General features: G+C 41.0%; 5 protein-coding genes across 8 annotated transcripts; 3 read left to right on the plus strand and 2 right to left on the minus strand.

The window, feature by feature from the left end:
• Positions 1-39,388: 39,388 nt before the first annotated feature.
• On the plus strand, positions 39,389-193,171 carry TMLHE (trimethyllysine hydroxylase, epsilon). 4 transcript variants are annotated; one of them, XM_049873166.1, is made up of 9 exons: positions 39,389-39,500; positions 95,658-95,839; positions 131,436-131,612; positions 142,682-142,961; positions 149,514-149,633; positions 152,192-152,428; positions 186,230-186,368; positions 187,086-187,178; positions 191,129-193,171. In XM_049873166.1, the coding sequence occupies exons 2-9, from the start codon at positions 95,659-95,661 to the stop codon at positions 191,159-191,161; spliced, it is 1,260 nt and encodes a 419-aa protein (XP_049729123.1). In that variant the 5' UTR covers positions 39,389-39,500; position 95,658; the 3' UTR covers positions 191,162-193,171. The 4 variants fall into 4 exon arrangements, with proteins under 4 accessions (XP_049729123.1, XP_049729122.1, XP_049729124.1 ...); XM_049873165.1 differs by lacking the exon at positions 191,129-193,171 and having other exon boundaries at positions 187,086-191,077; XM_049873167.1 differs by lacking the exons at positions 149,514-149,633; positions 191,129-193,171 and having other exon boundaries at positions 187,086-191,079.
• On the plus strand, positions 192,567-193,972 carry LOC126069477 (histone H2A-Bbd type 2/3-like). The gene is made up of 3 exons (XM_049872907.1): positions 192,567-192,595; positions 193,087-193,310; positions 193,500-193,972. The coding sequence occupies exons 1-3, from the start codon at positions 192,567-192,569 to the stop codon at positions 193,829-193,831; spliced, it is 585 nt and encodes a 194-aa protein (XP_049728864.1). The 3' UTR covers positions 193,832-193,972.
• Positions 193,973-195,013: 1,041 nt separating this feature from the next.
• LOC126069613 (40-kDa huntingtin-associated protein) lies at positions 195,014-196,313 on the plus strand. Its single transcript, XM_049873170.1, has one exon. The coding sequence runs from the start codon at positions 195,034-195,036 to the stop codon at positions 196,207-196,209; it is 1,176 nt and encodes a 391-aa protein (XP_049729127.1). The 5' UTR covers positions 195,014-195,033; the 3' UTR covers positions 196,210-196,313.
• A 38,375-nt stretch (positions 196,314-234,688) lies between these two features.
• Positions 234,689-235,988, minus strand: LOC126069611 (40-kDa huntingtin-associated protein). Its single transcript, XM_049873169.1, has one exon. The coding sequence runs from the start codon at positions 235,966-235,968 to the stop codon at positions 234,793-234,795; it is 1,176 nt and encodes a 391-aa protein (XP_049729126.1). The 5' UTR covers positions 235,969-235,988; the 3' UTR covers positions 234,689-234,792.
• A 1,050-nt stretch (positions 235,989-237,038) lies between these two features.
• On the minus strand, positions 237,039-238,435 carry LOC126069478 (histone H2A-Bbd type 2/3-like). The gene is made up of 3 exons (XM_049872908.1): positions 238,407-238,435; positions 237,698-237,915; positions 237,039-237,511 (listed from the first exon to the last, which is right to left on the minus strand). Exons 1-3 carry the CDS (start codon positions 238,433-238,435, stop codon positions 237,180-237,182), a joined length of 579 nt encoding a protein of 192 aa, XP_049728865.1. The 3' UTR covers positions 237,039-237,179.
• Between the last annotated feature and the right edge of the window lie 9,321 nt (positions 238,436-247,756).

Raw genomic sequence — 247,756 nt, forward strand, 5'->3', positions numbered from 1 at the left:
ATCTAACCAGAGATGTAAAGGATCTATACAAAGAAAACTACAAGACACTACCCCAAGAAACCAAAAGAGACCTACATAAGTGGAAATACATACCTTGCTCATGGATAGGAAGACTGCACATTGTAAAAATGTCTATTCTACCAAAAGCCATCTATAGATATAATGCAATTCCAATCGAAATTCCAACATTTTTTAATGACATGGAGAAACAAATCACCAACTTCATATGGAAGGGAAAGAGGCCCCAGATAAGTAAGGCATTACCGAAAAAGAAAAACAAAGTGGGAGGCCTCACTCTACCTGATTTTAGAACCTATTATACCGCCACAGTAGTCAAAACAGCCTGGTACTTGTACAAAAACAGATACATAGACCAATGGAACAGAATTGAGAATTCAGACATAAATCCATCCACATATGAACAGTTGATATTTGACAAAGGCCCAAAGTCAGTTAATTGGGGAAAAGACAGTCTTTTTAACAAATGGTGCTGGCATAACTGGATATCCATCTGCAAAAAAATGAAACAAGACCCATACCTCACGCCATGCACAAAAACTAACTCAAAATGGATCAAAGACCTAACATAAAGTCTAAAACAATAACGATCATGGAAGAAAAAATAGGGACAACTTTAGGAGCCCTAATACATGGCATAAACAGAATATAAAACATTACTAAAAATGCCAGAGAGAAACCAGATAACTGGGAGCTCCTAAAAATCAAACACCTATGTTCATCTAAAGACTTCACCAAAAGAGTAAAAAGACTACCTACAGACTGGGAAAAAGTTTTTAGCTATGACATTTCCGATCAGCGCCTGATCTCTAAAATCTACGTGATTCTGCTAAAACTCAACTACAAAAAGACAAATAACCTAATTAAAAAATGGGCAAAGGATATGAACAGGCACTTCACTAAAGAAGATATTCAGGCTCACAATCATTAGCCATTAGAGAAATGCAGATCAAAACTAAGATGAGATTCCATCTCACTCCAACAAGGCTGGCATTGATCCAAAAAACACATAGTAATAAATGTTGGAGAGGCTGTAGAGAGACCGGAACACTTATACACTGCTGGTGGGAATGTAAAATGGTACCATCACTTTGGAAATCGATTTGGCACTTCCTTAAAAAGCTAGAAATAGAACTACTGTACAATCCAGCAATCCTACTCCTTGGAATATATCCTAGAGAAAGAAGAGCCTTTACACAAACAGATATATGCACACCCATGTTCATTGTAGCACTGTTTACAATAGCAAAAAGATGGAAGCAAAGAAGGTGACCATCAACAGATGAATGGATAAATAAACTATGGTATATTCACACAATGGGATACTACTCACCAATAAAGAACAATGTTGAATCCATGAAACATTTCATAACATGGAGAAATCTGGAAGACATTATGCTGAGTGAAATTAGTTAATTGCAAAAGGACAAATATTGTATAAGACCGCTATTATAAGAACTGGAGAAACAGTTTAAACAGAGAATATTCTTTGATGGTTACGAGAGGCGGGGAGGGAGGGAGGGGGTGTTCGCTATTTAGATAGTAGATCAGTTTTATTTTCGGTGAAGGGAAAGACAATACACAATACAGGAGAGGTCGACACACTGGACTAAACCAAAAGCAAAGAAGTTTCCTGAATAAACTGAATGCTTTGAAGGCCAGCATAGCAGGGGTGGAGGTTTGGAGACCGTGGTTTCAGGGGACATCTAAGTCAATTGGCATAATAAAATCTATTAAGAAAACATTCTGCAACCCACTTTGGAGAGTGGCATCTGGGGTCTTAAACGCTAGCAAGCGGCCATCTAAGATACATCAACTGGCCTCAAACTACCTGGAGCAAGCAAGAATGAAGAGCACCAAGGACACAAGGTAACTTTGAGCCTAAGAGATAGAAAGGACCACATAAACTAGAGACTACATCAGCCTGAGACCAGAAGAGCTAGATGGTGCTTGGCCACAACCGATGACTGCCCTGACAGGGAACTCAACAGAGAAACCCTGAGAGACCAGGAGAGCAGCGGGATAAAAAAAAAAATCTCGTAAAAAGATCAGACTTAATGGTCAGGCTGGGGCTGGAAGGACCCCGAAGGCCATGGTCCCCAGACCTTCTGTTAGCCCGAGACAGGAACCGTTCCCAAAGCTAACTCCTCAGACAGGGATTGGACCGGAATAGAGGATGGAAAACGATACTGGTGAAGAACGAGCTTCTTGGATCAAGTAGACACATGAGACTATGTCGGCATCTCCCGTCTGTAGGGGGGATGAGAGGCCAGAGGGTGCCAGAAGCTACCCGAATGGACATGAGGAGAGAGTGTGGAGGGAAGAATTGTGCTGTCTTATTGGAGGGAGAGCAATTAGGAGTGTATGGCAAGGTGTATGTAAATTTTTGTATGAGAGACTGACCTAATTTGTAAACTTTCACTTAAAGCACAATAAAAATTAATTTAAAAAGAAAAAAGAAAAAGATCATATTAAAAAAAAAAAGATTACAGTCTAGGAAATCCTATGGGGCAGTTCTCTTCTGTCCTATAGTGTTGCTGTGACTCAGAATCGACTCGACAGCACACAACAAGGCCCTATAGAATAGACATATAAGTGTTTAATAAATATATTTGTTGAATGAACGGAAAAAAAAATAAATATTCTGTTATAGTCAACTAAACTCGTTATTGTTACTGCTGTTAGTTGCTATGGAGTCACTCTCCTGCTCATGATGACCCCATGCACAATGGAAGGAAACACTGCCAGGTCCTATGCCATCACCATGCTCAGTTGTGGATTGAACTGTTGTGATCCATAGGGCTTTCATTGGCTGATATTTGGAAGTAGATTGCCAGGCGTTCCTTCCTAGTCTGTCTTAGTCTGGAAGCTTCACTGACAGATGTATGGTAGCTGCGCATGAGGTGCATTGGCTGGGAATTGAACCTGGGTCTCCTGCATGGAAGGCAAGAATTCTACCACTGAACCACCATTACCTCAAACTCATACTAGAATATTAAATTACTGTCAGTGCACAATTTAAAAATCACTTCACTAAAATTTACGTATGTCTTAGGCTGTTTTTTTTTAGGCTGAGTTCTCTAGAGAAGCAAAACCAGTGAAGTATGTGTGTGTGTGTGTATATATATATATATGTGACAGAGAGACAGAGAGAGATTTATCTCACATAAACGGCTCATGCAGTTGTAGAGGCTGGCAAGTCCCAAGCCCATGGGTCAGTCATCAGGCAGGAGGCTTCTTCTGACTCACACAGCTGCAGGGGCTGACAAACCCAAGATTGGCAGGTCGGACGGCAGGCTGCTGGCTCATGGGCTGCGGAGGCTGCCAAATCCAAGATCGGCAAGCAAGACAGCAGGCTGCTGGCTCACAGGCTGAGGAGGCTGATGAATCCTAAGACCAGCAGGCACTACATCAGGCTGCTAGCTCAAGTTCCAAGAACCAGAGGTCAGATAATGGCAAGCCAGATGAGGATCCAGAGCAAGCAAGCAAGCTTTGCCAGAATGTCCATATATATATATTGGATGCAGGCCACTGCTCCTCAAGGAAACTCCCCTTACAACTGATTGGCTGATCACATCAGATCACATCATGAGGATGACTACATCATTACATAACTGCAAACCACTGAGAATCATGGCCCAGCCAAGCTGACACACAACCTTAACCATCACAATGTGCTATTATATACTATATCAGGTCTACTAATAACATCTAAAATTAATCTGTGAAAATACTGCATTACAAAGTCTCTTGACAGAAGCAAACTGGTTATTTAAAAAGGATTTTGTAGTGTTGCCTTGGCCACAAACACACATATATGGCAAGAGTAATGAGATTATGAGTATTTAAATTTTCTTCATTTGTGTTTTTCTGTAGCTTCTAGTTTTTTTCTAGAAAACACACATTATGTGTATAATAATTTTCTTAAGAGATATGTAGATATCTTTTACATATTACTGTGGTAATCTGGTGCATGCTGGTTGGTCAAAAAGGAAACCAATTGTAAACAAGTGTCAGACAAATCCCTGAAGAGAAGAAAGGATGCTTTAATTGAATTAATAAAGTAGCCCAAGAATTCCCTTAAAAAGCCAAAAATTTTCACATAAACCAGAAGCAACATTTCTTATTTGTACTAAGGACTCAGAAAAGAAATAAGCAGCCTCCTATCTAACACGGAATGGTCAAAAGATCAAATAAAGCTGTCCCTAATAATGTATTCAACAGAGAATAATAATAATAGCAATGGTTTATTGAGCTTTAAATACGAGCCAGGTGCTTCACATTCATTATCTCATTTAATTCTTGCATTAATCCTGCATGGTATGTATCATTAACCTTATTTTACAGATGTAAAACCAAGACACAGAGAGGCTAAGGAACTTGCCCAAGGTCACACAGACATTAATGATATCCATTTTTATTTCACTCTAAACCCAAAGCTTTTAACCTTCTTCATGAAATGTCTGACACTAGGTATACTTCGAAATACAGAGATCAGCAAAAATACTTCATGGGAGAAGGGCATTTGGCAGAAAATAAGTTAACTGCAAGTTCTTCTGATGTACATTAAACTAGAGAGTCTGGACCCACAAACAAGCATTGACAAGTCCTAACCAAATCATGAAATATTCAGGACCAGTTAGTTCTACTGCAGACAGAACCAGCATTAGGTAAAGCAGTGACTGATAACAGATGACGACAGGAGGGAAAAATATTTGTAGTTTTTTGAGGTATAAGTTTCCACATCCATAAAATAAGAGTTTAAATTGAAAAAATTCAATAAAAAGATGTCTAAAGTTCCTTGCATCTCTAAAATGCTACAATTCTATGAAATCATGATTTAAATCAGGTATCACATGATTTGTATATCTCAATATGTTATGGCTGATATTTAGAAAAGTGTCCATTTCTCTATTGGAAAAAAGAATGTGGACTCTTACTAGGAAAACTCTCACTTAGGAAAATGAGTCTAGGAAGCAAAGAAGTTCATGGAGAAATAAGTAATGAAGAGCAACAGGCTTAAAGAAGGGATGATATTAAGATAATAGCTGAATATCTTATTTACCTCTATATCCCTAGTATCTAAAACAGGACATTAACTTATAAAATTTGGCCCAGCATCTCTGAAGTTGCTACAAATCTGTGAGGCCACAAATAGATAGCTGAAGATGTGACAGCAATAACTCAGCTGCACCCAGGAGTCAACCCTAACTGTGGTTCAGTGATGGGAATCAAAATGTGGGATCTTGCATGTGTCTTATGTATAGAGCTCCAGCAAAGGCAGTGATTTAATTGCCACTCCTACTGGCTGCTGGATTACCTGTTAGAAATGCCTCTTTTTTTTCTTTTTTATTGTACTTTAGATGAAGGTTTACAGAGCAAATTAGTTTCTCATTAGACAGTTAATACACATACTGTTTTGTGATGTTGGTTGCCAACCCCACAACATGTCAACACTCTCCCTTCTCGACCTTGGGTTCCCCATTACCAGCTTTCCTGTCCCCTCCTGCCTTCTTGTCCCTGCCCCTGAGCAGGTGCACCCATTAATTCTCATTTTGTTTTATGGGCCTGTCCAATCTTTGGCTGAAGGGTGAACCTCAGGAGTGAGTTCATTACTGAGCTGAAAGGGTGTCCAGTGGCCATACTCTCAGGGTTTCTCCAGTCCCTGTCAGGCTAGTAAGTCTGGTCTTGTTTTGTGAGTTAGAGTTTTGTTCTACATTTTTCTCCAGCTCTGTCCAGGACCCTCTATTGTGATCCCTGTCAGAGCAGTCAGTGGTGGTAGCCGGGCACCATCTAGTTGTGCTGGACTCAGTCTGGTGGAGGCCGTGGTTGTTGTGGTCCATTAGTCCTTCGTACTAATCTTTCCCTTGTGTCTTTGGTTTTCTTCATTCTCCCTTGCTCCAGTCAGGGCGGGACCAGTGGAATATCTTAGACAGCCGCTCACAAGCTTTTAATACTCATCAAAGTAGAATGTAGAACATTTTCTTTATAAACTATGCTATACCAATTGATTTAGATGTTCCCCAAGACCATAGTCCCCAGTCCTCAGCCCAGTAATTTAGTCCTTCAGGGAGTTTGGATGTGTCTATGAAGCTTCCATGACCTTGCCTTGGCCAAGTTATGCTGACTTCCCCAGAACTGTGTACTGTCTTAACCTTTACCAAACTTACCACTTATTTACTGTCTAGTTAATGTTTTTCCCTTCCCAACCTTCCACTCCCTAAAAAAAAAAAACAAAACCACTCCCTAGTAACCATCAAAGATTGTTTCTTTCTGTGTATAAACCTTTTCATAAATTTTTATAATAGTGGTCTCATACAGTATTTGTCTTTTTGTGATTGACTTATTACACTCAGCATAATGCCTTCCAGATTCATCCATGTTGTGAGATGCTTCACAGATTCATCATTGTTCTTTATCATTGCATAGTACTGCATTGTGTTTATGTACCATAGTTTGTTTATCCATTCATCTGTTGATGGGCACTTCGGTTGTTTCTATCTTTTTGCTATTGTGAACAATGCTGCAATAAACATGAGTCGGCATGTGTCTATTTGTGTGATGGCTCTTACTTCTCTAGGATATAGTCCTAGGAGTGGAATTGCTGGATCATACAACATTTCTATTTCTGGCTTTCTAAGGAAGCACATATCATTTTCCAAAGTTGTTGTAGCATTTTATATTCCCACCAGCAGTGCGTAAGAGTTCCAATCTCCCTGCAGCCTCTCCAACATTTGTTATTTTCTGTGTTTTTTTTTTTTTTTTTTAATTTGTGCCAGTACTGTTGGGGTGAGATGGTATCTAATTGCATCATTGTAGTTTTGATTTGCATTTCTCTAATGGCAAATGGTGGCAAGCATTTCCTCATGTGTCTGTTAGCCCCCTGAGTGTCTTCTTTGGTGAAGGGTCTGTTCATATCCTTTGCCTATTTTCTAATTGGATTGTTTGTCTTTTTGTTGTAGAAGTGTTGGATTTTCTTGAAGATTTTAGAGATTAGATATTTGTCTGATTCGTAATAGCCAAAATTTTTTTCCTGGTCTGTAGGTTCTCTTTTTACTCTTTTGGTGAAGCCTTTCGATGAGCAAAAATGTTTAATTTTTAGAAGATCCCAGTTATCTACCTTATTCTCTGGAGCTTGTGTGTTGTTGGTTGTGATTTGTATCCTGCTAATGCCATGTATTGGGGCCTCTAGCGTTGATCCTATTTTTTTCCTATGATCTTTATAGTTCTGGGTTTTATATTTAGGTTTTTTGTTCATTTTGGATTAGTTTTTATGTATGCTGTGAGGTATCGATCCTGTTTCATTTTTTTAGAGACGGACATCCAGTTTCTCCAGCACCATTTGTTAAAAAGACTGTCTTTTCCCCCATTTAACAGACTTTGGGACTTTGTCGAAGATCAGATGACCATAGGTAGATGGATTTCCATGTGGGTTCTCGATTCTGTTCCATTGGTCAATGTGTCAGTAATTGTATCAGTAAAAGGTTGTTTTGACTTTCATAGCTGTATAGTAGGTTGTGAGGTTGGGTAGTGTGATTTCTCCTGCTTTATTATTTTTCTTTAATAGTACTTTACTTATCCAGGGACTCTTTCCTTCCCATATAAAGTTAATGATTAGCTTTTCCATCTCTTTAAAGAATGCTGTTAGTATTTGGATCAGTATTACATTGTATTTGTAGATTGCTTTGGGTAGAATTGACATTTTCAGAATGTTGAGTCTACCTATCCATGAGCATGGTATGTTTTTCCATTTATGTAGGTCTCTTTTGGTTTCTTGCAGTACTGTTTTGTGGTTTTCTTTGTATAGGCCTTTAACATCCCTGGTTAGATTTATTCCTAAGTAATTTTTTTTTTAGGGGTATCATAAATGGTGTTATTTTCCTGATTTCCTTTTCATAGTTTTCCTTATTGGTGTACAGGAATCCAACTGATTTTTTATGTTTACCTTGTATCCTGCAACTCTGCTGAATCTTTCTATTAGTTCCAGTAGTTTTCTTGTGGAGTCCTTCGGGTTCCCTATGTATAGTATCATATCATTTGCAAATAAGGATAATTTTACTTCTTCCTTACCAATTTGGATTCCCTTTATTTCTTTTTCTTGCCTATTGCTCTTGCTAAGACTTCCAGCACAATGTCAAATAGGGGTGGTGATAAAGGGCATCCTTGTCTTGTTCCTCTTCTCAGGGGGAACGTAGAAATGCCTGTTGATGATCCCAGCTGGGGCTTTGCTTGCAAACAGGTGCCCTTCTGTTGCTCTGCTCGGCTAAAGAAGTTACTGCAAATAGTGCCATCTTCAAATAACTTGTGAATCTTGAGGGACAGTTGTTTTTTAAATAGGAGGTAACTTGGAGAGTGAACCCTGGGAATGTGAGGCATTCTAGTCCAATCTACCAAAGCCATTGCCAGGACATTGTGATGAGAAAATAGTAATTTCCATTCACAGTATTATTTTCTTCTCTTTTAATTCTCAATTTGTATAAATACTATGTTTTCTGAAGAAACTGCAACATTTTCTTCCTGCAATGAAGAGAATTGTGCCCTGGGTATCTTTTTTTTTTTCCCTAGTTAGCAGACATAGCCCAAATAAATAGGAGCATGGGTTCCATTACACAATGAAGTTCAGGTTTGCTGTCAACAGAGAATAAAATATTAAGATCTGGGCAAGGTCGAGAGGTATAGCCAGAGTTAGGTCTTGAGATAGTGAATTACAGAGTTCAAAATCTTACCAAGATAAATCATACAGTTGCAGGATGCCTGGTTATTACTGATTTTACAGCATGGAGTTCCCATTGTCATTAAAGATAGTGATTTTACTTCCAGTACCCATAGTACTTCAGGGATGAAACACACCCTGAGGCCACTAGAACCCATTTTCCAAAAGCAGTGATGTTATTAATTCTTGTCAGCTCTCAGTTATTAGACTTTGCATCACGCGTACTTTATAGTTCAGATTGTCCTGACTTTAGAGCACCAAACCAAAACCAAACCAAACCCAGTGCCATTGAGTCGATTCTGACTCATAGCGACATGAAGAGTGTAAATTGAGGGTTTTTCTGATTCTCCGCCACATTCTACTGAGCACAGGTGTTGGTCTGCTATTGCTTCCGAATGAGGCCTGTTGACCCTAGTGCCCATTGGATTGGGTGTCCCTATACTCTAGAGAGGCTGAATTTATAGTGGGAACCACCCACCTACACCTTGGGAGTGGCCTTCGGCTGCTAAGATTTCATAGTAAAAGGATGGGCGGAGCAGCCCACCACCTGTGTGGGGGTCTCTTGCACTGCTCTGTTGAAGAGGCCCTTCTCTCAGGTGCATAGATGTGCTTAAGATTGGGTGTAGCTGAAGAACTCCCTGAATGCCTCGGGCTGGTCTGGAGCCCCAGAGATCCTGTCTCTTGCCCTGGATGTCAGTCATACTGGAGAAATTGGGCCTAGCACTGCTAGTAAAACCCTGTAAACCCCAAATAAGTCTTTGACCACCCTGGAAACAGGAGATTTTGGCTGACTTTCTGAGTGGAGAGGACGCCATTTGGTTACTTGGCCTCCAGACTCTTGAAGACAAAAATTTTTCCTGTTGGCATATGACAAGAGTTCAACTCATTTTATAGGAAACAGTTGAAGCAATGGGGAATGTTTAATCTAGGGAAAAGAAGACTTGTGGAAGTGAGGGAGTGGTAGGACAAAGGGAAATCCAAGAAGGGTTACGGTGGACCAGGATTAGATTAGACCAGGATTAGAACCTAGGTTTGTCATACTCCAGATTAGATTAGATTAGATTAGACCAGGATTAGAACCTAGGTTTGTCATACTCCAGATCCCAGGGTCTTTGCCTCAATAGCAGTAACACTGGAAAGAAAGTAACAGGTAATAAGAGAAAAATAAATATTATTTGGTGAGTAGAATATACTTGACTTGTATCCAGAATTGATTTGAAGACATTTATAATGCATGACCTGCATGCAATAAGTCTACTAAAACAAAGGTTAAAAACTGTTTAGAATCACACAATATAAAGAGAATGACTAATCTGTGAATAATACTAGTGACAGAATTTTATCACAAAACTTAGCTCTGAACTTTCTGGACACCCATTTTATTAAATTTTTGAAGCCTGCTATATGTAATCCAGCAGGTTGAAAATGAGAAGACACTTATTTTTCTTTTTGGTCACTCATCATATGAATTCCCTTCCTGTATTTGAGGGGTTTTCATGATGAGTGTTTGTAGGATGCAGAGACCAGCTCCCATTATAGAAACTAAAAATGTCAGAAGCTCATTTTCCCAGCCGGTGTTGAAGTTAGGGCACAAGCATGTGATCGAGACTTGGATCACTCACACTGTACTCATCTGTAAAATGAGGACAAATGTATTATCTATCACAATATTGTGAAGATTATATCAGATAAGCATTTGAACAATAATTAGAAATAAAAGCAGAGAGGATGATGAACTGTTTTTGCATCCTTTTATATTCTCGCTCTATGAGCAGCAATAATAGTTGCCAGATTGAGTTTCCAGGATAGAAGCGGCAACTCTGAACATTATCGATTACAGTAAAGTTGAGTTTCTGTTGTAGAAGTAGTGGAATGGACTATAGTATGTAGTGCTTTAAAGTAGCAAAAGAGATTTTCTCACGACACTAGTTATGCAGTGAATTTTTGGTGGTAGGTCCTGAAAACTTAGCCCCATGCCTGGTTCTCCCTGTCTATGGTAAGCTACCAAATATCCTTTGTTTCCAGCTTAATTTTTATTGAAGTATATTTTATATACACTTAAATGTACAGCTCTTGACTATACAGATCAATGAGTTTGACAATTCTATACACTGTGTGACCAACACCACAGTCAAGATATAGAACACTACCACAATCCCAAAAGGTTCCCTTATTCCCCTGTTAAGTAAATCCACTTCTCCCCCTTCTCCAGGAAATCATTATTTTGCTTTCTATCACCATAGCTTAGTTTTGCATTTTCTAGAATTTCATATAAATTAAATCATAGAGTATGTACTCTTTTGCATCTAGCTTCTTTAGCTCAGCATAATATTTTTGAGAGTCATTCATATTTGTATGAGTAACTCATTTCTTTTTTATGGATGGGAAGTATTTTATTTCATGGATGTACAGTTTGTTTGGGGGCAGTGGTGATTCCGTGGTATAATTCTAACCTTCCATGCTGGAAAGAAACTGAAGTTCAATTCCCAGTCAATACATCTCATGTGCAGCCAACACCTCAGTAGAGGCTTGTGTGTTGCTATGATGCTGAACCAATGTCAGTGGGGCTTCCAGACTAAGAGAAAAGGCCTAGCAATCTACTTTCGAAAAACAGCCAACGAAAACCCTATGGGTCATAATGTTTCAATCCACAACTGATCATGGAGATGGCACAGGACCAGGCATCATTTCCTTCCATTTTGGATGGAGTCACCATGAGTTGGGGCCTGACTCTAGGGCAGCTAACAACAACAGTTTGTTATCCATTCACTCATTGATGTTCCCAGTTTGGGGCTACTATACATTAAGCTGCCATAAACATTTGTGTACAAGACTTTGTATGAAAGTATGTTTTCATTTCTCTCAGGTTTCTGAATCATGGGGAAAGTGTATGCTTAACTTTATAAAAATCTGCTAAACAGTTTTTAAAGTGATTGTGCCATTTTATTTTTCCATCAGCATTATACGAGAGTTCTAATTGCTCCACATCCTCACCAACAGTTGGTTCTATCATTTTTTTAATTTTATATATTTTAATTAGTGCGAAGTATTTCATCTTTATTGCTTTACTTTTTTTTAAAGAGTAAATGATGTTGAGCATCTTTTCATATATTTGTTGGCCATTTATATATCTTCTTTTGTAAAGTGTTCAAGTCTTTTGCCCATTTTTAATTGGGTTTGCTGGTGTTTTTATTTTTTATCATTAAGAGTGTTTTCTCAGGAGGCGGAGCCAAGATGGCGGAATAGACAGACACTTCTGGCGAGCCCTCTTTACAACAAAGACCTGAAAAACAAGTGAAACGAGTATATTTCTGACAAGCTGGGAGCCCTGAGCATCAAAGGCAAGCTTAGACAATGAACGGAGGGGCAGGGGGAGGAAGAGGCCGTTCAGAAGTGGAGAGGAGTTACCTGACCGGAATCGCGGGGAGCCCTCAGCCACCATTCCCAGAGCAGCGGCGGCAGTGGGCTAGTCCTAGCATTCGCTGCAGTTTCCTCAGGGAGAAGCAGCAGCCACACAGCCCACTCACACCTCCGGGACCTGGGGAGAACGCACTCTCAGCAAAAGCTAAGTACTTGCAGATATTTTACCGCAACCCCCCCCCCAGCTGGCTTCAGCGGCTGAATCCCTGGGCCTGAGACAGAACCTGGTAAGCACCTACAGCCATCCTCCCGGCCTTGGGGAAGGAAAAAAATTGCAACTGGGGAGGGGGAAGATAATTTGCTAGCTCCATTCACTGGGGGAGCTCAGGACAGAAGCAGCTCCTCTCCAGGAATAAACCGTCCATGGACCTTGAGCACCTTTCCCTTCTGCATGGACCTGTGTGGGCCTATTTCGGGAAAATAGGCTCTTGTTGGCAAACTCTGACCATTTCAGCAGTGCGGTAGAGAGGTGGGTGTTTGACGTTTGACATTGCTTTGCCTATTAAACAAGGTCCTCACCTACCCACGTCAGGGACCTAAGGACTGGTAGCTCCACCCAGGTAACCCTGCCACCCGCGACAGGGGTCCAAAGATAACTGGCACCTCCAGTCCTTACAACCAAAAACTTTGGGTGCCCATGGTCCCTCTGCAGAACCCACCCACCAGCACACTCCAGGGAACAGAGATGCATTTTCTTCAGAGACACTTGGGGGTCAGTTCTCAGCCCCTTGCTTTGTTCAGAGCGTGACCCCCTGCTGCAATCAGACACCGGTATATAGGCCAATCACCCTTGCCCCTCTAAGACTGTAGAACAGGGCCTGTACCACACACTTGATGATCAGCTACCTGGAAACCTGAGCTGAATTCATACAAGAAAACCGAATGGACTCCTAGACTGATATACCTGATAACAGCTCTAGCCAGCTGGGGACAGGACACCAGAGCTCCAAAGGTGAAAATAATCAAGCTAGCTCACTCAAGCAACCCATAGGGGTATACCGAAATAAAACAAACCAAGCAGCTACGACACAGTAAGCAAGCATAAACTAATACAATAACTTATAGATGGCTCGGAGACCGTAGTCAATATCAAGTCGCATAAAGAAACAGACCATGATCACCTCAACAGGCTCTCAAATCAAAGAATCCAGGGATCTTCTAGATGAAAGTGCATTCCTGGAATTACCAGATGCAGAATACAAAAGTTTAATATACAGAACCTTTCAAGACATCAGGAAGGAAATGAGGCAATACACAGAACAAGCCAAGGAACACACAGATAAAGCAACTGAAGAAATTAAGAAGATTATTCAGGAACATAGTGAAAAGTTTAATAAGCTGGAAAAATCCATAGACAGACAGCAATCAGAAATTCGAAGATTAACAATAAACTACAGAATTAGATAACTCAATAGAAAGTCAGAGGAGCAGAATTGAGCAGGTAGAAGCTAGAATTTCTGAACTCGAAGATAAATCACTTCGCACTAATATATTTGAAGAAAAATCAGATAAAAGAATTTAAAAAAATGAAGAAACCTTAAGAATCATGTGGGACTCTGTCAAGAGGAATAACCTACGAGTGATTGGAGTACCAGAACAGGGAGGGATAACAGAAAATACAGAGAAAATTGTTGAAGATTTGTTGGCAGAAAACTTCCCTGAAATTGTGAGATGAGAAGATATCTATCCAAGATGCTCATCGAACTCCACATAATGTAAATCTTAAAAGAAAGTCACCAAGACATATTATAATCAAGCTTGCCAAAACCAAAGATAAAGAGACAATTATAAGAGCAGCAAGGGATAAAAGAAAAGTCACCTATAAAGGAGAGCCAATGAGATTAAACTCAGACTACTCGGCAGAAACCATGCAGGCAAGAAGGCAATGGGATGACATATTTAAAAAACTGAAGGAAAAAAATTGCCTGCCAAGAATCGTATATCCATCAAAACTGTCTCTTAAATAGAAAGGTGAAATTAAACATGTCCAGATAAACACAAGTTGAGGGAATTTGTAAAAACCAAACCAAAACTACAAGACTGTTTTCTCTAGATACCTGCCCTTTGTAAGATATACACATTATGAATATTTTCTCCCTAGTTCATGCTTACCTTTACATTTTTCATATCAATGTATTTGATATGAAGTTTTTAATGTTGATGAAGTTGTATTTACCAATTCTTCATTTTATGGTTAATGATTCTTTCTATTCTGAGACATATTTGCCTAACGCAAGGTCATGAAGATATTCTTCCATATTCTCTTCCTTAGGCTTCATAGTTTTGGCAGTTATGTTTGGGTCTATGATTTTATTGTGTGTGTGTATGGCATGAGGTAGGGTTTAAAGTTCATTTTCTTCAAAATTCAGTGGTTTAAGGCAATTCCATTCCCATTTAATGGCATTGGTAACTTTATAAAAAATTAATTGAAGTAATCAAGACAGTGTGGTATTGCCAGAGGGATAGACACAGATCAATGGAACAGAATAGAAAACTCAGAAACAGAACCACACAAATATGCTTAACTTATTTTTGACAAAGGTGTACAAGCAATTCAATGGATGAAGGATAGCCTTACAAGCAATGGTCCAGGAGCAATTGGACATTCATAGGCAAAAAAAATGAACCTCCACCTAAGTCTCATACCTTAAAAAACATTCACTCAGAATGAATCACAGAATTAAATGTAAAACACAAAGCCATAAAACTTTAGGAAAAAACACAAGAAAGACTTTGGGATATAGTCTGAGTCAAGAGATCTGTCAAGAGTTCTTACATTTGGCACCCGAAGCATGATCTATAAAGGGAAAATTGATAAATTTAAAATTCAAAACTTTTGTTCTGTGAAAGATCTTGTTAAGAGAATGAAAAGACAAGCAACAGACTGGGAGAAAATATTTGTAAACCACATATCTAACAAAGGGCTACTATCTTAAATATATAAATAGCTCTCAAAACTCACCTGTTAAAAAGCAAACAATCAAAGTAGGAAATGGTCAAAAGACATGAAGAAATATTTCGTTGAAGATATATACAGATGGCAAATAATCACATGAAAATATGTTCACTATCAGTTATCATACTCGAAGGCAACAGCTTTTTTTTGATCAGTTATCAAGGAAATGCAAATTAAAACCACAATGAGATAGCAGTTCAGAACTATCAGAATAGCAGAAATTAAAAAAGAGTGACAACACCAAATTCTGGCAAGGTTGAGGAAAAACTGGATCTCTCATACTTTGCTGGTGGGACTAGGAAATGGTACACCTGTTCTGGAAAACAGTTTGGTAGTTTCTTATAAAACTAAACATGCACTACCATATGACCTAGCAATTGTACTTCTGGGCATTTATCCCAGATAAATGAAAACTTGTGTTCACACAAAAATTTGTACATGAATGCTCATAAAAGCTTTAATTAAAATAGCAAAATACTGGAAATGACCCAAATGGTCTTCAATGGATGAATGGTTGAATAAATGATGGTACATACATACCATGGAATACCACTCAACAATAAAAAGGAGGAAACTATTGATACACACAACAGCTTAGGTAGATCTCAAGGGAATTAAGCCGAAAGGAAAAAGCCAATCCCAAAAGGATACCCACCGCATAATTCAATTTATACTTTGTTGTTGTTAGATGCCATCCAGTTGATTCCAACTCATAGTGACCCTATGTGTGACAGAATGAAACACTGCCCAGTACTGCACCATCCTCATGATATTTGTTATGCTTGAGCCCATTGTTGCAGCCAGTGTGTCAATCCATCTTATTGAGGGTCTTCCTCGATTTTGATGACCCTCTATTTTACCAAGCTTTATGTTCTTCTCCCACCTGATAACATGTCCTAAGTATGTGAGACACCATCCTTGCCTCTAAGGGGCATTCTGGCTGCACTTCTTCCGAGACAGATTTGTTCCTTCTTTTGGTAATCTATAGTGTATTCAATATTCTTTGCCAACACCATAATTCAAAGACATTAATTCTTCTTCGGTCTTCCTTATTTATTGTACAGCTTTTGCATGCATATGAGGTGCTTGAAAACACCATGGCTTGGGTCAGGTGCACCTTAGTCCTTAAAGTGACATCTTTACTTTTTAACACTTTAAAGAAGTCTTTTGCAGCAGATTTGCCCAATGCAATGTGTCATTTGATTTTTTTTTTAATTGTAGTTTAGATGAAGGTTTACAGAACAAACTAGCTTCTCATTAAACAGTTAGTACACATACTGTTTTATGGCATTGGTTAATAATCCCATGACATGTCAACACTCTCCCTTCTTGACCTTGGGTTCCCTATTACTAGCTTTCCTGTCCCCTCCTGCCTTCCAGTCCCTGCCCCAGGGCTGGTGTGCCCCTTTAGTCTCATTTTGTTTTACAGGCCCGTCTAATCTTTGGCTGAAGGGTGAACCTCAGGAGTGACCTCGTTACTGAGCTAAAAGGGTGTCCGGGGGCCATACTCTCGGATTTTCTCCAGTCTGTGACAGGACAGTAAATTTGGTATTTTTTTGTGTTAGAATTTTCTTCACCATTTTTCTCTGCCTGTCTGGGACCCTCTATTGTGATCCCTGTCAGAGCAGTCAGTAGTGGTAGCCAGGCACCATCTAGTTGTACTGGACTCAGTCTGGCAGAGGCTGTGATAGTTGTGGTCTATATTAGTCCTTTGGACTAATCTTTCCCTTGTGTCTTTGGTTTTCTTCATTTTCCCTTTCTCCTGAAAGGGTGAGGCCAGTGGAGTATCTTAGATGGCCACTCACAGGCTTTTAAGACCCGAGATGCTACTCACCAAAGTAGAATGTAGAACATTTTCTTTATCAACTATGTTACGCCAATTGAGCTAGATGTTCCTCAAGACCATGGTCCCCACAGCCCTCAGCCCAGCAATTCTGTCCCTCAGGGAGTTTGGATATGTCTATGGAGCTTCCATGACTTTGCCTTGGACAAGTTGTGCTGGCTTCCCCAGTATTATATACTGTCTTACCTACCCTTCCACCAAAGTTTCCACTTACCTATTATCTAATTAGTGCTTTTCCATCCCCACCCCTGCCCTTCCTCATAAACATCAAAGATTCTTTTCATGTGTAAATTTTTTCATGAGTTTTATAGTAGTGGTCTCATATAATATTTGTCTTTTTGTGATTGACTTATTACACTCAGCATAATGCCTTCCAGATTCATCCATGTTGTGAGATGCTTCACAGATTCATCATTGTTCTTTACTATTGCGTAGTACTTCATTGTGTATATTTACCATAGTTTGTTTATCCATTCGTCTGTTGATGGGTATCTAGGTTGTTTCCATCTTTTTACTATTGTGAACAATGCTGCAGTGAGCATGGGTGTGCATATGTCTATTCGTGTGACGGCTCTTATTTCTCTAGGATATATTCCTAGAAGTGGAATTGCTGGATCATATGGTATTTCTATTTCTAGCTTTCTGTGGAAGCACCATATTGTTTTCCAAAATGGTTGTGCCATTTTGCATTCCCACCAGCAGAACATAAGAGTTCCAATCTCCCCGCAGCCTCTCCAACGTTTGTTATTTTCTGTTTTGTGTGTGTGTGTGTGTGTGCGCGCGCGCACACGCATCAGTAACGCCAGGGTGAAATGGTATCTCATTGTGGTTTTGATTTGCATTTCTCTAATGGCTAGTGATCCTGAGCATTTCCTCACTGTCTGTTAGCTGCTTGAATGTCTTCTTTGGTGAAGTTCTGTTCATTTCCTTTGTCCATTTTTTAATTGGATTATTTCTCTTTTTGTTGTAGAGGTGTTGGGTTTTCCTGTAGATTTTAGAGATTAGACCTTTGTTGGATTTGCAATAGCCAAAAAAAAAATTTACCAGTCAGTAGGTTCTCTTTTTATTCTTTTGGTGAAATCTTTTGATGAGCATAAATGTTTAATTTTTAGAAGATCCCAGTTATCTAGCTTATCTTCTGGAGTTTGTGTGTTGTTAGTTATGGTTTGTGTCCTGTTAATGCCATGTATTAGGGCAATTCCAGAGAACACTAAATTGTGCTCATGAGGAACCTGTACTTAGATCAAGAGGCAGTTGTTTGGACAGAACAAGGAAGTACGGCATGGTTTAAAGTCAAGAAAGGCATGCATCAGGGCTGTATCATTTCACCATACCTATTCAATCCATATGCTGGGCAGATAATCCGAGAAGCTGGACTATATGAAGAAGAACGGGCATCAGGTTTGGAGGAGACTCATTAATAGCCTGCGTTATGCAGATGACACAACCTTGCTTACTGAAAGTGAAGAGGACTTGAAGCATTTACTAATGAAGATCAAAGACCACAGCCTTCAGTATGGATTACACCTCAACAAAAAGAAAACAAAAATCCTCACAACTGGACCAATAGCAATATCATGATAAACAGAGAAAAGATTGAAGTTGTTTAAGATTTCATTTTACTTGGATCCACAATCAACAGCCATGGAAGCACAGCAGTCAAGAAATCAAAAGGCGCATTGCATTGGGTAAATTAGCTGCCAAAGACCTCTTTAAAGTGTTGAAAAGGAAAGATGTCACCTTGAAGACTAAGGTGAGCCTGACCCAAGTCATGGTATTTTCAGTCACATCATATGCATGAGAAAGCTGGACGATGAATAAAGAAGACCGAAGAACTGATGCCTTTGAATTGTGGTGTTGGTGAAGAATATTGAATATCATGGACTGCCAAAAGAATAAACAAATCTGTCTTGGAAGAAGTACAACCAGAAGGCTCTTTTGGACATGTTGTCAGGAAGGATCAGTCCCTGGAGAAGGACATCATGCTTGGTAAAGTAGAGGGTCAGCAAAAGAGAGGAAGACCCTCAAGGTGATGAACTGACACAGTGGCTGCAACAACAGCCTCAAGCATAACAAAGGTTTTGAGCACCATGAAGGACTGGGCTGTGTTTTGTTCATAGGGTTGCTATGAGTTGGAACTGACTCGACGGCACCTAACAACAACAACAGGGGCTCTAGCATTCATCCTATTTTTTCTTCTATGATGTTTATAGTTTTTGGTTTTATATTTTGGTCTTTGATCCATTTTGAATTAGTTTTTGTGTATGGTGTGAGTTATGGGTCCTGTTTCTTTTATTTTTTATGCAGATGGACATCCAGTTTTGCCAACACCATTTGTTAAAAAAATCTGTCTTTTCCCATTAGATGGACTTTGGGCCTTTGTTGAAGATCAGGTGACTGTAGGTGGATGGATTTACATCTAGATTCTCAATTTTGTTCCATTGGCCAATGTATCTCTCATACCAGTACCAGGCTGTTTTGACTACTATAGCAGTAGGTAGTACAAGTCCTCCTATTTTATTCATCTTCAATAGTGCTTTACTTACCCATGGCCTCTTCCCTTTCCACATAAAGTTAATGATTAGTTTTTCCATTTCTTTAAAAAATGTTGTTGGTATTTGGATCTGGATTGTATTGTATTTGTAGATTGCTTTGGGTGGAATTGTCATTTTCACAATGTTGAGTCTACCTATTCATGAGCATGGTATGTTTTTCCATTTATGTAGCTCTCTTTTTGTTTCTTGCTGTAGTGTTTTGTAGTTTTCTTTGTATAGGTCTTTTACATCCCCGGTTAGATTTATTCCTAAGTATTTTTTTAGGGGCTATTATAAATGGTTTAGTGGCACAGTGGTTAAGAGCTATGGCCACAAACCAAAAGGTCAGCAGTTAGAATCCACCAGGCGTACCTTGGAAACCATATGGGGCAATTCTCCTCTGTCCTATAGGGTTGGCATGAGTCAGAATCGACTCGATGGCAATGAGTTTTTATTATGGATGGTATTGTTTTCCTGATTTCCTTTTCATCATTGTCTTTATTGGTGTATAGGAATCCAACTGATTTTTATATGTTTTTTTTTTATCTTGTATCCTTTTACTCTGCTAAATCTTTCTATTAGTTCCAGTAGTTTTCTCGTGGAGTCTTTTGGGTTTCCTATGTATAGTATATCATCTGCAAATAAGGGCAGCTTTACTTATTCATTACCAGTTTGGATGCCCTTTATTTCTTTGTCTTGCCTTATTACTCTAGCTAGGACTTCCACACAGTGTTAAATAGGAGTGGTGATAAACGGCATCCTTGTCTTCTTCCTGTTCTCAAGGGGGCTGTTTTCAGCCTCTCTCCATTAAGAATGATGTTGCCAGGGGCAGGGCCAAGATGGTGGAGTAGTCAGATGCTTCCAGTGGTCCATCTTACAACAAAGACCCAAACAAGCAAGTGAATCAATTATATATGACAATCTAGAAGCCCTGAACATCAAAGACAAAGTTGATGAATCAGACTGAGTGACAGGGGGAGGGAGAGATGGCTCAGAAGCAGCGAGGAGTTGCCAGACCAGACCCGGCAGGAGCCATCACCCTGCAGGCCAGATCCGCTGATGAGCATGGTGAGGCATGCAATGGCATTTGGGACACGTTTTCCACATTGGGAAAGACTGAATGGTGGAGAGTCTGCTCAACCCTGCAGAACCATCAAGAAGTGACCCTCAATCTGCAAAAGATAAGTACATGTATCTAACCTACCGTGCAGATAAAAAAACACCTTGTTTGAGAAGAACCGCTCTCCCTGCTCCCTCCCCACTCTGCACAGGGTCCTGGGCCAGCTTCAGCAAATGCTGATTGACACTTCCCCTGGGCCAGAAGTAGGGCCTGTCACACACCCTGAGCCATTCTCCCAGCCTGGGAGAGGGAACAAATTAACAAACAGATAAAAATAATCTGCCAGCTCCCCTAAGCTAGAAACTCAGGACAGGCACAGCTCCTTTTCCTAGGCACAGGAATAAGGGGTATATGGACTTTGAATGACTTTCACTCCTCCGTAGACCTGTGTGGACCCATTTCAACAGCATAGGTCCTCGTTAGCACAGTACAACAGGGTATATACCTGAAGCCTAACTTCACTGTATCAGCTATATGGTGGAGTGGCAGGTGTGTTACATTTGACACCACTCTGCCCATTAAGCAGGGTCCTCACCTACCCACATCAGGGGCCTGAGGACTGGTGGATCCACCCACGCCACCTAGCCACCTGCAACAGGGGTCCAAGAATAAGTGGTACCTTCCAGTCCTTACAGCCAATAGCATTGGGTGCCCATAGTCTGGCTTCAAAACCCACCCACCTACTACGTGCTCTAGGGAATAGGAACATGCTTTCCTCCCAGACACTCAGGGGCAGCCACCATCCCCCTGTCTTGCTCAGCATGTTACCCCTACTGCACCCAGATACCTGTGCCTAATCCAACCATCCCTGCCCATCTAGGACTGTAGGTAAGAGCCTGCACCATACACTTGGTGACCGACTATCTGGACACCTGAGCCGAATCCATATAAGAAAAGTAAATGGACTCCTGGGCTCACATACCTAGTAACAAATCTAATCACCTGGTGACAGGACATTAGAGCTTCAAAGGTGACAACAATCAAATTAGCTCACATGAGCAACCTCTTTGGGAATATCAAAACAAAACAAGAAGCTAGGACACAGTAAGCAAACATAAGATGAATAAATAACTTATTCATGGCTCACAGAAAGCAGTCAATATCAAATCACATAAAGAGACATACCATGATGGCTTCAGGAAGCTCCCAAAACAAAGAAGAAATTTTCCAGAGGAAGAGAACTTCCTGGAATCACCACAGGCAGAATACAAAAGATTAATATAGAGAATTCTTCAAGAGATCAGGGAGGAGATCAGACAAAATGAAGAACAAGCCAAGGAATACACAGACAAAGCAATAGAGGAACACAAGACGTTTATACAAGACCAAATGACAAATGTAACAGGCTGCAAGAATCCACAGAGAGACAGCAAACAGAAATCCAGAAGATTAACAATAAAATTTCAGAATTATACAACTCAATAGAAAGTCACAGAAGCGGAATTGAGGCAATGGAAGTCAGAATTAGTGAAATTGAAGATAAAGCACTTGACACCAACTTATGTGAGGAAAAATCAGACAAAAGAATCTTAAAAAATGAAGAAACCCTAAGAGTTATGTTGGACTCTATCAAGAGGAATAAACTACCAGTGATTGGAGTACCAGGACGGGGGGGATAACAGAAAATACAGAGAGAATTGTTGAAGATTTGTTAGCAGAAAATTTCCCTGATACCATGAAAGATGAGAAGATAGCTATCCAAGATGCTCATTGAACCCCACACACGGTGGGTCCCAAAAGAGAATCACCAAGACATATTATAATTGAACTTGCCAAAACCAAAGATAAACAGAATTTTAAGACCAGCTAGGGAAAAAAAAAAAAAGGGATACACAAAAAGCCATCTACAAAGGAAAGTCAATAAGACTAAGCTCAGACTACTCAGCAGAAACCATACAGGCAAGAAGGCAATGGGATGACATATAGAAAGTCTTGAAAGAAAAAAATTGCCAGCCAAGAATATTACATGCAGCAAAACTGTCTCTCAAACATGAAGGCGAAATTAGGACATTTCCAGATAAACAGAAATTTAAGGAATTTGTAAAAACCAAACCAAAACTACAAGAAATACTAAAGGGAGTTCTCTGGTTAGAAAATCAATAATATCAGATATCAACCCAAGAGTAGAGCACAGAACAGAGCAACCAGATGTCAACCCAGATAGGGGAGTCACAAAAATAAAACATTGAAAATAGGGAAACAGAGACATCAATATATAAAAGATGACAAAATTAAAACAAAAAAGAGGGACTAAAAAATGTAGTCATAGATCTTTCATATGGAGAGGAAGTCAAGGCGACATAAAGAAATAAAAGATTGGTTTAAACTTAGAAAACTAGGGGTAAATATTAAGGTAACAACAAAGAAAACTAACAATCCTACATATCAATACAAAAAAACAAGAAAAATAAAGACTCAGCAAATGCAAAATCAACAACAATGAAAAGAATATATATCATGAAAAAAGCACAGAAAATTAAGTAGAACAAAGAAAGTGTCAACACACGCACAAAAAAAGACATCAAAATGACAGCACTAAACTCATACCTATCAATAATTATGATGAATATAAATGGACTAAATGCACCAATAAAGAGACAGAGAGTGGCAGAATTGACAAAAAAAAAGAACACAATCCATCTATATACTGCCTACTAGAGACACACCTTAGACTTAAAGACACAAACGAAAACTCAAAGGATGGAAAAAATATATCAAGTAAACAACAATCAAAAAAGAGCAGGAGTGGCAACATTAATCTCTGACAAAATAGACTTTAAAGTAAAATCCACCACAAAGGATAAGGAAGGTCACTATATAATAATTAAAAGGTCAATACACCAAAAGGACATAACCATAATAAATATTTCCTCACCCAATGACAGGGCTCCAAAATACATAAAACAAACTCTAACGGCATTGAAAAGAGAGATAGACAGCTCCAGAATAATAGTAGGAGACGTCAACATACCACTTTCGGTGAAGGACAGAACATCCAGAAAGAAGCTCAATAAAGACACAGAAGATCTAAATGCCACAATCAGCCAACTTGATCTCACAGACATATACAGAACACTCCACACAACAGCAGCCAAGTATACTTTCTTTTCAGGACATGTGGAACATTCTCCAGAATAGACCACATATTATGCCATAAAGCAAGCCTTAACAGCATCCAAAGTATTGAAATATTACAAAGCATCTTTTCTGACCATAAAGCCATAAAAGTAGAAATCAGTAACAGAAAAAGCAAGGAAAAAAATCAATCATACGGAAACTGAACAACACTTTGCTCAAAAACTACCAGGTTACAGAAGAAATTAAGGAGGGAATAAAGAAATTCACAGAATCAAATGAGAATGAAAACACATCCTACCAGAACCTTTGGGACACAGCAAAAACAGTGCTCAGAGGTCAATATATGGCAATAAATGCACACATCCAAAAAGAAGAAACGGCCAAAATCAAAACATTAACCCTACAACTTGAACAAATAGAAAGAGAGCAGGAAAAGAAGCTCTCAGGCACCAGAAGAAGACAAATAATAAAATTAGAGCAGAATTAAATGAAATAGAAAATAGGAAAATAATTCAAAGCATTAACAAGACCAAAATCTGGTTCTTTGAAAAGATCAACAAAATCAATAAATCACTGGCCAAACTGACAAAAGGAAAACAGGAGAGGAAGCAAAAAACCCAAATAAGAAATGAGATGGGCAATATCACAACAGATTCAACTGAAATTAAAAGAATCATAACAGAATACTATGAAAAATTGTACTCTAACAAGTTTGAAAACCTAGAGGAAATGACCAAATTTCTAGAAACACACTACCCACCTAAACTAACACAGAGTTAGAACAACTAAATAAACCTATAACAAAAGAAGATATTGAAAAGGTAATTTTAAAACTCCCAGCGCAAAAGAAGCCCGGCCCTTAACGGTTTCACCAGAGAATTCTACCAAGCTTTCGGAGAAAAGTTAACACCACTACTACTACTAGAGGCATTTCAGAGCATAGATAAGGATGGAATACTCCCAAACTCGTTCTATGAAACTAGCATAACCCTGACACCAAAACCAGGTAAAGACACCATATACACACACATACATATATATGAGGGATATTTGTCTATATATATATAGACAAATATCCCTCATAAATACAGACATAAAAACCCTCAACAAAATTCTAGTCAATAGAATTCAACAACATATCAAAAAAATAATTCACCAAGACCAAGTGGGATTCCTACCAGGTATGCAGGGATGGGTTCAACATTAGAAAAACGATCAATGTAATCCATCACGTAAGTAAAACAAAAAACAAGAACCATATAATCTTATCAATTGACACAGAGAAGGCATTTGACAAAGTTCAACATGCATTCAAGATAAAAACTCTTAGCAAAACAGGAATAGAAGGAAAATTCCTCAACATAATAAAGGGCATTTATACAAAGCCAACAGCCAACATCATCCTAAATGGAGGGTCTGAAAGCGTTCCCCTTGAGAACAGGCACCAGACAAGGATGCCCCTTATCACCACTCTTATTCAACATTGTGCTGGAGGTCCTAGCCAGAGCAATTAGGCTAGAAAAAAGAAATAAAGGTCATCCAAAATTGGTAAGGAAGAAGTAAAGTTATCTCTCTATTTGCAGATGACATAATCCTATACACAGAAAACCCCAAAGAAGCCACAAGAAAACTACTGGAAATAATAGGCTTCAGCAAAGTATCAGGATACAAGATAAATGTACAAAAATGAGTTGGATCCCTCTACACCAACAAAGAGAATCTCGAAGGGGAAATCATCAAATCAATACCATTTACAATAGCCCCCAAGAAGATAAAATACTTAGGAATAAATCTAATCAGGGACGTAAAAGTCCTATGCAAAGAAAACTACAGAACACTACTCCGAGAAACCAAAAGAGACCTTCATAAGTGGAGAAACATACCTTGCTCATGGACAGGAAGACTCAACATTGTGAAAATGTCTATTCTACCCAAAGCGATCTACAGATACAATGCAATCCCAATCTAAATTCCAAATGGCATTTTTTAACGAGATGGAGAAACAAACTACCAACTTCAAATGGCAAGGGAGGAGGCACTGGATAAGTAAAGCATTGCTGAAGAAGAAAAAAGTGGGAGGCCTCACACTACCTGATTTTGGAATCTATTACACCGGCACGGTAGTCAAAACAGCCTGGTACTGGTACAACAACAGATACATAGACCAATGGGGCAGAATTGAGAATCCAGATGTAAATTCATCCACCGAGGAACAGCTGATATTTGAAAAAGGCCCAAAGTCCATTAACTGGGAAAAAGACAGTCTCTTTAACAAATGGGCTGACATAACTGGATATCCATCTGCAAAAAAATTAAACAAGACCCATACCTCACACCATGCACAAAAACTAACTCAAAATGGATGAAACACCTAAATATAAAATCTGAAACAATAAAGATCATGGGAAAAAATGGGGACAACACTAGAAGCCCTAATACGTGGCATAAACAGAATACAAATCATTACTAACAATGCACAAACACCAGAAGAGAAACTAGACAAATGGACACTCCTAAAATCAAACACTTATGCTCATCAAAAGGCTTCATCAAAAGAGTAAAAAGACAACCTACAGACGGAAAAACTTTGGCTATGACAAATGTGATCAGCATCTAATCTCTAAAATCTACAAGATACTGCAAAACTGCAACAACAAAAAGACAAATAACCCAATTAAAAAATAAGCAAAGGATATGAAAAGGCACTTCAAAGAAGGTATTCAGGCAGCTACTAGATGCATGAAGAAATGCTCACGATCATTATCCATTAGAGAAATGCAAATCAAAACTACAATGAGATACCATCTCACCCCAACAAGCCTAGCATTAACCCAAAAAACACAAAATAATAAATTTTGGAGAGGTTGTGGAGAGACTGGAACACTTCTACACTGCTGGTGGGAATGTAAAATGGTACAACCACTTTGGATATCACTTTGGTGCTTCCTTAAAAAGCTAGAAATAGAAGTACCATACCCACTCCAAAACCAAACCCACTGCCATTGAGTCGATTCCGACTCATAGCGACTCTATAGGACAGAGTATAACTGCCCCACAGAGGTTCCAAGGAGTGCCTGGCGGATTCGAACTGCTGACCTTTTGGTTAGCAGCCGTAGCACTTAACCACTACGCCACCAGGGTTTCCAGAAGTACGATCCAGCAATCCCACTCTTTGGAATATATCCTGGAGAAATAAGAGCCAAAACACAAACAGATACATGCACACCCATGTTCATAGCAGCACCGTTCACAATAGCAGAAAGATGGAAACGACATAGATGCCCATCAGCAGACGAATGGATAAACAAATTACAGTATATTCACACAATGGAATACCATACGATGGTAAAGAACAGCAATGAATCTGCGAAACGTCTCATAACATGGATGAATGTAGAAGGCATTATGCTGAGTGAAATTAGTCAGTCACAAAAGGACAAATATTGTATGAGACCACTATTATAAGAACTCAAGAAGAGTTTTAAACACAGAAGAAAACATTCTTTGATGGTTACAAGGGTGGGGAGGAAGGGACAGGGGTATTCACTAACTTGATAAAACCCAACCAGTGCCGTCGAACTTAATAGTAGATAAGAATTATCTTAGATGAAGGGAAGGACAACACAATACAGGGGAAGTCAGCAAAACTGGACTAAACCAAAAGGTAAGAAGTTTCCTAAACACTTCAAGGGACAGAGTAGCAGGGACGGGGTTGTGAGGACCACGGTTTCAGGGGACTTCTAGGTCAACTGGCATAACAAAGTTATTAAGAGAACGTTCTGCATCCCACTTTGGTGAGTGGTGTCTGGGGCCTTAAAAGCTAGCGAGTGGTCATCCAAGATGCATCAATTGGAGCTAAAGCACCTGGAGCAAAGAAGAATGAACACCAAAGATACAAGGAAAATATTAGCCCAAGACCACATTAACCAGAGACTCCATCCGCCTGAGACCTGAAGAACTAGATGGTGCCTGGCTACCACCAATCACTGCCCTGACAGGAAACACAACACAATCCCTGATGGAGCAGCAGAACAGTGGGATGCAGATCTTAAATTCTTGTAAAAAGACCAAGCATAATGGTCTGACCGAGATCGGAGGAACCCTGATGGGTCATGGTCCCCGGACCCTTTGATAGCCCAAGATTGGAACCATTCCCGAAACCAACTCTACAGACAAGGATTGGCCTGGACTATAAGAGACAATGATGCTGGTGAGGAGTGAACTTCGCGGCTCAGGATGACACATGAGACTATGCAGGCGACTCCCGGCTGGTGGTGAAATGAGAAGGAAGAGGGGGACAGGAGCTGGTCGAATGGACATGGGGAATACAGGGTGGAGAGGAGGAATGTGCTGTGTCACTAAGGGAAGAGCAGTTGGGAGTGCACAGCAGGGTGTGTATGGCTTTTTGTGTGAGGCTGACTTGATTTGTAAACTTTCACCTAAAGCACAACAAATTTTTTAAAAATTAGCCCAAGAGACAGAAAGGGCCACATAAACCAGAGACTCCATAAGCCTGAAACCAGAAGAACTAGATGGTACCCGGCTACCACCAATGACCGCCCTGACAGGGAACACAACAGAGAGTCCCTGACGAAGCAGGAGAAAAGTGGAGTGCACAACTCAAATTCTAGTAAAAAGACAAGACTTAATGGTCTGACTGAGACTGGAAGGACCCCGGAAGACATGGCCCCCCAACTGTCTGTTAGCCCAGAACTGAAACCATTCGTGAAGCCAAGTCTTCAGACAAAGATTAGACTGGACTATGTGACATAAAATAATACTCGTGAAGAGAATGCTTCTTAGCTCAAGAAGATACATGAGACTAAATGGGCAGCTCCTGTCCGGAGGTGAGATGAGAAGGCAGAGAGGGACAGGAGCTGGTTGAATGGACACAGGAAATCTGGGGTAGAAAGGAGGAGTGTGTTGTCACATTATAGGGAGAGCAACTAGGGTCACATAACAATGTGTGTATAAATTTTTGTATGAGAAACTAACTTGAACTGTAAACTTTCACTTAAAGCACAATAAAAATATTTTAAAAAGAATGATGTTGGCTGTTTTGTATAAAAAAATCCAAAAACCTGTTGCCACAGAGTTGATTCCAACTCATAGCAACCCTATAGGACAGAGTATAATTGCCCCATAGAGTTTCCAAGGAGTGCCTGGTGGATTCCAACTGCTGACCTTTTAACCACTATGCCACCAGGGTTTCCTGGTTTTGTATAGATGCCCTTTATTATCAGGAATGTGTGTTGGACTTTGTTGAATGCCATTTCTGCATCGGTTGAAATGATCATGTGATTCTTTTTTATTTATGTGGTGGATTACGCTGATTGATTTTCTAATGTTGAATCATCCTTGCATACCTGGTATGAATCCTCCTTGGGTGTGGCGTATTATTTTTTTGATATGATACTGAATTCTATCAGCTAGAATTTTGTTGAGAATTTTTTTCATCTATATTCATGAGAGATGTTGGTCTGTAATTTTCTTTTTCGATGGTGTCTTTGCCTGGTTTTGGTATCAGGGTTATGCTGGCTTCATAGAATTAATTTGGAAGTATCCCTTCCTTTTGTATGTTCTGTACTAGTTTCAGTAGTATCGGTGCAAACTCTTCTCTGAACGTTTGGTAGAATTCTCCAGTGAAGCCCTCTGGGTTACGGCTGTTTTTTTGTTGGGAGTTTTTTTTTTAATTACTTTTTAAATCCCTTCTCTTGTTATGGGTCTTTTCACATTTTCAACATCATTTTGCGTTATTTTGGGTAGGTAGTGTGTTTCTAGAAATTTGTTCACTTCCTCTAGGTTTTCAAATTTATTGGAGAATAGTTTCTCATAATACTGTTATGATCCTTTTTATCTCAGTTGGGTCTGTTGTAATGTCCCCCATTTCGTTTCTTATTTCGGTTATTTGCATCCTCTCCTGTTTTTCTTTTGTCAGTTTGGCCAGTGGTTTGTCAATTTTGTTGATCGTTTCAAAGAACCAACTTTTGGTTTTGTCAATTCTTTGTATTGCTTTTCCATTCTCTATTTCATTTATTTCTGCTCCGATCTTTATTATTTCCTTTCGTCTGGTGGCTCTGGGCTTCCTTTGCCACTCTCTATTTGTTCAAATTGTCTGCCTAATGTTTGATTGTGTCCCTTCCTCCTTTTTTGTTGTGTGCATCTGTTGCCATAAATTGACCTCTGAGCACTGCCTTTGCTGTGTCCCAAAGGTTTTGGTATGATGTGTTTTGATTGTCGTTTGATTCTAGGAATTTTTTGATTCCCTGTTTGATTTCTTCTATTACCCAGTGGTTTTTAAGCTGGGTGTTAGTCAGTTTACATGTATTGGCTTTTTTCCTTGCTTTTCCTGTTGTTAATTTCTACTTTGATAGCATTATGATCAGAGAAGATACTTCGTATTATCTCAATGTTTTGGATTTTGTTGAGGGTTGCTTCGTGGCCTAAGATGTGGTCTATTCTGGAGAGCGTTCCATGTGCGTTGGAAAACAATCTGTACTTTGAAGCCGTTCAGTGGAGTGTTCTATATATGAGCTCAAGTTCCCCAGTTGTGGCCTTTAGATCTTCTGTATCTTTGCTGAGTTTGTTTCTAGATGTTCTGTCCTTTATGGAGAGTGATGTGTTGAAGGCTCCTACTATTATCGTGGAACTGTCAATTTCTCTTTTCAGTGCTGTTAGACTTTGTTTTATGGAGCCTGTCATTGGGTGTGTAGATATTTATTACGGTTATGTGTTCATGATGGATAGTCCCTTTATCATTATATAAAATGCCCTTCTTTGTCCTTTATGCTGGATTTTGTTTTAAAGTCTATTTTATCTGAGATTAGTATTGGCACTCCTGCTCTTTTTTGGTAGCTGTTTGCTTGATATTTTTTTTCCATCCTTTGATTTTTAATAAATTTGCAGTTTTTGTTTCTAAGGTGTATCTTTTGTAGACAGCACATTGATGGATCCTGTTTTTTTAAAATCAATTCTGTCACTCTTCGTCTCTTTATGGGTGCATTTAGGCAATTTATTTGAGTGTAATTATTGATAGGTGTGAATTTACTGCTGTCAGTTGGTAGTGCTTTTTTTGTGGTGCTGACATTTTCTTTGTTCCTCTTACTCTCCTGTGTTGAGTTCCTTTTCTTTGTGGATTTTTTTTTATTACTACTTGGTATCGCCTTGCCTTCCTCTCCATTAGAAAGCTCTATGCCTACACAGTCTATTCCCTCTTTTATTGTTCTGACATTGTTGTCATTTACAGATTAACCTCTCTGGTTCCCTGTTGTAAATCTTTTAGTTTTCAATAGTCCTTGAAAGTTCATTTCCTAGGTTGGTATCTGGCTGATGCGATCCTGTGTCCTAGATCCTGTGTCCTGTCACGTGATGTTTGTTCTCAAGCTGAAGGGCCCCCTTTAATAATTCTTGCAAATTTGGTTTTGTTTTTATATATTCCCTTAATTTCTGTTTATATGGAAATGTTCTAATTTCACCATCATACTTGAATGAGAGTTTTGCAGGATATATTATTCTTGGTTGGCAATTTTTTTTTCTTTCAAGGTTTTGTATATGTCATCCCATTGTCTTCTTGCCTGCATGGTTTCTGCCGAGCAATCAGAGCTCAGTCTTATTGTTTCCCATCTGTATGTGACTTTTCATTTTTCTCGAGCTGCTCTCAGGATTCTTTCTTTGTCTTTGGTTTTAGGAAGTGTTATTATGGTATACCTGGGTGATTTTTTTTTTTTTTTAGTCTATCCTATATGGAGTTTGTTGAGCTTTTTAGATGGTCAGCTTTTCATCTTTCATGATATTAGGGAGGTTTTCCGTCAGCAATTATTCAGTGATCCTCTCTGTGTTTTCATTTTCTCCCCCTGTTCTGGAATTCTGTTCACTTTCAAAATTTTGCTTTTGATTGTATCCCACATCATTCTCAGAGTTTCTTCTTTTTTATGATTTTTTTCAAACAAAATGTTATCCAAGTATTTGTCTTCAATTTTGCTGATTCTGTCTTCTGTTGTTTCACACCTGCTCCTCAGACCTTCTATGACAATGCCCATTTCTGAAATCTTGTTGTTTACCTTTTGGATTTCTATTTGCTGTTTTTGTATGATTTCTAGTTGTGAATTTATTTTCACATTTTGTTCTTGTATTATTTTCCTGAATTCTTCCATTGTTTTGCCTGTATTTTCCATGATTTTGTCTGCCTCTTCCATGAATTGTCTATTTTTTCCTCACTTTTGTCTACTTTTTGCTTCAACCCTTGGATAGCTCTGAATATTAGAGATTTGAATTCCCTATCAGGTAGTTCCAGTGCATTTTCTTCTACTGGAAAGTCATCTGGTATTTTATTTGGACACCTACTGGGACCATCCTCTCCTGTTTTTTTTTTTATGTTTTGATATTGTCTGCTGCCTTTGGGACATTCAGTAGTTATTTTCTTCATTTATTGATTGTAGATTTGTTTTTTTCATGCTGTTTTTTGTTTGTTTTATTTGGTTATGTCTGAGCAGGTGGCCTGTGCATTTTTTATTATTTCCTTGTCTGTGGGCCCAATATTTTTCATCCCCTTGTCTAATGGGCAGGGCCAGTTGTGCCGCTATGGTGCAGCAGGGCAGATTCAGCTGAAGGGAAGGAGCTGGGATGGGTTGTTTGTGGCACATACAGGGGCTGACAGAGGGGGCCAGGGGTTAGCGCAGGCCAGGTTTTGGTAGGCTGGGCCTGTGCTGCTCCATGGTGTGATGTTCAGCCCATGGTTCAGATAGGTGGGGGGGTTGTGATATGTGGAGTTAAGTTCAGTATGGGAAAGAGGAGAAACAGGAGAGAGAAACGGGTCAAAAAAAGTACAGAGGGAGCCTGCTGTTGGCAGTGGAGAGATGAGAAACCAAGAAATGAAGAAAAAGGAAAAAAGAGAAAAGAAAAATAAATAAATAAATGTCCCCAGGGATCCCATCGGTGCAGCTGCATGACCAGGGAAGTGGCTCCTGAGCCACACAGTACAGCCTGGCTAGAAGGGGCAGAGATGGCACACAGCACCAGGTATTAAGGAGACAGGAAAAGAAGGTAAGTAGAGAGTGACAAGAAACCGAGAAATGAAGAAAAACAAAAAGGAAAAAACAAACAAAAAAAGGCCCCAGCGATCCATCAACATGGCAGCGCAGACTGGGGAAGCAATTCCTCAGCCAAGTGGTGCTTCACAGCCTGTCAAGAAGAAGCATAGAGCCAGAACATGGAGCCAGGTGTTCAAGAGAAAGGAGGGGGAGGAGGTGAGAGACAGGGAAGAAACCAAAAGAAGCCAATAAAAGCAACACTAGCAACAAAGAAATGGCACTGAAGGAGCTGGCTGGTACGGGTGGGGGAAAATCCAAGCAACATGGAGCCAGCACCTCCCTGCCATGTGACCATGGCCCGCTAAGAAGTGGTGGAGGCCAAGCAGGGGTAGAAGGGCTGGGGGTGGGAAATCATGTATCGCTGGTTGCCAGGTGCTCTGTCTCCTGCTGGGAGCTACGTGAAGCTGCTTTGCCATACTCCCTGACCGCCCATCTCCAACAGGAGTCCAATCCATACTGTGTTAGCTGATAAGGGACTTCTGCTCGTATCTTTCCTTGCTCTCTGTTCTCTGTCAGTTTCTTATTCCATTCAGTGCTTGGCTGAGTTCTTTACCTCTTCATTTGACACGGTTCTAGGATTGATGTTTGTCTCTTTTACTTAGTTTTTTGGGTCTTTGCTGTGGAGGGATGGCACGGTGCTTCTGTCTATAGTGCCATGTTGGCTCCCACAACCTTTAATTTCTTGACCTCTGCTTACATGGCCATTGATTGTGGATCCAAGTAAAATGAAATCCTTGACAACGTCAGTCTTTTCTCCATTTATCATGATGTTGCTTATTGGTCCAATTGTGAGGATTTTTGTTTTCTTTATGTTGAGACAGTCGTTCTGACAGAACAAGGGGATACTGATTGGTTTAGGGTCAGGAAAGGTGTGTGTCAGGGTTGTATTCTTTCACCATACCTATTCAATCTGTATGCTGAGCAAATAATACTAGAAGCTGGACTATATGAAGGAGAACAGGGCATCAGGATTGAAGGAAGACTCATTAACAACCTGCATTATGCAGATGACACAACCTTGCTTGCTGAAAGTGAAGAGGACTTGAAGCACTTACTGATGAAGATCAAAGAGCATAGCCGTCAGTATGGATTACACCTCAACATTCCATTTTTATAACACTCTTGACATGACAAAATTATAGAACTAGAGGACAGATTACTAGTTTCCAGGTGTTGAGGGAGAAAGGAGGGGAGTAGGGAGGCAGGGAAGTGGCTGTGGCTGTAAAAGGGCAGCAAGAGGAATCTTGTGATGATGGAAATGTTCCACGTCTTTTTTTGTACTTTAAGTGAAAGTTTACAACTCAAGTTAATGTCTCATACAAAAATTTATACACGTATTGTTATGTGACACCATTCGCAATCCCTATAATGTGACAGCACACTCCCCCTTTCCACTCCAGGTTTCCTGTGTCTATCCAACCAGCTCCTGTCCCTTTCTGCCTTCTCATCCTACCTCTGGACAGGAGCTGCCCATTTAGTCTCCTGTGTCTGTGTGAGCTAAGAAGCACATTCTTCACAAGTATTATTTTATTTTTTATAGTCCAGTCTAATCTTTGTCTGAAGAGTTGGCTTCAGGAATGATTTTAGTTCTGGGTTTACAGAGCATTCAAGGGCCATGTCTTCAAGGGTTCCTCAGTCTCAGTCAGACCATTAAGTCTGGTCTTTTTACTAGGATTTGAGTTCCACACCACACTTTTCTCCCCGCCACCATCGGTAACTCTCTGTTGTATTCCCGTCAGGGCTGTCATTGGTGGTAGCTGGGCACCATCTAGTTCTTCTGGTCTCAGGCTTATGGAGTCTCTGGTTTATGTGGCCCTTTTGCCTCTTGGGCTAATATTTTCCTTGTGTCTTTGGTGTTCTTCATTCTCCTTTGCCCCAGGTGGGTAGGGGCCAACTGATGCATCTTAGATGGATGTGTACAAGCTTTTAAGGCCCCAGATACCACTGACCAAAGTGGGGTACAGAACAGAAATGTTCTATATCTTGATTGTGGTGGTAAATATGCCAACACAAAACCCCACCAAACCCACTGCCATTGAGCCGAATCCAAATCATAGTAACCCTACAAGACGGAATAGAACTGCCCTACAGGGTTTACAAGGGTATAAATCTTTACGGAAGCAGACTGCCACATCTTTCTCCCATGGAGTGGCTGGTGGGCTCCAGCCGCCAACCTTTTGGCTAGCAGCAGAGTGCTTTAACCACTGGCACCTTTACACCAACACACACATTTGATAAAATCACATATGTATCTGGCAAAATCTGAATATACTCTGTGATTGTACCAATATCAATTTCCTCGTTTTGATATTGTGCTAGATTATGAAAGCTGTTACTAATAGGGGAAACTGGATAAGTAGTACATGGGACCTCCCTGTACATTTTGAAACAATTTCTTATGAATGTGTAGCTATTTCAAAATAAAAAGTTAAAACAAAATAAAATGACCATATATGTATAGTCTATCACTGTATTTTGCTTTATTCCATTCATTGATTTGTTTCTTACTCCAATACTATGGTGTTTTAATCATTATAGATGTATAGTAAGTCTTGATACCAAAGAAGTTTAAGCTCTATAACCTTCTCTCTCTTTTTCAAGATTTTCAGGAATCCCCAGACATATGTTTACCCAACCCATCTCTGTACAGCTTTATCTTCACTGATGCCTTACACAAGAGATTTTTGCCCCAGAGGTGCTTCTGTTACCTTTAAGTCTGATCTTTGCCTCCTCAGCTCAGTGAATCTGCCAAGATCAGCTTGGAATCCCGCTCTCTCTGTGTTAGGAAATTGTCATCAGGCAAACAGCTGAGGCGATCCTGGGGTTTACCTTGTGAGTTTTTCTTCTCCTGGGGATTGGAGTCATGTGCTTGCCATTGTCCAATGCCTATAAATAGTTGCCTTTATGTATTTTTTATGATTTTTCAATAGCAGAAGTGCTAGTATAGTGCCACCCCCAAAATAGTTTTATTAAACACTTTTTTTCTACTTAAATCAGCCAGATTCAGCTTCTGTTGCATGCAACTAAGAATTCTGACTGATCCAAAAAAAAAAAAAACCGTCGAGTTGATTCAGACTCATAGCGATCCTATAGGACAGAGTAGAACTGCCCCATAGAGTTTCCAAGGAGTGCCTGGCGGATTTGAACTGCCAACCTTTTGGTTAGCAGCCATAGATAGCACTTAACCACTACGCTACCAGGGTTTCCTTCTGACTGACATAAGCCCCTAATTTATGCCATGCTGTATGATAACCCACTGCCTTCGAGTCGATTCCAACTCATAGCAACCCTATAGGACAGAGTAGAACTGCCCCATAGAGTTTCCAAGGAGCGCCTGGCGGATTTGAACATGCTCTATGATAGGTGCTTGCAATTCATTGTGTAATTTAATCTTCATTTAGAAAAAGCCTTACTTATGGAAATCAATGCAATGGGCATGAGACATTTGCTTCTAATAGTGGGGGCAAGGGTAGGGAGGTTCAGTAAGAGAGGCATTCTAGACAGAAGAAGCATGTACAAATACACAAGAAAGTGAGCATGACAAGAAATAAAGTATAAGAGATGATTGGCATTTTTGAGGGATTAGTCCTGAGACCTTCATAAACTCTTATAATCCGATAAAACCACTATAGCATAGAATTTTCTCCATAAAATGCAGTAAAATACAGTTGTTTTTATAGTAGGTTCCTATAGGATTGTCTGGAAACCCTGGTGGCGTAGTGACTAAATGCTATGTCTGCTAACCAAGAAGTCGGCAGTTCAAATCTACCAGGCGCTCCTTGGAAACTCTATGGGGCAGTTCTACTCTGTCCTCTAGGGTCACTGTGAGTTGGAATCGACTCGACGGCAGTGGGTTTGGTTTTTTTGGTATAAAAAACCTGGCAGATTTGAACTGCCGATCTCTTGGTTAGCAGCCGTAGCATTTAACCACTACACTACAAGGGTTTCTTTTTTTGGTATAGGATTGTCTTAATTGCCCCTCCCACCCCCATTCACATGGGTGCCTCTAGGGTGACCAACCATCCCAGTTTGCCCTGGAATGTCCGAGTTTCTGTAGTGAAAGTCTTATATCCCCAAAAATCCCTCAATCCTCGCCAAACAGGGACATCTGGTTACCCATGAAAGCTGTATAGTGCAACGTCACTCACATAGCTACAACTGACTGGTCCCAGATAATCACCAGACTCACACTTGGCCAATGAATCCCTACCCCAGATTTATGGATATGGGATCATAATGTCTGTGGCAGCCATGACGGAGCCTTTCAGATCTTCTTTCAAAAGGAAACCTACTATGAAGACTGGAGTCAGCCAACAGCCTCCACCTGCAGCATTTTGAAGATCTTTTTGCAGCATTTTAGCCAAGGTCATTCCGTTATCAGGCATCTCCAGGGAATTTGTGAGCACAGGAAGCATATTAGGGCCATCTGCACAATGAAGAATTCCTCCACACAGCAACCTTTGCTCTGGAGCTGCACTGCAATCAGAAGCCCTTCCTACCTAATCCTCCTTTGTTTCTTCTCCTTTCACAGGTATCAGACCTGCCTCATGGTCTGAAGGCTCACCCTACCTACTTCTGCTCCCACTCCTGTTTGTCTTCACAGGCATCACCCACAATATATCACTTGCACTTGTAATTCCATCTTGGCATCTGCTTCTTGGAGGAGTCAAACTTGCATAGTGTATTTCTCCAGTGGTTGAATGTGTAAAATGAAATCTAACAGGGTGGACTGGAGAAACAGAGGCTTGTAAGGAGAAAGAGAAAGAAGAAGAAATAGGAGAACAAGAAATAAGAATTATAAAATTTACTATCTGATCCTGATATTTTACAGAAAAATGAGACAAATGGATGAGCAGATTATATTTTGGAAACAGAGCAGGAACAAGCTTGATGTGTTCTGTTCTAGGAACAGAAGGAAGGCCAGTGTTGCTGGAATGTAAAAGGACCCAGAAAGCAGCATTTGTTTTTTTGTTTCTTATTTTCTAGCTCATCTGTACCTATTGTTTTTCATTCAACTATTAATTCACTCAACAAATATGTTCTTAATTCCCATTTTGTGCCAGGCACTGTGTTAGCTGCTTGGAATACACTGTACAAAGCTCCGGGTGTAAAATGGTAAAAAAAAATCAAATACAGTTCACGCCCTCATGGAGTTTACAGAACAAATAGAAGTTAATGAGACAAACAGGAGAAGGAAGAACATTTCACAAAGAACAGATCGTGTGATAGGCAGGCGCATGACAGTAGCAACTAGAATGAATGAAATCAGTAAAGGTAAGGCAAGATGGTGATAGATAAATCAAGTTTTTTGCTCTCAAGAAGCTACTTGTTCATTGGAGAAGACATGTAGAGAGAAATTATGATCCAGAATGTGGTATACCTGAGGCCTGTGCAGAACATATTGGACATATTGGACACATGAAAAAGGGAAAATAAATTCATCTGGGAAAGATGGGGAAGTATTCACAGAGGAGGTAGTATCTGAATTGAGTAAAAACTGATGAGTAGCAGTTCTCCAATTAGACCAGTGGGGACAGAGCATTCCCAGGGGAAAGACTCTAGGGCCAAGTTGTGGAGGCTTTTCCTTGTTTTGTTGATCCTGACTCCTACGAACTGCTTCACTTATCACCTTTTTGCCATTACAGTAAAAATTTTCATATGTACTACAGTACACTCGATTTTCCATTTTTCAGTGTCTGTACATTATATTCCCTGTTTGTTCTCACTCTATTTTTTCCCCTTGGTCCAGTATTTCCATTGCACGTACATACTATTTCAGTACACTTTTTGGTCTTTCTTTGTAATATTTATTATCCTTTAAATTTTATGTGCAAGGTGTGCATTCCTAATGGCTTATTCCGTTTTCCAGTGTCCACTGCATTTAGCACTGTAATTGGACCTTGGATTCAACGTGCTGAGTTGAGCTGGTGGGAGTGCAGCAATGCGGTGGAAACATAGTGGAAGGGTTTTAGTTCCAGCAAACCTCGTACCGTGCTGGATAATGTCACTGCATTCAGCCAAGCTAAAACAAACAAACAAAAAAACCAAACCCACTGCTGTCGAGTCGATTCCCAAGCTGAGCCACCATAAAGCTGAAGCATGGTGTTGGGTTCGGGGCAGCACTGAAAAGGCAGGTGGGCGACCTGGGTGTTACCCGCAGTGTAGCTCTATGGGCTCGTCTTTTTTCCTCCCTGCGCCTTCAACTCCCAATCTGTTACATGAAGGAGACACCCTGGAGCTCCCTGGACCCGATCCTTCTGGATGGGATGCTCTAGAAAGTCCTCCCAGCGCGGCGGACGATACCAAAAAAAAACCAAACCCAGTGCCGTCGAGTCGATTACCGACTTATAGCGACCCAACAGGACAGAGTAGAACTGCCCCTATAGAGTTTCCGAGGAGAGCCTGGTGGATTCCAACCACTGACCCCTTGGTTAGCAGCGGTAGCTCTTAACCACCACTCCACGAGGGTTTCCGCTGCGGAGGATACAGCTTCTTTACTATCCCCGCCCCTGCCCCCGCCCCGCCCCGCCCCCGCACAGGCCGGAAGCAAAGGGGCGGAGCCTCAGGGTTCTCAGCCTGGCCTGAACGGCTGGCGCGGGGGGGGAGTGTGGGGCTAACAGCTTGAGGGGGGGTGAAAAGCAAAGGAGGGTGCAAAGCTGCCTTCGGAGGCCTTACCTGCTTGACATTCCGTCCGCTCTGCAGAGTTGGAAGTCGTGACCTCCAGCACAGGTGGGTCCCGCGCTGGAGTCCGGGCAGGGTTTGCCCTGGGTGGTTGCGATGGCTGAATTTGCACAGGCACTTTCAGGGCTGGCGCATTGTGGGTGGCGGCGTCTGCCACCTGGGCTCCGCAGCCCCAGGGGGTGGTGGTACTCACCGTAATCCTGGTTGAAGAGAAAGGCCACTCTTGTTTTGCAGCGGGGTTGTCGTCACGGTTTGTGCCAGTTGCGCGACACAGTTCGCCCAGCAATGAGAGCAGCGCCAGATGGGCCTAGCACTCAGGAAGAGCTGGAACAGCAAAGCAAGCTCGCATGGTGACTGACGCCCAGTGTACATGGTTTCAAACTTGGTCTGACTTCCCAGGCCTGGCACTGTCACTGACGCGTTGTCTAGCTTACAGCAAGACCCTTCCCTACCCTCTCCATGCCTCAGTTTGCTTGGCTGTGAAGTGGAAGGTGTAAATCGACTGTCTGCAAGACCTTACAGTGCTGACTTAATTTTGATCTATACGCAAATGTTTACTACTCAGATTTTACCCTTTATATGCCCCTCCAGAGCAAGTCTGGCCCAGCAAGAATCAGGAGTGGCAGAGCAGGGCATGGGGACAGCTCAGGGAGTCCATTCTGAAAACAACTCTGAAAAACCTTTTTAGTACTACTTGTTCTTGTTGTTAGTTGTCCTCAAGTCGATTCCGACTCATGGCTACCCCTTGTGTGCAGAGTAGACTGCTCCATCGGGTTTTCAAGGCTGTGACCTTTAAAACCAGTTTGCAAGGCCTTTCTTCCGAGGTGCCTCTGGGTGTGTCCAAACCACCAACCTTTCAGTTAGTAGTCCAGTGATGAACCGTTTTTGCCACCCAGGGACTCCCTTAAACTGGAAACAATACATTGCCAAGCAAAAGTCACATAATAAAAGAGGTGGATGATTTAACTGTATAGCCAATCAAAGAAAAATTTGAGCTATCATTTTTTGGGAGCGCTTTCGTAATCTATTTTTCCATTTATCTGTGTAACACTCCTACTCTTTCAGAGTTGTTTCTTAGCCTTGTATTGCCCTTTTAGGACACACGGTAGTAAAAATTACATGCAGCTTATTCTACATTAACTATAAAGGTAAAGAAGAATTGCAAACACTATAGAACAGCATTGTGATGTCAACTTCCAATACCTCCTCATTAAAGAACTGGTGATAATGATAATGGCAACCAGATACTATTCAAGACAATCTAATCTTCACAGCAACCCCAGGAGGTAAATATGCTTATTTATCCATATTTATCCCATAGCAAACATTTCCTTTAGCACACTGGTTATGAGATAAGATATAACCTCTTTAAATATAACCTCTTTATTTAATTACAGAGGTTATATTTAATAACCTGTGTGATAAAGTGAATATTCCCTGTTGGCTTCTTTTGAGTGCCCCACCTAGTTCTTTGTTTCTTTGAGACTGGAACCCATCACTTCCTTGTTTTCGCATCTGCATCAGGAACCACAAGTAGTTTCAGATCTCTGCTTGTCAGCCCTGAGTCAGCAGTAAAATATCAGTTTGCATTCCTTCCACTGATCAGGTGGTATCTACAGTGTTTCTGGCAGCTGTGTTTTCTGCCTGGTAGGCCTGAGGAGGGAGGCCTGGATTAATCAACATCCTTGCTTGTAGGAGTCTCTTCCTGCTTGGAGCCAAAATGAACATAGATCCACCAGTTGGGTACCACCATGACCCTCTTTCTACAGAAATACCAAACATTGCCCATGTTCATGTGGACTTAACATGCACATGCCATTGCCCCATGCAAAGATTTACAGGATAAGAGGCTCTTGGCCAAAAATGGCCTGTGCCACACCTCCTGCTGTCCCTTCCTGCCTTCTCATCGTGCCTCTGGACAGGAGCTGCACGTTTAGTCTCATGTATCTGATTGAACTAAGAAGCACGCTCATCATGAATATTATTTCATGTTTTATACTCCAGTCTAATCTTTGTCTGAGGAGTGGCTTTGGGAACGGTTTTAGTTCTCGGTTAACAGAGCATCCGGGGGTCATGGCTTTGGGGGTTCCTACGGTCTCAGGTAGACCATTAAGTTTGGTCTTTTTACATGAATTTGAGTTCTGCTCTGCAGTTTTCTCACACTTGGTTAGAGACTCTCTGTTGTGTTCCTAGTCAGGGCGGTCATTGATGGTAGCGGGGCACTGTCTAATTCTTCTGGTCTCAAGCTGATGTAGTCTCTGGTTTATGTGGCCCATTCTGTCTCTTGGGCTCATAATTACCTTGTGTCCTTAGTGTTCTTCATTCCCCTTTGCTCCAGGTGGCTTGAGACCAATTGATGCATCTTAGATGGCTGCTTGCTAGCATTTAAGACCCCAGATGCCAGTCTCCAAAGTGGGATAGAGAATGTTTTCTTAGTAGATTTTATTACGCCAATTCACTTAGATATCCCCTGAAACTATGGTCCCCAAACCCTCACCCCTGCTACGCTGGCCTTCAAAGCATTCAGTTTATTCAGGAAACTTCTTTGCTTTTGATTTAGTCCAGTTGTGCTGACCTCACCTGTATTGTGTATTGTCTTTCCTGTCACCTAAAGTAGTTCTTATCTACTATCTAATTAGTGAATACCCCTCTCCCACCCTGCCTCCTCTGCCCTCTCGTAACTATCAAAGAATATTTTCTTCTCTATTTAAACTATTTCTCGAGTTCTTTTAATAGTGGTGTTATATAATATTTGTCCGTTTTCAACTGACTAATTTCACTCAGCATAATGCCTTCCAGATTCCTCCATGTTATGAAATGTTTCACACATTCATCACTGTTCTTTATCGATGCATAGTATTCCATTGTGTGAATATACCATAATTTATTTATCCATTCATCCGTTGATGGGCACCTTGGTTGCTTCCATCTTTTTGCTATTGTAAACAGTGCTGCAATAAACATGGGTGTGCATGTATCTGTTTGTGTAAAGGCTCTTATTTCTCTAGGATATATTCCAAGAAGTGGGATTGCTGGATCGTATGGTAGTTCTATTTCTAGCTTTTTAAGGAAGCGCCAAATCAATTTCCAAAGTGGTTGGACCATTTGACATTCCCACCAGCAGTGTATAAGTATTCCAGTCTCTCTACAACTTCTCCAACATTCATTATTTTGTATTTTTTGGATTAGTGCCAGCCTTGTTGGGGCAAGATAGTATCTCATTGTAGGTTTGATTTGCATTTCTCTAATATGCTGTGTCTGACCTTGATGGTGAGTTTAGGATTGGCTGTCTATCAGGGTCTGGTGAATGCTTTGTTTGGCCATATTTTTACTCCATTCACTCATTTGCTCACTTCAAAGACAATCAGTGAATGCCTGCTCTGTACCAGGGTGCTGGTCCACTCACCGACATTGGCAGCATGGCAGGACAAGCAAGTGGGAGGACAACAGGAATTCAACTTTAAGCACGCCAAGTCTGAGCCATCCTCCTATCCACTCCCAATAGCCAGTCAGTACAAAGTCCTGTCATTTTTACATCTTGAATATTCTAAAAGTCCATTCACTTCACTTTGCCCGCCTGCTACTCCAAATTTCAGTCCAGCAACATTTCTTTTTTTTTTTTAATTAAAACTTATTTTTTTTTTCTTTTTTTAAGACCAAATTGCTGCTTGGTCCTTAGCCCTCATGGGAAAACCACCATCCCTACCATTACCACAGCAACAACAACAACAAACAACAGCCTAATAAGCTCTGTATGGGCTCAAATAAATGATCAAAGTAAATAGATGACCTCCTGACCCCCTTCCTTTCCTCCCCCCCTTCCTTTCTTTCTGTCCCCAGAGTGCTTCTAAAAAAAAGTTCAGCAAGGTATAATCTACATACCATAAAATTCGCTCTTTTTAATTCATTCAGATAAATGTCTTTAACATACCATCGGTGCAATAAATGCAATTTTCAGTGAATTTATCAGGTGGTGTGACCATCACTACAATCCAGCTTTAGACATTTCCATCATCTCAGTGACATCTCCTTTGCCCTCACGCAGTCAATCCCCATTACCACTCCCAGCATCAGGCAACCACTAACCTACTTTCTGTCTCTCTGAATTTGCCTATTCTAGATATTTCTTATGAGTGGAATCTATAATATTTGTCTTTTTATGTCTGGCTTCTTTCACTTAGCATGATGTTTTCAGGGTTCATCCGTGTCGTAACATGTATCAAAACTGTATCCCTTTCTATGACTGAATAATGAATAATATGTATATACCATGTTTTTTTTTTATTTCACCATGTTTTATCTGTTCATCTTTGATGAGCATTTGAGTCATCTCCACTTTGGGAATATTATGAATGATGCTGCTATGAACACTTGTGTAAAAGTTTTTCAGTGGATATGTGTTTTCAATTCTCTTGGGTATACAACTAGGAGTGGATTTTCTGGGTCATAAGGTAACTGCATGTTTAATATTTTGCCAAATTCTTTTCCAAAGGGCTAACTGTATGTTTAATATTTTGCCAAATTCTTTTCCAAAGGGGCTACACCATTTTATATTCCTAGCAGCAATGTATGAGAATGCCAATTTTGCCACATCCTTGCCAACATTAGTTATTTTCCCTTTTACTTTTTTAGAATTATAGCCATACTTGTGGGTGTGACGTGTTATCTCATTGTGATTTTGACTCACATTTCCCTAATGACTGATGATGTTGAGCATCTCTTCATGTGTTCATTGGCCACTCGTGTATCTTCTTTGAAGAAACATCTGTTGAAATCTTTTGCCCAATGTTTAAATTGGGCTATTTGTTTTTTAAATTGTATTGCTGAGTTGTAAGAGTTCTTTATATATTTTGGATTGTTGTTGTTATTAGTTGTTGTCGAGTCAGTTCCGATACCAAACCCTTATCAGATACATGATTTGCAATTATTTTCTCTCAGTGTGTGGCTTGTCTTTTTATTTTCCTAATGGTATATTTTGAAGGACAAAGGCTTTGAATTTTAATAAATCTAATTTGTCATTTTTTTTTCTTTTATGGATTGTGCTTTTTGGTATTGTATCCAAGAACTCTTTGCCTAACCTAACCCAAGGCCATGAAGATTATATCCTATGTTTTCTTTTAAAAGTTTTGCCTCTTATATAAGTCTGTGATCTATTGTGAGTCGTTTTTTGTGCATTGTGTGAGGCAAGGGTCTAAATGAGAACTTTTTGTATGTGAATATGTAATTGGCCCAGCACCATTTGTTGAAAAGACTATCCTTTCACCATTTAATTGCTTTGGAACCTTTTTGAAAATAAATTGACCATAAATTTAGGAGTTTATATCTGTACTCTCAGTTATGTTCCATTGGTCTATAAGTTTATCCTCATGCCAGTTCCTCACTGTCTTGAGTACTATAGCTTTGTAGGAAGTATTGAAATTAGGAAAGGTGAGTCCTCTTATTTTGTTCTTTTTCAAAATTGTCTTTGATGTTCTTGGTTCTTTTTATTTCCATATAAATGTTAGGATCAGCTTCTTAATTTCTGTAAATGATGCTGCTTTGATTTTGAAGGGATTACATTGAATCTATACATCATTTCGGAGAGAACTGCCATCTTAATATTGAATCTTTCAATCCATGAACTTGGAATACCTCTCCATTAATTTAGACCTTCTTTATTTTCCCTCAGCAATATTTTGTGTTTTTTATTGTAGAAGTCTTTCACTTTTTTTGTTAAAATTGTCCTAAATATTTTATTCTTTTTGATGCTACTGTGAATTATTATCTTAATCTCACTTTCAGGTTCTTCTTTGCATGTATATCCAAATGAAAATGATTTTTGTATATTGGTTTTTGTATCTTGTGACCTTCCTTAACAGATGTATTAGTTGTAATTGCATGTGTGTATGTATGGGCAGGGGGGGGAGCGTTCCTCAGGATTTTCTCATACAGAATTATGTCAAAGATAGTTTTACTTCTTTTTTTTACATGAACAATTCAGTGACATTCATTATGTTTATTTATTTATTTTTTATTGTACTTTAGGTGGTAGTTTACAGCTCAAGTTAATTTCTCATTCAAAAATGTATACACATAGTGTTTTGTGACATTAGTTGCAATTCCCACATTATGACAGCACACTTCCCCTTTCCACCCCAGGTTCCCTGTGTTGATTTGTCCAGTTCCTGTCTCTTCCTTTCTTCTCATCCTGTACTTGGACAGGAGCTGCCCATTTGGTCTCATATATTTGATTGAGCTAAAAACATGTTCCTCACGTGTGTGATTTTTTGTTTTGTAGGCCTGTCTAATCTTTGTCTGAAAAGTGGGCTTCGGGAATGGTTTCACTTCTGGGTCAGAAGAGCGTCCAGGGACCATAATTTCAGGGGTTCCTCCAGTCTCTGTCAGACCAGTAAGTCTGGTCTTTTTAAGTGAATTTGAATTCTGTTCTACATTTTTCTCCTGCTGTGTCTGGGACTCTCTGTTGTGATCCCTGTCAGGGCAGTTGTTGGTGGTAGCCCAGCATTGTCTATTTCTTCAGGTCTCAGGCTGGTAGAGTCTCTGGTTCATGTGGTCTTTATAGTCCTTCATGCTAGTATTGTCCTTTTGTGTTTGGTTTTCTTCGTTCTCCTTTGCTCCAGGTAGGATGGAACCAGTAGATGTATCTTAGATAGCTGTTCACTACTCACCAAAGTAGGATGTAGAACATTTTCTTTATAATCTATATTATGCCAATTGACCTAGATGTCCCCTAAGACTATGGTCCCCAAGCCCCACCCAGCCCCAGGTACTCGGTCCCTCAAAGTGTTGGGATGTGTCGAGGAAACTTGTTTGTTTTTGCTTTGGTCCAGTCGTGTTGACTTCCCCTATATTGTGTGTTGTCCTTCCCTTCACTGAAGTTGACACTTGTCTACTCTCTAGTTAGTGATTTCTCCTCCCCATCCCTCCCCACCTTTGTAACCAGCAAAGAACGTTTTTTTCTGTGTGTAAACCTTTTCTTGAGTTCTTATAATTGTGGACTCATACAATATTTGTCCTTTTGTGACTGACTTATTTTACTCAGCATAATACCCTCCAGATTCATCCATGTTGTGAGATGTTCACTGATTCATAATTGTTCTTTATTGTTGCTTAGTATTCCATTGTGTGCACATACTATAGTTTGTTTATCCGTTCATCTGTTTATGGGCATTTAGGTTGTTTCCATCTTTATGCTATTGTGAATAATGCTGCAATGAACATGGATGTGCATATGTGTATTCATGTGACAGTTATTATTTCTCTAGGGTATATTCCTAAAAATAGGATTGCTGAATCATATAGTGTTTCTGTTTCTAACTTTTTAAGGAGTCACCATATCGTTTTCCAAAGTGATCATACCATTTTACATTCCCATTAGAAGTGCATAAGAGTTCCAGTCTCTCCACAGCCTCTCCAACATTTGTTATTTTGTTGTTATTGTTTTGGATTAGTGACAGTATTGTCGGGGTTAGATGGTCTCTCAGTGTAGTTTTGATTTGCATTTCTCTAATGGCTATTTATCGCAAGCATTTGCTCTTGTGTCTGTTAGCCGTTTCAATGTCTTCTTTAGTGAAGTGTGTGTTCATTTCCTTTGCCCATTTTTTAATTGGATTATTTGTCTTTTTGTTTTGAAGAGTTGCAGTATCTCATAGATTTTAGAGATTAGACCCTTATTGGATATGTCATAGCCAAAAATTTTTCCCAGTCTGTAGGTTCTCTTTTACTCTTTTGGTGAAGTGTTTTGATGAGCCTATGTGTTTCTCTTCTGGTTAGTTTCTCTTCTGGCATTTGTGCATTGTTAGTTATGGTTTGTATACTATTTATGCCATGTATTAGGGCCCCTCGTGTTGTCCTTATTTTTTCTCCCGTGATCTTCATCATTTTACATTTTATATTTAGGTCTTTGATCCATTTTGAGTTAGTTTTTGTGAATGGTTTGAGGTATGGGCCCTATTTTATTTTTTTACAGCATATTTTTAAAATTTTTTACATATATTTTAATTTTTTTTTACAGCATATCCAGTTATGCCAGCACTATTTGTTAAAGAGATTGTCTTTTCCCCCATTTAATGGACTTTGGGCCTTTGTCAAATATCAGATGCTCATAGATAGATGGATTTACATCTGGGTTCTCAATTATGTTTCATTGGTCTGTGTGTGTGTTGTTGTACCAGTACCATGCTGTTTTGACTACTGTGGCTGTATAATTATGTTGTTAGGTGCCGTAGAGTTGGTTCTGACTCATGGTGACCCTATGTACAACAGAACAAAACACTGCCTGGTCCTGTACCATCCTCACAATCGTTGATATGCTTTCAGTCCGTTGTTGTGGCCACTGTCAATCCATCTCACTAAGGGTCTTCCTCTTTTTTGCTGACCCTGTACTTTACCAAGCACGATGTGCTTCCCCAGGGCCTGATCCCTCCTGGTAACCTGTCCAAAGAATGTGAGACCCAGCCTCACCATCCTTGCTTCTGAGGAGCATTCTTGTTATACTTCTTCCTAGACAGATTTGTTAGTTCTTTTGGCTTTTTTTTGGCCAAAGCCAAACCAAACCTGTTGCTGTTGAGTCGATTCCGACTCATAGTGACCCTATAAGACAGAGTAGAACTACCCCATAGAGTTTCCAAGGAGCACTGGGTGGATTCGAACTGCCGACCCTTCCGTCAAGAGCCATAGCACTTAACTACTACACCACCAGGGTTTCCACAATCCACAGTATATTCAATATTCTTCGCTAAGACCACGATTCAAAGATGTCAGCTCTTCTTTTGTCTTCCTTATTCATCATCGAGCTTTCATATGCATGTGAGGCAATTGAAAACACCATGGGTTGGGTCAGGCACACCTTAGTCCTCAAGGTGATATCTTTGCTTTTCAACACCTTAAAGAGGTCTTTTGCAGCAGATTTGCCCAGTGCAATGCATCATTTGATTTCTTGACTGCTGCTTCCATGGGTGTTGATTGTGGATCCAAGTAAAATGAAATCCTTGACAACTTCAGTCTTATCTCTCTTTATCATGATGTTGCTTATTGGTCCAGTTGTGAGGATTTTGCTTTCTTAATGTTGAGGTGTAATCCATACTGAAGTCCTCTTCACTTTCAGAAAGCAGGGTTGTGTCATCTACATAACACAGGTCGTTAATGAGTCTTCCTCCAATCCTTACGCCCCTTTATTCTTCACACTCTCCAGCTTCTCAAATTTTTTGGTCAGTATACAGATTGAATAGGTATGGTGAAAGGATACAACCCTGACACACACCTTTCCTGAGTTTAAACCAGGCAATATCCCCTTATTCTGTTTGAATGATTACCTCTTTCTATGTACAGGTTCCTCATGAGCACAATTAAGTGTTCTGGAATTCCCATTCTCCGAAATGTTACCCATAATTTGCTATGATCCACACAGGTGAATGCCTTTGGATAGTCAATAAAACACAGGTAAACCTCTTTCTGGTATTCTCTGCTTTCAGCCATTTTCCTTCTGACATCTGCAGTGATATCCCTGGTTCCATGTCATCTTCTAAATCCAGTTTGACTTTCTTTATTTTTTTATTTACCTTTTATTATTATTATTGTACTTAAGATGAAGGTTTACAGAACAAGCTAGTTTTTCATTAAACAGTTAGTATACATATTGTTTTATGATCCTGGTTAACAACCCCATGACATGTCCAGACTCTCCCTTCTCGACCTTAGGTTCCCTATTACCACCTTTCCTGTCCCCTCCTGCCTTCTGGTCCTTGACACTGGGCTGTTGTGCCCCTTTAGTCTCATTTTGTTATATGGGCCTGTGTAATCTTTGGTTGAAAGGTGAACCTCAGGAATGACTTCATTACTTAGCTAAAAGGGTGTCCGGGGGCCATACTCCTGGGATATCTCTAGTATCTGTTAGGCCAGTAAATCTTGTCTTTTTTGTTTGTTTGTTTGTTTTTTGAGAGTTAGAATTTTGTTCTACATTTTTCTCCAGCTCTCTCTGGGACCCTTTATTGTGATCCCTGTCAGAGCAGTCGGTGGTGGTACCCAGGCACCATCTAGCTGTACTGGACTCAGCCTGGTGGAAGCTGTGGTATATGTGGTCCATTAGATCTTAGGACTAATCTTTCCCTTGAATGTTTAGTTTTCTTCATTTTTCCATGCTCCCGAAGGGGTGAGACCAGTGGAGTATCTTGGCCGCTCACAGGCTTTTCAGACCCCAGACACTAGTCACCAAAGTAGAATGTAGAACATTTTCTTTATAAACTATGTTATGCTAGTTGAGCTACATGTTCCCTGAGACCATGGTCCCCATAGTCCTCAGCCCAGCAATTTGGTCCCTCAGGGAGTTTGGATGTTTTGTCTGTGGAGCTTCCATGACCTTGCCTTGTCCAGCTTAAATTTCTGACACTTCCCTGTTGACATACTGCTGCAGCTGCTTTTGAATGATCTTCAGCAAAATTTTACTTGCATGTAATATTAATGATATTGTTCTCTAATTTCTGCATTCTGTTGGATCACATTTCCTGGGAATAGGCATAAATATGAATCTCTTCCAAACAGTTGGCCAAGTAGCTATCTTCCAGATTTCTTGGCATAGATGAACATTTCCAGCGATGCATCCATTTGTTGAAACATCTCAGTTGGTATTGCATCAATTCCAGGAGCCTTGTTTTCCCTCGATGCCTTCAGTGCAGCTTGGACTTCCTCCTTCAGTACCATTGGTTCCTGCTCATTTGGTGCCTCCTGAAATGGCTGAACGTCAACCAATTCCTTTTGCTATACTGACCCTGTGTATTCCTTCCATCTTCTTTTGATGCTTCCTGTGTCATTTAATATTTTCCCTGTAGACTCCTTCACCATTGCAACTCGAGGCTTTAATTTTTTCTTCAGTTCTTTCAGCTTGAGAAACGCCGAGCGTGTTCTTCCCTTTTGGTTTTCTATCTCCAGCTCTTTGTACATGTCATTATAATACTTTACTTTGTCTCCTAGAGCTGCCCTTCGAAATCTTCCGTTCAGTTCTTTTATTTCATCATTTCTTCCTATTGCTTTAGCTGCTCAACGTTCGTGAGCAAGTTCCAGAGTCTCTTTGGACATCCATCTTGGTCTTTTCTTTTTTCCTCTCTTTTCAATGACCTCTTGGTTTCTTCTTTTTTTTAATTTTTTAAAATTTTCATTGTGCTTTAAGTGAAAGTTTACAAATCAAGTCAGTCTCTCACACAAAAACCCATATACACCTTGGTACATACTCCCAATTGCTCTCCCCCTAGTGAGATAGACCACTCCCTCCCTCCACTCTCTTTTCGTGTCCATTTCGCCAGCTTCTAAACCCTCTACCTTCTCATCTCCCGTCCAGACAGAAGATACCAACATAGTCTCAAGTGTCCACCTGATCCAAGAAGCTTACTCCTCACCAGCATCCCTCTCCAACCCATTGTCCAGTCCAATCCATGTCTGAAGAGTTGGCTTCAGGATAGGTTCCTGTCTTGGGCCAACAGAAGGTCTGGGGGCCGTGACCACCGGGGTTCTTCTAGTCTCAGTCAGACCATTAAGTCTGGTCTCATGAGAATTTGGGGTCTGCATACCACTGCTCTTCTGCTCCCTCAGGGGTTCTCTGTTGTGTTACTTGTCAAGGCAGTCATTGGTTGTAGCCGGGCACCATCTAGTCCTTCTGGTCTCAGGATGACGTAGTCTCTGGTTCACGTGGCCCTTTCTGTCTCTTGGGCTCGCAGTCACCTTGTGTCCTTGGTGTTCTTCATTCTCCTTTGATCCAGGTGGGTTGAGACCAATTGATGCATCTTAGATGGCTGCTTGCTAGTGTTTAAGACCCCAGATGCCACTCTTCAAAGTGGGATGCAGAACGTTTCCTTAATAGATTTTATGATGCCAATTGACTTAGATGTCCCCTGAAACCATGGTCCCCAGGCCCCTGCCCTGCTACACTGGCCTTCAAGGCATTCAGTTTATTCAGAAAACTTCTTTGCTTTTGGTTTAGTCCAATTGTGCTGACCTCCCCTGTACTGTGTGCTGTCTTTCCCTTCACCTAAAGTAGTTCTTATCTACTACCTAATTAGTGATTGCTCCTTTCCCACCCTGCCTCCCTCCCCCCTCTCGTAACCACAAAAGGATGTTTTCTTCTCAGTTTAAACTATTTCTCAAGTTCTTGTAATGGTGGTCTTATGCAATATTTGTCCTTTTGAACTGACTCATTTCACTCAGCATAATGCCTTCCAGATTCCTCCATGTTATGAAATGTTTCACAGATTCATCACTATTCATTATCAATGTGTAGTATTCCATTGAGTGAATGTACTATAATTTATTTATCCATTCATCCGCTGATGGGCACCTTGGTTGCTTCCATCTTTTTGCTATTGTAAACAGTGCTGCAGTGAACATGGTTGTGTATGTATCTGCTCATGTAAAGGCTCTTATTTCTCTGGGATGTATTCCAAGGAGTGGGATTGCTGGATTGTATGGTAGTTCTATTTATAGCTTTTTAAGGAAGCACCAGATCGATTTCCAAAGTGGTTGTACCATTTTACATTCCCACCACCAGCAGTGTGTAAGTGTTCCCATCTTTCCACAACCTCTCCAACATTTATTATTTTGTGTTTTTTGGATTAGTGCCAGCCTTGCTGGAGTGAGATGGAATCTCATTGTAGTTTTGATTTGCATTTCATTAATGGCTAATGATGGTGAGCATTTCCTCATGTATCTGTTAGCTACCTGAATGTCTTCTTTACTGAAGTGTCTGTTCATATCTTTTGCCCACTTTTTGATTGAGTTATTTGTCTTTTGGTAGTTGAGTTTTTGCAGTGTCATATAGATTTTAGAGACCAGGCGCTGATCGGAAATTTCATAGCTAAAAACTTTTTCCCAATCTGTGGGTGATCTTTTTACTCTTTTGGTGAACTCTTTCAATGAGCATAGGTGTTTGATTTTTAGGAGCTCCCAGTTATCTAGTTTTTCTTCTACATTGTTAGTAATGTTTTGTATACTGTTTATGCCATGTATTAGGGCTCCTAACTTTGTCCCTATTTTCTCTTCTATGATCTTTATCGTATTAGATTTTGTATTTAGGTCTTTGATCCTGTTTGAGCTCGTTTTTGTGCATGGTGTGAGGTATGGGCCTTGTTTCATTTTTTTGCAGATGGATATCCAGTTATGCCAGCACCATTTGTTAAAAAGACTGTCTTTTCCCCATTTAACTGCTTTGTCAAATATCAACTGCTCATATGTAGATTGATTTATGTCTGGATTCTCAATTCTGTTCCATCGGTCTATGTATCTGTTGTTGCACCAGTACCAGGCTGTTTTGACTACTGTGGCCGTATAATATGCTATAAAATCAGGTGGAGTAAGGCCTCCCACTTTGTTCTTCTTTTTCAGTAATGCTTTGCTTATCCGGGGCCTCTTTCCCTTCCAAATGAATTTGGTGCTTGGTTTCTCCAACTCATTAAAAAATGTTGTTGGAATTTGGATCAGAATTGCATTAAATCTATAGATCACTTTTGCCAGAATAGACGTTTTTACTACGATAAGTCTTCCTATCCACGAGCAAGGTTTGTTTTTCCACTTCTGTAGGTCTCTTGGTTTCTTGCAGAAGTGTTTTGTAGTTTTCTTTGTATAAGTCTTTTACATCTCTGGTAAGATTTATTCCTAAGTATTTTATCTTCTTGGAGGCTACTGTACATGGTATTGATTTGGTGATTTCCCCTTCGATGTTCTTTCCATTGATGTAGAGGAATCCAACAGATTTTTATATGTTTATGTTGTATCCCGCTACTCTGCTGAACTCTTCTATTAGTTTCAGTAGTTTTCTGGAGGATTCCTTAGGGTTTTCTGTGTATAAGATCATGTTATCTGCAAATAGAGATACTTTTACTTCTTCCTTACCAAGCTGGGTGCCCTTTATTTCTTTATCTAGCCTAGTTGCTCTGGCTAGGACCTCCAGCACAATGTTGAATAAGAGTGGTGATAAAGGGCATCCTTGTCTGGTTCCCAATTTCAAGGGGAATGCTTTTAGGCTCTCTCCATTTAGGATGATGTTGGCTGTTGGCTTTGTATAAATGTCCTTTATTACATTGAGGAATTTTCCTTCTATTCCTATTTTGCTGAGAGTTTTCATCATGAATGGGTGTTGAACTTTGTCAAATTCCTTTTCTACATCAATTGATAAAATCATGTGATTCTTGTCTTTTGTCTTTTGTTTTATTTATATGATAGATTACATTAATTGTTTTTCTAATGTTGAACCATCCCTGCCTGCATACCTGGTATGAATCCCACTTGGTCATGATGAATTATTTTTTTGATATGTTGTTGATTTCTATTTGCTAGAATTTTGTTGAGGATTTTTACATCTAAGTTCATGAGGGATATAGGTCTGTAATTTTCTTTTGATTGTGGTGTCTTTACCTGGTTTTGGTTTCAGGGATATGCTGGCTTCATAGAATGAGTTTGGGAATATCCCATCCATTTCTATGCTTAAAATACCTTTAGTAGTAGTGGTGTTAACTCTTCTCTGAAAGTTTTGTAGAATTCTGCAGTGAACCTGTCAGGACCAGAGCTTTTTTTTTTATTGGGAGTTTTTTGGTTACCTTTTCAATCTCTTCTTTTGTTATGGGTCTATTTAATTGTTCTACCTCTGTTTGTGTTAGTTTAGGTAGGTAGTGTGTTTCTAGGAATTCATCCATTTCTTCTAGGTTTTGAAATTAGAGTACAATTTTTCATAGCAATCTGATATGATTCTTTTAATTTGAGTTGGGTCTGTTATAATATTGCCCGTCTCATTTCTTATTCAGGTTATTTGCTTCCTCTCCTGTTTTTCTCTTGTCAGTTTGGCCAATGGTTTATCAATTTTTTAATTTTTTCAAAGAACTAGCTTTTAGTGTTGTTAATTCTTTCAATGATTTTTCTGTTTTCTCTTTCATTTAGTTGTGCTTTAATTTTTATTATTTGCTTTCTTCTGGTGCCTGAGGGTTTCTTTTGTTGATCTCTTTCCATTTGTTCAAGTTGTAGGGATAATTCTTTGATTTTGGCCCTTTCTTCTTTTTGGATATGTGTATTTATTGATATAAATTGACCTCTGAGCACTGCTTTCGCTGTGTCCCAAAGGTTCTGATAGGAATTTATTCCATCCTTAATGTCTTGTATAATCCAGTCTTTTTTGAGCAGGGTATTGTTCAGTTTCCAAGTGTTTGATTTCTTTTTCCTGCTTTTTCTGTTATTGATTTCTACTTTTATGGCCTTATGGTCTGAGAAGACGCTTTGTAATATTTCAATGGATTCTGCTAAGGCTTGCTTTATGACCTAATATATGGTCTATTCTAGAGAATGTTCCATGTGCACTAGAAAAGAAAGTGTATTCGTTGCTGTTGGATGGAGTGTTCTGTATATGTCTATGAGGTCAAGTTGGTTAATTGTGGCATTTAGATCTTCCGTGTCTTTGCTGAGCTTCTTTCTGGATGTCCTGTGCTTCACCGAAAGGGGTGTGTTGAAGTCTCCTACTATTACTATGGAGCTGTCTATCTCACTTTTCCATGCTGATAGAGTTTGTTTTATGTATCTTGCAGCCCTGTCATTGGGTGCATAAATATTGAATATGGTTATATCTTCTTGGTATTCTGTCCCTTTAATCATGATATAGTGTCCTTCCTTATCCTTTATGATGGATTTAACTTTAAAGTCTATTCTGTCAGAAATTAATATTGCTGCTCCTGCTCTTTTTTGATTGTTTGCTTGATATATTTTTCCATCCTTTGAGTTTTAATTTGTTTTTTTCTCAAGTCTAAGTTGTGTCTCTTGTAGCCAGCATATAGGCAGATTGTATTTTTAATCCATTCTGCCACTGTCTGTCTCTTTATTGGTGCACTTAGTCCATTTACATTCAGTGTAATTATGGATAAGTAGTGCTATCACAGTGATGTCTTTTTTTGGTGTTTCGTTGTCAGTTTCTTTTTCCCACTTAATTTTATGTGCTGCGTAGATTACCTTTATATGTTGTCCTTTCCTCATATTCATTGTTGTTGATTTTGGTTCTGCTGAGTCCCTATTTTTTTCTTGTATTTTATTTTGATGTGTAGGATAGTTTGTCTCCTTTGTGGTTACCTTATTATTTACTCCTATTTTTCTAAATTTAAACCTAACTTTTATTTCTTTGTATTGCCTTGTCTTCCTCTCCACATGGAAGATCTATGAGTACATTTTTTGTCCCTCTTTATTGTTTTAATGTTGTCTTTTATATAATAACATCACTGTTTCCCTGTTTTGAGCGTTTTTTTTTCTTTTTGTCTTGAAATTTTTTTTTGATTTGCCTATCTGAGTTGACTTCCGATTGCTCTGCCCAGTGTTCTACTCTAGGGTCGATATCTCATGTTATTGATTTTCTGACCAAAGAACTCCCTTTAGTATTTCTTATCGTTTTGGTTTGGTTTTTATGAGTTCTCTAAACTTCTGTTTATCTGGAAATGTCCTAATTTCACCTTCATATTTGAGAGACACTTTTGCTGGATATGTGATTCTTGGCTGGCAATTTTTTTTCCTTCAATTTTTTTATATAAGCCATCCCATTGCCTTCTTACCTGCACGGTTTCTGCCAAGTAGTCTGAGCTTATTCTTATTGACTCTCCTTTGTAGGTGACTTTTCATTTATCCCTAGCTGCTCTTAAAATTCTCTCTTTATCTTTGGTTTTGGCAAGTTTGATTATAATACATCTTGGTCACTTTCTTTTAAAATCTACCTTATGTGGAGTTCGATGAGCATCTTGGATAGGTATCCTCATCTTTCACGATATCAGGGAAGTTTTCTGCCAACAAATCTTCAACAATTCTCTCTGTATTTTCTGTTACCCTCCCTGTTCTGGTACTCCAATCTCTCGTAGGTTATTTCTCTTGATAGAGTCCCACATGATTCTTAAGGTTTCTTTGTGTTTTTAAATTCTTTTATCTGATTTTTCTTCAAATATATTAGTGCCAAGTGATTTATCTTCAAGTTCAGAAATTCTGCCTTCCACTTGCTCAATTCTACTCCTCTGACTTTCTACTGAGTTGTCTATTTCTGTACTTTTATTGTGAATCTTCTGATTTTGTGATTGCTATTTATCTGTCTATGGATTCTTGCAGCTTATTAAATTTTTCATTATGTTCCTGAATAACTTTTTTAATTTCTTTAACTGATTTATCTGTGTGTTCCTTGTCTTGTTCTGTGTATTGCCTGATTTCCTTCCTTCCTGATGTCTTGAAGGGTTCTGTATATTAGTCTTTTGTATTCTGACTCTGGTAATTCCAGGAAGGCACTTTCATCCAGAATATCCCTGGATTATTTGTTTTGAGAGCTTGTTGAGGTGCTCATGGTCTGTTTCTTTATGTGACTTGATGTTGACTGTTGTCTCTGAGCCATCTATAAGTTATTGTATTAGTTTATTTTATGTTTGCTTACTGTGTCATATTTTCTTGCTTTGTTTTGTTTTGATGTGTCCAAATGGGTTGCTTAAGTGAGCCTGCTTGATTATTTTCACCTTTGGAGCTCTGACGTCCTGTCCCTAGATGGCTAGAGCTGTTATCAGGTATTTCAGTCTAGGAGTCCATTCACTTTTCTTGTATGAATTCAGCTCAGATATCCAGGTAACTGATCATCTAGTGTGTGGTACAGGCTCTGTCCTACAGTCTTAGAGGGGCAGGGGTGATTGATGGAGGCACCAGTATCTGGCTGCAACAGGGGTTACATTCTGAACAAGGCAGGGGGCTGAGAATCATCCCCCAAGTGTCTCTGAGGAAAGCATGTCCCTGTTCCCTAGAGCGTACAGGTGGGTAGGTTCTACTGACAGAACATGGGCACCCAGTGTTTTCGGTTGTAAGAACTGGGAGGTACCAGTTATCCTTGGACCCCTGTCACGAGTAGCTGGGTGACCTGAGTGGAACCACCAGTCTTTAGGCCCCTGATGTGGGTAGGTGAGGGTCCTGTTTAATAGGGAAAGCAATGTCAAACATCAAACACCCACCTCTCTGCTGCACAGCTGAAATGGTTGGAGTCTCCCAGCAAGGGCGTATTCTCCTGAAATAGGCCCACACAGGTCCGTGCAGAGGGGAAAGGTACTCAAAGTCCACGAACCGTTTATGCCTGGACAGGAGCCGCTTCTGTCCTGAGCTCCCCCGGTTAGTGGAGCTGGCAAATTATCTTTTCCCCAATTGCAAATTTTTTCCTTCTCCAAGGCCAAGAGGATGGCTCTAGGTGCTGAACAGGGCCTATCTTAGGCCAAGGAAAATAAGCTGCCGAAGCTGGCTTTGCGGGGGCGGGGGGGCGGTGGGCATGGCAAAATATTTGCAAGTAGTTAGCTTTTGTTGAGAGCACCATCCTTCTGTGGTTCCAGAGATGTGAGTAGGCTGTGTGGCTGGCTGCTTCTCCCTGCGGAAACTGCGGCTGAACGCTAGTACCAGCCTGCTCCTGTGCTCCCGGGAATGGTGCCCGAGGGCTCCCTGCGATTCAGGTCCAGTAACTCCTCTCCACTTCTGAATCGTCTCTTCCTGCCTCTGCCCCTCCGTTAATTTTCTAAGCTTGCCTTTGATGTTCAGGGCTCCTAGCTTGTCACATATACTCGTTTCACTTGTTTTTTTCCAGTCTTTGTTGTAAGAGGGCTCACCGGAAGCATCTGTCTATTCTGCCACCTTGGCTCCGCCTCTGACCTGTTGCTTTCTTCATGTATAATATCCTTGATGGCATTCCACAACTCGTCTGGTCTTCGGTCATTAATGTTCGATGTGTGAAATCTGTTCTTGAGATGGTCTCTAAATTCAGATGGGATATACTCAAGGTTGTACTTTGGCTCTCGTGAACTCGTTCTAATTTTCTTTAGTTTCAGTTTGAACTTGCATATGAGCAATTGATGGTCTGTTCTGCAGTTGAGCCCTGACCTTGTTCTGACTGATGATATTGAGCTTTTCCACTCTCTTTTTCCACAGATGTAGTCAGTTGGATACCTACATATTCCATCTGGCAAGGTCCATGTGTATAGTTGCCATTTATGGTGTTGAAAAAACAGTATTTGCATTCAAGAAGTCGTTGCTCTTGCAAAATTCTATCATGCAATCTCTGGCATCCTTTCTGTCACCAAGGTCATATTTTCCTACTACTGATCCTTCATCTTTGTTTCTAACTTTTGCATTCCAATCACCAGTAATTATCAGTGCATCCTGATTGCATGTTCCATCAATTTCAGACTGCAGAAGTTGGTAAAATCTTCAGTTTCTTTATCTTTGGTCTTAGTGGTTGGTGCATAAATTTGAATAATAGTTGTATTAACTGGTCTTCCTTGTAGGTGTATGGATATCACCCTATCACTGACAGCATCATGCTTCAGGATAGATCTTGAAATTTTATTTTTCACAATGAATGCAACGTAATTGTAAATAAGAAAAAAAGAATAGATTCTAAAAATCAGGTAATGTGAGTCCTCCCCCATTGTTCTTCTTCTTCAGTAATACTTGTCTGGGGCCTCTTCATTTTTCATATAAGGTTGGTGATTTCTTTCTCTATCTTGTTAAAAAATGCTATTGGAATTTGAATGGGCACTGCATTGTATCTGTAGATTGCTTTGGGTAGAATTGACATTTTCACAATTTTTCGCCCTCGTATCCATGAGCATGGTATGTTTTTCCACTTATATAGGTCTCTTTTGGTTTCTTGCAGTAGTGTTTGGTAGTTTTCTTTGTATAGACCTTTTACGTCCTTGGTTAGATTTATTCCTAAGGACTTTATATTCTTGGGTGCTATTGTAAATGGTGTTGATTTGGTGATTTCCTTTTTGAAGTTCTGTTTGTTGATGTAGTGGAATCCTCCTGATTTTTGTATGTTAATCTTTTTTCTTGCAACTTTGCTGAAATCTTTTATTAGATCCGTTCGCTTTCTTGTGGATTCTTTGGAGTTTTCTGTGTATAAGATTATGTCATTTGCAAATAGAGATAACTTTACTTCTTCCTTACCAATTTGGATGCCCTTTATTTCTTTTGCTTGCCTTGTTACTCTAGCTAGGACCTCCAGCACAATGTTAAATAAGAGTGGTGATAAAGGGCATCCTTGTCTGGTTCCCATTCTCAAGGAGAATGCTTTTAGTCTCTCTCTGTTTAGTATGTGTTGGCTGTTGGCTTTGCATAAATGCCCTTTATTATGTCGAGAGATTTCCCCTTTTCCTATTTTGCTGAGAGTTTTTATCAGGAATGGGTGTTGGACTTTGCCAAATGCCTTTTTTGTGTCAATTGATGAGATCATATGATGGATTACATTGATAGATTTTCTAACGTTGAACCATCTCCGTGTACATGGTATGAATCCCAATTGTTATGATGTATTTTTTTTGATATGTTGTTGAATTGTATTGTCTAAAATTTTGTTGAGTATTTTTGTGTCTATGTTCATAGAGAGATATTGGCCCTTATTTTTTCTTTTTTTTTGTGGTGTCTTTGCATGGCTTTGGTACCAGGGTTATGCTGGCTTCATAGAATGAGTTCGGGAATATTCCATCCTTTTCTGTGTTCTGAAATACCTTTAGTAGTACTAGCGTTAACTCTTCTCTGAAAGTTTGGTAGAATTCTCCAGTGAAGTCATCAGGGCCAGGACTTTTTTTGTAGGGGGAATTTTTTTATTACCCCTTCAATCTCTTCTTTCGTTATGGGTTTTTGTTTATGTTTCCTACCTCGGTTTGTGTTAGTTTAGGTAGACAGTGTGTTTCTCGAAATTTTTCCATTTCCCCTAGATTTTCAAAATTGTTGGAGCGCAGTCTTTCATAGTATCCTGGGCATAGTGATTAAGTGCTGTGGCTGCTAACCAAAAGGTCGACAGTTCAGTTCCACCAGACACTCCTTGGGAACCCTATGGGGCAGTTCTACTCTGTCCTGTAGAGTCACTATGAGTTAGAATTGACTCAACGACAATGAGTTTGGTTTTTATTCTGTTATGATTCTTATTATTTCAGTTGGGTCTATTGTGCTGTCATCACCCATCTCATTTTTTATTCGGGTTATTTGCTTCCTCTCCAGTTTTTCTTTTGTCAGTTTGGCCAGTGGTTTGTCAATTTTGTTGATCTTTTCAAAGAGCCAACTTTTGGACTTGTTAATTTTTTCCATCGTTTTTCTAATCTTTATTTCATTTATCCCCCACGTGTCTGTCAGTTTGTTGTACTGTGGGGACTTGTGTGTTGCTGTGATGCTGGAAGCTGTGCCACCAACATTCAAATACCACCAGCAGGGTCACCCATGGTGGACAGGTTTCAGCTGAGCTTCCAGACTAAGACAGACTAGGAAGAAGGACCTGGCGGTCTACTTCTGAAAAGAATTAGCCAGTGAAAACCTTATGAATAGCAGTGGGGCATTGTCTGATATAGTGCCAGAAGAAGAGCCCCTCAGGTTGGAAGTCACTCAAAATACCTGCCTCCTCAAAGTAGAATCGACCTTAATGACATGGATGGAGTCACGCTTTTGGGACCTTAATTTGCTGTTGTGGCACTACTCAAAATGAGAAGAAACAGCTGCAAACATCCATTAATAATTGGAATGTACAATGTATGAAGTAAGAATCTAGGAATATTGGAAATAGTAAAAAATGAAATGGAACACGTAAACATCGATACCCCAGGCATTAGTGAGTTGAAATGGACTGGTACTGGTCATTTTGAATCAGAAAATCATATGGTCTGCTCTGCTGGGACTGATGAATTGAAGAGAGATGGTGTTGTATTCATTGTCAAAAAAAATTTCTAGATCTATCTTGAAGTACGATGCTGTCAGTGATAGAATAATATCCATATACCTACAAGGAATACCAGTTAATATGACTATTATTCAAATTTACTCACCAACCACTCAGGCCAGAGATGAAGAAATAGATTTTTACCAACATTTGCAGTCTGAAATTGATTGAACGTGCAGTCGGGATGCACTGTCAATTAGTGGTGATTCGAATGCGAAAGTTGGAAGCAAACAAGAAGGATTGGTAGTTGGAAATATGGCCTTGATGATAGAAACAATGCTGGAGATCACATGATTGCATTTTGCAAGACCAACGACTTCCTCACTGGAAATAACTTTTTTACCAACATAAACAGTGACTACACACATGGACCTCGCCAGATGGAATACACAGGACTCAAATTGAATACATCTGTGGAAAGAGATGATGGAAAAGCTCAATATCATCAGTCAGAACAAGGCCAGGGGCTGACTGCAGTACAGACCATCAATTACTCCTACGCAAGTTCAAGCTGAAACTGAAAGAAAATTAGAACAAGTCCACGAGAGCCAAAGTACAACCTTGAGTATATCCCACCTGAATTTAGAGACAATCTCAAGAATGGATTCAGTGCGTTGAACACTAATGACCAAAGACCAGACAAGTTGTGGAGTGACATCAAGGCCATCATACATGAAGAAAGCAAAAGGTCATTAAAAAGACAGGAGAGAAAGAAAAGACCTAACTGGATGTCAGAAGAGACTCTGAACCTTCCTCTTGAATGTTGAGTAGCTAAAGCAAAAGGAAAAATGATGAGGTAAAAGAGCTGGACAGAAGATTTCAAAGGCCAGTCCAAGAAGACAAAGTCTTATGAGGACATGTGCAAAGACCTGGAGAGAGAAAACCAAAGGGAAAGATCACACTCAGAATTTTTCAAGCTGAAGAACTCAAGAAAAAATTAAAGCCTCGAATTACAATACTGAAGGATTCTATGGGGGAAATATTAAACGATGCAGCAAGCTTCAAAAGAAGATGGAAGGAATACACAATGTCATGGATTGAATTATGTCCCCCCAAAATGTGTGTATCAAATTGGTTAGACCATGATTTCCAGTATGGTGTGGTTATCCTCCATTTTGTGATTGTAATTTTATGTTGAGAAGCTTAGAGTGAGATTGTAATACCACCCTTACTCAGGTCACCTCCCCGATCCAAGGTAAAGGGAGTTTCCCTGTGGTGGGACCTGCAAGGCCTTTTCTCTCTCAAGAGATAAAAGGAAAGGGAAGCAAGCAGAGAGTTGGGGACCTCATACCACCAAGAAAGCAGTACCAGGAGCAGAGCACGTCCTTTGGACCTGGGTCCCTGTACCTGAGAAACTCCTCGACCTTGGGAAGATTGAGGACAAGGACCTTCTTCCAGAGTCAACAGAGAGAGAAAGCCTTCCCCTGGAGCTGACGCCCTGAATTTGGACTTTTAACCTACTTTACTGTGAGGAAATAAATTTCTCTTTGTTAAAGCCATCCACTTGTGGCATTTCTGTTATAAGAGCAGTAAATGACGAAGACACAGAGTTACTATACCAAAAAGAATCGGTTGATGTTCAGCCATTTCAGGAGGTAGCATATGATCAAAAGCTGATGGTACTGAAGGAAGAGGTCCAAGCTGCACTGAAGGCAATGGCGAAAAACAAGGCTCCAGGAATTGACAGAATACCTATTAAGATGTTTCAGCAAATGGATGCAGTGGTGTAAGTACTCACTCATCTGTGCCGAGAAATTTGGAAGACAGCTACCTGGCCACCTGACTGGAAGATATCCATATTTATGCCTATTCCCAAGAAAGGTGATCCAACTGAATGTGGAAATTATTGAACAGTATCATTAATATCACATGCAAGCAAAATTTTGCTGAAGATCATTTAAAAGCAACTGTAGCAGTATATCAACAGGGAATGGCCAGATTTATAAGAGGACATGGAGCCAGGGATACCATTGCTGATGTCAGATGGATTCTGGCTGAAAGCAGAGAATACCAGAAAGATGTTTACCTGTGTTTTATTGACTATGCAAAGGCATCCCAGGGTGTGGATCATAATAAATTATGGATAACATTGCGGAGAATGGGAATTCCAGAACACTTAATTGTGGTCATGAGGAATCTTCACATGGATCAAGAGGCAGTCATTTGAACAAAACAAGGGGACACTGCCTGGTTTAAAGTCAGGAAACATGTGCATCAGGGTTGTATCCTTTCACCATACCTATTCAGTCTGTATGCTGAGCAAATAATCTGAGAAGCTATACTATATGAAGAAGAACGGGGCATCAGGATTGGAGGAAGACTCATTAACAGCTTGCTTTATGCAGATGATAGAACCTTGCTTGCTGAAAGTGAAGAGGACTTGAAGTACGTAATGATGAAAATCAAAGACCACAGCCTTCGGTATGGATAACACCTCAACATAAAGAAAACAAAATTCCTCACAACTGGAGCAATAAGAAACAGCATGGTAAAAGGAAAAAAGATTGAGGTTGTCAAAGATTTCATTTTAGAGAGGGCAGAGGGGTTTAGAAGCTGGCATAATGGACATGAAAAGAGAGAGTGGAGGGAAGGAGCGGACTGTCTCATTAGGGGGAGAGCAATTAGGAGTATATTGCAAGGTGTATATGAATTTTTGTGTGAGAGATTGACTTGATTTGTAAACTTTCGCTTAAAGCACAATAAAAATTAAAAAAAAAATTTCATTTTACTTGGATCCACAATTAACACCCATGGAAGCAGCAGTCAAGTAATCAAAAGATGCAATGCATTGAGCAAGTTGGCTGCAAGAGATCTCTTTAAAGTATTAAAAACCAAAGATACCACTTTGAGGACTAAGGTGTGTCTGACCTAAGCCATGGTGTTTTCAATTGCCTCATATGCATGGGAAAGCTGGACAATGAATAAGAAAGACCAAAGAAGAATTGACGCCTTTGAATTGCGGTGTTGGTGAAGAATATTGAGTATATCATGGACTGCCAAAAGAGTGAACAAATCTGTCTTGGAAGAAGCACAGCCAGAATGCTCCTTGGAAGTAAGGATGGCGAGACTGTGTCTCATATACTTTGGTCATGTTGTCAAGAGGGATCAGTCCCTGGAGAAGGACATTATGGTTGGTAAAGTATCCCCCGCCTCCAAAAAAAACCTTTTTTTTTTTTTTTAAAGTATAGGGTTGGCAAAAAAGAGGAAGACCCTCAATGAGATGGATTGACACAGTAGCTGCAACAATGGGCTCAAGCATAGCAAGGATTGTGAGGATGGTGCAGGACTGGGCAGTTTTTCATTCTGATGTGCATAGGGTCACTATGAGTCAGAACAGACTCGAGGGCGCCTAACAACAACAACAGTTTCATTTATTTCTGCTCTAATCTTTATTATTTCCATTTTTCTGGTGCTTGAAGGCTCCTTTTGCTGTTCTCTTTTTTTTTTTTTTTTTTTAGTTGTAGGGTTAATATTTTGATTTTGGTCCTTTCTTCTTTCTGATGTGTGCATTTATTGCTGTAAATTGACCTCTAAACACTGCTTTTGCTGTGTCCCAAAGGTTTTGGTAAGATGTGTTTTCATTCTCATTTGATTTTATGAATTTCTTTATTCCATCTTGACTTCTTGTGTAACCTAGTAATTTTTAAACAAGGTGTTGTTCAGTTTCCATGTATTTGATTTTTTTTCTTTGCTGTTTCTCTTATTGATTTCTACTTTAATGGTATTATGATCAGAGAAGGTGCTTTGTATTATTTTGATTTTTTTGGATTCTGCTAAGGCTTGTTTTGTAGCCTAAAATGTGGTCTATTCTGCAGAGTATTCCATGCCATTGGAAAAGAATGTATACTTTGCTGCTGTTGGATGGAGTATTCTGGATAAGTCTATGAGGTCAAGTTGTTTGATTGTGGCATTTAGATCTTCTGTATCTTTACTGAGTTTCTTTCTAGATGTTCTGTCCTTCACTGAAAGTGGTGTATTGAAATCTCCTACTATTGTGAAGCTGTTTCTCTTTTCAATGCTGTTAGAGTTTGTTTATGTATTTTGGAGCCCTGTCATTGGGTGTGTATATATTTATTATGGTTATGTCCTCCTGGTGTATTGACCCTTTAATCATCATACAGTGTGCTTCTTTATCCTTTATGGTGGATTTTGCTTTCAAGTCTGTTTTATCAGAGATTAATATTGCCACTTCTGTTCTTTTTTTGTTGTCGTTTGTTGATATATATTTTTTCCATCCTTTGAGTTTTAGTTTATTTATGCTTTTGTATCTAATGTATGTCTCTTGTAGACAATGTTTAGACGGGTCATGGTTTGTTTTTTTTTTTAATCCATTCTGCCACTCTCTGTCTCTTTCCTGGTGCATTTAGGCCATTTACATTCAGTGTAATTATTGATAAATACGAGTTCTCTGCTGTCATTATTTGTTTATTTGTGGTGTTGACAGTTTCTTTGTTCCACTTAATTTTCTGTGCTGAGTTTTTTTGTTTATGTATTTTATTTTCATCTCTTTCATTATTCTTGATTTTGTGTTTGTTGAGTCTTTATGGTTTTTTTTTTTCTTTTGATGGATAGGTTTGTTAGCTTCCTTTGTGGTTACCTTGAAATTTATCTTTATTGTCTAAGTTTAAACCAGTCTTTTATTTCTTTATATAATCTTAACTTCCTCTCCATATGGACGTTCTATGACTACACCATTTTATTGCCTCTTTTTTGCTTTGACATTGTCATTATTTATATATTGATGTCTCTGGTTCCCCATTTTCAGTCTTTTAGCTTTTATTTGTTTTTGTGAATTCCCTATCTGCATTGATAACTGGTTGATCTGTCCTGTGTCTTAGTCTTGGATTGTTGTCTGATGTTGTTGGTTTTCTAACCAGGGGACTCCTTTAATATTTCTTGTAATTTTGGTCTAGTTTTTATAAATTCCTTTAATTTCTGTTTATCTGGAAATGCCCTAATTTTGCCATTGTATTTTGAGACAATTTTGCTGAATATATAATCCTTGGGTGACATTTTTTTTTCTTCAAGGCTTTATATATGTCATCTCATTGCCTTCTTGCCTGCATGATCTCTGCTGAGTAGTCTGAGCTTAGTCTTATTGGTTCTCCTTTGTAGGTGACTTTTCATTTATCCCTAGCTGCTCTCAAGATTCTTTCTTTGTCTTTGGTTTGGCAGGTTTGATTATGATATGTCTTGGTGACTTTTTTGGGGGCTCTACCCTGTATGAGGTTCATTGAGCTTCTTGGATAGATATCTTCTCATCTTTCATGATATTAGGGAAGTTTTATGCCACCAAGTCTTCAACAATTCACTCTGTCTTTTCTATTATCCCCTCCCCTCCCCCATTCTGGTACTCCGATCACTCAGGTTTTTCCTCTTGATAGTATCCCACATAATTCTTAGGCTTTCTTCATTTTTTTTTCATTCTTTTTTTCTGATTTTTCCTCGGGGACTTATCTTCAGTCTCACTAATTTTGACTTCCATTGTCTCCATTATGTTGCTATGATCTTCTACGGAATTGTCTAATTCTGAAATTTTATTGTTAATCTTTTGGGTTTCTAGTTGCTCTCTCTGTATGGTTTCTAGTGCCTGTTTACTCTGTCGTTTTGTTCATGTGTTGTTTTCCTGAATTATTCTATTGCTCTGTCGATGTGCTCCTTGGCTTGGTCTGAGTTTTGCCTGATCTCCTTCCTAGTCTCGTTGAGAACTCTGTATATTAGTCTTTTGAATTCTTTATCAGGTAACTACATTGATTTATCTTCCTCTGGAAGGTTTTCCAGTTCTTTATTTTGGTCTCTTGCTGGAGCCATCTTGTCTTGTTTCTTTATGTAATTTGATATTGAGTGTTGTCTCTGAAGCATCAATAAGTTATTATATTTATTTATGTCTTGGATTGAATTGTGTCCCCCACAAATGTGTGTCAACTTGGTTAGGCCATGATTCCCAGTATTGTGTGGTTGTCCTTCATTTTGTGATTGATATAATTTTTCTATGTGTTGTAAATCCTAATCTCTGCCTGTGGTTAATGAGGCAAGATCAGATTATGTTAAGAAGGATTATAGTGGGATGTAACACCCTTGCCCATGTCAGATCCCTGATCCAATGTAAGGGGAGCTTCTCTGAGGTGTGGCCTGCACCACCTTTTATCTCTTTTGAGATATAAAAGAGAGAATCAAGCAAAGAGATGTGGGAATCTCATACCACCAAGAAAGCTGTGCCAGGAGCAGAGTGCATCCTTTGGACCTGGGGTTCCTGTGCAGAGAAGCTCTTAGTCATGAGTAACAATGTAACTAGCATTAAAGAAAGAGTAGAAGTTGCAGCAGTGCACCTGGTTGTTTACTTTGGTTGGAAGAAGAAATGGCCAAATGTGCAGTTGTATACTAATTCATGGGCTGTGGCCAATGGTTTGGCTGGATGGTTAGGGACTTGGAAGGAACATGATTGGAAAATTGGTGACAAAGAGGGATGGGGAAGAGATATGTGGATAGACCTCTCTGAATGGGCCAAAGAAGTGAAGATATTTGTGTCTCATGTGAATGCTCACCAAAGAGTGACCTCAGCAGAGGAAGATTTTAACAATCAAGTGGATAGGATGACGCATTCTGTGGAAACTAGTCATCCTCTTTCCCCAGCCACTCTTGTCATTGTCCAATGGGCTCATGAACAAAGTGGCCGTGGTGGCACGGATGGAGGTTATGCATGGGCTCAGCAACATGAACTTCCACTCATCCAGGCTGACTTGGCTACAGCACTGCTGAGTGACCAGTCTCCCAGCAGTGGAGACCAACACTGAGTCCCTGATATGGCACCATTCCTTGAGGTGATGAGCCAAGAAACCTGGTGGCAGGTTGATTACATTGGACTGCTTCCATCATGGAAAAGGCAGCCTTTTGTTCTTACTGGAATAGACACTTACTCTGGATATGGATTTGCCTCCCCTTCACGCAGTGCTTCTGCCAAAACTACCACCTGTGGACTTACAGAATGCCTTATCCACCGTCATGGTATTCCACACAGTATCACCTCAGATCAAGGTACTCACTTCACAGCATATGAAGTGTGGCAATGGGCCCGTGCTCATGGAATTCACCGGTCTTACCATGTTCTCTGTCATTCTGAAGCAGCTAGCTTGGTAGAATGATGGAATGGCCTTCTAAAGGCACAGTTACAGCGCCAGCTGGGTGGCAGTACCTTGCAAGGTTGGGGCAGTGTTCTGCAGAAGACTGTGTATGCTCTAAACCAGTGTCCAATATATGGTGCCATTTTCCCCGTAGCCAGGATTCATGGGTCTAGACATCAAGTATTGGAAATGGGAGTGGCAGCACTCACCCCTAGTGACCCACTCGCAAAATTTTTGCTTCCTGTCCCTGCTACTTCATGGTCTGCAGGTCTAGAGGTCTTAGTTCCAAAGAGAGGAATACTCCCACCTGGAGACACATCACTGATTCCATTGAACTGGAAGTTAAGAATGTGACCTGGCCACTTTGGGCTCCTTATGCCTCTGGATCAACAGGCAAAGAAGGGATTTACCGTATTGACTGGTGTGATTGATCCTGATTAGCAAGAAGAAATCAGATTGATATTGCATAACAGAGGTAAAGAAGAGTATGTCTGGAACGCAGGAGATCCCTTAGAACGTCTCTTAGCACTACCATGCCCTGTGGTTAAAGTCAATGGAAAACTACAGCAACCCAATTCCGACATGACTATTAATGGCCCAAACCCTTCAGGAATGAAGGTTTGGATCACCCCACCATGCTAAGAACTATGACCAGCTGAGGTGCTTGCTGAAGGCAAAGGGAATATGGACTAGGTGCTTTAAGAGGGTAGTTCTAAATACCAGTTAAGACCACGTGACTAGTTGCAAAAACAAGGGCTCTAATTGTTATATTTCTTCCTTGTATGTGTGCATAAAATATTTTTGTATTTTTCTCTTATAAAATATAAGTTGTAAACAGGGCTAGTGCATGTTCAGTTGTGTGTGTGTTCATTGTATCATATTAGGTGCAAATACGACTTTAAAATTTTCTTTATTCAGAGATTATGGTTTAAGAAGATGTGTGCAGGTGCCAAGTTGACATGGGGTTAACTGTGACCATTAAGGTTGTGTGTCAACTTGGCTGGGTCATGATTTTCAGTGGTTTGGCAGTTATGATGTAGTTTGGCAGTCATATGATGTGATCGCCTTCAAGATGAGATTTGATATAATGTGATCACCTCCGCGATGGGATATGCTGTAGGTGGCCAGTTAGTTGAAAGTGAGTTTCCTTCGGGGTGTGGCCTGCATCCAATATAGGTGGACTTTCTGGCAAGGCTCGAAGGCTTTTACTTCCTTTGGATCCCTCAGCTGACTCCTGTCTGTCTGACCTCCGGTTCTTGGGACTTGATCTAGGAGCTTGCCTGCTGTCTTTACTGCCAACCTTGGGATTTGTCAGTCTTTGCAGGTCGTGAGCAAGAGCCCTGCTGTCTGACCTGCCAATCTTGGGTTCGCCAGTCCCTGTGGCTATGTGAATTAGGAGAAGTCTCAAGCCTGACCCACAAACTTGGGACGTTCCAGCCTCTACAACCGTGTGAGCCATTTCCTTGAAATAAATTACTCTCTCTATATATTTATATGCTTTACTGGTGTTGTTTCTCTAGAGAACCCAGCCTAAGACACAACTGCCAACATCCATTAATAATTGGAATGTGGAACATAAGATGTATAAATCTAGGAAAATTGAAAGTTGTCAAAAATATAGTGGAATGCTTAAAGATCGATATCCTAGGCATTAAATTAGTGAGCTAAAATGGACTTGCACTGACCACTTAGAATCAGACAGTCTTATGGTCTACTAGGCCCAGAATGACAAATTGAAGAGAAATGGTGTCGTATTCATTGTAAAAAACCTTTCAAGATCTCTCCTGCAGTACAACACTGTCAGTGATCAGATACTATCCATACACCTACAAGGAAAGCCAGTAAATACAACTATTATTCAAATTTACGCACCAACCACTAATGCCAAAGATGAAGAAATTAAAGATTTTTACCAACTTCTGCAGACTGAAATTGATCTAACATGCAATCAAGATGCATTGATAATTATGGTGATAGGAACATAGCAGTTGGAGACGAAGAAGAAGGATTGGTTGTTAGAAAATATGTCCATGGTGATATAGATGACGCCAGATATCATGTGATAGAATTTTGCAAGACCAATGACCTATTTGTTGGAAATACCTTTTTTCAATAACAAGAAACAATGACTATACAAGTGGGCCTTACTGGATGGAATACACAGCAATCAAATCGACTACATCTGTGAAAAGAGACAATGGAGAAGCTCAATATCATCAGTCAGAACAAGGTCAGGGGTCATCTGCAGAATAGACCATCAATTTCTTGTACGCATGTTAAAGTTGAAGAAAATTAGAACAAGTCCATGAGAGCCAAAGTGCAGTCTTAAGCATATCCCATCTGAAGTTAGAGACCATCTCAAGAGCAGATTTGACGTGTTGAACATTAATGACCGAAAACCAGACAAGTTGTGGAATGACGTCAAGGACATCATACATGAAGAAAGTGGGAGATCATTAAAAAGACAGGAAAGAAAAAAAAGACCAAAATAGATGTCCGAAGAGACTCTGAAACTTGTCGTTCAACATGGAGTAGCTAAAGTGAATGGAAGAAATGATGAAGTAAAAGAGATGAACAAAAGATTTCAAAGGGTGGCTCCAGAGATAAAGTATAATGAAATGTGCCGAGTTCTAGAGTTAGAGAACCAAAATGGAAGAACACACTTGGCATTTCTCAAGTTGAATTAACTGAAGAAAAAACTAAAGCCTCAAGTTGCAATATTGAAGGATTCTATGGGCAAAATATTGAACCATGCAGGAAGCATCAAAAGAAGATGGAAGGAATACAGAGTCACTATACCAAATAGAATTAGCCTGTCTTCATCCATTTCAGGAGTTATCACATGACCAAGGGTTGATGGTACTGAAGGAAGAATTCCTAGCTGCATTGAAGGCACTGGTGAAAAACAAGGCTCCAGGAATTGACCGAATACCAATTGAGATGTTTCAACAAATAGAATCCGTGTTGAAAGTGCTCACTTGTCTATGCCAAGAAATTTGGAAGACAGCAACTGGCCAACCAACTGGGAGAGATCGATATTTGTACCATTTCCAAAGAAAGGTGATCCAACAGAGTGTGGAAATTATCAAACAGTATGATTAATATCACACCCATATTGATTTTTGCTGAAGAAGTTAACAATTGCAGCAGTACGTCAATAGGGAAATGCCAGAAACTCAAGCCAGATTCAGAAGAGGACGTGCAACGAGGGATATCATTGCCAATATCAGATGGATCTTGGCTGAAAGCAGAGACTACCAGAAAGATGTTTACTTGCATTTTATTGACTATGCAAAGGCATTTGACTGTGTGGATCATAACAAATTATGGATAACATTGCAAAGAGTGGGAATTCTAGAACACTTAATTATGTTCCTGTGAAACCTGGACATAGACCAAGAGGCAGTCATTCAAACAGAACAAGGGGATGCCATGTGGTTCAAAATCAGGAAGGGTGTGTGTCAGGGTTGTATCCTTTCACCATACTTACTCAATCTGTATGCTGAGCATATAATCCAAGAAGCTGGACTATATGAAGAATGCAGCATCAGGATTGGAGGAAGACTCATTAACAACCTGCAATATGCAGATGACACAACCGTGCTTGCTGAAAACAAAGAGGACTTAAAGCACTTATTGATGAAGATCAGACCACAGCCTTCAGTATGGATTACACCTTGACATAAAGAAAACAGAAATCCTCACAACTGGACCAATAAGCAATATCATGATAAATGGAGAAAAGAATGATGTCAAGGATTTCATTTTACTTGAATCCACAATCAGTCCATAGAAGCAGCAGCCGAGAAATCAAATGAAGCATTGCATCGGGCAAATGTGCTGCAAAAGACCTCTTTAAAGCGTTAAAAAGCAAAGATATCACTTTGAGGACTAAGATGCGTCTGACCCAGGCCAGGGTATTTTCAATTGCCTGGTGTATGTGAAAGCTGGCCATTAAATAAGATGAGGAAGAAGAATTGATGGCATTTGAATGATGGTGTTGGCAAGGAATGTCTCAATGGTATTCTCTATTTGATAAGTCATTGTCCTCTTTGTTGTTTTTGTTATTAGGTGCCATCAAGTTGGTTCCAACTCACAGAACAAAACTCTACTCAGTCCTGCACCATCCTCACAATCGTTGCCATGTTTGAGCTTCTTGTTGCAACTGCTGTGTCAGTCCTTCTCCTCCTTGAGGTCTTCCTCTTTTTCACTGACCCTCTACTGTCCTACTCCAGAGACTCTTGCTTCCTGATTACACGTCCAACATATGTGGAATGAAGTCTCGCCGTGCTAACTTCTAGGGACCATTCTGGCTGTACTTCTACCAAGACAGATTTGTTCATTCTTCTGGCAGTCCATGGTATAATTCAGTATTCTTTGCCAACACTGTAATTGAAAAGCATCAGTTCTTCCATCTTCCTTTCACATGCATCATCCTGATACTCTCATTTAATTCTTTAAGCCTGGTTTCCTTTAGGTGTTTGATCATACATATAGTAGTTATTTTGAAATCTTTGTCTGCTAAGTCTTACATCTAGGAATCCCTCAAGGACAGTTTCTCTTAATTGCTTTTGTTTCATGTGTATAGGCCACACTCATATTTCATTGGATGTATCATTGTTTGTTTGTTTGTTTGTTTTTAGTTGAAAACTGGAAATTTTATACAACTCCGGTTTCTGATACCTCAAACTTTGGGTTATTGTTACTTTTTTAGTTTGTTTGGTGACTCATATGCACTAATTCCATAGAGGCATTCTCCCCTGTAATATGCAGCTTCTGATGCCTCTACTCAGGTTTATTATTGTTCAGGTTCAGGAATGCTCAGGATACAGTTTTTCCATCAGGAGAGCCTCTCCTCAGCTGTGCCAGCAGGCACACCTATCTCTGGCCGCTCAGCCTCTGCCCGGCTTGGGCAAGTGTTAACAAAACTCTTTTAGCTCTGTCAGTAAGTGCCCAAACGCACCCCTCTCCACCCGTTAGCTTCAGCCTGAAGGCGCTCAGTTCTGGCTCCGTGGGTCAGCAAACCTAGCTTCACCAAGTGCCCAGAGGTACCCTACTCCTCCAGCAAGCCTCCTGCCTGAGGGCACTCAGCTTTCTCACTCAGTGGGGCCAGGAAGCCCATTATGTAGTCTCCTGCTGGTCTCTCCTGCTGCCATTTCTCTGCCACTGCTTGTCACCATCTTCAGTGTTACAGCTCTCTGTCTCTGTCTCTCTCATGGTCTCCTGGTTCCAGGAGCTTCTCAGCTCAGGGATCCCGGGTCCAAAGGATGTACTCTACAGAAATACAGATTATATTTAAAATCTCCCAACATGTAATGTTGACAACTACATTAGTCTGAACCCACTGAAAAGCAAATACCAAGATGGCAATAGATGTGTAAGCAATTTATTGGGTGAAATACCTGTGAGGGAAAATAAGGAGTCTGAAAAAGAACTCTATGGGGCAGTTCTACTCTGTCATATGGGGTCACTATGAGTCAGAGTGGTTGTGGTTTTTGTGCAGATCAGACATTCTTCAGTTTGCCTCTTTCTCCACATCCCCTTATTATCTTTTATATTCACTTATTTATGTTACTTGACTAGTATTGGTGGACTTCTAATTTTGAGATTCCAATCTAAAGGAACATTTTTTATTCAGGTATTCCAATATGTTTATTGTATTAATTATTACATCAGATGCTGGTTGTATAGTCGTGAACAAAATGAAATAGACCCTGCCCTTCTTGGACCCTTTTCTTGTAATGAGGCAGACAGCCAAATAATCACAGAAATAAAAATAAATAAATATATAATTATAAATAGTGACAAGTACATTGAAGAAACAAACAAGGAATCTGTGAGAAAATAACCAGGGCATTTGTTCTTTTCTTTACCTACACTGACTCCCTTGGTGGTCTCATCCAATTTCATGACTTTAAACAGGAAAACAACTCCCAAATTTAATTTCCACCTCAGGTTTCTTCCCTGAGCTCATATATCCAGCTGCCTGCCTGATGTTTCTGCTTAGAAATCTAGTTGGTTCCAACTCATAGCCACCCTGTGTACAATGGAATGAAACATTGCCCAGTCCAGCGCCATCCTCACAGTCATTGCTATGTTTGAGCCCATTGTTGTAGCCACTGTTTCAGTCCATCTCATTAAGTGTCTTCTTCTTTTTCACTGACCCTTTCCTTTACCAAGTTTTATCGGTTATGCAAAGGCATTCGACTGTGTGGATCATAACAAACTACGGATAACACTGCGAAGAATGGGAATTCCAGAACACTTAATTGTGTTCATGAGGAATCTTTGGTCTTTACTCATTGTCCACCTTTCACATGCATATGAGGCAACTGAAAATACCATGGCTTGGGTAGGTGCATCTTAGTGCTCAAAGTGACATCTTTGCTCTCTAACGCTTTAAAGACGTCTTTTGCAGCAGATTTGTCCGATGCAATACGTTGTTTTATTTCTTGACTGGTGCTCCCATGGGTGTTGATTGTGGATCCAAGTAAAATGAAATCCTTGACAACTTCAATCTTTTCTGTATTTATCATGATGTGGTTTATTGGTCCAGTTCTGAGGATTTTTGTTTTCTTTATGTTGAAGTGCAATCCATACTGAAGGCTATGGTCTTTGATCTTCATCAGTAAGTGCTTCAAGTCCTCTTCACTTTCAGCAAGCAAGGTTGTGTCGTCTGCATAACACAGGTTGTTAATGAGTCTTCCTCCAACCCTGATGCCCCGTTCTTCTTCATATAGTCCAGCTTCTCAGATTTTTTGTTCAGCAGACAGATTAAATAGGTATGGTGAAAGAATACAACCCTGACACACACCATTCCTGACTTTAAACCAATCAGTATCCTCTTGTTCTGTCCAAACAACTGCCTCTTGATCTATGTAAAGATTCCTCACGAACACAATTAAGTGTTCTGGAATTCCCATTCTTCGCAGTGTTATCCGTAGTTTGTTATGATCCACACAGTCGAATGCCTTTGCATAACCGATAAAACACAGGTAAACATCCTTCTGGTATTCTCTGTTTTCAGCCAGGATCCATCTGACATCAGCAATGATATCCCTGGTTCCACATCCTCTTCTGAAACCGGCCTGAATTTCTGTCAGTTCCCTGTTGATATACTGCTGCAGCTGTTATTTGAATGATCTTCAGCAAAATTTTACTTGCGTGTAATATTAATGATATTGTTTGATGATTTCCACATTCTGTTAGATCAACTTTCTTTGAAATAAGCATAAATATGGATCTCTTCCAGTCGGTTGGCCAGGTAGCTATCTTCCAAATTTCTTAGCAAAGATGAGTGAGCACTTCCGGCACTGCATCCATTTGTTGAAACATCTCAATTGGTATTCTGTGAATTCCTGCAGCCTTGTTTTTTGCCAATGCCTTCAGTGTACTTATTCCTTCAGTACCATCAGTTCTTGATCATATTGCTACCTCCTGGAATAGTTGAACGTCAACCAATTCTTTTTGATACTGTGACTGTGTATATTCCTTCAATCTTTTTTTGATGCTGCCTGCGTCGTTTGGTATTTTGCCCATAGAATCCTCCAGTGTTGCAACTTGAGGCTTGAATTTTTTCTTCAGTTCTTTCAGCTTGAGAAATGTCAAGAGTGTTCTTCCCTTTTGGTTTTCTACCTCTGGGTCTTTGCATATGTAATTATAATATTTTGCCTTCTTGTGCCACCTGTTGAAATATTCTGTTCAGCTCTTTACGTCACCATTTCTTCCATTCCCTTTAGCTACTCGTGATGTTCAAGAGCAAGTTTCAGAGTCTCTTCTGACATCCCTTTTGGCCTTTTCTTTCTTCCCTGTCTTTTTAATGACCTGTTGTTTCATGTATGATGTCCTGAATCACTCCACAACTTGTCTGATCTTTGGTCATTAGTGTTCAGTGTGTTAAATCTATTCTTGAGATGGTCTCTAAATTCAGGTGGGATATACCCAAGTTCGTACTTTGGCTCTCATGGACTTGTTCTAATTTTCTTCAGCTTCAACTTGAACTTGCATATGAGCAATTGATGGTCTGTTCCATAGTCAGCCCCTGGCCTTGCTCTGAGTGACAGTATTGAGCTTCTCCATCATCTTTTTCCACAGAAGTAGTCGATTTGATTCCCATGTATTCCATCCAGCAAGGTCCCATGTATGTTGTTGAAAACAGTTATTTGCAATGAAGTCGTTAGTCTTGCAAAATGTCATGCAATCTCTGGCATTGTTTCTATCACCAAGGCCATATTTTCCAACTACCAATCCTTCTTCTTTGTTTCTAACTTTCTCATTCTAATCACCATTAATTATCAGTGCATTCTGATCACGTGTTCAATCAACTTCAGACTGCAGAAGTTGGTAAAAAACTTTAATTTCTTTATTTTTGGCATTGGTGGTGTGTGTGTAAATTTTAATAATAGTTGTATTAACTGGTCTTCCTTGTAGGCATATGGATATTATCCTATCACTGACAGCATTATACTTTAGGTCTTGAAATGTTCTTTTTGACGATGAATGCAACACCTTTCCTCTTCAATTTGTCATTCCTGTCATAGTAGACCATATGATTTTCTAATTCAAAATGGCTAATACCCACCCGTTTCAGCTTACTGATGCTTAGGATATCAATGTTTATGCGTTCCGTTTCATTTTCAATGATTTCCAATTTTCCTAGATTCATACTTTGTACATTCCACATTCCTATTATTAATGGATGTTTGCAGCTGTTTCTTCACATTTTGAGTTGTGCCACATCAGCAAATGAAGGTCCCAAAAGCTTGACTCCATCCACATCGTTACTCTACTTTGAGGGGGCAGCTCTTCCCCAGTTGTATTTTGAGTGCCTTCCAACCTGGGGGGCTCATCTTCCAGCACTATATCAGACAGTGTTCCACTGCTATTCATAAGGTTTTCACTGGCTAATTCTTTTCATACGTAGACCACCAGATCCTTCTTCCTACTGTGTCTTAGTCTGGAAGCTCAGCTGAAACTTGTCTGCCTTGGGTGACCCTTCTGGTATTTGAATACCGGTGGCATAGCTTCCAGCATCGTGGCACCACTCAAGACCCCACAGTGTGACAGACTGACAGATGCGTGGAGGCTTGAATTAGACTTCTCAAATTTAACACGTCCAAACTGAACTCCTGATTTCCAAACCTGCTCCAGCAGTTTTCCCTGTCTCAGTTGATGACAATTCTATCCTTTCACTTGTTCAGTCTAAATACCTTGGATAAATCATTCACTCCTTTCTTCTCATATCTCATATTGAATCTACCATCAAGTCTTATTCTCTCTACCTTCAAAAAATACACAGAATTGGGCCACTTCTCACCACCTCCACTGCTACCGGAGTAGTCCAAGCCACCATCATTGCTTGCCTGGGTTACTGCAATAGCTGCAATACTGCAAGTAGCCTATTAAAAGTTATCCTTTCTTCCTTCTTTTATCCCTTTACAGTTTATTCTCAATATAGCAGCCAGAGCAATACATTTAAAATATGTCATCATTTTACTTATTTGCTTTAAAACCGAAAATGGTCTCTCATTTCTATCAGAGTAAAGATTAGAGTTTTTATATTAGCCTGCAAGGCCCTGCATGATTCAACCTCCTTCTCCTCACCTTGGTAAGTTCATTTTCTATTACTCTACCTCTCGCTTACCCAGCTCCAGCCAAACCAGGCAAACTGGCTTCTTTGCTGTTCTTTAGAGACAACAGATATAATCCTACCTTAGAGCCTTTTTGCCCTGTCATCTCTGCCTAGAACATTCATACCCTAGATAACCTCTTGACAAACTCCCTGTTTGTTCGGATGCCATCTTTTCAGTGAGGCCTATACTGACAGCCATGTTTAAAAGTCCTACTTCCATCGCTTCTCCTTATCCTGCTCTGTTTTGTCATAGCTTTTATCACCTTCTAATATACTATATACTTTACTTATTTATTATATTTATCTTTAATTTTCTACCTCCTCCTGCTAGAATATAAGCTCCATGAAAGCAAGATTTTTTTTGTCTGCTTTGTTCACTGTATCCCAGGTGCTTAAAACAGCATCTGACATAAAGTAGACACCTAATAAATATTTGTTAAATTAGTTCATTAACTAATTAATTGATTAGTGTGTCAGGGAAGGTTTCCTCAGTGAATCTGTATTTAATCTGAGACCTGAAGAATGAGTAGGAAGAATGAAGGGGAGAGGAAATAATATATATGAAGGCCCTGAGGTTTTAGGGCAAGATAGATGAGGCAGATTATATAAAGCCTTGAATGCCATTATATGATGATGAATCACACATTTGACCTGCTGCCAAGGAGCTCACAGCAAACAGGAAGAGGAAAATAATTAAACAGGTGATTATTATACAGTTTTGTAAATGCACTAATAAGGGTTTGCACAGAGAGCTGTGAAAACATTGAGTAGGAAGCTGCTAACTTTTTCAGAGAAGATTGGTAAGATCTTTTCAAAGAAGGTGACATTTGAGCTAAGTCTCAAGCAGGAGAGTGACATGATGAAAGTGTTTTAAGAAGATTAGTCTGGCAATAGTATGGAAATATGGATGGACTGTAGGCAAGGAGACCATCTAGTCTATGGCACTAGTCCAGGTATGAAGTGATGAAGGCATCCATAGGAATGAAGGACAAGTCAGAGAGACATTCGGAAGGAAAAATTGACAGGAGCTAAATGGACTCTTGGCTTTAAGCCTTTCAGGAGGTAATGCTTCTTTCTTAATAATAACCATGAAAAGATTCAGATTGACCTATTATGTAATTGCCTACTCTGACTAGAATTTCTAGCTATGGCTGTTCTCCAAAAGTTTCTGTTATTATGATTGATACTTGTTGGACCTTAACTTATATTATGATGCCTTTAGACTCTAAAGGTTGGGAAGCTCTCAAAAACATAATTTTGACTATGAAACAGCAAATTATTCTATTAAAGGAGAAAAGAGGGAAACCGTGGACCTGCATAGAAAGTTTTACAATGAGCTCATGGTTCTTTTTTTTTTTTTTTTTTAAGGATAATATATAAAAGATGGAAAAGAAGGGCACAAAACCAAGGATGAACATAAGCAGTGGCATGTGCCTAAAGGATTAGTATTTGGAAGGATAAGGCCCAAAATTACCTCAGTTTTATGGGAATGCATATTTGCAAAGTCAACAAGAACAATATTTTTAACTATGCTTGCAAAAGGAAAAAGTACATGTGTCCTAGCATGGATAAATTATAACTCAGATGATATTGTTAAATACTCTCAGTGATCAAAAGAATTGAAGAGAATAGGAGAGGTGCTTTAAGACTTGATTAGGGTAAATGTATTACCACTTCTAACAGAGAAGAAGGGGAAGTCTTCAATCTACTAATCAGTAAGCTAAATATCTCTTGGGTTAGCTTCTAAAACTTACTTTTCAAGTAAGTGAGTACTTAAAAAATGACAATGTTATCAACAAAGTCATCCCACAAACCTAATTTTTGTTTCTGACAAAAGGTTATTAGAAAGGTAATTTGTGGAAATATGACAGATACAGTGTATATGTTAAGTAAATGAATAAATGAAATTTCACCAAGACTTTAACAAGTCTTTTATTACACCCTTCTGGACAAGATAAATAAACATGGGTTAGATAAATAATAGAATTATAGATTAATTAATTTAATTACCATATTCAATGAGTCCTGATTAACAGACCATAGGCAAAGGGATAGCTTTTTGATGGCCTGTTGCAAACTCTACCTTTGGTCTAGCCAATCAATATTTTTTTTACTTAATTGGGTGAAAAATTAGAGTATATATCTTATCAGATTTAAAGAGGATATGAAACTGAAAGAAGAGTAATTCAGTCCAATATCCACAAACACTTATGGAGTTCTACTAAGTACTAGGAACCATGTTAGATATTAGGTACAAAAATGTTCTTCCTATTGAGGAGCATTCAGTATTATTAGGGAAAAAGGCATACAAGCATATAATTTCAACATAATTTATTAAGAAGAAGGAGACAAAAATAGAATATCATAAGAGAGTTTTAGGAAGACTTCTTAGATGCGATGATATCTAGGCTGAATCTTGAAGGATAAATGAAAGGTAGGGTAGGAAGGGGTTCCAGGTTGAGGGAACAAAGACATGAACATGAGTGTCATAGGATCAGGAAACATCATGATAGATCTGGGGAACTATAAGCAGTAAAGTATAAGTAGGGAAGTAGCAGGAAGTGAGGCTGAGAGGTAGCTGGGGAGCAGGAAATGGAAGACATTTTATGATATGCTAAGAAGGTTGGACTTTACCCTGAAGGCTGTGGGGATCCATTAAAAGGTAGTTACATTCTATCATATCTATTTTAGTTCACTATTCTGCAGTGTGTAGAATGGTTTGAAGGGAAGGGGGCAAGAGTGGATATGGATAGTTCAGTTAGGAGGCTGCTGCAGTCTTTGAGTGAGAAATAATGGTGAGGCTGGACTGGGATGGTAGCACGTAGAGATATAATGCTATGAGTTGGGTTTGAGAATCATAAAAGATATCAGAACTTGATAATTGCCTATGGGGAAGAATAAAAAAAAGGAAGTTTCAAGTTTGAAGCACGGATTTCTGAGTTATACAACTGGTTGGATGGTACTGGCGTTTACTGTGAGGAAGAACAATGTGGGAGGAGCCAGTTTATGTATAGAGGAGAAGATTAGGATGTCATTAAAAGGTGGTTTATGAGAACAGAAATATTTATTTTGTTTACTGATATACTTCCAGCATCTAGAACAGTGCCTAGCACTTAGTATATGTGAAGGTATGATATATTTGTAATAGGAGTCTGTCATGGATTGAATTGTGTCCCCCCAAAATATATGTCAACTTGGCTAGGCTGTGATTCCCAGTATTGTGTGATTGTCTACCATTTTGTCATCTGATGTGATTTTCCTATGTGTTGCAAATCCTATCTCTGTTGATGTTGATAAAATGGGATTGGCAGCAGTTATGTTGATGAGATTTACAAGATTAGATTGTGTCTTGAGCCAATCTCTTTTGAGATATAAAAGAGAGAACCGAGCAGAGAGACAGGGGGACCACATACCACCAGTAAAGCAGTGCCAGGAGCAGAGTGCACCCTTTGGACCGAGGTTCCCGTGTGGAGAAGCTCCTAGACCAAGGAAAGATTGATGCCAAGGACCTTGCTCCAGAACCGACAGAGAGAGAAAGCCTTGCCCTGGAGCTGGCGCCCTGAATTTGGACTTCTTGCCTACTTCACTGTGAGAGAATAAACTTCTGTTTGTTAAAGCCGCCCACTTGTGGAATTTCTGTAATAGCGGCACTAGATGACTAAGGCAGAGTCCTAGAACGAGATGAAAGAAAGAATGGTACGGAAGCAATATTTGAAGAGATGAAGACTGAGATTTTCCCAAAAGTAACAAAAAGCTTTGCACTAGTTTTCTACTGCAGCATACAAAATTGCCACAAACAGTGGCTTAAAACAATACCCATTTATAAGCTCACAGTTCTGTAGGTCAGAAGTCCAGTCACGGCATGGCTCAGGGTCACACAGGCTGAAATTAGGGTGTCAGTCAGGCTGCATTCCTATCTGGAGGCTCTGGGAAGGAGTCCACTTTTAGGCTCATTCAAGTTGTTGGCTGAATTCAGTTTCTTATGGTTATAGGACTGAGGTCCCCATTTCCTTGCTGGCTGTCAGCTGTGGGTTGCTCTCAGCTTCTAGAGACTATGTCTGCGTTCCTTGCCACGTGGTACCCTCAATCTTCAAAGCGATCAATAGAGATTCTCCCTGGTATCAAATCCCTCTCATGCATTGAATCTCTTTTATCAGGAAGAGCCTCATACCTTTTAAGGAATGATTGGATTAGATCTGTCCAACCGGGAATCTTCTCCCTTTCTTAAATCAGCTGTACCATATGCATAACTTAATCATGCAAGTGAAATCCCATCCTACTCAGTCTCTCCCACACTCACACTCATAGGGAGGAGATAATACAAGGGCAAGGAACTGGGGGTTATCTTAGAATTCTGTCTACTACAAGCATTAAGCCATAGATTCAAAAAGTGCTACATCTCAAAGCAGGATGAATACAAAATCAAACCTTATCTAGGCATATTATAGTTAAAACTGCTAAAAAGTAAAGAAAAAATATTCAAAGCAGTTGGAGAAAAAAAAGATGTATTACCTTAGAAGAAGTAACAATTAGATTGGCTTTTACTTCTCAACAGAAAAAATGTGAAGATGATGAAATGCTGTATTCAAAATGCTGAGGAAAGTAATGGACAACCCAAAAGTCTATATCCAGTAAAAATAGCCTTCAAAAATGAAAGTAAAACACATGTTATTAAATGGTCCAAAACTCAGGGAATCTGTCACCAATACACCAAAGGAAGTCTTAAGGCTCTTCAGGCAGAAGGCAAATGATACCATGAAATCTTAGAGATGTACAATGGAATGAAGTGCAAAGAAGGTAAATATGTGGGTAGTTCTGAATGTCCATTGATTATATAAAACAAAAATATTAATGTCATGCAGGACGTGTATGTGTGAAATTAAAATGCACAACAGCAGCACTTGAAGGAGGAGGATAAACGGAGTTAATATGAATTCTCTAATTTCCGCTAGACTAGCAATTCAAAGATGTATGTTGTTTCTAGAGTAACCACTGGAACAAATAGTAAAGAAATGTATAACTAACAACTAAATAAAGAAGAAAATACAATAAACGAATTACCTAATCAGTGCAAAAGAAAGCAAAAATGGAGAGAAACAGTAACTTAGAACAGGTAGGACAAAGAAAAAGCTCTACTTTTATAGTGATATAGTAGAGTTAAATATGTCACTAATTGTATTAAATGTAAATGGAGTAAACACATAATTTAAATGACAATTATTAAGACTGGTTAAAAAAACAGAACCCAACTACGTGCTGCATGTAAGAGACACATTAAGTGTAAGAATATAGGAAGGTTTGAAGTAAAAGGGTAGAAGATAAACCATGCAAACAGTAACCAAAAGAAAGCTATGTAGCTATATTAATATCAGACAAAATTGACTTCAAGGCAGGTTTCTTTATTAGACATGTTGTTGTCGTTAGATGCTGTCGAGTGGGTTCCGACTCATAGAACAATACGAAACACAACAGAGCGAAATACTGCATGATCCTGTGGCATCTCACACAGTAGTTGCTGTGCTTGAACCCACTGTTGCAGCCACTGTGTCAATCCAGCTCATTGAGGGTCTTGCTCTTTTTTGATGATCTTCTATTTAACCAAGCATAATGTCCTTCTCCAGGGACTGATCCCTCCTGATAACATGTCCAAAATCTGTGAGACGTAATCTCACCATCCTTGCTTCTGCGGAGCATTATGGTTGTACTTCTTCCAGGACAGATCTTTTCATTCTTTTAGCAGCCCATGGTATATTCAATATTCTCCAACTTCATAATTCAAAGGTGTCAACTCCTCAGTTTTCCGTATTCACTGTCCAGCTTTCCCATGCATATGAGACAATTGAAAACACCATGGCTTGGGTCAGGTGCACCTTAGTCCTCAAGGTGGCATCCTTGCTTTCCAACACTATGAGGTCTTTTGCAGCTGATTTGCCCAATGCAGTGCATTGTTTGATTTCTTTACTGCTGCTTCCATGGGTGTTGATTGTGGATCCAAGTAAAATGAAATCCTTGACAACCTCAATCTTCTCTCAGTTTATTATCATGTTGCTTATTGGTCCAGTTGTGAGGAGTTTTGTTTTCTTTATGTTGAGGTGTAATCCATACTGAAGGCCGTGGTCTTTGATTTTCACCAGTAAGTGCTTCAAGTCCTCTTCACTTTCAGCAAGCAAGGTTGTGTCATCTGGATAACGCAGGTTGTTAATGAGTCTTCCTCCAATCCTGATGCCCCGTTCTTCTTCATATAGTCCAGCTTCTCGGATTATTTGTTCAGCATACAGATTGAATACGTATGGTGAAAGAATACAACCCTGACACATACCTTTCCTGACTTTAAACCATGTAGTAACCCCTTGTTCTGTTCGAGTACCTGCTTCTTGATCTATGTACAGATTCCTCATGAGCACAATTAAGTGTTCTGGAATTCCCATTCTCCAAAATGTTATCCATAATTTGTTACCATCCACACAGTTGAATGCCTTTGCATAGTCAATAAAACATAGGTAAACATCCTTCTAGTGTTCTCTGCTTTCAGCCAGGATCCATCTGACGTCAGCAATGATATCCCTGGTTCCACGTCCTCTTCTGAAACTGGCCTGAATTTCTGGCAGTTCCCTGTCGATATATTGCTGCACTGCTTTTGAATGATCTTCAGCAAAATTTTGCTTGAATGTGATTGTCATGGATTGAATTGTATCCCCCCAAAATATCTGTCAAGTTGGCTAGGTCATGATTCACTTGTATAATTGTCTACCATTTTATCATCTGATGTGATTTCCCTATGTGTTGTAAATCCTATCACTATGATGTAATAAAATGGATTAGTGGCAATTATATACATGAGGTCTACAAGATTAGGTACTGTCTTAAGCCAATCTCTTTAGAGATATAAAAGAGAGAAGCAAGCAGAGAGACAGGGGGATCTTGTCTTAGTCACCTAGTGCTGCTATAAGAGAAATACCACAAGTGGATGGCTTTAACAAAGAGAAATTTATTTTCTCACAGTCTAGTAGACTAAAAGTTCAAACTTAGGATATCAGCTCTAGGGGAAGGCTTTCTATCTCTCTGTTGGCTCTGGATGAAGGTCCTTGTCATCAGTCTTCCCCTGGACTAGGAGCTTCTCAGGTGCAGGGACCCCAGGTCCAAAGGGTAGCTCTGCTCCCAGTGCTGCTTTTTTGGTGCTGTGAGGTTCTGTGTCTCTCCTCACTTCTCTGTTTTATATCTCAAAGGAGATTGCCTTAAGACACAATCCAGTCCTGCAAATTGAGTCCTGCCTCGTTAACATAACTGCCACCAATCCCATCTCATTAACAACGCAGAAAAATCACATTGGAAGACAAAATGATGGACAACCACACAACACTGGTAAACATGGCCCAGACAAATTGATACACAATTCAATCCATGACTGACCTACCACCAAGAAAGGAATGCTGGGAGCAGAGCACTTCCTTTGGACTCGGGCCCTTGCACTGAGAGGATCCTTGATCAGGGGAAGATTGATGACAAGGACCTTCCTCCAGAGCCAGCAGAGAGAGAAAACCTTCCCCTGGAGCTGACTCCCTGAATCTGGACTTCTAGCCTACTAGACTGTGAGAGAATAAACTTCTGTTTGTTCAAACCATCAACTTGTGCTATTTCTGTTATAGCAACCCTAGATAACTAAGACATGGGTCAAATAAAAAAAATCAAAGTGGGAATTAGAAAATACTTTCAGCTGGCTGGTAAATGAAAATATAGCATATCAAAACTCATGGGATACACCTAAGTCGTTCTCAGAAGGGAATTTTATAGCTTTAAAATACATATTCTAGATAAAAGGCTAAAAATCAATCACCTATGCATCCGTCTCAAGGGATTGGAAAAACAATAGCATATTAATCCCAAAGAAAGTAGAAGGAACCAAATAAAGATAAAACAGAATTTTCTGTAGGAAATACACATTTAATAGAGAGCATTAACAAAGCCAAAAAAATTTTGTATGAAAGGACTAACCAAATTGGTAAATTTCACTGGAAATACTGATCAAGAAACAAAAAAGAGAGAAGGCATAAATAACCAATATTGTGTTGTTATTGTTGTTAGGTGCCATCAAGTTGGTTCCGACTCATAGCAACCCTATGCACAACAGAACGAAACACTGCCCGGTCCTGAGCCATCCTTACATTCCTTCTTATGCTTGAGCTCATTGTTGCGGCCACTGTGTCAATCCACCTCATTGAGGGTCTTCCTCTTTTCCGCTCACCCTGTACTCTGCCAAGCATGATGTCCTTCTCCAGGGACTGATCCCTCCTGACAACATGTCCAAAGTATGTAAGACACAGTCTCACCATCCTTGCTTCTAAGGAGCATTCTGGTTGTACTTCTAAGACAGATTTGTTCATTCTTTTGGCAATCCATGGTATATTCAATATTCTTTGCCAACACCACAATTCAAAGGCATCAATTCTTCTTTGGCCTTCCTTATTCATTGTCCAGCTTTCACATGCATATGATGTGATTGAAAATACCATGGCTTGGGTCAGGCTCACCTTAGTCTTCAGGGTGACATCTTTGCTCTTCAACATTTTAAAGAGGTCCTTTCCCAGCAGATTTACCCAATGCAATGCATCTTTTGATTTCTTGACTGCTGCTTCCGTGGGTGTTGATTGTGGATCCAAGTAAAATGAAATCCTTGACAACTTCAATCTTTTCTCCGTTTCTCATGATGTTGCTTATTGGTCCAGTTGTGAGGATATTTGTTTTCTTTATGTTGACGTGCAATGCATACTGAAGGCTGTGGTCTTTGATCTTCATTAGTAAGTGCTTCAAGTCCTCTTCACTTTCAACAAGTAAGGTTGTGTCATCTGCATTACGCAGGTTGTTATTGAGTCTTCCTCCAATCCTGATGCCCCATTCTTCTTCATATAGTCCAGCTTCTCAGATTGTTTGTTCAGCATACAGATAGAATACGTATGGTGAAAGAATACAACCCTGACACACAGCTTTCCTGACTTTAAACCAATCAGTATCCCCTTGTTCTGTCCAAAAAACTGCCTCTTGATCTATGTATAGGTTCCTTATGAGCACAGTTAAGTGTTCTGGAATTCCCATTCTTCGCAATGTTATCCATAATCTGTTATGATCCACACAGTTGAATGCCTTTGCATAGTCAATAAAACACAGGTAAACATCCTTCTGGTATTTTCTTCTTTCAGCCAGGATCCATCTGACATCAGCAATGATATCCCTGCTTCCACGTCCTCTTCTGAAGCTGGCCTGAATTTCTGACAGTTCCCTGTCGATATACTACTGCAGCAGTTTTTGAATGATCTTCAGCAAAATTTTGCTTCTGTGTGATATTAATGATATTGTTCTATAATTTCCACATTTGATTGGAACACCTTTCTTGGGAATAAGCATAAATATGGATCTCTTCCAGTGAGTTGGCCAGGAAGCTGTTTCCGCATTTCTTGGCATAGACAAGTGAGCACCTCCAGCACTGCATCTGTTTGTTGAAACATCTCAATGGATATTCCATCAATTCCTGGAGCCTTGTTTTTCACCAGTGCCTTCAGAGCAGCTTGGGCTTCTTCCTTCACTACCTTCAGTTCCTGGTCATACGCCATCTCTTGAAATGGTTGAACATCGACTAATTCTTTTTGGTATAATGACTCTGTATTCCTTCCATCTTCTTTTGATGCTTCCTGCGTCGTTTAATATTTTCCCCATAGAATCCTTCACTATGGCAACTCAAGGCTTGAATTTTTTCTTCAGTTCTTTCAGCTTGAGAAATGCGGAACGTGTTCTTCCCTTTTGGTTTTCCATGTCCACCTCTTTGCACTTGTCATTATAATACATTACTTTGTCTTCTCGAGGCGCCCTTTGAAATCTTCTGTTCAGTTCTTTTACTTCATCAATTCTTCTTTTGCTTTAGCTGCTTCACATTCGAGAGTAAGTTTCAGAGTCTCCTCTGACATCCATCTTGGTCTTTTCTTTCTTTCCTGTCTTTTCAATGACCTCTTGCTTTCTTCACGTATGACGTCCTTGATGTCATTCCACAACTTGTCTGGTCTTCGGTCACTAGTGTTCAATGTGTCAAATCTATTCTTGAGATGGTCTCTAAATTCACATGGGATATACTCAAGGTCATATTTTGGCTCTCGTGGACTTGCTCTGATTTTCTTCAGTTTCAGCTTGAACTTACATATGAGCAATTGATGATCTTTTCCATAGTCGGCTCCTGGCCTTGTTCTGACTGACGATATTGAGCTTTTCCATTGTCTCTTTCCACAGATGTAGTCAATTTGATTTCTGTGTGTTCCATCTGGCGAGGTCCATGTGTACAGTCACCTTCTATGTTGGTGAAAGAAGGTATTTTCAGTGAAGAAGTCGTTGGTCTTGCAAAATTCTATCATTCGATCTCCGGCATTGTTTCTATCACCAAGGCCATATTTTCCAACTACTGATCCTTCTTTGTTTCCAGCTTTCGCATTCCAATCGCCAGTAATTATCAATGCATCTTGATTGCATGTTCGATCAATTTCAGACTGCAACAGCTGATAAAAATCCTCTATTTGTTCATCTTTGGCCCTAGTGGTTGGTGCGTAAATTTGAATAATAGTTGTATTAAGTGGTCCTCCTTGTAGGCGTATGGATATTATCCTATCACTGACAGCATTGTACTTCAGGATAGATCTCGAAATGTTCTTTTTGAGGATGAATGCAACACCATTCCTCTTTGAGTTGTCATTCCCAGCATAGTAGACTATATGATTGTCCAATTCAAAATGGCCAATACCAGTCCATTTCAGCTCACTAATGCCTAGGATATCAATGTTTATGAGCTCCATTTCATTTTTGACAATTTCCGGTTTTCCTAGATTCATACTTCATACATTCCTGATTCCGATTATTAATGGATGTTTGCAGCTGTTGGTTTCTTCTCATTTTCAGTCATGCCACATCAGCAAATGAAGGTCCCAAAAGCTTTACTCCATCCACATCATTAAGGTCGACTCTACTTTGAGGAGGCAGCTCTTCCCCAGTCATCTTTTGAGTGCCTTCCAACGTGGGAGGCTCATCTTCCAGCACTATATCAGACAATGTTCTGCTGCTATTCATAAGTTTTTTACTGGCTAATGCTTTTCAAAAGTAGACTGCCGGGTCCTTCTTCCTAGTCTGTCTTAGTCTGGAAGCTCAGCTGAAACCTGTCCTTCATGGTTGACCCTGCTGGTATCTGAATACTGGTGGCATAGCTTCCAGCATCACAGCAACACGCAAGCCCCCACAGTACAACAAACTGACAGATATGTGGGGTAACTAATATTAGGAATGAATAAGAAAATATCACTATATGCCATAAAACGGGAAAGTTATAACCAAAACCAAACTAAACCTATTGCCATCAAGTTAATTCCAACTCATAGTGACCCTATAGGACACAGTAGGACTGCCCCATAGGATTTCCAGGGCATAGCTGGTGGATTTAAACTGCTGACCTTTTGGTTAGCAGCCGAACGCATAACCACTGCATTACTAGGGCTTTGGAAAGTTATAAGGGGATACTATAAACAACTTTAAGCCAATATATTTAAAATTTAGAGGAACTTGAGGGAGTCCTAAAAAAGAAAATAACTTACCAAAAAGGACACCCATTGCCATCAAGTCAATTCTGACTCATAGCAACCCTATAGGACAGAGTAGAACTGCCCCATAAAATATCCAAGGATTGGATGCTGGATTCGAACTGCTGACCTTTAGCAGCTGAGCTCTTAATCACTGAGCCATCACAGGAAGACAAAATTTCTGAATTGACCTATAACTGTTAAAGACATTGAACCTATGGAGATCATGGTCTCGGGGAATATCTAGCTCAACTGGCATAACATAGTTGATAAAGAAAATGTTCTACATTCTACTTTGGTGAGTAGTGTCTGGGATCTTAAAAGTTTGTGAGCAGCCATGTATGATACTCTACTGGTCTCACCCCATCTGGAGCAAAAGAAGAATGAAGAAAACCAAAGACACAAGGGAAAGATTATTCCAAAGGACTAATCGACCACAACTACCACAGCATCCACCAGACTGAGTCCAACACAAGTAAATGGTGCCTGGCTACCACCACTGACTGCTCTGACAGGAGTCACAATAGAAGGTCCCAGACAGAGCAGGAGAAAAAAGTGGAACAAAATTCTAACTCACAAAAAAAAAAAAAAAAAACCGACCAGATTTACTTGTCTGACAGAGACTGGAGAAATCCAGAGGGAAGGCCCCCAGACATCCTTATAGCTCAGTAATGAAGTCACCCCTGAGGTTCACCCTTCAGCCAAAGATTAGACAGGCCCACAAAACAAAATGAGACTAAAGGGGTGCAACAGCCCAGGGTCAAGGACAAGAAGGCAGGAGTGGACAGGAAAGCCAGTAATGGGGAACCCAAGGTCAAGAGGCGGAGAGTGTTGACATGTTGTGGAGTTGGCAACCAATGTCAGAAAACAATATGGGTATTAATTGTTTAATGAGAAACTAGCTTGCTCTGTAAACCTTCATCTAAAGTACAATAAAAAGAGAAAACTAGAAAATATTAGTCCAAAGGGCTGAAGCACCAAAAAAATTTTTTTTAAAGAAAGAAAGAAAAAGAAATTGAACCCATAATTGAAAACCTTTCCACAAAGAAAACTCCAAGCCCAGATGGCTTTACTGGTAAAATCTCCCAAATTTTAAGAAGAAATACTACCAATCTCAGAACATTTTCCTGAGAACAGAAAAAAAGAGAAGTCTTTCAAACTCTTTTTATGAGGTTAGTATAACCTTGTAACTAAAACCTTACAAGAACAGTATGAGAGGAAAATTTCAGGCCAATTTCACACATGAACATAGATAGAAAATTTCTAACAAAATATTAGAAAAGTGTATCCAGTGATATATTAAAAGGATAATGCATCCTGATTTAGTTGGGTTTACACCAGGGATGCGAGATAGGTTTAAAATTTGAAAATGAATCAGGATAATTTACCACAGTAACAGAATAAAGAAGAAAAGTCATATGGTCATATCAAGAGATTCTAAAGAACATTTGATAAAATTCAACATCCATTTATGGGAGAAAACAACTCTTAGAAAACTAGGAATAAAGTATAACTTACAGTTAACAGAATTTACAAAGTACAGCAAATATACTTAGCGGTGAAATATTGAACACTTTCCCCCTAACCTTTAGGGATCAAGACAAAGATGTCCACTGTTATCACTTCTATTCAATATGGTACTGAAGTTCTTAGCCAATACACTGAGGTAAGGAAATATATGTAAAAGGATTGAAGAAAAAATAAAACTTATTATTCACAGCTGATATAATTGTGTATGTAAAAATTCCTAAAGAATTGGCTCTTCTCCAAGTTGGTGATGTGAGCAGAAGCTCATCTCAAACCCACCTCAACAATTATAAGAAATAAACAGGAAAATAGCACCATCAAGGAGACGGAATTACAAATGTAGAACCCTGGAAACCAACCCAAATATTATACCAACTAGCTGTGAATCAAAAGAGAAAGAAAAACAACAGAGAAGGTAAGAAACTTTGTCTTTCTCTCTCTGTTGCGTGGGAAACTTGTCGCCCAATCACCAATGCAGTGAAGCCAGAGCTAGTGGCTATGGGCCATATCTCACAAATAGAGACAGCCCCCAATAAGAGGCTGATGGTGAGACACAAATACAATAAGATAATTCTGCTCCCTAGGAGCAGGAAAAAAAAATTTTTTTTTTGAGCAGGAAGGAGGCAGTAAAACTTATCTTTCACTGATCCAGAAGAACAGAAAAGGCTCAGGTCTCAAACAGAAATAACCAGTACCACCTCTGCATTCAGAGACTTGAAACTTTCAGAGTAAAGGAAAAAAATAAAAGAGGAGGGGCTGGAAGTCCATGCCCAAAACAACAGTCATATACTGTGTAACAGTGGCATCACTGGGGGGTGGGGGAGTGCAGACTGCACTGGGGGTGACACTGTCAGAGGGGGTGACACCAAAATGACTGCATATAAAATTTTTGTGCAGTGTTTCAGCAGAAATTTATTATTTTTTATAAAAAATCCTCATAGGTAGTTATAACAACAAAAATATTTTTCATAAGCCTTACCTTACATGTATCAATATACATACAAGGCTAAAACTTTATGCTAATTTACTTTTTTTAACTTTCTAATGCACTTTGGTTAGAAAAAAAAAAGCGCATTAGAAAGTTAGAGCTGTCATTATTACCTGATTACAGTGGCACTTCGAATTACATGGTTTTGTTTGCACGTGCTATGAGCATGCACTGTTGGTTTTGTTGTTGCTGGTGTTTTCATAGTCACTGATTTTGTCAGATTTTCTGGTGTTTTAGCTACAATATTGTGGTAATTAGTATTTGTGAACGTACATCAATAACTTTGAGAATCGTAATAATTCAAGGAAAAGAAGGAGTGATATACGGGAATTACGATTTACAAGTAATGTTAGCACAAAAAAATTACTAAGGATTTTATGAGGTCTGTTATGGGAGGAGACTCATGGGGGTGGATGACACCATGAGTTACCGCACTGGGTGACACCAACCCAAGTGACACCACTGCCATGTAAAAAGGATAGAGGATCTACCTGAGGGTTTTGAAAACTTGGTTGGGGAAGTGGGAGGGCTGCAAGCATCAGCTGATTACCTGGATGGTGCTAAACCAAAGACGTTCCTACCCTTCCCCAACGCTGTGGGATCTTAAATCTACATAGCAGTTCTGACAAAGTGCTGAGCAAATGCTGGAAGAACCATAAGGCTAGAGCACCCTCTAGGGAAACTTAGAGGAAGCAAAGAGAAATAATAACAATAAACAAACACAAAGGAAAAACCCTTTTGGGGAAAGAGAGAAATCTGAAACCCAGAATTACCACAGCAAAGTATTCAGATGCCCAAAGTGCAACAAAAAATGGTAAGAGATACAAGAAAGCAAGAGAAGAGGGTCCAATTTAAAGAACAGAATGAAGAGGCAGAAATCACTCCCATGGAAGTAAGGATAATAGGAAAAAATAGAGGACTTCCAAAAAACAAATTTAAATATGTTCAAGGAATTCAAGGATCACTCAGACAACAAACTAATGAATATCAAAAAAGAATATGAGAATTTTAATAGGGAGATAGAAAACATAAAAAAGAAACAGAAATACCGGAATTGAGGAACATAATAACCCAACTGGAGTATGCAAGGGAGGGATGCAACAATAGACTAGAGCAGGCGGAAGAAAGAGTAAGTGAATTAGAGGACAAAACGGCTGAACATACTGAATCCCAAGAGAAACAAAACAACAAGTGAAAGAAAATTGAGCAAACCCAAATGGAACTTTGGGACACCATCAAGGAGAACCAATATACATATTATGGGGATTCCAGAAGGTGAAGAAAGATACAATATTGGAAGAAATTGTAGCAGAAAACTTTCCAGACCTGAGTAAGGAAATGAACCTGCAAATCTAAGAGGCTTGGAAAATTCCGAGTGAATCCAAAGAGGTCTTCACAAGACACATTGTAATCAAGCTCCTGAAGACCAAAGACAAGGAAAGAATCTTGAAAGCAGAAAAAGAAAAACACAAAATAACATATGAAGGGTCCTTGATAAAACTAAGTGCCAACTTTTTCACAAGAACCTTAGAGACCAGGAGGCAATGGAAAAATATATATAAAGCACTGAAAGAAAAGAATTGTCAACCAAGAATTCTTTATCCGGAAAAACTATCCTTCAAAAACAAGGGCATATTCAAGACATTCCCAGACAAGCAAAAGTTGTGGGATTTTGTAACTACCAGAGCTGTGTTGAAGAACTGCTAAAGGGCGTCCTTCAAGTGGAAAGGAAACAACACTGGACACAATCCAGTACAAGGGAAAGAAAACTGAAAAATAAAGGCGAGCTCTCCAATAAAGGTAATGGCACAGGCAAATGAAAAGGGCTGTTGCAGGGTATTTTAAAGGGGTAAATTTAGTTGGTATGTGCTACAAGTTTCATATCATCAAATGGATAAGAAATAAGTGCAAAGTAATTTTTTTTTATCCTAACAGACACGGAATATATAATGATATGATAAGTGATACAATAGCAGAGATGGGAAGAGAGAATTTGGACTAGAGCTTAAATATGTTAATATTGTATTAATTTTCTGTTTGTGTGTTAACTGTTGATATCAAGATAAAGTAGTTTTTTTGTAAATGTAAGGCCTGAATTGTAATTTTTATGGTAACTACTAAGAAAGTATTTTAAAATATACAAAGAAGTTAAGCAGGAAGAAAGCAAACAAACTTAATACAAGAAAGCAACAACTCGTATAACAACAAAATTCCAAGAAAAGTAGGGCAAAGAAATTATAAGACACACAAAAAACAAGCAACAAAATGACATAAGTAAGTTCTTCCATATAAATACATATATTAAATATAAATGGACTAAACTCTCTATGCAAAAGGTGGAGAATGGCAGAATGGATAAGAAAATATGACCTACCCATAAGCTGTCTACGAGAGACACATCTTAGGCCCAAGAACGCAAATAGACTGAAAGTGAAAGGATGGAAAAGAACATTCCATGCACATAATAACCAAAATAGAGCAGACAAAAGAACCTTTAAGCCAAAATCTATTACAAGAGATGGAGAAATATAACCTAAATATCAAAAGAGGCCTCTATGTGCTCTCTTCCTTCCACCCACCTACAAATTTTCAATAAATTTGACGTGTGCTCTCAATTTCTTAGACTGTTATTCATAACCCTACCCCAAGTCATCAGCAAATTCTGTTATGTCCCTAGCCTTTGTGCATGTAATAGTTTCATTCCACATCAACATGAAATTCAGTTCCTTCATCAGCTTACACACCATACAAATGCAAATACACACACACATACACTCAAGCAACCAGTTTATGGTTTAGTGAGTTTACTGTGTATTTGAGGGGTCATTGAGAAGGTTCACATCAAGCACCACACAGCCTCTCTGCAGTTGCATGGCTTTCTCCCTCTTTCCACAGAGCAAATTAATTTCTTTTAAGGTTTTATATGCAAAGGGAGTTGTTTTATTAATTTTTCTGAAATCCTGCCACTCAGGCACTCACTAACTCCAGGAAGGTTTATCAAGGCACTTTTCCCAACAGACATAGTTTATCAGTAACAATAATAATAATGATGATGATGATAATAGCTGCTGGCACTTACATAAGGCTTACTGTGGGCCAGACACAGTTCTAAGTACTTTAGTTTTCATACTAACCCCACAAGATACTTATTATTATTATTATTCTCATTTCACAAAGGAGGAAATGGGGTCACTGAGGACTTAAGTAACTTGCCCATGGTCACACACAGTCGGTGGAGAAGAAAGTTAAGGATTCAGGATAGGAATGATTGATAATGTCACAAGCAGAGAGGCATAGAAGGATGAGACCTGAAAAGCAATCATATTTGCTTGGAAGGTAAAAATTCATTAATTTTTGAAGAGCCACTTCAGTTTGGTAGTGGGGCAGAAAAAAGATTGCAAGGCATAAAATAGTAGTATCTGGTGAGAAAGTGGAAGTAATTAATGGTTATAGACCACTTATGCTTAGCTTTTCAGAATTTCTCCTTTGTTTAATCCTCTGTAATTGAAATAATTAAATCTGTTATTTTTCATAGTTATATATGTAGTGATTATTTCTGTAGTCTCATGAAAGTTGCCTTATGTTGTTTTTAATTCTCTTCTTGTTGAATTTTCTAGGATGTGGTGCCACAGGTTGTTCCACTTACAAAGCAGGCTCCAGAATCTGCTGAAGGGAGGAGTCACATGTTGGGCCCTTCAACAGCCCAACTTCAAAAGCTTGTTTCCATTAGGCATCCATGGGCACCATACAGCCTCCAAGTCTCTGAACTGTGCTTGGCAGCAACATGAAGATCATTTTGGTAAGAGATGTGTAGGACTAAGATACTTTTTATATGATCTGAAAATGCTTTCTATGGAGTTGAGAGGACCTCTAGCTATCTCTTTCTAAAATTATCCTAAAGACTATGAGAAAGAGAAAAAGTTGGGACTCTGTCACTCAGTGGACTATTACTAGCAACGCTGTTAAGTATTCCTCTAGAGTAATGTTTCTCAAAGTGTGGTCAGCAGACTATCAGTATCACAGTTGCTACTGAATAATAATCTCTGGAGGTTGGGCTCTGGAATCTGCATTTTTAATGAACTCCTCTGATGACTCTGATATAAAATAACATTTGAGAACCAAAAATCAAGAGTTCTATTGGATATATTAAGATTAAATTGTCTGTGAGATGTTAAAATGGATTTACAAGTCTGGAAGTCCAAGCTGGAGATACAAACTTGGTAGTCACCAGCATACAGATGGTATTTAAAGTAATGAAAATAAACGAGATTATCTAAGGAGTTGTGTTAGTTTCCTAAGGCTGCCATAACAAAATACTACAAATTGGGTGGCTTACAAGAACAGAAATTTATTGTCTAATAGTTCTGGAGGCCAGAAGTCCAAAGCAACATGTTGGCCAGGCCATACTCCCTCTGAAGTTTCTAGAGGAAGATCCTTTTTTCATACTCCCTCTGAAGTTTCTAGAGGAAGATCCTTTTTTTTTTTTTGGTCTCTCTCAGCTTCAGGTAGCCCCACACTTTTCTTGGTGTGTAGGTGCATCTTCGTATGACCATCTTTCATTTGTGTGTCTCTTCTCTTTTATAAGGACGCCACGCAGATAGGATTAGGACCTACCGTACTCCAATAAGACCTTGTCTTAACTTCATTACATTTGGAAAAAACCTATTTCCAAATAAGGTCATGTTCATAGGTACCAGGGGTAAGGACTTCAACATATCTTTTTTGGGGGACACAATCCAATCCATAACACAAATTATATAATCCATGAAGGGAATAAATAAAATGACAGAGGCAACATTTAGCACAGAAGGAGGATCCAGCAAAAGGAGTTTGAGAGGGAGAAGCTAATGAAAACCAAAACCCATTGCCATCGAGTCGAATCCGACTCATAGCAACCCTATAAGACAGAGTAGAACTGCCCAGAGGGTTTCCAAGGAGCACCTGGTGGATTTGATGTGCCAGCCTTTTGGTTAGCAGCTGTAGCACTTAACCACTATGCCACCAGGGTTTCCAGAAGCTAATGAGTTAGGAGGAAAAGCAAGTGAGTGTGGGTTCCCAGAAGTAAAGAGAAAAAAAAGTATGTAAGGGAAGAAAGAGTAGATGGTTTTGTCAAATGTTGCTGGGAGAGGTCAGAGATGAAGACTTAGAAGTAACCATTGGATTTGGCAACACAGAGGTCACTAGTGACCTTGACTGGAACAATTTCAGTTGACCTGTGAACAGGGAAGAAAGCTTAATTGGAGTTTGGGTGACTTTTCAGTTTTAACTTGGACATGTAAAGAGCTTGGAAGTAGGCATTCCTGCCCTTAAAACAAGAAAATGCTGGACAAACATAATCAACAATTTCTCTTGGACCTATCAGAGTACTGGGGTTTCAGGGCAAATCACCATTGCAAAATCTGGAGAGACATGTGCCTCCAGAGAGATCAGGACCTGAGATTTGCTTACCTGGAGCAGAAATTGTGGGAAACCAGAAACTGGTAAGAATATTAAGCTAGGGATTTTGAGGAACTCCTGGAGGAGTGAGTGAGTGTGAGAAATGCATGGGAGCTGCAGTTCCACAGGCTTTTCCTCCAGGTACCCCACTAGACACCCCCTCCCCCAGCCAAAGCTGGGGGAGATGTAGAGTAACCATTGTGTACTTTGGCTGGACTCTTTTCCCTTACAGAATAAAAAGACTTAGCTTTGGGAATGACATAGCCAATGGGCAGCAGTGAAATCTCATTCCAGCTAGGGGAAGGGAACTCTGCCTTTCTCCAGCCCCACCCCAATCTTCCTGTCTCACCTAAGAAAAAAAAAGGGAAAGGCTCAATATACAAGGGAAAGGGTTTATATACATGAACTGGGAATACTGCAGCCAGGGAAGAGATCAGGGGACAGGGTGAGAAAAACTTTACCCCTTGAAGAGGGACAAAAACAATTTTAAAGTCCACGTCCTCAAGACACAGGCCCACTGTGAACCCCAAAGACTGAAACTCAATAAAAAGAGAATGATTTCTCCTCCACACCCTACCACTAGCTAATAAGCCTCCATTTAAAATAACAGTGGGTTACAGCTGGAAGAGCTATAAGAAGAAGACTGTCTCTGAGGAACAACACAAAGGGAACGATCAAAGCCAATAAGGGAGACAAAACAAAATCACTAGAGAAATTTACACCTCCTTGTTGTTGTTGGGAAACCCGGGTGGTGTAGTGGTTAAGTGCTATGGCTGCTAACCAAAGGGGTGGCAGTTCGAATCTGCCAGGCGCTCCTTGGAAACTCTATGGGGCAGTTCTGCTCTGTCCTATAGGGTCGCTATGCATCAGAACCGACTCAACAGCACTGGGTTTGGTTTTGTTGTTGTTGGGAAACCCTGGCGGAAACCCTGGTGGTGTAGTGATTAAGTGCTATGGCTGCTAACCAAAAGGTCAGCAGTTCAAATCCGACAGGTGCTCCTTGGAAACTCTGTGGGGCAGTTCTACTCTGTCCTATAGGGTCGCTATAAGTCGGAATCGACTCGACGGCACTGGGTTTGGTTTCTCGTTTGTTGTTGTTAGGTGCTGTCAAGTCCGTTCTGACCCATTGTGACCCTGTGTACCACAGAATGAAATACTGCCTGGTCCTGCGCCATGCTCACAATCATTGTTATGCTTGAGCCCATTGTTGCAGCCACTGTGTCAATCCATCTCGTTGAAGGTCTTCCTCTTTTCCGCTGACCCTGTACTCTGCCAAGCATGATGTCCTTCTCCAGGGACTGATCCCTCCTGACAACATGTCCATAGTATGTAAGATGCGGTCTCACCATCCTTGCTTCTAAGGAGCATTCTGAGCATTCTAAGGAGTATACGCCTCAGGTACCCATAAACAGAATAAGCATCAAAGATAGCTCAACTCATAAATCTTACACTGAAGTCTTATTTATATCACTGCCTACTGTCCGTACAACATATCCAGCTTTCAACAACAAAAGTGACAAAATATGCCCCACATCAAGAAATAACACAGTTTGAAAAGACAAAGCAACATCAGAACCAGACTCAGATATGACACAAGTGTTGAAATTACCAGAAAGAAAATTTTAAATAATAATTTAATAATTTAAAGAGGTCTAATGGAAAAGAGGCAATGCCAAAGACAAAATAAATAATGCCAGCAGAGAGTTGGAAAATATAAGAAAAAATCAAAAGAAAATGCTAGAAATTGAAAACACGATAACAGAAATGAAGAATGCCTTTGACAGGCTATTCAGTACACTGGATACATCTCAGAATAGAATCAGTGAATGTCAAGATAGGTCAATAGAAATTACCCAAACAAAAATGCAAAGAAAAAAAATGTATGTGTGAGGGGAAGGAAGAACAGAAGAGAATATCCAGGAACTGTGAAACAATATCAAAAGTTATAACATATGCATGACAGGAATTCTAGAAGGAGAAGAGAGAACTAAGCAGAAATATATGAAGAAATAATGGAGAACTTTCCAAAATTAGTGACAGACACCAAACCACAGATTCAGGAAGCTCAGAGAATACCAAGCAGGATTAATTCCTCCCAACACATACACACACACACACACACACACACACACACACACACACACACACCCCTAGGCATATCATACTTGAACTGCAGAAAACCAAAGAGGTAGAAAACACCTTACCTACAGAGAAACATGGATAAGAATTACACCAGACTTCTCTTCAGAAATGATGTAAACAAGAATACAGTGGAATGAAAACTTTAAAGTGTTAAAAGAAAAAAAAAACTACCAACCTAGAATTTATATCCAGCAAAATTATCCTTTAAAAGTAGAAAGAGAAATAAAGACTCGCTCATAAAAATTTTCATGAAGTTCTTCTGACAGAAGGAAAATGATACAGGTCAGAAAACTACATCTACCTAAAGAGTATAAGAAAACTAATAAATGAAAATAAAATGCAGTATCTTATTTTTCCTTATTCTTAATTGCACTAAATTGTAATTCACTTTAAAGAAATAACAGTATGTTTAGTGCATATATCATATGTAAAAGTAAAATAAATGACAACAGCATGACAGGGAATAGAGGGAGAAACTAGGAATATTCTGTTATATTTGTACTACACATGAAGTGATATAGAATTATCTGAAAGTGGGCTTAGATTACTTAAAAGGTATATTGTAAACATTGGGGAGACTACTAAATTTTTTTAAAATATAAATAAGTCAAGAAAACAGATAAAATGGAATCATTAAAAAATATATTCAGTGAAAACCAGAGAAGGCAGAAAATAAGGAACAAATACAACAAATAGAAAACAGCAAGATGGTAGATTTAAATCCAACTGTACCAGTGTTGTTGTTATTGCTGGGTGCTGTTGAGTCAGTTCAGATTCATAGTGACCCCATGCGACAGAGTAGAACTTTCTCATAAGGTTTTCCTGGCTGTAATCTTTACAGAAGCAGATCACCAAGTCTTTCTCCCATGAAGGTGCTAGGTGGGTTTGAACCACTAACCAGTTAATTAGCAGCCAAGTGCTTAACTGTTTGTACCCCAAGGGCTCCTTAACTATATCAATAGTCACTTTAAATGGCCTAAACATTCCAGTTAAAAGACAGAGATTGTCAGATTGGATAAAATAAGAGAAAAACAAGATCCAACTCTATGTTTCCTGCAAGAAGCCCACTTTAAATATAATGACACAGATAGGTTAAGAGTTAAGGAATAGGGAAAGAAATACCATGTAAACACTAATCAAAACAGTAGAAGCTACATAAATTTCAGACAAAGCAGTCTTCAGAACAAGGAAAATTTAAAGAGCCACATTGTATAATGATTAAATGGATCACTTCTCCAAGAGGACACAACAATCCTAAATGTGTAGCACCTAACAACACAATGTCAAAATGTATGCGGCGAAAGCTGATAGAAATGAAAGGAGACATAGACAAATCCACAATTATAGTTGGAGTCTTTAATACTAACCCTTTCCTCTCTCAGTAACTGATAGATTAAACAAGCAGAAAATGAGTAAGAATATTCATGACCTGACTAACACATCAACCAATTTGACCTAATTCATATCTATAGAACAATCTACCCAACAACAGTAGAATATACATTTTTCTGAATTGCACAAAGAACATCCACCGAGGCAGACCACATTATGGGCCATAAAGCAAAGCTCAACAAATTTCAAAGAATTAAAATCATACAGACTGTGTACTCGGAACCATAATGGAATCAACTGGAAATCAATAACAAAAACATAGTTAGAAAAGACTCAAATATCTGGAAATTAAGCTACATACTTCTAAAGATACATGGGTCAAAGAAGTCTCAAGGGAAATTTAAAAAAATATTTTGAACTAAATGAAAATGAATATAGAACTTATCAGATTTTCAGGTAGTAATTAGAACAGTGCTCAGACAGAAATGTATGGCAATAAATGCATAGAAAAGAAGAAAGATCTAAAATAAACCTAAGCTACCACAAAAAAAGCATTTAACAAAATTCATTACTCACTCATGATAACAAATCTCAAATCATTAGGAATAGAAGGAGACAATCTAATAAGTGAAAAGCATTCAGTGAGCATCATACTTAATGGTGAGAGGCTAGAAGCTTTCTTTGAAAGATCAGAAACAAGACAAGGATTTTCCCTCTCCAATCCTGTTCAATATCCTTCTGGAAATCCTAGCTAGTGCAGTAAGAAAAAGAAATAATGGAGAAATACATTGGGAAGTAAAAAATAAGACTGTACTTTCCCACAAGCATTATGATTGTCTATGTAGAAATCCCCAAGGAATGTACAAGAAGCTCATGTAACTAACAAGGAAATGTAATGAGGTTGCATAATACAAGGTCAATATACATAAGTCAATTGCTTTCCTATATACCAGCAACAAGCAATTGAAATTTGAAATTGAGAAAACAATACCATTTCCATTAGCACCAAAAAAAAAAAAAAGACTTAGGTTAAGTACTTAAACATAAATCTTAAAATATGTGCAAAATCTGTGTACAGAATACTACAAAACACTAATGAAAGAAATCAAAGATTAAAATAATTGCAAAGACATTCTATGATCGTGGATTAGAGGATTCAGTGTTGTTATGTCAGTTCTTCCCAATTTGGTCTATAGAGTCAATGCAATCTCAGTTAAAATCCCAGCAAGTTTTTTAGTTTTATTTTTTTGTAGATATCAGCAAACTAATTCTAAAGTTTATGCAGAAAGACAAAGGTACTAGAACAGACAAAACAATTGTGGCAGAAAAAAGTCAGAGTACTCAAATCACCCTATTTTAGAACTTACTTTAAAGCTACAGTAATCAATAAAGTGTGATTTTGGCAAAAGGACAGACACATACAACAGTGGAACAGAATAGAGAGCTCAGAGATAGACCCACACATATATAGTCAACTGATTTTTGGGCAAATGTGTGAAGGCAATTCAGTGGAGAAAGGATAGTTTTTCAACAAGCAATGCCAGTAAAATTGTATGTCTATATGCAGAAAGAAAAAACCAACCAACCTCAGTAGGAGCCCTGGTGACACAAATGGTTAGAGTGTTTGACTGCTAACCAAAAGGTCAATGGTTCAAACCCACCAGAGACTTCATGGGAGAAAGATGTGGCAGTCTGCTTCCCTAAAGACTTAAAGCCTTGGAAACCCTATGGGGCAGTTCTACTCTGTCCTATAGGGTCACTATGAGTCAGAATCGACTCAGTGGCAGTGGGTTTGGTGTGGTACATGCAAAAAACAAACTTAACGCCACATCTACCGTACGCTTTATGCAAGAATTAACTAGAAATGGATCATAGACCTAATATAAAGCTATAAAACTTATAGAATAAAACAGGAGAAAGTCTTTGTTACCTTGGATTAAGCAGAGTTCTCAGCATGACATCAAAAGCACAATCCATGAAATTAAAAAAAAGATATATTGGACTTTACCAAAATTTAAAAATTGCTTTGTGTATGAAAGGCACTCTTAAGAGAATGAAAAGAAAAGCCACAGACTAGGAAAAAAATAATTGCAAAACACATATCTGAGAAGGGACTTGTATCCAAAATATGTAAAGATGTCTTAAAACTTAACAATAACAAAACACATAACCCAATTTAAAAAGGTGGGGGGAGGAGATCTGATCAGACATCTCCCCAGAGGGATGGCAAATAATCATATGAAAAGATGCTTAGCATCATTTGTCATTGTTGTTGTTATTAGGTGCTGTCCAGTCAGTTCCAACTCAGCGACCCTCTGTACAACAGAGCGAAACACTGCCTGGTCCTGTGCCATCCTCACAATTGTGTTATGCTTCAGCAAGTTAGAACCACAATGAGATACCACAGTATATATACCTATTAAGAATGACTGAAATCCAAAAAACTTGAACAATACCAAATGCTGGCAAGGATGTAGAACAACAGGAATCCCTATTGCTGCTGGAAATGAAAAATGGTATAGCCACTTTGGAAGATAGTTTGGCAGTTTCTTATAAAGTTCAACATAGATTTATCAGCAGTTGCTTTTCTAGGTATTTGCCCAACTGATTTGTGAACTTATGTCCATAGAAAAACCTGCACATGAACATTTATAGCAGGTTAATTCATAATTACCAAATATGGGACACTACCAAGATGTCCCTTGGTAACTGAATGAATAAACAAACTGGTACATCCATACAATGGAATGCTAGGGTTAGGGTTAGAAATGAGCTACTAATTCATGCCACAGCATACATGAATCTTAAATGCATTTTGCTAAGTGAAAGAAGCCTGACCAGAAAGGCTACATAGTGTATGATTTCATTCATATGCCATCTGTCTAAGTTATCTAGTGCTGCTACAACAGAAATACTACAAGTGGATGGATTTAACAAAGAAAAATTTATTCTCTCACAACCCAGGAGGCTAGGAGTCCTAATTCAGGGTGCCAGCTCCAAGGGAAGGCTTTCTCGCTCTGTCGGTTCTGGGGGAAGGTCCTTGTCATCGATCTTCCCCTAGTCTAGAGGCATTGCAGGGACTCTGAGTCCAAAGGACGCCTTCTGCTCCTGGCTGTTCTTTCTTGGTGGTGTGAGGTCCTTCTCCTCTCTACTTGATTCTCTAATATCTCAAAAGAAATTGACTCAAGATACAACCTAACCCTGTAGATTAAGTCCTGCCTCATTAATGTAACTGCCTCTAATCCTGCATCATTAACATCATGGAGGTAGGATTTACGACACATAGGATAGTCACATCAGATCACAAAATGGTGAACAACCACACAATACTGCGAATCATGGCGTCGCCAAGTGGACACACGTTTTGAGGGGACACAATTCAATCCAAAACAGATAGTGTAATCTGTTGGGTAATGCACTGGTGGATACATGACCGTGTGTATTTGGCAAAACCCATAGAACTTTATATCAAAAAGTGACTCTTAATGTATGCAAATTTTAAAAAATCAATCAGAAAGTCAGTGGATCCTAGGATGGAATACAGCCTGTGACAAATGAATCTAACTGTATTACAAATGTATAACATACTTCATTGAAAGGGATGAGGGGGAAAGATGCTGACATAGTTAACTTTAGAAAGTGGTGTTTTGACTGGAATCTGTAAGACTAAAGACAAAAGAAACATCACATAAATACTGTATTCTAGTTAAAACAAACCCTAGTGGCACAGTGGTTAAGTACTCGGCTGCTAACTGAAAGGTCAGCAGTTCGAACCCACCAGCCAATCTGCAGGAGAAAAGACCTGATGATCTGCTCCTGTAAAGATTATAGCGTAGGAAACCCTATGAGGCTGTTCTGTTGTTGTTAGGTGCCATCGAGTCGGTTCAGACTCATGGCGGCCCTATATGTACAATCGAACGAAACACTACCCAGTCCTGCGCCACCCTCACAATCATTATGCTTGAGCCCATTGTTGCAGCCACTGTGTCAGTCCAACTCATTGAGGGCCTCCCTCTTTTTCGATGACCCTCTACTTTACCTAGCCAGATGTCCTTCTCCAGGGACTGATCCCTCCTGATGACATGTCCAAAGTATGTGAGGCATAGTCTCGCCATCCTTCTAAGGAACGTTCCGGCTGTACTTCTTCCAAGACAGATTTGTTCATTCTTCTGGCAGTGTGTGGTATATTCAGTATCCTTCGCCAACACTATAATTCAAAGGGGTCAATGCTTGTTCAGTCTCCTTTATTCATTGCCCAGCTTTCACATGCATATAAGGTGATTGAAAACACCTTGCCTTGGGTCAGGTACATCTTAGTCCTTAAAGTGGCATCTTTGCTCTTCAACACTTTGAAGAGATTCTTTGCAGCAGATTTACCCAATGCAATGCGTCTTTTGATTTCTTGACTGCTGCTTCCGTGGCTGTTGATTGTGGATCCAAGTAAAATGAAATCCTTGACACCTTCAATCTTTTCTCTGTTTATCATGATGTTGCTCATTGGTCCAGTTGTGAGGATTTTTGTTTTCTTTATGTTGAGGTGGAATCCATACTGAAGGCTGTGGTCTTTGATCTTCATCAGTAAGTGCTTCAAGTCCTCTCCACTTTCAGCAAGCAAGGTTGTGTCATCATCATAACGCAGGTTGTTAATGAGTCTTCCTCCAATCCTGATGCCCCGTTCTTCATATAGTCCAGCTTCTCACATTATTTGCTCAGCATACAGATTGAATAAGTATGGTGAAAGGATAGAACCCTGATGTACACCTTTCCCGACTTTAAACCATGCAGTATCCCCTTGTTCTATTCAAACAGCTCCCTCTTGATCTATGTACAGGTTCCTCATGAGCACAATTAAGTGTTCTGGAATTCAGATTCTTTACAGTATTATCCGTAATTTGTTGTGATCCACACAGTTGAATGCCTTTGCATAGTCAGTGAAACACAGGAAACATACTTCTGGTATTCTCTGCTTTTGTTCAAGATCCTTCGGGCATCAGCAATGGATATTCCTCATTCTACGTCCTCTTCTGAATCCAGCTTCAATTTCTGGCACTCCACTCTTCATGTACTGCTGCAGCCACTTTTGAATGATCATCAGCAAAGTTTTACTTGTGTGTGATATTAATGATATTTGTCATGTCCCCCAAAAAATATGTGTATTAACTTGGTTAGGCCATGATTCCCAGTATTCTGTGGTTGTCCTCCACTTAATTTTATATAATTTTATGTTAAAGAGGATTAGAGTTGGATTGTAACACCCTTACCAGGTCACATCCCTGATCCAATGTAAAGGGAGTTTCCCTGGGGTGTAGCCTACACCAGTTTTTATCTCTCAAGAGATAAAAGGAAAAGAAGCTAGCAGAGAGATGTGGGGACTTCATACCACCAAGAAAGCAGCACCTGAAACAGAGCACGTCCTTTGGACTCGGGGTCCCTGCACCTGAGAAGCTCCTCAACCAGGGGAAGATTGATGAGAAGGACCTTGCTCCGTAGCCGACAGAAAGCCTTCCTCTGAAGCTGATGCCCTGAATTTGGATTTGTAGCCTACTAGACTGTGAGAGAATAAATTTCTCTTTGTTAAAGCCATCCACTTGTGGTATTTCTGTTATAGCAGCACTAGGTGACTAAGGCAGAATTTGGTACCGAGAGAGTAGGGTACTGCTCTAACAGATACCTAAAATGTGCAAGCGGTTTTGAAACTGTGAATGGATACAGGAGCAGCAGCGACAGAGAAGTGGCAGCAACAGAACCAGGAGACCAGCAAAAGATAGTGCTGGAGCTGACCCATGGAGCAAGAGAGCTGAGTGCCTGTGTGCAGAGGGTTTCCTGGTGGAGTGGGATGCCTCAGGGCACCTATCGGTGGAGCTACTGAGCTTTGGAAAACTTACCCAGCAGGGCAGATACAGGTGTGAGGCCTGAGGAGCTGAGAGGCCAAGAAACCAGGAAGCAGAAACTGAAGAGACAAGGAACACAGGAAACCGAGCTGCCTCAGTCTCAAAAGGTATGGCCTGGACCTCTGGGGTTTCAAAGGGTGGAGCCATGGCCTCCAGTGTTTCTAAGGGTGGAGTTGCCACTCAGATGGAAAAACAAAATGGTACACCTAAAGCCAAGGAAGCAGAGTTGCTTTCCCAGTGGGCCTGGAAGGCGAAGCTAAAGCCCAGAGTCAAGGGACCTCCACTCAGAATCTGGAGAGTGTGACCAATAACTAGAGTCTAGAGGGCAGGGCCATTGTGTAAATTGTCTCAGAGAACAGAAGATTATTTTCACAGCCTTGAGGGCTGATGTAATGTGTTCTGCTGACTTGCTTCTTACCTGTTATGCATTCTTTTCCTCCAGTTTCTGCTGTTTGTAATGAAAATGTCTAGCTTGTGCCTGTTCTGCCATTATACCTTTGGAAGCAGATAACTTGTATTCTAGATTTCACAGATGAAGAGGGATTTTTGGATTTTTGGACTTGGAGTTAAGATTTTTGCTATGATATGATGGGATGAATATGTTTTGCATGTTGCAAGAATGTGATTTTTTAGGGGCCAAAGGATAGAATATCATGGATTGAATGTGTGTATTAATTTGGTTAAGCCATGATTCCCAGTATTCTGTGGTTCTCCTCCATTCTGTGATTGTAATTTTATGTTAAAGAGGATTAGAGTGGGATTATAAGATCCTTACCAGGTCACATCCCTGATCCAATGTAAAGGGAGTTTCCCTGGGGTGTGGGGAAAGGGAAACTAGCAAAGAGACATGGGAACCTCATACCACCAAGAAAGCAGCACCGGGAGCAGAGCGTGTCCTTTGGTCCCCAAAACTCCTTGACGAGGGGAATATTGATGAAGAGGACCTTCTTCCAGAGCCAACAGAGAGAGAAAGCCTTCCCCTGGAGGCGATGCCCTGAATTTGGACTTGTAGCCTACTAGACTGTGAGAGAATAAATTTCTCTTTGTTAAAACCATCCACTTATAGTATTTCTGTTATAGCAGCACTAGATAACTAAGACAATATCGTTAAATAATTTCCACATTCGATTGGGTCACCTTTCTTGGGAATAGGCATAAATATGAATCACTTCCAGTTGGTTGGCCAGGTAGCTGTCTTCCAAATTTCTCCTGGTATTCTCTGCTTTCATCCAGGATCCATCTGATACCAGCAGTGAGATCCCTGGTTCCACGTCCCTTTCTGAAACCAGCCTGAATTTCTGACAGTTCCCTGTCGATACACTGCTGCAGCTGCTTTTAAATGATCTTCAGCAAAATTTTGCTTGTGAGTGATATTAATGATATTGTTCAAAAATTTCCTCATTCGGTTGGATCACCTTTCCTGGGAATAGGCATAAATATCGATCTCTTCCAGTCAGTTGGCCAGGTAGCTATCTTCCAAATTTCTTGGCATAGACAAGTTAGCACTTCTAGTGCTGCATCTGTTTGTTGAAACATCTCAGTTGATGTTCCATCAATTCCTGGAGCCTTGTTTTTCACCAATGCCTTCAGTGCAGCTTGGACTTATTCCTTCAATACCATCGGTTCTTGATCATATACTACCTCTAGAAATGGTTGAATACTGACCAATTCTTTTTGGTATAATGACTCTGTGTATTCCTCTCATCTTCTTTTGATGCTTCCTGAGTCGTTTAATATTTTCCCCATAGAATCCTTCACTATTGCAACTCGAGGCTTGAATTTTTTCTTCAGTTCTTTTAGCATAAAAAATGCTGAGCGTGTTCTTCCCTTTTGGCTTTCTAGCTCCAGCTCTTTGCGCATGTCATTATAATATTTTACTTTGTCTTCTCAAGCTGCCCTTTGAAATCTTCTGTTCAGTTCTTTTACTTCATCATTTCTTCCTTTTGCTTTAGCTGCTGGACATTTAAGAGCAAGTTTCAGAGTCTCTTCTGACATCCAGTTTGGTCTTTTTTTGTTTCCTGTCTTTTTAACAACCTCTTGCTTTCTTCACATATAATGTCTACAACTTGTCTGGTCTTTGATCATTAGTGTTCAGTGTGTCAAATCTATTCTTGAGATGGTCTCTAAATTCAGATGGGATACACTCAAGGTCGTACTTTGGCTCTTATGGACCTGTTCTAATTTTCTTCAATTTCGACTTGAACTTGCATATGAGTAATTGATGGCCTGATCCACAGTCGACCCCTGGCTTTGTTCTGACTGATGATATTGAGCTTTTCCAACATCTCTCCACAGATGTAGTTGATTTGCTTCCTGTGTATTCTATCTGGTGAGGTCCATGTGTATAGTTGCTGTTTATGTTCGTGAAAAAAGGTATTTGCAGTGAAGAAGTCATTGGTCTTGCAAAATTCTATCATATGACCTCAGGCATCCTTTCTATCACCAAGGCCATATTTTCCAACTACTGATCCTTCTTCTTTGTTTCCAACTTTTACATTTCAATCACCAGTAATTATCGATGCATCCTGATTGCATGTTCGATCAATTTCAGTCTGCAGAAGCTTTTAAAAATCTTCAATTTCTTCATCTTTGGCCTTACTGGTTGGTGTGTAAATTTGAATAATAGTTGTATTAATTGGTCTTCCTTGGAGGCACATGGATTTTATCATATCACTGATGACTTTGTACTTCAGGATAGATCTTGAAATGTTCTTTTTGACAATGAATGCAATGCCATTCCTCTTCAAGTTGTCATTCCTAGCGTAGTAGACCATTTGATTGTCTGATTCAAAATGGCCAGTACTGGTCCATTTCAGCTCACTAATGCCTAGGATATTGATGTTTATGTATTCCGTTTCATCTTTTTTTTAAATTTTTACTGTGCTTTAAGTGAAAGTTTATAAATCAAGTCAGTCTCTCATACAAAAATTTATATACACCTTGCTATATACTCCTAAATGCTCTCCCCCTAATGAGAGAGCACACTCCTTCCCTCCACTCGCTATTTTCCTGTCCATTCGGCCAGCTTCTGACCCCCTCTGCCCTCTCATCTCCCCTCCAGACAGGAGATGCCAACATAGTCTCATGTGTCTACTTGATCCAAGAAGCTCATTCGTCACCAATATCAATTTCTATCCCATTGTCCAGTCCAATCCCTGCCTGGAGAGTTGGCTTTGGGAATGGTTCCTGTCTTGGGCTAACAGAAGGTCTGGGAGCCATGACCACCAGGGTCCTTCGAGTCTCAGTCAGACCATTAAGTCTGGTCTTTTTATGAGAATTTGGGGTCTGCATCCCACTGCTCTTCTGCTCCCTCAGGGGTTCTCTGTTGTGTTCCCTGTTAGGACAGTCATCGGTTATAGCCAGGCACCATCTAGTTCTTCTGGTCTCAGGATGATGTAGTCGCTGGTTTATGTGGCCCTTTCTGTCTTTTGGGCTCATAATTACCATGTGTCTTTGGTGTTCTTCATCCTCCTTTGCTCCAGGTGGGTTGAGACCAATTGATGCTTCTTAGATGGCTGCTTGCTAGCGTTTAAGACCCCAGACACCACTCTTCAAAGTGGGATGCAGAATGTTTTCTTAATAGATTTCATTATGCCAATTGACTTAGATGTCCCCTGAAACCATGGTCCCCAGACCCCTGCCCCTGCTACGCTGGCCTTCGAAGCATTCAGTTTATTCAGGAAACTTCTTTGCTTTTGGTTTAGTCCAATTGTGCTGACCTCCCCGTATTGTGTGCTGTCTTTCCCTTCACCTAAAGCAGTTCTTATCTACTATCTAATTAGTGAATGCCCCCTCCCACTCTCCCTCCCTCCCCCCTCTTGTAACCACAAAAGAATGTTTTCTTCTCAGTTTAAGCTATTTCTCAAGTTCTTATAATAGTGGTCTTATACAATATTTGTCCTTTTGCAACTGACTAATTTCACTCAGCATAATGCCTTCCAGATTCCTCCATGTTGTGAAAGGATTCATGGTTTCATCATTGTTCTTTATTGATGAGTAGTATTCCACTGTGTGAATATACCATAATTTATCCGTTGATGGGCACCTTGGTTGCTTCCACCTTTTTGCTATTGTAAAAATCGCTGCAATGAACATGGCTGTGCGTACATCTGTTCGTGTAAAGGCTCTTATTTCTCTAGGATACATTCCAAGGAGCGGGATTGCTGGATCGTATGGTACTTCTATTTCTAGCTTTTTAATGAAGTGGCAAATCGAATTCCAAATTGGTTGTATCATTTTACATTCCTACCAGCAGTGTATAAGTTTTCCAGTCTCTCCACAACCTCTCCAACATTTATTATTTTGTGTTTTTTGGATTAATGCTGGCCTTGTTGGAGTGAGATGGAATCTCATTGTCGTTTTGATTTGCATTTCTCTAATGGCTAATGATCGTGAGCATTTTCTCACGTGTCTGTTACCTACCTGAATGTCTTCTTTAGTGAAGTGTCTGTTCATATCTTTTGCCCATATTTTAATTGGGTTGTTTGTCTTTTTGTAGTTGAGTTTTTGCAGTATCATGTAGATTTTAGAGATCAGGCACTGATCAGAAATGTCATAGCTAAAAATTTTTCCGGGTATAAATTCTCTTTTGGTGAAGTCTTTGGATGAGCATAGGTGTTTGATTTTTAGGAGTTCCCAGTTGTCTAGTTTCTCTTCTGCATTGTTGGTAATGTTTTCTATACTATTTATGCCAGGTATTAGGGCTCCTAATGTTCGCCCTGTTTTTTCTTCTATGATCTTTATTGTTTTAGATTTTATATTTAGGTCTTTGATCCATTTTGAGTTCGTTTTTATGCATGGTGTGAGGTATGGGTCTTGTTTCATTTTTTTGCAAGTGGATATCCTGTTATGCCAGCACCATTTGTTAAAAAGACTGTCTTTTCCACATTTAACTGACTTTGGGCCTTTGTCAAATATCAGCTGCTCATATATGGATGGGTTTATATCTGGATTCTCAATTCTGTTCCATTGGTCTATGTATCTGTTGTTGTACCAGTATCAGACTGTTTTCACTACTGTGTTGGTATAATAGGTTCTAAAATCTGGTCGAATGAGGCCTTCCACTTTGTTCTTGTTTTTCAGTATTGCTTTACTTATCTGGGGCCTCTTTCCCTTCCATATGAAGTTGGTGATTTGTTTCTCCATCTCATTAAAAAATGTCGTTGGAATTTGGATCGGAATTGCATTGTATCTATACATTGCTTTTGGTAGAATAGACATTTTTACAATGTTGAGTCTTTCTATCCAAGAGCAAGGTATGTTTTTCTACTTATGTAGGTCTCTTTTGGTTTCTTGCAGTAGTGTCTTATAGTTTTCTTTGTATAAGTCTTTTACATCTCTGGTAAGATTTATTTCTAAGTATTTTATCTTCTTGGGGGCTACTGTAAATGGTATTGATTTGGTGATTTCCTCTTCAATGTTCTTTTTGTTGGTGTAGAGGAATCCAACTGATTTTTGTATGTTTATCTTGTATCCTGATACTCTGCTGAACTCTTCTATTAGTCTCAATAGTTTTCTTGAGGATTCCTTAGGGTTTTCTGTGTATAAGGTCACGCCGTCTGCAAATAGAGGTAATTTTACTTCTTTCTTGCCAATCTGGATGCCCTTTATTTCTTTATCTAGCCTAATTGCTCTGGCTAGGACCTCCAGCACAGTGTTGAATAAGAGTGGTGATAAAGGGCATCCTTGTCTGGTTCCTGATCTCAGGGGGAATTCTTTCAGACTCTCTCCATTTAGGATAATGTTGAACATTGGCTTTGTATAAATGCCCTTTATTATGTTGAGGAATTTTCCTTCTATTCCTATTTTGGTGAGAGTTTTTATCATGAATGGGTGTTGAACTTTGTCAAATGCCTTTTCTGCATCAATTGATAAAATAATGTGATGCTTGTCTTTCGTTTTATTTATATGATGGATTACATTAATTGTTTCTCTAATGTTGAACCATCCCGGCATAGCTGATATGAATCCGACTTGGTCATGGTGAATTATTTCTTGGGTATGTTGTTGAATTCTATTGGCTAGAATTTTGTTGAGGATTTTTGGATCTACGTTCATGAGGGATATAGGTCTGTAATTTTCTTTTTTTGTGGTGTCTTTACCTGATTTTGGTATCAGGGATATGCTGGCTTCATAGAATGAGTTTGGGAGTATTCCATCCTTTTGTATGCTCTGAAATACCTTTAGTAGTAGTGGTGTTAACTCTTCTCTGAAAGTTTGGTAGAACTCTGCAGTGAAGCAGTCTGGGCCGGGCTTTTTTGTTGTTGTTGGGAGTTTTTTGATTACCTTTTCAATCTCTTCTTTTGTTATTGGTCTATGTAGTTGTTCTACCTTTCTTTGTGTTAGTTTCGGTAGGCAGTGTGTTTCTAGGAATTCATCCGTTTCTTCTAGGTTTTCAAATTTGTTAGAGTACAATTTTTTGTAAAATCTGATATGATTCTTTTAATTTCAGTTGGGTCTGTTGTAATATCGCCCATCTCATTTCTTATTCAGGTTATTTGCTTCCTCTCCTGTGTTTCTTTTGTCAGTTTGGCCAGTAGTTTATCAATTTTGTTGATTTTTTCAAAGAACCAGCTTTTGGTCTTTTTAACTCTTCTAATTGTTTTTCTGTTTTCTATTTCATTTAATTCTGCTCTAATTGTTATTATTTGTTTTCTTCAGGTGCCTGAGGGTTTCTTTTGTTGCTCTCTTTCTATTTGTTCAAGTTGTAGGGATAATTCTTTGATTTTGGCCCTTTCCTCTTTTTGTATGTATGCATTTATTGATATAAATTCACCTCTGAGCACTGCTCTCTCTGTGTCCCAAAGGTTGATAGGAAGTGTTTTCATTCTTATTGGATTTAATGAATTTCTTTATTCCATCTTTAATGTCTTCTATAACCCGGCCTTTTTTGAGCAGGGTATTGTTGAGATTCCAAGTGTTTGAATTCTTTTCCCTGCTTTTTTCTGTTATTGATTTGCACTTTTATGGCCTTATGGTCAGAGAAGATGCTTTGTAATATTTCGATGATTTGGATTCTGCTAAGGCTTGCTTTATGACTTAATATGTGGTCTATTCTAGAGAATGTTCCATGTGCACTAGAAAAGAAAGTATACTTGGCTGCTGTTGGGTGGAGTGTTCTGTATATGTCTATAAGGTTAAGTTGGTTGACTGTGGAATTTAGATCTTCCATGTCTTTATTGAGCTTCCTTCTGGATGTCCTGTCCTTCACCGAAAGTGGTTTGTTGAATTTTGCTATAATTGTGGAGCTGTCTGTTTTTTTTTTTTTTGTCTATCTCACTTTCAGTGCTGTTAGAATTTGTTTTAGGTGTCTTGCTGCCCTGTCGTTGGGTTCATAAATATTTAATATGGTTATATCTTCTTGGTGTATTGTCCCTTTAATCATTATATAGTTTCCTTCCTTGTCCTTTCTGATGGATTTAATTTTAAAGTCTTGATTTTGTCAGAAATTAATATTGCCACTCCTGCTCTTTTTTGATTGTTGTTTGCTTGATATATTTTTTTCCATCCATTGAGTTTTAGTTTGTGTCTCTAAGTCTAAGGTGTGTCTCTTGTAGGCTACATATAGACGGATCGTGTCTTTTTATCTATTCTGCCACTCTCTGTCTCTTTATTGGTGCATTTAGTCCATTTACATTCACCGTAGTTATGGATAAGTATGAATTTAGTGCTGTCATTTTAATGTCTTTTTTGTGTTTTGTTGAGTTTCTTTTTCCCTCTTAATTTCTTTGTACTGAGTAGTTCATCTTTATATATTGTCTTTTCCTCTTATTTGTTGTTGTTGATTTTGTTTCTGCTGAGTCTCTATTTTTTTCTTGTATTTTATTTTGATGTGTAGGATACTTTGCCTCCTTTGTGGTTACCTTAATATTTACCCCTATTTTTCTAAATTTAAACCTAACTTTTATTTTTTTTATATCGCCTTGTCTTCCTCTCCATGTGAAAGATCTATGTCTACAGCTCTTAGTGCCTCTTTATTGTTTTAATGTTGTCTCCTTTTACATAATAGCATCGCTGTTTCCCTGTTTTGAGTGTTTTTTATCGTGATTTATTTTTGTGATTTCCCTGTCTGGGTTACCATCTGATTGTTCTGTCCAGTGTTCTAGTCTTGGGTTGATACCTGATATTATTGATTTACCAACTAAAGAACTCCTTTTAGTATTGTTGTTTTGGTTTGGTTTTTATGAATTCCTTAAGCTTCTATTTATCTGGAAATATCCTAATTTCACCTTCATATTTGAGAGACAATTTTGCTGGATGTATGATTCTTGGCTGGCAATTTTTTTCCTTCAGTTTTTTATATACGTCATCCTACTGCTTTTGCCTACATGGTTTCTGCCAAGTAGTCTGAGCTTATTCTTATTTACTCTCCTTTGTAGGTGACTTTTCATTTATCCCTAGCTGCACTTAAAATTCTCTATCTTTGGTTTTGGCAAGTTTGATTATATGTTTCGATGACTTTCTTTTAAAACCTACCTTATGTGGAGTTCGATGAGCATCTTGGATAGATATCTTCTCATCTTTCACAATATCAGGGAAGTTTTCTGCCAACAAATCTTCAACAATTCTCTGTGTATTTTCTGTTATTCTTCCCTGTTCTGGTACTCCAATCACTTGTAAGTTATTTCTCTTGATAGAGTCCCACATGATTCTTAGAATTTCTTTTTTTTTTTAAGTTCTTTTATCTGATTTTTCTTCAAATATATTGGTGCCAAATGCTTTATCTTCAGTCTCACCAATTCTGCCTTCCACTTACTTAATTCTGCTCCTCTGACTTTCTATTGAGTTGTCTAATTCTGTAACTTTATTGTTAATCTTCTGAATTTCTGATTGCTGTCTCTCTGTGGATTCTTGCAGCTATTTAAATTTTTCATTAGGTTCTTGAATAACCTTTTTAATGTCTTAAGCTGTTCTATCTGTGTGTTCCTTGGCTTGTTCTGCATATTGCCTAATCTCCTTCCTCATGTCTTGAAGGGTTCTGTTTAATATTCTTTTGTATTCTGCATCTGGTAATTGCAGAAAGGCACTTTCATCTAGAAGACCCCTTGATTCTTTGTTTTGAGAGCTTGTTGAAGCAATCATGATCTGTTTCTTTATGTGATTTGATATTCACTGTTGTCTCTGAGCCAATTATAAGTTATTATACTAGTTTTTTTAGTGTTTGCTTATTGTATCCTAGCTTCTTGTTTTGTTTTGTTTTGATATGCCCAAATGGGTTGCATGAATGAGCTAGCTTGCTTGTTTCTGCCTTTGAAACTCTGACATCCTATACTGGATGGCTACAGCTGTTATCAGGTATATCAGTCTAGTAGTCCATTCACTTTTCTCGTATGGATTCAGCTCAGGTGTCCAGATAACTGGTCATCACGTATGTGGTACAGGTTCTGTCCTTCAGCCTTAGAGGGGCAGGGGTGATTGGTGTAGGTACCCATATCTGGTTGCAGCAAGGGTCACACTCTGAACAAGGCAGGGGGCAATGTCTCTGAGGAAAGCTCGTCCTTGTTCCCCAGAGCATACAGGTGGGTGGGTTCTGCAGACAGACCATGGGCACCCAGTGCTTGTGGTTGTAAGGACTGCAAGGTACCAGTTATCCCTGGACCCCTGTCACGGGTGGCTGGGTGACCTGTGTGGAGCCACCAGTCCATAGGCCCCTGATATGGGTAGGTGAGGACCCTGTTTAATTGGCAAAGTGGTGTCAAATATCAAACACCCACATCTCCATTGCACAGCTGAAACAGCTGTAGTCTGCCAACAAGGGCCTATTCTGAAATAGGCCCACACAGGTCCATGCAGGGGGAAAGTTATTGAAAGTCCATGGACCATTTATGCGTGGACAGGAGCTGCTTCTGTCCTGGGCTCCCCAGGTCAGTGGAGCTGGCAAATTATCTTTTCCCCCAATTGTGAATTTATTCCTTCTCCAAGGCCGGGAGAATGGTTCCTGGCACTTAGCAGGGTCTATCTCAGGCCCAGGGAAATCAACAGCCTCTGAAGCCAGCCTGGGGGCTGGAGGCACAGTAAAATATATGCACGTATTTAGCCTTTGCCGAGATCACCGTTCTTCTCTGGTTTTGGAGGTGTGAGTAGGCTGTGTGGCTGGCTGCTTCTCCCTGAGGAAACTGCAGCTGAACGCTACTACCAGCCTGCTGCAGCCACTCCTAGGAATGGTGCCTGAGGGATCTCAGAGATTCAGGTCCAGCAACTCCTCTCTGCTTCTGAACCGTCTCTCCCTCCCCCTGCCTCTCAGTCCGTTTTCTAACTTTGCCTTTGATGTTCAGGGCTCCTACCTTGTCATAAATATAATCATTTCACTTGTTTTTTGGGGGGTCTTTGTCGTAAGAGGGATGGCCGGAAGTGTCTGGCCATTCCGCCATCTTGGCCACACCTCACATTTCATTTTTGTTGATTTCCAATTTTCCTAGATTCATACTTCGTACATTCCACATCCCTATTGTTAATAGGTGTTTGTAGATGTTTCTTCTCATTTTGAGTCATGCCACATCAGCAAATGTAGTTCCTGAAAGCTTGAATCTTATCTACATCATTAAGGTCGACTCTACCTTGAGGAGGCGGCTCTTGTGCAGTCAACTTTTGAGAGCCTTCCAACCTGAGGGATTCATCTTCCAGTACTATAACATACAGCATTCCACTGCTTTGCATAAGGTTTTCACTTGCTGAGGGTTGCTATTAGTCAGAATCAACTGGACGGCACAATAACTACAACATACTCTAGTTGGTAAAGTTGTTTCTTACATGGATACAGGTTTACAATTCTGAAGCTTCTATACTATTATACCGGGATTGAACATATAAGTGAATGACAGATGCTGGGAGCCAGGTTTCTCACTATGGAAGATAATCAAGGGGAAAAGGCTAGAATGAATCATGTACTAGATTAGAGTCTGAGAAGTCAGTATGAACTCATGTTGAGCTTAATATAAATACAGGTGGATAGATATAGAAATAATTTGAAGTGTGTGCATATAACCAAAAAAAAAACAAACCCAGTGCCGTCAAGTTGATTCCGACTCATAGCAACCCCATAGGACAGAGTAGAACTACCCCGTAGAGTTTCCAAGGAGTGCCTGGCGGGTTCGAACTGCCGACCCTTTAGTTAGCAGTCGTAGCACTTAACCACTATGCCACCAGGGTTTCCATATGTGCATATACACGGGTTAATATATTTCCAAGTTCTATCCACTGACAGGGTCTAGAAGCAATAACACCCTAATAGCAATGAACGTACTCATACCATTCTCCGGTAAAAGGAACCAAAGTCCTTGGAGAATGGCTGATTCCAGTGCTGGTGCAGTGAAAACACAAAATGAACTTGGAACATCTTGTAGTGCCATGAAGTAAGAGAGTGCTAAATAAGTAAATACACATACCCCACATTGATGGGGGAATGTCAAAGGAGCACAGGAAACAAATGAAAGAGCTCCCAGTGGTCAAAGGTAAAACCACTGAGCAAGAAAATACAGTGGTATTGGATTAATAACCCACAGTACAAAAGAAATATCCATGAGTCCATACTGATATAAATAAATGATTGAATAAACAAACAAATGGGGAAAGTAGAGACAAATCTTTCACAGAGAAGAATTCCTAATAATTTATGTAGATACACTCCCCCCAAAGGAGATAGATCTTAACTCCCAAGCCCTAGAGTGTAGGCTGTGCTTAGTGATTTGCTTCCAAAGAGTAGAGGATAAGAAAGGGGAAGAAAGTAACTTTAAAGTGCAGAAACCTGACAAACACTGCCTTAGCCAAGTGTTCAAGGTTAATATAATCAGTGATAAATCATGTTGATAGCATGTAACCTTGATAAGAGTGATGAGGATGGTACTTTATTTCTGTGGTCATTCTCTCAAAAACCCATAACCCAATCTAATCACGAGAAAAGCATCAGACAAACCCTAATTAAAGGACATTCTAACAAAATACCTGACCAGTGCTTCTCAAAACTGTCAAGGTTTGAGAAGGAAGGAAAAAATGAGAAATTGTTATAACCAAGAGGAGCCTAAGGAGACACGATGACTAAATGCAGTGTGGGTCCTAATGGGATTCTGGAAGAGAAAAAGGACTTTAGGGAAAAGCTCATTAAATCTGAATAAAGCATGGATTTTATTTAATAATAATGTATCAATATTGGTTCATTAGTTGTGACAGCCATGATGTGTCTGTCTGTCTGTCATACTGTGGTAACTTGTGTGTTGCTGTGATACTGGAGGCTTCACCACCGGTATTTCAAATACCAGCGGGGTCAACCTTGGTGGACAGGTTTCAGCTGAGCTTCCAGACTAAGACAGACTGGAAAGAAGGACCTACTTCTAAAAAACTTGGCCGGTGAAAACCTTATGAATAGCAGCAGAACATTGTCTCATACAGTGCCAGAAGATGAGACCCTCAGGTTGGAAGGCCCTCAAAAGATGACTGGGGAAGAGCTGTCTCCTCAAAGGAGAGTCAACCTTAACAGTGTGGACGGAGCTAAGCTTTCTGGCCTTCATTTGCTGATGTGGCACAACTCAAAATGAGAGGAAATAGCTGCAAACATCTATTGATAATAGGAACATGGAATGTATGAAATATAAATCTAGGAAAATTAGAAATCATTAAAAATTAAATTGAACGCATAAAGATTGATATTCTAGGCTTCAGTGAGCTGAAATGAAATGGTACTGGCCATTTTCAAGTGGACGATCATATATTCTGCTCTGCTGGGTGTCATGAATTGAATTGTGTCCGCCAAAAATATGTGTACCAATTTGGCTAGGCCATGATTTCCAGTATTGGGTGATTGTCCACCATTTTGTTATCTGATGTGATTTTCCTATGTGTAGTAAATCCTATCTCTATGATGTTAATGAGGTGGCAATAGTGGCAGTTATGTAGACCCAATCTATAAGATTAATCTACAATTTAAGTCAATCTCTTTTGAAATATAAAAGACAGAAGCAACCAGAGAGATGGGGGACCTCATACCGGCAAGAAAGTAGTGCCAGGAAAAAAGCACATCCTTTGGACCTGGGGTCCCTGCACTGAGAAGTTCCTAGTCCAGGGGAAGACTGATGACAAGGACCTTTCTCCAGAGCCAACAGAGAGAAAGCTTTCCCCTGGAGCTCATGTCTTGAATTTGGACTTCAAGCATTCTTGACTATGAGAGAATAAACTTCTGTTTGTTGAAGCCATCCGCTTATGATATTTCTCTTATAGCAGCACCAGATAACTAAGACACTGGGAATGACGAACTGAAGAGGAATGGTGTCACATTCATTGTCAAAAAGAACGTTTCAAAATCTATCCTAAAGTACAGTGCTGACAGTGACACAATAATATCCATATGCCTACAAGGAAGACCAGTTAATATGACTATTATTCAAATTTACGCACTAACCACTATGGCCAAAGATGAAGAAATTGAAGATTTTTATCAGCTGCTGCAGCCTGAAATTAATCAAATATGCAGTCAATATACATTGATAATTATTGGAGATTGGAATGCAAAAGTTGGAAACAAAAAGGATCAGTAGTTGGAAAACATGGCCTTGATGATAGAAACGATGCCAGAGATCACATGATAGAATTTTGCAAGACCAACAACTTCTTCATTGCAAATACCTTTTTTCACCAACATAAACGGTGACTGTACACATGGACCTCACCAGATGGAATACACAGGAATCAAATGGACTACATCTGTGGAAAGAGATGATGGAAAAGCTCAATATCATCAGTCAGAACAAGGCCAGGGGCCGACTGTGGAACAGACCATCAATTGCTCTTATGCAAGTTCAAGTTGAAACTGAAGAAAATTAGAACAAGTCGATGAGAGACAAAGTACAACCTTGCACCTGAATTTAGAGACCATCTCAAGAACAGATTTGAGGCACTGAACACTAATGACTGAAGGCCAGATGAGTTGTGGAATGACATCAAGGAAATCAGACATGAAGAAAGCAAGAGGTCATTAAAAAGACAGGAAAGAAAGAAAAGACCAAAATGGATGTCAGAAGAGACTCTGAAACTTCCTCTTGAACATTGAGTAGTTAAGTGAATAGAAGAAATGATGAAGTAAAAGAGCTGAACAGAATATTTCAAAAGGCAGCTCGAGAAGACAAAGTAAAGCACTGTAATGAGATATGCAAAGAGCTAGAGATAGAACCAAAAGGAAAGAACATGCTTGGCACTTCTCAAGCTGAAATGACTGAAGAAAAAATTCAAGCCTCGAGTTGCAGTACTTAAGAATTCTACAGGGAAAATATTAAACAATGCAGGAAGCATCAAAAGAGGATGGAAGGAATACACAGAGTCACTACACCAAAAAGACTTGGTCGACGTTCAACCATCTCAGGAGGTAGCACATGATCAAGAACCAATGGTACTGAAGGAAGAGGTCCAAGCTGCACTGAAGGCATTGGTGAAAGACAAGGTTCCAGGAATTGACGGAATACCAGCTGAGATGTTTCAGCAAACAGATGCCGCACTGGCAGAGCTCACTCGTCTATGCCAAGAAATTTGGAAGATAGCTACCTGGCCAACTGACTGGAAGGGATCCATATTTGTACCCATTCTAAAGAAAGGAGGTCCAACAGAATGAGGAAATTATCAAACAATATCATTAATATCACACACAAGCAAAATTTTGCTGAAGATCATTCAAAAACAGCTGCAGCAGTATATCGACGGAACTGCCAGAAATTCAGGCCAGTTTCAGAAGAGGACGTTGAACCAGAGATATTATTGCTGACGTCAGATGGATCCTGGCTGAAAGCAGAGAATACCAGAAGGATGTTTACCTGTTTTTATTGACTATGCAAAGACATTTGACTGTGTGGATCAAAACGAATTATGGATACCATTGTGAAGAGTGGGAATTCCAAAACACTTAATTGTGCTCATGAGGAACCTGTACTTAGATCAAGAGGCAGTCGTTCGAACAGAACAAGGGAGTACAGTATGGTTTAAAGTCAGGAAAGGTGTGTGTCAGGGCTATATCCTTTCACCATACTTATTCAGTTCATATGCTGAGTAAATAATCTGAGCAGCTGGACTATATGAAGAAGGACATGGCATCAGGACTGGAGGAAGACTCATTAACAACCTGCGTTATGAAGATGACACAACCTTGCTTGCTGAAAATGAAGAGGACTTGAAGCAGTTACCAATGAAGATCAAAGACTGCAGCCTTCAGTATGGCTTGCACCTCAACAAAGAAAACAAAAATCCTCACAATTGGACTGATAAGCAACATTGTGATAAACGGATAAAAAATCGAAGTTGTCAAGGATTTCATTTTACTTGGATCCACAATCAACACCCATGGAAGCAGCAGCCAAGAAATCCAATGAGGTATTGCATTGGGCAAATCTGCTGCAAAAGATCTCTCTAAAGTGAAAAAGCAAAGATGTCATTTTAAGGACTGAGGTGCACCTGACCCAAGCCATGGTGTTTTCAGTCACCACATATGCATGTGAAAGCTGGTCAATGAATAAGGAAGACCGAAGAACTGATGCCTTTGAGTTACGGTGTTGGTGAAGAATATTGAATATACCGTGGGTTGCCAGAAGAATGAATAAATCTGTCTTGGAGGAAGTACAGCCAAAATGCTTATTAGAAGCAAGGTTGGTGAGACTTTATCTCACATACTTTAGACATGTTATCAGGAGGGACCAGTCTCTGGAGAAGGACATCATGCTTAGTAAAGTAGAGGGTCAGTGAAATCGAGGAATGCCCTTGTCTTAGTTATCTAGTGCTGCTGTAACAGAAATACTGCAAGTGAACGGTTTTATCAAAGAGAAATTTATTTATTCACAGTAAAGTAGGCTAGGAGCTTCTCTGTGCAGGAACCCCAAGTCCAAAGGACACGCTCTGCTCCTGGCACTGCTTTCTTGGTGGGATGAGGTCCTCCTGTCTCTCTGCTCACTTCTTTCTTTTATATTTCAAGAGATTGCCTCAAGATACTGTCCAAACATGAAGGTTGAGTCCTGCCTCACTAACACAACTGCTGCCCATCCTCCCTCATTAACATTATAGAGGCAGGACTTACAACATATAGGAAAATCACACAATACCAGGAATCGTGGCCGAGCCTAACTGATACACACATTTTAGGGGGGTTCTACTCTGTCCTAGAGGGTCGCTATGAGTCGGAATCTACTCTACGGCACTGGGTTACTGGGGTTTAATTCAATCCATGACATTCCACCATTTGGCCCCCCAAAAATCACATCCTTCCAACATGCAAAACATATTCACCCCATCATATCATAGCAAAAGTCTTAACCCTGAGCCCAAAATCCAAAAATTCTTCTTCATCTGTGAAACCTAGAATACAAGTTATGTGCTTCCAAGGGTATAATGGCAGAACGGGCACAAGCTAGACACTTCCATTACAAATGGGAAAAACTGGAGGAAAAAACGGGATAACAGGCACCAAGCAAGTCAGCAGAACACATTACATTAGCCCTCAAAGCTTTAAAAATAATCCTCTGTTCTCTGAGACAATTTACACAATGGCCCTGCCTTCCATGCTCTAGGTATGGGCCATACTCTCCAGATTCTGAGTGGAGGCCCCTTGGCTCTGGGCTTCAGGTAAGCCTTCCGGGCCCACTGGGAGCGCAACTCTGCTCCCTTGGCTTTAGACGCACCATTCTACTAGTCCATCCGAGTGGTGACTCCACCCTTAGAAACACCAGAGGCTGTGGTTCCACCCTTTGAAACCCCTGAGGTCCTGGCCATACCTTTTGGGACTGAGGCAGCTCAGCTTCCTGTGTTTCTTGTCTCTTCAGCTTCTGCTTCCCAGTTTCTTGGCCTCTCGGCCCTCAGGCCTCATACCCGCATCTGCCCTGCTGGAGCAAGTGTTCCAAAGCTCAGTAGCTCCACCAATAAGTGCCCAGAGGCACCCTACTCTGTTAGGAAGCCTCCTGCACACAGGCACTCAGCTCTCTCGCTCCGTGGGTCAGCTCCAGCGCTGTCTGGCACTGGTCTTCTTGTTCTGCTGCTGCCGGTTTGCTGCTGCTGCTGGTCCTCTGCTGCTGCCACAACTCTATCCATTCACAGTTTCAAAATTGCTTCCACGTTTTAGGTATCTGTTAGAGCAGCACCCCACTCTCTCAGTACCAAATTCTGTCTTAGTTATCAGAGTGCTGCTATAACAGAAATACCTCAAGTGGATGGTTTAAAAAAAGACAAATTTATTCACAGTAAAGGAGGCTTAAAGTCCAAATTCAGAATGTCAGCTCCAGGGAAAGGCTTTCGCTCTCTGTCAGCCTCCTGATCAGTCTTTCCTGGAACTAGGAGCTTCTCTGCACAGGAACCCCAGATCCAAAGGACATGCTCTGCTCCTGGCACTGCTTTCTTGGTGGGATGAGGTCCCCCTGTCTCTCTGCTCGCTTGTCTCTTTTATATCTCAAGAGACTGCCTCAAGACACAATCCAAACTTACAGGTTGAGTCCTGCCTCACTAACACAACTGCTGCCCATCCTCCCTCATTAACATTATAGAGACAGGATTTACAACATATAGGAAAATCACACAATACTGGGAATCATGGCCCAGCCCAATTGATAAACACGTTTTGGGGGAGACATAATTCAATCCATGACAACCCTCAATGAGATGGATCGACACAGTGGGTGCAACGGTGGGCTCAAAATTAGCAACGATTGTGAGGATGGCGCAGGACTGGGCAGTGTTTCATTCTGTTTGTACGTAGGGTTGGTGTGAGTTGTAATCGAATAGATGGCACCTAACGAGAACAAGTTATGGCAAATGTACCATACTAATGTAAAATGTTAACAGTAAGGGAATGTGGGAGAGTATATAGGAACTCTTTGTAGTATCTTTGCAACTTTTCTGTAAATCTAAAACTATCCTAAATAGATTATTATTAAGAGAGAGAGCAAGAATTTTGGAAGATGGTGGAAACATCAAGCCATAAGTTTCACTGTGAAAGGGAGCAGAAATGAAGTGGAGTCATAGTGGAAGGGTAAATGGAGTGAAGGGGAGTGTCATTTTAAGATGGGAGATATTACAATATGTTTGCTGATTAGAATGATCCAGTAGGGAAGAAAAACTTGATGATTCAAAAGAGGGGAAGTGGAACAATTTTGAAAGTGTAGTCCCTAAGTAAACCAAAACCAAACTGATTGCCGTAGAGTCGATTCCGACTCATAGCGACCCTGTAGGACAGAGTACAACTGCCCAGTAAAGTTTCCAAGGAGCACCTGATGAATTCAAACTGCCGACCTTTTGGTTAGCGCCTCAACTCTTAACCACTATGCCTCTAGGGTTTCCAGTCCCTAAGTAGGAGAGAAGAAATAATATTGTAATTCACAAATGGAAAGGTTGGCCTTGGTTAAACGCACAGATATTTCAACCATAGTAATAAGAAGGAAGGAGTCCCTGGGAGGTGCAAATGGTTAAATGTTCGACCACTAAATAAAAGGTTAGTGTTCGACTGCTAACTGAAATTGGCAGTTCGAATCCACTCAAAGGCACCTTTAAAGAAAGACCTGGCAATCTGCTTCTAAAAGGTCACAGCCTTGAAAACCCTATGGAGCAGTTCTATTCTGCACATGCGAGGTCACCATGAGTCAGAATTTGCTCGGTGGCAACTAACAACAAGAAGAAGAAGGAAGGCTGAATATACGGGCGCAGATGCTGATAGGTGAGTGGATATGCCGCATGACTTTGTGGAGATTCTCCTCTAATCGCTTCCATATTTTCTTTGAAGGAGAAGCAAGATCATCAGTTGAAAGGAGGAAGAGGGAGGAGCTATTGGCAGTTTGAGAGAGAAGAGGTAAAATTATGTTCTTGGACAGTGAGTAAGGGATTTTACTAAAACATGAAAGGATTGTTCGGCAGGGTTGAGTACTCATTTGAGATTTTTGATGAATTTAAAATGAGACTAACCAAAACCAAACCAGTTGCCATCGAGTTGATTCTCAGTCATAGCAGCCCTATAGGACAGAGTAGAACTGCCCCATAGGGTTTCCAAGGCTGTTAATCTTTACAATGCCCAGGCCTGCGCCATCTTCACAATCGTTGCTATGTTTCAGCCCATTGTTTCAGCCACTTTGTCAGTCCATCTTGTTGAGGATATACCTCTTTTTCGCTAACCCTGTACTTTATCAAGCATGATGTCCTTCTCCAGGAACTGGTTCCTCCTGATAATATGTCGAAAGTATGTGAGACGTAGTCTCACCATCCTTGCTTCTAAGGAGCATTCTGGTTGTACTTCTTCCAAGACAGACTTGTTCATTCTTTGCGCAGTTCATGATTTATTCAATATTCTTTGCCAACACCGTAATTCAAAGGCATCAATTTTTCCTCATTCTTCCTTATTCATTGTGAAGCTTTCACATGCATATGAGGTGATTGGAAGTACCATGGCTTGGGTCAGATGCACCTTCATACTCAAATTGATATCTTTTGCTTTTTAATACTTTAAAGAGATCTTTTGCAGCAGATTTGTCCAATGCAATACCTCATTTGAATTCTTGACTGCCACTTCCACAGGCGTTGATTTTGGATCCAAGTAAAATTAAATCCTTGACAACTTTAATCTTTTCTCCCTTTATCATGATGTTGCTTATTGGTCCAGTCGTGAGGATTTTTGTTTTCTTTATGTTGAGGTTTAACCCATACTGAAGGCTATAGTCTTTAATTTTCGTCAGTAAGTCCTTCAAGTCCTTATCATTTTCAGCTAGCAAGGTGGTGTCATCTGCTTAGCACAGGTTGTTAGTCTTCCTCCAGTACTGATGCCCTGTTCTTCATATAGTCCAGCTTCTCGGATTATTTGCTCAGCATAGTTTGAATAAGTATGGTGAAAGAATACAACCCTGACGCACACCTTTCCTGACTTTTTAAACCACGCAGTATCCCCTTGTTCTGTCTGAACAACTGCCTCTTGATCTATGTAAATTTCCTCATGAGCACAATTAAGTGTTCTGTAATTCCCATTCTTCCCAATGTCGAATGCCTTTCTATAATCAATAAAACACAGGTAAACATCTTTCTGATATTCTCTGCTTTCGTTCAAGATCCATCTGACATCAGTAGTGATATCCCTTGTTCCACATCCTCTTCCGAATCCAGCTTGAATTTCTGGCAATTCCCTGTCAATGGACTGCTACAACCATTTTTGAATGATCTTCAGCAAAATTTTACTTGCATATGATATTAATGGTGTTATTCGGTAATTCTCGCATTCTGTTGGATCACCTTTCTTTGGAATGGCCACAAGTCGGTTTGCTGGGTAGCTGTCTTCAAAATTTCTTGGCATAGATGAGTGAGGACTTCCAGGGCTACATCTGTTTGTTGAAACATCACAATTGGTATTCCGTTAATTTCCTGGAGCCTTGTTTTTGGCCAGTGCTTTCAGTGCAGCTTGAATTTCTGCCTTTCATACCATTGGTTCTTGATCATACAGTAAATTGAGGTGGGATATACTCAAAGTAATACTTTGGCTCTCATGGGCTTGTTTTAATTTTCTTCAACTTCAACTTGAACTTGCATATGAACAACTGACAGTCTGTTCCACAGTCGGCCCCTGGCCTTGTTCTGACTGACGATATTGAGCTTCTCCATCATCTCTTTCCACAAATATAGTCTATTTGGTTCCTGTGTATTGCATCCTGAGAGGTCCACGTGTATAGTCACGGTTTAAGTTGTTGAAAAAAAGTATTTGCAATGAATAGGTCATTGGTCTTGCAAAGTTCTGTCATGTGGTCTCTGGCGTCATTTCTGTCTCCAAGGCCGTATTTTCCGACTACAGATCCTTGTTTGTTTCCAAATTTTGCATTCCAATCACCAGTAATTATCAATACATCTTGATTACATGTTTGATCAATTTCAGACTGCAAAAGATGGCAAAAATCTTCAATTTCTTCATCTTTGGCCTTAGTGGCTGGTGCATAAATTTGAATAATAGTCGTATTAACTGGTCTTCTTGTAGGTATGTGGATATTATCCTACCACTCACAACATTGTACTTCAGGATAGATCTTGAAATGTTCTTTTTGACAATGAATGTGTTGCCATTCCTCTTCAATTTGTCATTCCCAGCATAGTAGACGAAATGATTATCTGATTCAAAATGGCCAATACCAGTCCATTTCAGCTCACTAATGCCTAGCGTATTGATCTTCAAACGTTCCATTTCGTCTTTGACAACTTCCAATTTTCCTAGGTTCATACTTCGTACATTCCACGTTTGGATTATTAATGGATGTTTGCAGCTGTTTCTTCTCGTTTTTAGTCATGACACATCAGCAAATGAAGGTCCCGAAAGCTTTACTCCATCCACGTCATTAAGGTCAACTCTACTTTGAGGAGGCAGCTCTTCCCTAGTCATCTTTTCAGTGTCTTCCAACCTGAGGAGCTCCTCTTCCAGCACTATATTAGACAACGTTCCGCTGCCATTTGTAAGGTTTTCACTGGCCAGTTTTTTCAGAAGTAGATCACCAGGATCTTCTTCACAGTCCATCTTAGTTTGGAAGCTCTGCTGAAACCTGTCTACCATGGGTGACCTTGCTGGTATTTGAAATACTGGTGGCATGGCTTCTAGCGTCACAGCAACATGTAAGCTACCACAGTATGACAAACTGACAGACATGTTCTTTTATTAGGGGACTTCAAGAGTTCCCTAATAAAATATAGATATTCCTGAGAGGATGTGTCAGTTATCTATTGACACAATAATGCTGTGTAACAACCATCCCAAAACTTAGTGGCTAAAAATAGTAACCATTTGTTATTGGTTACAAGTGTTCCGGTTGGCTGGGCAGCACTTCTTGTCTCAGCTGGGCTCACTCATGCATGTGGTCTGCTGAGGTTGGATAGGCACCTCTGCTAATCATGGCTGGGCTGTCTCACATGTTTGGTAGCTAATTGACTCAGCTATTCTAGGGTGGTATCAGATTCTCCATATGTCTCTTGCATCCCTCCAGCAGATAATCCTGGGTATGTTCTCATGGTGAAGCAGAGATGAATGAACAAGAAAGCCCAATAGTGCATGTGGGTAAGCAGAAATACACACACAGCCTCTTTTTGTATTATGTTTTTGAATATCATGGCTGATCCCAGAGACAGAATAGGAGAGGACTACTACAAAGTTACTAGTGCAGATACAAGGAGGAATTGGGGCTATTAGTGCATTCCGTCTACCACAGAGGGGCCTCATCTTTGGCTCATTATCAAAGAGTACCTTAAAGGGATTGTATTCTACTAGCAAAGAGTAAGGCCGTATTGGAGTGCAACAGTGATGTCTGGAAGTACCTTGAAGCAGAGAGCAGGACATGAAAGACTCTGGCTTCTACCCTCCTCCTGCCCCTCAGTATTCAAGCCATGTCTCCCAGGGTCTGAAACTACTTGAAGTCCAGATGGCAAGGGAGGCTGGGAAATGTGGTTCCTTATGATACAGAGCATTATGGGGGTAGAGTAGAGATGAGTCTGAGAACAAACAGGTGGTTAAGCAACACACCCCATTATATTCTACTCTGAACATTTGATCAGCAAGTACCCAGTATGGATGCCTTATTATAAGTAAGGTTGAATATCTTTTCTTACGCTTAAAGGGCATTTTAATTTCTTTTGGGGGGAACCATCTGATTATGCCCATTTTTATATTACATTTTTACTTTTTCTTTTCAATTTTTAGAGCTCTTTTACATATTAGGAGCCCTGGTGGCTCAATGGTTAAGAGCTACGGCTGCTAACCAAACGGATGGCAGTTCTAATCTACCAGCCACTCCTTGGAAACCCTTTGGGGCAGTTCTACTCTGTCCTGTAGTTTTCTTTTAAGGTTTAAGAGTTGTTTCCAGACAGTAGATTCAGGGGTTCCTCTAGTCTCAATGTATCCAATAAGTCTGGTTTTCATAAGAATTGGAAATTCTGTTCCACATTTTTCCTCCTTTTTGATCAGGATGTATCTATTGGGTCCTTGATCAAAATGTTCAGTAATGGTAGTTAGGCACCATCCATTTCTTCCGGTCTCGTGGCAGAGGAGGTAGTAGTTCATGGAGGTAATTAGACCTGTAGTCCCTTTCGTTCTCTGATTCCTGAATCTCCCTCTTCCTCTGTTGCTCTAGGGAGCTAGAGAACAATTGTTGTATATTGAGTGGCTGCTTGCAAGCTTTTAATACCGAGGCACTACTCACTGAACTAAGAGGTAGAGTAAAAACTAAAAACAATATTAGGCCAATTGAACAGACAGATCCATGAAACCATGACTCTGAATCCTGGAACCAAGAAAATTAATCCCATGAGGTGTTTATTTGTACTTAAGTAATATCAACAGCTGCAGCCTTTTTTGGGGGGAGATGTTGTTTTGGTTATAAAATTATATATAGTATTCCGTTTGCCATTTCATCCTTTTTTTCTGGTGTACATCTTAGTGATATCAGTTACAATAGTCAAGTTGTGTACCATTATCCTTAGTCAATGCCAATTTTGCCATCACTATAAACAAAAATTCAGTACTTCCCAAAGAATGATTCCGCCTCTCACTGTCCCCTCCTGCCCGTGTTATCTACTAGTAACCATTGGTTTTTATATATTTACCTATTCTTGTCATTTCATGTAAGTGAGAACATACAATATTTGCCTTTTCTGTAGTTGACTTATTTTACTCAGCATAATGTCTTCAAGGTTAATCCATGTTGTAGCATATATCAGGACTTGATTTTTCATTAAGACTGAGTATTATTCCATGGGATCAGTTCCTGGAGAAGGATATCATGCTTGGTAAGGTAGAGGGTCAGTGAAAAAGAGGAAGACCCTCAACAAGATGAATTGACACAGTGGCTGCAACAATGGTCTCCAGCATTAAAACGATCATAAGAATGGTGCAGGACTGGGCAATATTTCATTCTGTTGTACATAGAATCACTATGAGTCAGAACTGACTCAATGGCACCTAACAACAACAGTCTTCCATAGTACGTATGTATCACATTTTGTTTATCCATTCATCTGCTGATGGGCACTTGGGTTTTTTCTACCTTTTTGCTATTGTGAATCAAAAATTTTTTGATATTTATTGATCTTTCATTGCTTTTGGCGTTTGAGTCACGATTAGATGGGCCTACGCAAGACCCATGTTATAAAGGAATCCACATGTTTCCTTTTCAAATGGTTTCCATTTCCAAATTTAGAACTCTGATCTATTTTAAATGGTTTCCATTTCCAAATTTAGAACTCTGATCTATTTTGAGTTTGTCTTGGTGACCTGGTGACAGTATGAGGTATGGACCCAATTTTATCCCTTCCCAAGTGGCCATCTAGTTGTCCCACACTGCTTATTTAAAAATTCATCTTTTCTCCTAGGGATTTTAGCTAATACTTCATTATATACCAGATTTGGGTATATTTCTGGGCTTTTTAATACTTTTCCATTGTTTTATTTGTCTGTTCCTGTATCAACACCCTACTAGCTTAATCATAGATGTGCTATAGCATGTTTTAATATCTGGGAGGGTTAGTCTGTCCTCATCGCGATTGCTTGTTTATTAGTAGAAACCTTTTGAAGCAAGTTTTCTGGCTACGTATTTTTTAAGCTTTCCTAAATATTTCTGATGAATATGATCTTTTCCACAGAACTGCAATACGCTAACACTGTTATGCGTTTTGATTATGTCTGGCTTCGAGATCACTGCCGCTCAGCATCCTGCTACAACTCTAAGACTCACCAACGCAGCCTGGACACTGCCAGTGTGGATTTATGTATCAAACCAAAGACTGTTCGTCTGGATGAGACCACACTATTTTTCACTTGTGAGTGGACAGATTGTCTTCTTGTGGGGTACTCTTCTAGAGAACAATTATTTTGTGAAAAATAGTTCATCCTTTTCCAAAATAAGGTATTCTTTAAGTTACCTTTCCTTTTTCTTTGCTTTTAGAAGCATTTATTTTTGGAATATATATATGCCTTTTATTTTTCCTTTTAAATAAATTTGTGATACAGTTACAGACATAACTGCCATCATTTGGACAATTGTACCATGAGATGATCTGTGACTGCAGTGGCACGGCCTAGTGGAGAAAGAGGGAAAGACAAGAAAAGGCAGGATCAGTAATAGAAAAATTAACCAAACTGTGGTGGAATCGATGGTTTAAGCCTAGTAGGTTTGACCTATGGCAGTGTTACCACTCAGGAGCATCAGGCAGAGGAAATCTGGAACAGAAAGTAATGCTCCATAAATGTCACTAGTATCACTGTCCTTTTATGTTGAGGGTAGAGGGCTTATATGCTATTTAATTGGTTCTAAGTTGAAACCAGTGGTTGCATGTACTCCTGGGTTTACACATAGATGACCCAAAGATACCATGCAGAAATATTTTTAAAGGAATCAATTTCTGTATGCTCACTTTCCAAATGTACACTTTAAAAAAAAATTGGTCTGTTTAAGAGTATGCTTGTATGCCCTTCCCTTTCACACAGTATGCCATTTTCAGTTTTACAAAATAAAAGCATACTTCTCTCCCATCCTGAGTATTGTTATGGCTCATTAAATCCTGAGTATTAAAAAAACAAAATCCTGCTGACCTCCAAACAAAGGAACAACTTGAAATTTGACGTTCATGATGAAAAAGTGAATGTCTGTAATAATGGAGTAAAAATTCCTTTTGTAAATTAGATAGTTTACAATTTTTTGTTTTTAACAAAGTTTAAGGAGTACTCAGTTCATAGATAATTACAAATATTGTAAAACAATGTTCACTGTGTATTTTTTTTAACATATAATTCAGAGGGAGTCCAAAGAATTGAGTGACATTTTTAATTTCACCTTCATATTTAAGAGACAGTTTTGCCAGATATATGATTTTTGGCAGGCAATTGTTTTCCTTCAGTTTTTTAAATATGTCATCCCATTGCCGTCTGGCCTGCATGGTTTCTGCCGAGTAGTCTGAGCTTATTCTTATTGGCTGTCCTTTGTAGGTGACTTTTCATTTATCCCTCGCTGCTCTTACAGTTCTCTCTTTATCTTTGGTTTTGGCAAATTTGATTATAATATGTCTTGGTGACTTTCTTTTAACATCTACCTTATGTGGAGTTCGATGAGCACCTTGGATAGATATCTTCTCATCTTTCACAATATCAGGGAAGTTTTCTGCCAACAAATCTTCAACAATTCTCTCTGCATTTTCTGTTATCCTTCCCTGTTCTGCTACTCCAATCACTTGTAGATTATTTCTCTTGATAGAGTCCCACATGATTCTTACGGTTTCTTCATTTTTAAAAAATTCCTTTTTACCTGATTTTTCTTCAAATATATTAGTGCCAAGTGCTTTATCTCAAGTTCAGAAATTCTTCCTTTCACTTGCTCAATTCTGGTCCTCTGACTTTCTATTGAGTGTCTAATTCTGTAATTTTTTTGTTTATCTTCTGAATTTCTGATTGCTGTCTGTCTATGCATTTTTCCAGCTTATTAAACTTTTCATTATGTTCCTGAATAATCTTCCTAATTTCTTCAGTTGTTTTATCTATGTGTTCCTTGGCTTGTTCTGCGTATTGCCTCATTTCCTTCCTGACGTCTTGAAGGGTTCTGTATATTAAACTTTTGTATTCTGCATCTGGTAATTCCAGGAATGCACTTGCATCTAGAAGGTCCCTGGATTCTTTGTTTTGAGAGCCTGTTGAGGTGATCATGGTCTGTTTCTTTATGCAACTTGATACTGACTATTGTCTCCAAGCCATCTATAAGTTATTGTATTAGTTTATGCTTGCTTACTGTGTCGTAGCTGCTTGCATTGTTTTGTTTTGGTATATCCCTATGGGTTGCTTGAGTGAGCTCTGATGTCCTGACCCCAGCTGGCTAGAGCTGTTATCAGGTGTATCAGTCTAGGAGTCCGTTCAGTTTTCTTGTATGAATTCAGCTCAGGTTTCCAGGTAGCTGATCATCACATGTGTGGTACAGGCTCTGCCCTACAGTCTTAGAGGGGCAGGGGTGATTGGCGTATATACCGGTACCTGAATGCAGCAGGGGGTCATGCTCTGAACAAGGCAGGGGGCTGAGAACCGACCCCCAAGTGTCTCTGTTCCCTAGAGCATGCAGGTGGGTGGGTTCTGCAGATGGACCATGGGCACCCAAAGTTTTTGATTCTAAGGACTGGAAGGTACCAGTTATCCTTGTACCCCTATCGCGGGTGGCTGGGTGACTTGAGTGGAGCTACCAGTCCTTAGGTCCCTGATGTGGGTAGGTGAGGAACTTGTTTACTAGTCAAAGCAACGTCAAACATCAAACACCCACCTCTCCACCGCACAGCTGAAATGGTTGGAGTCTGCCAACAAAGGCCTATTCTCCCGAAATAGGCCCACACAGGTCCATGCAGAAGGGAAAGGTGCTCAAAGTCCACGGACAGTTTATGCCTGGAGAGGAGCTGCTTCTGTCCTGAGCTCCCCTGGTTAGTGGAGCTAGCAAATTATCTTTTCCCCCAAATGCAAATTATTTCCTTCCCAAGGCCAGGAGGATGGCTCTAGGTGCTCGACAGGGCCTATCTCAGGCCCAGGGAATTCAGCCACCGAAGCCGGTTTGCAGGTGGGGGGAGTGCGTTAAAATATATGCAAGTACTTAACTTTTGCCGAGAGTGCTGTTCCGGAGGTGTGAGTAGGCTGTGTGCCTGGCCGCTTCTCCCTGAGGAAACTGTGGCCAAACGCTAGTACCAGCCCGCCGGCACCGCCACGGCTCCGGGAACGGTGCCCGAGGGCTCCCCGCGATTCCGGTCTGGTAACTCCTCTCCGCTTCTCAACGGTCTCTTCCTCCCCCAGCCCCTCAGTTCATTTTCTAAGTTTGCCTTTGAAGCTCAGGGCTCCCAGCTTGTCACAAATATACTTGTTTCGCTTGTTTTTTTGGGTCTTTGTTGTAAAGAGGGCTCGCCGGAAGCATTTGTCTATTCGGCCATCTTGGCTCCGCCCCCTCGACTGTAATCTTTATGGGAACAGATCGTCATGTCTTTTTCCTGCAGAGATGCTGGGTGGGTTTTCAACACCAACTTTTTGGTTAGTAGCCAAGTATTTAACCATTCCACCTCCAGGGCATTTTTTTTTTTTGGCCCTTTACAAAAAATATTTGCTGACCCCTTTCCTAGAATTCATTTAGCATTTTTTTTTGCCTGCTATGTGCCTGGCCAAGCGATGCATAGCATGTGACTCAACTATTTAAACACACTCTATGACAGCATAATTATTACTCTGTTTCCAATCACAGTGGCATAACAGAAACCACAGTTGCCCTCCTGGTATAATCAACTATGAAAGTAAACAAAATGTGTGAAAAAAAAATACTGGTCTTAGACATTGAACCACAGGCAGCACAAGTGCTTAGCGAAGGGAAACAAATGAAGTGAGTCTCATATTTGCCTGGATTTTAGCTTAGAGAAATATTGAGAATCCAGGTGTAGGGAAGGGAATCCAAGTAGAACATGGCAGTTTCACAGAGTTAAGTATTCAAAGATCAGAGTTTGGGAAGGCTGAGGTGGCTGAAATTTGCAAAGAAGAGTAACCAGGAGTAGGGAGTTACACAGAAGAACAGTTTTAGAAATCTGCACAGACATCCCTTTGAGTCTGTGACTGAATACTATGCTGTGCATGTGTAGGGTGAAATTCCATGAGGTTGGGCACAGATCTTCTGGGGAGCTGTAAGCAATAAAATTTCCATAGCTCACAGAGGCTGAGAGGCATTGGTGTTCCAACCAGTCAGAGTGGAGAGACCTCACTGAACACCCAGGGAATTTAGTAGAGACCCCAGAGGGTAACAGTGTACTATAGACTTGCTTTACAAAAACTTAAAAAACAAGCCTAAAAGGGTCAAGCCAATCTACTAGTAACTACCTAGAAAACAAGTACAACACGGTGTAAAGGAAGACAACAAAATCCACATAGTCAATAATGTTAAGTACATGATGTCTAACATACAGTAAAAAAAAAAAAAGCTACTAGATATGCACAGAATCAAGAAAATGTTACCCATAATGAGGAGAAAAATCAGTCAGTCCATAGAAACAGACCCAGAAATGACAGATGTGATGAAATAAGGAAATGAGAACTTTAAAACACCTCTTATAAACATGACCAAAGATTTAAATAAAAGTCTGAAATTGATCGAACATGCAATCAAGATGCATTGATAGTTACTGGCGATTGGAATGCGAAAGTTGGAAACAAAGAAGAAGGATCATTAGTTGGAAAATATGGCCTTGGTGATAGAAACAATGCCAGAGATCAAATGATAGAATTTTGCAAGACCGACTTCTTCATTGCAAATGCCTTCTTTTACCAACATAAACGGCAACTATACACATGGACCTCGCCAGATGGAACACACAGAAATCAAATTGCTACATCTGTGGAGACTATGGAAAAGCTCCATATCATCAGTCAGAACAAGGCCAGGGGCCGACTGTGGAACCGACCATCAATTGCTCATATGCAAGTTCAAGCTGAAACTGAAGAAAATCAGAGCAAGTCCATGAGAGCCAAAATATGACCTTGAGTATAAAAAAAATATGACCTTGAGTATATCTCACCTAAATTTAGAGACCATCTGAAGAACAGATTCGATGCATCGAGTACTAGTGACCGAAGACCAGACGAGCTGAGGAATGACATCAAGGACATCATCCATGAAGAAAGCAAGAGATCACTGAAAAGACAGGAAAGAAAGAAAAGACCAAGATGCATGTCAGAGGGGACTCTGAAATTTGCTCTTGAGCGTCAAGCAGCTAAAGCAAAAGGAAGAATTGATGAAGTAAAAGAACTGAACAGAAGATTTCAAAGGGCCTCTCGAGAAGACAAAGTAAAGGATTATAATGACATGTGCAAAGAGCTGGAGATGGAAAACCAAAAGGGAAGAACACACTCGGCGTTTCTCAGGCTGAAAGAACTGAAGAAAAAATTCGAGGCTCGAGTTGCAATAGTGAAGGATTCCATGGGGAAAATATTAAACGACGCAGGAAGCATCAAAAGAAGATGGAATACACAGAGTCATTATACCAAAAAGAATTAGTGAGTATTCAACCATTTCAAGAAGTGGCATATGATCAGGAACTGATGGTACTGAAGGAAGAAGTCCAAGCTGCTCTGAAGGCATTGGCGAAAAACAAGGCTCCAGGAATTGATGGAATATCCATTGAGATGTTTCAACAAACAGATGCAGCACTGGAGGTGCTCACTTGTCTATGCCAAGAAATATGGAAGACAGCTTCCTGGCCAACTGACTGGAAGAGATCCATATTTATGCCTATTCCCAAGAAAGGTGATCCAACCGAATGTGGAAATTATAGAACGATATCATTAATATCACACGCAAGCAAAACTTTGATGAAGATCACTCAAAAACAGCTGCAGCAGTACATCAACAGGGAACTGCCAGAAATTCAGGCCGGTTTCAGAAGAGGACGTGGAACCAGGGATATCATGGCTGATGCCAGATGGATCCTGGCTGAAAGCAGAGAATACCAGAAGGATGTTTACCTGTGTTTTATTGACTACACAAAGGCATTTGACTGTGTGGATCATAACAAACTATGGATAAGACTGCAAAGAATGGGAATTCCAGAACACTTAATTGTGCTCGTGAGGAACCTTTTCATAGATCAAGAGGCAGTTGTTCGGACAGAACAAGGGGATACTGATTGCTTTAAAGTCAGGAAAGGTGTGCGTCAGGGTTGTATTCTTTCACCATACCTATTTAATCTGTATGCTGAGCAAATGGTCTGAGAAGCTGGAGTATATAACAAAGAACAGGGCATCAGGATTGGAGGAAGACTCATTAGCAACCTGCGTTATGAAGATGACACAACCTTGCTTGCTGAAAATGAAGAGGACTTGAAGCACTTACTGATGAAGATCAAAGACTGTAGACTTCAATATGGATTGCACCTCAGCATAAAGAAAACAAAAATCCTCACAACTGGACCAATAAGCAACATCATGATAAATGGAGAAAAGATTGAGGTTTTCAAGGATTTCATTTTACTTGGATCCACAAGCAACAGCCATGGAAGCAGCAGTCAATAAATCAAAAGACACATCGCATTGGGTAAATCTGCTGCAAAGGACCTCTTTAAAGTGCTGAAGAGCAAAGATGTCACCCTGAAGACTGAGGTGCGCCTGACCCAAGTCATGGTGTTTTCAATCACATCATATGCATGTGAAAGCTGGACAATGAATAAGGAAGGCCGAAGAAGAGTTGACGCCTTTGAATTGTGGTGTTGGCAAAGAATATTGAATATACCACGGACTGCCAAAAGAATGAACAAATCTGTCTTGCAAGAAGTAAAACCAGAATGCTCCTTAGAGGCAAGAATGGCGAGACTGCATCTTACATACTTTGGACATGTTGTCAGGACGGATGATTCCCTGGGGAAGGACATCATGCTTGGCAGAGTACAGGGTCAGCGGAGAAGAGGAAGACCCTCAATGAGGTGGATTGACACAGTGGCTGCAACAATGAGCTCAAGCATAACAACGATTGTAAGGGTGGCGCAGGACCAGGCAGTGTTTCGTTCTGTTGTGCATAGGGTCACTATGAGTCGGAACTGATTCAATGGCACCTAACAACAACAGCAACAACAATAATGAGTATAATGAGAATAGAAATGCACGATATAAAAATAAACAAATGAAATGTTTACAGCTTAAAAATATAATACCTGAAATGAAAAATCCCATGGGTAGGCTTAACAGTAGATTGGACACTACAGCTGTTTTTGTTGTTAGCCGCCATCCAGTGGATTCTGACTCAAAGAAACCCCATGTGACAGAGTAGAACTGCTTCATAGGGTTTTCTTGGCTGTAATCTTTATGGAAGCAGTTCACCAGGCCTTTCTTCCATGGAGCTGCTGGGTGGGTTCAAGCCACCAACGTTTAGGTTAGCCACCAATTGCAAACTGCTTGTGCCACCCAGGCTCCTAGTACACTAGTAATAGAGGGGAAGTTCCTCAGCATCATAAAGAGCATCTATAAAACACTTAAACAGTTAACGTCCTACTTAATGGTGAAAGACTGCTTTCCCTCTAAGATTGGGAATAAGGCAAGGCTGTCCACTCTCACCATACTTACATAGTACTGGAAGTTGTAGCATTACAGTAAGGCAAAAGAAAGAAATAAAAGGCATACAGATTGGAAAGGAAAAAATTGAAACTATCTCTATTTGCAAATATATGATTGCTACATAGAATATCCCAAAGAATCTAGAAAATAATGCCTAAAACTAATACATGAGTACAGTAAGGTCACAGGATACAAGATAAGCACACAAAAATCATTTGCATTTCTAAATACTTACAATGAACAAGCAAAAACTGAAATTAAAAACACAATACCATTTACAATTGCTCCAAAGAAAACTAAATATGTAGGTGTTTAAAAAAAAAAAACCATTGCCGTAGAGTTGATTCCGACTCGTAGCCACCAGGGCTCCAAAAATACATAGGCACGTATAGAGCTAACGAAATATCATACAGCATCTGTATGATAAAAATTACAAAGTGCTGATGAGAGAAATCGAAGACCTACATGAATGAAGACACATACTATGTTCATGCATTAGAAGATTCAACATAGTAAAGATGTCAGTTCTCCCAGATTAATCAGAGATATAGATAAGCTTATTCTAAAATTTATTGGACAATCACATACCCTGTAATAGCCAAAACTATTTTGAAAAAGAAAGATGAAAGTGGTAGGAATAATTTTCCATTGTTACGGTTACAGGAACCAAAATAGTGTGGTACTGGCAGATATACACATAGATACATACAGATCAATGAAACATAATAGAGAACGCAGAAGTAGACCTACATATTCTCAATTTTTGACAAAAGAGCAAAAGCAGTTCCATGGAGGAGGGGTAGCTAGAACGATCGAACATGATTCGGCAAAAAATAAACCTTGACCTAAACTTCATACCTTTTACAAAAATTAAGTCATGGACTTAAATGTGAAATATAAAATTATAAAACTTCTTGAAAAGAGCATGCACAGACATTTCACCAGATAGGATATGCAGATGGCAAATAAGCACGTGCAAAGATGTTCACCATCATTAGAGAAATACAAGATGATATCACAATGAGATTTTACTACACAGCTATTAGAAGGGCTAAAATAAAATAGTGACAACACCAAATGCTAGAGAAAATGTGGAGAAACTTTATCACTCATACATTGCTGGTGGGAATGTAAAATGGTAGAGCCACTCTAGAAAACAATATGACAATTTCTTTAAAAACTAAACATGCAACTACCATATGACTTGGCAGTTATACCACCCAGTACCCAGTGCCGTCGACTGCCTGGCATTTATCCCAAAGAAATGAAAACTTATGTTCCTACAAAAACCTGTAAATGAATTCCATAGCAGCTTTATTTGTAATAGACAAACACCAGAAATTAGCCAAATGTCCTTCACTGGGTAAATAAAAAAATTGAACTATTGACACACACAAGGTTCCTGGGTGGTGCAAACAGTTTGTGATTGGCTGCTAACCTGAAGGTTGGTGGTTTGAACCCCTCCCAGCAGCACCACGGAAGAAGGCCTGGTGATCTGCTTCCATAAAGATGACAGCCAAGAAAACACTATGGAGCAGTTCTTTTCTGTAACACATGAGATCACCATAAGTCAGAATCTACTCAACAGCAACAGGTTTGGCTTATGAACACACATAACAACTTGGAAGAACCTAAAGGAAATTATGCTGAGTGGGAAAAAAGCCAATCTGCATGATTCCGTTTATGTTACATGTATGAAATAAAATAATTCTAGAAATGGAAAACTGAATAGTAGTTGCCAGGAGTTAGGGATGGAGGAGGGATAGATGTGACTATAAAAGGATAACATGAGGAAGTCTTGTGGTGATGATACAGTTGAGTATCTTGATTGTGGTGGTTCTTAAGTTACATGTGTAATAAAATTACATAGATCTACACACACACACACAGAAATGAGTGCAAGTATAACTAGAGAAATCTGAATAAGCTCTATGGACTGTGCCAATGTAAGTTTCTTGATTTTGCAATTGTATTATAGTTGTATAAGATGTTAACATTGGAAGAGGCTGGATGGAGAGTGCAGACAACTTCCCTATACATTTCTTTGTAACCTCCTGTGAATCTAAAATTACTGCAAAGTAAAATATTTTTAAAAAGTGTTGGAGGAAGAATTGTTTGCAATCAAACCATTTGACTGAATTTCTCTACAATAAAATAATGCCACAGAAAGGTTAAAAAGAAAAAAGCCAACTGAGGAAAATAGTTGCAAATTTTATAAGAGTAAATGCTCTTTTATAAAAAAGCACCAGTATTCCAATAGAAAAGTATGAGGGAGAAGTATACAATTCATCAAAGCAAGAGTCAGCAAACATTTTCTATAAAGGGGCAGATAGTAAATAGTTTATGCTTTGCGGCCATATGGTCTCTGTCCCAACTATTCAAGTACTCACCTCTACAGTCGCAGGGTGCAAGCAGCCATAGACAATATACAATTGAATGAGCATGGATATGTTCCAAAATAGGTATTACAAAAACAGGTGTTGGGCTAGATTTGGCCTATGGGCCATAGTTTGCCAACCCCTGCATTAAATAAATATAAATGGTTAACAAGCATAAAAAATACTCATCCTTATTAGTAATCAAATACATAATACAGTAAGATGGCAGTTTTACTTACCAAATTAGAAAAAACTATATTTAAAAAATAAGAATACTCAATTTTGATGAACACACATATATACTGTTGGAGGAAATGAAACCTGATATACTATTTCAGGAAGCATTTAAAAGATTATATATTTGGATTCAACAATTCTATGTTTATGTTTTAAGAAAATGATCAGAAGTATGGACAAGGATGATCACTATTACATAATAGGGAAAATTTTCAAAAATAAGCCTACATACCCCAGAATAGCAGATCAGTTAGGTAAATCTTTAAGAATTAATTCTTATGAAGATTTTTCAATTGTTAAAATGTTCAGTGACAAAGACAAGGTACACAATTCTGCATGTTATATATTACATATTTTAGATTACATATTATATATTAAAGTAAAAGAATGCATAGAAAAAAAGGTAGAAGGGATGATGCCAAGCTGTCAATAGTGATTTTTTTTATTTCGTCATACTTTCCTAATGCTTTCCCAATTCTTTACAATGAGTGTTACACTTTTAGTTATTATCCAGGGGTGAGAGATAATGAATACTAGCATAGCTCTTTACTCCTCCTGCTTCATCCTTTGCTTATTCTGAAAAATTGCTAAAGAATTTTGGGGGTCAATTTTTTAATTTTTTTGCACAGTGGGCAAATTCACTTACAAAGTCACTTTATCATACTGTATTGATGATATATCATTGTACAGAAATGCCTTAAATCATTTAGAAGAGAAAGGCAGCAGGAGACTAGAGTTCTAGTTCCAATTGTGGTACTTAATAGCTGTCTGATCTTGAGTGAGTCACTGACTTTTTTCCTCCATCCGTAAAATAAAAATTAGTTTCGTCTAACTCAAACATCATGAGTCTATATAGATGGGAGGTGAGGATGAGAGCAAGGGGAGAGAGAGGGGAGAAGGCTGGGAAGCTACTGCTGCTATTTCATTATCATTCTTTGATAACCTGGTGAATGCTTCCTAATTCCATAAAGTTATTTATCTGCTGGGAAGATTTATTTTTTCATTCATTTACTCATTCCATACAACCCACAAATATTTATGTGTCAGGAACACTCTAGGTACTCATTGTAATTTTGTTTCACAACTGTTTAATAAGAACAGCATTTTTAACCAATAATTTATGGGCAATATTTATAAATATTATTTTTAATGCTTTTTATTTTTTCCTTTAAAAGGGCCAGATGGTCATGTGACTAGATATGATTTGGAATGGCTGGTGAAAAACAGCTATGAAGGACAGAAACAAAAGATCATCCAGCCTAGAATCTTATGGAATGCTGAAATCTACCGGCAAGCCCAAGTTACACCGGTAGATTTCCAGAGCTTTTTAGAAACCAATGAGGGACTGAAGAAATTTCTGCAAAACTTTTTGCTCTATGGAATTGCGTTTGTAGAAAATGTCCCTCCTACTCAAGAGCACACAGAGAAGTTGGCAGAAAGGATCAGCTTGATCAGGTAACTTATTAGTTTCCTAAAATCCACAGTAATTAGTTTCCAGAGCATAAGCACCAATAAAGAAATGTAACAAGTATGGTCACCCTCGTTCTTAATTCAGAATATTCTGGGTCTGGATAAAGGTACTCCCACTTACAGTGCTTTATTTATTGGGGTCAGGATCTAGACACTTGTATATTAAATATAGTGAAGACATTAGAGTTATTGGTGTATTTTTCTAGCCTGGTGGTTCTCAAAGTGAGAGGTATCATAATACACTAGAAAGAGCCCTGACTGTGAATTGGGAGAACTGGGTAGTAATCTGTGTTTGCCTCCAAGAAGTAGTATGGCTATAGGCAACTCTGTTCCCCCCGCCCACACACACACATGCACACACACACACACACACACACACACACACACACACACACACACACACACACCTCTGCCTGTAATCTTCCATTGGCTTCTATTTGCCCATCTGTACAATTGTTGTCATTAGGTGCCACCGAGTCGGCTCCAACTCACAGCAACCGTATGTACAACAGAACAAAACACTGCCCAGTCCTGTGCCATCCTCATAATCGTTGCTATGTTTGAGCCCATTGTTGCAGCCACTGTGTCAATCCATCTAATTGATGGGCTTCCTCTTTTTCACTGACCCTCTACTTTACCAAGCATGATACTCTTCTCCAGCAACCGGTCCCTCCTGATAACATGTTCAAAGTATGTGAGATGAAGTCTTGCCATCCTTGCTTCTAAGGAGCATTCTGGCTTTACTTCTTCCAAGATGATTTGTTCATTCTTCTGGTGGTCCATAGAATATTCAATATTCTTCATCAATGCCATAATTCAAATGCATCAATTTTTCAGTCTTATTCATTGTCCAGCTTTCGCATACATATGAGGCAATTGAAAATACCATGGCCTGGGTCAGGTGCACATTTTACTTCTTGCTTTTTAACACTTTAAAGAGGTCTCTTGCAGCAGATTTGCCCAATACAGTGCATCTTTTGATTTCTTGACTGTTGCTTCCATGGGCATTGATTGTGGATCCAAGTAAAATGAAATCCTTGACAACCTGAATCTATTCTCCATTTATGATGATGTTGCTCAGTCCAGTTGTGAGAACTTTTGTTTTCTTTATGTTGAGGTGTAATCCATACTGAAGGCTGTGGTCTTTGATCTTCATCAGTAAGTACTTGAAGTCCTCTTCCCTTTCAGCAAGCAAGGTTGTGTCATCTGCATATCACAGGTTGTTCTTTAGTCTTCCTCCAGTCCTGATGTCCTGTTCTTCTTCATATAGTCTAACTTCTCAGATTATTTGCTCAACATACGTACTGAATAAGTATGGTGAAAGGATACAACTCTGACACACATCTTTCCTGAGTTTAAACCATGCGGTATCTCCTTGTTCTGTTCAAGCAACTGCCTCTTGGTTTATGTACAGTTTTTACATGAGCACCATTAAGTCTTCAGGAATTACCATTTTTCGCAATGTTACCCATAATGTTTTATGATCTACAGAGTCAAATGCCTTTGCATAGTCAATAAAATCCATGTCAACATCTTTCTGATATTCTTTCTGCTTTAGTTCAAGATCCATCTGGCATCAGCAATGGTATCCCTCATTCTATGTCCTCTCCTGAATATGACTTCAATTTCTAGCAGTTCTCTGTCAATGTGCTGCTGAAGCCATTTTTTAATTATCTTCAGCAAAATTTTACTTGCATGTGATGTTAATGATATTGTTGTTTGATAATATCTGCATTCTGTTGAGTCCCCCTTCTTTGGAATGGGCACAAATATGGATCTGCTTCAGTCGGTTGGCCAGGTAGCTGTCTGTCTTAGGCTGGGTTCTTTAGAGAAGCAAAACCAGTGAAGGGTCTGGATGGATGGATGGATGGATGGATGGATGGATGGATGGATGGATGGATGGATGGATGGATGGATGGATGGATGGATGGATGGATGGATGGATGGATGGATGGATGGATGGATGGATGGATGGATGGATGGATGGATGGATGGATGGATGGATGGATGGATGGATGGATGGATGGATGGATGGATGGATGGATGGATGGATGATAGAGTATAGATAGGTAGATGATAGACAGATGATAGATAGATGATAGATAGATGATAGATAGATAGATAGATAGATAGATGATAGATAGATGATAGATAGATAGATAGATAGATAGATGATAGATAGATAGATAGATAGATAGATAGATAGATAGATAGATAGATAGATAGATAGATAGATAGATAGATAGATAGATAGATAGATAGATAGATAGATAGATAGATGGTAATTATACACACACACATATATATAAACTGCAGATGACACAACCTTGTTTGCTGAAAGTGAAGAGGACTTGAAGCTCTTACTGATAAAGAACAAAGACAACAAAGCCTTCAGTATGGATTACACCTCAACATAAAGAAAACAAAAATCCTCACAGCTGGACCAGTAAGCAACATGAAGATAAATGGAGAAAAGATTGAAGTTGTCAAGGATTTCTTTTTACTTGGATCCACAATCAACCCCCCTGGAAGCAGCAGTCAAGAAATCAAAAGATGCATTGCATTGGGCAAATCTGCTGCAAAGGACCTCTTTAAAGTGTTGAAAAGCAAAGATGTCACCTTAAAGATTAAGGTGCGCCTGACCCAAGCCATGGCGTTTTCAATCACCTCATATGCATGCAAAAGCTGGATAATGACTAAGGAAGACCAAAGAAAATTGATTCCTTTGAATTATGGCATTGGCAAAGAATATTGAATATACCATGAACTGCCAGAAGAACAAACAGATCTGTCTTGGAAGAAGTACAACCAGAATGCCCCTTAGAAGCAAGGGTGGCCAGACTCTGTCTTAGATACTTTGGACATGTTACCAGGAGGGATCAGTCCTTGGAGAAGGAAGTCATGCTTGGTGAAGTAGAAGGTCGATAAAAAAAAGGCCCTCAATGAGATGGATTGACACAGTGGCTGCAACAGTGGGCTCAAGCATACCAACAATCATAAGAATGGCTAAGGACTGGGCAGTGTTTTATTTTGTTGTACATAGGATTGCTACAAGTTGGAACCGACTCAACGGCACCTAACAACAATGAGATATATATATGTGTGTGTGTGTATGTGTGTATACACACACACATATACATACACATACATACACACAGAGAGAGAAAGAGAGAGAGATCAAGGGTATGAGTCAAGCAGTTTTAGAGGCTGGAAAGTCCCAAATCCATGGGTCAGGCTGGACACTTCTCCCAATTCATGTAGCTGCAGGGCCTGGAGAACCCAAGATCCAGACCTCGGAGGCTGATGTACCCCAAGATCAGCAGGTAAGCTGCTAGCTCCAGTCCCAAGAGCCAGAGGTCAGATGAACAGGAGCCAGCTGCAGGATCCAGAAAGAGCAAAAGCCAGTGAGCCTTGTCAGAAAGTCCACCTATATTGGATGCAGGTCACACCCCCAAGAAAACTCCCTTTTAGCTGATTGGCTACTCACAGCAGATCCCATCATAGAGGTGATCACACTATAGCAGATCCCATCATGGAGGTGATCACATTATAGCAGATCTCATCATGGAGGAGATTACATCATTACATAGCTGCCAAACTACATCATAACTGCCAAACCACTGAGAATCATGGCCCAGCGAAGTTAACACACAACCTTAACCATCACAGTCCACCCCTTGTCAACTTGGCACCTGTACACATCTCCTTAAACCATACATAATCTCTGAATAAAGACAGTTACGAAGTCATACTTCCATCTAACATGATACAACTAACACATATACAGCCAAAAACACACTAGCCCTGCTTACATCTTATATTTTGTAGGTGCAGAAAACAAAAATATTTGATACACACATACAATGAAGAAATACTCATTACAATTACAGTCCTCTTTTCTGCATCTGGTCACATGGCCATAACTGGTACTTAGAACTACCTTCTTCCACCCCCATTCCGTATTCCCTTTGCCCTCAGCAAGCACTTCAACTGGTCATGGTTCTTTGTATGGTGCAGTGACCCAAACCTTCATTCCTGAAAGGTCTGAGCCATTAGTAGTTATGTAGAAATTGGGTTGCTGTAGTTTGCCATTGACTTTAATCACAGGAAATGGTAGTATTAAGAGACACCCTAAGAGATTTCCTGCACTCCAGATATACTCTTCTTTACCTCCATTATGTAATATCAATCTGATTTCTTCACACCAGCCAATATGGTAACTCCCTTCTTTGCCTGTTGATCCAGAGGCATAAGGAGCCCAAAGTGGCCAGGTGGCATTCTTAACTTCCAGTTCAATGGGATCAGTGATGTGTCTTCGGGTGAGAGTATTCCTCCCTTTGGAACTAAGACCTCTATACATGCAGAGCATAAGGTAGTGGGGACAGGAAGCAAATTTTGCGAGTGGGCCACTAAGGGTAATAGTGAGTGGTGCAACTCGCATTTCCACCCCTTGATTCCTGGACCCATGAATCCTGGTGTCACGGATTGAATTATGTCCCCCCAAAAATGTGTGTATCAATTCCCCTGGGCCATGATTCCCGGTATTGTGTGATTTTCCTATAGGTCGTAAATCCTGCCTCCATGATGTTAATGAGGGACGATGGGCGACAGTTGTGTTAATGAGGCAGGACTCAATCTACAAGATTGGATTGTGTCTTGAGGCAATCTCTTGAGATATAAAACAGAGAAGCAAGCAGAGAGACAGGGGGACCTCATACCACCGAGAAAGCTGTGCCAGGAGCAGAGCATGTTCTTTGTACCTGTGGTCCCTGCGCAGAGAAGCTCCTAGTCCAGGGGAGAATTGACGAGAAGGCGGACAGAGAAAGAAAGCCTTCCCCTGGAGCTGACACCCTGAATTTGGACTTGTGGCCTCCTAGACTGTGAAAAAATAAATTTCTCTATTTTAAAGCCATCCATTTGTGGTATTTCTGTTATAGCAACACTAGATGACTAAGATACCTGGCAATAGGAGAAACAGCACCACATATTGGATGCTGATTTAGAGCATATAGAGCCTCCTGGAGAACATTGCCCCAACCCTGCAATGTATTGCCACCTGGCTGGTACCATAATTTTGTCTTTAGAAGGCCATTCCATTCTTCTATCAAGCCAGGTGCTTCAGGATGATAGGGAACATGATAAGACCAGTGAATTCCATGAGCCTGGGCCCATCGTCACACTTCATTTGCTGTGAAGTGAGTCTCTTGATCCAAGGCAATGCTGTGTGTGATTATTTATGATTGTAGATAAGGCATTCTGTAAGTCCATGGATGGTATTTTGGTAAAATGCATCCTGATCAATTTCAGACTGTAGAAGTTGGTAAAAATCTTCTTTTTCTTCATCTTTGGCCCTAGTGGTTGGTGTGTAAATTTGAGTAATAGTCGTATTAACTGGTCTTCCTTATAGGCTTATGGATATAATCCTATCACTGGCAACATTGTTGTTCAGGATAGATCTTAAAATGTTCTTTTTGACAATGAATGCAACAGCATTCCTCTCCAAGTTGTCATTCCCAGAATAGTAGGCTATATGGGTGTCCGATTCAAAATGGCCAATACCAGTCCATTTCAGCTCACTAATGCCTAGGATATCGATGGTTATGCATTCCATTTCATTTTCAACGATTTCCAATTTTCCTAGATTCATACTTTGTACATTCCAGGTTCTGATTATTAATGGATGTTTGCAGCTGTTTCTTCTCATTTTGAGTTGTGCCACATCAGCAAATGAAGGTCCCGAAAGCTTTACTCCATCCATGTCGTTAAGGTCGACTCTACTTTGAGGAGCCAGCTCTTCCCCAGTCATTTTTTGAGTGCCTTCCAACCTGGGGGGCTTATCTTCCAGCACTGTATCAGACAATGTTCTACTGCTATTCATAAGGTTTTCACTGGCTAACACTTTTCAGAAGTAGATTGCCAGGTCCTTCTTCCTAGTCTGTATTAGTCTGGAAGCTCAGCTGAAACCTGTCCTTCATGGGTGACCCTGCTGGTATCTGAATACCAGTGGCATAGCTTCCAGCATCACGGCAACACGCAAGCCCCCAGTACGACAAACTGACAGACATGTGGGGACACTCCAGTAGAGCATAATCAACAGCATTCGTGAACTATTCAGTTTGAAATACGGTTTGAGAATTTTCAGGTAATGGAAGCTGTGCTGGTAGCAATAAATTGAGGGGGTTTGGAGATTATGGTTAAAAAAGAATAACATCTCTTTGGACTCGAAGGGTTCAGAGAACCAGATGAACTCTGAAAGCTAAAGAATTGAAATGACATCTGAGCCTACCAAGAAAATAACTATAAAATCAAAATCTATGATGTATACCTCATGGAGAGATGGAACAAGAATCATACAGCAAGCCTTATAAATACTTGCTAGCATAAACTGTACTTTTCTTTATTCCTCCATATTCAAAAGGTGACTGAGGTTCTCCGTAAACAGAATGGGATAAAAAAAAAAAAGCATTGGGAAGAGTTTTGAAAGACAAGAATTAAAATTCAAATAGCTAATAGGTCTTCCTTTACTTCATTTTACAGAGAAACCATCTATGGGAGGATGTGGTATTTCACTTCAGACTTCTCCAGGGGTGACACTGCATACACTAAGTTAGCTCTGGATCGGCACACTGACACTACCTATTTTCAAGAGCCATGTGGGTACGTGGATTAGACTTTTACAGAATGGGATCTTTACATGTGATGGTCTCAAATAGTTTCTTAATCACTTCCTCTTCTATCTGAACCAAGATCATATCTGGCTGCTGCTTATTTGTATGACTATTTCTTTCTGTTCTCCTAGAAACATCATTTTGAGATATCCTGGCTCAGTCTTCTTTAGACTCATGGGCATAAACATTTAAAAAATGATTGAAAATCCACCTTAGTAGATAAATGGAATCTTAATTTTATTGAATTTACATTTTTTCTCAAAGTAATTACAGTATAAATAACTTACCAAAAAAGTATTGGTTAACTATTAGTTTTGGAATTTGTACAGTTTTCTTGCATTCTGTTATTATCATACTGCAAAGAGTTCAGTCTTGCAAATAAAGCTGCTTTAGGTATGGTATTAAGAGGAATTTGAATCAGATTTACAAGAAATTGGAGAGAAGGAATGATTGAAAAATATCCCTTTTCACATGGAATCAGAGGCTATTGAGCCAAAATGTTATACGCCGTACTTAATCTTACTACCATTTGCCACTTTCTACAGGCACCTTTATGGTTGTTATGTTGTTGTTGTTGGTACTGCCTCTGAATATAGATGATGAGCCCGAGGTGCAGAGATTAGTAAAGTGAGTGCACATATGGATTTATAAAGACAGCATGAGAGGGTGATAATATGCAGTTGATTGTGGTTGCATTGATTTCCTTTATGAGTTTGGAATTGAATATTTGGTTCAAGGGAGAAAGAATAAAGCAACTTCTAGAGATCCTGCTCAATTTTATAGAAATATGGAGACACCAACAACCCTACATTCTCATTCTAGGGGATACAGAAGGAAGAAAGAGGAAATGAGATGAGAAGGAGCTGGACAGGGGTTGAAGTTAAAATACTGACTCAGTCTTCCTCTCCAAAGACCACAAGCAACTATCCGTGCCTTTATTTTAACCCTTTCTAAACAATGGCAAGGACCGAGTAGATTAGCAATATATCAACGATGGTTAAGAGTTCAGGCTATGGCATCAACCACATCTGAATTTGCATCCCAGTTTGAACATTTTTTTTTGAACATTTATTAGCTATGTGATCTTGAACAAGTTAGTTAACCTCTCTCTGCCTCAGTTTCCTTATCTGTAAAGTAGAAATATTAATAGAACCAATTATTAGTATTTTTCCTCCTATACCTCTGGCCATTTTTCTTCACCTCCTTTGCTGGCCTATTTTCCTCTGTGCATGTGCTAAATCTTGTTGTTCCTCAGAGTTTTCTCTTTGTCCTTTTCTTAACTTGAAGTGATCTCTCCAAATGACTTCTTCCATGCTTTTGGCTTTAGCTATCTCCTACAGACAACTACAAAGTCTATATCCTTAGTTTGACCTGTCTTCTGAGTTAAACATCTTTAGCTGGCTATGAAATAATCTTGATTTGGAAGTTTCACAGAAAGTTCAACGTGGCCACAACTGACCTTTATCATTTTAATTGTATTTATGTAAGGTTTTTCTTGATTGTATTCCTTCCAGTTTTCTTTATGTTTGTAATTTAATTTCCTTTGTTGTTTACTCTTTTCCTTTTTTCTTATTTTTGCTTATTTGTTTCAATTACTGTTAATTTTATTTCCCCTTGTTAATTTGAAAGTTCTGCTTTAGTTTTCCAGTCCATTAATGGTCACCTTCCTTTTTTTGTTAACGTATTCGGACATATGACTCAACTAGTTCAGCATGCTCTTAAACTGAACTTCCTCCTCAACCTCATTACCATCCAGTTGCTCTTCTGCCTGTATTCTCTGCCTTAGAAAATTGCATTATCGTCCATAAAGTGGCCCAAGTGAAAAACCTGGACTCATCCTAGATTTCTGCGTGTCCCTGATCCTTTACATTTAATCAATTTAATCAAAACATTTCTTTATACAACACCTCATTAGAATAGATCATTCCTTTCTTTTTGGCCCCAGTGTATCTTATACGGGTGTCCCTGGGTGGTGCAAACAATTAACACGTTGGGCTGCTAACTGAAAAGTTGGAGGTTTGAATCTACCCAGAGGCACCTTGAAAGAAAGACCTGGCCATCTACTTCCAAAAAATCAGCCACGGAAAACCCTATGGAACACAGTTGTACTCTGACATACATGGGGCTGCCGTGAGTCGTGATTGACCCCACGGCACCTGGTGGTGGTGATATCTTGTATACAAATTTATTATAGTACCTATCTTTTTTATTGGTACTTATTTCTCCATTTCTTCCTATTAAACTGTAGACTCCTTTAAAACAGAAATTGTATCTTATTCATGCCTATATTTCTAGAGCCTGGCATATGTAAGTTTCAATGCATATTGAATGTGTTTGGCAGAAACCTCTATTGGCATTAATATTTCAAACCACAGAAAAACTACAACTGGCTATTAGTGGAAAACAATTAAGAAGTGAGATTTATTTCTTCATGAAAAGAAAATGACACAAGTAAATTCAGTAGCAATTTCATATATAATTTTCTAGAATTTTGAAATGTTCTCTTTCTCCATTGAACAGAAGAAATTTACTCTTTTTCCTCTTTAGCATTCAAGTGTTTCACTGTCTTAAGCATGAAGGAACAGGTGGCAGGACACTACTAGTAGATGGATTCTATGCAGCAGAGCAGGTACTTCAAAAGTCTCCTGAGGAATTTGAACTCCTCAGCAAAGTGCCGTTGAAGCATGAATATATTGAAAATGTTGGAAAGTGTCACAACCACATGATTGGGGTTGGGCCAGTCTTAAATATCTACCCATGGAATAAAGAGCTGTATTTGATCAGGTGAGTACCAAAGAAATATCCCCCAGTGTAATGTATTTACCAAATCTCAGCCTGTTAATCTAATGAAAATCGCTAAAATCCTTATATCTGCAACATTTAATCTTGGTATTCCATAGCTTTTTCTTAGAGCACAATTTCTATTCTTATTATCATTCCTATGGACCAGGCAGTGTTTCGTTCTGTTGTACATAGGGCTGTTGTGAGTCAGAACTGAGCCAGTGGCACCTAACAACAACAACATGGAATAATAAATAGTCCAACAGCCAAGGAATACTATATTTGGGGGCCACATATTTGTGGCAGTATTTAAAAGTGAAACCATGATTAAAATAAAAACATTTATTAAATTGCCCTCAGTGACCAAATAGGTAGGGTACTCAAAGATAGTTATAAAAAAAAATAACTAATGATGATGAGTACTTGAGAAAAAATAAGTCAGGGAGGGAAATATGAGGTGCAGGGGCAGGATAGAGGTGGCTGGAAAATTAGTTTGTCGTACTGCAAAGAGCATAGTCTTTGTAATCAGGAAGTTCAGTGTTCATTGTGAAATCCTGGCTGCCACGGCCTGGCACAAGTCACTTAGTCTGCAGGCCCTGAGTTTCCAGTTAAGATAATAATAGGCTACTTTATACCCAGTTGTAAAGATAAAAATTAATTGCTGCCCCTGCCTTTGCTGCTGGCTTATAGTAGGAACTACATAAATAATTCACTTCCCCCAGATACATTCCTCTGGGAAACCCTCTTCAGTCATCTCTGTATCCCCATTGCCTAGAACAAAGAGTGAGTGCTAAATATTTTTTCTAACATTTTACTATAAACATTTTTAAATATCTAGAAAAGTTTAAGGCATTTTACAGGGAAAACTCATAGACCTACCACCAAGATTCTACCATTAAGAAATTACTATACTTGGCTTTATTATCTATCGACCATTCATATATCTTCTTTTCTGAAGTGTCTGGTTAAATATTTTGCCCATTTTTTAATTGGGTGTCTTTTTCTTACTGAGTTGAAGTCCTTTATATGTCTTGGTTAACAATTCTTGCCTGATGTATATTTTGTGAATATTATCTTTCAGTCTGTGGCTTGCCTATTTACTTTTTCAATGGTGTCTTTTGATGAGCAGAAATTTTTAGTTTTGATGAAATGTAATTTATGGGTTTTTTTCTTTAATGTTCATCGTTTCTGTGACCTGTTTAAAAAACCTTTGACTACCCCTAAGACATGATGATATTCTCCTGTTTTCTTCTAAAGATGTTATAGTTTTAGCTTGTACATTTAGGTCTATGATCCATCTCAAATTACTTTCTAGTATGTTGTGAGGCAGGGGTTGAAGTTCATTTTTATGCATATGAATACCCAGGTAGTATAGTGCCGTTTGTTTAAAAGACCTACTTTCCCCCCATCGGATCACCTTTTTATTTCTGTCACAATTCAAATGACCATATAAATGTGGGTTTAGTTCTGGGCTCTCTGTATAGATTATTCCATTTATCTATTTGTGCATCCTTATGATTAATCGACACTGTCTTGGTCATTATGGGTTTACAGTAATTCTTGAAATCAGTGTAAGTTTTTCAACTTCGTTCTTCTTTTTCAAGATTGCTTTGGATATTCTAGATCCGAGGTCTGCAAACTTTTCTGTAAAGGGCCAGATAGTAAATATTTTGGGTTTCGAAGGCCATGCACCCTCTCTTGAAAATACTCAACTCTTCCACTGTAGCACAAAAGTAGCCACAGACAATACATACATTAATGGGTGTGACTGCGTTCTAATAAAACTTTATTTACAAAAACAGGTAGCAGGCTAGATTTGGCTTTTGGGCCACAGTTTGTCAGCCTCTGTTCTATATCCTTTACATTTTGATATAAATTTTGCAATCAGATTGTCATTTTTTATGAAAAAGCTTGTTTTGGATTAATGATTGGGATTGCTTTTGTATCTAAGATCATTTTGATGAGAATTGACAAAATAACAGTTTTGAGTCTTCCAGCCCATGAACATGATCTATCTCTCCAATTATTTATGTCCTGTTTAATTTCTCTCAATAGTGTTTTGTAGTATTGAGGATACAGATCTCATACATGTTTTAAACTTATATTCCTAAGTTTTTTTGTGTGTTTTTGATGGTATTTTAAAATAAATTTTAATGTTATTTTCCAGTTGTTTGCTGCTAGTATGTAAAAACACAATTGATTTTTTAAAGTAACATTGTATCCTGCAAACTTGCTAAAGTCATTTATCTCTAGGAGTTTTTGTTGTGGTTGTTTGATTGTTTTAAATTTCTTGTCATTTTCTATGTAGACAATCATGTTGTCTGTGAGTAGGGACAGCTTTATTTTTTCCTTTCTGATCTGTATGCCTTTTACTTGTTTTTCTTGCCTTATTGCACTGACTAGCACCTCCAGCACTATATTGAGTAGGACTGATGAGAGAAAACACCTTTGCCTTGTCCCCAGTCTTGGGATGAAAGTGTTCAATATTCACTATTAAATATGATGGTAGCTGTAGGTTTTTTTGGTAATGCCCTTTATCAGATTAAAGAATTTCTTTTCTATTCTTAGATTGCTGAGGTTTTTTTTTTAAATATGAATACATATTTAATTTTAATAAATGCTTTATATGCATTTATCTATGTAAGTAATCATGTGAATTTTGTTATTCTGTTTATATGATGAATTACATTGATTGATTTCAATTGTTAAACCAACCTTGCACTCCTAGGATAAACCCTACTTGGTCATGATGTATTACTACACACACATACACACACACACACACACACATTTACTTATGTACACATGTGCGTGTGTGCGTGTATGTATATATGTGTGTGTATGTTATTGTTAGTTGCCATCGAGTTGATTCCAACTCATGATGACCCCATTTGTACAGAGTAGAACTGCTCCATAGGGTTTTCAAGGCTGTGACCTTTCAGAAGCATATTGCTAGGCAGTCTTTCAAGGCACCTCTGAGTGGGTTCAGACAATCAACCTTTCTGGGATGAGGGAGAGTACCGAAAGAAGAACAAACCAGGAAGGGGTTTAGACCTCGAAGAGTGATTCACCTACTAGACAGCAGAGAAGTTCTCTGGTTTGGCCAGGCAAGAGCTGGTCTGGAGTTGCTGGACAAACAGTAGAAAACCTTGCCAAGTGTAGATGTGGGAGCAGGCAATCAACAGCTAGTGGCATAAGCACGCAGGAGTCCAAGTGCTAGTGCGTAGAGGAGGCCTTCAGAGCACACAGGTTGCATAGGTTGGAGGTGAGAGGGGTTCCGTGCATGACCCTTAGGACTGTAGGAGGCTGCATACAGGGTGTGTGGGAAATCTGGTTTACCGTGTCAAGAGGGCTGTGCAAGGGTTATAACCAGGCTGAGGCTACAAGGCTGCAGAGGGACTGTATCCTGGGTCCAGTGGCTGGGGCAGGCTCTGCTAGGTATCCTCACACCCACACCATCAACCCCTGGCACATGATGAAAAATTGTAGGAAACCTCTTCTTTCTGCAATGTCCTTCCAGCTCCGTCTACTAAGAAAGATGAACATAATTCTCACTATAAAGGAGGAATGCTTAAAGGAATTCCAGTGTTTATCACAGAGCATTGATGGAGAAGTGCATTTGGAGTTTAGAGTCAGTAAATTGATAACATACATATATATACATAACTGGTTTTGTTTTAATAGTATTGTGTTGAAAATTTATTGCATCTAGGTTCGTGAGAGATACTGGTTTGTAACTTTTTCTTATAAGGAGTTTGTCATTTTTGATATTACGTTTATGCTGGCTTCATAAAATTCTGGTTTACCAAAGACTTTGGGTAGTATTTGTGTTATTTCTTCCTTAGATGTCTGCTAGAATTCACCAGGGAAATTCTCTTGGGATGCATTTTACTTTGTGGGAAGGTTTTAGATAATCAATTCAAATTTTTACATAGATCTAGAGCTAGTAAGATTTTATGTTTCATCTTTAGTTAGTGGTTTCTTTGAAGAAATATGTCCATTTTATCTAAGTTGTCAAATTTGTGGTCATAAAATCATTCATAATATTATCTTAGTATCTATAGATACTATATTGATATCAGATTATTGATAATAGTATTTTTGCTCTTTTTTTCTTGTTCAGTCTAGCTGGGGGTTTACCAATTTTGTTGGTCATTTTCTTTGAAAATCACCTTTTTGTTAATTTTCTCCATTTTGTGCTTGTTTCTATTTCATTGATTTGATTTCTGCTCTTATTTTTATTATCACTTTCTTTCTATATACTTTAGGTTTAACTTATTCTTGTTTTTCTACCTCCCTATGGAGCCCTGCTGGTGCAGTGGTTAAGAGCTATGGCTGCAAACCAAAAGGTCAGCAGTGCAAATCTGCCACATGGTCCTTGGAAACCCTATAGCGCGGTTCTACTCTGTCTTATAGGGTCTCTGTGAGTCGAAATCAACTCGAAAGCAATGGGTTTTTGTTATTAGAGTAGAACCAAGGAACTCTGGTTGCACAGTGGTTAAGCAGTCAGCAGCTAACCGAAAGGCTGGTAGTTCAAACTCACCAGCCACTTCCTGGAAGAAAAATGTGGTAGTCTGCTTCTGTAAAGATCACAGCCTTGGAAATGCTATGGGGGGCAGTTCTGCTCTGTTCCATAGGATCATAGCAAGTCAAAATCAACTTGACGGCAAAGAGCTTGTTTTTTTTTTTTTTCCTCAGGTAGAACCTTAGGTTGTTGGTTTTACACATTTAGTCTTTTCTAATATAAGCATTTAAAGCTGTATTTTTACCTTTACACCTTTTTTAAGCTTTACCACACACTAATTTATGTTTTATTTTCATGATCATTAAGTACAAAATATTTTCTTTCTCTTACATTTTCTTGTTAACCATGTATTAATGAGAAGTATGTTCTTTAACAGGGCTGAATTAAGATATATGGGGCCCTAAGCACTGATAATCTGTAGTGTCCCCTCCTCCGCTTGTTCACGCATTCAAACAGGATATGTGAGTTATGTATATACATACATATGTGCGTGCGTGCACACGTGTGCATATGTGTTTTAGCTATCCATGATGTAACTTCTTTTTAAATATTAGCAATTAAACAGAAAAGTGGCATATGCCATTTTAGCAGAGTGGGATGAACTGGATTATAAAATTTTGAATGGGTGAATGTACCAAGAGTTAGACTCAACAGTTCACCCCACCTCTTGTTTATTAGAAAGAAATAGTATACTTCCAAGAGACCCACCGAGATAAGGAGCTTCAGTTTCACTGGAGGGGACCGTAGAAGACATATGTTGATGAAGGTGTTGAAGTGGTAGGGGCCTCATAGCTTAAACAACCTTGAGTGTGAACACCCTCATGACCCTGTGTGAACTGTATTTCTGGCCGACACCTTCTCAAGCACTGGAGCTGGGATCAGTTTCATTCGGTGCCCTGCCAGTTCCCTCCCACTGAGGTGCTCACTTTTCCTGGTGTCCTATCTGCTTGACATCTATGGGTATTTGCTTTGGGCAGTTGGTGCCCCTGTTTTGTTCATACCCTGAGCACGTGCTTACCTTGCTTATTGGGTAATCCATCCCTGTTCTTCAATATCCAAATATTTGAGATTTTTCTAGGTATCTTATTGATTTATAATTCAATTCCATTGTTGTCAGAAAACATATTCTGTAATATTTTAATTTTTTTCCATTTATTGTACCCTGGGGTTTGGCCCAGAAGATGGTCTGTCTTGGTGAACAGACCATGAACACATGAAGAGATATACATGTGTTTTGCATTTGCTCGGTGTACTGTTTTCTAAACATCACTTAGGTCAAAGGCATTCGATAGTATGAGTTGGTATTCTGTGTCCTTTCTGATTTGTCTAGTTGTTTTGTCAACCGATAAAAAAACAGTGATAAGATATGCAACTAATTATTGTGCCTTTATCTTTTTCTTCTTTTAATTCTATCAGTTCTTGGTTCGTGTATTTCCAAGATCTGTTATTAAGTGCATACATCTTGATGATCATTGTGTCCTCCTGATGAAATGACATTTTGTCACCATGAAATATCCCTCTTTAAGTTTACTTTGAAGCCTATTTTATTTGATATTAATACAGCTGCTTCAAATTTCTTATCCTTCCTCCTGTAAAACGGCATAGCTTCCAGCACCACAGCAACACACAAACCCCCACCGTATGAAAACTGACATAGTAGACAGGTTTCAGCTGAGCTTCCAGAATAAGACACAGTAGGAAGAAGGAACTAGCGGTCTTTGTTGTTGTTGTTAGGTGCCGTCGAGTCAGTTCCCACTCATAGTGACCCTATGCACAACAGAACGAAAAACTGCCCAGTCCTGCGCCATGCTTAAAATCATTGTTATGCTTGAACTCATTGTTACAGCCACTGTGTCAATCCACCTCATTGAAGGTCTTCCTCTTTTCTGCTGACCCTGTACTCTGCCAAGCATGATGTCCTCCTCCAGGGACTGATCCTTCCTGACAACACATCCAAAGTATGTAAGACACAGTCTCACCATCCTTGCCTCTAAAGAGCATTCTGGCCGCACTTTTCCAAGACAGATTTGTTCCTTCTTTTGGCAGTCCATGCTATATTCAATATTCTACACCAACACCACAATTCAAAGGCATCAACTCTTCTTCAGTCTTCCTTATTCATTATCCAGCTTTCACGTCCATACGATGTGATTGAAAATACCATGACTTGGGTCAGGCGCACCTCAGTCTTCAGGGTGACATCTTTGCTCTTCAACACTTTGAAGAGGTCCTTTGCAGCAGATTTACCCAATGCAATGCATCTTTTGGTTTCTTGACTGCTGCTTCCATGGCTGTTGATGGTGGATCCAAGTAAAATGAAATCCTTGACAACTTCAATCTTTTCTCCATTTATCACGATGCTGCTCACTGGTCCAGTTGTGAGGATTTTTGTTTTCTTTATGTTGAGGTGTAATCCATACTGAAGGCTGTGGTCTTTGATCTTCATTAGTAAGTCCTTCAAGTCCTCTTCACTTTCAGCAAGCAAGGTTGTGTCATCTGCATAACAGGTTCTTAATGAGTCTTCCTCCAATCCTGATGCCCCGTTCTTCTACATATAGTCCAGCGTCTCGGATTATTTGTTCAGCATACGGATTAAATAGGTATGGCGAAAGAATACAACCCTGGCGCACACCTTTCCTAACTTTAAACCAATCAGTATCCCCTTGTTCTGTCCAAACAACTGCCTCTTGATCTATATAAAGGTTCCTCATGAGCACATTTAAGTGTTCTGGAATTCCCATTCTTCGCAGTGTTATCCGTAGTTTGTTATGATCCACACAGTCGAATGCCTTTGCTTAGTCAATAAAAAACAGGTAAACATCCTTCTGATATTCTCTGCTTTCAACCAGGATCCATCTGACATCAGCAATGATATCCCTGGTTCCACGTCCTCTTCTGAAACTAGCCTGAATTTCTGGCAGTTCCCTGTCAATATACTGCTGCAGCTCTTTTTGAATGATCTTCAGCAAAATTTTGCTTGCGTGTGATATTAATGATATCGTTCTATAATTTCAACATTCGGTTGGATCACCTTTCTTGGTAATAGGCATAAATGTGTATCTCTTCCAGTCAGTTGGCCAGGAAGTTGTCTTCCATATTTCTTGGCATAGACAAGTGGGCACCTATGGTGCTGCCTCTGTTTGTTGAAACATCTCAGTGGATATTCCATCAATTCCTGGAGCCTTGTTTTTTGCCAGTGCCTTCAGAGCAGCGTGGACTTCTTCCTTCATTACCATCGGTTCCTGATCATATGCCACCTCTTGAAATGTTTGAATATTGACTCATTCTTTTTGGTATAATGACTCTGTGTATTCCTTCCATCTTCTTTTGATGCTTCCTGCGTTGTTTAATATTTTCCCCATGGAATCCTTCACTATTGCAACTCGAGCCTTGAATTTTTTCTTCAGTTCTTTCTTGAGAAACACCGAGCGTGTTCTTCCCTTTTGGTTTTCCATCTCCAGCTCTTTGCATATGTCATTATAATACTTTACTTTGTCTTCTCGAGAGGCCCTTTGAAATCTTCTGTTCAGTTCTCTTACTTCATCAATTCTTCCTTTTGCTTTAGCTGCTCGACGCTCAAGAGCAACTTTCAGAGTCTCCTCTGACATCCATCTTGGTCTTTTCTTTCTTTCCTGTCTTTTCAGTGGCCTCTTGCTTTCTTCATGGATGATGTCCTTGATGTCATTCCACAACTCGTCTGGTCTTCAGTCACTAGTGTTCAATGCGTCAAATCTATTCTTGAAATGGTCTCTAAATTCACATGGGATATACTTAAGGTCATATTTTGGCTCTCATGGACTTGCTCTGATTTTCTTCAGTTTCATCTTGAACTTGCATACGAGCAGTTGATGGTCTGTCCCACAGTCGGCCCCTGGCCTTGTTCTGACTGATGATATTGAGCTTTTCCATTGTCTCTTTCCACAGATGTAGTCAATTTGATTTCAGTGTGTTCCATCTGGCGAGGTCCATGTGTATAAGTCACCTTCTATATTGGTGAAAGAAGGTATTTGCAATGAAGAAGTCGTTGGTGTTGCAAAATTCTATCATTCAATCTCCAGCATTGCTTCTATCACCAAGGCCATATTTTCCAACTACTGATCCTTCTTCTTTGTTTCCAACTTTTGCATTCCAATCGCCAGTAATTATCAATGCATTTTGATTGCATGTTCAATCAATTTCATACTGCAGCAACTGATAAAAATCTTCTATTTCTTCATCTTTGGCCCTAGTGGTTCATGCATAAATTTGAATAATAGTCATATTAACTGGTCTTCCTTGTAGGCGTATGAATATTATCCTTTCACTGACAGCGTTGTACTTCAGGATAGATCTTGAAATGTTCTTTTTGACGATGAATGCAATGCCATTCCTCTTCGAATTGTCATTCCCAGCATAGTAGACTATATGATTGTTCAATTCAAAATGGCCAATGCCAGTCCATTTCAGCTCACTAATGCCTAGGATATCGATGTTTATGCGTTTCATTTCATTTTTGACGATTTCCAATTTTCCTAGATTCATACTTGGTACATTCCAGATTCCAATTATTAATGGATGTTTGTAGCTGTTTCTTCGCATTTTGAGTTGTGCCACATCAGCAAATGAAGGTCCTGAAAGCTTTACTCCATCCACCTCATTAAGGTCAACTCTACTTTGAGGAGGCAGCTCTTCCCCAGTCATCTTTTGAGTGCCTTCCAACCTGGGGGGCTTATCTTCCAGCGCTATATCAGACGGTGTTCCACTGCTATTCATAAGGTTTTCACTGGCTAATGCTTTTCAGAAGTAGACCGCCGGGCCCTTCTTTCTAGTCTATGTTAGTCTGGAAGCTCAGCTGAAACCTGTCCTCCATGGGTGACCCTGCTGGTATCTGAATACCAGTGGCATAGCTTCCAGCATCACAGCAACACACAAGCCCCCACAGTACGACAAACTGACTAAGACAGAGTAGGAAGAAGGAACTAGCAGTCTACTTCTGAAAAAAATTAGCCAGTGAAAACCTCATGAATAGCAGCAGAATATTGTCTGATATTGTGCCAGAGGATGAGCCCCTCAGGCTGGAAGGCACTCAAAAGATGACCAGGGAAGAGCTGCCTCCTCAAAGCAGAGGTGATCTTAATGACACGGATGGAGTCAACCTTTTGGGACCTTCATCTGCTGATGTGGCATGGCTCAAAATGAAAAGAAACAGCTGCAAACATCCATTAATAATCGGAACCTGAAATGTACGAAGTATGAATCTAGGAAAATTGGAAATCGTCAAAAATGAAATGGAACACATAAACATCAGTATCCTAAGCAGTAGTGAGCTGAAATGGACTGGCATTGGCCATTTTGAATTCGATAATCATATGGTCTACTACGCCATGAATGACAACTTGAAGAAAAATGGTGTTGCATTCATCATCAAAAAGAACACTCCAAGATCTATACTGTAGTACAGCACTGTCAGTGACAGGATAAGATCCATATGCCTACAAAGGAAGACAAGTTAATACGACCATTTTTCAAGTTTACACACCATCCACTAAGACCAAAGATGAAGAAATTGAAGATTTTTACTAACTTATGCGTTCTGAAATTGATCAAACATGCAATCAAGATGCATTGATAATTACTGGTGATTGGAATGCAAAAGTTGGAAACAAAGAAGGTTCAGTAGTTGGAAAATATGGCCTTGGTGGTAGAAACAATGCCAGAGATCACATGATAGAATTTTGCAAGACCAGCGACTTCTTCATTGCAAATACTTTTTTTCAACAACATAAACAGCAACTGTACATACAGACCTTGCCAGATGGAATGCACAGGAATCAAATTGACTACATCTATGGAAAGAGACAATGGTAAGCTCAATATCATCAGTCAGAACAAGGGTAGGGGCCGACTGTGGAACAGACCATCAGTTGCTCATATGCCAGTTCAAATTGAAGCTGACGAAAATTAGAACAAGTCCATGCGAGCCAAAGTATGACCTTGAGTAGATCCCACCTGAATTTAGAGAATGTCTCAAGAATAGATTTGATTCTTTGAACACTAATGAACACTAATGACCGAAGACCAGAGGAGCTGTGGAATGACATCATGAAGAAAGCAAGACGTCATTAGAAAGACAGGAAAGAAAGAAAAGACCTAAATGGATGTCAGAAGAGACTCTGAAACTTGCTGTTGAATGTAGTGTAGCTGAGGTGAAAAGGAAGAAATGATGAAGTAAAAGAGCTGAACAGAAGGTTTCAAAGCCTGGCTCAAGTAGACAGTAAAGTATTATAATGACATGGGCAAAGACCTGGAGTTAGAAAACCAAAAGGGGCATAAGGGCAAAGCCAACATGGCGCTATAGACAGAAGCACCATGCCATCCCTCTGCAGCAAAGACCCAAAAATCTAAGTGAAACAGATACAAATGTCAATCCTGGAACCCTAAGTACCAAATGAAGGAATAAAGAATTTGATCAAGCACCAAATGGAATAGAAATTGACAGAGAACAAGGAGAGCTACGGCCAGCTAACGTGTCCAAAATCGCCATCTTGGGCTAAAGCCACCAATGAACTCAGGCAGGGAGTACGTGAAGGCAACTCCACTGATCTCCCAGCAGGAGACAGAGCACCCAGCAACCAGGGATACATGCTTTCCCACCCCTCATCCCTCTTCCCTCTATGTGGCCTCTACTGCTTGCCAACTGGCCATGGTTGCTCAGCCAGAGAGACACTAGCTCACTGCCACCAGAGTCCACCCCACCCCCATCAGCTGGCCCCTTCAGCGCCACTTTTTTTGTTTATTTTTTTGGTTTGTATTTTTGTTTGTTTTTTGATACTTTTTTTTTTTTGGCTTTTTTGTTGTTGCTTCTCCCTCCCTTCCTTCCTTTCTGTTTTTTTTTTCTCTCTCCCTTCCTTCCTTTCCATTCTCCCACCCAGCTTGCTCTGTGTGCTGTGATCTTGACAGGCAGTGATCTTTTGGTTTGCTTTCTTTGCCCTTTTTTATTTTTTCTTCTTTTTTTCTGTTTCTTCTCTCTCCTTTCCTTTCTCCTGCCCACCCAGCCCTGTGCACCACCCCTGCCCCTTCTGGAGGAGCCGTGTTACACAGCTTGGTTGGAGAGTCACTGCCCTTAGCCTCCCTGGGTCTGCGCCACTGTCATCGACTGGCTCCTTCAGCACTATTTTACTTATTTATTGTTTGGTTGTTTGTTTTCTTTTTGTTGTTGTTGTTATTGTTTCTTCTCACTCTCTCCCTTCCTTTCTTTCCTTTCTTCTCATCCACTCAGCCTCATGAGCCACCCCCAACTTCTTAGTGGGCTGTGCTGTACTGCTCAGCTGGAGAGCCTCTGGCACACAGCCTTCCCAGGTCTGCGCCACTCCCACAGACTGGCTCCCTCAGTGCCATATTTTTTATTTTGCTTTATCTTTCCCGGTCTTCTTTTCCTTCTCCTTCCCACAGAGGCCCTGTACTGCCTCCAGTCCTTACTGATGAGTTGTGCCATGCCACATAGCGAGAGAGACATCAGCTTGCCACCACCCCAGAATTCCACCCCGCCCCCAAAGGCTGGCACCCCTACCACCATGTTTTTTTGTTGTTCTTTTTTAATTCTTTATTTTTGTATTTGATTGTTGGTTTCTTCTGTCTCTTTCCCCTCTTTCCTTTTTCCTACCCACCTAGCCCCATGTGCCACCCGTGCCACTTCTCAACAGGCTGAACCACACCACTAGGCTAGAAAGCCACCATCACAAGGCCTTGCAGGGTCTGCCCCACCCTGACCTGCTGAATCCTACTGCACCACCATTTTATTTACTTTTTTCTTTTCTTTTATTTTTACCTTTTCTTTTTAAATTTTTTTGCCTTTGTTTCTCTCTCTTTTCTTTCATCCACCCACTTAGCTCTGCACAGCACATCCTCTCCTTTCCTTCCTGCCTATCTGTACCATATGCCAGGTGCCACACCCCTGAGCAGTACCAACGCAGTCCACCAGACACCACCCTACACTACCCCTCAGCCTCACCCCATTGCCCCCAGTTTGGCCACAAACTACCTATCTCCACCTCCCTACCCCGCTGGACCCGCCCTGCTGCGCCACAGCTGAGTGACCAGTCCTGCCCACCTGGACAAGGTGGTGAAAAGTATCATGCCCACAGGCGAGCAACCAAGAAAATATGCCCAGCCCACCTGCCCAGACACAACCAAATAAAACAAAAAAGCAGGACAAAGCAATCAAATCTACAATCAATAAATGAAGAAAATAATTCCTGAATGTCCCAGAGACAGCAGACAATATCAAAACATATATAAAAAAGAGAGAGAGAGGATGGCTCCAGAAAGCAACCAAAATAAAATACCAGATGACCTTCTGCTAGAAGAAAAGGCACTGGAACTACCTGGCAGGGAATTCAGAACTCTAATATTCAATGTTCTCCAAGATGAAGGAAAATGCAGCAAAAATAAGGAAAACATAGACAAAATCATGGAAAAGACAGGTAAAACAATGGAAGAAATCAGCAAAATAATATGGGAACAAAATGTCAAAATAAAAAACAACTATAAATCATACAAAAATGGCAGTTACTAATCCAAAATATAAACAACAAGATTTCAGAAATGAGCAATGCAATAGAAAGTTTTAGGAGCAAATTTGAAACAATGGAAGACAGGCTGAGCAAAATTGAAGACAAATCCTTGGATACCACATTTGTTGAGTAAAAATCAGAGAAAAGAATGAAGAAACCCCGAGAACGATGCAGGATACAATCAAAAGCAAAAATTGTGTGTGATTGGAGTTCCAGAATGAGGAGAAAACGGAAAACACGAAGAGGATCATTGAAGATTTGCTGACAGAAAACTTTCCTAATATCATGAAAGATGAAAAACCGACCATCCAAGAAGCTCAACAAACTGCATATAGAATAGACCCCAAAAGAAAAACACCAAGACATATCGTAATCACACTCACTAAAACCAAAGACAAAGAAAGAATCCTGAGAGCAGCTTGAGAAAAACAAAGTCACATACAAAGGGGAAACAATAAGACTAAGCTCTGGTTACTCAGCAGAAACCATGCAGGCTAGAAAGCAGTGGGATGACTTATATAAAATCTTGAAAGAAAAAAACTGTGAACCAAGAATAACATGCCCTGCAAAATTCTCGCTCAGATATGATGGTGAAATTAGGAAAATTTCCAGATAAACAGAAGTAAGGGAATATGTAAAAACCAAACCAAACTTACAAGAATTATTAAAGAGAGTCCTTCAGTTAGAGAACCAACAACATCAGACAACGACCTGAATCTAGCACATAAGACAGCATCAGCCAGATACCAACCTAGGAAATGAACAGTCAAACATAAAACAAAACTCAAAAATTTACAACAGGGAGCCAGAGAGGTCAATCTGTAAATGACAACAACCTATAGAACTTTCAAATGGAAAGGAAGGCAAGGCATTATCAAGTAATAAAAGACTGGTTTAAACTTACAAAGATAAGGGTAAATTTCAAGGTAACCACAAAGAAAGTTAACAAACCTGCTCATCAAAATAAAGAAGAAAAACATAATGTCTCAGTAAACACAAAATTTACCAAAAAAAAAAAAAAGAAACAAAAACCACAAACAAAACGAATTTAGCACAGAAGAGTAAGAGGAACAAAGAAAACAGCAGCACTACAAAATGACAGCAATAAACACACTATCAAAAATCACACTGAATGTAAATGGCCTAAATGCACCCATAAAGAGACAGAGAGTGATAGAATGGATAAAAAAAAACCAGGACCTACCAATATGCTGTCTGCATGAGACACACCTTAGAAACAAAGACATAAATATATTAAAACTGAAAGGATGGAAAAATAGATATCAAGCAAACAGGAACCAAAAAAGAGCAAGAGTGGCAATACTAATCTCAGATAAAATGGACGTTAAAACAAAATCCACCATAAAAGATAAAGAAGGGCATTATGTATTGATTGAAGTGACAATCCACCGTGAACAAAAAACTGTAATAAATATCTATGCACCCAATGACGCGGCTCCAAAATGCATAAAAACTCTGACAGCACTGAAAAGAGAAATTTACAGTTCCACAATAATAGTAGGAGACTTCAACACACCACTCTCAGAAAAGGACAGAACATCTGGAAAGAAACTCAACAAAGATACAGGAGATCTAAAGGCCAAAATCAACCAACTTGACCTCATAGACATATATAGAACACTCCACCCTACAGCACCAAAGTACACATTCTTTTCCAACACGTGTGGAACATTATCCAGAATACACCATATCTTAGGCCACAAAGCAACCCTCAACAAAATCCAAAACATTGAGATAGTACAAAGTATCTTCTCTGACCAAAACACCATCAAAGTAGAAATTAATAACAGGAAGAGCAAGGAAAAAAGAAATCGAGTATGTGGAAACTGAATAGCACCCTGCATAAAAACCACTGGGTAATAGAAAAAATCAAACATTTCCTAGAATCAAAGGAGAATGAAAACTCATCTTACCAAAACTTTTGGGACATAGCAAAGACGGTGCTCAGGGTTAATTCATATCAATAGATGCACACATCAAAAAAGAAGAAAGGGACAAAATCAAAACATTAGCTACACAACTTGAACAAACATAAAGATAACAACAAAAGAAATAATAAAGATCAGAGCAGAAACAAATGAAATAGAGAATAGAAAAACAATAGAAAGAATCAACAAAACCAAAAGTTGGTTCTTTGAAAGGGTCAACAAAATCTACATAGGCCAAACTGACAAAAGAAAAACAGGAGAGGAAGCCAATAACCCAAATAAGAAATGAAATGGGGGACATTACAACAGACTCAACTGAAATAAGAAGGATCATAACAGAGTGCTCTGAAAAAATATACTCCAACAAATTTGAAAACCTGGAGGAAATGGACAAATTTCTAGAAACACACGCCCTACCCAAACTAACACAAACTGAAGTTGAAAATCTGAACAGACCCATAACAAGAAAAGAGATTTTAAAAGGCAACTAAAAAAAAAAACCCAGCACTGACCCAGATGGCTTTACTGGAGAATTCTACTAAACATCTGAGAATAGCTACACCAGTACTACCCAAACTATTTCAGAACATAGAAATGAAAGGGATACTTCCAAAATCTTTCTATGAAGCCAGCATAACCCTGACACTAAAACCAGGCAAAGACCCACAAAAACAGAAAATTACACAACAATATCTCTCATGAATATAGATGCAAAAATTCTCAGAAAATTCTAGCCAATAGAATTCAGCATCATATTGAAAAAATAATACACCATGACCAAGTGGGATTCATACCAGGTATGCAAGGATGGTTCTACATTAGAAAATCAATCAATGTAATCCACCACATACAAGAATCACATGATCATCTCAGTTGACACAGAAAAGGCATTTGACAAAGTCCAACACACATTCCTGATTTAAAAAAAATTCTCAATAAAATAGGTTTAGAAGGGTAATTCCTTAACATAATAAAGGGCATCTTTATACAAAACCAACAGCCAACATCATTCTTAATGGAGAGAGGCTAAAAATATTCCTTGAGAACAGGAACAAGACAAGATGCCCTTTGTTACCACTCCTATTTAACATTGTGCTGAAAGTCCTAGCTAGAGCAATAAGGCAAAAAAAAAGAAATAAAGGGCATCTGAATTGGTAAGGAAGAAGTAAAACTCTCCCTATTTGCAGATGATATGATATTACACAGAGAAAACCCAAAAGACTCCACGAGAAAACTACTGGAAATACTAGAAAGATTTGGCAGAGTAGCAAAATACAAGATAAGCAAACAAAATCAGTTAGATTCCTATACAGCAATAAAGAGAACTATGAAATGAAATCAGGAAAACAACACCATTTATAATAGCTGCTAAAAAAATAAAATACTTAGGAATAAATCTAAGCAGGGATGTACAATACCTATACAAAGAGAACTACAAAACACTAACTGTAAGAAACCAAAAGAGACCTACAAAAATGGAAAAACATACCATGCTCATGGATAGGTAGACTTAAAATTGTGAAAATGTCAATTTAACCCGACACAATCTACAAATACAATGCAACCCTGATCCAAATACCAACAGTATTTATTAAAGAGCTGGAAAAAAACTAAGCATTAACTGTATATGAAAAGGAAAGAGGCCCTGGATCAGTAAAGCATTACTGAAGAATAAAGTAGGACTCTCAATACCTGCCATTGGTCTTGTCGTTATTAGGTGCCATTGAGATGGTTCCAACTCATAGGGACCCTTTGTACAACAGAACGAAACACTGGTCCTCCGCCATGCCCACAATCATTGTTATGCTTGAGCCCATTGTTGCAGCCACTCTGTCAATCCATCTCGTTGAGGGTCTTCCCCTTTTCCACTGACCCTGTACTCTGCCAAGCGTGATGTCCTTCTCCAGGGACTGATCACTCCTGACAACATGTCCAAAGTATGTAAGACATAGTCTCACCATCCTTGCTTCTAAGGAGCATTCTGGTTGTACTTCTTCCAAAACAGGTTTGTTCGTTCGTTTATCAGTCCATGGTATCTTCAGTATTCTTCGCCAACACCACAATTCAAAGGCATCAATTCTTCTGTCTTCCTTATTCATTGTCCAGCTGTCACATGCATATGATATGATTGAAAATACCATGGCTTGGGTCAGGCGCACCTTAATCTTCAAGGTGACATCTTTGCTTTTCAACACTTTAAAGACGTCTCTTGCAGCAGATTTGCTCAATGCAATGTGTCTTAATTTCTTGACTGCTGCTTCCATGGGTGTTGATTGTGGATCCAAGTAAAATGAAATCCTTGACAACTTCAGTCTTTTCCCCATTTGTCATAATGTTGTTTATTGGTCCAACTGTGAGGATTTTTGTTTTCTTTTTGTTGAGGTGCAATCCATACTGAAGGCTGTGGTCTTTGATTTTCGTCAGTAAGTGCTTCAAGTCCTCTTCACTTTCAGCAAGCAAAGTTGTGTCATCTGCATATTGCAGGTGGTTAATGAGTCTTCCTCCAATCTTGATGCCCTGTTATTCTTCATATAGTCCAGCTTCTTGGATTATTTTCTCAGCATACAGATGGAATAGGCATGGTGAAAGAATACAACCCTAACACGCACCTTTCCTGACTTTAAACCAATCAGTATCCCCTTGTTCTGTCCAAACGACTGCCTCTTGATCTACAGGTTCCTCAAGAGCAGAATTAAGTGTTGTGGAATTCGCATTCTTCCCAATGTTATCCATAATTGGTTATGATTCACACAGTCGAATGCCTTTGCATAGTCAATAAAACATAGGTAAACATCTTTCTGGTATTCTCTGCTTCCAGCCGGCATCCATCTGACATCAGCAATGATATCCCTGGTTCGATGTCCTCTTCTGAATCCGGCCTGAATTTCTAACAATACCCTGTCGATATACTGCTGCAGCTGCTTTTGAATGATCTTCAGCAAAATTTTACTTGCATGTGATATTAATTATATTATTCAATAATTTCCACTTTCTGTTGGATCACCTTTCTTGGAATAAGCATAAATATGGATCTCTTCCAGTCAGTCGGCCAGGAAGCTGTCTTCCAAATTTCTTGGCATAGACAAGTGAGCACTTCCAGCACTGCATCTGTTTGTTGAAACATCTCAATGGATATTCCATCAATTACTGGAGCCTTGTTCTTTGCCAATGCCTTCAGTGCAGCTTGGACTTCTTCATTACCATCAGTTCTTGATCATATGCTACCTCTTGAAATGTTTGAACATCAACCAATTCTTTTTGGTATAATGACTCTGTGTATTCTTTCCGTCTTCTTTTGATGCTTCCTGAGCCATTTAATATTTTCCCCACGAAATCCTGCACCATTGCAACTTGAGGCTTGGATTTTTTCTTCAGTTCTTTCAGCTTGAGAAACGCCGAGCGTGTTCTTCCCTTTTGGCTTTCTATCTCCACCTCTTCGCACATGTTATTATAATACTTTGTCTTCTCGAGCCACCCTTTGAAATCTTACGTTCAGTTTTTTTACTTCATCATTTCTTTCTTTTGCTTTAGCTACTCTGTGTTCAAGAGCAAGTTTCAGAGTCTCTTCTGACATCCATTTTGGTCTTTTCTTTCCTGTATTTTTAATGACCTCTTGATTTCTTCATGGATGATGTTGGTGTCATTCCACAACTTGTCTGGTCTTTGGTCCCTAGTGTTTATTGTGTCAAATCTATTCTTGAGATGTCTCTAAATTCAGGTGGGATATACTCAAGGTTGTACTTTGGCAGTTCAAACCCACCAGGTGCTCCTTGGAAACTCTATGGGGCAGTACTTCTCTCTCCTATAGGGTTGCTATGAGTCGGAATCGACTCGATGACAATGGGTTTGGTTTTTATTTTTGTTTTTCAATAAATGTGAATAACAGTTGTATTAACTGGTCTTCCTTGTAGGCATATAGATATTATCCTATCACTGACAGCATTGTACTTCAGGATAGATCTAGAAATGTTCTTTTTGACAATTAATCCAACACCATTCCTCTTCAGGTTGTCATTCCTGGCAGAGTAGACCATATGATTGTCTGATTCAGAATGGCCAATACCAGTCCATTTCAGCTAGCTAATGCCTAGGGTATCGATGTTTATGTGTTCCATTTTATTTTTGACGATTTCCCATTTTCCTAGATTCATACTTCATACATTCCACATTCCGATTATTAATGGAAGCTTGCAGCTGTTTCTTCTCATTTTTAGTTGTGCCACATCAGCAAATGAAGGTCCCAAAAGGTTGACTGCATCCATGTCATTAAGGCCAATTCTACTTTGAGGAGGTAGCTCTTCCTCAGTCGTCTTTTGAGTGCCTTCCAACCTGGGTGGCTCATCTTCTGGCACTATATCAGACAATGTTCCGCTGCTATTCATAAAGTTTTCACTGGCTAATTCTTTTTAGAATTCGGCTACCAGATCCTTCTTCCTAGTCTGTCTTAGTCTGGAAGCTCGGCTGAAACCTGTCCACCATGGGTGACCCTGCTGGTATCTGAATACCTGTGGCATAGCTTCCAGCATCACAGCAACACATAAGCCCCCACAGTATGACAAACTGACAGACAGTATGGTTGCAAAGCTGAAACTTAAAAGAATTGATGGACGAGCACCACCAGGAGTGGAGCCTGTGGCTTAATTTGACCTACCTTAGAACCTACTATACAGCTAAGGTAGTGAAAACAGCCTGATCCTGGTACAAAGATAGACATATTGACCAATGGAACAGAATTGAGAACCCAGATGTAAATTCATTCACCTTCGGTCACCTGATTTTCGACAAAGGCCCAAAGTCCATCAAATAGGGAAAAGAGAGCCCTTTTAATAAATGGGAACCCTGGTGGCATAGTGGTTAAGAGCTATGGCTCCTAACCAAAGGGTCAGCCGTTCAAACCCACCGGGTGCTCCTTAGAAACTCTATGGGGCAGTTCTACTCTGTCCTGTAGGGTCGCTATGAGTCATAATTGACTCAAAGGCAACGGGTTTTGGTTTTGGTTTTCAGTAAATGGTGCTGGCAAAACTGGATGTCTGTCTGCAAAAAAAGAATGAAACAAGACCCATACCTCACATTGTACACAAAAACTAGTTCAAAGTGGATCAAATACCTAAATATAAAACCAAAAATTGTAAAGATCATAGAAGAAAAAATAGGGTCCATACTAGAGGCCCTAGTGCAGCACTAACAACATATAAACCATAACTAACAATACACAAACACCAGAAGATAAGCTAGATAACTGAGAGCTTCTAAAAATTAAACACTTGTGCTCAAGACTTCACCAAAAGGGTGAAAAAAAAAGAACCTACTGACTGGGAAAAAAAAATTGGCTACGACAAATCTGACAAAGGTCTAATCTCCAAAATCTACAGGAAAATCCAATACCTCTACAACAAAAAGACAAATAATCCAATTTAAAAAATGGGCAAAGGATATGAACAAGATGCTTCACCAAAGACAACCTTCAAGCAGCTAACAGATAGATACATAAAGAAATGCTCGTGATCACTAGCCATTAGAGAAATTGAAATCAAAACTACAATGAGATACTATCTCACCCCAGCATTAATGGCAAAATCAAAAAAAGCAGAAAATAACAAATGTTGGAGAGGCTGCGGGGAGGTTGGAACTCTTATGCACTGCTGATGGGAATTCAAAATGGTACAACCATTTTGGAAAATGATATGGCACTTCCTTAGAAAGCTAGAAATAGAAATACCATATGATCCAGCAATCCCACTCCTAGGATTATATCCTAGAGAAATAAGAGCCATCACATGAATAGACATATGCACACCCATGTTCATTGCATCCTTGTTCACAACAGCAAAAAGATGGAAACAACCTAGATGCCCATCAACAGATGACTGGATAAACAAACTATGGTATGTACACACAGTGGAGTACTGTGCAACAATAAAGAACAGTGATGAATCTGCAAAGCATCTCACAACATGGATGAATCTGCAGGGCATTATGCTGAGTGAAATAAGTCAATCACAAAAGAACAAATATTGTATGAGACCACTAGTATAAAAACTCATGAAAAGGCTTACACACAAAAAGAAACAATCTTTGATGGTCACGAGGGAGGGGAGGGGTGGGGATGGAAAAACACTAAATAGACAATAGATAAGTGGTAACCATGGTGAAGGGTACAAGAGTACACTATACTGGGAAAGCCAGTACAGCTTGTACAAGGCGAGGTCATGGAAGCTCCATAGAAACATCCAAACTCCCTGAGGGAACTAATTACTGGGCTTAGGGCTGTGGGGACCATGGTCTTGGGGAACATCTAGCTCAATTGGTATAACATAGTTTATAACGGAATTGTTCTACATTCTACTTCGGTGAGTAGCGTCTGGAGTCTTAAAAGCCTGTGAACAGCCATCTGAGATACTCCACTGGCCTCACCCCTTAGGGAGTAAAGAAAGCTAAAGATAGAAGGGAAAGATTAGTCCAGAGGACTAAAGGACCACATCTACCATGGCCTCCACCAGACTGAGTCCAGTACAACTAGATGGTGCCTGACTACCACTACTGACTGCTCTGACAGGGATCACTATAGAGGGTCCCAGACAGAGCTGGAGAAAATTTAAAACAAAATTCTAACTACAAAAAAAGACCAGACTTACTGGCCTGACAGACTGGAGAAACCGCAAGAGTATGGCCCCCAGACACCCTTATAGCTCAGTAATGAAGTCACTCCTGAGGTTCACCCTTCAGCCAAAGATTACATAGGCCCATAAAGCAAAACAAGACTTAAGGGGCACACCAGCCCAGGGGCAAGGACTAGAAGGCAAAAGGGCACAAGAAAGCTGGTAATAGGGAACCCAAGGTCAAGAAGGGAGAGTGTCGACATGTGGTGGGGTTGCTAACCAGTGTTATAAAACAATATGTGTACTGTTTAGTGAGAAGCTAGTTCTGTAAGCCTTCATGTAAAAGAAGATGGAAGGATTACACACAGTCACTGTACCAAAAAGAATTAGTTGACATTCAGTCATTTCAGGAGGTAGCATATGATCAAGAACCAATGATACTGAAGAAGTCCAAGGTGTACTGAAGACACTAGTGAAAAACAAGGCTCCAGGAATTGACGGAATACCATTTGAGATGTTTCAACAAACAGATGCAGCACTAGATGTACTCACTCATCTATGCTAAGAAATACAGAAGACAGCTACCTGGCCAACCAACTGAAAGAGATCCATATTTGTGCCTATTCCAAAGATAGGTAATCTAACTGAATGCAGAAATTATCAAACAATATAATTAATATCACATGCAAGTAACATTTTTTTGAAGATCTTTCAAAAGCAGTTGCAACGGTACATTGACAGGGAACTCCCTGAAATTCAAGCCAGATTCAGAAGAGGACGTGGAATGAGGGATATCATTGCTAATGTCAGATGGATCCTGGCTGAAAGCAGAGACTACCAGAAGGATGTTTACCTGTGTTTTATTGACTATGCAAAGGCATTCGACTGTGTGGATCGTAACAAATTATGGATAACGTTCCGAAGAATTGGAATTCCAGAACGCTTAGTTGTACTCATGAACTGTACATAGACCAAGAGGCAGTCGTTTGAACAGAACAAGGGGATACTGCATGGTTTAAGGTCAGGAAAGGTGTGCATCAGGGTTGTATCCTTTCGCCATACTTATTCAATCTGTATGCTAAGCAATAGACAAGTTGGGCTATATGAAGTTGAACAGGGCATCAGGAATGCAGGAAGATTAATTTACCTTCTGCGTTTTCCAGATGACACAACCTTACTTGAAGAGGACTCGAAGCAGTTACTAATGAAGATCAAAGACCACAGCCTTCAGTATGGATTACATATCAACATAAAGAAAACAAAAATCCTCACAACTGGACCAATGAGCAACATCATGATAAACGGAGAAAAGATTGAAGTTGTCAAGGATTTCATTTTCCTTGGATCCACAGTTAACAGCCATGGAAGCAGCAGTCAAGAAATCAAAAGACGTGTTGCATTGGGTAAATCTGCTGCAAAGGAACTCTTCAAAGTGTTGAAAAGCAAAGATGTCACTCTGAAGACTAAGGTGCACCTGACCCAAGCTATGGTATTTTCAATCACATCATATGCATGTGGAAGCTGGACAATGAATAAGGAAGACCAAAGAAGAGTTGACTCCTTTGAATTGTGGTGTTGGCGAAGAATATTGAATGTACCATGGACTGCCAAAAGAATGAACAAATCTGTCTTGGAAGAAGTACAACCAGAATGCTCCTTAGAGGCAAGAATGGCGAGACTGCATCTTACATACTTTGGACATGTTGTAAGGAGGGATGAGTCCCTGCAGAAGGACATCAGGCTTGGCAGAGTACAGGCTCAGCAGAAAAGAGGAAGACCCTACACGAGATGGATTGACGCAGTGGCTGCAACAATGAGCTCAAGCATAACAACGATTTTAAGGATGGCGCAGGACCGGGCAGTGTTTCATTCTGTTGTGCATGGGGTCGCTATGAGTCGGAACCGACTCGACGGCACCTAACAACAACAACCTTACTTGCTGAAAGTGAAGAGGACTTGAAGCACTTACGGATGAAGATCAAAGACTCCAGCCTTCAGTATGGACTATAAAAGGAAACAAAAACTCTCACAGCTGGACCAATAAGCAACATAATGATAAATGGAGAAAATATTGAAGTTGTCAAGGATTTCATTTTACTTGGATCCACAATCAACGCCCATGGAAGCGGCAATGAAGAAATGAAAAGATGCATTGCATTGGACAAATCTGCTGCAAAGGACCTCTTTAAAGTGTTGAAAAGCAAAGATGTCACCTTGAGGACTAAAGTGTACCTGACCCAAGCCATGGTGTTTTCAATCACCTCATATGCACGGAAAAGCTGGACAAAGAATAAGGAAGCCAAAGAAGAATTGATGCCTTTGAATTGTGGTTTTGCGAAGAATATTGAATATACCATGGAGTGCCAAAGGAGCAAACAAATCTGTCTTGGAAGAAGTACAGCCAGAATACTCCTTAGAAGCAAGGATTGTGAGACTCCATCTCACATACTTTCGACGTGTTATCAGGAGTGATCAGTCCCTGGAGAAGGGCAGCATGCTTGGTAAAGTAGAGGGTCACTGAAAAAGACCCTCAGTGAGATGGATTGACCCAGTGGCTGCCACAGTGGGCTCAAAGCATATCAACGATCATGAGGATGGTGCACGACCCGGCAGTGTTTCGTTCTGTTGTACGTAGGGTCAGTATGAGTTGGAACTGACTCAAGGGCACCTAAAAACAAGAACTCTTTATAGTGTATATAACTTTTCATCCTCTTTTCCAACCTATCTGTGTTTTTGTATTTAAAGTGTGGTTTCATAAACAGCATATATTTGGGTCTTGCTTTTTTATGCAGTCTGACAATCTGTTTTTTTATTGGAATTTTTAGTGCATTAGTATTTTAAAACCTTTATTGAGGTGTAATTTATGTACCATAAAATTAATCTGTCTTAAGTTTACAACTTAATGGTTACAAGTGTATTTAAAAAGTTGCATAATCATCATATTCAGTTTTAGGACATTTTCATCACCCCACAAAGTTCCCCCATGCCCATTAGCAGTCAATCTCCATTTCCAGTTCACCTCCAGCCCTTGGCAACTACTAATCTTTCTGTCTCTATGAATTTGCTTATTCTGAACATTTCATATAAATGTAATCACACAGTACATGGTCTTTTGCATCAGCTTTCTTTCACTTAACATAACGTATTAACATGTTGTAGCATGTTTCAGTAGTTTATTCCCTTTAACTGCTGAACTGTACTGGCATAGGACCAGGCAGCTTTGTTCTATGTGCATAGAGTCACTATGAGTGGGAACGGACTCAACAGACCTAATTACAACAATTTCATTATATGGATATACCACATTTTGTTTATCCATTTACCAATAATGGACATGTGGATTGTGTCCAGTTTGGAGCTATTCCAAATGATGCTCCTCTGAACATTCGCATACAACTCTTTGTATGGACATATGTTTTCATTTCTTTTGGGTCAATGTCTTGGTCATCTAGTGCTGCTATAACAGAAATGCCACAAGTGAATAGCTTCAACAGAGAGAAATTTATTCTGTCACAGTCCAGTAGGCTACAAGTCCAAATTCAGGGCATCAGCTCCAGGGGAAGCCTTTCTCTGTTGGCTCTGGAGGAAGGTCTTTATTATCAATCTTCCCTTGGTCTAGCAGTTTCTCCACGTAGGAACCTCAGGTCCAAAGGATGCACTCTGCTCCCACCGCTTCTTTCTTGGTGGTATGAGGGCCCCAACTCTCTGCTCGCCTCCCTTTCCTTTCATCTCATGTAAGATAAAAGGAGGTGCAGGCCACGCCCCAGAGAAACTCCCTTTCAACTGCTTGGCTACTCACAGCAGATCCTATCATGGAGGTGATCGTATAACATCAAATCTCATCATGGATGTGATCACACCATCATTCAACTGTCAGATCACTGAGGATCATGACCCCGCCAACTTGATACACATTTTTGGGGAACACAATTCAATTCATAACATTCCACCCTTCGGCCCCTGTCTCAGTCGTCTAGTGCTGCCATAACAGAAATACCACAAGTGGATGGCTTTAACAAAGAGAAATTTGTTTTCTCACAGTCTAGTAGGTTACAAGTCCAAATTCAGGGCATCAGCTCCAGGGAAAGGCTTTCTCCCTCTGTCAGCTCTGGAGGAAGGTCCTTGTCCTCAATCTTCCCATGGTCAAGCAGCTTCTCCATGAAGGAACCCTGTGTCCAAAGGATGTGCTCAGCTCCTGGTGATACTTTCTTGGTGGTATGAGGTGCCCAACTCTCTGCTTGCTTTTCATTTTATCTCTTCAGAGATAAAAGGTGGTGCAGGCCACACCCCAGGGAAACTCCCTTTACCTTGGATCAGGGAGGTGACCTGAGTAAGGGTGGTGTTATAATCCCACCCTAATCCTCTCAACATAAAATTACAACCACAAAAGGGAGGGCAGCCACGCAATACTGGGAATCATGGCCTAAATTGATACACAAATTTTTTGGGGGGTGCATAATTCAATCCATGACAGCCCCCCGAAAAATTGTCCTTGCCACACGTAAAACACGTTCACCCCATCATATCATAGCAAAAGTCTTAAATCAATTCGAAGTCCAAAATGCAAAAAATTCCTCTTCATCTGTGAAATCTAAAATACAAGTTATCTGCTTCTAAAGTACAGTGGCAGAACAGGCACAAGCTAGACATCTCCATTACAAATGGGAGAAATTGGAGAGAAAGAAAGCATAACAGGCACAAAGCAAGTTAGCAGAACACATTAGCCCTCAAGGCTTGAAAATAATCCTCTGTTTTCTCAGACCGTGTCATGGATTTAATTATGTCCCCCCAAAAATGTGTGTTATTAACTTGGTTAGGCCACGTGTGGTTGTCCTCCATTTTTATGATTTTCCTATTTGTTATAAATTATAATCTCTGCCTGTGGTTAAAAGGATTAGGGTGGGATGCAACACCCTTGCTTAGGTCACCTCCCTGATCCAATGTAAAGGGAGTTTCCCTGGGGTGTGGCTTGCACCACCTTTTATCTCTCAAGAGATAAAAGCAAAGAGAAGCTAACAGAGAGGGGGACCTCATACCACCAAGAGCCCTTCCTTCGGACCTGAGGTTCCTGCGCTGAGATTCTCACAGGCCAAGGGAAGACTGATGCATCACAAGGACCTTCCTCCAGAGTCAACAGAGAGAGAAAGCCTTCCCCTGGAGCTGACACCCTGAACTTGGACTTGTAGCCCACTAGACTGTGAGAAAATAAAATTCTCTTCGTTAAAGCCATCTTCTTGTGGTATTTCTGTTATAGCAGCACTAAATGACTAAGACAGACTGTTTACACAATAGCCCTGCCCTCCAGACTCTAGGTATTGGCCACACTGTCCGGATTCTGAGTGGAGGCCCTTCAGCCCTGGGCTTCAGCTCCACCTTCTAGGCCCACCGGGATGGCCACTCTGCTCCCTCAACTTTAGACACACCATTCTCCTAGTCTGTCTGCGTGCCAACTGCACCCTTAGAAACACCAGAGGCCATGGCTCCACCCCTGAAACCTCAGAGGTCATGGTCATACCTTTTGAGACTGAAGCAGCTCAGCTTCCTGTGTTCCTTGGCCTCTCGGCCCTCAGACCTCATGCTTACATCTGCCCTGCTGGGGCAAGTGTTCCAAAGCTCAGTAACTCCACCAATAAGTGTCTGAAAGCACCCCACTCCACCAGGAAGCCTCCTGCACACAAGCACTCAGCTCTCTCGCTCTGTGTGTCGGCTTCAGTGCTGATTGGTGCTGGTCTCCTGGTTTTGCTGCTGCTGCTTTGCTGCTGCTGCTGCCAGTCCTCTGCTGCTGTTTCTCACCATCTGTGCGCCTTCTCTGATGTTAACAGTTCTCCTCACTTCCTTCTGAATCTTCTATCCATTCAGTTTCAAAACCACTTCCACATTTTAGGTATCTGTTAGAGCAACACCTCACTTTCTTGGTACCAAAATCTGTCTTGGTCATCTAGTGTTGCTGTAACAGAAATACCACAAGTGGATAGCTTCAACAAAGAGAAGTTTATTTCTTTACAGCAAAGTAGGGTAAACATCTAAATTCAGGGTGTTGGCTCCAGGGGAAGGCTTTCTCTGTTGGCTCTGGAGGAAGGTCCTTGTCATCAATCTTACCATGGACTAGGAGTTTCTCCACGCAGGAACCCTGGGTCCAAAGGACACGCTCTGCTCCCAGCACTGCTTTCTTGGCAGTATGAGGACCCCAACTCTCCGCTGCCTCCCTTTCATCTCTTGTAAGATAAAAGGTGGTGCAGGCCATACCCCAGAGAAACTCCCTTTCAACCAATTGGCTACTCACAGCAGATCCCATCATGGAGGTGATCACATAATATCAAATGTCATCATGGAAGTAATCATACCATCATACAACTATCAAATCACTGAGGATCATGACCCAGCCAAACTGGTACACATTTTGGGGGGACACAATCCAATCCATAGCAGTGAATATATAGGTATAGAATTGCTGGGGCATGTGGGTATCTACATTTAGCATTTTGAGGAATTGCCAAACTGCTTTCCAAAATGGCTACACCAATTTAAATTCCCACCAATAATGTATGAGTCCCAGTTTCTCCACATTCTTGCCAACACTTGTTACTAACAGACTTTTTTATTCTAGCCATTCTAGTCAGTATGAAGGGGTATCTCTCTGTGGTTTTGATGTGTATTTCCCTGATGACTAATAATGTTGAATATCTTTTTTATGTGCTTATTGGCTATTTGTGTATCTTTTTTGGTCAAATATATTGCCCATTTTTAAATTGGATAATTTTTCTTCGTATTCGCGAGTTTTTGTGAATTCTTTATACATTCTGAATACAAGTCTGTTAGATATATGATTTGCCACTATTTTTTCCTAGTCTGTGACTGACCTTTTCACTTTCTTGATGGTATTGTAGGCAACACAGAAAGTTTTTTTTATTTTGATGATGTCCAATTTATCTGTTTTTGTTTTTGTTCTTGTTTTTTTTTTTTTTTTTGGTCAATTATGGTTTTGGTGTTGTATCTAAGAAGGCTTTGTCTAATTCAGGGTCACAAAAATTTATTCCTGTGATTTTTCTAAGATTTTTATAGTTTTAGCTCTTACATTTAGGTCTCTGATCCATTTTGAGTTAATTATTTTTGTAAGGTAGGATTTCATCTTCATTCTTTTGTATGTGGCTATCCAGTTGTCCCAGCACTGTTTGTTGGAAAGAATTTTCTTTCACCATTGAATTGTCTTGGCACCCTTGTTGAAAATTAATTGACCATAAATATATGTGTTTTTTTTCCGGATCCTCTATTCTGTTCCGTTGATCTATAAGTCCGTATGACTGATCTATGAACTCTTAATGCGATTATGTATGCGGTTGTCTTTTTTTTTTCCCCTGTTTACATGCTGTATTTTTTGTTCCTCTGTTTCTCCTTTTCTGCCTTCTTCTGGATTATTTTAATTTTTTTTAATCTGTTTTAATTTATGCACTATGTTAACCTTTTCTGGCTACTTCGAAGATTTGCTCTTTATTTTTAGTTTTCATCAGTTTGACTATGATATTCCTAGATGTGTTTTTCTTTGTATTTATCCTGATTGGGATTTGCTGGACTTGTTGAATCTGTAAATTTATGTCTTTCACCAGATTTGGGATTTTTTTTTTGGGGGGGTCATTATTTCTTCAAATATTTTGTCTGTACTGTTCTCTCTCTCTTCTCCTTCTGGAACTGCAATTATATGTCAGACCTTTTGATAGTGTCCTCAGGTCCCTGAGACTGTGTTCATTTTTAATTTTTTTTCTCTCTTCTTCAGGTAGATCTAAAGAGATTATCCAGTTTTCAAACTCATAGACTCTTTAATCTGTCGTTCATATATTGTATTTTTCAGTTCTAGAATTTCCATTTTGTCCTGTTTTATAGTTTCTCTTTCTTTGCTAAGATTTTCTGTTCCTTCCTCTGAAGCATATTTTTCTTTACCTCATTGCACATAGTTGCAACAGCTGCTTTAAAGGCCTTGTCTGATAATTCCAACATCTGAGGCATCTCAGGGTTGGCCTTTGTTGATTGTTTTTTCCTTTGAGAATAGGTCAGATTTTACTGAATTTTGTTATACTGGGTAATTTTGGATTATATTCTAAATATTGTGAATATTATGTTGTCAACACTCTAGATTGTTATATCTCTCCAAAGTTCTGTTCTTTGATAACTCAAATTTTCTTTCAGTTATTTTATCTTTAGCTGAATTGTTGGGAATCTGTAATTATTATTATTCTCAGTTTTCAGATGGGGAAACTGAGACTCAAAGAGATTAAATAGCTTCTGCAAGGTCATATCTGAACTGGGATTATAGCAGTGGTCTGTCTGACTACAAACCAAAAAAAAAAAAAACCAAACCCATTGCCGTCAAGATGATTCTGACTCATATCTGACTACAGTGCCCATCATCTTTCACTTATACCACGGTACTCAAATCCATCAAATGTATCTTCTATTCAGTCTTTGAGCTCTCTTTATTTGAAATTGTTTTAAATTGCATATCAATTAATAAGAGGAATAGTTTTATTAAGCCTTCTAACTTTCCTTATCAGGTAAATTTTTACATTATTTGCCTTACCCTACTTCTAAGTCTCTCTTGCTTCATATCAAAGCAGAAGAAAAAAAATTTACACTAGAGTATGATGACATTACTTTGTGCAAACATCCATAAATAGTCTTATTCCAATCAAAAAACATTGCACAGCCATTTTACTAATTTCTAATAAGTTTTTCCTGCTGTTTCCTGCTATTGGCCTTAGAAAGCAACATCATCTAATGGAAACAGTGAAAACTGGATTCCATGTGACCTTGGGCAAATCACAATGCCTTATCTTTATCATTCTTATCTATAAAGATGATAATAGCTGTCTTGCTTACCTCACAGCGTTATCATGAGGATCAAATGAGATAGTGTATATAAAAGCACTTTGTAAACTGTAAATCTGTATTTGAAGTTGAGATTACAATTGTGGTCTGTATACAGTTAGCCTAATTAACCAACATCTACAGAATTAGATCATTCTACTGTTCTTTAGTATATAACCCACTGCCATTAGTATATAAAAAAAAAATTAGTATATACAAAGAGTTAATATATTCGGTCTAATTTCAAAACCCATTCTGCTACTTATAAACTCTGTGGTAGGTTTAACTTCTAAACTTCAGCTGCCTTACATGTAGGAGGAGCCAAATACAACCTTCTTGTCTTGGGTGATAAAAGGAGTAAATGAAATAATATTTGTCCAAGCATCTAGCACAGCACTGGAGGTCTCAGGAAGTAACAGTGGGTCACAGGACCTGTTGAAGATTATGCTTCTTCACCCCATTCTGCCTGACAGCATGGCCCCTTGCAGCCTGGGAGTAATCACTATTATGCTCATTCTTTCATCTGATTCGCATAATATCCCTGTGAGATCAGCTAAGCAGGTGTCATTATATTCATTTTGTATAAGAGAAAAATAAGAACATTAGCTTTTATTGAACCATGTAATATCTAAAACTAATGAATACTGTCTGATGTCCAAAAAAGGCACCATTGGGAGTTTATTTGAAAGCAATAACTTTGGCGGTATCTATTAAAACTAAGAATACACATACCTTAAACAACTAAACCCACTACCGTCGAGTCAGTTCCAACTCATAGCGATCCTATAGGACACAGTAGAACTGCGTCATAGACTTTCCAAGGAGCACCTGGCAGATTCGAACTGCCAACCCTTTGGTTAGCTGTGGTAGCACTTAACCACTACGCCACAAGGGTTTCCAACACATACCTTATGACCTAGCAATTCAATTCTTAGACTTCTATGAAACAAATGAATATTTTTTTTCCACCAAAAGACATGTAATAGAATATTCATAGCAGCACTATTTGTAGTAGTCCCAAACTGGAAACTACTCAAATGTCCACCAACAGTGAAATGGATGAATAAATTGTGGTATGGTCACACAATGGAATTCTATACAGCACTGAAGATGAATGAACTAGTGCTACACATAACAGCAAGGATGAATCTTACAAACATAATATTAAATGAGAGAAGTCAGACACAAAAGAGTACATACTGTATGATTCCGTTTATATAAAGTTTTGTAAACAGGCAAAACTAATCTCTGGTGATAGAAGTCAGGATGGTGGTTACCCTTGGGTCAAGGGAGAGGAGTGTCTGGAATGGGGCACAAAGGAGGGTTCTGGAGTCTTGGGTGCTGGTTATATGGATATGTTTTAAAAAATATGGATATGTTTACATCATAAAAATTCATCAAGCTGTACACTTATTTGTATACTTTTCTGCATGTATGCTGTATTTCTGTAAAAAGTTAATTTGCCTTAGACAAAATAGCAATAGTCTCTTAGCAAAGACTTTTCAGTGGCTCCCCATAGTACTCAGAATAAAATCCAAAGTCTTTACTATGGCCCGCGAGGCTATATGAAATTTTGCCCCTGAATACCTCCTCCACGTCATTTCTTACCATTAACCCCCTTGCTTACTCAGCTCCAGTTACACGCCCTTCTTGCTGTTTTGCAAACACACTGAACTGCTCTTCACCCCAAGACTTTGTACTTGCCGTTCCCTCTGCCTAGAACACTCTTGTCACATGGCTGGTTTATTATCGTACAGGTACCAGCTCAAATGTCACTTCCTCCAAAAGTCCTTCACTCAGCACGCCATCTCAATTAGACTTCCCAGTCACTATCATGTAGCGCTATTTTTTTCTTCGTAACATCTATAACTGACTGAACTTATCTTGTTTATGTATTGATTTATTTATTATCTATTTTCCTCAATAGAATTCAAAACCCATGAGGGCTAGGGTCATGTCTGCCACGTTCATCATTGAATCTCTAATGCCTGACACACTGCCTAGCACACAGCAGGTACCCATATAAATGTTAGGATTGATCAAATGAATAAAGATCCTTGGGTGAACTATCCACTAGTCTCCAGCTGGGATTTATCCCACAAAGGGAGATACCTGAGAAATTGTAAGCCATCCTGTTAAAAAGAAGCTTTGTTAGTACAACCTCTCTTGCCCACTTCAGCTTTGTGAAGAGAAAGCTCAGCTCTTTCCCCAATGTGTCCATGAACTTTGGCCAATCAGGATTTACTGCATGGAATGTGCTTTATATAGAATCTCATATCCAAAGATGGGAGAAACGAGCTTAAACCTACTTCTATCCCTTACACCTAGAAGCTTCAAAGAAAAATAAGATATGTTCAACAGGCCGTGGAACTCCTCTCTCCAATCTTATATTCCTGAAAACATAGACTTACTATTCCCATCTCATCTCTGGAACAAGTAGTGAACATTGTTGTTGTTGTTAGGTGCTGTCAAGTCAAATTTGATGCACAGTGACCCTATGTGACAAAGTAGAACTGCGGGGTTTTCTAGGCTGTAATCTTTATGGGACATCTCCAGGTCTTTCTCCCATGGAGCCGCTGGATGGGTTCAAACTGCCAACCTTTCAGTTAGCAGCTGAGCGCTTAACTGTTATGCCACCAAGGCTCATATAAAGCTTTATGTCTTAGTTATCCAGTGTTTCTATAAAAGAAATACCACCAGTGGGTGGCTTTAACAAACAAAAATTTATTCTCTCACAGTTTAGGAGGCTAAAAATACCAAAAAACCAAACTCGTTGCCATTGAGTCAATTCCGACTCATAGCAACCCTATAGAACAGAGTAGAACTGCTCCATAATAGGATTTCCAAAGAGCGGCTGGTGGATTTGAACTGCTGACCTTTTGGTTAGCAGCCATTTATCACTTGACCACTGCAGAAGTCCAAATTCAGGGTGTCAGCTTTAGGGGAAGATTTTTACTCTGTCAGCTCTAAAGGAAGGTCCTTGCCTCTTCAGCCTCTGTTTCCTGGTTCTTTGGAGATCTTCGTGTGGCTTGGCATCTCTCTTCCCCCATCTCTGCTTTCTAGTTTGCTTGTTTAATCTCTTTTATATCTCAAAAGAAATTGACTCAAGAGGCGCCCTACACTAATCCTGCCTCATTAACATAACAAAGACATCCCATTCCCAAATGGGATTATAACCACAGGCATAGAAGTTAGGATTTACAACACATATTTTGGGGGACACAATTCAATCCATAACACTTTATATAAAGTTGTTCAATAAACAAGAGACATCTTTAACATGTTTGAGAGATCTTTTTTTTCTCGTGATTCCATCTTAGGTACAACAACTATGACCGGGCTGTCATCAATACTGTACCGTATGATGTCGTCCATCGTTGGTATACAGCACACCGGGCTCTAACAGTGGAGTTGAGGAGACCAGAGAATGAGCTTTGGGTCAAACTAAAGCCTGGCAGGGTGGGTTCCAAATTCTAAAGAGTTAAGTAAAGTTTGTTTTACTAAAGCAGTGAAGAACAAGTACTTATTTAATACATGAGACGTAATGTTGTAAAGGAAAAAGAGTCCTAAGGTTTGTCCTGCTCCTGCCATTCGCTCACTGAATGACCTGGAAGCAGCCCCACCCCATCTCTAGGCATCAATGACCCTATTTGTATGACAAGGGAGTTGACCTAGATGATCTCTAAGGGTCCTTCCACAGTTTTGGCACTTCGTGATTCTGTTGCTGTTTTTTGTTTGTTTTTGGTGTTTTGCTTATTTTTGTTTTTATTTTTTGTTCTTGATATTTCCTCAAGATGATGAAGAGTATCTTCAGCTTAGCACAAAGCATGATAAACTATTTCCCCCTTGGAGAAAGTACAGAATATGAAAGAGTTAAAAAGAAAAAGAAAACAGTTACCCGATTTGCTTCGATAAGAGAACAATTACCCAAGAAACAAATTCCTCAGGTGCAGGGCCCATTATCTACTAATACCTTTGTGACTTCCATTTAGCCTACTATAGGGCTCTACACATTCTGGTTTCCAAATGTCTGCTTAATTAAAAAAAAAATACCTCATTGAGAATAAGCAGAGAGCAACCTAAAGCTTTTCCTTAAAATTCTCTCTGCTGATTTAGGGTTCCTTTGGTATGCCCCCGTTCTAATGGCGTTTTCTCTCTTTTTTTGCCCATTCACAGGTCCTGTTTATAGACAACTGGCGTGTCCTACACGGCAGGGAATCCTTCACTGGCTACCGCCAACTCTGTGGCTGCTACTTAACAAGAGATGATGTATTAAATACTGCTCGTCTCTTAGGGCTTCAGGCTTAAAATTGGGATTATGAACACACCTGGTACTCTGCCTACCAGAATTTCCTATCAGCAGAATAATACTGTGTCATAACCTACTTCAAATTGTCTTCTTATCCCATCCCACAGAACAGAAGTTTTCCTTTTTCTCTGGTAGGAGTAAACTGTTAGAGAGGGGCCTCTGAGTTACCTGATGTCAGCCATCTAGTGGGTAGCTCTCTTCCCCAAGTTATAACATAGACCCACTTGTCTTTTAAATCTTTTGATACAATTTTGGTCAATCTATTTCAGAAATGGAATACTAATATTGATGGGGAAGGAATAATAGTCCTTAGGTAAAAAATTGTTCCAACTAGATCACTTAGAAAACAAATCTTGATAACGCAGTACTTTGCAAATTTTTGGTCTCAGGATACCTTATCGCTCTTAAAAGTTATCGAGGACCCCAAAGAGTTCTTGTGTGTGGGTATATCTATTGTGTTCTAATACGAATTTTATTAGAAATGAAAACTGAGAAATGTTTAAAGCTCAAGAATACACAAGCACACATTTCTCAACTGCCAGAGCCACAGCATCATCACACATCGTGGAGCCACTGGAAAAGTCCCCTGTATACTTGTGAGGGAAAGAATGTGAAAAGCCAAATATAATCTTAGTGATATTATAAAAGTAGCTCTGAACTCATGGTCCTGATAAAAGGGTCTCAGGGAAACCTCCAGGTGTCTTCACACCATACTTTGAAAAACCAATGGCCTAGAGGATACCTTAGGATAGTCCCTTTACAAAAGCCTATGAATTAAAGCATTTACCTGAAATCCCAGATTTTTCACTACAGTATAGGAGACACTAGGAATTGCTCAGTAGCACAAGTTCAGTGATGAAGTGGGAATAAAATACAAATATAATATTTTATTGAGTAACTTCCAGAACAAGGCTTACTCCCATCCAGATAATCTCTCCAGAAATTAAACTAGAAAATCACAATGGCTCCTGCTTTTTTTATTTTAATGGTTCCCTCACCACCATTACAGAGAGAGAGAGAGAGATAGGGAGTCACAAAGCAATGTCAGGATTGTAACAGAGACTAAAGTCTAATCTGATATTTTCAGGGAGTTCCTAGGTCACACTTGGTAGTTTATACATAATTTTATTGACCTGTTGAACATTTTATGTTATCAAAATATTTCTGCATTTTATTTGCACTATATAGGATCTTTAGGGGCCTTCCATGAAATTCGTTAGGTCAAAGAATTAATAATTAAGGTCAAGTGTTAAAGAGCATACTCTTTACCAATCAGAACAGAACATGCAATCTTTTCTGTCTTCTATTATGACTCCTAAAGTAAGTGTCCATTCATTTTCATCAGGATATTTGCCCTTTTTAGAATTCTGCCTAAATTCACCTTGAAGTTTACACTATATGTGAGGTCAATATTGATTGATGACAAGCAAAAAACATATCCATAGCCCTCGAGGGATAGGTACACAAATCAACCTTTTCCCCTTACTGAAGGACTCCCCTTACCTCCTGTCTCTCCTGGAATCTTGATTCATTATTTCACCCTCCTTCTCATAAATTTGAAATCAACCCCTTTCTGAAATGTATTTCCCTTGAGAGGAAGAAATACGGAAAGGAAATATTTTAGTGTAAACCACGCTGCATTGAAAACTTTCTTTTTACATTTCTTTCAGGTGTCCCAGAGACTATAAGCAGGGATCTTGTCTACTAAGCTCAACTATAAAGTGTCCTTTATCTTTTTCCATGGTGGGATGGGATCATAAGAGTCAGAAGCACAGATCTAACACAGTGCCCTAAAAATAGTAGTTTCATAATACAAATTTGCTCACAAAAGAATGAATAAATTGTTTTCATACAAACTCACGAAAAATTACTACATTTCTCTAGAAGTATGTCCTTTGTGTTTGGCAGTTAAATCGCAATAAATTTTGGCACATACTTTGGTCCTACCCCAGACCAAGTTAAGTGTACAAGTTCAGTGATGATAGTGAGAATGGAGTACAGTTTTTTATTAAGTAACTTCTCAGAACAAGGGTTACTTTCATTCAAATAATCTCTAAAGAAATTTAACTAGGAAATCACAACAGCTGCAATTAACCTGTCAGTTCTATAATTCTGCGAGGGATAATTGATCAGAAACTCTGGGAATTGAGCCCAACAATCAGTTTTAGCATCCCTCCAGGGGCTTCTGAAGCACACCAAAATTTGAGAATCACTGAAGGCAAAAGCTCTATTGTAGAGATGTAGGTTGAGTTATACCACTGACTCACTAAATTACCTGAGGCATGTCCCTCTTCTATTATGTGGTTCACTTTGCTGTTTTATGAAATCGAGGCCTTGGACTAGCCAGTATCTAAAAGCTGTGCCACTCTAGTTGTATGGCCTTGGTCATTTTGTTTGACTTCTTGTTGCTTCCATTTCTCACATGGATACAGTAAGAATAATACCTACCTCACAGGGTTTTCAAACTATTTTGTGAGTATTAAGTAAGATGTTTGAAGCACATATTGATGGTCAGTAATACTATGTAACTCTTAAATAGTGCTTTATATGTGCCAGGCACTGTTCTAAGGGCTTTTAATCCCAACAGCAACCTTGTCCCCATTTTACAAATGAAGAAACACAGACGATGAGAGATTAAATAGCTTGCCAAAGTCATGCAGCAAATAGTCAGAGCTTGGATAAGAATCCCAGAAATATGGCCCCAGAAAAAAATGCTTTTAACTAATATGCCTTAAAAAAAAATTTTTTTTTTATTACTCAATAAATGTTCACTACCTCTCACTTTCCCAATTTAGAAAACACTGTGAAGTCTCTTTTCTAAGCACTTCCCTCTCCATCATCCCCAGAATACTTTCCAGTAAATTAGTGTATATATATATATTCTGGATAACTTGGAGTTAATATGAGTTTTGGACAAATTTAAGATTTTTAATCTTTCATATGTGGGATACTAACGGATCAAAGCTTATCAAGGTCCTTAAATTTTTATCATGAATCCTTCATTTTATCAAGTCTTAAGTTAGTCATCATCTCCAGTTTCATCCCAGATAATAGAAGAACCTTGTCTGACAAGTGAATGTTGTCCAATATTTTAGTTCATTTTGTCGGTTGTACTATTTTATACAGTCTATTTTTTTTTAGACTCAGGGCCATGGTTATTAATTTCTTTGTTTGCCGTGTGCCTGTTACATCTTGCTTCTTTCTTCTCTGTTCAATTTACTTATATTGGAGGAATATCTTTAAGTTTTTCTTCTAGTGAGTGGTCAACTCTCTCAATCTTTTTTCAAGAATATTTTGATTTCACCCTCATTTTTGAATGACCGTGTTGTTGGGTATAACATTCCTGGTAAACACTATTCTTTTTTCGGAGTGCATTAATGATATGATTCCACTTTCATTGTGGCTGGTAAGAAGTCTGCTGTCAGTTTATTATTTATTTGGTAGTAATGTGTCTTCTCTTTCTAGTTGCTTTTAAGATCTTCCCCTTGTGTTTGCTGGCCTGCAGTTTCCCCATAATTTGGTTTTATTGATTCTCCTTGAGGCCTCTCCTTTCAGAATATGAGGAATCATGTGTTTTATCAAATCTGGAAATTTTTCAGCTAGTTTCTCTTTGAATATTGGTTTCTCTCTATATCTTTGTAACGCAGCCCAGCATAACCTTCCGTTCTATTTCCCTATACACTGACTTCCCAGAGTTTCTGATCAATTATCCCTCACCAAATTAGAAATTCCTTTGTAAAAGATGGTAGAGTGAAGAAGGATCAAAGCATTTCCTTTGCCCAATAATGCTTAATTAAATGAATAAGAAAGGGTAAAATGCAAAAAGGGGGAGGGGGGGGAAAGGCTTCCAAGGAATAAAAGAAGATTGTAGTGGTGAGAATGGTTTAGCATGCTTCTTATCCTTCCACAGCCCCCAGAAGGAATACTGAGGAAAAAGATGTGAGTGAAATCCTGGGAATAGTCTCCGGTACCCTCTTAACATGAAGAGAAGTGGACTGAGGGAGTAAGTAGAAAAGAAATCAAGAATATACCTATGTGAGTAAAAAACCAAACCTGTTGCGCTCAAGTCAATGCCGACTCCTAGTGACCCTACAGGACAGAGTAGAGAGTAGAACTGCCCCATAGGGTTTCCAAAGCTGTAATCTTAGCGGAAGCTGCCACATCTCTCTCCCATCTCCCACTGGAACCTCCGACCTTTTGGTTAGCAGCTGAGCTCTTAACCACTGCACCACCAGGGCTCCTTGTGCATAAAACCAAACCCGTTGCCACAGAGTCAGTTTCAACTCACAGCGACCCTATAGGACAGTAGATTTGCCACATAGAGTTTGCAAGGCTGTAAATCTTTACGGAGGCGGACTGCCACATTTTTCTCCGGGGGAGCAGCTGATAGTTTGAAACCCCGATGTTTTGGTGAATAAACAAACAAAAAAAAAACCCAAACCCACTGCTGCTGAGTCAATTCTGACTCATAGCAGCCCTACAGGACAGAGTAGAACTGCCCCATAGGGTTTCCAAGGCTGTGATCTTTACCGAAGCAGACTGCCACATGTTTCTCTGGAGGGGTTCTTTTGGTTAGCAGCCCAGCACATTACCACGGAGCCATCAGGGCTCCTTTTTTGGTGAATAGATGCCCTCAATTGCCACTGTTAGATTTCGAAAGGGTTAGGAAGGACTGCCAGTGCAGCTGCTGTGGAAAAGTTTGGCAGTTCCTCAAAAAGTTAAACATAGAGTTACCACACATGTGACCCAGCAATTCTACTCCTAGGTATGAGTCCCAGAAATACACTTGAAACCAGGTATTCCAACAAAAGTTTGTCCATGCATGTTTAAAAAAAAAAAATTTTTTTTTAAACATGCATGTTTACAGCAGCACTATTCCCCATGGCCTAAAGGTGGAAAGGGCACGCCCAATTGTCCAACCAGGGATGAATGGATAAACAAAAAAAACAAAAACAAAACTGGGTTTCCCCATAGGGTGGACTATTATGCAGCCATAAAAAGGAAATGAAGCACCGATGATACATGCTAGGGCGTGGATGAACCTGGGAAACCTAATGCTGAGTGAAAGAATCCAGGCATAAAAAGCCATCTATTGTATGGTTCCATTGATATGAAATGCCCGTAACAGACAAAGCATAGAGAAGGAAAGCAGATTAGGGGCTGCCAGGGCCTGGCTGGAGGGGAGAATGCCGGAGTGACTGCTTAATCGAGCATTTTGTCCCAGGCAGTACATACAGCGACCATGAATTTTTTCAGCCTCGGGGGTTTATTGTGAAGCTCCTGTACCACTGACAAGTGCTTCCTGCTGCAAGGCAGGGGCCTTTATGACTGAAACTGAAGAAACGGGCATGCGCCTCAAATTACTGCTTTTTACAGGGTATTGAGGTGTCTATTTGTGGTAGGAAAAATAGACATTTTGGAAATTTTTATTCGTTACACATTATGTACCAAGAGAACCCAGTGGGGACTCTAGGGTATAATTAGTGGTACTTCATATGTACCACTAAACACAGGGTAGGCTTGTGGGAGGGGGCAAGGAAAAAAAAATCCATACTACCTACCAAAAATTCTGAGCCCTAATGGCGCAGTGGTTAAGAGGCTACAGCTGCTAACCTTAAGGTCGGCAGTTGGAATCCACCAGCCGCTCTCTGGCAACCCTATGGAGCAGTTCTACTCTGTCCTATAGGGTCACTGTAAGTCAGGATGGACTCCACGGCAACTTTTTTTTTTTTTAACCAAAAATTCAGACACAATGATTCAGCATGCTTCCATTAAGGACAACACACGGTGTCAACAAAACATTCAAAGCAGAAAATAATCGGGTCGCCAATTAATGTACAGAGGGTGATAAAAACGTTCTGGCGTTAGGAAGTGGCGCTGGTTGCACGACACGCGGGCTGGTACTGCACACGGTCTTGCGGGCCACGTTGAAGTCGAGCAGCAAAGCGGAGTCCCCCCCCACCCCCACCCCCGCCCCCGCCCCCGCCCCCAGGCCGTGTCAGCGATTGACAGTGGCCCTTCCGGGCCCAGGTGGAAGGAAGCCAGTGACGTCACGCAGGCCACGTGTCTCACAAAGGCTGCCCCTCTGACCAGTGAGGGGCCGGTCGGCGGGCGCTAGGAGACAGCGGGGTGCCTGCGTCGAAGCGTCGGTTGTGAGAGGCCGGTGGAGGCCGCAGCAGCTGGACGGTTGGACCAGGCGCGCCGGAGAAGTCGCAGCGAACCGAGCCGCATGGCCGGGAAACGGAGCCGTCGTGGTGGTGGTGGTGGTGGTGGTGGTGGAGGTGGTGGAGGTGGAGGGGGAGGTGGAGGGTCCTCCCGTCGCCAGAGGCGGACCCGCTCTCGCACCGAGCTGATCTTCTCCGCCAGCCACGTGGCGCATCTGCTCCGGGAGGGCCACTACGCCCAGCGCCTGAGTTCGTCGGCGCCCGTGTTCCTGGCGGCCATCCTCAAGTGCCTGACGGCCAAGATCCTGGAGCTGGCGGGCAACGAGGCCCAGAACAGCGGCAGGAGGCTCGTCACCCCGGAGCTCGTGGATATGGCCGTGCACAACAACGCTCTGCTCAGTGGCTTCTTCCTGACTACGACCATCTCCCAGGTGGCCCCGGCCCGCTAGTGAGGGTCCCAGGGCCCGTGCCAGACGCGCTCCCAGCCCCCAGCCGGGGAGGCACCCGGCGGCCTGCCTTCCCTTCGGCCTCGGGCAGCCTCCGTATCAGTTCTATTAAAGTGTTTTCAGAAACCCTGGGTGTGCGTGAGTCCCTCTGTGGCCGGCCGGTGGCCCTGAGGCCTGCACGTGGAGAATCCCAGAGGGACATGGCTGGAGGGGTGGGGGGGGTGGGGTGAGAGTGGTGGTGGTCTGGGCCGGGGCTTGACTCCCGGGCTTCAGAGACGGAGGAGGAGCAGTCTCTCCTGGCGACGGTGCGGGGAGAGGGCGCGGGGGGTGCAGAAGACTCCCCCCCCTCCCCCCACGGCCTCTGAGGAGGTCAAGGTCTGGGGGCCCCCTGGCAGGGTGAAGCCCCCAAGGTGGGGGTGCCAGCTGCGATGGAGCCGAAGACCGTGGCTGTGGCGCCCAAGGCTTTATGCAGAGGAGGCAAGCCTAAGGGCCACAGGGGCGGGGTGGCAAGGGGGACACAGCGGTGGACAGGGACTTCAAGGGGGCAGGGGCGACGATGAGGAGGCAGGCGGAAAACAGTAAAGAGAGGCACCAAAAAGGAACGGTGGTCGTGCAGGACCACTTTAGTCGGAGTCCGTAAATTTTGAGACGCCTTTTTTTTTTTTTTAACGGGTTTAGGGAAACCCTGGCGGCCTAGTGGTTAGCAGCCGGACTGCTAGCCGAAAAGGTCAGCAGTTGGAATCCACCAGCCGCCCCCTGGAAACCCTAGGGGGCAGTTCCGCTCGGTCCTATAGGGTCGCTTAGAGTCAGAATCAACTCAATGGCAATGGGTTTGGTGGTTTTTCTTTTGCTTTTTGTTGCTGTTGTTGTTGTTGTGGCTGTTTGTTTGCTTTTAACAGGTTTAGAGCACCTCTGGCAACGCGGGTAAACAAGCCGTCCTAACCTAGCAGCAGCCCTAGCCCGGCCAGGCCCCTCCCGCCCTCCATTTTTGCATACGCGGCCAGCGTCCGGCCAGGCCCCGACTCCCAAAGCTCGATGTGCCTGTCACCTCGGCCAAGGGGAGGGCGGGGGGCGCCCCGCGGGGGCGCGGCCGCGGCTGCCGCAGCGTGACGCCGGTCACGTCGCGGCCGCCGTGCCCGCCCGCTGCGGCCGCCGTCACGTTCGCCGCTTACGTCTGCGCGCCCGGAAGCGCTGAGGCGGCGAAGATGGCGGCTGCCGGCGCCGGTTTGGGCGGCGGTGCGGGCCCGGGGCCCGAGGCCGGGGACTTCCTGGCCCGGTACCGGCTGGTGTCGAACAAGCTGAAGAAGCGGTTCCTGCGGAAGCCGAACGTGGCCGAGGCCGGGGAGCAGTTCGGGCAGCTGGGCCGCGAGCTGCGCGCCCAGGAGTGCCTGCCCTACGCCGCCTGGTGCCAGCTGGCGGTGGCCCGCTGCCAGCAGGCGCTCTTCCACGGGCCCGGCGAGGCGCTGGCGCTCACCGAGGCCGCGCGCCTCTTCCTGCGGCAGGAGCGTGACGCGCGCCAGCGCCTGGTCTGCCCCGCCGCCTACGGGGAGCCGCTGCAGGCCGCCGCCAGCGCCTTGGGCGCCGCCGTGCGCCTGCACCTCGAGCTGGGCCAGCCGGCCGCCGCCGCCGCGCTCTGCCTCGAGCTGGCCGCCGCCCTGCGCGACCTGGGCCAGCCGGCCGCCGCCGCCGGCCACTTCCAGCGGGCCGCCCAGCTGCAGCTGCCCCAGCTGCCCCTGGCCGCGCTGCAAGCGCTCGGCGACGCCGCCTCCTGCCAGCTGCTGGCGCGGGACTACAACGCGGCCTTGGCGGTCTTCACGCGCATGCAGCGCCTGGCGCGGGAGCACGGCACCCACCCGGTGCAGCCGCCGCCGCCTCCGCCGCCGCCGCCGTCGTCGTCGTCGTCGTTGTCGTCGTCGTCGCTACAGCTACAGCTACAGGGGCCGCAGCCGCCCGGGCCCCCGCCGGGACCCGACACGGCCCTGGTCCTGCCGGTGCCGCTCCCTGCTAGCGCCGGCTCTGCGGCGCCTTCTCCCGCCGCTCTGGGCGCCTTCTCAGACGTGCTGGTCCGCTGCGAAGTGTCCCGCGTGCTGCTGCTGCTCCTCCTGCAGCCACCGCCCGCCAAGCTGCTGCCGGAGCACGCCCAGACCTTGGAGAAGTACTCCTGGGAGGCTTTCGACAGCCACGGGCAGGAGAGCAGCGGCCAGCTTCCCGAGGAGCTCTTCCTGCTGCTCCAGTCCTTGGTCATGGCGACCCACGAAAAGGACACCGAAGCCATCAAGTCGCTGCAGGTGGAGATGTGGCCGCTGCTGAGTGCCGAGCAGAACCACCTCCTGCACCTCGTCCTGCAAGAAACCATCTCCCCCTCGGGACAGGGGATCTGATCAGTCCCATTAACCAAGTGACTCTTTTCCTGTTAGCAAACCTCACGCATCCACCTTTGCATCTGGGGAGAAATAAAAGACGTTTTTCCTCATCGTACTGTTTTGTGTTATTGCTGTGGTCACCATGGGAATCAGAATTTAGTTTACTGAAGATTAGCTGTGTCCCAAGTGCTTGTTTCCATAATAATTAAAAAAAAAAAAAACACCAGTTGCCGTGGCTGGGTTCTGAGTCATGGGGACCCGGTGTGTGCAGAGTAGCACTGCACTCCCTGCATAGGGTTTTCCAGGCGTGACCTTTCAGAAGCAGATCGCCAGGCCTTTCTTCTGAGGCATGTCTGGGTGGCTTCGGAGAGTAGGAGGAAACACGTGATGATAGACTCGGGCTAGGGGCCCGATTCTCTTCCCCAAGACGGCAACACAGAGATGAGAATCTCCCTAGTAGTTGCCTAGGGCTACCCGAACAAGTGACCACAAACCCGGTAGCTTCTAAGGAACTGTTATTCCCTCACAGTTCTCGAGGCCAGAAGTCCAGATTCAAGGCCCTAGGGGAGAATGCTTCCTTGCCTCTTCCATGTTCTGGTGGTTCCAGGCGTTCCTTGGCTTTTAGACACATCATTCCAATCTTCTCTGCCTGTGTCTTCCCATGGCAGCCTCCTCTCTCCTCTGTGTGCCTTCACCCCTTCTCTCTGTGTCTTCTCCTCCTCTTAGAAGGACAAATCTCACTGAATTTTGGGCCCACCAGGATAATCCAAAGCGATCTCACCTCAGGATCCTTCACTTAGCTACATCTGCAAAGACCCTTTTCCCAAGTAGGGCCACTGTCACAGGTTCCGGGCTGGACATAATTCTCTCTCTCTCTCTCCCCGCCCTCTTTTTTTTTTTTTTTTGTGGGTGGAGAGGGGGAGCACCATTCAACCCACTACACTCTTTTATTCCCCTCCTCTTTTTCCTCCCCCCAACCCAGCCCCATCTTTATTTTATACTGAGGATTTTCTTTTGCATAAAACCAAAACCCGTTGCCGTCCTGTCGATTCCGACTCGTAGCGACCCTATAGGACAGAGTAGAACTGCCCCGTAGGGTTTCCAAGGAGTCCCTGGTGGATTCGAACTGCCGACCTTAATTAAGGTTAGCAGCCCTAGCTCTTAACCACTACGCCACTGGGATAACCAACAACAACAACAACAACCCAAACCCACTGCCGTCGAGTCAATTCTGACTCACAGCGACCCTATAGGACAGAGTAGAACTGCCCCATAGAGTTTCCAAGGAGCGCCTGGCAGATTCCAACTGCTGACCCTTTGGTTAGCAGCCCTAGCACTTAGCCACTAGGCCACCGGGATAGCTCTGCTTAAATTCTTAAGCTATGTGATTTTATCCTGACTCTGGCCTCACCTCTCAGCTGATTTCTATGTCTTGGTGATCACCAATTTCTCCTGCGTTTCATCCGCCCCGTACATGTTCCTGGGAATAATTTTATTCCTTACAGCTGGGTGGTTGTTAACAGCCCTAAATCCATGATTGATAGAGTTATTCTAATACTCCTAACTGGTGGTTTAGATTTGACTCATCTGTATAATGTGAATATCTTACCTACTTGTCAGGAGGCAAAAAGCAGAGCTAGATAACTTCTCTTTCAGCTCCGATAGATACTTGTGCATTTGAAACGTACAGCGTATCTAGCACGTGCGCGATGCCGGGAAATGAACCTGCGGAGCTGATTTGCCACGCAGTCCTTATTCTGATAGCTGCGGCGCACGTGTGTCCAGTGCAATAGTTCCAAGGCATTGGGGTTCACAGTTTTGGTTCTATTCTGATACCAAAAACCAAACCAAACCAAACCTGTTGCTGTCGAGCCAGTTCCGACTCAGAGCGACCCTGGAGGACAGAGTAGAACTGCCCCCATAGAGTTTCCAAGGAGCGCCTGGCGGGTTGGAACTGCTGACCTTTTGGTTAGCAGTCGTAGCTCTTAACCACTACGCCACCACGGTTTCCTCTAGTCTTCCGATAGCTGTGTGTAATCTAGATTACAACTTTTATTTGTAATAGGGATCTTTCTGCAGTTTTTCATTCAAACGCGTAAAATCAGAGCGTGTCTCTTTGGTATTTTGTGATTATGTACATGCGAGGCAGTATCGTTGTTCACCATTTCGTTTCTTTCCTTCCTTCCTTCCTTCCTTCCTTTCCTTCCTTCCTTCCTTCCCTCCCTCCCTCCCTTCCTTCCTTCCTTCCTCCTCTTTCTTCCTTTCCTTTTCCTTTCTTCTTTTTTCTTTTTTACAGTTTTAGGGTAGTAGTAAGAGCTCCTCAAAATAAGCCTCATCCTTAAACACTCAACTTTGGGGAAATGGATCCTTTAGGCTGGAGTTGTATACACTACTAAGCTTTTAGGGTGAGATTTAAGGGCACAGCTTGGGGGTGGATTTTCCTGTGTTTGTTTTGAGGGGGGCGGGGATGGGGGAGGGTTGCGATGCTGAGTTAAGCGGCTCAAAATGGGTGCGACTTTTAGGGTACTCTTTTCTGTTTCTGGAGTCCCTAGGTGGGGCGAATAGGTTACCATGCCCCACTGCTAACTGAAAGGTTGGAGGTTCAAGTCCACCTAGAGGCACCTCAGAAGAAAGGCCTGGAAATCTACTTCCAAAATATCAGGCCTTGAAAACCCTATGGAGCACACTTTTACTCTGACACGTGGAGCTGTCATGAGTCAGAGTCGACTTCAATGGCAACCGGTTGGTTTTCATTTCTACTTCAGTGTGGGCCTAGCAGGTCAGGAAATCCAGGAGCAGCCCATTTGAGACGGATCCAGCCACCATTCCTCTGCTCTCATTTGGCTGCCAGGAAGGGGTCTACTGACCTCTAGACTCCTAGTCCAATTTATTGCAAATGTTGTCACAGTACACGCTTCTTTGTTCTTTGGCTTTTTCTGGTACGCTCCTCGACCCGGGACTGCAGACCTGGTCGGCCGCCCTACTCTCTTATGACAGGAATGCCAAGGAGTTACGGAGGGTGACCGCTGAGATCATTTGGATTGCGGCTTAAGGAAAAGCCGCCTTGGGCCTCTGGTCTAAACTCCTTGTGGCAGGGCGTTGGGGCTGGGGGTGGGGGTGGGGGTGGGGGTGGGGGTGGGGGTGGGAGGGGATTCCCAGAGAGCCCAGTATGGGGTATGCAAGCATGATTGGAAGGAAACACTGAAGCGCCTTGTTTTCCGTTGGCTCATTAATGGATCTCTCTCAGAATCTTAGTGCCACGGATAGCTGGTCCAAGGCCTGGTTCCATCATTTCGGAGTTCACTTGCTACATAGCACCTCAATATCAAAGTTAATACTGATTCCTAACACTATCAAAGATAAATATTTTTCTAAAGGATGTGATTAGTGTGATTTTAAATGTGAAGACCGGGGGAAAGATCCTTATTATTTAAATATTCATTGAAAAGTAGAAATTAGCATTCAAAATATTGTAAACTATTGGAAACGGTGGCAGTGAAGTTGTGCTCCTCAATGGGTGTGGGGGCTCCCCTTTGCCTCCATCAAGCAATACTCCTATAATGAAAAATATTGCATAAGAAAGAACATATGTGAGTATTACCAAGACATAAAAACTTTTGTGAGCCTCTACTGTGGAGGAAGATGATTAAGACTGAAAGTAATAGATTAGGCATGCTCTGGAACCGAAGGGTTCTGGTACGTAAGATTACCATTAAGTGTCTGGGAATCTGTACTGCCATTAGACTAGGCCGCTGGTCTGCAAACTTTTTCTGTAAAGAGCCAGCTAGAAATTTTTAGCCTTTGCAGGCTACAAATGATTTCTCTTGCGTAATCTTTGTCTTAGCCTGGGTTCTCTAGGAAAGAAAATCCAGTGAAGCATGTGCGTGTATATATACATAGAGAGAGAGAGAGAGAGAAAGGGAGGGATTTATATCAAGGAAATGGCTTATGTGGTTATAGAGGCTAGAAAGCCCCAAGTCCGTGGGCCAGGCTGGAGGCGTCTCCTGACTCATGTAGCTGCAGGGGCTGACGAACCCAAGATTGACAGGTAAGCAGGAAGGCTGCTGACTCGCAGGCTGTGGAGGCTAAAAGTCCCAAGATCGGCAGGTAAGCTGGCAGGCCGACGGCTCACAGGCTGCAGAGGTGGATGAATCACAAGATTGGCAGGTAAGCTGCTAGCTCAAATCTCAAGGTCTGGAGGTCAGATGAACAGGAGCCAGATGCAGGATCTAGAGCAAGCAAAAGCCCATGGGCTTTCCCAGAAACTTCACGTATTTTGGATGCAGGCCACACCCTCAATGAAACTCCCTTTCAACTGACTGACTGCTCATAGCAGGTCTCATCATGGAGGTGATTATGTTATATCGGATATCATTATGGAGGTTATTACATCATTACATAGCTGCCAACTACTTCATAACTGCCAAACCACTGAGAATCATGTGTCCGCCAAAGTGGCACAGAATCTTAACCATCACAGTCCACCCCTTGCCAACTTGGCACCTGTACATATCTCCCTAAACCATATGCAACCTCTAAATAAAGGCAATTATAAAGTCATACTTGCACCTAGCATGATACAACTAACACACGTACAACTGAAAATGCACTAGCTCTGTTTACATCTTATATTTTATAAGTGAAGAAAACAAAAATATTTGATGCACACCTACAAGGAAGAAATATAACAATTACAGTTCTCGTTTCTGCAACTGGTCACGCGCTTGTAGTTGGTATTTAGAACTACTTTCTTCCACCACCCATTCCGAAGTCCCTTTATCCTCAGCAAACACATCAGCTGGTTGTGGCTCTTTGCCTGGTGCGGTGACCCAAACCTTCATTCCTGAAGGCTCTGGGCCATTAGCAGTCACGTTGGAATTGGGTTGTTGTAGTTTTCCATTGACTTTAGTTACAGGGCATGGTAGCGCTAAGAGACGCCCTAACGGATCTCCCGTATTCCAGGCATACTGTTCTTTACCTGCATTACATAATATCAATCCCATTTCCTCTTGATAATCAGGATCAATCACACCAGCCAATACGGTATCCCCCCTCTTTGCCTGTTTATGCAGAGGCGTGAAGAGCCCATAGCGGCCGGGTGGCATTCTTAACTTTGAAATGTTCTTTTTGACAATGAATGCAATGCCATTCCTCTTCAAGTTGTCATTGCCAGCATAGTAAAGTATATGACTTTCTGATTCAAAATGACCAATACCAGTCCATTTCAGCTCACTAATGCCAAGGATTTTGAAGTTTATGCTTTCCATTTCATTTTTGATGATTTCCAATTTTCCTAGGTTCATACTTCGTACATTCCAAGTTCTGGTTATTAATGGATGTTTGCTGATGTTTCTTCTCGTTTTGAGTCATGCCACATCGGCAAATGAAGGCCCCAAAAGCTTGACTCCATCCATGTCTACTTTGAGGAGGCAGGTCTTCCCTAGTCGTATTTTGAGTGTCTTCCAACCTGATGGGCTCATCTTCCGGCACTACATCAGACAATGTTCTGCTGCTATTCATAAGGTTTTTGCTGGCTAATTTTTTGCAGAAGTAGACTGCCGGGTCCTTCTTCCTAGTCTTAGTCTGAAAGCTCAGCTGAGACCTGTCCTCCATGGGCGACCCTGCTGGTATCTGAATACCGGTGACATAGCTTCCAGCATCACAGCAGCACACAAGCCCCCACAGTATGACAAACTGACAGACGTGTGGGGGCATCAGTGAGTAGAGGTGGCAAAAAATATGTAGAATAACTAAACAGTAGAAAAAAATCAGATGATTCTGGACAACAATCTACTACACTATGTTAAACAAGATTAAGTGAATGCACGGTACATAGTATGAAAATAGCATATTCATTACTTCCTAAAATTGTCTACTGCATTGCCCTGACATATTGGCAACATTGTCACAGGACTGGCCTCTGCCCTTAGAAAAATCAATTTTTCAGACTTCACATAAATAATGAAATACTTGATTTGTAATTTCTTCACCAGTATGACTTTTCAAGCCAGAAATTCAAGCTGGATTCAGTAGAGGACGTGGAATGAGGGGTATCATTGCTGACATCAGATGGATCATGGCTGAAAAAAGTGAATACTAGAAAGATGTTTACCTGTGTTTTATTGACTATGCAAAGGCATTCGACTGTGTGGATCAAAACAAATTATGGATAACATTAGGAAGAATGGGAATTCCAGAACACTTAATTGCCCTCATGTGGAACCTGTACATAGACCAAGAGTCAATCGTTCAAACACAACACGGGGATACTGTGAGGCTTAAAATCAGCAAATAATCAGAGAAGTTGTTCTATATGAAGAAGAATGGGACATCAGGATTGGAGGAAGACTCATTAACAACCTGCGACATGCAGATGACACAGCCTTGCTTGCTGAAAGTGAAGAGGACTTGAAGTACTTACTGATGAAGATCAAAGACCAGAGCTTTTAGTATGGATTACAACTCAGCATAAAAAAACAAAAATCCTCACAACTGGACCAATCAACAACATGACGATAAACTGAGAAATGATTGAAATTGTCAAGGATTTCATTTTACTTGGATCCGCAGTCAAGAAATCAGACGACCCATTGCGTTGGGCCAATCTGCTGCAAAAGACTTCTTTAAAGTGTTAAAAAGCAAAGACGTCACTTTAAGGACTAAGGTGCGCCTGACCCAAGCCATAGTGTTTTCAGTTGTCTCATATGCATGGGAAAGCTGGATAATGAATAATGAAATTCGAAGAAGATTTGATGCCTTTGAATTGTGGCATTGGCAAAAGAATACTGAATATACCATGGCCTGCTAGAAGAATGAACAAATCTGTCTTGGAAGAAGTACAGCCAGAATGTTCCTTAGAAGCATGGATGGCAAGACTTCTTCTCACATACTTTGGATATGCTGTCAGGAAGGACCAGTCCCTGGAGAAGGACATCATGCTTTAAAGTAAAGGATCAGTGAAAAAGAGGAAGACCCTCAACGAGATCTCAGGCTCAAGCATAAGAAAAATTGTGAGGAATGCGTAGGAAATGGCACCTAACAAAAACAAACATATGTTTTAATGGGATAGGGCTAGCCACATTAGATCAGTCTGCTATTTTGCCAGAGGTGAAAGTCCTATCAGTGCTTCAAAGATGTTGGAGCCTAGTTTTGGTTGGAACTGTAGCTTAAAATATTCTTTGCTCCTCTCCACCCAACAGCTTTTGCAAAATAGTTTTCCACTAACTCATATACTAGGAATGGGAACTCAATATCTAGTTCCTCGTTCCACCTCTTGCTCTAGGTATCATTACCTTTTTCATGTACAATGACCCACGGAATTAAAAAAAATCTTAGTAATTCTGTGGTGAAATGAGTTCCTTTTTGTGGCCTTTTGCCTTGGTTCCTTGGAAAAACAGCTTGACAGATTTCCCCCCAAAGCCCTGAGGCATTACCTTTGCCCTAGTTTTCTACTACAGAGGCTTTGTTACTTTTCATGTGTAAGCTGTAAACATCTTGTTTTGACATTTTTTGTCTAGTCCTTGGCTGCAGCCTGTTCTATGATTGGGGTGCACCTTGCAGGGACTGGTCAATATACTATGCAAATGAAATGACTATGGGCTATGCAAATGAGGTGACTATAGCCTACTGCTATGCAAATAAAGAGTCTGTGGCTTACCAAGATGGGATTGGTCAGTTTATAGCCCCTGCTGGGAGGGGCCATGCCTTGAAATTGCCGGGGGTGGTGTATATGGGCAGCCAACCCCACAGAAGTTTTTCAGACAGAAAGAAGCAACCAGAGAAGCAGAAGGAAGAGAAAAAATAAAAGAAGCAGAGAGAGAGGAGACAAAGAACCTTCTAAAAGGGCTGTAACACGGTCAAGGGCTCTTAACAGTGAAGACAGTGAGAGGACCAGAAGGGGCCCAGCAAAAGAGCTGGAGGTGACAGATGGCAAGACCAAGAGGAGCCTGCCCTGAGGAGGCCAAGAGAAGCCTGTCCTCAGGCGGCTGAGAGGGACTGAGAGGAGCTGAGACAGCTGTCCTGCCCTGAAGAAGGGAGTCTTTGCATACATGCTTCCTGATCCTCATTCTGAGTTGCAGTCTGTTGATCCTGATCTAGAGCTGTACCCTGTTGCTTCCTTAATAAACCACTTAAGTGTAAGTGTGGTATGTGAGTTTTATGTGGCCATTGCAATGCATTATCAAATCCAGAGAGAAGTAGAGAGTGCTGTGGGAGGGACGGCTGGTTTCAGAATTGGTAAAAAAGGGTTGGAGAGTGGAGGTGTGTCTGACCTCCACCTCATAGAGATCAGCTTTGTGCTGATGGTGACTCTCATCTTTCCTCCTGAAGTTAGATGAGGTCTGATGCCACCATTTTACAAAGACTTTTGATCTTTTTTTTTTTTTTTTAGTTGACAGATTTTTCCCCAAGACTACCGTGCTGAAAGTGAAGAGGGCTTAAAGCACTTACTGATGAAGATCAAAGACCACAGCCTTCGGTATGGATTACACCTCAACATAAAGAAAACGAAAATCCTTACAACTGGACCAATAAGCAACATCATGATAAACGGAGAAAAGATTGAAGCTGTCAAGGATTTCATTTTACTTGGATCCACCCACAGAAGCAGCAGTCAAGAAATCAATCAACATATTGCACGGGGCAAATCTGCTGCAAAAGACCTCTTTAAAGTGTTAAAAAGCAAAGATGTCACCTTGAAGACTAAGGTGCGCCTGACCCAAGCCATGGTGTTTTCAATTGCCTCATATACATGCGAAAGTTGGACAATGAATAAGGAAGCCGAAGAAGAACTGATGCCTTTGAATTATGGTGTTGGCGAAGAATACTGAATATACCATGGCTTGCCAAAAGACCAAACAAGTCTGTCTTGGAGGAAGTACAGCCAGAATGCTCCTTAGAAGTGAGGATGGCAAGATATCATCCCATGTACTTTGGACATGTTATCAAGAGGGACCAGTCCCTGAGGAAGGGCATCATGCTTGGTAAAGTAATGGGTCAGTAAAAAAGCGGAGGACCCTCAATGAGATGAATAGACACAGTGACGGCAACAACGGGCTCCACCATAACAATGATTGTGAGGATGGCGCAGGATCAGGCAGTGTTTCTTTCTGTTGTACATAGGGTCACTATGAGTCAGAGCTGACTAAATGGCACCTAACAACAACACCTAGGATTCAATATACAAAGGCAGAAGTGAGGGTTCTTTAAAAGGTCCAAGAATTTGCTTCCTCTGATAGTGGCTTATTCAAGGTTTTCGGCCTATCAAATAGTTATAGTCAGAACTAAGGACCTGGACTATCATTCTCTCTGTTGGATACTCACTGAGCAGGGTTCATGAGAGCATCTTATATTTTCCCATTTCTCCCTCTGTCTTCTCTGACTCTGTGCCCATAGCCTTGACAGATCATTTTTACCTAATGTTAAAGACTATTTTTACACAGTTTTTTTTCTCAGCCTCTAACTTATGCTTAACCTTTTTAGCTAATGTTCTTCTCTATCATTATCTTAGTCATTTTACAGTGAGGAACTAATTATCTCTACATATGCAAATAATTTCTTAGTTTTGGTTTTTAAAAATATTTTAACACACGGCTAATGAAACTCAAGTAATATTTGTATGTGACCCTTGAATTGGAGGTGGGTTATTGGATATTCTCTGCACACCTTTTCCCTCTGTAGATGATGGCGTGGTTTCCTTAGCTACAATGCCACAATTTTAGGCTACAGACAAGAACTTTGGATTAAATTTCAAGCCTAGTTCATGCTACATTAAGTGGATGGGGTTAGGGCAGGCAGAGAAGCACGTCACTTTTTTTTTTATCACTCCAATCTTAATTATTTATTGATCTCATTTCCGTAGTGAAAGCCAAAGCCATGAACTAGTTCAGTGTACAATATCTACTGTCTTAGTTAGCTAGTGCTGCTATAAAGGAAATACCACAAGTAGATGGCTTTAACAAACAAAAAGCTGTTCTCTCACAGTCTAGGATGTTAGAAGTCCAAATTCAGGGTGCTAGCTCCAGGCGAAGGCTTTCTCTCTCTGTCCGCTCTGGGGAAAAGTCCTTGTCATCAATCTTCCCCTGGTCTAGGAGCTTCTCAGCACAGGGACCCTGGGTACAAAGGACACGCTCCATTCCTGACACTTCTTTCTTGGTGGTAGGAGGTCCCTCTCCTCTTTGCTCAATTCTCTCTTTTATATCTCAGAAGAGATTGACTCAATATACAGCCTAATCCTGTAGACTGAGTCCTGCCTCATTAACATAACTGCCTTTAATCCTGCCTCATTAACGTCATAGAGTTTAGGATTTGCAACACATAGGATAATCACATTAGATCACAAAATGGTGGACAACCACACAATATTGGAATCATGGACTAGCCAAGTTGACACATATCTTGGGGGGACACAATTCTATCCATAACACCTACTTAGGCTCTGTTAGTCCTTCATATGATCAGTCAAAACGACTCATTTTCATAGTACTGAGAAACAGTCTTCTTGTTTTTTCTTCTTTTTTCTTTTTCTCTCTCTGTGGATCTCTATTTCTGTCTCTGTGTCTCTCTCTCCCACCCTCGCTTATCTTACACACACACACACACACACACACACACACACAGCCCAAGAGTCAAGAAGTGGACTCTTTGTTTATAGACAATAGGAGTCTCTAAAGAGTTTGAGACTAGTAATTCCAAGTTCCAGTGCCATTGGGAGCTGAGTGCAGGCAAGTGAGGAAGCACAGCATCAAATGGCTATTCTGAGACAATATGTGAGCTACACAGGCCTGCATTTTGCACCAGTGCTGATTTGTCTCTGTCTGGCAGTTGTGCTGGAAGCATCCTCAGAATTTTCAGGTGAGTTGAGAATTTCTGATGTTTGTACTCTTGTTTTGACACTAGCAAAGTCTCCATCCCTGTCCATCACATATTTAGGAATCTCCATTTTGTTTTGGAATGATGTTTCCTCACATCACCTGATCAACACCACTGAGGAGGAAGGGGGTTGCACTGAACCAAATTATTCTTGGAACATAGACAATGTAGCTGACTTTGGGAAAGATAATTTTGAAGTGAAATGTAAGGGAAGATAAGAAAACTGGTGTGAGAAGAGGATAGAAGAGAGGGGTGTTCCCTCTTAAAAACCCAAGAGATTCACCTGAGAAAACACTTTTTCCAAATGCTTCTTGCTGCTTTGCGGACCGATGAAGGTTCTGTGCTTATTTGCAAGAGGAAGGTGTATGATGTCAGATAACTGCTAGGGCAAGAAAGAGAAGTCAAGAATAAATGGCCTGTAGGAACCCTGGTGGTGCAGTGGTTAAGAGCTCGGCTGCTAACCATAAGTCCACAGTTCAAATCCAGCAGTTCTACTCTGTCACGTAGAGTTGCTATGAGTCAGAATCGACTCGATAGCAATGCGTTTTTTTTAATAGACTTCTGAGAGAGATATCAAATATCTCTTCTCTCCCCCCGCCCCAGGGTCTAAGTATTGGAATCGACTCAATGGCAACTAACAACAAGAAGTATTGCTTGAATTTTGTGAATGTTTCAGGGGCAGCCTTCTTCCTGTTGATACTGAAAATATCCCCTATATTTCTGCGCTAGAGCCCCAGGTTATAGAAAAAGTATTTCAGAGAAGGAAATGGGTTCAGACCAAATACTTTCCTGGAGAAGACAAAGACAGAATCTTCACCAGCAGAGTAAATTAGATCCTCAAGACAATTATCTTAATGATTTAGGCCAGCTGTCTTGCCAGTGGGGGACAAACTAGATTTGAAGGATTTTATGCCTCCCTCCAGAGGACTCTTGAGGACATTACATAAAGTGACACGTGAGCATCAGTCTTGGCCTAGGTGTCAGGAAAACATTTTCTTCTCTTGCTGTATAGAAAGGAAAAATGTGGTCAAATGAGATATAAATATTTAACCATGGGGATAAGTAAGCGGAAAAACCAAATCCAGCCTTCTGGACAATATGACAATTTGTATCATCCACAGCATTACTAGAGCTTATCAGATCTTTTTATCAGATCACTGAATTGTTAACTGCTCTTCAGTCCATTCTAAGGCAAGATCCCTGGCCCATGATTTAAGGCTGGAAACTTATAGTTCCTACTAATTAGTTGAGTCAAAAATCTAAATGCCAAATTTAATGGTATTCGTGCTTTTGTTTCATTTTAGAATGTGTATTGAAGTCTATATTATTGTAGAACTGTCTATTTCTACCTTCAATTCTGTCAAAATTTGTTTCATGTATTTTAGGGTCACTCTTTGAAATCTGTTCAGCTCTTTTACTTCATCATTTCTTTCACTTTAGCTACTCTACATTCAGGAAACCCTGGTGATATAGTGGTTAAGTGCTACAGCTGCTAACCAAGAGGTTGGCAGTTTCAATCCGCCAGGTGCTTCTTGGAAACTCTATGGGGCAGTTCTACTCTGTCCTATAGGGTCGCTATGAGTTGAAATCGACTCGACAGCAGTGGGTTTGGTTTTGGTTTTACTCTACATTCAAGAGCAATTTCTGAGTCCCTTTGGACATCCGTTTTGGTCTTTTTTCTTTCTTTCCTGTCTTTTCAATGATCTCTTGTTTTCTTTGTGTATGATGTCCTTGATGTCATTCCACAAATCACCTAGTCTTTGGTCATTAGTGTTCAATGGGTCAAATCTATTGAGGTGCTCTCTAAATTTCAGGTGGGATATACTCAAGGTTGTACTCTGGCTCTCATGGACTTGTTCTAATTTTCTTCAACTTCGACTTTAACTTGCATATGAGCTATAGATGGTCTGTTCCACAGCTGGCCCCTGGCCTTGTTCCTGACTGATGATATTGAGCTTTTCCATCATCTCTTTCCACAGATGTAGTTGATTTGATTCCTCTGTATTCCATCTGAAGAGGTCTACTTGTATAGACACTGTTTATGTTGTTGAAAAAAGGTATTTGCAACGAAGAAGTCATTGGTCTTGCAAAATTCTAGCATGCAGTTGCTGATGTCATTTCTATCACCAAGACCATATTTTATTCAATCTGTGTGCTGAGCAAATGATCCGAGAAGCTGGACTATATGAAGAAGAACATGGCATCAGGATTGAAGGAAGACTCTAACAACCTGTGTTATGCAGATGACACAGCCTTGCTTGCTGAAAGTGAAGAAGACTTGAAGCACTTACTGATGAAGATCAAAGACCACAGCCTTCAATATGAATTACACATCAACTTAAAGAAAACAAAAATCCTCACAACTGGACCAATAAGCAATGCCTCGATAAATGGAGAAAAGATTGAGGTTGTCAAGGATTTCACTTTACTTGGATCCACAACTGAGACCCATGGAAGCAGCAGTAAAGAAATCAAATGATACACTGGATTGGACAAATCTGCTGCAAAAAGACCTCTTTAAAGTGTTAAAAAGTAAAGATGTCACCTTGAAGACAAAGGTGCACCTGACCCAAGCCATGGTGTTTTCAATGACCTCATATGCATGCAAAAGCTGGACGATGAATAAGGAAGACTGAAGAAGAATTGACACCTTTGAATTATTGTGTTGGCAAAGAACATTGAATATACCATGACTGCCAGAAGAACGAATAAATCTGTCCTGGAAGAAGTACAACCAGAATGCTTCTTAGAAGCAAGGATGGCAGGACTTTTTCTCACATACTTTGGACATGTTATCAGGAGCGATCAGTCCCTGGAAAAGGACATCATGCTTGGTAAAGTAGAGGGTCGGCAAAAAAGGGAAGACCCTCAATGAGATGGATTAACACAGTGGCTGCAGCAATGGGCTCAAGCATAACAACGATTGTGAGGATGACACAGGACTGGGCAATATTTCGTTCTGTTGTACATGGGGTCGCTATGGGTGAGAACCAACTCGACGGCACCTAACAAAACAACCATCCTTCTTTGTTTCCAGCTTTCACATTCCAGTCCCTAGTAATTATCAGTGCATCCTGATGGCATGTTTGTTCAATTTCAGACTGCAGAAGTTGATAAAAATCTTCAATTTTGGTTGGTGCATAAATTTGAATAATAGTCATATTAACTGGTTGTCCTCATAGGCATATGGATATTATCCTATCACTGACAGCACTGTACTTCAAGATAGATCTTGAAATGTTCTTTTTGATGAGGAATGCGATGCTATTCCTCTTCAATTTGTCATTCCCACCATAGCAGACTATGTGATTGATTCAAAATGGCCAATACCAGCCCATTTCAGCTCACTAATGGCTAGGATATCAATCTTTATGTGTTCCATTTCATTTTTGGTGATTTCCAATTTTCCTAGATCCATACTTCCTACATTCCGGGTTCCGATTATTAATGGATGTTTGCAGCTGTTTCTTCACATTTTGAGCCGTGCCACATCAGCAAATGAAGGTCCCGAAAGCTTGACTCCATCCGTGTCATTAAGGTTGACTCTACTTTGAGGAGGCAGCTCTTCCCCAGTCATCTTTTGAGTGCCTTCCGACGTGGGGGGCTCATCTCCAGCACTATATCAGACGATATTCTGCTGCTATTCGTAAGGTATTCACTGGCCAATTTTTTTAGAAGTAGGTTGCCAGGTCCTTCATCCTAGTCTGGAAGCTCCGCTGAAACCTGTCCACCAAGGGTGACCCTGCTGGTATTTGAAATAGCAGCAGCAAAGCTTCCAGTATCACATCAACGTGCAAGCCACCACAGTATGACAAATGGACAGATGTGTCATCGTACCTTCCTTTATTTCTTTAAGCATGGTTTCCTGTAGTTTTTTAAATAATGTATATAGTATCTGCCTTGAAATCTTAGTCTGCTACTTCTGGCATATGGGTCCTCTCAACAGCAGTTTCTGTTGCCTGATTTTTTTCTCTGTGCATGGGCACACTTTCCTCTTTCTTTTCATACCTTATGGTTGTTTGTTGAACACTGGATATTTTAGATATTGTGGCAGCTTTCATTACTGATTCTCCTCCCCCTCTGGAGCTTTTTTGCTTTTCTTGTGTGCTAGTTTATTTAGTTAGTGACTTGGCAGAACTATTACAGTGAAGTCTGTTTCTCTTGCGGTGCTCAGCCTCTGATGTTGCTTTTCAGAAGAAGTGGCCATTGAAATGTGCACAGACATCCAGTGATGACTGATTTTAGCAGGGTTGTTTTTGACAGACTTCTTCCCTGATCTCTCCATTAAGATTCTAGTGGATCTGTCTCTGTTGTTATCACACTCAGCTGTTACCCTCCACTAATTGTCAGCTGATTTATCCATTGTTTTTGACAATGCCCCAGGGCATAAATTGTGCCACAGTCTGATCCAATTTTTTTTTGCAGGGGCAGCGTTTGAAGCTGGTATTTGAGGCTTGTTGCAACACCAGGAGGGCTCTTCTTAGTTATCTCTTTCCCTCGTTCTCTCCGTTAGCCTACAGATGGTATACAGCTTAACTTGTTGCTATCAGGAGTTACTGGCCTTTTTAAAATTTCTTACCACCAAAGTCTTCATTGTTTTTGGCAGTGCCCTTAGGCTTGACCTTCCCCATGCTCTGTTCCAAATAAAGTCCATCCTCTTAGGGAGAGCTATGGTACTGTCTTTTCTTATGGCGCACCTCTTCTCCTGAGAAAAACTTCTGTGCCACTGTTCCAGAGCTGGAGGCAGAGCAGCAGCCCGCTTTTCTTGGAGTGAATCCTGCGCTTTATGAGTCGAGTGCTGGGTGGGAACACTAGTGCCTGGTCTTCACAGCAAGCCCAAACAATGTGGGACACAGTGTTAGGGGCCCAGTATTCCCAGCTTGCCCTGTCCAGAGTAGCGCTTTCACACTTTGAGTTAGTGCTGGGTGGAGGATGGGACCCTCTCAGCCGCTCTGGTTTATAACAGATCTTCTGAAACACAGAGCTGATATAACTACTCCAGCTCTCTTATATTTACTATTTGCATGGTATAACTTTTACCATTTTTTAACTTTCGAATTACCTTTGTTTTTCAATCTAAAGTATGTCTCTTGTAGAGAGCATATAGTTGGATCCAGATTTTTTAAAAACCTATCCTGAGAATTTCTTTTGATTAGAATATTTAATCCAATTACATTTAAAGTCGTTATTGGTATGGTTGGATTTACATCTGTCATTTTGCTATGTGTTCTCAATTTGCTCCTCTCTTCCTTTTTTACTGCTCTCCCTTGTGCCAAATAGGTGATTTTTAATTCTTTGTTATTTTATGGTATTTAAAATTTACTATAAAATTTACCAGATTTTAAAATTATTTTCTAATTGATTTCTCTAGGGATTATAATATGTATATTTACTTACCACAATCTACTTCTGATGAACACTAACTTGATCCAGTAAAATACAGAGACTTTGATTCAACAGAGGTCCATTTTATCCCCCCTCTTTTGTGCTATTTCTACCATATATGTTACATGAATATATATCATGAGTCTAACAGTAGAGTGCTGTAATTATTGTTTCGTGCAGTCTATGTTTTTTAAAGGAATAAAATAAGAAGAGAGGTGTGTGTATGTGTATATAAATTAATGGATAGATAGATATAGCTATAAATATAAATATAAGTTTACGTGTTTTTTTCATGGAGTCCCTGGGTGGCCCGAATGGTTAAGTGCTCGACTACTAGCCAAAGGTTGGTGGTTCTAACCCACCCAGAGGCACCTTGAAAGATGGGACTGGCCATCTGCTTCCAAAAGGTCACAGCCTTGAAAACCCTATGTAGCACAGTTCTACTGTGCAACACATGGGGTCACCATGAGTCAGAATCGACTCAATGGCAGCTGGTTGTTTTTCTTTCTTTGCTTTTTCTTATAAAATCCAGTTTTACTTAAAAAGGATGTGTAAAAATAATGAATATCTAGAAGAAAATAGATTGCACCTCAACAAAAAAACAACATAAGGAAAACAAAAATCCTCACAACTGGACCAACAAGCAACATCATGATAAATGGAGAAAAAATTGATGTTGCCAAGGCTTTCATTTCACTTGGATCCACAACCAACACCCATGGAAGCAGCAGTCAAGAAATCAAACGACACATTGCATTGGGTAAACCTGCTGCAAAAGACCTCTTTAAAGTGTTGAAGAGCAAAGATGACACCTTGAAGACTAAGTTGTGCCTGACCCAAGCCATGGTATTTTCAATCGCATCATATGCATACTATAGCTGGACAATGAATAAGGGAGACAGAAGAATTGACACCTTTGAATTGTGGCGTTTGGTGAAGAACACTGAATATACCACGGACTGCCAAAAGAACAAACAAATCTGTCTTGGAAGAAGTACAACCAGAATGCTCCTTGGAAGCACGGATGGCAAGACTGAGTCTTACATACTTTGGACATGTTGTCAGGAGAGATCAGTCCCTGGAGAAGGACATCATGCTTGGTAAATTACAGGGTCAGGGAAAAAGAGGAAGACCCTCAACAAGATGGATTGACAGAGTGGCTGCAACAATGGGCTCAAACATAACAATGATTGTGGACATGGCACAGGACCCAGCAGTCGCAGTGTATCATTCTGTCGTATATAGGGTCACTATGAGTTGGAAGCAACACGACGGCACCTAACAACAACAACAAGAGAAAATATAGGTGATGATCTAAATTTTTTTGGCAGGGGAAATAAGTACAAAAGCATAATAGCAATGGAAATTGCCAAAAAGGGGAAAAAACTGATTTTTTGATTACACGAAATCAAAGTGAAATATATAACCTTGTGGAGGGGAAATTACTTTTTAAGTATCATCATTTCCTAATTTATTAATATTATTATGCTTCAAAAACAGAAACTGTAAGGAAAAAAGTCCTAGATTTGACTAAATTAAAAAAGAAAAATTAAGCCTGTGACCATCAAAAAGCAAAAACAAAAACAAAACTGAAACTAATATCAAAAGGCAAACTAGGAAAACTATTTGCAGCAATCCTGTCAAAGGGCTAATATCAATAATGTATAAGAACTTTTTGAAATTCATTTTTTAAAAATTACTAACTTCTCTCAATGAGGGAATGAGAATATTAATATAAAATTGTCAGAAGAAACACAAACCTCTAATAAACATCAAAAATGTTTAACATTAAAAACACAATAAAAATTTAAAAACTGTTTAACATTACAAGGAATCAAAGACATGCAAAATTAAACATTGATAACACATTTTCTTATTAAAGTGACAATTTAAAGAAAATGCAATACTACATGTTGGTGAAAGTGAAATTATGGGCACTAGCATTTGTGGATGATGTGTGTACTGATATAAATCTCAGGAAAAAAAAATTGACAATATATATATTTAGGGTCTTAACAGCTTTAAGTTATACAGAATATGACATCATTAAACAAAGTTTAAAAAATTACCTGACAAATCTATATAAAAAAGTTAATGGTGTTTAATTAAAAAAAAAATTTTTTTTTTTTTTTTGGTGGTACTGTGGGTGATTTCTATTTTTTATTTTTTGGTTTGTGGATAAAAAATAGAAATCACCCACAGTACCACCACCTAGCTACAGCTGCTAACCAAAAGGTCGGCAGTTCAAATCCACCAGGTGCTCCTTGGAAACCCTATGGGGCGGTTCTACTCTGTCCTATAGGGTCACTATGAGTCGGAATTAACTCGATGGCAACAGGTTTGGTTTTTTTGGTTTTGTATTTTCTAAATTTTCTCTGGACATATATCACATTTACAATATAAACAAAGAAAAAAACAAAATTTAATCTAAATTAAGCCCTAGAAGATGGGCTGGTCACCTCTAACAGTGGGAAGGAAAGGCAATCTGGTCATTTTGCGAAAAGACCATGACAGATTATGGTTATGTTGTTGTTGTTAGGTGCTGTGATGGTTAAAGTTGTGTGTCAGTTTGGCTGGGCCATGATTCTCCATGGTTTGGCAGTTACGTAACGATGTAATCACCTCCGTGATGATATCTGCTATCAGCAGCCAATCAGTTGAAAAGGAGTTTCCTTGAGGGTGTGGCCTGCATCCAATATATATGGACTTTCTGGCAAAGCTTGCTGGCTTTTGCTGTGCTCTGGATCCTGCACTTGTTTCATCATCATCTGACCTCCGATTCTTGAAACTTGAGCCAGCAGCCTGTCGTCTAACCTGCCAATCTTGGGTTTGTCACCCCCTGCAGCTACGCTATGTGAGTCAGGGAAAGCCTCCAGCCTTATGCCTGACCCACAGACTTGGGACTTTCCAGCCTCTACAACAGCATGAGCCATTCCCTTGATATAAATCTCTCTCTCTCTATATATATATACATATGTACATATATATACATATATGTGTGTATATTATATATATATGTGTTGTTACATTGTTAGGTGCCGTCGAGTTGGTTCCAACTCATAGCGACCCTATGCACAACAGAACGAAACACTGCCCAGTCCTGAGCCAGCCTTACAATCGTTGCTATGCTTCAGCTCATTGTTGCAGCCACTGCGTCAATCCACCTCATTGAGGGTCTTCCTCTTTTCCACTGACCCTGTACTCTGCCAAGCATGATGTCCTTCTCCAGGGACTGATCCCTCCTGACAACATGTCCAAAGTGTGTAAGACTCAGTCTCGCCATCCTTGCCTCTAAGGAGCATTCTGGCTGTACTTCTTCTAAGACAGATTTGTTCGTTCTTTTGGCAGTCCATGGTATATTCAATGTTCTTTATCAACACCACAATTCAAAGGCATCAATTCTTCTTCGGCCTTCCTTATTCATTGTCCAGCTTTCATATACGTATGATGTGATTGAAAATACCATGCCTTGGGTCAGGTGCACCTTAGTCTTCAAGGTGACATCTTTGCTCTTCAACACTTTGAAGAGGTCCTTTGCAGCAGATTTGCCCAACGCAATGTGTCTTTTGGTATATATATATACTTCACTGGTTTTCCTTCTCTAGAGAACCCAGCCTAAGACATTTCATACTGAGAGTGGTTCTAGAGAAACAAAATTGCAAGGATGAGTTTTCTAAATTGGTTCTCAAGCCTGGTTAGTATTAAAGATGTTGATTACTCTGCTTCCAGTAATAAAGAGGGCACTGGTAATCTGTGGTGTGAGGTGGCAGTAGAAATATGCAAAACATCACCACCGAATAGGTCAAGTATTGGTGAGAGGAGAGGCTCTTGGTGATTGTATGTTTGATACTTTTCTACAATTTTGTCAGAATGAGAAGTATAAGGAAGTTGGTTGGTTGGTCCTACTTTTGCTAGACAAAGTGGTGAAAGAGATGAGCTCAGGGCTTCAGGGTCAAAGCTCAGGCAACACATAAATGACCTCAAAGTTGCCACTTGTGCCCTGAAAGAAAACCTTATTTCTAATAGTAAAAAAAAGAGAGGTGATATTGCCTAAAACCAAACTTTTTTTTCTTTTTCCTTTCGCCTTGAATCTACCTAATGATCTTTTTTTCTTCTTCTTTTTTTATTGTACCTTAGATGAAGGTTTACAGAACAAACTAATCTCTCATTAAACAATTAGTACACATATTGTTTTATGACACTGGTTAACAACCTCACGACATGTCAACACTCTCCCTTCTTAAACTTGGGCTTCCTATTACCAGCTTTCCCGTCCCCTCCTGCCTTTTAATCCTTGCCCCACGCCTGGTGTGCCCTTTTAGTCTCTTTTTTTTTCTTTTTTTCTTCTAGGCTTTTTTTTTTTATTAACTTTTATTGAGCTTCAAGTGAACGTTTACAAATCAAGTCAGACTGTCACGTATAAGTTTATATACACCTTACTCCGTACTCCCACTTGCTCTCCCCCTAATGAGTCAGCCCTTCCAGTCTCTCCTTTCGTGACAATTTTGCCAGCTTCCAACTCTCTCTATCCTCCCATCCCCCCTCCAGACGGGAGATGCCAACACAGTCTCAAGTGTCCACCTGATATCATTAGCTCACTCTTCATCAGCATCTCTCTCCTACCCACTGTCCAGTCCCTTTCATGTCTGATGAGTTGTCTTCGGGGATGGTTCCTGTCCTGTGCCAACAGAAGGTTTGGGGACCATGACCGCCGGGATTCCTCTAGCCTCAGTCAGACCATTAAGTATGGTCTTTTTATGCGAATTTGGGGTCTGCATCCCACTGATCTCCTGCTCCCTCAGGGGTTCTCTGTTGTGCTCCCTGTCAGGGCAGTCGTCCATTGTGGCCGGGCACCAACTAGTTTTTCTGGTCTCAGGATGATGTAGGTCTCTGGTTCATGTGGCCCTTTCTGTCTCTTGGGCTCTTAGTTGTCGTGTGACCTTGGTGTTCTTCATTCTCCTTTGCTCCAGGTGGGTTGAGACCAATTGATGCATCTTAGATAGCCACTTGTTAGCATTTAAGACCCCAGACGCCACATTTGAAAGTGGTATGCAGAATGTTTTCATAATAGAATTATTTTGCCAATTGACTTAGAAGTCCCCTTAAACCATGGTCCCCAAACCCCTGCCCTTGCTCCGCTGACCTTTGAAGCATTCATTTTATCCCGGAAACTTCTTTGGTTTTGGTCCAGTCCAGTTGAGCTGACCTTCCATGTATTGAGTATTGTCCTTCCCTTCACCTAAAGCAGTTCTTATCCACTACTTAATCAGTAAAAAACCCTCACCCACCCTCTCTCCCTCCCCACCTCGTAACCACAAAAGTATGTGTTCTTCTCAGTTTATACTATTTCTCAAGATCTTATAATAGTGGTCTTATACAATATTTGTCCTTTTGCCTCTGACTAATTTCACTCAGCATAATGCCTTCCAGGTTCCTCCATGTTATGAAATGTTTCACAGATTCGTCACTGTTCTTTATCAATGCGTAGTATTCCATTGTGTGAATATACCACAATTTATTTAACCATTCATCCGTCGATGGACACCTTGGTTGCTTCCAGCTTTTTTTGCTATTGTAAACAGAGCTGCAATAAACATGGGTGTGCATATATCTGTTTGTGTGAAGGCTCTTGTTTCTCTAGGGTATATTCCGAAGAGTGGGATTTCTGGGTTGTATGGTAGTTCTATTTCTAACTGTTTAAGATAATGCCAGATAGATTTCCAAAGTGGTTGTACCATTTTACATTTCCACCAGCAGTGTATAAGAGTTCCAATCTCTCCGCAGCCTCTCCAACATTTATTATTTTGTGTTTTTTGGATTAATGCCAGCCTTGTTGGAGTGAGATGGAATCTCATTGCGGTTTTAATTTGCATTTCTCTAATGGCTAAAGATCGAGAGCATTTTCTCATGTATCTGTTAGCTGCCTGAATATCTTCTTTAGTGAAGTGTGTGTTCATATCCTTTGCCCACTTCTTGATTGGGTTGTTTGTCTTTTTGTGGTTGAGTTTTGACAGAATCATATAGATTTTAGAGATCAGACGCTGGTCGGAGATGTCATACCTGAAAATTCTTTCCCGGTCTGTAGGTGGTCTTTTTACTCTTTTGGTGAAGTCTTTAGATGAGCACAGGTGTTTGATTTTTAGGAGCTCCCAGTTATCTGGTTTCTCTTCGTCATTTTTGGTAATGTTTTGTATTCTGTTTATGCCTTGTATTAGGGCTCCTAAGGTTGTCCCTATTTTTTCTTCCATGATCTTTATCGTTTTAGTCTTTATGTTTAGGTCTTTGATCCACTTGGAGTTAGTTTTTGTGCTTGGTGTGAGGTATGGGTCCTGTTTCATTTTTTTGCAAATGGATATCCAGTTATGCCAGCACCATTTGTTAAAAAGACTATCTTTTCCCCAATTAACTGACTCTGAGCCTTTGTCAAATATCAGCTGCTCATATGTGGATGGATTTATATCTGGGTTCTCAATTCTGTTCCACTGGTCTATGTGCCTGTTGTTGTACCAATACCAGGCTGTTTTGACTACTGTGGCTGTATAATAGGTTCTGAAATCAGGTAGAGTGAGGCCTCCCACTTTCTTCTTCTTTTTCAGTAATGCTTTGCTTATCCGAGGCTTCTTTCCCTTCCATATGAAGTTGGTGATTTGTTTCTCTATCTCCTTAAAAAATGACATTGGAATTTGGATCGGAAGTGCATTGTATGTATAGATGGCTTTTGGTAGAATAGACATTTTTACTATGTTAAGTCTTCCTATCCATGAGCAAGGTATGTTTTTCCACTTAATTATGTCCTTTTGAATTTCTTGTAGTAGAGCTTTGTAGTTTTCTTTGTATAGGTCTTTTACATCCTTGGTAAGATTTATTCCTAAGTATTTTATCTTCTTGGGGGCTACTGTGAAAGGTATTGATTTGGTTATTTCCTCTTCAATGTTCTTTTTGTTGATGTAGAGGAATCCAAGTGATTTTTGTATGTTTTTTATCTTATAACCTGAGACTCTGCCAAACTCCTCTATTAGTTTCAGTAGTTTTCTGGAGGATTCCTTAAGGTTTTCTGTGTATAAGATCATGTCATCTGCAAATCGAGATAACTTTACTTCCTCCTTGCCAATCTGGATGCCTTTTATTTCTTTGTCTAGCCTAATTGCCCTGGCTAGGACTTCTAGCACAATGTTGAATAAGAGCGGTGATAAAGGGCATCCTTGTCTGGTTCCCGTTCTCAAGGGAAATGCTTTCAGGCTCTCTCCATTTAGAGTGATGTTGGCTGTTGGCTTTGCATAGATGCCCTTTATTATGTTGAGGAATTTTCCTTCAATTCCTATTTTGCTGAGAGTTTTTATCATAAATGGGTGTTGGACTTTGTCAAATGCCTTTTCTGCATCAATTGATAAGATCATGTGGTTTTTGTCTTTTGTTTTATTTATATGGTGGATTACATTAATGGTTTCTCTGATATTAAACCAGCCTTGCATACCTGGTATAAATCCCACTTGATTGTGGTGAATTATTTTTTTGATATGTTGTTGAATTCTATTGGCTAGAATTTTGTTGAGGATTTTTGCATCTATGTTCATGAAGGATATAGGTCTGTAATTTTCTTTTTTTGTGATGTCTTTACCTGGTTTTGGTATCAGGGAGATGGTGGCTTCATAGAATGAGTTGGGTAGTATTCCGTCATTTCTATGCTTTGAAATACCTTTAGTAGTAGTGGTGTTATCTCTTCTCTGAAAGTTTGGTAGAACTCTGCAGTATAGCCATCCGGGCCAGGGCTTTTTTTTTGTTGGGAGTTTTTTGATTACCGTTTCAATCTCTTTTTTTGTTATGGGTCTATTTAGTTGTTCTACTTCTGATTGTGTTAGTATAGGTAGGTAGTGTTTTTCCAGGAATTCATCCATTTCTTCTAGGTTTGCAAATTTGTTAGAGTACAATTTTTCATAATAATCTGATATGATTCTTTTAATTTCAGTTGGGTCTGTTGTAATGTGGCCCTTCTCGTTTCTTATTCGGGTTATTTGTTTCCTTTCCTGTATTTCTTTAGTCAGTCTAGCCAATGGTTTATCAATTTTGTTAATTTTTTCAAAGAACCAGCTTTTGGCTTTGTTAATTCTTTCAATTGTTTTTCTGTTCTCTAATTCATTTAGTTCAGCTCTAATTTTTATTATTTGTTTTTTTCTGGTGCCTGATGGATTCTTTTGTTGCTCCCTTTCTATTTGTTCAAGTTGTAGGGACAGTTCTCTGATTTTGGCTCTTTCTTCTTTTTGTATGTGTGCATTTATCGATATAAATTGGCCTCTGACCACTGCTTTTGCTGTGTCCCAGAGGTTTTGATAGGAAGTATTTTCATTCTCGTTGCATTCTATGAATTTCCTTATTCCTTCCTTGATGTCTTCTATAACCCAGTCTTTTTTCAGGAGGGTATTGTTCATTTTCCAAGTATTTGATTTCTTTTCCCTAGTTTTTCTGTTATTGATTTCTACTTTTATTGCCTTGTGGTCTGAGAAGATGCTTTGTAATATTTCGATGTTTTGGATTCTGCAAAGGTTTGTTTTATGGCCTAATTTTTGGTCTATTCTAGAGAATGTTCCATGTGCGCTAGAAAAAAAAGTATACTTTGCAGCCGTTGGGTGGAGAGTTCTGTATAAGTCAATGAGGTCAAGTTGGTTGATTGTTGTAATTAGGTCTTCCGTGTCTATTGAGCTTCTTACTGGATGTCCTGTCCTTCTCCGAAAGTGGTGTGTTGAAGTCTCCTACTATATATGTGGAGGTGTCTATCTCAGTTTTCAGTTCTGTTAAAATTTGATTTATGTATCTTGCAGCCCTGTCATTGGATGCATAAATATTTAACATGGTTATGTCTTCCTGATCAATTGTCCCTTTTATCATTATGTAGTGTCCTTCTTTATCCTTTGTGGTGGATTTAAGTCTAAAGTCCACTTTGTTAGAAATTAATATTGCTACTCCTCTTCTTTTTTGCTTAGTGTTTGCTTGATATATTTTTTCCATCCTTTGAGTTTTAGTTTGTTTGTGTCTCTAAGTCTAAGGTGTGTCTCTTGTAGGCAGCAAATAGACGGATTGTGTTTCTTTATCCAGTCCGAGACTCTCTGTCTCTTTATTGGTGCATTTAGTCCATTTACATTCAGCGTAATTATGGATAAGTGTTTAGTGTTGTCATTTTGATGCCTTTTTATGTGTGTTGTTGACAATTTCATTTTTCCACATACTTTTTTGTGCTGAGACGTTTTTCTTTGTAAATTGTGAGATCCTCATTTTCGTAGTGTTTGACTTTATGTTAGTTGAGTCGGTACATTTTTCTTGGCTTTTATCTTGAGTTTTGGAGTTGTTATACCTCTTTGTGGTTACCTTAATATTTACCCCTATTTTTCTAAGTAAAAACCTAACTTGTATTGTCCTATATCGCCTTTTATCACTCTCCGTATGGCAGTTCTATGCCACCTGTATTTAGTCCCTCTTTTTGATTATTGTGATCTTTTACACATTGACTTCAATGATTCCCTGTTTTGAGCATTTTTTTAAATTAATCTTAATTTGTTATTGTGATTTCCCTATTTGAATTGATATCAGGATGTTCTGTTCTGTGACCTTGCGTTGTGCTGGTATCTGATATTATTGGTTTTCTGACCAAAGAATATCCTTTAGTATTTCTTGTAGCTTTGGTTTGGTTTTTGCAAATTCTCTAAGCTTGTGTTTATCTGTAAATATCTTAATTTTGCCTTCATATTTCAGAGAGAGTTTTGCTGGATATATGATCCTTGGCTGGCAGTTTTTCTCCTTCACTGCTCTGTATATGTCATCCCATTGCCTTCTTGCCTGCATGGTTTCTGCTGAGTAGTCTGAACTTATTGATTCTCCCTTGAAGGAGACCTTTCTTTTCTCCCTGGCTGCTTTTAAAATTTTCTCTTTATCTTTGGTTTTGGCGAGTTTGATGATAATATGTCTTGGTGTTTTTCTTTTTGGATCAGTCTTAAATGGGGTTCAATGAGCATCTTGGATAGATATCCTTTCGTCTTTCATGATGTCAGGGAAGTTTTCTGTCAGCAGATCTTCAACTATTTTCTCTGTGTTTTCTGTCCTCCCTCCCTGTTCTGGGACTCCAATCACACGCAAGTTATCCTTCTTGATAGAGTCCCACGTGATTCTTAGGGTTTCTTCATTTTTTTTTAATTCTTTTATCTGATTTTTTTTCAGCTATGTTGGTGTTAATTCCCTGGTCCTCCAGATTTCCCAGTCTGCATTCTAATTGCTTGAGTCTGCTCCTCTGACTTCCTATTGTGTTGTCTAATTCTGTAATTTTATTGTTAATCTGTTGGATTTCTACATGCTGTCTCTCTATGGATTCTTGCAACTTATTAATTTTTGCACTATGTTCTTGAATAATCTTTTTGAGCTCTTCAACTGTTTTATCAGTGTGTTCCTTGGCTTTTTCTGCAGTTTGCCTTATTTCATTTCTGAGGTCATCCCTGATGTCTTGAAGCATTCTGTAAATTAGTTTTTTATATTCTGTATCTGATAATTCCAGGATTGTATCTTCATTTGGGAAAGATTTTGATTCTTTTGTTTGGGGGGTTATAGAAGCTGTCATGGTCTGCTTCTTTATGTGGTTTGATATCGACTGCTGTCTCCAAGCCGTCACTAGGATATAAAATATATATATATATATATATATATATATATATATATATATATATATATATATATATATATATGGTTTATTCTGTAATTGCTAACTGAGTCTTATCTTGTTTTGTTTTCTTTCCATATATGTGGATGGGCTACTAGATTGTGCTGTCTTGTTTGTTGTAGCCCTTGACTCATGACCTATTACCAACTGGTTTGGGCTGTTGCCAGATATATATATGCCTGAGTGTATTCACTATTCTTGAGTAGAATCTGAGTTTGGGTCATCAAGTGTGTGCTGCACCCTAACACCTATCCACCTCGAGAAGTATTGGTGATAGTTGTGTGCACCAGATTCTATTAGCAGCTGGGGTTCACACTCCAGGGGGTGCAGGATGCTGACAGGCTTCCCCCAAGTGTCAGTGAGGTAGGTGTGTCTCTATTCCAATAGCACCTTGGTGGGAGGGCACTGCAGCTGTACCTTAGGCCCCCAATGCAAGTACCTCTACTGATTGGTAGGTTTCACCTTCCTTAGACCCCTAAGGCAAGAGGCTGGGTGATCTGGGGGGATCTTCAGCCCTCAGTTCCCTGTTGTGGTTCAGTTAGGGCTCTGTTGAATAAGCAGAGAGATCAGACCTGGGAAACTTGTTTTTCCAGAAAATCCACTGAAAAAAAATGCAGTCAGATCCCTATCAGAACTGCCTTTGGATTATAACCGCCACCTTGTTCCCTGTAAGGATGAAAGTCCGAGATTTGGATCATATATGCTTGGCTGTAGCTGGTTCTGTATTTTTAGTCCAATTAGGGGTGGATTTTTGGTCCCTGGGTTTTTTGTGGTTCCTTCTCTCAGGCCAGAAGAATGGGTTAGGAAAAGACCAAAAAAAAAAAAAGGGAAAAGCAAAGCCGCCGCGGAGCCGGAGCCGTTCTCCCTCTGGCTCAGGAAATTCCAATGTTAATGAAGCCACCTGGGAAGGGTGGGGGAGGGTTCAGAGAAACAGGAGAGAGTAGCACCCCGGAATATAGCCAAAGTTGCTTATCTTGCTTGGGATGACTATTTTATCTAAGATTCCCAAGGGGCGTGTCGCCTATGTGTGCTGGCTGTGTGGAGATTGCCCCCGAGGGTCTGGCCCGCTGAAGCCGCGGTCAGATCCTCCGCTGCCAGTCCAAAGCCCAGCGTCAAGGTTCCCCTGCTGGGACGCTGCACTCCCGGCTCCAAAATCAGTCACTGCCTCCCGGGGACTTCTCGTCCCACCAGCCGCGTCACCGCGCCGCCCCCGCGGACCAGCTGGGCCCCCCCCGGGTTAATTCAGGGGAGTAGGGCTACGCCCCGTGCTTGCTCCGTGACAGCACCCAGTCCAAAGCCCGGCGCCAAGGTTCCCCTGCTGGGACGCTGCACTCCCAGATCCAAAACCAGTCCCTGCCTCCTGGGGATTTCTCCCACCAGCCACGTCGTCACGCCACCCACGCGGACCGGCTGGGCCCCCCTCCTGGGGTCAGTTCAGGGGGGTAGGTCTGTGCCCCTTGTTTGCACTGTCACAAGATTTTGTGGTCAGCTCCCCTGGGCCCAGACCTAAGCCCGGCGCCAAGGTTACCTGACTGGGACGCTGGCTCCAGGCTCCGAAAACAGTCGCTGCTTCCCCGTACTTGTTCGTTCTCCGTCTCTAAATCTGTGTTTGTTGTTCAGGGTTCGTAGATTGTTATGTATGTGATCGATTCACTTGTTTTTCTGAGTCTTTGTTGTAAGAGGGATCCGGGGTAGCATCTACCTAGTCAGCCATCTTCTCTCATTTTGTTTTATGGGCCTGTCTAATCTTTGCCTGAAGGGTGAACCTCAGGAGTCACTTCAGTACTGATATGAAAGCATGTCCAGGAGCCATACTCTCAGGGTTTCTCCAGTCTCTGTCAGTCCAGTAAGTCTGGTCTTTCTTTTTGAGTTAGAATTTTGTTCTACATTTTTCTCCAGCTCTGTCTGGGACCCTCTACTGTGATCCATGTCAGAGCAGTCAGTGGTGGTAGCCAGGCACCATCCAGGGCTCAGTCTGGTGGAGACCGTGGTAGATGTGGTCCATTAGCACTTTGGACTCATCTTTCCCTTCTATCTTTAGTTTTTTTAATTCTTCCTTGTTCCCAAAGGAGTGAGACCAGTGGAGTATCTTAGATGGCCCTCACAGGCTTTTAAGACCCCAGACGCTACTCACCAGACTAGAGTGTAGAACATTTTCTTTATAAACTATGTTATGCCAACTGAGCTAGGTGTTCTCCGAGACCACAGTCCCCGCAGCCCTCAGCCCAGCAATTCGGTCCTCAGGGACAAAATCAGAGTCTTATCATAAGAGAGGCTGAATTACAAATTCAGTCGAATTCCCAACCTCAAATGGAGTGTGAAGTTACCGTAAGGGTATTGATTCGGAAGAAATGGGATCCTGAATTTTGGGGTAAGGACATATGGGCAGATAATCAGGAACCTGGAGACACTGAGCTCCTAAATTCCATTGAGTCACTCCTGCCAACAAAACCATTAACCACTCTACCCCCATCAGATGAAATTAACCCAGCTGTCTGAAGAGCCTTTGTCTGAGGTATTGCCTGGGGCAGCATCTGAGTCATCACCTGGCAAGGCATCTGGGTCATTGCCTGGGGCATCACCTGAGGCAGATGGCTTACAAGACATTGCTGAATATTCTCAAAACACATCCCCATCACCCATTTTGCTTCTAGACCTATAACTAAAGTCCCAGTGACCCTCAAAAGGTGAACTACAAAGTGTGATCCAAGAGGAGGTACACCTACATTCCAAAAGAACTGCTTGGCTTTTGTAACATGCAGAAACAGAAATCTGGGGAATATGTGTGGAAATGGATATTAAGGGTGTAGGGTAATGGTGCAAGGAACATAAAGTTGGATCAGTCTGAGTTTACTGATAGGGGCCCACTAACCACCAGTTCTTCATTCAACGTTTTGGCTCAAGAGGTTAAGAAAACAGCTAATAGTTTATTTGGTTGGCTCGCTGAAGCATGGATTATGCGGTGGCATACACTAAATCAAGTTGAAGTGCCAGACCTGCTCTGGTATATTGTAGAAGAAGTATCCAAAGGCTTAGGGAAATCAGCATGTTAGAGTGGATTTATTGGGTTAGACCCAAAGACCCACACGTGGAGTGCCCAGAGGACACACCTTCTGCCAAAATGGTGAGGAACAAATTTGTGAAGGTAGCCACAGGATCTCTGAAGACTGCTGTGATTGCTGTTTTATGTAAGTCAGATTTGACAGTGGGAGCTGCCCTAACAGATTTGACACCTAGCTACAATGGGGCTGATTGGACCCCGTGGTGGTAGGGGCCAAGTGGCGGCACTCAATTGAAAAAGACAAGGTGGATCTGGTTACCATAATGGGCAGTGGAGTCAAAGCAGTAATGAGAATAGTCTGACTCATATAGACTTATGGCATTGGCTACTTAGTCATGGTGTCCCTAGGAGTGAAATAGATGGGAAATCTACTAAATATTTACTTGATCTGTAGAGGTAGAAGAATCCTAGGTCAAGTGAACAGCAGTCTAATTCGAATCACCAGAATAGAAAGTCACCACCTGTCAATCAATTCCCAGGCTTGAGCCAGTTTACAGACCCACAACCCCTTGAATGAAGGGGAGACTGGGTCCCCTTGGGGAAGGAACCCACTGCAGGGCCAAAAATGTATACTGTTAATCTTTCCCCCAGCTTTCCCCAAAGGGATCTATGGCCTTTTATGAGAGTGATGGTTCATTGGAGAAAAGGGAATAATCAGAATTTTCAAGGATTACTGAATACTGGCTCTGAACTGGTGTTAATTCCAGGAGACCCAAAACGTCACTGTGGCCCACTAGACAGAGTGGGGGCATATGGAGGTCAGGTTATTAATGGAGGCTTAGCTCAGCTTCATCTCACGGTGAGTCCAGTGGGTCCCAGAACCCACCCTGTAGTGATTTCCCCAGTCCCAGAATGCATAGTTGGAATATATATACCCACCAACTGGCAGAATCCACACATTGGATCCCTGACAAGTGGAGCAAGGGCTGTTATGGTAGGAAAATCCAAGTGGAAGCCATGAGAACTGCCCCTAACTAGGAAAATAGTAAACCAAAACCAATACTGCATTCCTGAAGGGATTGCAGAGATTACTGCCACCATCAAGGACTTGAAAGATGCAGGGGTGGTGATTCCCACCACATCCCCATTCAAGTCACCTATGTGGCCTGTGAAAAAAAGACAGACGGATCTTGGAGAAAGACGGTAAGTGGATTATTGGAAACTTAACCGGGTGGTGACTCCAATTGCAGTTGCTGTTCCAGATGTGGTTTCATTGCTTGAGCAAATTAATATATCTCCTGCTACCCAGTATGCAGCTATTGATCTGCCTTTTTCTCCGTACCTGTTTCAAAGGACCACCAGAAGCAGCTTGCCTTCAGCTGGCAAGGTCAGCAATACACTTTCAGTGTCCTACCTCAGCGGTATATCAACTCTCCAGCCCTATCTCATAATTTAGTCCACAGGGACCTTGATCGCCTTTCACTTCCACAAGAACGTCACATTGGTCCATTACACTGATGACATTATGCTGACTGGACCTAGTAAGAAAGAAGTGTCAGTGACTCTGGACTTATTGGTAAAACTTTCAGGTGCCTTCCACCTCAGCGAGATTTCTAGGGGTCTAGTGGCGTGGGGCATGTCCAGATATTCCTTCTACAGTGAAGGATAAGTATCTGGCCCCTCCCACAACTGAAAAGCAGGCACAATGCCTGGTGGGTCTCTTTGGATTTTGGAGGCAATGTATCCCTCATTTGGGTGTGCTACTCTGGCCTATTTATCAAGTAACTTGAAAAGCTGCTAGTTTTGAGTGGGCCTAGACCAAGATAAGGCTCTGCAACAGGTTCAGGCTGCTGTGCAAGAACTCTGTAACTTAGGCCGTATGATCCAGCTGATCCAATGGTGCTTGAAATGTCAGTGGCAGCTGGAGATTCTGTTTGGAGTATTTGGCAGGCCCCTATTGGTAAATCACAGTGCAGACCCTTAGGGTTTCGGAGCGAAACCCTGCCATCATCGACATAACTGCTCTCCTTTTGAGAAACAGCTTTTGGCTTATTACTGGGCCTTAGTGGAGACTGAACTGAACACTTAACCATGGGCCACTAAGTCACCATGAGGCATGTGCTGTCCATCATGTTGTTTGACACACAGAGTCATAAAATCGGACATGCACAGCAGCGCTCCATCATTAAATGGAAGTGCTATATATGAGATCAGGCCCAAGCAGGACCTGAAGGCACAAGTAAATTGCATGAGGAAGAGGCTCAAATGCTCATGGTCTCCACTCCTGTCACATTACTTTCCATCTCCCAGTCTGCGCTTATGGCCTCATTGGGAGTTCCCTATGATCAGTTGACTGAGGAAGAGAAAACTCGTGCCTGGTTTACACATGGTTGTGCGTGATATGCAGGCACCACTTGAAAGCGAACAGCAGCAGCACTACAGCCCCTTTCTGGGACCTCCCTGAAGGACAGTGGTGAAAGGAAATCCTTCCAATGCGCAGAACTTCGAGCACTGCACCTGGTTGTTCACTTTGCTTGGAAAGAGAGGTGGCCAGATGTATGATTGTATACTGATTCATGGGCTGTGGCCAATGGTTTGGCTGGATGGTCAGGGACTTGGAAGGAACATGATTGGAAAATTGGCAGCAAGGAGGTATGGGGAAGAGGTATGTGGATAGACCTCTTTGAATGGGCCAAAGGAGTGAAGTTATTTGTGTCTCATATGAATGCTCACCAAAGGGTGACTTCAGCAGAGGAAGATTTTAACAATCAAGTGGACAGGATGACATGTTCTGTGGAAACCAGTCATCCCCTTTCCCCAGCCATACCCATTATTGCCCAATGGGCTTATGAAAAAGTGGGCATGGTGGCAAGGATGGAGGTTATGCGTGGGCTCAGCAACATAGACTTGCACTCACCAAAGCCGACTTGGCTACAGCCACTGCTGAGCGCCTTACCTGCCAGCAGCAGAGACCAACACTGAGTCCTTCATATGGCACTATTCTTCGAGGTGATCAGCAAGCAACCTGGTGGCAGGGTGATTACATTAGACTGCTTCCATTCAATTGCCTCCCCTGTGTGCAGCGCTTCTGCCAAAACTACCATCCATGGATTTACAGAATACCTTGTCTACTGTCACGGCATCCCACACAGGACCACCTCAGATCAAGAGACTCACATCACAGCAAATGAAGTCCAGCAATGGGCTCATGCTCAATGGAATTCACTGGTCCAGTGGCCTTTTAAAGACACAATTACAGCGCCAGCTAGGTGGCAATACCTTGCAGGGTTGGAGAAATGTTCTCCAGGAGGCTGTATATGCTCTAAACCAGTGTTAAATATATGGTGCTGTTTCTCCCATAGCCAGGGTCATGGGTCCAGGAATCAAGGGGTGGAAATGGGAGTGGCACCATCCACTATTACCCCTAGTGACTCACTCACGTAATTTTTGCTTCCTGTCCCCTCAACCGCATGTTCTGCGGGTCTGGAGGTCTTAGCTCCAAAGGCAGGAACGCTCCCACCTGGAGTTACAACACTGATCCCATTGAACTGGGAGTTAAGAAGGCCACCCGGCCGCTATGGGCTCTTCACGCCTCTGCATAAACAGGCAAAGAGGGGGGATACCGTATTGGCTGGTGTGATTGATCCTGATTATCAAGAGGAAATGGGATTGATATTATGTAATGCAGGTAAAGAACAGTATGCCTGGAATACGGGAGATCCGTTAGGGCGTCTCTTAGCGCTACCATGCCCTGTAACTAAAGTCAATGGAAAACTACAACAACCCAATTCCAACGTGACTGCTAATGGCCCAGAGCCTTCAGGAATGAAGGTTTGGGTCACCGCACCAGGCAAAGAGCCACAACCAGCTGATGTGTTTGCTGAGGATAAAGGGACTTCGGAATGGGTGGTGGAAGAAAGTAGTTCTAAATACCAACTACAAGCGCGTGACCAGTTGCAGAAACGAGAACTGTAATTGTTATATTTCTTCCTTGTAGGTGTGCATCAAATATTTTTGTTTTCTTCACTTATAAAATATAAGATGTAAACAGAGCTAGTGCATTTTCAGTTGTACGTGTGTTAGTTGTATCATGCTAGGTGCAAGTATGACTTTATAATTGCCTTTATTTAGAGGTTGCATATGGTTTAGGGAGATATGTACAGGTGCCAAGTTGGCAAGGGGTGGACTGTGATGGTTAAGATTCTGTGCCACTTTGGCGGACACATGATTCTCAGTGGTTTGGCAGTTATGAAGTAGTTGGCAGCTATGTAATGATGTAATAACCTCCATAATGATATCCGATATAACATAATCACCTCCATGATGAGACCTGCTATGAGCAGTCAGTCAGTTGAAAGGGAGTTTCATTGAGGGTGTGGCCTGCATCCAAAATACGTGAAGTTTCTGGGAAAGCCCATGGGCTTTTGCTTGCTCTAGATCCTGCATCTGGCTCCTGTTCATCTGACCTCCAGACCTTGAGATTTGAGCTAGCAGCTTACCTGCCAATCTTGTGATTCATCCACCTCTGCAGCCTGTGAGCCGTCGGCCTGCCAGCTTACCTGCCGATCTTGGGACTTTTAGCCTCCACAGCCTGCGAGTCAGCAGCCTTCCTGCTTACCTGTCAATCTTGGGTTCGTCAGCCCCTGCAGCTACATGAGTCAGGAGACGCCTCCAGCCTGGCCCACGGACTTGGGGCTTTCTAGCCTCTATAACCACATAAGCCATTTCCTTGATATAAATCCCTCCCTTTCTCTCTCTCTCTCTCTCTATGTATATATACACGCACATGCTTCACTGGATTTTCTTTCCTAGAGAACCCAGGCTAAGACAAAGATTACGCAAGAGAAATCATTTGTAGCCTGCAAAGGCTAAAAATTTCTAGCTGGCTCTTTACAGAAAAAGTTTGCAGACCAGCGGCCTAGTCTAATGGCAGTACAGATTCCCAGACACTTAATGGTAATCTTACGTACCAGAACCCTTCGGTTCCAGAGCATGCCTAATCTATTACTTTCAGTCTTAATCATCTTCCTCCACAGTAGAGGCTCACAAAAGTTTTTATGTCTTGGTAATACTCACATATGTTCTTTCTTATGCAATATTTTTCATTATAGGAGTATTGCTTGATGGAGGCAAAGGGGAGCCCCCACACCCATTGAGGAGCACAACTTCACTGCCACCGTTTCCAATAGTTTACAATATTTTGAATGCTAATTTCTACTTTTCAATGAATATTTAAATAATAAGGATCTTTCCCCCGGTCTTCACATTTAAAATCACACTAATCACATCCTTTAGAAAAATATTTATCTTTGATAGTGTTAGGAATCAGTATTAACTTTGATATTGAGGTGCTATGTAGCAAGTGAACTCCGAAATGATGGAACCAGGCCTTGGACCAGCTATCCGTGGCACTAAGATTCTGAGAGAGATCCATTAATGAGCCAACGGAAAACAAGGCGCTTCAGTGTTTCCTTCCAATCATGCTTGCATACCCCATACTGGGCTCTCTGGGAATCCCCTCCCACCCCCACCCCCACCCCCACCCCCACCCCCACCCCCAGCCCCAACGCCCTGCCACAAGGAGTTTAGACCAGAGGCCCAAGGCGGCTTTTCCTTAAGCCGCAATCCAAATGATCTCAGCGGTCACCCTCCGTAACTCCTTGGCATTCCTGTCATAAGAGAGTAGGGCGGCCGACCAGGTCTGCAGTCCCGGGTCGAGGAGCGTACCAGAAAAAGCCAAAGAACAAAGAAGCGTGTACTGTGACAACATTTGCAATAAATTGGACTAGGAGTCTAGAGGTCAGTAGACCCCTTCCTGGCAGCCAAATGAGAGCAGAGGAATGGTGGCTGGATCCGTCTCAAATGGGCTGCTCCTGGATTTCCTGACCTGCTAGGCCCACACTGAAGTAGAAATGAAAACCAACCGGTTGCCATTGAAGTCGACTCTGACTCATGACAGCTCCACGTGTCAGAGTAAAAGTGTGCTCCATAGGGTTTTCAAGGCCTGATATTTTGGAAGTAGATTTCCAGGCCTTTCTTCTGAGGTGCCTCTAGGTGGACTTGAACCTCCAACCTTTCAGTTAGCAGTGGGGCATGGTAACCTATTCGCCCCACCTAGGGACTCCAGAAACAGAAAAGAGTACCCTAAAAGTCGCACCCATTTTGAGCCGCTTAACTCAGCATCGCAACCCTCCCCCATCCCCGCCCCCCTCAAAACAAACACAGGAAAATCCACCCCCAAGCTGTGCCCTTAAATCTCACCCTAAAAGCTTAGTAGTGTATACAACTCCAGCCTAAAGGATCCATTTCCCCAAAGTTGAGTGTTTAAGGATGAGGCTTATTTTGAGGAGCTCTTACTACTACCCTAAAACTGTAAAAAAGAAAAAAGAAGAAAGGAAAAGGAAAGGAAGAAAGAGGAGGAAGGAAGGAAGGAAGGGAGGGAGGGAGGGAAGGAAGGAAGGAAGGAAAGGAAGGAAGGAAGGAAGGAAGGAAAGAAACGAAATGGTGAACAACGATACTGCCTCGCATGTACATAATCACAAAATACCAAAGAGACACGCTCTGATTTTACGCGTTTGAATGAAAAACTGCAGAAAGATCCCTATTACAAATAAAAGTTGTAATCTAGATTACACACAGCTATCGGAAGACTAGAGGAAACCGTGGTGGCGTAGTGGTTAAGAGCTACGACTGCTAACCAAAAGGTCAGCAGTTCCAACCCGCCAGGCGCTCCTTGGAAACTCTATGGGGGCAGTTCTACTCTGTCCTCCAGGGTCGCTCTGAGTCGGAACTGGCTCGACAGCAACAGGTTTGGTTTGGTTTGGTTTTTGGTATCAGAATAGAACCAAAACTGTGAACCCCAATGCCTTGGAACTATTGCACTGGACACACGTGCGCCGCAGCTATCAGAATAAGGACTGCGTGGCAAATCAGCTCCGCAGGTTCATTTCCCGGCATCGCGCACGTGCTAGATACGCTGTACGTTTCAAATGCACAAGTATCTATCGGAGCTGAAAGAGAAGTTATCTAGCTCTGCTTTTTGCCTCCTGACAAGTAGGTAAGATATTCACATTATACAGATGAGTCAAATCTAAACCACCAGTTAGGAGTATTAGAATAACTCTATCAATCATGGATTTAGGGCTGTTAACAACCACCCAGCTGTAAGGAATAAAATTATTCCCAGGAACATGTACGGGGCGGATGAAACGCAGGAGAAATTGGTGATCACCAAGACATAGAAATCAGCTGAGAGGTGAGGCCAGAGTCAGGATAAAATCACATAGCTTAAGAATTTAAGCAGAGCTATCCCGGTGGCCTAGTGGCTAAGTGCTAGGGCTGCTAACCAAAGGGTCAGCAGTTGGAATCTGCCAGGCGCTCCTTGGAAACTCTATGGGGCAGTTCTACTCTGTCCTATAGGGTCGCTGTGAGTCAGAATTGACTCGACGGCAGTGGGTTTGGGTTGTTGTTGTTGTTGTTGGTTATCCCAGTGGCGTAGTGGTTAAGAGCTAGGGCTGCTAACCTTAATTAAGGTCGGCAGTTCGAATCCACCAGGGACTCCTTGGAAACCCTACGGGGCAGTTCTACTCTGTCCTATAGGGTCGCTACGAGTCGGAATCGACAGGACGGCAACGGGTTTTGGTTTTATGCAAAAGAAAATCCTCAGTATAAAATAAAGATGGGGCTGGGTTGGGGGGAGGAAAAAGAGGAGGGGAATAAAAGAGTGTAGTGGGTTGAATGGTGCTCCCCCTCTCCACCCACAAAAAAAAAAAAAAAGAGGGCGGGGAGAGAGAGAGAGAGAATTATGTCCAGCCCGGAACCTGTGACAGTGGCCCTACTTGGGAAAAGGGTCTTTGCAGATGTAGCTAAGTGAAGGATCCTGAGGTGAGATCGCTTTGGATTATCCTGGTGGGCCCAAAATTCAGTGAGATTTGTCCTTCTAAGAGGAGGAGAAGACACAGAGAGAAGGGGTGAAGGCACACAGAGGAGAGAGGAGGCTGCCATGGGAAGACACAGGCAGAGAAGATTGGAATGATGTGTCTAAAAGCCAAGGAACGCCTGGAACCACCAGAACATGGAAGAGGCAAGGAAGCATTCTCCCCTAGGGCCTTGAATCTGGACTTCTGGCCTCGAGAACTGTGAGGGAATAACAGTTCCTTAGAAGCTACCGGGTTTGTGGTCACTTGTTCGGGTAGCCCTAGGCAACTACTAGGGAGATTCTCATCTCTGTGTTGCCGTCTTGGGGAAGAGAATCGGGCCCCTAGCCCGAGTCTATCATCACGTGTTTCCTCCTACTCTCCGAAGCCACCCAGACATGCCTCAGAAGAAAGGCCTGGCGATCTGCTTCTGAAAGGTCACGCCTGGAAAACCCTATGCAGGGAGTGCAGTGCTACTCTGCACACACCGGGTCCCCATGACTCAGAACCCAGCCACGGCAACTGGTGTTTTTTTTTTTTTTAATTATTATGGAAACAAGCACTTGGGACACAGCTAATCTTCAGTAAACTAAATTCTGATTCCCATGGTGACCACAGCAATAACACAAAACAGTACGATGAGGAAAAACGTCTTTTATTTCTCCCCAGATGCAAAGGTGGATGCGTGAGGTTTGCTAACAGGAAAAGAGTCACTTGGTTAATGGGACTGATCAGATCCCCTGTCCCGAGGGGGAGATGGTTTCTTGCAGGACGAGGTGCAGGAGGTGGTTCTGCTCGGCACTCAGCAGCGGCCACATCTCCACCTGCAGCGACTTGATGGCTTCGGTGTCCTTTTCGTGGGTCGCCATGACCAAGGACTGGAGCAGCAGGAAGAGCTCCTCGGGAAGCTGGCCGCTGCTCTCCTGCCCGTGGCTGTCGAAAGCCTCCCAGGAGTACTTCTCCAAGGTCTGGGCGTGCTCCGGCAGCAGCTTGGCGGGCGGTGGCTGCAGGAGGAGCAGCAGCAGCACGCGGGACACTTCGCAGCGGACCAGCACGTCTGAGAAGGCGCCCAGAGCGGCGGGAGAAGGCGCCGCAGAGCCGGCGCTAGCAGGGAGCGGCACCGGCAGGACCAGGGCCGTGTCGGGTCCCGGCGGGGGCCCGGGCGGCTGCGGCCCCTGTAGCTGTAGCTGTAGCGACGACGACGACAACGACGACGACGACGACGGCGGCGGCGGCGGAGGCGGCGGCGGCTGCACCGGGTGGGTGCCGTGCTCCCGCGCCAGGCGCTGCATGCGCGTGAAGACCGCCAAGGCCGCGTTGTAGTCCCGCGCCAGCAGCTGGCAGGAGGCGGCGTCGCCGAGCGCTTGCAGCGCGGCCAGGGGCAGCTGGGGCAGCTGCAGCTGGGCGGCCCGCTGGAAGTGGCCGGCGGCGGCGGCCGGCTGGCCCAGGTCGCGCAGGGCGGCGGCCAGCTCGAGGCAGAGCGCGGCGGCGGCGGCCGGCTGGCCCAGCTCGAGGTGCAGGCGCACGGCGGCGCCCAAGGCGCTGGCGGCGGCCTGCAGCGGCTCCCCGTAGGCGGCGGGGCAGACCAGGCGCTGGCGCGCGTCACGCTCCTGCCGCAGGAAGAGGCGCGCGGCCTCGGTGAGCGCCAGCGCCTCGCCGGGCCCGTGGAAGAGCGCCTGCTGGCAGCGGGCCACCGCCAGCTGGCACCAGGCGGCGTAGGGCAGGCACTCCTGGGCGCGCAGCTCGCGGCCCAGCTGCCCGAACTGCTCCCCGGCCTCGGCCACGTTCGGCTTCCGCAGGAACCGCTTCTTCAGCTTGTTCGACACCAGCCGGTACCGGGCCAGGAAGTCCCCGGCCTCGGGCCCCGGGCCCGCACCGCCGCCCAAACCGGCGCCGGCAGCCGCCATCTTCGCCGCCTCAGCGCTTCCGGGCGCGCAGACGTAAGCGGCGAACGTGACGGCGGCCGCAGCGGGCGGGCACGGCGGCCGCGACGTGACCGGCGTCACGCTGCGGCAGCCGCGGCCGCGCCCCCGCGGGGCGCCCCCCGCCCTCCCCTTGGCCGAGGTGACAGGCACATCGAGCTTTGGGAGTCGGGGCCTGGCCGGACGCTGGCCGCGTATGCAAAAATGGAGGGCGGGAGGGGCCTGGCCGGGCTAGGGCTGCTGCTAGGTTAGGACGGCTTGTTTACCCGCGTTGCCAGAGGTGCTCTAAACCTGTTAAAAGCAAACAAACAGCCACAACAACAACAACAGCAACAAAAAGCAAAAGAAAAACCACCAAACCCATTGCCATTGAGTTGATTCTGACTCTAAGCGACCCTATAGGACCGAGCGGAACTGCCCCCTAGGGTTTCCAGGGGGCGGCTGGTGGATTCCAACTGCTGACCTTTTCGGCTAGCAGTCCGGCTGCTAACCACTAGGCCGCCAGGGTTTCCCTAAACCCGTTAAAAAAAAAAAAAAGGCGTCTCAAAATTTACGGACTCCGACTAAAGTGGTCCTGCACGACCACCGTTCCTTTTTGGTGCCTCTCTTTACTGTTTTCCGCCTGCCTCCTCATCGTCGCCCCTGCCCCCTTGAAGTCCCTGTCCACCGCTGTGTCCCCCTTGCCACCCCGCCCCTGTGGCCCTTAGGCTTGCCTCCTCTGCATAAAGCCTTGGGCGCCACAGCCACGGTCTTCGGCTCCATCGCAGCTGGCACCCCCACCTTGGGGGCTTCACCCTGCCAGGGGGCCCCCAGACCTTGACCTCCTCAGAGGCCGTGGGGGGAGGGGGGGGAGTCTTCTGCACCCCCCGCGCCCTCTCCCCGCACCGTCGCCAGGAGAGACTGCTCCTCCTCCGTCTCTGAAGCCCGGGAGTCAAGCCCCGGCCCAGACCACCACCACTCTCACCCCACCCCCCCCACCCCCCCCACCCCTCCAGCCATGTCCCTCTGGGATTCTCCACGTGCAGGCCTCAGGGCCACCGGCCGGCCACAGAGGGACTCACGCACACCCAGGGTTTCTGAAAACACTTTAATAGAACTGATACGGAGGCTGCCCGAGGCCGAAGGGAAGGCAGGCCGCCGGGTGCCTCCCCGGCTGGGGGCTGGGAGCGCGTCTGGCACGGGCCCTGGGACCCTCACTAGCGGGCCGGGGCCACCTGGGAGATGGTCGTAGTCAGGAAGAAGCCACTGAGCAGAGCGTTGTTGTGCACGGCCATATCCACGAGCTCCGGGGTGACGAGCCTCCTGCCGCTGTTCTGGGCCTCGTTGCCCGCCAGCTCCAGGATCTTGGCCGTCAGGCACTTGAGGATGGCCGCCAGGAACACGGGCGCCGACGAACTCAGGCGCTGGGCGTAGTGGCCCTCCCGGAGCAGATGCGCCACGTGGCTGGCGGAGAAGATCAGCTCGGTGCGAGAGCGGGTCCGCCTCTGGCGACGGGAGGACCCTCCACCTCCCCCTCCACCTCCACCACCTCCACCACCACCACCACCACCACCACGACGGCTCCGTTTCCCGGCCATGCGGCTCGGTTCGCTGCGACTTCTCCGGCGCGCCTGGTCCAACCGTCCAGCTGCTGCGGCCTCCACCGGCCTCTCACAACCGACGCTTCGACGCAGGCACCCCGCTGTCTCCTAGCGCCCGCCGACCGGCCCCTCACTGGTCAGAGGGGCAGCCTTTGTGAGACACGTGGCCTGCGTGACGTCACTGGCTTCCTTCCACCTGGGCCCGGAAGGGCCACTGTCAATCGCTGACACGGCCTGGGGGCGGGGGCGGGGGTGGGGGTGGGGGGGGACTCCGCTTTGCTGCTCGACTTCAACGTGGCCCGCAAGACCGTGTGCAGTACCAGCCCGCGTGTCGTGCAACCAGCGCCACTTCCTAACGCCAGAACGTTTTTATCACCCTCTGTACATTAATTGGCGACCCGATTATTTTCTGCTTTGAATGTTTTGTTGACACCGTGTGTTGTCCTTAATGGAAGCATGCTGAATCATTGTGTCTGAATTTTTGGTTAAAAAAAAAAAAAGTTGCCGTGGAGTCCATCCTGACTTACAGTGACCCTATAGGACAGAGTAGAACTGCTCCATAGGGTTGCCAGAGAGCGGCTGGTGGATTCCAACTGCCGACCTTAAGGTTAGCAGCTGTAGCCTCTTAACCACTGCGCCATTAGGGCTCAGAATTTTTGGTAGGTAGTATGGATTTTTTTTTCCTTGCCCCCTCCCACAAGCCTACCCTGTGTTTAGTGGTACATATGAAGTACCACTAATTATACCCTAGAGTCCCCACTGGGTTCTCTTGGTACATAATGTGTAACGAATAAAAATTTCCAAAATGTCTATTTTTCCTACCACAAATAGACACCTCAATACCCTGTAAAAAGCAGTAATTTGAGGCGCATGCCCGTTTCTTCAGTTTCAGTCATAAAGGCCCCTGCCTTGCAGCAGGAAGCACTTGTCAGTGGTACAGGAGCTTCACAATAAACCCCCGAGGCTGAAAAAATTCATGGTCGCTGTATGTACTGCCTGGGACAAAATGCTCGATTAAGCAGTCACTCCGGCATTCTCCCCTCCAGCCAGGCCCTGGCAGCCCCTAATCTGCTTTCCTTCTCTATGCTTTGTCTGTTACGGGCATTTCATATCAATGGAACCATACAATAGATGGCTTTTTATGCCTGGATTCTTTCACTCAGCATTAGGTTTCCCAGGTTCATCCACGCCCTAGCATGTATCATCGGTGCTTCATTTCCTTTTTATGGCTGCATAATAGTCCACCCTATGGGGAAACCCAGTTTTGTTTTTGTTTTTTTTGTTTATCCATTCATCCCTGGTTGGACAATTGGGCGTGCCCTTTCCACCTTTAGGCCATGGGGAATAGTGCTGCTGTAAACATGCATGTTTAAAAAAAAATTTTTTTTTTTTAAACATGCATGGACAAACTTTTGTTGGAATACCTGGTTTCAAGTGTATTTCTGGGACTCATACCTAGGAGTAGAATTGCTGGGTCACATGTGTGGTAACTCTATGTTTAACTTTTTGAGGAACTGCCAAACTTTTCCACAGCAGCTGCACTGGCAGTCCTTCCTAACCCTTTCGAAATCTAACAGTGGCAATTGAGGGCATCTATTCACCAAAAAAGGAGCCCTGATGGCTCCGTGGTAATGTGCTGGGCTGCTAACCAAAAGAACCCCTCCAGAGAAACATGTGGCAGTCTGCTTCGGTAAAGATCACAGCCTTGGAAACCCTATGGGGCAGTTCTACTCTGTCCTGTAGGGCTGCTATGAGTCAGAATTGACTCAGCAGCAGTGGGTTTGGGTTTTTTTTTTGTTTGTTTATTCACCAAAACATCGGGGTTTCAAACTATCAGCTGCTCCCCCGGAGAAAAATGTGGCAGTCCGCCTCCGTAAAGATTTACAGCCTTGCAAACTCTATGTGGCAAATCTACTGTCCTATAGGGTCGCTGTGAGTTGAAACTGACTCTGTGGCAACGGGTTTGGTTTTATGCACAAGGAGCCCTGGTGGTGCAGTGGTTAAGAGCTCAGCTGCTAACCAAAAGGTCGGAGGTTCCAGTGGGAGATGGGAGAGAGATGTGGCAGCTTCCGCTAAGATTACAGCTTTGGAAACCCTATGGGGCAGTTCTACTCTCTACTCTGTCCTGTAGGGTCACTAGGAGTCGGCATTGACTTGAGCGCAACAGGTTTGGTTTTTTACTCACATAGGTATATTCTTGATTTCTTTTCTACTTACTCCCTCAGTCCACTTCTCTTCATGTTAAGAGGGTACCGGAGACTATTCCCAGGATTTCACTCACATCTTTTTCCTCAGTATTCCTTCTGGGGGCTGTGGAAGGATAAGAAGCATGCTAAACCATTCTCACCACTACAATCTTCTTTTATTCCTTGGAAGCCTTTCTCCCCCCTCCCCCTTTTTGCATTTTACCCTTTCTTATTCATTTAATTAAGCATTATTGGGCAAAGGAAATGCTTTGATCCTTCTTCACTCTACCATCTTTTACAGAGGAATTTCTAATTGGGTGTTGAAGGGTTATCACCAACCCCTGGGATATATTCTGGATAACTTGGAGTTAATGAGTTTTGGACAAATTTAAGATTTTTAATCTTTCATATGTGGGATACTAACGGATCAAAGCTTATCAAGGTCCTTAAATTTTTATCATGAATCCTTCATTTTATCAAGTCTTAAGTTAGTCATCATCTCCAGTTTCATCCCAAATAATACAAGAACCTTGTCTGACAAGTGAATGTTGTCCAATATTTTAGTTCATTTTGTCGGTTGTACTGTTTTATACAGTCTATTTTTTTTTAGACTCAGGGCCATGGTTATTAATTTCTTTGTTTGCCATGTGCCTGTTACATCTTGCTTCTTTCTTCTCTGTTCAATTTACTTATATTGGAGGAATATCTTTAAGTTTTTCTTCTAGTGAGTGGTCAACTCTCTCAATCTTTTTTCAAGAATATTTTGATTTCACCCTCATTTTTGAATGACCGTGTTGTTGGGTATAACATTCCTGGTAAACACTATTCTTTTTTCGGAGTGCATTAATGATATGATTCCACTTTCATTGTGGCTGGTAAGAAGTCTGCTGTCAGTTTATTATTTATTTGGTAGTAATGTGTCTTCTCTTTCTAGTTGCTTTTAAGATCTTCCCCTTGTGTTTGCTGGCCTGCAGTTTCCCCATAATTTGGTTTTATTGATTCTCCTTGAGGCCTCTCCTTTCAGAATATGAGGAATCATGTGTTTTATCAAATCTGGAAATTTTTCAGCTAGTTTCTCTTTGAATATTGGTTTATCCCTATACTCTTTAAGCTCTGATTCTATCACCCCTATTAGATGTTTTGGGGATCTTTACGAATGGTGTGGGGAGGTTTCTGACCTCTATCTTCACAAGGGGGAAGGAGAATCAAGATCAACAGCCCATTGCTGATTCCTACAAGGTGGAGGTCAAACACGCCCCCTCTCTCTGCCATTTTTACCAATGCTGACACCAACTGTCCCTCCCATGGTACGCTCTACTTCTCTGCTGGGTTTGATAATTCATTGCAATGGCCGCACAGTATTCACAGACAAGACTCATGATTATGGGGTTTATTAGGGAAGTAAACAGTTACAATTAAGGATCAGAACCATTCAGGATATGGTTCTTCCATCAGGACAGCCTTTTTCCAGCCATACTGACAGGCAGGACTCTCTGTGGCCCTCGGCCTCTGCCCTGCTCAGGCAAGCATTACAAAGCTCTCCTAGCCCCTGTCAACAAGTTCCCCAGAGGCACTGCACTCCACCAGTAAGCTTCCTGCCTAAAGGCACTCAGTTTTCTCACTCTGTGGGCCCAGAAGCCCACTGTACTGACTCCTGCCAGTCTGTCCTGCTGCCATTTCTCTGCCACTGCTTCTCAAACAGCTTGTTTCTTCCTTGGTGGTGGTGGAGTCCTCTCTCTGCCGTGGAATTGGAACTCTTTTAAGGCATAACTGACCAACCCCCTTGGTGGACCACAATTGCCAATCACTTGGGTGGGAGTTACAAGACCATGGCTTAAAAAGCCACACAAAAGCGACCCATTGCACCACAAGACCTTTGCATTTTTTGTCATATCTGTTAACTGTTTATGTATTTTCTCTCTTTGCTGCCTTCTGAGTTATTTACTGAGCTCTACCTTCCAGTTCACTGAACCAGACAAATCTGCAGACATCTGTAATGTCACTGGAAATATTGTTTTTCACTTCTGGATATTCTAGCATTTTTTCTTTTAAAAATCAGTCTCTTATTTTTCCACAGAACTTTGTTCTTTCTCATTTGTTTGATTTTTTATTTTTTGTAGGATCTTAAATTTACTTTATATTCTCCGTTTGTCCTATTATCTGGGAGTTCTTCTTGCCCTAATTGTGCCTGTCACTGTGTTTGCTGACCCACAATCCTGGAAGGTTTTTGTTTTTGTTTTTTCTTATGTGTTTTGTAATTTGGGACTTCGAAGTTAGAGATTTCTCCAGCAGGTCTTCATCTGTGGGACTACTGTGAGGTCTGAACTGAGGATACATCTCTCCAAAAAGATTATGTGTTTACTTCTGCCAGGAGATCCAAGGTGTATCACTGGACTGGCCTTTTATGTTTTGTGTGAGTCGATTCACGGCACTGGGTTTTTTCTGTCAGCTTGAAGCTTCCTGAACTAAACATTAAAATTCTACCACTAGGCCTGCATGAGAATAGCCCTTGAGTTACAAATTATCAAGGGAAGTGTTTTACCAGGACCCATTGTAAAAACGGTGTGGAGGCAGCATCTGATCTTCTCTAACTTCCCAAGGGGGAAGGAGAATCAAGATCAACAGCCCAGGACTGATTTCTATGAGGTACAGGTCAGACATGCCTCCTTTTGCCACCATCTTTACCAATTCTGACACCAAGTGTCCCTCCCACAGTACACTCTACTTTTCTGCTGGGTTTGATAATTCATTGCAATGCCCACACAGAACTCACAGACAATACTCAGGATCATGGGAAGTAAAACTTATTAAGGAAGTAACAGGTTATAATTCAGGATCAGGAACACCCAGGATAAAGTTCTTCCATCAGGACAGTCTCTTCCCAGCCTTGCTCACTGGCACACCTCTCTCTGGCCCTAGGCTTCTGCCCTGCTCAGGCAAGTGTTACAAATCTCTTTTAGCCCCTGCCAGTAAATCCCCAGAGGCAACCCAGGTACTCAGCTTTCTTGATCTGTGGACCGGGAAGCCCACTGCGAGGTCTCCTGCTGGTCTCTCTTGCCACAGCTTCTCATAGTCTTCAGAGTCACAGCTCTCTCTCTCTCTCTCTCGGTCTCGTGGTTTCAGGAGCTTCTCAGTGCAGGGATCCCAGGTCCAAAGGATGCAGTCTCCACTCCTGGCTGTTCTTCCCTGGTGGTGGTGGGATCCTCTCTCTCCTGCTTCTGCAATGGCTCACCTCAAGGCCAGCACAGTGGCAAAACTGACCAATTCATTTGGTGGGCCACAATTACCCTATTTGCACAGTTCCACCCAATCACTTGGGTGGGAATTATAAGACCATGGTGAGAAAGTCCACACAAAAACCATCCATCTCATTACACCTATGAAGTGGTAAACCCCCTTGTCATCTTGCCATGGTAATGGAAATATTTTTACCTAGTCCATTCTGTCATTGACAGTGTAGCCCTTGTCAGGCCCCAAAGCTTTTCTTCTCTCCCTGATGGTTATTAAACCCATTCTCCTACCTGCCTAACATTAATTTTTTTGACACCTGAGGATAACTCTTTCTTTACTGCAGGCTGATCACATGTATAGAAAGGGATATTTATTAAATTTTATCCATGTGTTCTAGGTATTTTGCTAGCAGAAGAGTTTCCAGGTTGTCTAGTGTGCAGTATTTCCCGGTTGTTGAGCACTTAACCACTGCACCACCAGGGCTCCTTTGCTGTTAGGATTATAAGTGGAAAAATGTGAAGATCCTGTCATAATGGAAGCTCTGCCCCAGGACAAAGGTGGTAAAACATGGTCACTTTTAGAGCATTTATTACCTGGAGCCATTAAAGCAAGTGCTGAAGGCTGGAGAAAAGTAACAAGGTGTGTCTTAGGCTGGGTTCTCTAGAGAAATAAAATGAGTAAAGTGTAAAAAAATATATAGAGAGAGAAAGATTTATATCAAGGAAACAGCTCACATGATTGTAGAGGCTGGAATGTCCCAAGTCCATGGATCAGGATAAGGTTTCTCCTGATTTACGTAGCCGCAAGGGCTGGCAAATCCAAGATCAGCAGGTGGAGGACAGCCGGACTCTTGCTCACAGACTGTGAAGCTCAACAAATCCCAAGATCAGTAGGCAAGACCACAAGGCTTCTTTTGATTCACTTAGCTGCAGAGGCTGGTGAACCCAAGATCGGCAGGAAAGCTGCTAGCTCAAGTCCCAAGAACCAGAAGTTAGGGAGCAGCTGCAGGATCCAGAACAAGCCAAAAAAAACCTTGGCAAGATGAGCAGGAAGGAAGTAGGTGGTGTACGGTGGAGAGGTGAAGGCTGAGGGGGTGGTGAGCTGCCACAGGCCCTGCCCCTTCAGTACCACTCAGCAGATTCCATCATGGGGGTGATCACAACATTATACAACTGCCAAAACACTGAGAATCACGACCCATCCAAGTTGACACACAATCTTAACCATCACAGGATAGAACTCAAAATCAGTTAAATCTACCATTGAGGGTGGCTCTCTCCTGAGGCACAGAGACTGATAGTTATGTACACTCTGAAAGGAAATATAAAGCTAGTGTCTTAGGCTGGGTTCCCTAAACAAGCAAAACCAGTGAAGCATATAGAGAGAGAGAGAGAGAAAGAGAGAGAGAGAGGTTTATCTCAAGGAAATGGCTCATGCAGCTGTAGAGGCTGGAAAGTTCCAAGACCGTGGGTCAGGCTGGAGGCTTCTGACTCATGTAGCTGCAAGGGCTGACGAACCCAAGATCGGCAGGTCAGAAGGCAGGCCTCAGGCTCACAGGCTGCAGAGGCCAATGAATCCCAAGATGGACAGATAAGATGGGAGGCTGCTGACTCACAGGCTATGGAGGCTGGCAAATTCCAGGTAAGCTGCTAGCTCAAGTCCCTAAAACCGGAGGTCAGATGATGAGCCAGATACAGGATCTAGAGCAAGTAAAAGCCAGAGAGCTTTGCCAGAAAGTCTACATATATTGGGTGCAGGCCACACCCCCAAGGAAACTCCCTTTCAACTGATTGGCTACTCACAGCAGCTCCCACCTTGGAGGTGATCACATTATAGCAGATCTCATCATGGAGGTGAATAAATCATTACACAACTGCCAAACTACACCATAACTGCCAAACTACACCATAATTGCCAAACCACTGAGAATCATGGCTCTGCCAAGTTGATACACAACCTTAACCATTACATCTGGTATTAAGCTTTATTCATAAAGTTTAAAAAAATAGGGTCAGGGATGCTGCCATAACTTTAACATAATAGGAATGATACAAGAATGGACACAATGTTTCTTCAATACATTCACTTCTCTCCTTGGCACTGTTGAGAGAAGTAGGGCCCAGGGTCCCACTCCTCTTGGGAATGACAGAGGTTTCTCCTCTTCTGCTCCTTCCCCCAAACTTGTGGAACTATCTTGTCTGGAGGAAATCCTTTTCCCTTCCTGTTTCTATAGAACAATCTCCAATGCTTTGAATTCCCTTCAAGCTCTGGTTTTCCGAATTCAACACAGAAAGAATTGCAGGCTATTTGTTTCCCTCCAGGCTGAAATTAAAATCTTCTGGGCAGTGGGGAGGGCAAGCATGTGCATCGTTGCATACCCTCTCAAGTGATTCTGATGTGCAGCCCCAGTTAGGAACCGCTGCACAACATAGTGAGATATTTGAATGCAATAATTATGCCCTTCAACTTATATTCACCAATACTTGATACAGAATTGGTGCTCAGTAAATGTTTAAGTGAATGAGAACTGAAGAATGAGAGGGCTGAAAGAAATGGATGGGAGGGCTCTTAGAAGTTACTTAGTGTAACTTTTTCAGTTGCTTTAGTGTTGGAATTAGTTTTTTTGTTTTTTTTTTTAGTGTTGGAATGGATTGAGGCTACCAGGTATTCACAGGATATAATTTTTGGCAACCACCACCCACTAGTTATACAGCTTTTCTAGGTGTTTTATAGCAAGGACAGATTTCAGGCTGTCTACTCTGTGATGTTTCCAGAAGTAGAATTTTTTTTTCTTTTATAACTCACAGAGCACCAGGAAACTGCCACAAAATTTCTGGAAGAAGAACATGATGAAGGAAACCACTTTACTTACTTTTTATGGAGCTACCCCTGAAATAGTGGACCTGGCGAGAAGACACCACTTTCCTGGTATCTCCGGAGAACTTTTTTCTCTCAGTAGTTATTTTCTTCTGCAAGTTCATTTTTGTTGGGGCTCTCTTTCTATTTTCTCTCTACCTAGGCTTGTTGAAAACCCAGGAACCAGTGTTTCAAAACCCTCCCCACTCCAAACATGTATACACGTGCCAATGCGCATACACACACACTCTAAAGGAATTTATAAGATGAAGACTTTTATTTTTATCTCTCTATATATACATAAGCCAAACCAAAAACCTGTTGCTGTGGAGTCAATTCTGACTCATAGTGACCTTATAGGACAGAGTAGAACTGCTCCATAGAGCTTCTAAGGAGCGCCTGGTGGATTCAAACTGCTGACCTTTTGGTTAGCAGCCATAGCACTTAACCACTGAGACACCAGGGTTTCCATATATATACATAAATTTATATATATACTTATATACACATTATATAAATAATATATAAAAACAAAAAACCCAAACCCATTGCCGTCGAGTCGATTCTGACTCATAGAGACCCTATAGGACAGAGTAGAACTGCCCCACATGGTTTCCAAGGAGCGCCTGGTGGATTCGAACTGCTGACCTTTTGGCTACCAGCCGTAGCTCTTAACCACTACACCACCAGGGTTTCCAAATAATATATACATATATATATCCGTCCCACCCATTGCTGTTAAATCAATTCCGACTCATAGTGACCCTGTAGGACAGAATTTAACTGCCCTATAGGGTTTCCAAAGCTGTAAATCTTTTACAGACGCAGACTACCACATCGTTCTCCCGCAGAGTGGCTGAAGGGTCCCAACCGCCAATCTTTCAGTTAGCAGTTAGTTGGTTGCACCACCAGGGCTCACTACATATCTATGAGAACAACAGAAACATTCTGGACAAATGGAGATATTCTAACCCAAAAATTCCTATCACCTAGAAAGGAGCCACAGGATGTGAAAGAACCTATCTTACATCACATACATTAGGCTTAACATATTTACAAAGCAAAAGAGGCAGCTGTGGTGAGACAGAAAAAGTCCTGACCTAGACTTAAAAGACCTGGGTGGATTAGAGTACTGGTTCTGGTACTTGCTCTGTAAGTCTCAGTTTCATTTTCTCATTTGTAAAATCGGGGTAATGATACTATATCATACAAATATAACTTCACCTGCAAAAGACTGGTTTAGGCAACCTTGTTCTGAGCTGCCACAGATCCCTCGTGTTTACCTGGTGTTACAATTCTCAGTTAATACATCTGTCTCCTGTGGTAGCAGAAGGCAATCTTCTTGAGGGCAGAAATCATATTTGTCTCACCTCCACTGTGCCTGTCCTTGATGCACAGCAGAGTAGTCCGTGAATGTTGCTTGAGTTAATGAAGACCAGTTAGAAACTTGCATATTTATGTCTGTCCTTTTTTAGCTGTTATATTTCCAAAAGAATGTTGTCATTGTTAGGCGCCGTCAAGTCGGTTCCAACCCATAGCAACCCTATATACAACACAACAAAACACTGCTCTGTTCTGCGCCATGCCCGCAATCATTGTTATGGTTGAGCCCATTGTTGTAGCCACCGTGTCAATCCATCTCAGTAAGGGTCTTCCTCTTTTTCACTGACCCTTTACTTTACCAACCATGATGTCCTTCTCCAGGGACTGATCCTTCCTGATAACACGTCCAAAGTACGTAAGACGCAGTCTTGCCATCCTTGTTTCTAAGGAGCATACTGCTTGTACTTCTTCCAAGACAAATTGGTTCATTCTTTTGGCAATCCACAGTATATTCAATATTCTTCACCAACACCACAATTCCAAGGCATCAATTCTTCTTTGGCCCTCCTTATTCATTGTCATGGAAACCCTGGTGGC

The sequence above is a fragment of the Elephas maximus genome, chromosome X (assembly GCF_024166365.1).
Source record: "Elephas maximus indicus isolate mEleMax1 chromosome X, mEleMax1 primary haplotype, whole genome shotgun sequence".
Lineage (NCBI taxonomy): Eukaryota > Metazoa > Chordata > Mammalia > Proboscidea > Elephantidae > Elephas > Elephas maximus.

What these genes read in the sequence shown, in the direction of transcription:
- LOC126069477 (XM_049872907.1), top strand. Translation starts at nt 192,567, where the DNA reads ATGCGCCTCAAATTACTGCTTTTTACAGG. An exon ending in AAATTACTGCTTTTTACAGG is followed by an intron (nt 192,596 to 193,086) that starts GTATTGAGGTGT and finishes TTCTGGCGTTAG; the next exon opens with GAAGTGGCGCTGGTTGCACG. An exon ending in AAAGGCTGCCCCTCTGACCA is followed by an intron (nt 193,311 to 193,499) that starts GTGAGGGGCCGG and finishes GTGGTGGTGGAG; the next exon opens with GTGGTGGAGGTGGAGGGGGA.
- LOC126069611 (XM_049873169.1), bottom strand. Translation starts at nt 235,968, where the DNA reads ATGGCGGCTGCCGGCGCCGGTTTGGGCGGCGGTGCGGGCCCGGGGCCC.
- TMLHE (XM_049873165.1), top strand. Translation starts at nt 95,659, where the DNA reads ATGTGGTGCCACAGGTTGTTCCACTTACAAAGCAGGCTCCAGAATCTG. An exon ending in GACCACACTATTTTTCACTT is followed by an intron (nt 131,613 to 142,681) that starts GTGAGTGGACAG and finishes TTCCTTTAAAAG; the next exon opens with GGCCAGATGGTCATGTGACT. An exon ending in GAAAGGATCAGCTTGATCAG is followed by an intron (nt 142,962 to 149,513) that starts GTAACTTATTAG and finishes TTCATTTTACAG; the next exon opens with AGAAACCATCTATGGGAGGA.
- LOC126069613 (XM_049873170.1), top strand. Translation starts at nt 195,034, where the DNA reads ATGGCGGCTGCCGGCGCCGGTTTGGGCGGCGGTGCGGGCCCGGGGCCC.
- LOC126069478 (XM_049872908.1), bottom strand. Translation starts at nt 238,435, where the DNA reads ATGCGCCTCAAATTACTGCTTTTTACAGG. An exon ending in AAATTACTGCTTTTTACAGG is followed by an intron (nt 237,916 to 238,406) that starts GTATTGAGGTGT and finishes TTCTGGCGTTAG; the next exon opens with GAAGTGGCGCTGGTTGCACG. An exon ending in AAAGGCTGCCCCTCTGACCA is followed by an intron (nt 237,512 to 237,697) that starts GTGAGGGGCCGG and finishes GTGGTGGTGGAG; the next exon opens with GTGGTGGAGGTGGAGGGGGA.